This window comes from Sphaerodactylus townsendi, linkage group LG01 (genome assembly GCF_021028975.2).
Source record: "Sphaerodactylus townsendi isolate TG3544 linkage group LG01, MPM_Stown_v2.3, whole genome shotgun sequence".
Lineage (NCBI taxonomy): Eukaryota > Metazoa > Chordata > Lepidosauria > Squamata > Sphaerodactylidae > Sphaerodactylus > Sphaerodactylus townsendi.
Genome location: NC_059425.1, coordinates 57,765,336 through 58,053,693, shown reverse-complemented (window position 1 = coordinate 58,053,693; position 288,358 = coordinate 57,765,336). Strand labels below are relative to the sequence as shown.

The following is a 288,358-nucleotide window of genomic DNA, read 5'->3' as shown; positions in this document are numbered from 1 at the left end:
GCACATTTTGCAGTTGCCAGCATAAGACCAAATCCATAATTTATGTTGAGACCCATTTACAGCATAACACAGGAGGGAACAGAAATTAGGATTCTTTTTTAGTAATTAATTGATTATTTTTTTTAAAATTCCAAGTTAACATTCATAATGTTATGAAAGGCTTTACAAGTTCTTTTGGCAAATCTTGTACACTAAAAATTGGTTTGGTACATTTGGTTTGTAAATGGTTTGTAAATATATGTTAAAGTATGCAAACACACATACAAACATTCATAGAACCAGTTTTTCATCTTACTGATCCAATATTTTAAGCAAAACATTGTATAATTCTGAAATATCCCTTCCTTTCCCCCAGTGTCCCAAACCATAATGAGTAATTTTAAGAAAAAGATCCAACTAAGGTTAATGAAGAGCCTTAGTAACAAAAGTTGTACATAATGTAGAACAAGCTGAAAGCCAAATTTAACATGTAAAAGTGAGCTGCTGTGCTTCTCCACCTATCCCCAGCCTGGGAATTACATTTCTTAGACAAGCTGCTGTCTATTGACAAGGGTCATCAATGTGGAGTGTTATTTGCAAACAGAACAAAGACTAAACTTCCTTTCTTGTTTATGGTTCTGCCCTAACTGTCAGGGTGCAGCCCATACATACATCTCTGGTGGGCCTGTTAACATTATGATTATCTCTTTAGAAATGTCTGATGCCCTCGCAATTTCCACTAAATGTCAATGTTAAGTCTGCTTCTTGCACAAGTCATTCAGAGTGTCTGATCTCTTGTTCCATACAGAATTTTGTTTTTGATGAGAGAGTCTACAATCACCCCAAAATTGCAGGTTGCTGCTAGAGTTCTTAATGCAGTCACGTAAGCATCCAGCCCCTCTTCAGCACCCTGCTGCTTCATAAAGAAATTATAGTGTTTCACAGCTTCATTCAGTCTGTGTATCCAGTATTCAGCTAGTGACTTAGCAACTGGTCCAGGATAAAAACAGTGTCAAGGACAAGAGACATGCATACCTTTCTTTCTTTCTCTCCACGAAGTAGTATAGCAGCTTTACCTTTTGCTTTTGCTTTTCTTTCTCTTTCTCTAAGACAAGATCCATATTCAGTTTGTTCCAGTGTTTCCGTGCTTGGGGAAGTAAAGTGCAGTAAAGTCCAAAGTGTGCTTGGTGCTTCAGGACTTATCCAATGTTGCAAAAATCCATTTCTGTTCCTGATACACAGCTTAGCTAGGTTCTGCTGCTAAACTTTTGGCACCACATTTCAAGTAATGCAGTAAATCACAATCAGGAAGGAGTAATACAGAAAAGTCTTAATTAACAAATCTGCTTCAGGCTTCATAACTCTTTCTGTGTGTGCACACTTCTCTGCTGAGTCTAGGGTTGCCAACTCCAAGCTTGGAAATTCCAGTTGATTTGGGAGTGGAGCCTGGAAGAGTGGTTTTGAGGAGGGGAGGATATAATACCATGCAGCCCATGTTTCAAACCAACCATTTTGTCCAGGGGAACAAAAGATCAGTCAACATTATAGGAGGTATCTGCCATTTCCACACAGCACAATCATACCTGGTTACAACCGGTTTGTTACGACCCGAGTCTTTTATCCTGGTTTCTCCCTTTGCATGGCTGCCCATTTTGTGAAGGAATCCAGTGAAGACTGGGAGGAAATACTCCAATTTCTTTTGCACAAGCCCGGGACTTCAGTATTCACATTGCAAGCATATCTGAGCATGCCCGTTGTCCTCCGTTCTGATTGGCTATTGTTTTTGAGTGGCAGTTTGAATGAATGTTAGGTAGGAAGATCGGGGGGGGGGGGCAGGAAAAATAAACTGGTTCTGCTCCTATGGTGGTTGCATGGTAGCAGGCTCAACCTTTGAGTTTGGAAAAGAATTGCCAATTTGGTGGTTTTTGAATACCCCGGGAAAAGGGAAATATCGCAGGGCAAGCCCACTTGAGAACCGGGAACCATGCAAAATTCTTGTACACAACAGGGTATTTCTTTTGCTCAACCCAGGTTATTTAGACCGTGCAGAAACGGCCATCCAACTGGAGGTTTGCAACAATAGTTGTGTCACTTTTTGTAGCCATTCTCCCACTCCCTTTCTCTCACTATCTTCCCCTGTGTCCCTGAGTTTACCCCTTCCCCCATCTGCTTTCTTAATTCACTCAGTTCCACATATACTAATGCAGACATAGGATGGGAAGATGTGTACTATTATAATATCACATGAGCTGTTGTGTTTGTGTTATATGTTGCTAGGAAAGGAGTACAGGCAGGGAGCATCAGCAGTTGAAGTTTATAAAGTGTAATGTGGCCTTGGGATGCATACAGACTCACTATTAGTAGGTTTGTGCATCAGGTTTCTGAGATAAAATGTTGCTGACCTTGGCTTGAGGCTCTGTCCCTTATTATGATATGGGACTTTTCCATCTCTTGTTCCCCGTACAACCTCCCCAGAATGCCTTTCCATGTGAATTTTTTGTATGGCTACTATTATCTTTTTTGCAACACTGTTGTAAACAAGAAGCTGGTGATGACAGTGGTTTTTCATCAGTTGGAAGTCCAACATAGGGCTGAAGGCAAATTAGACAGGACAAGATGCAAATAAAGAGACCTGAAGTTGGCCAAGAGTTGTTACGTTCCATTTCGGGGTTGTATTTTTGGCTCCTGGATACTCACTATTAAGAAGAATATTTTGGATTTATACCACACCTTTCTCTCCTGCAAGGAGACTCAAGGTGGCTTACAAACCCCTTGTGCAGTGAAACAAATTCAGCTCATCAGATAAGAGTCCATCACTCATGTGAAAGAGTGGGGAATCAAACCTGGTTATCCAGATTACAGTCCCCCACTCTTGACCACTAAACCAGACTGGTTCTTAAAAAGTTTCTTTGAACTATACCTAAAGTTAAGAATTACATAGAAGAAGGAAATTCTAGTCAGTGGGTACTATTATTGATTTTTTTAAAAAATGTGTTCTTTAGTGTGATTCTTTTAAAAATGGGGGAGGTATTATTTTGCCTTTAGTATTTTGAACAGATTCCAAGGAAAACCATCTGTGGAGCATTCATATGCTAATAGAAGTATTTTTATATAATGCCCAGGGCTATAGAATTCAAGCTAGAGATGGTTTTCTCAAAATGTAATTTCTTATTTTCAAAACACTTTGTCTTAGGAGTCTCAAATGAAACTCACATGGCAACTGATCTGGACTTTATTCAGACTTCATAGAAGATAAAATATTTATGAGGCACCACCAAAAGTGGATTTCACTGATGGAGAAGGCTAATATATTAAACAAAGAAAATTGGACTGGTGGCAAAGAGAGACTATAGGTTTCTGTTTCAGCTTCCATGTGCAAAATGTCACAAACAGACAACAAAACCAAGGTCCGTTCTGCACAACTGAAATAAGATGTCCTGAGGATGCAAAAAAGGTGACCTGGGAAGGCACTTCACACAAATTTTTCCCAAAGATGTTCTTAGGATGCTGTATTTCTGCTCAAGATGTCTTTTTAAAAAAAATGCTTCAAAGTGTAACTTTTTACCCTAATCCACCTGCAAGATGTCTCCTGCCTGGCTGTGCAGAATGTAGAGCTCAGGAAGTAGCTTGTTTCCCACCCAACCGTTTTGCTGTCTGGTCAGTTTCACCCTCATCTTGTGCCTGACATTTTGTGTGTAGCTGAAGCGATTCTCCGTCGCTATTTTCTGAAGCTTGACCCGGGACATTTGCTCTGCGGGATCCAATCCTGGGCACCTTGTCAGCCCAAAAAGTACATAGTTGTACTCAGACCTGCCAATTCCGACAATATATAGTTTTCCTTTTTGTTTGTTTGTTCTGGAAAGCACCCAAAAGTTTCCTCTTTTTTATGACATCCCCTGGACATCTTATTTTGGTTGTGCAGAGTGAAAATGTCCCACAGATTTCTTTTTTGTGCTGTGCAGAATGGATTCATGTTACTATGTCAAGAAAATCAGTTTAATCATGATTCCCTCATAGAAGAAAGTGTAGTTCTGTGAGGGGCATAGCAGAGGATTCTCAGCCCCTTCACAAGTGTACAGTTTCTAGAATCCTTTGGAAGAAGCCAAATTATGATAGAATGGCATAGGTATATAGTGTAGGCAGGGGCAATTTATGGCATATTGAAGTGGCTTTTATCACACAATTTGTTAGGTTGCTGAAATTTCCTTTATTTCTTCCAGACTGTATGCCTGTTGGTGCCTAACACAGGTCCAACATTTATCCCATTAACTTAACGGGTATGATAACTCTTTTTTCCCTTTGCTAGACTCATTTGTACTTTGCCAATCAATCACTTGTGCACACTTACAACCTCCACTTATAGCTGAGGGATTGCCTTTAAATATTAAGTTGAGACAGATATGTGATTGAAACATAACTCATCAGGAATATGCACACTGACAGGATAGGTTGATGCCTTTGAAATAAAGGCCTGAAGGTCAGAGGAATATTTTATGTGATTGGGATCAAATTTTAACCTCTTTCCTTCTTTCTCACCTGCTCCTTTCAGTCTACTCTCAATGCTAATTTTAGCAGATAATAAAATATTATCCAGATAAACAGATTAAAAGTCAGTTGTAGTCTTTGCAAGCTCCTGATTCTAGTATTTGTTGGGAGATTTGTTGGAGACTCTTCAAATGATACCAGCCAGGTTTGGTGAGGTTTGGTTCAGGGGGCCCAAAGTTATGGACTCCAAAGGGAGTGCTCTCATCCCGATTGTTTCCAATGGGAGCTAATAGGAGATGGGGGCTACACATTTGAGGGTCCATAACTTTGGCCCCCATGAACCAAACTTCGCCAAACCTGGGTGGTATCATCAGGAGAGTCTCGTGCTAATACCACACAGGTTTTGTGAAGTTTGGTCTGGGGGGTCCAAAGCTATGGACTCCCAAAGGGAGTGCCCCCATCCCCCATTGTTTCCAATGGGAGCTAATAGGAGATGGGGGCTACACCTTTGAGGGTCCATAACTTTGGACCCCCTGAACCAAACTTCACCAAATCTGGGTGGTATCATCAGTAGGGTCTCACGAAGACACTCTGAAATTTTGGTGCTGCTATCTTAATAATTGCACCCCTGACAACAGGCACCCCCTAAATTTCCCCAGATTCTCTTTTTAAATTCACTCCCTTCCCACCAATGCTTGTTTTCTTTCTTTCTTTTATTCTCTCAGTGCCTAATAAAGGTTGTTGTTGTTGTTGTTGTTGTTGTTGTTGTTGTTGTTGTTGTTGTTGTTGTTAAATCTACCCCCTTCAGCATGGATTTCAAGGGAGAATCTGAGGTCCCCAGTTTAAACACCATTTAAAATGATGCTGTTTGGGGGTGGATTCGAGCATCACTTGTTTAAACCAGGGAGCCCAGATTCTCCTTTTAAATCCACCTTAAAGGGAGAGTCTGAGCCCCCCAGTTTAAATAACATTGAAAGTGATGCTGTTTCCCCCAATTGGGGGGACTGGATACAACACCATAAAATGTTTTCATAGCAGTAATAAAACATTTTGAAAGCATTTTGAAAATGTTTTCCAAATATTATTTCGGCTGTGTGGCATGGCCCATTGCTATGTTCAGATTTGTGAGTTGGGGGATGTTCTATAATGTGATGGTGACTTTGAAACGACCTGGTGGAAAAAATTATTGTTTGGTCATTGGGGGGGCCACCCGTGGGGGGGCATCAAACTCAGGTTTTGCCCAGGGCTCAAGTTTGCCTAGGTACGCCCCTGATAAGCACTGAGGCCATGGAGCGGGGCTTGGTGAGGCATTACCATGCCCACAGGGGTGGGGGCATTGCCCCGCCCCTGACCCCCCCCCCCATAAAAAATCTGTACCTTTGTCCCTGGTCAGACCAGGTTTTGCTGCAGGAGCAAGAACAATGGATATGCTGTGTTCTGTTGAGGCAGAATATACTGAACTAGTAGCCATAAACCCCATTGCACAAATAAATATAATGGGTTCTAGAAAACTGTTAGTGGGTTAATGACACCTACTGAGGGGGCCAACCCCTCCCGCCTTTCCTCCTTCCTTGGCTCTGGATCAGCAGCTCCCTCCCCTCCTCCTCCTCTTCCTGAATGCCTGTATCACCACAGAATAGTTAATGATGCCATTGCAGGGGTCAGCAGTCACAGCCCTCCCATGGGGAGCTTCCAGTATCTGTGCCTGCTCTTCCTCAGGCACCTGTAGATGGTATAGTGACTGTAATTATTTAGCAGTGGAGGAGGATGGTGAGCACGCGAGAGAGTAAATGCCACTTTCCACAGTTCTGTTTGTATTTTTTTTACCTTTTCTGTGTAAGACCTGCCCACAAGCCTTGTGTGCATGGTGATTGGCTGGAAATGAGTCATGCATGAAAATGGCTGGAAGTGAGTCATTGCCACTATGGCTAACCTTTAATATAATAGGATACTGAGCAGCAATGGGTTGAAAATAATTATCAACACCATAGAAGCAAAATGGGAGAGCAAAACATTCTATTTAGAAGTATTTTAGAAAGCCTAGATGTTCATCATGGTGCTGAAATATTCCAATTACACCATCGATATTTAACAGGTTAATGCCTTTCTTGCCCCTGTTTTGTTTATAATACCTTGAAATCACCTTATGCTTGTGATTAGCTGCCTGAACTATTCAGCAATTCAGCTGGAAAATACAAGCAAGCATTGCCTCCAAAAGTCTCAGATTCAACTGATGGGCTGCTGGTTCAAAATCTTCAGACTACTCTTCTTTGCTTGACCATTTTCTTTCTCACTTCCTAAAATCCCATCTTTCTATCTAATGGGTTTCTCTGCCTTCTGCCCTGAGTTTTGAGTTTTGGTTTGGATTTCAGGAGCCCCTTTAACACTTAACACTTTTATTCAGTGAAAACCACTGGCCTTACTGTGGACTTTCTTCCTCACATTGGGCTTTGCCATCTAACAGATCTCGGAGCAAAGACAGAATTGTGTTGGCTTTATTTCCATCACTGTATCTATCCTATAGTAGAGAACTCAATGGAAAGAAAGGCAACTGCTTGTTTTTGGGCTTCCTAGAAACACCTGGTTGGCCAATGTGTAAACAGACTGCTGGACTTGATGGGCCTTGGTCTGATCCAACATGGTTTTTCTTATGTTCTTCTGTTTATTGCTTCTGCTGTCTGTTGGCTGACAGGTGCAATATTGCTGCCACCATCTGCAAGGGACAAACTAAATTCTCCTGAGGAACATGACATTCTCAAAACAGCTCATTAAATTGACAGGTATTTTGCTAATCATAAGTCAACGGGAAAATTAACTTTTTTTACTAATTTATGATAAACTGTTAACATTATTTCACTTGAGATGTAATCTTTTTAAAAATCCACAAAAATATAAACATGTTTTACAATGCAATAAAGAAGGAAGCAGTTGCAAAAAACGCAAATGAGAAATGTGATCTAATCCTATGTGACTATATGCCATGCAACCCAAGATACAATTTCTAACAGCTGCATCCCCTAATGTAACACCAGTTCAGAGGGATAAGCACCACTTTATGAATCATAAACTAAATCATTTCTTATGGCACCAGAGATGCTCCCTGGAGATCTTCTAGTCTGGTATGTGAAAGAATGAAACAGTACATTTTGATATTACTGGGAATGTTAATGCTATTGAACACACTGAATATGATCTAAAATATTAATGACATCAACAGAGTTCTTTAATGGCTTCTAGTGCTGCTAGGACTCCTATGGGTTGAATAGGTGCTTCAGATAGATATACCTCCACTAATATTTGCCACAACAGCTACATAAGGTGTGGCTATTATTTATTTAATATAGTTATATCCCTATATTATCTCCTTTGAGTCAAGAGGGCTAACAAAGCAACAACAAGGTAACAAAGCATAAAACAATCCACCCATAATATAAAAACAAGATAAAAATATCACAGTCGTATCTGTGAAAACAATTCTTCCTCCATTAAATGCTCTTGAAATAGAATCATTTTACATCTCTTTCTGAATGTAGGAAGCAAAGGCGCCCTCCCCACCCACTCTCATAAGCCATTCCAGGGAGCTGGTGGTGGTGGAAAGTGCCATCAAGTCACAGTCAACTTACAGCGACTTCAGTGGCATATCTGAACTAAATGGTACCCAGGGGAAAGAACAAAAATGGCACCCCTCTCCTGTGGGCCCAGCCAGGGCGCCCTCCCCGCTCACCAGCCTCCTCACCAGGGCAAAGCAGCAGGAGTAGCTATGAGACCTCTGCTGCTGACCCCCAGCTCCAGCTCCACCTCCAGCAGTAGCAGCCCACCACCTCCCTGCCTAGTCTTCCCTGCAGGGCCTCTTCCTCTTGCAGGGCAAGTCATGGAAGACAAGGCAGGGAGATGGCAGGTCACCACTGATGGAGGTTGAGCAAAGGGGCAGCAGCAGGTGGTGGGGCATGGCAAGCCTGCTGGAGGCCCACTGGTTGCTGCTGCCCCCCAGCCCTGGTTCAACTTCCATCAGTGGCAGCCAGAGGCGTAGCTGGGGAAAATGGATCCCGGGGCAAAATCTGAGTTTTGCGCCCCCTCCCCATATGGGCAGCCACCCTCCCCCACCATGACCAAACAACTTTTTTGCACCATGTCATCTCAAAGTCACCATGACATTGTAGAATATGCCCCGACACACAAATCTGAACACACCTAGGTCTTCCTAGTTTAAACAACATTGAAAGTGATGCTATTTTTGAAGGGGGGAAATCCACCCTGAAATAGCATCCCTTTTAATGTTGTTTAAACTAGAGAGCCCAGATTCTCCTTTTAAATCCACCTTAGAGAGATACTCTGAGCTCCCTAGTTTAAACAACATTGAAAGATATGCTGTTCGAGGGGGGGGGGTCTACCCTGGAAAAGCATAATTTTCAATGTTGTTTAAACTAGGGAGCACAGATTTTCCTTTTAAATCCCTGTTAAAGGGAGAATCTATCCCAAATCAGGATCACTTTCAATATTGTTTAAACTAGGGAGCCCAGATTCACCTTGAAGGGAGAATCTGGAATCCCTCGTTTAAACAACATTGAAAGTAATGCTGTTTCAGGGTAGATTCCCCACCCACCCCCCAAACAGCATCACTTTCAACATTGGTTGTTGTGGGTTTTCCAGACTGCATGGCCCTGGTCTGGTAGATCTTGTTCCTAATGTTTCGCCTACGTCTGTGGCTGGCATCTTCAGAGGTGTATCACAGAGAGTAGTCTGTTATAAACTGTGTCCAGACTTCTGTTATAACAGACTTCTCTCTGTGATACACCTTTGAAGATGCCAGCCACAGATGCAAGCGAAATGTTAGGAACAAGATCTACCAGACCACAGCCACACAGACTGTAAACCCCACAACTAACAGTTGAATCTGATCGTGAAAGCCTTCAACCATACTTTCAATGTTTTTTAATCTAGGGAGCCCAGATTCTCCCTTTAAATCCACTTCAAAGGGAGTGGATTTAAAGAGAGAAGCTGGGGAAAATTTGAGGGTGCCTGTCAGGGGAGCAATGTTTAAGCTAACAGTACCAAAAATTTAGGCTATCTTCAGGAGACTATCATGATGATACCGCTCAGGTTTAGTAAAGTTTGGTTCCGGGGGTCCAAAATTATAGAACATCAAAAGGGTAGCCCCATCTACTATTAGCTCCCATTGGAAACAATGGGGGATGGGGCACCCCTTTTGGGGGTCCATAACTTTGGATCCCCTGAACCAACCTTCTCCAAACCTGGGTGGTATCAGCAGGAGACTATCATGATGATACCACCTAGGTTTAGTGAAGTTTGGTTTAGGGGTCCAAAGTTATGGACCCTCAAAATGGTAGCCCCATCTACTATTAGCTCCCATTGGAAACAATGGGGGATGGGGGCACCCCCTTTGGGGGTCCATAACTTTGGAACCAAACTTTGGAACCCTGAACCAAACTTCACCAAACCTAGCTGGTATCATTAGAAGTGTCACCTGACGATAGCCTGAAATGTTGGTGCCACTAGCGCAAAAACTGCGCTCCCTGTTGGTCAACAATGTAAAAACACGAAAAATACCAAAACAAGTTAGAAATGAGCCCAAATTTTTCTGTGCCTCCAATGGTGGGTGTCCAGGACATTTGTCCCCTGGATGTCCCCATGGTAGCTATGCCTCTGGTGGTGGCCTACCACCTCGTCCTCCCTGCTGGGCCACTTCCTCTTGTAGGGATGGGCCAGCGGGTCCATGGATGGCTTCATTGTGCGGGGGGTAATTTTGCAGATGTGTGGTGCCCGGGGACATGGGACATCCCATGTCCCTCTGGCAGGTATGCCCCTAAGTGACCACATAGGGTTTTCAAGACACAAGATATTCAGAGGTAGTTTGCTGTTGCCGGCCTCTGCATAGAGATCCTGAACTCCCTTGATGGGATCCCAGCCAAGTACTAACCAGGGCCAACCTTGCTTAGCTTCTGAGATTTGATGAGAACAAGCTAACTTGAACCACACAGGTCAGGGCAAAAGGGCTGGTGTTGCAATATAAACAGCTTGGAACCTGAATGTTGCCAAATGGACAGTCCTCTGTCTAGGCACCACAAGGAAAAGCCTATCTGAGGAGCTCAGCAAGTATGAGAAAGTATGTAAAAAGTATGAGGAAGTACTGTATATACTCGTGTATAAGTCGACTTTTTCAGCACATTTTTAATGCTGAAAAAGCCTCCCTCAACTTATATGCGAGTCTTATACTGTATTATACGGTATTTGCTGTATGTGCTGTATGTGCCATTAGGGGGAGCTAAAGAGCTCAGATTTTCCTCATAAGGAAGAAAAGGCTCCATTTTCTCAGAACTGCTCAGAACTTCTATTTCAGGTATGATAATGTTTGTATTAATTGTTGAGAATGGGATATTGTGTTTATATTGATTGACTATTATTTTGTATTTTGGTTTTCTGTTATAAAATGTTATAATGGGTGCTGCCTGTAGCTGGAGCCAGTCAACTTCACAGAGTTCAGGCCTGTATACAGCTAGAGAGAACTGTAAAGGACTGAGAGACCCTGCTAGTCTGTTTTGCATAGCAGGCCAGAACTATTATATGTTGATTATTGTTTCTGTATTGGTTTGCCATATTTCATTGTTATACTGGACACTATTGTTTATGAAACAGAAAACAGATTTAAAGTTTCTTTTGTTGTAAGTCTGGTGAATGTTAAGGGTCACATGGTGGGATCACACTGGCAAAGACTTGAACTCCTTTTCCATTTAGCTATTTTTATTTTTGAAATTTACCAGTAGCTGCTGCATTTCCCACCCTCGACTTATACACGAGTCAATAAGTTTTCCCAGTTTTTTGTGGTAAAATTAGGTGCCTTGACTTAAATGCGGGTTGACTTATACACGAGTATATACAGGTGTGTTAAAAGGAAGGCTTAAATGTCCGAACATGCAGTGAGCATGCACACAGGAACTATGACTATTTGCATTACCTCAACATATCTCTACTTCATGTCACTAACTTGTGGAGGGTGGGGTTTGCACATTTCTCCATTCATCTTCACATGTTTAGCATGCCAAATACTAGTGTACCTGAAGTGCTATGTAAGGCATGGAAAAGCTTTATGAATGCTGTAAACAGAGATCACTGTCTAGCAACAAAAGCATAAGAGTTTGAGGGAGATTCTTTTCTTCAGACTAATTCTGTATCACTTAAGCAATTTGTTTGCTTCATTGAATCAGGTTGATTAAATTGTTACTCTCTTTTTGTTACTACTGAAAATCATGGAAAATGTCAGTAAAGTAAATGACCATTTTATCAGTAGAACAGATATTGTGGAATGGCCTGCATAGAAAGAACAATATGAGAACATTTTCTTGTCATGATTGTCTTCTGACTTGGACATTGTACTTAGCAATCTTTTGAGTTATGAGGCCCACAGAATCAGTGGTCAGCATCACTAGCAGTGATAATAGATTCACTGAGGTGATGTAAGAAAAGTGTCTACCTAAGATTTATGTAGACTAATAAAAAAAACTATTGATAAATACTGATTATTCCAGTTGGAATAGTCTTGATTCATAATGGCTGGGACACAGCATGCAGGGAGCAACTTCAGCCTCTAAGTCTACAAGGTCTTCAAAAGTACACTTAGACTTTTTGCCATATAAGTGACTGACTGCCATCCATTCCTGTGACGCAAACCCAGCACACTGTACTGGGACTTAACAGCAAACTTAGGACAGTACCTTTCAATGATCTTTGATAATAGGTTGCCCAAATACTAGGAATCTTAGGCATGTCCCAGTTCCCTTTCCTGAAGATGCTCCGAATTTGTGGTAGTGGACAGCTTGACGAGAGTGAAAAAGGGTCAATTTGCACAATTGCCCCCTAAATTGAACACTGTTGTCAGTCAAGGACAGGAAACAATATTCATTTCCTGAGGATAACAGAAAGAAGTAGCCTTGGAACAGCAAAAATTATCTTAGTCAGACTTTAGCAAAGATGAACTGGAGGCTAGAGTACTGGAGAATAGGGGGTGAGGAATCATGTTGGAGACGATCCTCAAAATCCTTCTCTCTTTTCTCTGTCACTTATACTAATTATCAATTATAGGCAATCAAACACTGAAGGTGAACTATTCAATGCATTGTCTGGTCAATTCCAAATGTAAAATGTTGAATACATTTGCATGTCAATTACCATTGCTGAATATCAGATATCAAATATTCAACAGGTAATATCAAAATTGGCAAAGAAGGGTTTTGTGGAGGACCCATGAGGGCAGATTTGTTTCTGTATTAATAATACATCTGAATTGAAATTGACAGGCATTACAGAAGAATGATTTGGCTCCACTTGTTTACAGTGAGCCACTGCAGTTATACATATGTAGACAGCTGGCAAGTCAACTAAAAAAATGGCATTATCAGATTTCATTACAAAATAAACTATCAAACGTGTAAAGACAGATTTATAGAAATGTGTATTGTTTACTGTATTTAGGGGCAACAAAGTAAATATACTTGATTTGTCTTGTATGCTTTAAAAAGAAGAAAATTCCTAATGCCTTTTATTCAAATCTGCTTAATGTAAGAAATGCATAGCATCTCAGGGATGCAAAACAAGAGTAGGCTTTTAATTCCGCCCCCTAAATATCTTAGTACTTGAATATATTTTTTGTAACATATATGGAGGGAAGGGGGAGCAAGAAAGGGAAGACATGTGGGTGGGGAAGAGGCTATTTTTTGCATAATGTAATTAGAGTAATCTGTAACAATTACAGTAGCTGTCTCTGAGTGCCTTTCTTTTTAGCTGTAGCTGTATGGTGTTCTTTAAATTAATTGCAATCTAAACAGAGAACAGTTGTTTTCGAAGCAGACATTCTGTTCTTGAGCAAGTTAATTACAGATCATAAAATCACTTGGAAGTAGCTTTCAACCTTAAACATTTGTAGCAATCAGCATAAAGGTCTTCTACAGTGGACCAGAAAGTCTTCTATAGCTATTTAAAGCTGATCATTCCCAAAGCCCAGTGCAGGAGATATGCTGCCCAGCTGAGACATCAGTAATGCCTTTCTCACTCATGGTCATCATTTTCCATCTTGGAGGTAACTATAACACCACTCTTTTCTTCTAGCCACAACTAGCCCAGACCACAGCCATAGTTTTTAGTGTGGTTTAATGTCAATAACAGTATGTGCAGATACAAGGATAGCCATAGTTATATCTCCAAAACTGAAAAAGCAGGAAAAGGCCAATCATGGATGGAAGAGAGAATGGGAAGGAAGAAGAGACACATATGATTCTTTGAATGCTTCTAATTACTAAACAATGGTTAAGGAAGCAACATGTTTTATGCATACACTGTGCTTTGTTATAGCTAACACATCTTTTTTCAACTTACAGGGAGTTATGTTGCCTTAATATGGGGGCACCCAATGATTTCAGAACTGAACATAAGAGGTGCCCTGATGGATTGTGCCAGAGGTCCATCCACTCAGCAACCCATTTAACAAAAAAGCCAGTGACTTTCCCTGAAGGACCAAAAGACTTGGCATAGGCTGAGACCTTTTCCTGATGTAGCTTCTTACACTGGTATTCCAAAGTTTACTGCCTCTTGATGTGGAGGCTCCCTTTAGTCATCATGGCCAGTAGCCATTAATGGTCCTATCTTCCAGCCTTTTAAAAACCATCTGTGGTTGTGGTCTTCAGAAAAATTTTGAAGGGCAAAAAGTCTTTTTTAAAGATATCTCCATGCTAAAGCAAATGGCAGCTTTGCAGTTTGATTCCTTCACAAACATTTGACAGAATGCTGGAATTGGCATCCCCCATCCTTTCAATTTACTTTCATTATGAAGGCATGACAGGAATCAGAACTTGAGCTGTTTAAACCATTGGAAAAATAATATGCATAATAAAGGGACTTGATGAGAAGGGTTTGGAATTGGAAGATATTTAACTATTTAAAAAATCAAATTATTTCCATTACAAGCTTCATTAGCCACGTCTTTGGTGTGGAGATACGTTGTTTTATGTCTATCAGGTTTACCTCCCCTGTCTGCCACCTACATGTTTAGACTAGCTAGAGGAGTTAGGTTGCCATTGCTGCTTTGTAAATATCTTTATAAATCATAACATCTGCAGAGCACAGATAGGGGTTTTCTAGACTATGTGATCTCTTTTCTGCATCCAGACAAATTGACAGCTATCTATATTTCTACCAATAAAGCAACAGAAATTGATTTGCAAAAATCTTTTCTCTTGATCTTTCTCATCCTTCGTCTAGCAGAGAATCAAATGATTATTGGTAAAAATGTCTTTCTAATGATGCTTCCAAACGGAGGTTTAGTATCAAGCCCAATAAATAAGGATTCCAAATATTATAACCACCCTGCACCACTGGCTTTCAGGAATATATTTAAAATATTTATACTCAACTTGGTTCCAATTTGTGGTCGACGCTTTTACGATCTGGAGCCACGGTGAGGAGGAACTGCTGAACTTTCTGGACCGCCTTAACAGCATCCACCCAAACATCCAATTTACCATGGAAACTGAAAAAGAAGGAAAACTGCCTTTTTTAGATGTCTTGGTGTTTCGCAGACCCAACCACCTATTGGGCCACACAGTATACAGAAAACTGACACACACAGGCCAGTATCTACATAAAAACTCAAATCACCATCCACAACAGAAAAGGGGCATAATCATTTGTGAACCTCACCTCCTCCCTGATGAAATCAGTCATCTAGACTGGCCTCTGCAGGCTAATGGTTACTCCACAACAGAAACCAAAAGAGCTTTAAGGCCAAGAGAAACCCAGAGGACTGAGGAGAAACAGCCCACCACAGGAAAAATATTTCTACCATACATCAAGGGAATCACTGATCAAATAGGGAAACTAGTGAAGAAACATAACCTACAAACCATCTTCAAACCTACCAGGAAAATACAGCAGATGCTACGCTCAGCAAAGGACAAGAGAGACCCCCCCCCACTTCTGCAGGAGTCTATCACATACCCTACAGCTGTGGAAAGGTCTACATAAGAACCACAAAATGCAGCATTCAGACTCGTATTAAGGAGCACGAAAGACACTGTTGACTTAACCATCCTGAAAAATCTGAGGTTGCAGAACATGTCTTAAACAAAACTGGACATAACATTTTATTTGAAAACACTGAAATTCTGGACAATTAAGAAGGTTACTTTATCAGACTGTACAGGGAGGCCATTGAAATTCACAAACACCAAGACAACTTCAATAGGAAAGAAGAGACTCTGAGAATTAACAAAGATTGGCTACCAGTACTTAAAAGCACCAAAAGCAAACCCCAAGGGCATGCTAAGTTCATGAACAATGGACTCCACCCAAACACAGGATTTGCATTCACCAATACTGCTGCTGCTACAGGGCATGAAAAGGTGAATCACTCCCTGGACTGATAAGCCCCACCCGCAATACAATACTATCAACCACATCTTTGCATAGCAAGTTCCACCCAAACACTTACTGATTGGTTCCCCACCCTGGGACATGGACAATATATACCCTACTAAACATTCCCTTCTCTTTGGACACAGTGTGTAACAGACTTTCCTCTGTGATACACCTCTGAAGATGCCAGCCACAGATGCAGTCGAAACGTTAGGAACAAGATCCACCAAACCATGACCACACAGCCCGGAAAACCCACCAGAACCAGTTGAATCCGGCCATGAAAGCCTTCGACAATACAATGTGTCATGTACAGATAGGCTTGCCTGTTCTGGCAAGTCCTGAGAACTTTTGAGGGGTGGAGCATGGAAACGGGAACATCACTGGCATGGCATTTTTACTTCCAGATCATCTGGAAGTGGTCACTGTCCTCCTGCTCTACACAAACATCTCTCTAGAATTTCCCTCAATCTTTATGATGAAGACCATAGAAATTGGGGTAATTTCTTCAGCATTACAGACACAGTGACTGAAAGTGATGTTACTATGTCTTCTACATCATTTCCTCCTACTACGAAAAACTATGCCTGGTAAGCATATGCACAGAGCATTTAGATGACTGGCACACACATTTAGTATTGCAATTGCGTTGCACCCATTCACCAAGTACCTCAGATTGGCATACATGTGGATTGTCTCATTCTATGCTTTCAGTAACTGTGAGATGGTCTGGGCTGAGAGGAACAACCTCAGTAGCAATAAATGAGATTTATGACTGAATGGGGATGTGAATGTAGGTGTCCCTTTGGCAAATCCAAGGCTTTAAGCACTATGCTGGCTCTCATTTTGGTTTCCCTGAAGTCATTTCACAGACAAATATCAGTTTGCCCCTAAAACTCAACTCAACAGACAGTACTACCCTGTCTCAATTCCTTGACAATCATAACCATCACAGCTATGATAACTAAATGGAACCACCATGTTCAGAAGCAGTTACCCTCTGAATATTAGTGCTGAGAAGCTCTTATGTTGTTATGGTCTGACACATTGCCCACTCACTCTCTATTATAGAACAACGTTGATCCTAATATTTTCTTTGCTGTCATGTTTCTGGGATTTTGAAAAACATCTTCAATTGGGTTTTTGAATAAGGTAAATTTTTCTTGATCAGAAGCTGTTATGTTGCTCCTAGCTTGGGAAAAATTTGTTTTAGTCATTGCAAGTGACATCTGAAGTGTTGACTCTTAATGTGTCTTTTACATCAGGGACTGAGGATCAGAAATCATCAGTGTCTGCTACATCTGATGACACATTCTCTGCAGGGAGTAGCAATTGTACTTTTAATCTATTTGTGATACATAATGTTATTTTCACCTGTAAAAAAGTATTCCAGAGAATAGTTTTCTTAAAAATAAGTTATAGAGCTGCTCAGCTAGAGATCGTAGGAGCCTAACAAAACAAAGCACCAGACCACTCAAGGCGTTGGAAGTCAGAACACCTTGAACATGACCCGGAATTTGACCGGCAACCAATGCAGCCAATGTCAGATAGAAGCAATATGCTCCCTCACTGGCACTCCAGTGAGGAACCTGCCTGCTGCGTGTTGAAGCAGTTTTAACTTCTGGATCAGTCTGAAGTGTAGACCAGCATACAGTGAGTTACAGTAGTCTAGCCTGGAGGTGAACGTTGCATGGATAACTGTGTCTAGATCAGCACAGGAGAGGTAAGGGGCCAACTGCCTGCCCTGGAAAAGATGGAAGAACGCTACTCTTGCCTTGTGTGACCTGGGCCTCCATTGATAAGGAGGATTCCAGAGTCACACCCAGGCTTTTAATGGAAGATGCAGTTTGTGAAGTTACTCCATCAAAATGAGGTAGTTGAAAATCTTCCACCATCTCCCTCTGGCCCAGCCACAGGACCTTCATCTTCGATGAATTTAACCTCAACCTACTCTTCTTCAACTATCTAGCAAAGGACACCAGACACTGTGTCAGAACATCTAGGGTGGTGGCTGGCTAGCCCGCCATCAACAGAACAAGTTGAGTGTCATCAACATATTGGTGACAACCCAGCCCAAAGCTCCGGACCAGTTATGCCAGGGGTTGCATATAGATGTTAAACAACATCAGAGAGATTAAGTGGGTGTTGCCAGGACACCCCCTTCCTATGTGATACCTGCTTTTCCCAGTTCAAGGCTGTACCCCGAATCCCATCATTGATGAGGCAATGGGTTGAAAGATCATAATCGGCCATGTCAAAAGCTGTGGTGAGACCTAATAATACCATCAGCGCTAACCCAACTTGGTCCAATTATAACCAGAGCTCATCCATGATGGCGACCAGCATGGTCTCCGTCTCATGACCAGCATGAAAGCTAGATTGGAATGGATCCAGTACCAGGAAGACAAGTCAGGCAGTCTGCAACAGGGAGGAGTCGGAGACATGGGCAGGGGGGGATGAACCTGCATGGGTGAGCTGCACATTTTAAAAAAGATAATGAACAGATGAGGGAGATGGTGAAGACAATTGCTAAAGACACTCAGGAACCTGCACATGGCTTGTTCTGTTCCCCAAACTAAAAATCAGGTGTCCATGAAGTCTACCTAATAAAATATTACTTGCAATACTGGAAACATTTGGAGATGGTTTGAAGAATTTGCAGACACCAACTCTTTCCTTAACTTGGGTGCTGTGTGGTTTCCGGGCTGTATGGCCGTGTTCTAGCAGCATTCTCTCCTGACGTTTCGCCTGCATCTGTGGCTGGCATCTTCTTTCCTTAACTGCTTCTAAGAAAGTCTGTGCTGCTTGCTTCTTCTTCTGAGTTCCCCTAGTGTCCTCTGCGTGGACTCTGTTTCCTTGCAATTCTGTTGAAACTGGATTACTTAAAATATCATGGGTCTTTTACACCTTAAATGTCTGAGATATTGCTGTATCCAGGCTTTCCCAGACACCTGAACTAAAACAAACTGTAAAGCAGGAACTGCTAACCAATAAGAATGCTATAGTGCTTTGCCTCTAGAGGGCTTCCTAAAGGGACAAGGTCTAACTAAGGTTCTCTCCCACAGAATACTGTACATAAAGCAACTAAACCCATTCTAACTAAGGGTACAACTGAGGTTTAAATAAGGAAAATAGTGAAGATGTCTCTGGGGGCATGACATGGCTAGTGGAGAAAAGAAACACATGGGATGAAGGAAACAGCTTTGAGTTGTTGGCTGTTGAACAGATGCCAGTTACAGCTGGAAAAGCCTTGGAAAGGGCAAGGAAAGATGGCACTGCTCACTAAAAGGAAGGGACTCACACAGAAAAGGTGAGACAGGCCCTGGGGACTGAGCTCTGAAAGGAAGCACATATGAAAAGTTCTACTGCAAATGCTAAGGAGGATATTGTGGGGAATGCAAGCCAGTTTTAAATGGTCAGTTTCTAGTCTCACAGCACCTTTGTCACACTTCAGAAGGCTTCGTTCAGATGAGTAAAGTTGTCACAGTGGTATATAGCAGAACAGTCACTCATGATGGACTTTGAAGGTGATAACCAGAACCTTGAATTGAACTGAGTAACTGATCAATAGCCTATGCAGATTCTGCAGAATGGGTGTAGCATACTGTGCTTCCCCGAAAATAAGACAGTGTCTTATATTAATTTTTGCTCCCAAAGATGCGCTATGTCTTATTTTCAGGGGATGTCTTATTTTTCTGTGTTCTGTTCGTCAGGCATGCTTTCAAACAAAAACTTTGCTATGTCTTACTTTCAGGGGATGCCTTATATTTCGCACTTCAGCAAAACCTCTACTATGTCTTATTTTCAGGGGATGTCTTATATTTGGAGAAACAGGGTAGTTTTGCCTGAAATGATAGGGTCACTCCCTTTTGAAGTGGGAAATTAGTAGGATAGATATTGTTTGCGAGAAGGGGCAACCATGAGATCTTTACCACCTCCATTTATTGTAGGTTTTCCTCCTCAGAAATCTGCAGGAGTCAGAAGTAAAACTTTAACAATTTTATTTGGAAAAGTAAAAATAATAAATGTATTGATATACAAATAGTAAATGCAAACCCAGGGAGAATTCACACAGTTCTAGGATATGGATAGAGTTGAAGGGATTGGTCTGGAATAGTTTTTGTGTGGGAAAGTGATAATTACCTTGTGGCTGTAATAAACCATTCATTCATTCATTATTTAGAAGAGGAAGAGTTTAATGCCTGCACTGAGCTCCAAAGAGACAGGGTGAAAACAGTATAACAGACACACTGGACACTGACTGCAAGGTGAGCAGTTAATTTATAGGAAGGTTTGGCTCTGTAGCAATGTTAAGAGAGATTAATTTTCCTGGACAAAGATGAGGTGGACACTTAGCTTGGTGACTCAAGCCTGGGGAGTATCCATAAATGATTAAATTTTAGGGTGGGTTGACGAAATCACAACTCCAGAGCTTTTCTGATTCAAATGAAGGTGGTCTTCTCCAGATGTTAATCAGGAAAAGGAAGATAGGAATAAGTGAGCTGAAAAATAGCTAGAAGGACCCTTGATTGCATTTAGTTAGCACATGCTTTGAACATTGGAGATAGATGTGCTGCAGTCCCAAGGTGGGGATTGTTTCCCAGCTTAGGCTTTGACTTTCCTGATTGTTTTAGGAAAGGTGTAGCTGGTTGTTAGGTATTTTAATGACTGAAAGGGAAATTTGCCCAGGCAGATCTTTTTCCTATTGGTACCACTGAGCCAATACAACAGATGGCTTCCGTCTTTGGTCTATACTGCTAGGGCTCCCTTTAGGGAAGAGAGGACAGGTAGGGACACTGCTTCCTAAAAACAGGCCTTTACATCCCACCTCAATTATGGCTGGTAACAACAGATGTTCCACTTTGTGCCCACTGGTAGCCATGATGCAGCATTCTGTACCATATGGAATTCTTTCATTGTCTTTAAGGACAGATTCATGTAGAGTGCATTACAATAGTCTAGCCCATGGGTCTGCAACCTGTGGCTCTCCAGATGTTCATGGACTACAAATCCCATCAGCCAATTGGCCATGCTGGCAGGGGCTAATGGGATTTGTAGTCCATGAACATCTGGAGAGCCACAGGTTGCAGACCCCTGATCTAGCCTCAATGTAGCACAGATCCATGTGGCCAGATCAGGTAAATCAAGTTGAGGGGCCATTTTCAGCTCTACGTCTAGCTGAAAGGAAGCCTTTTTGGCAATTTAGGTTGTTTGCCAGTAGTAACCCCTAGACCCTTATCCAAGTCAGTGAGCATCAGATAAACCCCATCAAAGGTTGGAAGCAAAACATCCTTCAAAACCTCATTCCCAATCAGTATTGCTTTTGTCTTTTCAAAATTCAGTTTCATCTTCTTCACCCTTGGCCATTTAATTACAGTAGTCAGGCAATGGTTCAGAATCTTTACAGTGTCACCAGCTAATTTAGAGAAAGTGATATAGAGCAGGATATCATCAGCATATTGATGGCAGCTTCTCCATATCCATGTATGACTCCCCTATGGTCTTTATGCAGACATAGAATAGCATGGGGAAAATAGTTAAATGCCCTTTGACTGAAACCATCCCTTCCAATCAATGTACTTAAATTTAAGAATTATGATCTCTGTCATCTTCATATCTTCATGGTGTTATATTTTTGATTTGCACCCAGATGTGCAGAGGTTCCATCTGGTGAATAACCATAGGACATGTCTTGGAATTAAAAAAGGGCCGCAGCCCTTTTTATTGAGACAGAAGCTGGGCAAGCAAGAGGAGCAGCCGGTCAGCATCCTAGCAGCCGAGCAGCCGGTCAGCACCCCTGGCTGACCCCGGCACCAACCGGGAGTGTGGGTCAGTTTGCTCCAGGCATCGAAGAAGGCCGGAGCAACCGCGTGTTGCCTAATATATAGGGAGCGTGCTCCACCACTTCGAACTCATGCGCATCACATGATCAGGCCGGGTGTAGCTCGGCCACACACCCGGCCCAGGGCATGCATGCTTATTGTTCCAGAGCTCACCATGTGTCTTGCCCCCTGTCGCAATTACAGCCTAGTTGATTCTAGTGCCTTTATTTATGTTAGATACTATATACTAGCTGGGGACTACAGTATAAAATAAACTCCATTTAAGTAAGTTAATAAATCCTATAAAAAATAAGCTGATATCACCTATAGCTGTTTTACAGATGGGGAATAGAAATTAACAATATAATCTTATATATTAATTTTCATGGAGCATATTTCCATGTAATGAGCACAAAACACAGGAAGTTGGGCAAGGTTACAACTTAACTATTAGTTTGAATGCTATGGGGTTTATGTTTACATAAATGTTAGAATCTTGGATCCACCAATAGCCATGATCCAGTGAAGTGATTACACATGCTTATATGCCATTAAAGGTTAAATTGAATTGATTACACATGCTATTTATCTATTGACAGCTTTGAACACATTAAATTACTACACAGACTTGAATTACATACAGGTATTTAGACTAAAAATTGTGACTAATCAAAGGGCATAATGACAACCAGTGATCAAAATAGGAATAAAATATAGCATCACAGATTCATTCACATGCATTGAAGTATATATACACAACCTGGCACATTGTTTCTCTAACTTTGGATTCCCTGATGGTTACCTGAATTTCCTCTCTTTATGCAGCAAGCTGCATTGTAGGGGAAATTCTGACTTGAGAAAGTACATGGAGTACATTCTCCCCATCTGCTGATCTGAATTCACAACTTCCCACAAAGGCATTTAATGAAAGAAAGGGATCTAGTCAGAAATATTCCACATTCGGTGAAGTTTGGCCTTACCCTTAAAAGCAGTTAGAGGCATAAAAGGAAACAGTTATTGTGGTGAAGATACCAAAGTCTCTCTCTACCAGTATGAGCTTTTGTCAATTGAATTATATCTTTAAGCGCATGTTTCAAAATACTGTTCTCATTGGTTCTCACCAGAGGTGTAGCTGGGCCAAACTGCACCCAGTGCATGGTCTATATTTCCCCCCATGGCCCCCTGTGCGGTGCCCCACTCCCCCTCCACCCCACCCCCACCCCCTGCAGCACCCTGCCTGCGGCACCCCCGCTTCCCACACTTACCTTAGTTCCTTTCCTTTTCCTAGAACTTTTTCAGGCCGAAAAACAGGCTGATGGGAACTATACTTCCCAGGAGACCTTGTGAGCCCCAAGGTCTCCTGGAAACTGTAGTTCCTCAAGCCATTTTTAGCCTGTTCTATGAACAGGCCTTTTTTCAGCATGAAAAAGTTCTAGGAAAAGGAAAGGAACTAAGGTAAGTGTGGGAAGGGGGTGGGGGCACTGTGGGGAGGAAGGGGGAGGGACTGGGGGCACTGCGCCCCCCATTCCCTCGTAGCTCCACCACTGGTTCTCACATTCACATAATGTAGAGTTAAAGGTCAGCCAATAATTCTCAGAATGTAATATACTGATAAAGGAAGTTTAGAAAACAGCTGCCCTAATGAGAAGATACTTTTATTACTGCAAGATGCCAAGAGCTGAACAAAATCTTCACATTAAGACTTTAACCACCATTTATTTGAAGTTTTTAAAACAGTCTTGTACTTGTAAACACTTCCTGCTGAATTCACCTCAGGGTCAAGGTCACTACTGGAACTTGTGGCTGACTGCTAAAAAATTTCGAATGTGCAAAACAACAGGAATGTCCATAAGCTTATTCATCCAGTCAAAAGGAAATGGGAAATTGAAGGAGTTATATGATACAAGTGTTACCATTTGTACACTAGATTAGGCGTTTGAATTTTTAACTAGCACAAAATTTGCAAATGAAGTCAGATGAATGGAAAACAAACATCCTTTACCAAGATTAAATCAATTAACAATGTGTATTATGGTGAATTCAAGTAGTATTATAATGTTTGAGAGTGCTGCAGATGATAAAGCTGCTTCCTGTGGAGTGTGTCCATTAGACCACTTAGCTTATGATTGTCTGCTCTGACTGGCAGAAATTCTTCAGGAATTTAGGCAGAAAATGTTTTTCTCCAAAACCTGCTACTCAAGACCTGGTCTACATGTGCAGCAGAATAGTGACTGCTTCAGAGGAGTGAATTCAATGACATACCACAGAGATCACATCCTCTGCAAGGTCTCTCCCCTCCCCAAACTCTAACCTCCCTCAGCCTCTTCTTCTAAACCACTTGCAATTTCCCAAACTGGAGCTGGCAACTCTAATATCATTTCACGCTATAGATGGGAGGGGAGGGGCATAACGTTTTTATTGCACCCTCATGCTAAAAACTCCCAGGAAGTTAAAAATAAAAAAGTACATTAGGAAGAAGTGTTATAGCCAACCTATTTCTACATAGTGCTAAGTGTTCTTCTGACAGAGTTGATGTAGTTGTAGGCGAATGTTTCGAAAAATTCAACACCTCCCTTGCAGTCTGATGTAGTACAGTCTTAGCACTTGCAACTTCATTACCATCTCATCCTGATGCATGTGGAGACCAGGCCTTATGTATCCAGCCATTATGAACCACAAGAGTTTCCTTCATTTGTCTCTGTTCCTGCAGACACCTTTGATCCTCAGAAAGATCATTCTGAATGTTGCAAGCAATAACAACACAGGAAAGAGTCAGGAAAGATCAGGAAAGAGGAAGGACAAGGAGGTGAAAACAAGTGCAGTTCCAAAAAGAAGAGGGATTGATTTCATCCCCTTGATCCACTTCCAGCCACACTACCAGTTCCTCTGCAATGGAATGATCTTTCAAAGGGCCAGAAAATGATGTAGGAATGGGAAAATCAAACCTAACTTTAAGGAATTAACTGGCAGACTTCAGGCACATTAGTCTCATTGAAATGCATTATATATATAGCGTATTATGTAGTGTACTATAAACATATATTATAAACTAGCGGGGCCCGGCCACGCGTTGCTGTGGCAATTGTCCTTCTCATCACAGTCCGCAACCCACACAGATGTCCATGCAGGCCCAATGATCCGCAGCATGGTCAAATGGAATCCCTCTTTCCCTTTTCAATTCACATTGTTATATGGTGGTGTCTTGTTTTTTTAGTATAATGTAATCCTTTCCATTCCACAATGGAACTGTCCAGAGTGCGAATCCCGCTGTCCATGAGGCTGGTTGACATGCACAGTCCTGGCTTGGGTAAGGCAGAACTGGGGCAAGGAGGCTATCCCAGTCAGGCAGCAGAGGCAGGGTGGTGAGGCACTCAGATCGAGGCCAGCTCTCTGGGTTCTTAAAGGGCCATGTGCAAAAGAAGCGGAGCCAGTAGTGTTGGTTCGCCCCCCCACCCCGCGGATTTTCTTAGAAGAAAAAGGCAAACTCCAGCTCTCTTTTACTAAAAGAGAGCTGTGGCGAATATGGATGAGGAAGTGGGTAAATGGTGGTTGGATGTGAGGGAGGGCAGAGTGAGGTGTGTGAGGATGAGCTGGATGTGTATTGTGTGGTAGCAGTGGGTGAGGCACAGAGAGTGAAAGTTACCTGCGTGTGAGGGAGGAAACCCCACCTGACGTCTCACATGGCAAAGAGTGTACATGTTTCACTTCCACTTGTATTACCTAACAGTATTACCTATTTACTGTTTTCACTGCTCATCTCTGCCCATCTGCACGAACATTCTAAGCCCTCATACCAAGCCCTCAGCCCACAGACAGACATGCTGCACGAACATTCTAAGGGTGACAGTTAAACACAGCCAGCTTCATGGGCTGGTGTTCCAGGAAAAAGACATTTTACCTGGCTCAGGTATGAACTTTCAGCGATTTGAAGGTCCAATTCCCTGCCCAGAACAGGGAGGAACGTCATGTGAAAATTTGGGGGCGATCCGTCCAGCCGTTTCGGCATTAGGCCGTGACTAACAAAGTTACTGTTAGCTTTTTATATATAAAGATATGCCTCTATAAATGAGGCTGTCATGACTGAAATGTTGTTTTTATATCCTAAGATGTCGATTTCACAGCTGCCAGTTCTTTAGCTGGTTATTGGCCTTTCATCACAATTTGAGCCTCTCCCAGGGGCCTAGGAAGTTATAATGTATCGACGTAGCATGAGTGTGAAGTACCTTCAAGTCACAGATGTGTATGAAGTACCTTCAAGTCACAGATGGCAACCCAGTAGGGTTTTCAAGGCAAGAGACTTATAGAGGTGGTTTGCCATTGCCTTCCTCTGTGTAGCGACCATGGTATTTCTTGGCAGTGTCCGTCAAAGTATTGACCAGGGCCAACCCTGCTTAACTTCAGAGATCTGCTTAGGCTTGCCTGGACTATCTAAGTCAAAGCACATTCAACTATGCCAGGCTAATATTCATTTAGAAACATCATAATGCATTTTATTCCCATATTTATAAATAGTCTTTGCTTTCACTCCCTATGCCTGAAGAATTTTGTTGCAGTTCAAATGGTTTGTATTCAGTTAAAGGTATCAGGTACAAGCCTTGCTGACTCTGTTTTTTAGAGGTGTGGATCCCTGCATACTTCTAAAGACACTTGGAGGTGAAGGGAAATTGTTTAACGATTCATGAAGAGCATAGCAACTTGCAAGATCATGATTTACATCACGAACAGATTAACCATTTTAATCACTGTTCCAGGTGGGGTTGCAGTCTTCCTCCACCCTTCACAAGCTATTTTTAGGGTTGAATACCCTTGAGCATCTGTCTGCATTTTTGCCACAGGTGGTAATAAAGGCTCTAGGTATTTAAGGGCCCCTTTGGGAGCCTCTATATTTTATTTCTTGTCTTCCCTTATTTCTCCCCATCTGTTATTTTTCATAGCCTAATATGGAAAATAAAGGCTAAAAGCTTTGAATCCTTGAATTTTTAATGATTTTGAAAAACTAAAATATCTGACGCTAGTCTTCCATGCACTGTGGATGAGATGTCAGAAATGTCCTTGCAAAAGCAGAATGCATGCCACGCATGGAAACAGATGGGTGGAATCTACGATTTTCAGAACTAACTTTTGCTGAATGATAATAAGCAATGTCTATAGAAAAGGGAAGTGTTGTAGGGATGTGCATACATTTTCAAATGAATGAAAAATTGCTCTGTTTATTTCAGTTGTTTAGAATACAAGAATAAATGATAGCACTGGCCACTTAGGGTTCATACTTTAGCAGAAAAGTATGAAAAGGTCCTCAGATTATACAGCATTTCACAATTTATGTCATTTCTAAAACTGACTTCCCTTGGCAATAAAACGTAATCTGCTAATTCTTCCCTTTTTCTGATTGGGACTTTAATCTGTACAGCCATGAATCATAATAATGTCAGATCCAAGGATTTCTGAATTTCATCAGCTGCTGTTCATTTTTAGTTTATATAATTTTGCAGAACTATGCTATTTTATAATTATGTTAACATTACCATGAAATAATGTTGATAATTTTTAGTTAAGATTTTGATTACTTTATAGACAAATAGATATCACTAGAATAAATAATATTTGTAGAGCAAAAAGGCAGCTTTGGAGGGGCACTTTTGGAGCACAATGAATCTAAATGTACCTTTTCTTTCCAGTGCTAAACCCTGAACAGATCAGTGTTAGACATTTGCTACAGAAAATGGTTGAATGGCTGGTGTGCATACCATAATGTATCAATTTCCCCACTCTGTACCAAATAATTTTTTCTGCACTTTATAATATCTATATAGTACTTGACAAAATTAAAAAGCAGATAGCTTGCCTGAAGCATGGGGAATCTGAAAGCTGAGCCAGTATTCAATGGCTGCCATAATGGTCTGAAATTTAACTGCAAAGACAGAAAGCTAGGATGGATCGCTTTGCATCTGTGAGTTTCACTTTGTCTTCATTTGAAGTATATTATGCTTATCCATGCACATCAAATCTGTATACATAGAAACCAAATCTAGGCCAAAATAACCATGATACCTCTATCATAACAAATGGTGTACACTGCATCAAATAACATTTAAAGAACAGGAGTAGGAATGTATCTTTCTTCATTCTTCTGTGTGACCACCCATGATAGTCTGAAATTTGCTTTTATATTGATCCACATGAGCCATTCTCACTAGATACAGATATTTATGATAGATAACCAAGGACAACTTTTGTATAATGTGGAACTTGGAGACATAAATAAAGTTTCTGCATGAGCTTTTCAGAAGGCGGACAGAAACTTTTACAGTAAATAAATAAAGCACTGCTGAGATTATTCTGCTTTGCAAAAAGCTGGAGGGCTATTTCGTGGGGACATACTTGACATGCACTTAAAACCCAGCTGACAGATGCTTGTGGTGGACACTTGTTGATCAATGGCAAAAGAGTAGCCTGAAATACAATTGGAACTTGTATCTCTTGTTAATTAGTGCACTGTTCTCCATTTAGAAGAAGCCAAAATACTGGGCAATGGTAGGATTTTGTGTACTTCTTTTAAACATGTTTCTACATAATATGTTTTGGTATTTAAAGCAAAATAACAACAGCCCTTTGTGGAGGGGAAATCCATAGGAATTGAACAGAACACTACAGAGTCCTGGAGGTTTTCTTTGATTGCTTCCGCATGGTCCAAATATCCCAGGTTGAGCAAGGAAAATATCCTTGTTTGGCCAAGAAGTTTACATGGTTCCCGATCCTAAAACGGGTTTGTCCCACAATATTTCCCTCATCCTGGGCTCTTCAAAAACTGCTAAAATCACGATCTTTTCCCAAAATCCTGCATTGAATCCACTTCTGTGCAAATGCCACAGGAGCAAAACCGATTTATTTTTCCCACCCTGCTTCCTGATCTCCCCACCTTACCTCATGTCAGTTTCATTTCTGCTGAGTTGCAGCTTGCCCTTTCCAAAACGTTTTCCAAGAATTTTTTCTGCCCTTTGACAGCTCTTCCAGGAGCCAGGCAAGCGAGCCCATGTGGGAAAACATGAGAACTCACCTTGCTCCCGTTTGCTCTTGCTAGCTGAACCACAGCCTGGAGAACCCAGCCCCATAGCTCCGGGCTCACGTTCCCAACAGAGTCTTGGGAGGGTGGGGGAAAGTGCCTGCCTGGCAGGATGCTCTCACCCTGTGACAACTCCAAAGTCCAGTCAAATGTTATTTGGTATTTCCAGGGGGGGGGGGGTTGTGGTTCCTTGCACACCTCTAAATGCGGATGGGCCATAGTGCTGTGCCCAGTATTGGTCAAAAGTTGCTACTTTGTATAGCTCAATGTGCTTGATGTTGCTCACTGCACTGGATCCTTTCCAAAGTTAGAGAAAAGGGTGTGTGTGTGTCCTGCTTGGTTTTCCTGCAGTTGTTGTGGATCCAACAATCATAAGCATTATCTTTGGTGGGGGAAGAGCCAATCAGAATGCAACACATGGGGGGATGTTCAAACACATGTGCTGCATCTGCATTGTAAAAACAAAAAAAGCAGGGCTCATGCGAAAGAAATAGGAGTATTTCCTCCCAGTCTAAACTCCTTTATGGAAATGGATACCCATGCAAAGGAAGAAACCGGATAAAATAGACCCGGATTTTTAAAATACCAAATGTAACCCAATATTATTAAGTTGTGCAGAACTGACCCTTCTTAAGCAACCTGCAGTTCTGTCAACTATATTGTTGGTCTGTCATTCAAAGCACAGAGGTTACCTCATGCTACACAATTTGTGAGATCTAGTGGCCAGTTTTTCTCCAGATCTCACAGCAGGAACATTACCATCTCTGTATGGAAAGGTATTGGTTATGGGATTGGACATGTTGCAGAGAAGGAAGACCTTGCTATGCAGTAAATGGCTGAAAGCCATACCATACATGAAACAGTAGAAGCATACAGCATAGGACTGATAAGTGTTTTCTTTTTAATTAATACAGGGCAACTCTTCAGGTATGAGGAATGAATGAGAAATTTGATCAAGGTTCTTGGGGGAAGGGTTGTTGCATTTGTTGTAGCTACAAAATATTTGCTCTGCTATCCTAAAGCATCCAATAAACTATTTGTATCTAGATTAACATGAGTTCGCTGGAAGAATTCCGTGAGGAAAAGAATTATATCCTATACCTAAATCAATTTTTGTACTGCAGGATTGCACACAGACCATAGTGAAAGACAGTTCTAGTGATGGCCATGATTCCCTGTCTGATCTTCAGTTTAACTGTTTTGACATTTTGTGGCATCTGCATTGAAGATAGAGTCCAGTTGTGATCATTGTTGCAGGTCTTGATTTTCTGGGGAAAGGTTAAGATAATAGAAGAAATCCATGGTCAAAATAAATTAAATATTAAAGGGTGGAGTAGATGGACTCTGTCTAATCTAACACCCCATAGTATACAGTTTCCCTGGTGGACAAACACACAGAGCATAGAGCACAATGCCTTCTCCTGATGTCACTTGCTGGCAGTGGTGTATGGCCCTAGGGCAGTGGTGGCGAACCTATGGCACTCCAGATGTTCATGGACTACAATTCCAATCAGCCCCTGCCAGCATGGCCAATTGGCAGGGGCTGATGGGAATTGTAGTCCATGAACATCTGGAGTGCCATAGGTTCGCCACCACTGCCCTAGGGACATGGGATACCCTATGTCCCTGGGTGCACACATTTTGGTCATGTGGGGGTGCCAGATGGCCCCCTCATGTGACCAAACGGAGCCACCAAAGGAACTCCCAGCCCTGCCTTCCCTGGTTGCGGAGGGAAGGAGGTGCAAAGCTGAGCCAGAAGGTGCAAAGCTGAGCAGGCTGCCAGGTCTCCCAGTTCTGCCTTCCCTGGCTGGGGAGGGCAGGACTGGGAGCCCCTGCCACAGCTCCTCCTTCCTGCCTAGAAGCCGGGCACGAGGGAAACTCGCACCCCAGCTACTAGGCAGTGAAGAGGGGCTGGAGCCCAATTCGTGAGTAAGTGTGGCTTACTCGCGAGTAAATGGTGCTTACTTGTGAGCAAGCCATGGTTACTAATGAGTAAGGGGGTTCCGCAGGTGGGGGGGGGGCGCCTGGAGGAGTTTTTGCCTCCAGGCACCATTTGGTTTCAGTATGTCTTCTTCTTGGCACTGGCATTTTGGGTTTTACTGCCTTTGAATGTAGAGGTTCCTTAGTCACTGTGGTTTGTAGCTGCCAGTAGACCTCCATGAATCTAGCACCCTTTTAAAGCCATTCATATTTGCAACCACCACTACATCCATTGGCAGTGAATCCCACTATTTCATTGAATTCCAACTTAATATATTTACTCATTCCATTAGGAATTATTTCCTTCCTTTTGTCCATTTTGAATTGATTGCCCAAGCTGATTTAATTGGATGCCTCCAAGTTCTAGTATTATGGAAGAGGGAGAAAAAATTCTCCATCCATCCCACACAGTATAATTTTACAAACCACTATGATGTCCCCCTTAGTTGTTGGTCAGTAAAGTCAACTGAATATGTAGCAGCTAAATGCACACCACTACAAACTGCAGCTGGTGGATTTAAAATGAAGCAAGAGAATTTTAAATATATGAGACAATTCTCAATCAAGAAAAAGCTTCATGAAATATAATGATTTCCAAAAAACAACAAAAATTCAGAAGCATGGTTTTGCCACGATGCCTCAAATTTCAAGTTAGCTAATGAAATTAGCAAATAAATCATAACCAGTCCTTTCGCACCAGTTCAACAGGTGATTCAAAAGCTATGCATATTTGTTTTTCATTGATTTTATAAAACATAGCAGCTTTGTAAGTCACTGTGAATCACAGTAGATAACATAACAACTCTTATAAAACAATTTGAAATAATACAATATACTAAAAATTCTTGGTACTATGTGCAGTGTCGACAGTAACTCAAACTATTATTTTACTCATGACATTCTCCTTATATTGATTAATGTTTTAATCAACATATCCTTTCCTTTTCATTTTGTTAATATTTATTTTGCCATTGAGAGTGGTGCTTGCTTGTCAAAACTGGCGAATGAGAATATTTGTCATTTACAGAGTGTGTAAGTTTCTTCTAAGGACTGTTTCTCTTCTAATCTATTTTAACTTCTTTTTTGCCCTGAGGAGGAGAATAACAATAATAGTCAGAGGACTGGGTTTACTGAGAGTGCAGGGAGAGCAGGGAAGCAGACCTCCTCCTTACCCTATCAGTCCCCAAAGCCATAGGGTGGAGTAAGAAAGAGGGATCAGATGCAGTTGCCACCTCCCCTCTGTGCTAGTGGCAGCTTTCATCTGATGTGCTGCTTCTGCTAGTACATTTGCCCAATTCCCCTTTTCCTCACTGTAGCTCCTCCCTGTATCCACAAAACAGAAACACAGTGGCAATGGGGACATCCAGAGTGGCTTGGCGAGGGTGGGGCATGCCGGGGTGTTTCGGGGACAGGGCGGGGAGAACGGAGGCGGGAGGGGGTGCACGAGCAGCTCATGGCCTGGACACAGTTCCCCCTCCCATTGTCACTGCCACAAAAGTTTCTAGGCTAGAAAGACCTAAACTTCAGGATATCTTCAGGAGACTATCCTGCTGATACCAGCCAAGTTTGGTGAAGTTTGGTCAAGGGGGTCCAAAGTTACGGGCTCCCAAAGAAGGTGCCCCATCCCCCATTGTTTCCAATGGGAGCTAATAGGAGATGGGGGCTACACATTTGAGGGTCCATAATTTTGGACCCCCTGAACCAAACTTCACCATTGAAAGTGATGCTGTTTTGGGGTGTATTCCAGCATCACAGTGGTCACCCATGGGGGAGCAAAAAACCGGGCTCCATTTTCCCTAGCTACGCCTCTGCCCGGAGGGGAGGGCAGAAGGGACTGCTGGCTGTCGGCTGGGAGGCCAGCCGGTGGGGGGGAGGGGCAGGCAGGGCATAGGAGTCTGCTTTTATAAGCACTGAGGCCGGGGGTGGGGCTTGGGGGGCATGGCCCCACCCCCAACCCCCATAAAAATCTATACCTATGTCCCTGCTCCCTTCTCCAGCTTGTGCACCTATGTGAATCAATTTTTGTACTTTAAGGCCTGCCAAAAAACCTCTGCACCTGGTGGTTTGTCTCTTATTCTACTACTTGACCTGCTCCTTTCTCTGTTCTCATGTGCCACAATTTTTCATTTCAAGTACTGGCAAGCCTCTTTAATAAACTGTTCGGTGAGATTTCAAAAGTGAACAGGATTTTGTCACTAGATATTTTTTCTCTTTTAAGGTCACAATTAACCCTAACCACCACCACCCCCCCCCCCCCCCCGCCACTGCCGCTGCCCTTATTATGTGACAAGTTTTCTATCATACTTCCTTTGGGAAGAAGATCCTGTTGTTGAATTCAGGCCCTGAATGTGTGCAAGTTGCTATAGTTACCAGCTGTCAAGCTGAAAACAGATCTGCCTGTTGATCAATAGTTATATGGATGGCTGTATAATTTCTACATTAAAATTTGCTAATTTTATCTATTAAAACATCGATATCCCTCCTTTCTTCATGGTTCAAGGCGATTCAAGGTAATCTCATTACTTTTTATCCCAAAGCAGATATTTTAATGTCAAACAAAAATAAAAAGAGCTCCTAAAATATGTCCAGAATCCAAGTGATATTGAGCACTTTTGAGTTCAATTTATTTATATGGAATGTTGAATATGAAAGTAAATTTCTTCCATTTAAATCAATGGGATTTGAAAGCTCTCACCACTGGTTAGGCAGTGCCATTTTTCTCAAGGATACTGAATGAAGAAACCGTGTGATATGATGGTTTGAATGTCAGACCAATATTAAGATATCCAGATTCAAATTTTCACTTATGAAACTTGCTGAGTAGTTCACATGATTTTTGTGAGAATAAAATGGAAGAAAGGAGAACCATGCATATTGTGCTGAACTTCTTGGAGTAAAGGCAGTATTACAATGGAAAAAATTATAATTTGTTATAATTTTCATATGGATGAAAATTCTTGCAATATATTTAATCATAATAAGTAAAAACAAGATAGATATGACTGTTATATCACATGAAAAGGTATCACTAGCATCCATGAAATTTGTACATGGCTATGCATAAAGAGGAAATTTTATCAAATAAAATTTTGCCCCATTGGCTAATTCTTGATAATTCACCACTGGCCAATTCTGATAACTGATACTGGTTAATTTAATTATATCTAATAATTAATTATTGACAACAAGATAATATAGCTTTTTTTGGTGTTGCCAAGTTACAGCTGACTTATGGCAACCCCATAGGGTTTTCATAGAGATGTTTGGAGGTGGTTTGCCATTTCCTGCCTCTGTATCACAACCTTGATGTTCCTTGGAGGTCACCTATCCAGATACTCAGCAGGGTTGACCGTGCTTAGCTTTTAAGCTCTGACAAGAACAGGTTAGGCTGGGGCTATCCAGATCAGGAATAATGCACCCTGGATAAAATTAGTGAGTTTGTTTATTTTTTACATATTGGTATCCCTCTTTTCTTCTCAGTGGGACCCACAGTGGCTTAAACCTGCCTCTTGCTCGTACCCTAGGGCTTGGGTCTCTGACCGTCCCATTTTTCTAGTACCTGCAAAAGGAAGAAAAAAGCAACCATTCATAAAAAGATGTTACCATCCAGTTCTCCCTCCATGATCAATTTTTTTTGCAGAAGTGAAGATCTAATGAGTAAAAGTGTCAAGCAGCCACTAAACAGAGAAAAGGCTTCAAAGAAATAGCTAGTAGCCCAGATCTTAGACTGACAATAGTAAAGTTTAACAGTGGAAACTGCAAACTCTAGTAATTCAGAATGGAAATGCTTCTGTCAAATGATGACCTCTGGGAAGTAATCAGCACAGACAAACCAGCAGACAGTCTTGAAAACTGGGATAAAAGGAACAGAAGATCAAAAGAAGTTATCAGTCTGCTTGTGTAGAAGATGATCAGTTCATTGACATTGGAAAAAAAGAAACTGCAGAAGTTATATGAAAGGCATTACAACAATTATGAGTGTGAAAATTTAAACAGCAAATTGTATCTGCTATGCAAGCTGGAAATTGTTGAACAGCTTAGAGGTGTTGGGGAAGAAATTAAGGACAATAATGTAGCTGGATTAGTGTTATGTAGTCTTCATATTGTGTCTTATCAATGCTCTTGAAGCCAGACCAGAACAAGAACTAGAATTAGAAAGGCATGCTGATAACTGTGTTGCCAGCAGGCAGGGGCATGGCCAGATCTGACCCTGCAGGGCAAAGTGGGCAGCAAGCACAAGCATGGTCAGGTCACAGTCCAATAGGTCAAGGCAGGCAGCAGGCAAAGTGAAGCCACCTCCTCCCCTTCCCTTCCCTCCCTTGCATGCCACCCCTCACACCCTTCCCTTCCCTTCCCTTGCATGCCAGTTCCCAGGAGACCTTGGGGCTCACAAGTGCCCATCAGGCCGTTTTTAAGCCTGAACTGTGAATAGGCCTTTTTTCAGCCTGAACTGTGAATAGGCCTTTTTTCAGCCTGAAAAAGTTATAGGAAAAGGAAAGGAACTAAGGTAAGTGTGGGAAGGGGGGAGGGGGCACCGTGGTGAGGGGGGCAGAGGGCAGCGGGGAGGGGGGCACTGCAGAAGGGGGCATGGGGGGCAGAAAATATAGACTGCGCACCGAGCACAGTAGCTCAGCTATGCCTCTGGTTCTGCCTCAGTCCTCTGTGTCCTGGTAAGTACCCAGGGGCTGGCTCATGACACCAACCACAGAAGGAAGGTGGAGTAGTAGCTTTGAGAAAAGCCCTCCAAAAAGAAAACCAGAGCTCACTTAGCCCTTTCTGTCCCACTCTTCTTCTCCACTGCTACTGCTTTCTGCTGCTTCCAGAGACTTCTCTGCTTCCAGATACTCATAGAACATACAATTGCATTATATGTTCTACATTCAGGTTAAACAGACAGGGAGATAACATACATCTTTGTCTGACACTTGCCAGTTGGAAACCATTATGCTTCTCTGTATTCTGTTTTTACAGAAGCTTCTTGTCTTCTTGAGGCTGCACATCACAATAATCCGATGTTGTGTCACATCCATTTCTTTTAAAACCAATCATAGCTTTTCATGATCCACACAGTCAAAAACTTTGCTGTGACCAACAGCCCAATCCAAAGTGGGTAGGTGGATGGAAACAGTGAAGCTGCATTGCCTCCAAAGAGGCATTCAGCAGCATGGCCACCAGGGAAACCAAGGAAAACCCCTGTTGGTCATGAAAAGCCCTATTCAGGGCCATGGTTTATGCCACCCTTTTTGGTGGCATTATGCCCAGAAAAGGGGGCATTCCAGGGCTGAAAGGTTCTGGAAATTGATTAAAGTTGGCCCTGCCCCCAGGAACATAACAGTCTCCTACAGCAGCGGACTGGCAAAATAGAGGCAAATGTCTGTATTCTGCCACCACAGAGCCACCCGGGACCCTGCTGCCAATGTAATTGTCCCTGTGTCAGTTTGGGAGGAGCAAGGGGGCAATTACACCAGTGCAGGGGTCACGCTTCTTCCATTGTGGCTTAACTCTTCCTTCCTTTGGATTGCCCAGGAAGTGATGGTCAAAGTATGGTTTAGTGGTTCAGGTGTCAGACTAGGATCTGGAAACCCAGGTTTGAATCCTCACTCTGCTATGTGCCAGTCTCTTTCCTGGCAAGTATTTGGATGGAAGACCTTCAAGCAATACCAGGGGCATGATGCAGAGGCAGGCAATGGCAAACTGTTTCTGAATGTCGCTTGCCTTAAAAACCCCATGGGGTTGCCATAAGTCAGTTGTAACTAGATGACAAAACACACACTCACACAGGGGATTGCTACCACTGAGTATTTATTGAAAACATTTATATGAACCATCTCCAGACACCTGCTTGAAGCAGCTTACAACAAAAAAGATAAAAAAAATTCCCAATTAACAACCAGTAAAAAGCCAGCCAATAAACTCAAAAGCTTAAAGGTGCATAAAATCCCACATCATAGAGTGTTAACAAACCTCATACAGTCCTCAGGCTAGAATTGTAAAACCAACAGCAGTATTAATGCTGATAACAATACAAAACAACAACAAAGTATGCTATGTGTCTGAAGCAAGAATATGTGTCTACAGAATGTGGATCCAAATCTAGGCTATGCAAGGCAGCAGCTACAATTGTTAAGATTTCTGGAGAAAGTGTTAACAGCTTTTAAAAGTAATAACCCTGTGCCAGAGGTGGGATTCAGCAGGTTCACACCACTTCGGCAGAACCGGTTGTTAAAATGGTGCTTGTAAACAACCAGTTGTTAAATTATTTGAATCCCACCACTGGAACTGGTTGTTAAATTATTTCAATCCCACCACTGCCCTGTGCCCTAGAAGCATTGTGAGGCATTGTTTTGAAGACCAGACCAACTTCATTAGTTAAATTAATGTAAGAGTCAGGTTCAAACCTGCATGTGCTTTACTCAGTCTGCAAGGCTGTACCGAGAGATTAATCTAAATGCAAAATATGCCTGCTGAGGGTACATATTGTCTTGTAAGGTCAGAAAGTGAAAACAAACATTGCTGAAGGGAAAAAAATTTCAAGAAATAAAATACTCTGGGCTTTCATTCTTTGTGAATGTTTACCTATCAAATACATAGTTCATGAACCTATGCTATGCAACCGGGTTTCATTTAATACTTTTTAGTGTTCAGATTTTTCTTCCTGGTAGAGGCCAGGTTTGCTACAATGCATGATGTGTACTTACTTGCAGTGCACAGAGTTTTCAATGCACAGAGTTCTGCAAATTGCACAATGCACAGAGTTTTGCTAAATAGTTGTTCTTTTGGGGAGGGATGCCTTTCTTCACACTGATGTTCTGATTTGAACTCTTGTTTGAGGTGGTGATTGTTCTACTTATTTCTGGTAAAATTAATGCTGAAACAGGTGGCTTTAAAAAAAACACCCTAATTTTTATGCGAGTACTTACAGAAACCATAATATGGGATGCATAATCTTAGAAGAAGCGTTGCTCCTCTCAGGGTCTCACATTGTTCCTTCTAAAAAGCACATTTAGATCACAGACTAGTCAGAGGTTACTGCATACTGCGGTGACTTCCCTAAGCATGTATAAAAATATTACTTTGTAAATTTAAGCACATGCACACACACACATTCCCTAGCCAGAAATGTTATGAAAATGGGCTTTGTTCATTGCTCCAGAATGCAGACAGCAGTAAAGAACCAGTGTAAAAGAAACAAACAGAGATGGTGAAAGTGCCTTGCTCCAGTCCAGTCTCTTCCAATCCTGGAGGAGAGTTGTTAGTTGGATGGGTGACATTTTACAACTGTTTATCCCACTAGTCATGATTCCTGGCAGGTCTCAAACCCTAATACAGAGACTCTAGCATGGAGGCTCGCAAGTCCCGAGGTAGGGTCTGGAGATCTCCTATAATTACAGCTCATCTCCAAATGAGAGATCAGTTCCTCAGGAGCAAATGTGTTCTTTGGAGGGTGGGCTGTATGGCATTTGCTGAAGACCCTCCTCATTCCAAGTCTTGTCCTAAATCCCCAGGAATTTCCCAGTGCATAGCTGGCAAGCCTGGCAGCGTGCATTGGGTCTGCCCTGCCCCTGTCAATAATTATTTTTAAAGGGTGATTTTGTAAATGTCATGTTTTTTAATAAGTATGTCCAACTGACATCTGAATAATTCTGCGTAGGATCAGGTAGCAAACATAAATTCATATCCATAGAGCCACTTTCAACTTTTCCAAGGACTTCTGTGCATCAAATGAAATTGTTTTCATTCCTTGCATTCATTGACCGTGGGTACCATGATATATTTGTGCATGTACAATTTATATTTCTACTGCCTCTTGAGAGAGATGTGTTTGTATTTGCAACTACTCAGCACCATATGCTAGCCTAGGCTCAGGGCCATCCAGCTGCGTATTGCTTACCTTTTAAAAAGCTACCAGATCCACTTTTCAATTATATCTTGCTATTGTGATGTTTTGTTGTTTCTGAAGAAGTCAGGCTACTTTGCAGCCCTGGCAAAGTTGCTCAAGGACCTGCCAAGTACCCTTCATTATTTAGAGATGTGTTCAAAAGCCCCTTTCATTTTGTTCTTTGTTCATTGTTTATTTTGTTCTTGGACTTCTGTGAAAAAACAGATTATACTGTCTTATTCATTATTAAAGCTACCATTAATTGTGGTTATTTTCTTTGTTTTCTACCTCTATTGTTTTCAATGGGAAATACATTTCTATCATGAATTCATTTCCCCATGTAATTATGATGAAATTCTCCGGGATTGTCCTTCTTCCCCAAGGGATCCTTCCTGCCAAATTTCATGCAGATAGGAGAATGAGTTTTATAGACAGAATGGGCAGGGAGGCATCTGGCAGGGAAACCCATGGAAGAAGCCATGGTAAAGGAGGCACAGAGGCTTGCCTTTAGCAACCTGATAAAGCAGGTAGCGTGACCGAGTGGAGAGATAAATATGTAAATAATAAATCTGATGCCTCTGGACAGATACTACATTTAGAAAATACAGGGAATGCATTCAAGTGAAAGTGCAGCATAATAAGCCAAATACTCAACCCCTTTGTCTGCACTGTGATGTCAATCCAATAAGTGATGTCAATCCACTTTATTTTTAGGAACACACTTATGTCCAATTTCACTGAGTAAAAACCATACCAATTTGGGGGGGGGATGGGGTGGATGTACATTACGGAACGGAACTTGCCTGCAGTAAAACCAGGCATAAAAAAGCCAACAAATTATCAGTGTACTGGTGATATTGCTTAAATTTAAAATTCCATAGGAATACCAGTATATGTTCCACTCATAACGTTCAGCTTTATAACAATTTTTTTACACCTACGTTGTCTGCCACAGTGTAAAAAGTTAGTCTGTGTGATTCTGGCTGTGTGATTCTTACTAGCATTTACATGAGTGCAAGGCTTATGGAAAGAGATTTCTCCCTTCCCCACTCTTATGAGAGTTTGAAATGTCCCCATACTTTTCTTCCTGGGGGTTTTCTTTCCCTCAGGAAATGGATCTGAAGGGCACTATGTGTGCCCAGAAAAGCGGGGGAACTATTGCTGAATTTCATAAGTAGGCTACTCTTCCAAACTGCCTTTGTTTTGTGGATATTGACTCCTTATGGGTCCATACTCTAAACCAGTGGTGGCGAACCTATGGCACGGGTGCCAGAGGTGGCACTCAGAGCCCTTTCTGTGGGCATGCATAGAGTGCCCCCTCACATCTAGGCTGGCCTGGGCCACTGGTCTCGATTATTAGCATTAACCTAAGACCTAGTTTTGGGGAAGCAGTGTAGGTAACCCTGTTAAGCGCTGTTAAAACCCACTGATTTTCATGCAAAGAGCTAAAGTGTGATCCTTTACCTGGGAGTAAGCTTGATTGCTGGCAATGGGGCTTGCTTCTGAGTAAACCCTCCTAGGGTCATGATTCACCCATTGGAAGAGTTGCACGGTTGCTCCAAAGCAAAGCCACTGACTACCACCAAGCTTACTCCTGAGTAACACACGCCTCGGAGCCAACCATTTTTTCTAAACTAAAACCTCAGTATTCAGGTTAAATTGCCATGTTGGCACTTTGCTATAAATAAGTGAGTTTTGGGTTGCAATTTGGGCACTCAGTCTCGAAAAGGTTCGCCATCGCTGCTCTAAACTGTTTTTCACAAAAAAATTGATTCTTGTATCCAATACAGATTTACAGCTTTATATTCACAGATATGTGTGCAGGCATAGGGGAGCCAAATTTCTAATCCAGTGCTGAGAACTACGGTTCCCAAGAGGCAATACAAGGAATGTAATGATATCAATACACATGTACCAACATTACATAATAGGTGAGAACTCTCAGAACAGAACAATCTTCTGAACAGCCAAATCTCATAATTACCAAGGGAATTCCAAGCCAAACCAAGCCAAAGGTTTGGCTTACACACCACTGGGCACAGTGAATTGAAGAGTACATCTGATGGTCACGAATAGGATAATGTGCTTGCTCAGTAATTTGTTTCTACTTTCCCAGCCTTGAATTTGCTGGACTGGTTGTGGGTGGATTTAATTAGCTCCCAGCACTAGTTTTTATAAATTATGTAATTTTGAAGTCCTGCTTATGATAAGAAAAACTTTAATAAGCTCTTCTTTCATATTCAGTGACAGGTGATGAAACATAAAATTGCTTCTCTTCTTTTTTATTTATATGGCAGACAGTGAAAATACCGTACTTTACCAAATCTATGCTCCATTTAGTCACGAAACAATTATGATGATTTCCACAGTGTGCAATTCATACTTGGAGATGGTACACCAAATGTTAGTAGAAATGTTCTATGAGAATGATGTCATAAGTGGCATGACAGCAAGCAAAAAAGGGGAGAGCACCAGCAATATTAGTGATAGGAGAATTGTATACAGGGACCTATGTATACAAGGGCCCTATGGAGGTCAACCCTGGGTCATAGTGAAGGGAGAAAGGCAAAAACAAAAGGAATATTAGCAGAGATCTGTGGATCAGTTGGCAAACTCCTACATTTCAGTCTTTTCACTCCTATATTTATTCCTGTGAAAGCCTCTCCCTTCTACCAGTTGGAATACCTTCCGTTTCCAGACTCTTCTATTTTTCTCTTTCTATATGCCATTCTGCACTGATTTTTAGCAAGTCCCACTCTACACTGGACACAGTGTGTAACAGACTTCCCTCTGTGATACACCTCTGAAGATGCCTGCCACAAATGCAGGCAAAACATTAGGAACAAAATCTACCAGACCACAGCCATGGATCCCAGAAAACCCACAACAAACAGTCTACACTAACTGTTGCTTCCAGGCAGACAAATTTCCCCCATAGCCATTCAATCAGGAAAAAAAATCTGTTTCACAGTTGCTAGAACTACCTGCAGAGGGAGATTTAGCCTCTGAACACCAGCTAAACACTGAAGGGAACATTTGTTCCACATTTGTTCCACAAAAATATGAGGGAAAAATGAGTTGTCAGTGGAGATCCATTGCCATTTTATTACAAACTCTCTCCCTTCAAATCCCAGCTCAAAAACTTCTTAGATCAAAATCCATTAGGTTTCCCCGTAGTGATCACCTTGTACTAAAACAACAGTTATGTTCATAATCCTATTACTTCTCTTTTTCCTATTCCTCACCACCTTTCTGTTTTATCATCATCAAACATTTAGATCATTCTCCTACATAATCTTTTAAAAATATTTATTTATGTTTTTAATCTGCCGTACTTGGCTTGCTCTCACCAAAGTTAAGTACTCTTAAGTTCTGTTCAGTTTGAAGAGCATCAGAATCTGTGTGATCCCAAAAGGTTCAACTCTGGTTGAATCATGCCATTAAAAAATAATATCTTGATAGATTTTTTAATTTGAGAGGTTTTTTAAAGGAAACAAACCCACAGTTTTTGAGACTGGCAAGCTTTGTTCATTATGGCACATCTTGCTCTACTGGTTTGCAACTGTAGTGGATACTGCAAGAATTTGAATTATGGAAGTAAGCCTCTTTTGAAGGGATTCCAGCGTCAGTATTCTGTTTTTGTTTCAGTAAACAAGTCTGGACAAAAGCTACTTTGGCAGTCTTTTACAGCAAAATGGCTTTTCCTCATTGCATATCTACAAAAGCAGGAAATGTTCATATGTTTTCTAAAGCATGCCAAAGTTGGTGACACATCTTGGGTCACTGGCTTCAAGCCACCATTTCCCCCATCATTAGCTCTTCCCTGTTGATGTCTTTCTGTGATAACTGGCAGAGAGGAGCTAAAGGAACAGATGGTATATAGAAACTGCTGGTGTGACTGTGTTGAAAATATTGTTTCTTTCACAAAAGAATATGTGTGGAAATGTGAACAGGAAGCATCCAGAATGAGAAATCAACATAGATCCCCCCACCCCCCACCCCAAGTATCCATTACAAGGAACAATAAGATTCTGCAAATCCATTCAGCTTTTCTATTATGACATACTTTCCACATATATTCCTCTTGGAAAGAGAAAAGCAGTCCTGCTGGAAATGGTCCAGTCAAGCTATGCCAGAGCTAGCCACATGTTCTATGCCTTTGGCCTACAGGACAGCAGCAAAAGGTGACAGTTGGCCAGCACAGACTAGACCACCATCCCAACAAATTAAATTAGTTTCTTCTTTTTGAGGATGGTATCCTCAAAATGATGATGGTGATGATGATGATGATGATGAGGAGGAGGAGGAGGAGGAGGAGGATCAAAATGATATCTATGGTAATCATGGGACTATAGAAAACAAAAGTATATATAGGGCTGTTTTGTCCCCTTCTGTGGTATGGAAAGTTTCTCAGTCCTTGAGGTTTCTTAATGATAGGCCCATGTTGGACTAGAATATAGCACAGGACCACTGAAACCATACCTTATGCAAACACAGAGCAGGGTAATTACTGAGATTAGAGAATAAAGATAATAATAAAAAGGATTCCTGCTGTAGTCAGAAGTTGATGTATTTTGATAGTTGTTCTTGAAAGCTTCTGACAACCGGAAGTAGACATCTTCTACTTTTTGCCCTTCCATGCATTTACTCAGATCACTACAAGGTCCCTCTCTCCACTTTCACTACCACTTTTGGTCCTCCCACAAATTACTGGCCAGTTTAAATAATACTGAAGACATCTGAGCACCTCAACTAAGGACTGGATGGTGAATCGTCTATTCTTATGACCTGTGAAAAACAGTGAAAGAACAGAAGAACAAAATCTCACACAATAGAAAACTTCTGCCTCTGATAAGGGAAAAAGGTAGAACTGGGCTGTTAGGCTGGAAAGAAAAATTGTCCATAGGAGTTTCCATGCTCTTGAAGCAAGAACAGAATGTAAGCCAGTTTTGGATTGCAAAATTAATGCAAAGAACCAGGAAGATGGTGGTGGGTTGGGAAATTCCTGGAGATTTGGGGGAAGGAGCCTAGGGAATTTGGAGTTTGAGAGATCTTAGCAGGGTGTAATGCCACAGAGTCCATTTTCCAAAGCAATCATTTCATTCAGGAGAAATGATCTCCCTGGAGTTAAAATTGCTGCCTGAGGAAAGGAGAACTTGGCCAAGGGCCCATAGTAAGACACAGAACTACCAGTTTTGTGAAAGGAAACTGGCCAGAGCCTGTTTGTTGGTTTTGCTGACTAAGGAAGCAGAGGCACAGCACAGGGGATAGATCTGACCAGTGCTGCCCCCAGTGATACCCTTCCCCCAGGCCTGAGTGCTGGGAAAACAGGAACAGCAAGACAGTGGGAGCCATCAGGGTGCAGGTGCTAAATGAAACTCCCCTTGTTGACTGGGGATGTAAGTCACCCACGGTTCCTGCCTGGGAATGTGGCACTGAGGCTCATTCCACCCCACCCTAAGGCCCCCCATGCCCCCCCAAATGGGGAGTGCTGACACACAGGCTGTTCCTCCCCAAAATGAATAAGTCCCTCCCCAAGAGGCCAGGAACATGCTCCTTCTGAAGGCTTCCAATGGCCCGTGGAGACACCCAAGCCATTCCGTAGTCCTAAAGCCTACTGCTACTTGTTGGAGTTGACGAACCAGGCACATGGCTTGAAGAAGAAGCCAGAGGGAGGAATGTTGACAAAGAGCTGGTGGAACATGGGGGCCGAAGAGGCAGAAGCCCGCCTTACCTGGCCCACTGCAAGTCCACACCACAGCCACCTCAGCCGCTAGTGCCAGCCAGGCCTGTAGCAACCCTGCCCTTCCAGTCATCATGTGGCTGGTGCAGAGGCTGACCCTCAATTCCTCCCCCACTCCAGGGCAGCAATTGAAGCCCCCAAATCCCAGACTGCACTTTCTGGAAGATGTTGGCAATCCTTTAGTGTGGAAAAATGTAGCTGATGGTGTCAGTTACAGAAAAATTTAAAGACACATGAAACATTACTTTGAGAGAAATGTATCAATCATCCAGTGAAGCGTCAGTCTAGAGGGGAAAGAGCTGTCAATAGAGGCTGAAAGATGACTGGTGATATCTACATCCATGCACTTGTTTATTGTTAATTCTATTACAGATCCTTCAAAAATTTGCTAAAGTGTTACGTTATCACTGCTGACACCTTGGCAAACCAAGAAGCCTAATGTATTTGTAGATGATCTTAGGATCTACAAACAAAGCAATCTTATCAGGGCTTACCATGGGAGCAGTTTCCAAGCTTGGAAAGATTTGCTCAACAATTTTCATTTTGATTCATCCTCTGTAAATTCATAGTCCCTCTCCCTCATTCTGCAACAGTTGGAATGAAACCCAAAATTATAAGGATAATTTTTTTTGCAGTTCCAACATAGACCTAAAAATCAAATCATTTCTTTACACATCCCAGATTTCTAATAAAAGTTGGTAGGGAGGAAATAACCTTCATTGAACTGCATTTAAAATGAAGAGCACCAATTCTGCACTATGAAAATTCAGGAAAACTTTCTTGGTTTTTTGCTGGAAATAATTTTGCTGGAAATAATTTTGCTGGAAATAATTTTGTATTGATATGTAGTCTAGACACACATAAAATAGAAGCAGGAGACCCTCAAAGATTTTTTGGGGCATAACATTTTCTTTTATATCCCCTCCTCCAATATTTACATTCCCTGGAAACCCACCAGCCCCTCCCTTTTTCTATTTCCTTCTATCTTTCCACCTACCAGTAACTACCTTTAGTATCTTTCCACCTACAAGTAACCAATCTTCAATTTTTCTTCCTTCCTCCTCCTCTGCCTCCAGCCACCTCTCTATAGAGAAAACCTATCTGAGCTGCTTGGTGGCTGCAGGCTGCGACCAATTACATGGTGGCTCCTGGTGCAAAACCAGGTCCAATTGTAGAATGACAGACCATTTATGCACTTGTGGTCTCCTTCACACTGAGGCTCATTCCGCACATGCAGAATAATGCACTTTCAAACTGCTTTCAGTGCTCTTTGAAGCTGTGCGGAATGGCAAAATCCACTTGCAAACAGTTGTGAAAGTGGTTTGAAAACGCATTATTTTGCGTGTGCGGAAGGGGCCTGAGTGTAAATTCCCTTTGGATTGGATTCTTGGTTACATACACTTTTCCCCCTCTTCAAAACACATAGCTCTCTCTGATTAGAGAATCTCCACTGTTTCAAAAACCTGATAAAGCACAACTCTCCACCAACCCTTCACAATTAAAGTGAAAAGAATCAGCATGTGTTTTGCTTTCTTTGGGTTTTCTAACTTCTCTCCCCACCCCACCCACCCAAACAAACAAAAGCAGTTCCTATAACTCTCTGGGCCAGCATTTCAGAGCAATCTGAAGATCTTTCTTTTTTAAAAAAAAATATTAAATGCTTTTTGTCTCTCTTTTGAGCAATAAACCTTTAAAACTGACATGAGATTTATAGTCTAGCAAAGTAATTCTAGACTACAAAGGCAGTAGACAACCACCCAAGAGAGAAGTTGCACAGAAAGACCAAAGATGCAGTAGGAAGATAAAATGGCTGCTCAGCTGGGGTCACTTCAGAGCAGCAGGATCCCTGTTTAAATTTTTAAAAAAATTGTGGGAAAACCTCATTGTGAAACAAATGGGTCATACGGGCTATCTTGTCCAACTTCCTGCCCACTGCAGGATCAGCCTAAAGCATCCCTGACAAGTATTTGTCCAGCCACTGCTTAAAGGCTGCCAGTGAAAGGGACCTCATCACCTTCCTAGGCAGCCAATTCCAGTGCTAAACTTTTCTTACCATATTTTTTTACATAATATCCAGCTGGTACGTTTCTGTCCATAAAACTCATTATTGCAAGTCATGTCTTGGGACAGGAAGATCCTGAATAAGTTGGAGATAATTCAAAACATCTTTATAAGAAAAATTCTTGGTCTCCCACAAGGAATCCCCCCTGGCCATTTCAAGATAGAAGTAGGGACCTTTCCCCACTTACCTTAAGCCCCGCGCTACTCTCCGAAAGTAGCGCGGGGTCCCCCTGCACTCCCCACGACAGGGGCAACGACAGCGCATCTGCCCCGATGCTGCCACTGTCGCGCCCACTCAATGCGCGGCATCCCTGGTTCTCTTTTAAATGGTGCCTTGTGACGCCCGGGCGTCCGCCAGGGATGCCGCGCGCTGAGAGCAGTGCGCAGCATAGGGGGGGTTAAGGTAAGTGGGGAAAGGCCCTCCGTTTGCCATCAATCTCTATTAGGGTGCATCTGAGACTATTAAAATATTATATTAAGCTGGAAAATATTTTGGGTATTCACTTAACTAAGTGTGGACTTCCATTTTATGGGGAAGAGAATTAATGGGTCCACTAGATGTTGCCCATATTACAAATATATTCATAATCTTCTACTTTATTATTTTATGATTATATGGTTTCCCTTGCCTATTCATAGCCTCTGATTTCAGAAACTGGCTGCAGTAGTGATTCTCTGCTGCCAGGATGGCGGGCTGGTGCAGCAGGTAGGGAAAACAATTGGGTTCCAGGTGGGCGAGACAGAATTGGGTGGAAGACCCTTGCACACTCTGCAGGCTACTGGGAAGAAGTGGACTAATGGGTGGGGAGAAGAAATGATTGCCAGGTGGGCATCATGGCTCAAAGCAGAGGAAGCCAGAATGTCATGCCTCCAGAGAAGCTCTTATTATTTTCTTATTAAGCATCAGTTTCCCTATAGCTAATATGGGTTTGGTTCCTTATATGGTGTTCTAAGGGAAGGAATTTTAGTTAGACCCTGTCCCTTTAAGAAATCTCACTAGAGGCAGTCTTCCTTTTATTACCTAGCAATGCCTCTGTTTAGCTCAGTCAGTCTAAGGTGCCAAGGGAGTTGGAAGGCTGCAATATTTGTTACGTCTATGGTGTATAGAGTCTAGAGAGCATAAAGTTAAGGTGTTAACAGAAAACAGAATCCAGATAAAGGATACCTAGGAACGTGGACTTTCTTGGAAGAAGTCAAGAAAGAATAAAAGTCTCAAGCTTCAAGTTGTTCCATTCAAGCAAGTACCTTATCTTAGTCAGACCCTGGGAGGAGTTAGGGTCTCAATTCTTCTAAGCAATAAACCTTTTTTTTAACCATTACACCTTGCTTGTGAATCTCCCACATTGTTCTGGCCAAGTACAGGGCACCAAAGATTGTTTTACTTGGGGAACAGAATAGAGAAGGCCCTTGCACACTCCGGAGGCTGCTGGGAAGAGGAGGGCTGGTGGATGGGGAGAAGAAGCAGGTGCTGAGTGGGCACTGTGGAAGCAGCCCAAGGTGGGGGATGGGCAGGTGGAGGCTGGTGAAGGGGGAATGGGCAAATGAAACACGCCTCCCATGTGAGAAATCCAAGTGGTGACTGAATCCGCAAGATACACCATTAATTATACCCTATAAACAATTATATCTGTAGCCTATAACAATAATATTTTCAATGATTAATTTGACATATAGTTTGGTTTTAAAGTTTTATTTAATCATTCAAATACTTTCACCCACTTTCCAATCTCTGAAGAGTCTCTAAGAGACTTACAACAGTAATAAACTCATTAAAATACATCAAATAATAAATAAGAGAATATTTACTACCAGCTTCCTTACACAAGAGGAAGCCAAAATAGAAAAAAACAGTCATGGTTCTTATCAGTTTGATGCATATTGCCTCACAGTTGAGTTGTGCTAGGGTCGTCATTCTCCTGGGGGATGGGATGAAGATCTCCCAGAATGGTAACTAATCTCCAGATGACAGAGGTCAGTTACCCTGAAGAAAATGGTTGCTTTGGAGATTGGGTTCTCTGCCATTTTACTCTACTGAGATCCATCTCCTCTTCAAACGTCACTGTCCCTGGAACCTTCCCCCCACATCTCCAGGAAATTCTCAACCCAGAGTTGGCAACTCTAAATGGTACAGATGAGAGGGATAAATCTTTCTTGAGACTCCATCTTTTAAAAATATCAGATCTTGTTCTGAGCATAGCTGCTTGGTGGTGGCATCACAATCATGAAATTCCTGCCTTCTAGGTGGTCTCTGAACAACGTTACTATTCAGTAAACTCATTGCTTTTTCCAGCAATTGAAAAGAGTATAAAATATATTGCCATTTCTTATTTTAGCGTTTCCCCCCCTAATCCTGTTATTTTGTATACTGGTGTATAAATCACCTTGATGTTTTTTAGAGTCAGACAAGTAACCAAACAATGAAAGCTGTAGGCAACCTTATTGAATTCAATGGGATTTACAAATAAACATGTATGGGAGTGGACAATAGCAACCACAGGGTAGGGCAGGGCCGAAAAAATGACACGCATATTATGGGCATGCTTGGCTCTGCACATATACATAAATGGAAACTATGGAAGAACATTATTTAATAGAGTTAATGCATACAGGAAGGAGAAAGAAGGGAGAGTTCTCTTTTCAGTAAATCACTTAAAATGGTGGATTTGATGTAGCCAGCTAAGGGAACTGCAGATTCACTTAAATATAATCAAATATTACACAGTATTCCCCATGACAATTAAATCAGCTTTTGCTTTGAGGTATGGCATTTCTTTTCAGAAAACAGAAAAAAACTGCATTGGTATTGTTATGAATTATAACCCCAAAATGTAGTATGCAGGGATCCATAGCTTTGCAATATAAATGAAATGGTATGCTCCATCTTTGGCCCCAATTACTGTCCACTTATTATTCCTGAGTATATGTTTCATTAAGTTGAAAGCTAATCTATAAAAATTAATGGTATTTATTGCAACAAATGATGGCTGATTCCTTTGAATAAATGGGAGCCACACAGTGAACAAAAGGAAGCCTATGATGGAAAGCTTGCTAATGATGAACTAATCATGAAAGCTGTTAAGTATGATGAGTGTGGCTATGATATGAACTGAGAGACATTTTAGTTAGATAAATGAGACAAAAGAATAATGCACTGAACTGCATACTAAATAGATCTGGGGTTGTAATATGCAGCACGGTTCCTGGAACTTTTGTTATACATGTTTGTGAAAGACTCCCCTGTTTGTTTTCAGGGCAACATCAGCAGCTTCCACTTTCTGGAATGTTTGGCACAGTAATCTTCTCCTTGATCCATGGATCTGTAATGTATTATTCCTTCAGAGCTCTCTCTTTCTTTTTACAAGTCAATCTATTTGTGGCATGAGGGGAAGAAAAGAGGGTGCCCTGATTATGACTTGCCTCCTAAGAAGGCAATATGTTGGCATCATTTGAAAAAAAAAAGGTCAGATTCATTTTTAATATTGGAATTAAAGTAGTCATATTTAAGCCTGCAATTTTTTGGAAGACAAGGGACAGAGATTAACCCATGGCCTATCCACCTGGGATCAAGTGATGGCAACCATATGCCTAGGATACAGCTGAGCTGTAAAAAAAGTCTTCTAGAGAGGTCTCTGCTCTTCAAGGAAGCATTCACTACTCTTTGGATCTCTCTAAGCAATCTTCTGCCTGTACATACATACTGTATATACTGTACATACTAGAAGCACTTTCCCAAACTCACAGTACCCGAACACAGAACACTGTAACTGAAATGCATCCAAGCAACTGTGACTAAACTATAACTCTTTGTTAACATTCTCAGACTATTCTCCTACATTATTAGTACCAAAATCAATTTTACTTCAAAATGTCTAATAAATCCCAGCAGCTTCTAAATCATCCACATTTACATCATCTAGGACTTGCCCCCTAAACTAATGATCAATCCATGATAAGAAAACAGAAATGATTTCCCCCATTAACTCCCATTTAATATTTCAGCAAAACGGAAGATCAGGTTGACAGGAAGCCTTATCGTATGTGTGGACTACTTCCTGGATCAGAATGCCCAGAGAATTCTTTCAAATGGATAACAGGTCTGTATCACTGTATGACTAGGAAACAGAAATTTTTTTGTAGATTTAATTTTTTAAATTTAATTTAAATTTAATTTAATTGGACAACACAAGCAGGCTGCCATTTTGTACTTACGTTGGATAGTTTTGTGCCATGAAGAGCAGTATGCTGGATGCATAGGAGACAAGATTTCGGCTTATGCTCATCTCTGCTAACCTATCTTTATTGTCACAGTGCAGATCACTAATTAAAAACATGTATTGTGTTGGTTAATGAGTAGATGAAGTTCAGATATCTGCTATAAAAACTAGCAATGAGAGCCAGCTGACAGCCCTTGACCTGTGACCAAATGTCTCCTCCCCTATCCTTGCTTTTCTTCTGAGCAACCCAGTACTCAAAGACAAGTTATTATAATAATATAGAGATCAATAAAACTATTGCTGAAGGCTTTCACGGCCAGATTCAACTGGTTGTGGTGGGTTTTCCGGGGTGTGTGGCCGTGGTCTGAAGATGCCAGCCACAGATGCAGGCGAAATGTTAGGAACAAGATCCACTAGACCACGGCCACACCGCCCAGAAAACCCACCACAACCAATAAAACTATGTTCAGTAACAGAAACAAAAACAATACAGCTTTAAAGCTACACATTTAAAAAACATTAACATATCCACATTAACAAACCCCTCTAAAACACTTTATGGCCCTCTAGCAAGGTATGTCCTCTCAGTCTGCCCAGAATATTTCAGTTTTACATCCTTGCTGCAAGGCTAGGATGATAGAACCTCCACCCCTCTTTTCTGGAAGGTGTTCTCCCATTGAAAATCTGAGCCTGGGCTTTTGAAGACTGTGCCTTAGACAAAGAACACACTGACAATAGACTTTGTTTGGGGAAAAAGAAAGGAAGAGCAAGCCTTTTGTTCTCTTAACCATACAAAACTATCTGTATTATTACATATAAAGCTGCTTCTCAGCAAGTAAGACCATCAGTCTTCTTAGGTCAGAAATGTCTACTTTGGCAGAAGCTCTCCAGGCAGGTTTCTCAACTCCTGATCACAAAGATTCTTTTAACTAGATTCGTCAACTAAATAAACCTGGGACATGTGCAAAGCGTGTGCTCTGCTAATTAACCGCAGTCATTTTCTAGTCAGTTCCCCATTTTTCTTGCCACAAATAAAACCAATTTTAAAGTACTGGCAAGTGGACTTATTTTGAAGGAAATTGCCATTTCATTATATTACGCTTCAAATTAGCAGCAGTGTTATTTATCATCTTATTTTGCATCTGTAATTACTTTCTTGCTTTTAATTATGTATTAATACAGAGCAAACCAAATGGCTGGACAGAATCCAATAATTGTTTTTGGGCAATAGAATTTGGAACAGAGTCTGGAGGGAAATCTTAATTTTCAGTATGTCCTTTTACGCATTTTTAAAATTTCATTTCCTATGGCAGGGGCTTTGAAATCTATTCAGACTTCATGTGTCTGCTGAGAGTATTATGACTACTATTATTCTAGGTACAGGTAGGTAGTTTTAAGGAATGAACCCTAACATTCTGCACAAATTGGATTTCAGTTTATTAAAATCTTTTGAAAATCTAGCTGACTCAATTCCCTAAGATACAGGAAAATAAAATGTTGCCATTTAAAGAGTAGTCATCAGAAAACTTAAAGTCTTGCACAGTTTCACTGAAATGACCCAACTGCCCAAGATCAACATGGTTAAGAAGAGCCAATACAGATCAAGAATTTTTGGCAGCTCATCAGGGATATGGATAGCATTAATATTCTGCTGTAGAAAAGGTCAGTGAACAGGTTGTATTTCTTTATCCCAAAGTGATGCAGGGCGAAGCCGGGCAAAACTTCACCCTGGCTGACATGTGCATGCTGCAGATGCATACAGAGTTACCAACTTTTAGGAGGGGCCTGGGGTCTCCAGAAACTACCACTAATCTTCAGACTACAGAGATCAGTTCTCCTAGAGACAATGGCTGTTCTGGAGGGTAGGGTCTATAACATATTCCACCTAGGTCTTTCCTCTCCTCACATCCATCTTCCCCAGGCTTCACCCGCAGATCTCTGGGTTGCCAGGAGCTGGGTCCCCTACCCTGCACAGTGCACAGTGTAGGTTTCACAGGCCTCAGGATTTTAAAAGAAAATATATCTCACTTATCTCACTTTTCTCGCCCATGAGGTAACAAAGAAGTTTATCACATTGTTTCCCCATTCCTCCACCTTATCCTCACAACAACCTTGTCACATCATCAGGCTGAGACAGGCTGAGACACATCATCAGGCTGAGACAGATTGATGGGTTCAAAGTTAATGGGCACAGGGATGCCAGGTTTTCGTACTGTAGTGTCTGGCCCCTGCTGTCAATTGGTAGGGTAGCAGGTGGAAAATGGGAGGAAAATGTTGTCATTTAGATGATGTGACAATTGCTTCCAGCACAAACATCGAAGTGATGTCGTCATTTGGGGCAACACTCTAGAATTCCTCAAGAGCAATGGCAGTATGCTTTTTTTTCACCTTTCTGAGCCTCCTCTCAGTAGCCAGTACTCGTCTGGCATCTCTCCCCAGCAAACTTTCATGGCAGACCAGGGTATTTGAACCCAGTTGTCCCAAGTCCTAGTCTGATACTCTAGCCACTGTATCACACCAGTTGCACACTGAGCCAACTTAAACGTTCTTCAGCTCTTTAAACACTTTTCATTGTTACCAACTTTTCTATAATCTAAAACTTTGGTATGATATTCATATATTTAAAACATGAAAATAAGCTGAAGGAATGTGGGAACCAAACTGGTGGGTGATTGCAGCAAATTTGAGGCTGAGATTAGTGCTTACAGTTCACCCATAAACTTGTGATGTCTTCTTTTTGACAAGGTTTCTGGACCTCAGACAGCTTTATGAGAGGAGGAAATCTAACGGCTGCAGCTGCATTCTGAGAAAACTTTAAACTGCTGAATGTGCTGGTCATAATTTCTGTTACAGGTGGGCGAGGAAAATTTCAGTGTGTCCAGTAAAAAGATTCTTAGTTAGATTTAACCAGATTCAGCAGCAGAACTGTAAAATAGTGAAAAGCATTGTAAACCAGATTTAAACTTGTATTCAACAGCAGCATAAAATACAAATATTCATTGTTTTATATGTCATAATAACTGAAGCAAAAGTTAATACAGATAACTTTTAACTTTTTTCAAGAAAGCTATTTGCAGTCTGAGTGTCTAGTACATAGGCATATCTGTTTATAACATTATGTATATATGGTATTCTTGAGGAGCACATGTGATATATTCCAAGTGTCTTCACTTTTCCATTGGGTGACATTTATCCATTCCTCCTTTTTCAGCATACTTTACCTCAAAACTTGTTATAATAAAATGAGAAAGGAAGAACTGGGTGTGCTGTTAGGGGCTGTTGGTTGAAGGGCAGGATAAAAATGTAATAGGTACAAACAGGCACAGGTCAAAGGAAATGCCATCATTGCATGCTAACAGAAAACCTGTCAGGAGGGCGGTATATAAATATAATAAATAAATAAATAAATAAATAAATAAATAAATAAATAAATAAATAAATAAATAAATTTGATTTGTTTCATCCCTTTCCTTTCAATGAGTTCAAATACACACGAACCACATTTTTATCTTCACAGAAGCCCTATGAACAACTTTTAGCTGGGGGTAACCCTCCAGAACCATGTTGGGTGACTTGTAGGGGGGAGTGGAAGGAGCAGAATTGTGGGCATATTTGTTTCAATGTCAGATCTGAGCCTACACACTGTGACAGACTGCAGAGAAATGTGTATTTTTAAAGTCCAGTCTTGTCAAAGGAAAATATTGTTTACCTTAAAGTGAGGCACAGAAAGGCCTAGGAAAAGGAGACCTGTCACCCAAAATGGGGTGGGGGAGTTTGTCCCTCTTAGAGTTGGGGAACTAGGAAGAGCAGACCTTTGGCTTAGCAAGTAATGGGGCAAACTCAGATTCTGGGTTGCCAACTTTTACAAAGAATTGCATTAAGCAAGAAATCCACAGGAGAGTGAATAAAGTTTAACAATTTTATTAAAGGAAAATAATAAAAGTTGAAGCACACAATAATCAAGGCAGCAGAACACACACACAGTCCTGGAATGTAAGCAGTGTCGAAGGGTTAGATTTTTTTAGGCAGATGAAGGGAACTGGGGAATTTTTAGGGGTAATGCTGTACCAGATCCTGAAGTGACTTTGGGTCCAAGAAGCAGAATCCAGGCCCACCTGGGCTCCAAGGATGGGGGGAGAAAACAGATGGCATGCAACACAACCAAACTATAGGCTAATTCAGAAATACTGAGCACTGAGTGCTGGGATAGGGACTATTTCATAGGGAAGATTGAGCTCTTTGGTGATGTAAAAAGACTCTTAATCTCCCAAGACAAAGGGGAACCTCGCCTTTACAGGGAGAGACAAGAAAGTGACATAAAACTAAAGTATCGGAACATTAGTCTAATGGGTTGAGCACTTGGCTTAAGTGGCTAAGCTGGAAGTGCTCAAAAAAGGGGAAGGTGGCTGATTAAATTACAGCTATAGAACAATTTAGATTAGAGTTGAGCTGGCAGGAACATTTGGAGCAATCACATTAGCAAGTTCTTTGTCTTAGTGAGGCAGATAGTCCAGGGCTGGAGGTGGGAAATGGATTTCCACGGCCAAAGTATTGTCTTTGTTTTAATCCCTTTATGAAGAGAACAGCAGGCAGATATGGGTGAAGGCAAGAGCAGACAAGATTTCTGTCCTTGTGGGTACACTAGCCAATGCAGAGAATGGGATCCCCATCTTGGCACTACACTGCTAGGCATCTCAAGGATTGGCAAGAAGGGTAGAGCTGAAAACATGGCTCCCCCAACCCACCATGGGTCAATCTGGTAACAGAGCCACCTAATTGGCTATGGCCTCCTGCACTCTGTTTGGGCAAGTAACTGCAGGACGCAGAGAGGGAGAGGTTAAACTCCTTGCATTCTGTGAAGCTTTAGATCAGAATCACTCTTGCTGTTAAGAACTGTCTGTTTTACTTAGTGAAAACTAACCATCTCTGAGAGGATAGTTCTGTCAAAGTGTGTGACAGGAATTATTGTTAATAGCCTGAGTGCTGTGTGAAAGCAACCATATACAGACACTGTGTACTGGTGGGATAGGTTTATTGAAGAGCCAAGTTGAAGGCTTTATAAACCAGGATAGGAACTGCTTCTAAAGAGAAAAGAGTTCTAATGTACCAGTGGGTCTGGGTATAGGGATGTGCTTTAAGTTTAGAGAGTTTATGTTTTGTTTTTGAGGGTTTTATCTAACTGTGAGGGCTGTGTGAGGGTACAGTGAAAAAGTACCAAGTCAGTGTTAGGACCCTATAGGTGAATAGCCATAAACCAAAACATCTAAGCAATGGAACCATACAAACTGTGAACCATCTATGAAACTAACATCTAAGCTAAACAGAACAAAGTAATCTTAAGTGCTGTACTGAGGAAACCAAAAATTATAAGTCACTGTGCCAAGCTATATATCATGCCTCTGTTCAACAACAACAACAAAAACCTGGCAATTTCAGTAAGTTTGCCATATCCTTGCTCAAATGTTCCAAATGTACACAACTTCATTTAATCTAAATTTTGCTTCCAGTAATATTGTATTCTTTCATAAGATCAATTATTCAGATAATTGATGATACGTCTAGTAGAGCAGAATATCTGAAAAGAATATCTCAGAAGTGGGATGCATCTCTTGTCACACTTGTAAGGACACAATAATGGAAGCTGATTCAGCAGACTTTCCCCCCCCCCAGGGGAGTACCTTGTGGATTTGTTTTGTGAAGAAAAAATCTGTATCAAATATTAACCTCAGGAAGTTGAATTCCTGGCAGATATATTAGATGATCATTTAGCCCACACAAACAAATGTGCAGCATCAATATTCCATCTGTATTTCCAAGATGTCATTATAATGCTACACAGATATCTGTGAAACTGGCACCATTGAGCTTCTCTGCCAAACAGGCGGCTGGAATGTCTGTGCTGCAATTCACAAGGGCCAGTAAACCCAGGATGAAAAGAATCCCATCTGGCTCTGTGAGATTCCAGGTGCAAGGCTCAAAATGAATACTCCCACATTCTTCTGTTTTAACCGCAGATGAGCTGCCTAACATCTATGGGTTCCTTCCTGTTTGGAAAACAGTGGATAAAATATTCATCTCCTGTCCCCGTTAAACTAAACACCATAAGGTCATGGATTTAAATTCTCTTGCAGTGTGGCAAGAACTGATGCAATCTCTTTTTCTCCTCTCCACATTACCCAAGAAAAATGGCATCAATTTTAATATAACTGTGGCAGAGCAGTCAGTTGACTTAAGGAGCCAGATGTTCATGTTTATAACTTTTCTAAAGTTCTCCAAAAAGCCTTTACACCCCAAAAGGGCTACAAAAGTTTTAAGCTAGAATACTTAGAATGCTCCCTGAGCCCACAAGGGGAAGAGCATCTTATCGATCAAACCCAGTGAGTGTGATGGAACTGAAGACAGTGGAGTAGTTCTGAGTATATAACAGTGCATGTGCAAAGAGACCATTGTGAGGAATGAACTGTAACAAGTGAGAGACTTCCACGTTTGCATTGTAGACCCCTGTAACAACAATAAATTGCTGACCTGGCATTATATAGTATATTATTTCCACCATGCATGTTTTAGTTTTGGAGGTTTCAGGTCAGGAATCAAGAGCCATAGCTAATCCAAGGAAACTAGCCTTGGAAGTATCCACAAAACAGAGAGATTAATTGAATATAATAGACTGATGTTCTAAGGAACTTTGAACAAGCAAGCCTGTGACAGCTCCAGACATTTTTCCACCAGCCACCACCCCTTACCTGCCACCATCCCCAACTTTTCCCTGGTGTTGTTAGGACATCAAAATGATGGTTTCACACTCACAAGCCTTAGTAGAGCAGCCAGTCAACAGCTGTATCTTAGTGCTGCCATCTCAAGAAGGCCAAGGTGTGAACCCCATAGAACTCAATGGTATTTTTTTCTAAAAAGCCATGCAAAGGATTGCATTGTTATTGATTTGTTGAGAGCATTTATATATTCCACCTTTATCTCAACACAGTCAGAACCCAACCCACACGGATTCTTTGATATGCTACAGTCACTCATGTACTAAACAGCGCCTTCAAAACCTATTCAAAGTATTTAAACCTCTTTTTAATGTACATCTCTATGTTTCCTAAGATTTCTTTTTATACCCAAGCTTTTTGTTGTTGGTGGTGGAGGTGGTGTTCCTACATCTGATGGTTGGTAGCATTTTGAATAGAGTTCTGAGGTCTTCAGTCTCATTTGGGAACTCATTCTTTGTTTGGATCTCAGGGGCTCATTCCGCACATGCCGAATAATGCACTTTCAAACTGCTTTCAATGCTCTTTGAAGCTGTGCAGAATGGCAAAATCCACTTGCAAACAGTTGTGAAAGTCGTTTGAAAACGCATTATTTTGCGTGTGTGGAAGGGGCCGGTGTTGAGCAGATGTCACAGGGCTGCAACCTAGCTCACACACTTTTAATACATGTCTGCTTGCTGTAACTACTGGATGCACATATCAATATTAGGAAGCAATGATCTCACACAGCTCAATTACATTTGATATTTAGCACATAGCTAATTTCAGTGTGATATTATTGTATGGAGAATAGTTCATCTCTTCCAAGGTTGTATTTACACACATTTGCAGACACCAACTGGTATGAACACTTGCAGAATGTGGAAGTATGGCTATTAGGATTGTTACTCAAATATGAGATTTCGAGTACTTGCATCATGGCATCACCAAACCCTGCCCAAGAGTTTGGATTTTTGAGGCCATGGCAGCCTTACTACATGAGGTTCTGGATCATTATCGATATTTTTTGCTTTTGCAATTCTTAATGAATGAAATGTAATAAAAAGAAGAAAGAAAAGTTTCAGTAGGTCTCAACACTCTATTCTAAGGTTAACTATTGTGTTAAATAGAATGAGATTTTCTGTTTTCATAGGCATGCCAAACCAATTTCATGCAAATCTTTGTCTTATTGTGTTTCATTCTGTCATATTTTCCATGCCTGCTTACTCTCAATTATCATTGTTTCTTTTTAAAAAGCCTGTTTTTTAGATTACCATAATTAATTATGATATTCCTAATGAATTCGTCTGCTGGCATAAGCATCTCTAATATTAAAATGTTGTGACAATGAAAAAGAAAGCCATATTTTCTTTTAATGGCAATATTTGATACATTATTTTAGAGCACTGAATCAGACAGAGCCTATTTTTATCATGTTTTTGAACACAGGACATTTGACAAAAAAAGAAATTTAAAAAAATGGGGACAGCAAATTTTGTTTAGTAGTTCTTTGATATGTCCTGGGTGTTCATAAAATAGTTCACCTTACATACAAAGGATCCATGTCCATCCAAAAACAGGTTAAAATTAATGTAATAGAAAGGAGAAGTAAATGGTACTTTTGAATTAGTATGAAATAAGAAAGGTTTTCTTTGCATTCTCAGGGACTTCTGTATAGCTGGACATAAAAGAGGTGGCTCTAAGTTTTATGCCAATATGAAATCTGATCTGTTCACTGTATATTTCATGAGCATTAAAAGCTACCTCAGAGAAGTTCTGAGACTAATAAACTTGAAGGCAATCCAGAATTGTTCTACATATTCATCCTCTTTTTTAAAAGGTTAGGCAAATCTGGTTTTTTTTAAAAGGTTAGGCAAACTAAATTAGTAACTAATTGTGTTCTCATGTAAACCTTATTTTAAAAATTCCACAATTTTTTCTCATGTCATTGTCCTTCTGAGCAAACATCACATAATATAAAGTAGATGGCAGACAGGAGCTAGCCTTCAAAAATGTTCCTGTGCTCAGGAAATGAGAGGTGTAATAATTACTTTGTGCCTCTCACCTAATTTCCCCATTATCACAAGGGCTGCCAACCTCCAGGTGGAGCCTGGCAATCTCCCATTTTTATAATTGATCTCTATATGACAGAGATCAGTTCTCCCAGAGAAAATGGCTTCTTTGGACTATAGACTCTATGGCTTTGTAACCTGCTGAGGTCCCTCCCTCTCCAAAACAACAGGTTCCACCCCCAAATTCTCAAGGTATTTTACAACCCAAAACTGATAACTAGGGCTGTGCATTCAGCAAAATCAACCCACCTTCCCAAAATCTGAAAAGCGGATTCCAAAAAATGCTGATTTTTAAAAGCATTATTCAGGCTACTTCAGCCTCACTGCTATTTTTAAAAGCCTCTCTCCCCTTCCCTGCCTCTTCCACACCCAGAGCACTTAGCTCTATGCCACCTGCTGCTTCCAAAATTCATATGGGTCTCAGAAGCAATGCAGAGTTGAATGCTGGTCTTGGATCAGCTGGGCCCAGCAATCAGCTATGCCCCATGGCACCTCTAAAGTCTATATGGGGTTAGAGGTGGCTAGCATTTTTCAGGTTTGGGGTTAACAGACCTGAAACCTTGAATATCTAAAAAAAGGTTCCCCCCTACACACATACAGAGAGAGAGAGAGAGAGAGAGAGAGAGAGAGAGAGAGAGAGAGAGAGAGCGCTATGGGATTTCAGGTTTTTTCAGGTTTTTAAAAAATTTCCAGGTCTATTAAACCCAAACCTGAAAAATACCAGGAAAAAATGATGCACACTCCTTCCAACAACCATATTTACCACCATTTAGAAATACTTTGCCATTCTTCTAAGAAGTTTGTTAGTGCCTTCTCTCCACACTATTCTACAATGGATGTTGGTTTTAATTTGGTCCTTGTGTTGGCTTGCTGGCAACAACATTGCAGCCCTCATGGAATAGTATTAACCCATACTAATGTATGCAATTGAACACATTATCAGTAGGGAATAGTGGAGCAGGCAATAAGAAGCATTAGATTTGAAGATACTTATTAAAGAAGAAGGCAAATATGATTTTTTTCTGATATTATGGACATACTTTAGCTGGCCTAAACCTCATGGAGTTCTTTATTTAGCAAGAGCCTGTGGGACCTGATAAAATTCTAGAGGCCCTGTAAGACAAAGCTGTTCCACCAGGCTTATGATTGAGACAGCTACAGTTGTACCATCTGAATGGCCTCCCTCATCTCCTCTCCTCTATCTATATATATAAAAAGCTAACCATGTGTTTGTTCCTCATGCCCTAACGCGGAAACGCCTGGACCAAATGCTACCAAATTTTCCCACGACGTCCCTCTCCATTGCGGGCAGGTAATCAGACCTTCAAATCGCCGAAAGTCCATACCTGAACCCGGTAAACTGCACGTTTCTGCAAAACCCATAGTGGACCAATCAGGGGTCACTGTGCTGGGGGGCTTGCCCACCTTCGCTGTGGCATGCGCATACATACCAGCCTAAACTGAAGGCTGCCAGACTCGCCCACACAGGAAGAAGAACGAGGAGCATTCCCAGGCACCCGGTAAGAAACAGCCGTAACGCCTCTCCCCTTCCTCCTCCCTTCCCCTCCGAGTTCACCACACAAAGCCATAGCAAAGCGTGGCCGGGCCTGCTAGTTGTTTATATTGGCAGAGTTATTAAATTGTGCTATTATAATGGAACCTGATTTTGCTGGTTCTTGTGGGTTTTCCAGGCTGTGTGGCCGTGGTCTGGTGGATCTTGTTCCTAATGTTTCACCTGCATCTGTGGCTGGCATCTTCAGAGATGTATCACAGAGGGAAGAACCTGATTTTATTCACCATCTGGGTCTCAATTGTTGTTATTCATGGTTTTATGTTTTGATTGTATTTTAAATGTTGGAAGCTACCCTTAGCCCACAAGGGAAAAGCAATATATACATATAATAAATAAAAAATACAGCTATAAGACATGCAATGCTTTGGAGTTTATTTAGAGAAATGATTGAGCAGCAAGGGTGACTGCTCAATTCAGCTATAGTTCAGTGCTTTCCTGTTCAAATGTTTTACAACAATTGTGAATTTTCTCTAACGTGACTTTGATGAAAGAAATAAACAGTCTGTACAAATTGTTCTTCAGTAAAACCTTTTTTAAAAAAATTGTATCATGAACATAAAGAAGGGGGGAAATAGCAAACATGTCCATTATTGCAGTTTCTCTCTGAAGCTGTAGGTCTTTTCATATGGCCTTGAGTCTTTGAAGGCACTTGAATTTCAAAATAAATCAATAATTCAGACAAATGAAACAAGAAACAGTTGATGAAGGAAGAACCTGAGTTCTCTCTCCTTCACACAACTCCTTACACATTGGACACAGTAACAGATTTCCCTCTATGATACACCTCTGAAGATGCCAGCCACAGATGCAGGTGAAAAGTTAGGAATAAGATCTACCAGACAATGACCACACAGCCTGGAAAACCCACAACAACCAAGATTTTTAGTGTTTATAAATAACTAATGGCCCAATCCAGATGGGGGGGAGCATAATGGCATTAGGTAATGGCAAAGGACCCCACTAGCACATTTGTCCCCTCCAATGGCATGAGGAGCATATATTGGTGGAGAGACCAAACACACCAGCATCTGGGCACAACACAACTCCAAGTGGCCAAACCTGGAAGTGGGTGCCACCAGGGAGCTGCACTGGCACCTGACCAGATGCCAGCACAGGTGGTAGGTGGGCCATGGATGTTCCCAGAGAACACTGCCCTCTGAGCCGACAAGCTTCTGCCACATGAAAGTGTAGCATAAACCTGTTTCCCAATGGGATGATTCAGGCAGCAGGAGGGTTTTTTAATTTCCCTCCTTTCCACACTGGCCAAATCCCCTTTGGGGGAGCCTGGTGCCACCTTCACCTTCCAGCCTGGTGCCCTTCTCAGCCTCCGTAGCATTCCCCCATCAGGATTGTGCTGTAACTGGTTTATTTCTTTAATTAAACCATTGCCTGTGGAGCAATACCCAGTGCTTAGAAACTGGTCAGAACCTACTTGAAACAAGAGCATGGCTGAATACATTCAAGTATTGGATCAAATTATGTTTTAACTCTGATGTGCGCAGTTTAACATATACTGCACGCACAGACCTATTTGCCTCCGAATGGTATCAACTTCTCAAATGAAAAATTTACTCAATAGGTTTATTACTTGAAGATCTTTGTATGCTGTCACCCAGAGAGATTTTCCAAACCTTAAAAAGCTGACTTTTTGAACAAGAATACTATATCCTGTTGAGGCAAGCAAATAAATCATGCTCACCCTTCTCTGTCGAAATAATACCGGAACAGGGACACATAGCCAAATATCTTGAATTATTAACTGAACCACAACAGAGATGTATTATCACAAGGGTCCTAGACAAATCTGAAAGAGACTCTGACAGTTCTGTTGTGGAGCTTCTGTTAAACAATATAGATGTCATGCTCTTGGGAAAAGTAGCAACATTTCTTTGGCAAGTGACAGAACTTTCTAAGTAATATATACTGCTGTATACAGTCTTTTTGTCTGCATTTTTAATGTACTCTTTTGTACTTCATAAATGTCTGGTAACACTCTAGAGCCTATTTTAAATGCCTAATAAAGGTTGTTGTTGAAATACCCAGTGGCAACAGGTCACAGGGGGACAAACTGGGCTGTGTGAAGACAATGTACATGCATGAGATACTGCTGATTGTACTGTACCATATAGTCTGAGTAACAGAAAAGTAAATAGGTTTGAGCTGCTTATGAACATCCAAACTGCATGATGAAAAACTGCTTACCTGCTTTGTGGCTGGTGAGCAGAATGGATGCGAGCCAACTGGATGTTCAAGAATTCCTAATTCAAACTGGAATACAAGTCAAACCCAACCAGAGACATTTTATCACCAAAGAATCTTTATGAAACATTCCAAGTAATGGCTGGATTACTTTGCTCCACAAATGCTATTTTGGGAGTCACAGGACTGCATACTAACCTAAATAATGTAGCTGGATGAGATTCTAAAAATGTCGTGGTTAACAGAAGGGGGAAAGGGGGTTTCTTTGTTGCTCTCACTGTCATCTTACGCAGCAGTGGCGTAGGAGGTTAAGAGCTCGTGTATCTAATCTGGAGGAACCGGGTTTGATTCCCAGCTCTGCCACCTGAGCTGTGGAGGCTTATCTGGGAAATTCAGATTAGCCTGTACACTCCCACACACGCCAGCTGGGTGACCTTGGGCTAGTCACAGCTTCTCGGAGCTCTCTCAGCCCCACCTACCTCACAGGGTGTTTGTTGTGAGGGGAGAAGGGCAAGGAGATTGTCAGCCCCTTTGAGTCTCCTGCAGGAGAAAAAGGGGGGATATAAATCCAAACTCCTCCTGCTCCTGCTCCTCCTGCTCCTCCTCCTCCTCCTCCTCCTCCTCCTGCTCCTGCTCCTGCTCCTGCTCCTGCTCCTGCTCCTGCTCCTGCTCCTGCTCCTGCTCCTGCTCCTGCTCCTCCTCCTCCTCCTCCTCCTCCTCCTCCTCCTCCTCCTCCTCCTCTTCTTCTTCTTCTTCTTCTTCTTCTTCTTCTTCTTCTTCTTCTTCTTCTTCTTCAGTTTCCCAATGAACTCTGTGGTGTGCTCTGTTTGATTTGTAATGAGTCTTCCGACAGCATCACTAATCAATCCATCCATCCATCCATCCATCCATCCATCCATCCATCCATCCATCCATCCATCCATCCATCCATCCATCCATCCATCCATCCATCCATCCATCCATCCATCCATCCATCCATCCATCCATCCATCCATCCATCTGTGGCAGACTGCAAGGATATATGATTTTTAAAAATTAAGTTTTGTCTAAAAATATTTATTGTTTACAGTCAGAGTGAGGCAGAAAGTCCTAGGAACAGGGGAGCCACCTGATCGGCTGTGGCCTCCTCCACTCTGATTGGTCAAATAACTGTATGATGCAAAGGGGGGGGAGGAGGTTAACTCCCTGTCAGAAGAATCTGTGAGGCTTTTTGGTCTTGAGCATTCCTACTGTTAATTGCTGTCTTTAACTGTGTGTGAAAAACTAAACATCTCTGAGGGAAGCAGTCAGTCAAAGTGTAGGATGGCTGCTGTTATCAACCTGAGTGCTGGGTGAAAGTAAATATATACACAGACAAAGTATACTGGTGGAAGAGTTTATTGGAGCTCCAAGATAAACTAGGAAAGGAATATCTTTTAGTGAGAGAAGGATTCCTGTATACCAGTGGGTCTGGGTATTGAAATTTGCTTTGTTTTTATCTCAGTAGATAGTTAATATTTTATTTTGAGGGTTTCTCCTAATGGTGAGAGCTGTGTGAGGCTACTGTGTATAAGTACCAAGGCAGTGTTAAAACCTTGTATGTGAAGAGGCCAATCATCAATACTATCTGAAAAGTTAAGGGAACTGTACCATCTGTGAAATATCTAATAAATTACAATATCTAAGCTGAACTGAAACTGAGCAAATTCTGAGAAACAAAACCTCTGAACCTCTGTGCCAACCTTTTGTGTATAGTGAATATATATACCCTGCTTCTGCCTTATTTGCCTCATCAAAATCCATCTCCAAGTTATTATTCCTTCCTTTCACATCTCCTCTATCTGTTAATAAATCTTTAAACTGTTTAAGTTTTGAATCTGCCTCAATTATTTATTTTAGAATACCTTACTGTGGGATTTTCCTGGAAAGAAATAAAGTCAATGGCCAACCAACACTGGGTGTGTCACAGGGCTGAGGGGAAATGCTTTCAACCGAATGTTACCATTTTCTGAAGCACCTCCATCCCTGAAGGGGAAAAGGCAGGGAAAAACTGTGAGGTCAAGTCAGTGAATGGTCCCCTGCCTGAAGAAGATAAAAAGTGGGTGGGAATCTGTCCATTCATCATTCAGATTTTTATGCTGCCTATTCAGAGTTCAGCTGAAAAAGACTTTCAGTTAAAATAATAAATTATTAATATAAAATAACATTAAAATAACCCCTTAAAACTAGGGACACTCACACAACATGTAAATTATCTACCAAACAGACCAAATCCCTTTCCTGCTCTGTGACTGATAGCACTGACCCCTGTAGCGTGTATGTGAAGTTTGGATTTTTTGCCCCTATGTGCATCACTTTACATTTTGCTACATTGAACTGCATTTGCCATTTCTTAGCCCACTCACCTAATTTATAAAGGTCCGCTTGCAGCTCTTCGCAATCCTTTGCAGTTCTCACCACCCTTCATAATTTGGTATCATCCGCAAACTTGGCCACCACGCTACCCATCCCTACTTCCAGGTCATTTATGAATAGGTTAAAGAGCACTGGTCCCAAAACGGATCCTTGGGGGACACCACTCCTTACATCTCTCCATTGTGAGAACTTCCCATTTACACCCACCCTTTGTTTCTTGTTTCTCAACCAGTTTTTAATCCATAGGAGGACTTCCCCTCTTATTCCTTGATTGCTGAGTTTTCTCAATAGTCTATGGTGAGGAACCTTGTCAAAAGCCTTTTGGAAATCCAAGTAGACAATGTGCACTGGTCCGCCCTTATCAACATGCCTGTTTACACCTTCAAATAATTCTAGTAAGTTTGTACGGGAGGACTTGCCTCTGCAAAAGCCATGCTGACTCTTTCTCAGCAGGTCTTGCTTTTCCACATGTTTTATAATGTTATCTTCAATGATAGATTCTACTAATTTACCAGGAACAGGTGTCAAACTGACTGGCCTGTAATTTCCTGGATCCCCCCAGATCCTTTCTTAAAGATTGATGTGACATTGGCCATCTTCCAGTCTTCAGGGATGGAGGCAGATTTCAGGGATAAGTTGCATATTAAAGTAAGAAGATCAGCAATTTCATGCTTGAGCTCTTTAAGAACTCTTGGGTGAATGCAATCTGGGCCAGGGGATTTGGTAGCATTTATGAACGGCTGCCAGAACTTCTTCCTTGTCTACCACTATCTTCGCTAGTTCCACGGATTCACCTCCTAAGAAGCTTGGTTCAGGTGCAGGAATTTTCCTCACCTCCTCTTGGGTGAAGACAGATGCAAAGAATTCAGTCAGCTTCTCTGCAATCTCCCTGTCATCTTTTAGCACATCTTTTGTTCCTTCTAACGGGCCTATTGCTTCCCTAGCTGGTTTCCTACCAAGACATAATACAAGAAATAAAATAAAGAATACCGCCACCTGTCAGTCTTAAAGCAAATAAAAATGTTTCCCATATTTTTTTGTAGTCATGTTTTACCTACTATTTAGTTTTCTCGTATTAAGTCTTGGTTTCTAGAAAATAAATGAGATACTATGTGTGATACGCACCATGCATAGGCAAGAGACTCTTCTAAGTATTTATTGTTATTCTTTAGCAGCTGTGGTTTTACTTGCTCACTTAGCATTTTGCTTCCAGACCATATATCAGAGCTGATCAAATGATAAATGTATAGACTAGTGCTTTGAAAGTCTTACATCATAATTTAGGAAGAAATTATGGAAGGGTAAATGTTCTGCTTAATTTGCATGTATGTCTGAACGTCTGCCATTCAATATATCTACCAGGATGTTCTCTGTACATAATTATCTAGCCACAGCAATGCATCTTTTAGACAAAATACCGAGAAAAGAGAACAGCTTCTTCATGTTATTGTTAAAGACAGCAGTGAGTTTTAAGAGTCACAGTTGTGAAAACTTGTGACAAATCTCTGACAGAGCCCGTGTTCAGTAAGGGCACCCATCTACAAACAGGGAGATCTAGGGAGGAGATATTTGACTCCATCAAGCTTCAAAAATATTATGCCATTAGGATGAGAGATCATATGGACATGATATTACAGAAGCTGTAGTGATAAGCAGGTTTCTCCCTCACTTCAAATGAATGCTCTTAAGAAGAGACATTCTCTTAAGAAGAGACATTCACAGTAGATTATGCTGGGGATCAGTTTGCCTTGATCCCTATTAACTTCAAATGAGACTTGAGATATGATTGATTCTCTGGAAATCTGGCCAGTCAATCAAGAGTAGAAGGCAGGATGCTTTATTCAGTTACACCCTCTTACCTGCAGCATTTTTTGCTGCAGCTGATCCAGCCATCCTCTCTCTGGGGAAAACAGGATTAACGAGAAGTTTTTGGGGGTACTGACAAATTGGTTAAATGCAAAGCCCTTTTTTTTACTGCTTCACGAGGTCTCTATGGGCAGGGCATCCTCCCCCATTAAATAGGCCTAACTGTAAAATTGGTTAGGACACATTACACAACTAGTTACCATGAATGGGATGGGTTGCTCAGGATAGATAGGGCTAATCAGCAAGCACTCTGAGACATCTAGTATGATGCTGGAGCATGGGGCCATCAAATGCCTTGCAGCAGGGTGTGCTTTGAAGGAACACACTTGGCACTGATCAGCATCTTCTGAATGTGGTAAAAAAGAGGATGAAGCTTGGCACTTCTCTGCACATTCAGCTGTTCAGGCTGTGATAGGCAAGACCAGCAGAAGTGTTTGCTGAGTTGGGAGTCTGAGTGGATCTCAGCACAGCCTGCCATGAAAATTGTCACCTTATTGAAGTATGAAGTCTATCTCTGGCTTGGGTTAGGGCATAGGATCTTATCTGATGACTTAGAAATTTTCAAAAACTCTGACAGTTACTATGTCAAATTACACAGGGAAGCCACTGAAATTCATAAATACCAGGGCAGATTCAACAAAAAGGGAGAGTCTGAATATTAACAAAACCTGGCTATTGGTACTAAAAACCCCCAAGACCAAACACCATTCAAGTATCCATCAGATACAACAAGATCCTTCCCATTGCCCCCTCCCAACTGCCTCACCTCACTCTGGTTTCTGAGATGACTCACACATATTCTAACCCCCAAGACACATACAAATGCAAGTGCAAATGGACTCTACCTGGACACATGCACCTTCTCTCCCTCCCACCTGGGAAATAGAAAAAAAGATACCCAGCTACAGTACACTGCACACTGTGCCATTGGGAGAAACATTTGCCTTAGAAGATGCCAGTCATAGATGTGGGCAAAACATTAGGAGCTAAAACTACCAGATTATGGCCGTACAGCCTGGAAAGCCCACAATAGCCAGTTAATTCCAGCTGTGAAAGCCTTCAACAACATGTATGCTATGTTTTTAGATCTGATCTTTCTACTTAATGCTTAACTGTTTGCCCTATTTATGTGAAGTCTGCATTTTGCTGGACTGCCTGCCAATTACAGAACAAAACAGGGACAAATATGAGTTACCTTGGTAAACTAAAATTTTGGCACCTAGTTAAAAGAAAACATACGTGTGTGATGCTGTCATCTTTTTCAGAAGGGGAGAAGCTCATTTATGGCACATGTGTTTGGCATGTGGAAGGTCCCAGGTCCAATCTTGAATTAAAAGTGTCAGTTAGTAGGTGAAGTTAAAAAAAACCTAAGAACTTGAACAGCTACTGGTAAGCATAAATGGGGACCTTGACAGTTCAAAGATGTGACTTCATGAGTGAACAATCTAAGTTGGCAGGGATGCTGCAAATTTTGCTGTGAATATGTTTGATGGTCAAATTTACCACCATCAAAAATGGTCCTCAGATATGTGAATGATCTATCTATTTAAACAATTGCCTGCTGAGCAGAAAAGAAGGGAGGATGGTAGTATTCAGGGTGTGTGAGGACATACAAGCACAGGAAGCAACTGCATTGCACTGCTTGGTTAGCATGGTATACAATTTCAAACATGTATATCTCATATTCTAAAGAGTATCAGAACTGGCCCACAACATTAAAAATACTAATACAAATATAAAAATAGGAGCAGCAAGTTGTGGCTATTAATAGCAACAGGCAGACAGCATGGTGTAGTGGGTAAGAGAGCTGAACCAGGTTTGTCAAAGGCTTTCACGGCCGGATTCAACTGGTTCTGGTGGGTTTTCCGGGCTGTGTGACCGTTAGGAACAAAATCCACCAGACCATGGTCACACAGCCCAGAAAACCCACCAGAACCAGTTGAACCAGGTTTGTTTCCCCATTCCTACACATGCTGGGCCTGATCTTGGGGGAGTGTGGGGGGGAAGTGCCCTGAGTGGTAGGCAGAGAGGAAGAGGCAGTGAGTGGTGGGGGAGGCTCGACTGTCTGTAAGAGATTGCTTGCGCTGCAGCACCCATGCTCATCCCCCCAATTAGTCTTACTGCTAGAAGGTGAGGGAGGATCTGTTGCCCTGCATAAATGGCTCATTCTGCAGTATGCACTCACACTGTTTTCCCAATTAGGCTACTACTAGGAAGTGAAGGAGGCTCAATTGCACAGAAGAGATGACTCATTCACAGTGTGCATGCCCTTTCCCCCCAATTAGGAGGTGGGAAGGTTCAGTTGCCCAGGAGAAATGTCTTGTTCAGCAGTGAGCATTCTCTAATGCATGTCTGTGTATCTTCGAAGATAGCTCATCAACATTTTTTAAAAAGAGGAAAATATTGCTGGAATCAGCAGGACCAGCTGAGTACAACTATGTACTTTTCAGGCTGAAATGGTTTCCAGGATTGGAGCCTGCAGAGCAAACATCTTGGGGCAACCTTCAGCAAATGGAGGTAGGGAGAATGCCTTCGCCAGCACACAAAATGTCAGGCACAAGTGGGGTGAAACTGACAAGAGAGCAAAACAATTGGGCACTTCCTGAGCTCTGCATTCCACACAGCCTGGCAGGGGACATCTCGCAGGTGCCTTAAGGAAAAAAGGTTTTAAAAAGGGACACGTTGAGCTGAAATAAGGCATCCTGTGGACATCCTGGGAAGAAAGCTGTGCAGAGTGTCTTCCCAGGAAGCCTTTTTTTAGTGTCCACTGGATGTCTTATTTACGCTGTGCAGAATGGACCAATTACCTCCAAAACATCCTCTCATTAACAGCCTTACTTACTTATTAACAGCCTTACCAAAACATCCTCTCATTAACAGCCTTACTTACAACTTGCAAACTGAGAGTTATTGCTTCCTTTATTGAGTCAAACCATCTCATGGTATCTTCCCTTTTCCTAATGTCTTCAACATTTCTTAGCTTTATTGTCTTTTCCAGTGACTAAAATACAGTAGTTTCATTTTAGTTATTTTACCTTCTAGCAGCATAATTACCAGACAAAGCCTTTCTTTTTAAGCTGCAAAGGAGCATAAGGTGTGCTTGGTAGTTTGCCATGACAAAATTACATGTGCTGTGTTTAAGAAAATGTTTGGGAAAAGACTAAAAACTTCCTCCTTGGATTGGGTTTTATGTGTGCAGAAGGGTTGAGGGAATATTCAAACATTATAGATAGATAAAATAATGTAAAAGTTCATAAAATAATTTAATAGTTCATAATGGTCAACATATTTACTGTATGATTTAAAAGAGCTGCTGATTATATATGTGGATTATGTTCATATATATAAAGATATTTATAAAACTTATTGGGGTGTCATTTTATACTTTTGTCACCCTTCAGAAAATGTAGGTCTGACTCTGTACATATGAAGACTGCTGTGTGAGCTTGGACTAGTCACGGTTTTCTCAGAACTCTTTCAGCCCCATTTATCCCACAAGGTATTTATTTGTTGTGGGGAGGAGAAGGAAAACTATAGTAAGCCACTTTGAGATTCTTTAAATGAAGAGAAAAGCAGATGTATAAACTTTTCTTATTCTCTATAAGCAAAAGAAGTATTTTCCTGCCAATGAAACAACAGCAAGGAAAGCACCAGTAGAAAGCTAATCCACAAATATGGCAACCCCCTGAAAATGCCGCTGTTATGAGTTGGTGACCTTCTTCCAATTGGTTGTCAGTGAAACCTGATGGAGGACCTCTACTGATGATTTAGAATAGCAGACAGGACACACCCATGCTGTGCACTGATGCTGATAAAGAATTGATTGGAGAAATTCCCATTGGGCGTGTTGAGAAACAAATTGCCCCAAAGACTTTGTGCTTTGAAATAAAATAAGTGTTAAAAAGTAGAAATGAGTAACAGTTTTGTTAATTTTATTGAAATTGTTTTACAAACTGCCCTCAAAATTCAACATCTGTTTTGCCTAAGAAAGCCCCTCCAGATTTGTCTCGAAATTCATTTTAGACAAAATTCAGAGCCAAGCCCAGCAGAAAGGAAAAGGAATGACTCTGGGGAGTTCAGTTTCCTGAGGATCTGTGTGTCAGAAAATGATTCTGAGAATGGCTTGAAGCAATGAGGCATTGCATTGTCAGTATTAATTGAAAACTGAATACATTTTCAACCTGCTTCCAATTAAAACACTGTAAACAAACAATCTATATTGATTTCTCCTTATTAAACAAAAAGTATGCCAGAGTTCGCAGTTTATTAAAAGAAATTTCTACCTCTTTTCCTTTCTGCATCTCCCCAAATCACACTTTGGTCCTCCAACAGCAATCTACTGCTAATCCCTGGGCCCAAGGGCAGTTGGTTTGTCTCAATCAGAGCTGAAAAGGTCCGAAAAGGCCCTGGGTTCAGTCTGGGGAAACACTCTGTCAGCTGACACCAGGGCCCTGTGGTTCTGCAGGGCCCGCAAGAGAGAGGCCCTTTCTGCACAGGCCAATAAACTTGGGCTTACCACAGGATAAAACCCATATGAGGGGATGAACTTCTCATGGATCCTGCTCCTAGCATGAGTCCATGCTAGCATGAGCTCTGCGGTTTCCCCCCCCACACACACACACACCTGGGTTTTTCAAGAATCTCACTATCTGTGATTCTTCAGTTGTAACACAGATTGCAGCCACTCGCAAGTGAACAGTTGCCTCAGGAAGACATTGCTTTCCAGTTTTTAAAGGTCCTCCTTGTGCAGCAGCATGGGAGGTGAGGTTTTTTAAAAGACACACCTCTATGCAAAGGCACGACGGCAGCCTGCATTGCTTCCATGGGCTCCATTGGCTGCCTTCATGGAGGCATGCAAATGGGACAGCAGGAGAGTGGGTTACTTTATCCTGCCTGCAACCCACTCTCCCATTGCTGTGTGGAAGAGGCCAAAGAGTGAGATCACTCAGGTTCATATAATCCCACTGTTAAGCCAATCTCCCTTACATTGCTCATCTCCACTTGTGCACCCCTTCATCCCCCCGTTCAAATAACCGGTGAAGAGGGAGGGTGTGATGGATTTTTAGGCTCAGGTTGTAATGAAAAGAGTGCCATCATAGATATTTGGTTTTAATATTAATTGTTTTACTGTTCTTGTGCTTTAATATTCTTGTAAGAAGCCCTGAGCCCAGCCTCAGCTGGCAATGGATGTGGTATAAATATAATAAAGCAAAGTAAGATCATTCATTCATGAGAGTCTCTTCAGTTTTAAGAGCATGGTTGAAATAAGAACTATCATAGATGTAAATACTGATTATTATTTTAGCAGCACATTTAAGTGCTTCACATAGTCTTCCATAGTTCATATAATCATCCAATCAGGTAGGTCAGTATTATTGGCCTCATATAATGAATAGGAACTATTACTGAATTCCAGCTCAGTCCACACACATACGTAAATATTACCAGATGCAGACACTCTATATAGGCCTCCTTTTTTGAGGGAGAAGAATTTCACAAGTTAGGCCTCCACGTGAGATGCTTGTGTCATCTGTTAAATTAAGCAACAGCATTCCTTTTGGGTTTTAACCAGTCACCTAATATTCAAAGACACTGCCTCTGAGCATGAAGGATCCATTTAGCTATCCTGAGTGAGCCTCAGTTTCTGTAATGTAAGCTACAGGAGGTAGGTGGATGCAGATGAGAGAAGTTATGGGCACAATGACTTGGTGAAATGTGTGGAACAACTGTTTCATGACACCAGATTCATCACTTGGTGAAAAATCTTGACACTCCAGAGAATCAAATCACTTTTCAATATTTGAATTTCCCCTTCCATTCATTGTATTTATTTTCAGATTCATATTATATATATATTACATTGTGGTCTCATAATAAATATTAAAATGATTATAGAGTTGGCTTATTCAAATGCTACCACGCTTCTTTTAAAAAATAAGGCAGATAATCTTTGGCTTGAATTCAAAATGACTTCTGTTAGTTCAGTGGACTTTCCTAGCACAAGCAGAGTTTCTCGTCATGTTTCAGACTGGTCTCACTTTCTACCTGACACTGCTGGGTGAATATCTGAGAGCACATAATGGTGCCTTGTACCAAACCAGATGATTGGTCAGCCAAGATCAGTACTGTCTACTCAGAATGGCAGCGGCTCTCCAGGATCTCATGTAGAGCTCCTTCACATCACCTACTGCCTGGTCCTTTTTTAAACTGGAGATGCCAGGGAATCTGAGACCTTCTGTATGCCAAGCAGATGTCATGACCCCTCCTAGAAATGTCCTTGATCTCAATGGTAAAGGCTGAACAGATTATGGGAAATCCCTAGAGTATCATGGCTGGTCAACCAGACATGATGTCACTGCATCTGGAATGTTGCCCCCCCCCCCAATTTTTTCCTCCCCCTATTCTGTCTAGTGAGTGAAGGCAATGAATAGTAGGAGTGGCGACTTTTCTACTGTAGGTGTAACCCCCATGCCCAGAATGGGTTGGCCCAGAATGGGTTGGCCCAGTAAGGGGGTGGAGACTCAGAGCAGCAGAAAGGCTGCAAGAGCTCTTTGCAGAAGACAAGGCTACCAGACTTGGACCTTGATTTCTATAAGCCCTTAACACCTTATTAAGGTAATTGCAATATTGTTGGGAACTACTGGGAAGGTAGTTGTTGTTTTTGCTATGTTGTAAATGTTGGAGTTTATTGTTTCAGGGTTTTCTTTTGGTGGTTGTAATGGGTGAGAGTTCTCCTGGAGACCTTCATCATGTTGCAACCTGTTCATCAAGCCCTTGGAGTCTTCAGGAGCCAGCCAACTTGCAAAGAAGAATTTGGACTTGGCAATATCAGTAGACTGTAAATAGAAGGACTTGAAATGCACCCTGAACAGGACCTTGAATTGTAACGTTAAATGTTGATGTATTAAAAGTGTTAATTGTAAAGAAAAGTAAACCATTTTGTTGTTTAAAAATTGTTGTTGCAACTCATTCCAAGTACTGCCCCACAGAACCCACAAGCTGAGGTTACATAGGCATGAAACTGGAAACCTTAATGATACCACATTGGCTCTCTCAGTGAGACTTATTAACATATTTTTCAGCATCCTTTATAGCCAGAGTTATATTTATTTCCATAATTATGATAGATTGAAGCAAAACACATTTCCTCAACCAGAACTGCAATAAATAACTCTCAAATGCTATTGACAATGAAAGTACATTTGGAATAACAACTCATATGTATAATTTTGTTTCTACTCAAGTCAAAATCATTCATTTAATCGTAATCTGTAGCACTCTTGCCCACAGCAGGGCTACAATGCTTCAATTTCTTATTAGCAGCATATAGCCATTGCTACTATCAGCTATTAGTATTCACTTAAAAAATAGCAAATTAGTCAACATAACAAGCAAAACATTAAGTTACAGTAGGCCATGTCATTGATGTAGTACTTCTAAATTTTGAGCCATCTCTGAATGCTTCCCTAAGAAAAGAAAAAGCGGAATGTTTTCTGGAGTTGTGCATATGTTGTAAAGATATGAAGAATGGTAGCTCCCAAATGGCATGATACCCATCACCATCTTCCCAACACTTCCCCAAGCTTTTGTCCTTTAATAATGCAACCTCAAGCAAAGTTATTTCCTTACATTCATAGACTTTGATAGTAACTCTATTTAGGATTACACTGATAGTTAGTGACCTGATGATTTAAAAAAAAACCCAACCAACCTGCAATTCACAAGCAAATACATTGACAGTGATTCATCTAAATCCTCTCCCCTTCCTCCACAACAAAATTTGGTCTTCTGTGACATTGAGCATATATCCAGTGAATGTTTTCTGAGGTCAGATCTGAACAAAAGCAGGTGAATGAAATTCAGCAAGAACAAAATTTAATGATCAACATGACCTACTATATGGATACTTAAATCCATATGCTGGAGTCAAGAACGCATCTTTCTAGAAACCTGAAAAAAGCAGAAAAATCTGAATGATAAAGTCTGAAAGAAAAAGTGTGCATATTTGGTAGCTGTCAGATTTGTCAAAGGTGTGTCTGTCCAGAAAGGTGTGCATGAAGGGAGAGGAGCCACACTACTGGCTGATGCTCAGGGGGCAGGACTGCAACTGCCTCATTTACTAACCACTTGGTTGGCTTCCAGAGCCAAGTGTGGCCATGTGCACAGGCTGAACCTATGAGGGAATCTTTTTTGCAGTGCAGTGATGCAACTCTGTGGGTTTTTGGTGGCATAATTTGGAAAAAATGGGCATTCCTGATGCAAAAAGGCTCAGAGAATAAACTAACATCAGCCATTCCCCTAGAACACCCTCTTTGGTGCTGGTGCAAAGCCCCTGCACCAGAGGTGCACCACCATAATGGCTGCACTGTCACCCTTGCACTATACTCTCTCACCACTCCCAAGCCCTTTCATATGTGATCCAGCACCACCATAAAAGCCCCTTATGTCGGCACAGGGGGCAGTTACTCTGTGCAGTGTTCATTCTGCCTCCACAGCATTTTCATTCCCTCTCCTTTGGATTGTTCTGTTAGTCTTGAAGCTGGAATGTGCAGAAAATACCACCTCAGAAAAGATAGATTGTGAGCTTCTTAATGTTTAATTGATTAATAGTTTATATCGTTGCTGTTTAAAATGAAATGTGCATATCTCTAGTACTTTTAGAGATGACAGCACAAATCCCATGTGCAGTTGTACTGATGGCAAGACTTTTTTCTAACCACAACATCCTATTCTATACTCAGCATCCTAATACAAATATATGGATTTATTTATTTATTTTAAACAAATTTTATGCTGCCTTTCTCCAATCAGGTCCACAAGGCGGTAAGCATAAGCAAACCATAACACCTGAACAATTTTAAAGACATTTATAAATACAAAATAATTTAGTCAATGAACACCAGAAGTAGGGCCAATAATTGTTATTGAGGTTAGGGTGCACAAAAGAGTTCACCTGCTGGCAAAAGACAACTATCAAGGGAGACAGATGGATCTCCCTGAGGAGGGAGTTTTGTTGCTGTGTCCTGTTCTTAGGTGACAACTTGTTTACCTTCAGATGATGGGGGCAATGAAGTAGGACTTCTGAGGTTAGGATATGTTCATATGGGATAGATTCATATGGAAAAGTGGTCCTTAAAGTATATTGGTCACACAATGTATAGGTTTTGATGGTCAACACCATTATCTTGAATGGAAGCAAACAGGAAGCCAGTGTCGATGGAACAAGATTGGAGTGATATTGTCTTTGCAACCCACTCCAGTCAACACTTTGGCTGCAGCATTTTATATTAACCATAGTTTCTGGACAGTATATAGGAAGGAAATTCCTATATAGAGCTCATTGCTGAAATCTAATCTGGATGTTATTAGGGTATATGCCACAGTAGTATGATCTTTTCTGCCCAGGAAGGGCCACAACTAGCACTAGCCAAAACTGGTGCCCATTGCTGCTACCATTTTATCTAATAGCAGCCCTGAATCCAAGAGCATCCCCAACCTAGGAACCTGCTGCATTAGGGGAAATACAATCCCATTCAGAACACGGGATAACCCAAGGTCAGACCTTCTCATCACTAGTAATACCTCCATTTTGTTGGGATTAAGTTCAACTGTGGGGATAAACTACTTTAAGTTCTATCAATAAGAACATTACACTAAAGACTGAGGAAGAAATCGTACTATTTTCCTCAGTACTGGGAGAACCTTGTCTCAAATGCTGCACAGTTCAGAGCTACAAAAAGAGAGATTATGGAATCTCCTCTCCTAAAATATTTTAAAGAAAGCCTAATGCATACTGGTACTTTCCTGAAACTTGCTTTGCCATCTCCCTGCTGACAGAGCATTTAACCAACAGAAAGTGGTATGATCCTTTAATAAAAGGATCTAATACATGTAATTTGGAGTTTTACATTCTTACTTCACTATACCCCCATTCCCATCTTCACTACCTGTACAGTATATATTACAAGTATGCCTTATCCATGTGTGGCCATTTTGATAGCAAGACCTGTATACTACACAAAACTATGAATGTATGTTGAATGACTTGCTTGTTTTGTTGTCTTCCATTTTTGCTTATCGTGAGCATTCTTGTCAAATCCATCTGAGTAGGCATTTTTGGTTATTTATATTAACTGCTTCTTATTACGTAACTGGAAGTGACATTGCAGCACTGGAAGATAAAGATTTGCACCCCCATTTTTTTCTGTTGCCCCAGGGGAGCACCACAGTTGGCAGTAGGCAAATGTCAACCCTAATGATCTACTATAAAAGGGGGGGGGGAAGGCACAGTCATATGGAACAAATTTCCTTTTCTCTTCAAAGTCTGTAGATTGAAGCCTGAGGGTTTAAAATCATGTAGGTAATAGAATGAACTGACCCGAGAGGTGATATTTGCTGCAAACCAAATGTCTGTTATTTGCTGTTTCAAGGATAGGGGAGGCTTTTAGCCTGATTATTTATACAGATTACAGTGTTCTTACTAATTTGTTACTGATTGTTTAATAATTTACTAATTTAGAATGTTAAATGTCAAAAGACATAGACCACCGAGTCAACTTGCCTATAATTTTAAGACAACTCAGTTTAGAATGTAATTATTGAAACCTCAAAAAGCTTGTAATTTTCACAGTTATAACAACTGTGAATTATTAAAAACATCTTTGAAGAGATGGAGATGTCATCCTGACTGGGACAGAAGGCCTCAGGAGAGAAGCAAAAACAACTCAACTATCAGGAGCTAGTCAGAGCATGCATATTGCAACCATTCAGCACTTACTCCATTGGCTGTCCATTGGCTGCACTCCATAATATGTCTCCCCTCAAAATCAACTCAGAGAACCCTCCTTCTCTGTTATCACCAGGAGCTAGGCAGAGCATGCATATTGCTCCCATTTTGCAGTCATGCGACTGACTGCCGATAAATTACTAGGCTCAGTTTAAGTTACGGACCATCATATACAAAGCACTTTAGGATCTGGATCCATCATATTAGTGACACTGCCTCTCCCTCTGAGCTCTACCATATGATAGCTTTGCTCATGGCAGCAGTGTAATGATCGGGATTCCTAAACCCAGGGCAAACTGTTTATTATCCCAAGAGGGGAAGAGTCAGAAAAACAGGAACAATATTCTCCAACTATAATGGTTATTTTCTATGTATGTGACAAGTTGGACCTTCTTCAGGTGCCAGTCTGAAAATGGGCAAAATCAACACCTGCTTTGCATGTGCTTTTTCCATTTTTTTCCCTTGTAGCTCCTATCTTGTGGAATGGGCTGTCTGAGGATGTCAGAAAGGCTCCTACTTGCCTGGCTTTCAGCAAACTGCAAACCTAAGGGCTTTTCTGCATAGGTAATAGGGTTGCACTGTTCAAAATGGATCACAAACTTACTTGGATAATGTATTGTCGAAGGCTTTCACACCCAGACTCAACTGGTTGTTGTGGGCTTTCCAGGCTGTGTGGTCATGGGCTGGTAGATCTTGTTCCTAACATTTCGCCTGCATCTGTGGCTGGAATCTTTACAGGTGTATCACAGAGAGAAGTGTGTCACCGAATATTCAGGTATATCTGAATATGTTATTTGTCTTTTTCAGGCAGACAGATAATTTTATTCTTGAATAAATCCAACTCTACATAAGTCTCTATAGGAAAAAATACAACAATTAAAAACTTGTCGAAGGCTTTCACGGCCGGAATCACTTGGGTGCTGTGTGGTTTCTGGGCTGTATGGCCGTGTTCTAGCAGCATTATCTCCTGACGTTTCGCCTGCATCTGTGGCTGGATCCTCTGAAGATGCCAGCCACAGATGCAGGCGAAACGTCAGGAGAGAATGCTGCTAGAACACGGCCATACAGCCTGGAAACCACACAGCACCCAAGTTAAAAACTTGCTTTTGAGATATGACAGTCACGCTACCCCCAGCTAACATATGAGGAATAGTTTACGATTCAGTCAATCCTTATAATTCAGAAAAAAATGCACAAATATTTACAATTTCAAAAGGGAGGTTTCCATTGCGCCCAGATGTGCAGAGATTCCATCTGGTGAATAACCACAGGACACATCTTGGACTTAAAATGGGCCACAGCCCTTTATTGAGGCAGAAGCTGGGCAAGCAAGAGGAGCACATCTGAGCTCCTCTGAAGGTACTGGGCCACCTGGGCACCCGCCCGCTGTGGCCCCCTTCCTGCTGGGGTGTTGGGCTCGATCGCATAGGCCTCCGTGGCATGCGCCATGAGCCCGCCCCAACCCAAACCTCTTATGGAGGCCCCCAACAGTGGGGAGGTCTGGTGCACAAGCTTGGCCTCCCCATAAGGATGCGCTCCTCTGCCCAAACCGCCAAGGCTGTGATGATATGAGCAGCAAATACCCTGCCCAAATAGGGAGGGAAGGTGGATTAGTTTGCTCCAGGCATCGAAGAAGCCTGGAGAAACCGCATGCTGCCTAATATATAGGGAGCGTGTTCCACCCCTTCCCTCATGCATCATACATGATCAGGCCGGGTACAGCTTGGCTCACCGTTCTGGAGCTCACCATGTGCCCTGCCCCGTGTCGCAATTATGGCCCAGTTGATTCTAGTGCCATTATTTCTTAAACAAAATTTAGCAAGTTGTGGTTATCCAAACAGCATACTACTGTCCTGTTATTTAAAAACCTTGGAATCAGATAGGAAGAAATTAATCACAAAGGAAAAACTGTTTGTGATCAGATAATGTGTAGCTTTCCTTATAAATATGTGTATTAAAAAGAGTATTTGTACAAATTAGTATTGGCTAGAGAATTTTCTTTATGTGATAAGAAAGCCATGATTGCTTTTAGGAGAACTAAGAATCTGAGGGAACATTTTGTCCATAGCAACATTCAAAAATGTGTTAGTCATCAAAGAGCCCTGGCACTAATCCTCCCCAGCTACATTTTGCTTGTGAAAATTGTAACTGTTGTAGACTAACGCACAACAAGAAAATTTTTATCAACCTTTAAAATAAGAAAAAATAAATACTAAAAAATTTCACAACATACAGCGCTACACAGGTAAAATACATTTTTAGTGCCCCTGCAATGACCTTTTATTGGAAGAATAAGACATTTAAGAACATGAATAGCAGAATTTAAAAGTAATGTTAAATTGACGAGAGCAAGTACACCATGAACTAAACAATTTGTTAAAAACAAACATGATTCCTTTGAATTTATTTTTTTGACTGTGCAGAACCTGTAGAAATGGAAAGGTTGCTGCTGCAAAGAAGAAGCAGCTTGGATTTTTTGACTTCAGATTTAGACATCTAGAAGATTAAATTTGTCTCTTGAAATAGAGAGATATTGCATCAACTAGACACTGGTATACAAAAAAGTCCTGAAGTGGCAATTTGCTACTGATCATGTACTCTTTTTGGAAAATCACAAGACTAATAGTATTATTAATATGATTCCAATAGCTACTACAGTCTTTGATGTCCTTTTTAAAATTAGAATGTAAATTGAATGTTTCCAGTCTGTAGGCCATTGTTTTGTTTTCCATATTTGTGGCATATTCTTGTTAAGATTTTGATAGATTCTGTTTCTGTGGTGTAAGTAGCTCTATTGATATTCCATCTACTCCTTGTGATTTGTTTCTCCCAATTGCTCTCAGTGAAAGTTTCACTTCATTTTCTAAAATTGTAGGTTCAAAAGAGTCTTTTTGGAAGGAATCTGTCATATTGTTCCTATCTTTTCCTTATTTTGTCCAGTTAAAATAATTTTATGCTGATCTTTCAGCATGTCTTACTGTGCTTTAAATTTCTCTCTTTTTTTTGATCTTGTGGAACAAGTCTCTTGTTCTTCCTTTTTTGTTGTTCTATTACTTTACACTAGCTATTATATTAGTTCTTGTTGTTTCTATAAGCACATCACTGGAACACTGCGTTTTGACTTCTGATTCTATTTCGGTCATCTTTTACTTTTACTTCTTTTCTATCTTCAGCAATTTTAGGCATTTCATCAGTCATCCAGTAACGCTTTTAATTTCTTTAGGCTATAAGAATAGCCTTTGCACATTCTTCCTTGATAATATCTCTGATTTCAAACCACAGTTCTTCTAGTTCATGTTACGTGAACTTAGTAATGCAAATCTGTTCTTAACATGTTCTTTCAATGATTTAGGCATGTTTACTGTCTTTTTTGGTTTTGGTATTTTTCTTCAGCTTTATTCTAATTTTCAATATTAACAATTCATGGTCTGTAGCACCAACAGCTTCTGATCTTGTTTTAGGAAAGAGAATAGAGCTTCTGCATATTCTGCTTCCAATTTGTAATATATTTAATTTCTATATCGGCCATCCAGTGATGTCCATGCATGCTATTGTCTGCTTGGTTGCCTGAGTCATGTGTTTGCACTGAACAAGTTGTTGTCTTTACAGAATTCTGTGAGTTGCTCTCCTATAAGTTATACTATATGAAAGTTATTCTAACCCCAAAAGTGCATTTGAGAACAGTGGAAATCTTGAGAAGGAAACCTTCAGGTGCTACACAATGGTTTCACAAAATGTACAGTAGTAATTTTCAAATATATATTAGCTAGCTTGGACTGACAGTAAGTGACATACTCCAGTACGATATATTGTTAAAGGGAATTAATCAGAAAAATAAATATCCTGCTCTTTGCTTCAAGCTCCTGCTACTAAAACCAAATCAAGAAGCCCACGATTTTGAATATAGCACAAGGGTATAAATAATTTTTTCTTGCATTCTTAAACCACTAGCCTGTATCTTCCAGTCTGGAAGAAGAAATGATTTTTTTTTCTTATCACTTTGAGAAAACACTGTTCAGTTTGGATGAGATTGTATTGGACCAATATAATGAATGGCTTGTACTAAAGCAGGGGTCCCCAAACTACGGCCCGGGGGCCAAATGTGGCCCTCTGAAGGCATTTATCCGGCCCACCAGGCATGGCAGCAATGGCTCCATTCATGTGCAGTGGGGGCTCAAGGGAGAGGAGGAACCAGCCCCAATGGCCGTTGATGTGGGGTGCGGGTCTGGAGGCGCAGGAGGGTTTCCCACTGGGTTGTTGTGCTTGCAGTCGCTTGTCTGCCTTCAGGCCCCCCCCCAACCCGAGAATGGGGCTACCCACCTCTGCCCTTGCCAACAAGGCCAGCTGAAAGCAAACAGGGTGATCCCCACCCCCCACCCTGTGGGATAGGCTGGTAGGCGGCGAACGGGTCTCCGTGGCTTTGACTGTTGGGTCTGCTGGAGGGAAAACAGAGCTCTGGATATACCTGCGGCCTTCGGGGTCTGCCAGATCGGCTCCCTTGGGCTCCTGGGCTCCTTTCTCCCCAACCAGCCTATGCAACAAGGCAATACCCACAGGTCTTCTCTTTTTCTGTGACTGGAATTGCTGCTTTCTAAACATTGCTGATCACAGGCAGGAGACATATTTGTGGATACTACCTCTATGTAAGAGTAGCCAACCTCTAGGGGAGGCCTGGAGATATCCCAGAATTACAGCTGGCCTGCAGGTGACAGAGATCAATTCCTAGAGAAAATGGCTACTTTGGACGGTGGGCTCCCCACCCCAAACCCTGCCTTTCTCAGATTGCACCCCCAAATCTCCATGAATTTTCTGACCCAGAGTTGGAAACCTTACATGTGGCAACGCCTGCTCCGCCCTTCCCTCTCGGCTACTCCATGTGTTGCTCTCAGGCTTTCTGTTCCACCCCACTCCCATTGGCATCAGCCAGGCTGGCGAATCGCTTGCTGGCTGCTAGGGAGGAAAGAACCCAGGAAGATACCTGATCCTGGGTTAGATGTAATGCTTCATTGGGAAAGTTCTGCTTTTTTTTACAGGGGAAGGTATTCCACAGCCTCCCCAACAATATTTGGAGCCCACCCTGTACTTGACATACTTTGGTCACTGTTCTAAAAATAGACCATGACAGAAAGGCTAAAAGGTGAAATCAAGCATTTTACAATCATTTGTGCATAGGAATTTGTTCATAGGTTTTTTTAGTCCGGCCCTCCAACAGTCTTTTTTTTTTCTTTTCTTTTTTTCCGTTTTTAAAAATTTATTATTACGAAAACACTGTTCGTCATCAGTGAAAACACTTTTTTTGAGGTACAGCAAATCAAATACAACCGTGAAGTTGTACCAAAAGTTCGGCGTCTCTTGGCAACGTGTTGACCTACTCTCCAAAACGGCATCCATCCAAGACCTTTCAGAAGCAATCTCTTCGGTTGGGGGACCAAATATATTTCTCACCAGGTTTAAATAATAAACTGCTCTTCTTGGCCAATAAAGAGGAGGGCGCATTAGTTGATGTTGCATTCATGAAACGAGGAATGTGTTCAGCCTCTGAAAGGGAAGATCCGAAACTAAATCGCGTTAAGGAAAATGTGTTCGGTCGTCGAACTTGCCTGTTTTGGAGTAATCGGTTTCTCGGCAATTATCCGCGAGTCCGATGCCTTTGCTAGAGTTTGTATTCCTTAGGGCTGGGGCGGGGGCGCAGGGTCACTGTCAAAGGATAGTTTCTCGGCAAACGCCGATTAAACTGTGTGGCCTGCCCCGCTCTAAACTGTGTCGGATGTGGGCTCGACGGAGGAAGGCAACGGGGGAGCTCAGCGCCCCGCAACTCTGGAGGTGAAGGTCTTCCTGCGGCCGCTTGCGTGAGGTATCCACATCCTGTTGGGAGCTCGTAATCACCTGGTCGATGATGTTTGCGCTAAAGATGGCTTCTTCCATGTGTCGTTCGTCAGACTTGATGACCGGCCCTCCAACAGTCTGAGGGACAGTGAACTGGCCCCCTGTTTAAAAAGTTTGGGGACCCCTGTACTAAAGCATACTTTTGCAGGCAGTAACAGTACGTCTGGGAGTGACTGTCTGGAACATAAAGTAATATGATGAAGCATGGTGTAGTGGTTAAGAGCAGGTGGATTCTATTCTGGAGAACCAGGTTTAATTCCCCACTCCTCCACCTGAGTGGCTGAGGTTTATCTGGTGACTCAGATGTGTTTCTGCACACCTACATTCCTGCTGGCTGACCTTGGGCTAGTCACGGTTCTTTGGAACTCTCTCAGCCCCACCTACTTCACAAGGTGTCTGTTGTGGGGAGAGGAAGGGAAAGGAGTTGTAAACCACCTTGAGTCTCCTTACAGGAGAGAAAGATGGGTGTATGCAAGTGTTGCATTATAGTCTTAAACAACAATACCAGTTGAAACATCGCCTGTAAAAAACAAAGATTACTTTATTGGAATGAAAACACCTGGGGCTTGATTAATGGCAATGGCTGGTATGACAGAAGTCACCTGCGGGTTAATGAGGAAAGTCAGATAAGGCAGGGGGAGGGGGAGGGCAAGAGAAGAGGCCCTGGTTCTTTTCTCAGTAAACTGTGGTTTGTTGGTTTGGTTTGTTGGCTTGGTTTGTTGACTTCATGCCTTCTTAAAACTTCATGCTAGCAGCTCCTGAAGCAAAACTGTTTTGGGGGAGGTTTTTCGCAGAAGACTAACTCACCTCCTTTTCATTATGTTTGAATAGGAAAATTGCTCTAAACTACTGCATGATTAAAAAAAAATTACCCCACCCTTCCCCAAGGGGCTCAGCGCAGCAACAACATTTTAAAACAAACACAGTAGAACCATATAAATATTTAAAAACAGTTAAATAATCAGATCCTCTGAAGATGCCAGCCACAGATGCAGGCGAAACGTCAGGAGAGAATGCTGCTAGAACACAGCCATACAGCCCGGAAACCACCCAGCACCCCAGTGATTCCGGCCGTGAAAACCTTCGACAATACAGTTAAATAATCATTACTAAAGACCTAACTCCAGATAAGGATTTACAGAACTTATTATATCCCTCTCCCACACTTAATATATCCCTCTCCTCTTCCCTGGGAGGTAAAAAAATAGATGTTAGCCCAGCTGGCCATCAGGGAAAGCCCAGCAGAATAGCTCCATTTTACAGGCCCTGTGGAAACTACTCAAGTCCCGCAGGGCCCTGATCTCAGTTGGGAGAATATTTCACCAGGTAGGGGCCAGAACCGAAAAGACCCCGGCCCTTGCCAAGGCCAGTCGGATAGTTTTGGGGCCAGGGATTTCCAAAAGGTTCCCCTCCAAAGAACAGAAGGGCCTACTAGGGCAGTATGGGGAGAGGTGGTCCCTATGGTATGTGGGTCCAAGACAGCTCGTGGCCTTAAAGGTCAGAACCAATACCTTGAAGATAATCCAGTACTAGATAATCCGGTACTCAATATCAAAAGTTTATGGTCTTCCAGGGCACTTTCTCCCAATAATTCATGAAATGGTGCTCTGAAGAGAGTATTACATCTTCTTTTTGGTTTTCTTGTGATGCCATTCACATCTATGCATGCAGATGAAAAGTGTGGGATGTTCAGGCTTTTCTGACATTACAACAATTTAATGTAACCAGGAACTCACCAACCAAGTGTAATATGAATACACACTCCCCACATTCCTCTCAGTATGTTTGATTGCCATATTTTGTGAGCGGGGCAACCCATATATTTATCAAGCATTTACTGCATTGAAATGCACAAAATGATCACTGAACTTTTCAGGCTCATGTGGGCATGCAGTACATGCATGGTAAATATATGCACTGCCCTATTTGAAGAACATGGAGACTTCATGAATCCAGAGGATCACAAGGAGCACAGGCTCCCATTAATCATGGCTGCTGAGCTCTTGGTACACATTACTGTAACATCTGAAAAGTGTAAATATTTATTACATAAGATAAAATAGTGCAGAAATATTGAATTATAATGAGATCTATAAACTTGTGACATTCTTCACTATAATTACATTTGAATGTATTTCGTGATGGGTATTTTTTTTTGCAAGTCCTATTAATTACAGTGAACAGAAAAGTTTGTGAACTCTGCAAAAGAAAGTAGGCATATCAGCTGCCAGTAGTGAAGACAACAAATTGTTTGCTGGGGAATAGCCTGGAGGAAAATGAGATGCCTAATTAACTAGTTTGTATTGAAGGGAGTGTAGGAATTTTTGCTTCATCAGCAAGGTATCAGTGCTATCTTTAGCACTATCATCAAAACTGAGCTCATTAGCATTAGTCTTCTACATTTTTTCAACTGCTTTAGATTTCAAAGAAAAGTTATAGTGATAAGTCTGTAATGAGGCGAACTCTTTATTTCTGAAGAAACACGTTAGGGATTAAACTCACCGAAATAGGAAACCTGCTCTACTTCTGCAGTCTGCACGTAGAGGTTCACATGACTGAATTCTCCATGCAAAAAAAGGGCTATAGCAAACTAGCTGTCAAGAAGATTGCTAAACTGGACTTTCCCCCCATGAAATATGCTTTTCCACGTAGAGGAATCTTTCTATGAAGGAACTTCCAATTCAATGAATCCCTAATTTACATGCTTAACAAGCATGTGGATAAGGGCAATCAAGTTGGACATAATATACTCGAACTTTGAAAAGGCTTGTGACAAGGCACCTTACAACTGTTCAAATGACACTTGACACTTGAGTAAGCTTAGCAGCCATGGGATAAGAAGGTGAAAAACTGTTTAAATGACAGGAAGCAGAGAGTATGAATAAATGGACAGTTCTTGCAATGGAGGGAAATAAGGAATAGACTCAGTATTGGGATTGGTGCTATTTATATTTTTCCTAAATGATCTGGAATTGGGTTGACTAATATAGTAGCAAAGTTAACAAATGGTATTGACTTATTCAATTTATGAAGCAGTGTGTCACGTGAAACAGTGTGTTGGACTAGAGAAATCACTGGCCTGATCCAGCAAGCTGTATTTATTTTCTCTCTTTGTGTCAGAGACTCATCACACAGCACAAGACAATTAACAGGAAAGTGACATCCAATAACCATTCAATAGAGTTTGGATTGGAGAAGCCTGAAAATGAACAGAAATCTAACAGAATAGCAGAAACCAAGCAGAAATATTATCAAGACATGTTAAATGATGCTGAAATTACATTCTAAGATCGTACTTATAGCAACAGACAGTACATACTGCAGTAGCATAGTCCACAGTCCCTATTATTTTACCAAAGTGTCTTCTGGAACATTTCATTACTGTGAAACCCTATTACCTGTGTTAACTCCTGAATAATTCTGTTTTGCATAGTTTATGGAAAGCCAGGATAGTGGGAGCCTTCCTAACCTTATCAGGGAGGCCATTCCCTAAAGGGGAGCTACAACAGAGAATGCACACCTAATGGCAATTGTTGATTTGACCCACTTGAACGAGGTGGCAGGGTCTGCAGATGAAGTCCTGGCTCTTTAGCGAAGTTATCCATATGAGCTTTCGGGGAGAAGTGGTGCCACAGATATTATGCACCCAGGCCACAAAGAGCTTTGTATGTAATGGTCAATACCTTAAATTGAATCTGGTAATTGAGGGGTAGCCAATACAGTGATTGGAAAATGGGACCAATATGCATGCTTTGTCTAGCTCTTAGTTATAACTGAGGAGCAAGGTTCTGCACCAGCTAGAGTGTCTGAATGGACTTAGAGGGAAGACCTATGTGGGAGTACATTGCAGTAGTTAAATGGGATGTTCTCCTACATGAATGAATACAGAAGTATGGACAAGATATCACTTGTCATTTGTAATTTTAAAAAGTGTCATATATTTTAGATTCTATTTTAAACTCAAATCCTATTCCAGTGGTAGCGAACCTATGGCACGAGTGCCAGAGGTGGCACTCAGAGCCCTCTCTGTGGGCACTCACGCACAGAGTTTATCATGTGGGAGGGGTGGAAAATCACCCCCCCACACACACACACACATCTAGGCTGGCCTGGGCTTGATCCTTTACCTGGGAGTAAGCTCGGTTGCTGGCAATGGGGCTTGCTTCTGAGTAAACCCTCCTAGGATCGTGATTCACCCATTTGAAGCATTGCACGGTTGCTTCACCAAGCTTACTCCTGAGTAACACGTGCCTTGGAGCCAACCGTTTTTTCTAAACGAAAACCTCAGTATTCAGGTTAAATTGCCGTGTTGGCACTTTGCGATAAATAAGTGGGTTTTGGGTTGCAATTTGGGCGCTCGGTCTCAAAAAGGTTCGCCATCACTGTCCTATTCGGTGTGTCCCATAGTTCAGACACCATGTGTTCTACTAAATCATGTAGAACAGGAAGCTAATAATTCCCATAGAGAAAAAAACAATTCTCAGTTTTATTTTCCTGACTGAATGGAGTCACAAGATTGTAAATACTCTCAAACAGCCACAGTGTATCATTCAACCATGATCAGACCATTAGGAAGTGACCACACACAGGCCTGTTCCACATGGGACATAAAGACCGGCGTGGGGCTGATAAAAACGCAGTTGTGGGGGGGAACTTCACATAACTGCTGCTGCTGTAGTGCAGCAGCAGCGGCGTCCCCCCCCCACACACACACAATGGCATTTTCCTTACTTGCTAGCTGAGCGAGTCTTTTGGAAAACGCCAACTTCCACCCAGTGCCTCTTACCTCGTCCCAGCTGCTGGTGCTCTGTGAAGGCCAGGGGACATGTCTCCTGGCCTACTACCCCAGAGGCATCACCATGGCCATGGGGGGGTGTCCCCTGGCCTCTCCAGTGCGACGGCGGCTGGGAGACAAAGTAAGAGGGGATCTTCGCTGGCATTCTCACGTGAACGTGGCCCTCTGGGGCACCAGGGCCATTCACAGGTGTCAAGTATGCCAGTGCACCCCTGCTTGCGAGGCCCATGTGGAACGGGCCATAGATCAGAAATGACAAAGAAGAAGATTCGGTTTGTGTACCCTTCTTTTCTCTCCTGTAAGGAGGCTCAAATCAGCTTAGAATTGCCTACCTTTACCCTCCCCACAACAGGCACATTGTGAGGCTGGTGGGGATGAGAGAGTTCAACGGTAACTGTGATGAGGGCAAGATCACCCAGCAGGCTTCTTATGGAGTAGTGGGAAAACAAACCTGGTTCACTGGATAAGAGTTCACCACTCATGTCGAGGATAGGGAATCAAAATTAGTTCTCCAGATCAGAGTCCACCTCTCTTAACCACTGTCCCACACTGGCTTCAAACTATTGCCAGGAATGACAAAGGGGGTGGGGAGACTTTTTTCTAAGTCAGGAGGATATGAAAGCTAAGTGGAAATAGTGAAAATGGAGGTTCTCAAATAGATAACAGCTAATGCTCTTTCCACAGCGATTGTAGCTAATAGAGGTGTGGCAGGTAGAATGGGAAGGCACCAACCATTCTCCCCGCCTAGTAGAACAATCATCCCTGTATAAGCACTTGGGACCCCTCAAGGCACCATGTGATGAGGTAAGCCTCTTCAACCCACTATCACCATTTGAAATGTATAGTGTACAGTCAGCTCATCCTAAGGACTGGCATCTAAGTCCAACCCCTAAGAACAAAGCTGGCAGCATTTTTAAACATTAATGTGAGCTTCAAGGTAGGCTATTAAACAATTGACTCCTGGAAATATTTCATTATAATGAATGTCGTCCAAGACATGCTTTGTTAGGACATTGTTTCATTTCTTAAATCACTTTCCTCAGCAAAACAAGCAAAACAAACCCATCATTTCCAATTTGAGGCTGAGGGTTTTCTATGGTATGAAAGAATGCTAGGATTGCTGAGTTAACTGAATAATTTTCAGCAGCAGATGCCTTGTAACATACATATTGAACAGATATTTATGTATTTATTTGCATCATTCATAGCTTAACCTCCCAACCAAATAATGGGCCCTCAGGGTGTGCTAACACAAGTAAAGAACAAAGATAGTAAAATCATAGTTACAATTAAAAAACAGTGTCATCTATCAATGAACAATCCCTAACTTTTCTTTAAAGGCTTCATCAAGACCAGCTTGTTAAAATCATCATAAAATATAATCAGTGTTCTTTAAAACTGTCACCATTAAAAGACACAAGATCAGCATAGCCAATTAGTGATAATAAAGCCCACAAAAGCTCTGCTAAAAGTATGACAGTATGCTGGTGAGGACAAAAACATCCCTTAAGTCTTCCAGCACTACTATGTATAATCATAGAGTTGGAAGAGATCACAAGGGCCATCAAGTCCAACCCCCTGCCATGCAGGAAAATGTAGTGATCATATAAGCGTCACTTGTAAGATCATTACTTATTCCTTCATGTCAGCATATAAATAGGGCAGGTATAGATTAGTGATCATATCAGTATCACCAGCAACTTCATTTGCAATTCTCAACTTCTACCTTCTTGGTAAAAGGTAACAGTACACAAGTTCATCTTGCACTTATATTAGTATTGTTGGGACCCTAGCTATATATTACAATCTGCACAAGTTCACCCAAAGAGTTGCAGCAGTACCAAGTGGCTATTCATGAGTAAACACACAATAGGGCCTGATTTGGCTCAGGATCACCGCACAACAGAAGAAGGAATTTCTACTGTCACAAGCTCCCTAGCCAGGGAGCAAAACTTATCAGGCAAAGCAAACAAACTAGAAGCTGAGGTGTGAATCCACATAGTCCAGGGTATCCGCCACCAGCCCTATTAACTACCCAGCCAGCCAGAAACAAAGGGACCAAGGCAAGCCTCTAGCTCTCTGAGGCCTGTATAAAAGATCAACGCTGCAAAGTTGTGCACAAGGGGAGTTCCAGAGTGGGGTTGCCAACTCTGAATTGGGAAATACCTTGAGATTTTCAGCGCAGAGCCTGAGGAGAGCAGGGTTTAGAGTAGGAAAGGACTTCACTGGGAAATAATGGCATAGAGCAGTGGTGGCGAACCTGTGGCACCCCAGATGTTCATGGACTACAATTCCCATCAGCCCCATGCCAGCATGGCCAATTGGCAGGGGCTGATGGGAATTGTAGTCCATGAACATCTGGGGTACCATAGGTTCACCACCACGGGCATAGAGTCTTTCAAAGCAGGCATTTCCTCAAAGTGAACTGATCTCTGTCAGCTGGAAATCAGTTGTAATCTCAGGAGATTCCCAGTCACTTGGAGATTGGCAACCCTATTTCAGAAACAAGTTGCTTGGGTAGCTGTAGTCAACTTTAGCCAAAGTACTGGATTCAAATGAAGCTCCAAAATTCACAAACACAACAAATATAATTAAAGTGAATTGTGAAAAGTAAAATAAGTAGGTAAGTAAAATAAAAAAGTAGCTGAGGATAAAATAACAAAGCCACATAACTAACCTAGATATTTACAACCAATGGTCCTCTAATCCAGAAGCCACTTTAGCAAGACTGAATCCAATATAGTTCCAATGTTTAAATCAACAGGTGCCCAGAATATGTGCTACAAAGCTATTTTATTTTGATGCCATATAGATTATGGATGATGCCAAAAATTGCAGTTACTGATTGTAACTGTTCTTACAACGGAACTGGCATTAAATGTATTATTTGAGATGCATTCCCTGACTCCCCCCCTCCACTTTCGCCCACAGATTAATCAAATGAATTTATAATTGGCTTGTTCCTTTCTCTTCTACCATCCCTATAAGATTGGTCTGTGTTGGCAGAAGGTAGTTGAGCAAATACTCCTCAAAGGCAGGGAGTACACCCTGCCCCAAAAAAAAGCCTAGGAGGTAGATGTTTTTGCACGTAACTTCATCAAACGCCAGTGGGAAAATAGCAGATTGACACTCAGATGATACAAGTCCTGGGGAAACCAAAAGTATGTGCAGAGTTTTGCAGCAATAGTCTTCAAGTCTGCCAGCCTTAATATAAAGAATAATTCACAAAACAGCATCCACTTGTGTGGTTCCACTAAAATTAACAGTGTCATTCTAAGCAAAGTTATAGCCTTTTAAGTCCAATAGACTTAAAAGGATATTGGGCCGCTTTGGATGATACTGCTTGACATTTACATTGAGCCATTCCAACCAAGTTCTTCTCTAAGTCTCTTTGACTGAAATACCCACATTCTTTACTCCTGTTCATTGAAATCACTTGTGTCAAAAGTGCTAATACTTGAACAGGGTGTATCCACAGAGCAAATGAACATTCTTAAATTTTGTGGTTCTTCCCCACCACCACCACGAATCAGCAGTGTCTGTTCTGTTCAGTGAAAAATCTTGGCATTGAATTCCTCTGTAAAGCAATTAGAACACATTAATTAAGTCCAGGAGAATGCCAAAGCTTCTGGAACCAAATATACAAATTGCTACAATTGCTACAAATGAATTCAAAGTCCCAAGGACAAAGTATTAAAACTTAAACTCGTTAATAAATATTTGTAAATTATTCCTAAAATGACTGCATATTAACACCAACAGAAATAACAAGGTCACGCTTTTTGGATTCTGAAGACAAATTTAAGAACTATTCATTTGAAAATTAATTAGTATTCAGAATAAATAGCTAATAAGTAGCATATCCTTGGGGAAGTCAAATTCAATAGGCACTTTTAAGAATTTATAACCCAAATCTCGCTTTCTCTCTCTCTTTCTGTGTGTGTCTCTGTATATGTCACACATACCACAGATTCAAAGGATCTAACAAAAGAAAGTTGTGTTTGTTTTAGGTTCAAAACAAAATCAGAAATATATTCAGAAATATCAAGTGCAATTACAGAAACAGGCACAAGAGATATGCACTTTATATTCGTAGAATCCATATGCTTAATTTCTTGTAGTGAGACTTATAGATTCCAGTTATATCCATCATTCATGACAATCATATAGATTTTCTTGGCCAGGTCAGAAATGAAAGAATAAAAGGCTCTGGATGTGATCCACTATGTGGGGGACATTACCCAGAAGCTTCAGCCTGGCCAAGATTTCCCTTATGTCATTTTGAGTACCTCTAAATTGTTGCAGTAAGTGAAATAAATGAACTGTCAGAAACACAATACAGCTAAGTATAAATTTTATGTGCAGTTGAGACTGGTTTTCCCAGAGCCAATGTAACCTCAGCTTGTGGGTTCTGTGGGGCAGTACTTGGAAGGAGTTGCAAAGAACCAAATTTAAACAAAACAGTTTACTTCTCTTTACAAATAACATTAAACATCAACATTTAACATTACAATTCAAGGTCCTGTTCAGGTTGCATTTCAAGTCCTTCTAGTTACAGTCTACTGATACTGCCAAGTCCAATTCTTCTTTGCAAGTGGGTTGGCTCCTGAAGACTCCAAGGGCTTGATGAACAGGATGCAACATGATGAAGGTTTCCAGGAGAACTCTCACCCATTACAACCACAAAAAGAACCCCCTAACAAGGTGTTAAGGGCTTATAGAACCAAGGTCCGAGTCTGGAAGCCTTGTCTTCTCCAAAGAGCTCTGCAGCCTTTCTGCTGCTCTGAGTCTCCACCCCTTTCTGGGCCAACCCATTCTGGGCATGGGGGTTACACCAACACTTTGACTTCATTCAGGTAACACATGAGACTGTGGCTTTATTTTGTAACAATGGTATCATCTCGCAACCCGAGAGGCTCTAACAACCAAGCAGGTTTCCACTAGTGTATTGAAGCCACAGCCCTCCTACCACTAAGTGCCTGCTAAATTGCCTGTTATGAAAACGGTGACAAACACAGGAATCCAGGAATCACTAAAAGGAATACAAAAAATCAAGCAAACAGCACTGAACATTATGCAAAAAAGACTCTTTAGCTCTGTTATCCACCAGCTGGCAGGATTTTCAGAGAGAAAAACAAACTCCATATATTTGAGAGTAAGGGTACAGTCACACTGAGACTTATTCCAGGAGGCTTTTCCTGTTGCAAGCCAGGCATGAATGAGCAACATGTATCCTTCTTGGTCCTCCTACAATCATATTCCACAGGAAAGTTGCATTCCATGTTGTTGTCACCGTGACATTGTCGTCAAGGAGGATGCTACCAAACTCTCCCCGCAAAATATATATCTGTGTGGATCCATTACAGAATTCCTGTTTATGCTAGGGCTTATAGTATCCCCACTCTCTCTTCCATTTGCAAGGTATCATGCAATCAATTTCTAGGCACTATATAAAGAGAAAGAAAACAGGTGCTGTGCAAGATTCCACACAAGTGGAGCTGCTTGAAATCTGCTTATTCTTTTTCTTGCACATTGCTGAATCTGAGCCATTAAACCAGCAAGGCCCCTCTTCCAGGAAGTAGTTGAACATCTATATTATTATTATTATTATTATTTATTCCACTTTTATACCGCCCTCCCCCAGAGGGAATATGTAATTCATCTTCAAGCAAAAGATGAGGAGGAGGAGTTGGTTTTAATACCCTGCTTTTCTCGGCTTTCAAGTAGTCTCAAAATGGCTTACAATCACATTCCCTTCCTCTCCCCAGAGAAGACACCTTATGGTGTAGGTGGAGCTAAGGCCCCTTCCGCACATGCAAAATAATGCGTTTTCAAACCACTTTCACAACTGTTTGCAAGTGGATTTTGCCATTCTGCACAGCTTCAAAGAGCACTGAAAGCAGTTTGAAAGTGCATTATTCGGCATGTGCGGAATGAGATTAAGAGAGTTTTGAGAGAACTGGAAATGGTCCCAGCAGACTTCAGGTGGAGGAGTGGGGAAACAAACCCTGTTTACCTAATTAGAGTTTGCCACTCAACTGGAGGGGTAGAGAATTAAACCTGGTTCTCCGGGTTAGAATATGCACCACTACATCATGCTGTCTCTCAAAAATCTCCCCAAGACTAAGAGCTTGAAAGAAGCCTTTAAACAATGGAAAGGTAAGAAAGAGATAGGTTGACATTCATTAGAGCTATTATGGAAGGTACGCTTGAACGTTCTTTGTGATGGCCATCTCTCCCATCCAGCAACCCATTCACATGGGGAATGATGAGTCAGTAAAGTTCTCTAAATAGTTACTGAAAGGTGATTTCTGCACAGTCCAAATAAAATGGGCTGAGGAAACTATTTATCTTGTTTGGAGGAAGAACTTTGCACAGGGCTGTTCCCCAAAACGGTTTCAATCCATTATTTTCCCCTCAACCCAGGTTTTACAAAAATCACTAAACTAGTGATCTTTTCCAAAGGAACCACAGCAACCTGGATTGTTTGTGATTGCTTCCTGGAGGGGTGAACTCTCCAGTGTGAAGGCAAACAGGGGAAACCAGATTCATTAATAACATGTTACACACGTTATTAGCGTGCTGTGCTACTTGTGTTACTTTAAAAATCAACTTACTTTTTTATATGTAAGAGGCAAGTAGGTACAGAAAGGAAACTTCTGTCCTTCTATTTAAGCCTAATTTAGTTTTGACTTGGGTGAGTGACACAAAAATAACAGTTATTACCAGTTTATTGAACACAGTGTGGTATAGTCAGTTATTTTTCATATGGCTGCACTCTGTTTTGGTTTGTGCCTGGGTTTAAAGTAGCAGTTTATATGAACAGATGTGAAAAGAAGAAAAATATGTTTCAGTACAGCATATTTTCCAAATTGGCATGTAGTGCAGAGAAATAAAAAGGATTGCCCTTAGCTATTCAGTGTCATTATTTTGCAGTTAGTCAGATGCAAATAGAAGTCCATGTTATTCAGAACAGAAGTTTCAGGACAGATTCTTACTGTAATGGTAGTTCTGCTGGGACACTCCCATCTCCCAATAGCCACTGACTCTGCCCTAAGAAAGAATTGCCTTTTTCGGGGGGGGGGGGGAGCAAAAGGGAAAGAAAGGAGAGAGAATTCTTAGAACTATTGTTGGAAGGCCCTTTGTGGGATTGTACAATTTGGAGCAAAAAAGTGCAACTATCAGGATAAAATGAAAAGTAAAGGCTCTGATACTACTGACTGTGAAGGAAATCCCTGAGGAGTTCCTGGAACCAACTGCATTCCCACTACTTAACTGGAAAAGTTAGGCCGTTTCCGCACGGCCATCGAGGCGCCTCCACGCCGGTAAGAATTCTGCCGGCGTGGAGGCGGAGGCCCGTTTCGCGATGTGCAGGCATGCGGGCCGGTGACCTCTGGAGGCAAACAGGCCCGGCAGGCTCCCGCGTAAGGCGGCTCTTCCCTTTCCACTTTCCAAGGAAGCTGCTCTCTGCTCTTGATGCCAGAATGCCGTCCCTGCGGGAGCCTCGAAGTCAGCCCACCCACGCTGCTCCTCCCACCTCCAGGGGTGGGAGGGACAGCCGAGGAAGTGGGACTTAGGAGGCCAGCAGGACGGCGACACGGTGGTAATGTGAAAGGGAAGGGGAAATAGCGCCTCCTGGCCCGGTGCAGTTGCTTTTGCGCATCGCCGAAGGCAGGCTTTCCCTCATAACAACAACCCTTTAAAGGAGTTGTTGTTTTAGAAGCGCCTGACCTTCCCTGGGGAGGGGAGTGTAGTCGCCGTCAGGTGGCGCTGCTCGTTGCAGCAGCTGCCTGCATTATCTAAGCAATGACCTGGGGGGCGGCATTTATCAGCCCTCAGTCACGTCCGATTTTTGGCCCGTGCGGAAAGGGCCTTAGAGATTCATTCCTTGGAACCAAGTTACTACCCTCCACCATATACACCTTGTCCATCTTAGATGTGAGTCCTTGATCTCAGTTTGTGTATGCAAATTCCTAGAGACTCCAGGAGTTAGAGGGGGAAAAATGTGGCCAACAGCTTAGATATGGCTTAACCAAGGATAGGAATAGATATCCTGTGCAAGGCAGGCAAAGGTTTTTGAACTGTAGGAATATTGCTCATCACACATCCCAGAGAAGCCATGCTACTTGTTCCTTCCCATGCAAGTTTGTAAATTCATTCTCGTGCCTTCTTTTCTCAGGTGAAAAATTTCACAAAGGTTCGCACAATTTTTTATTTAACATCACACAGTAATAATTTGTGAAGACTAAAAATGTATAACATGATTTCCAATTAAATAGCAATTTCAACACAGCACACACTTCACTACCCTTTCCATATTTTTCTTTTAATTCTGCAATTTGTCTTCCATTTGGTTCCAGAAACATTTCCCCTCATTTTTCCTCCTTTGTTTCCCTGAGCACTTTTACAGCAAAGTTTTTTTACAGCAAAGTTTTTTTCAAAAGCCAGGCTACTACAATGCAGATGTAATTGATTATTCTATCTTCACATGTTACTCACATGCTAAATGGGTGGATGATCCCACCCAACACATGCAAATCAAGCTTGCTAATTGCACCCTTTACACTTGTTAACAGGCAAAGGGTTCTTTCTCCCACCCTGGATGTTCCACAAGTATATATACTCCACTTGCTTTACTACCATCAGATCCTCTGAAGATGCCAGCCACTGATGCAGGCGAAATGTCAGGAGAAAATGCTACTAGAACACGGCCATACAACCCGGAAACCACATAACACCTCAAAGTTTTTTCTATATTTCCAAGACAGCTTGATCATAAGATCTTATTGAAGTGGTTTTTATTTCTCCACCTCATCAAACACTGGCCCTTACCCATGCTCCCATGTGGTTGCTCAGCCTCTCTTTCAGCTACGTTCTTTTCCCCTTCATCCTCTATTTTGGAAAGTAATTTAATTTTTTTCTCTTTGTCATTTCATATTAGCAAGGTAACATTAGGGCAGAGGCCCAAGCCACATGTCCCCTTTGGATTGCACTTTAAGACAGTGGTGGGATCCAAAAATTTTAATAACAGGTTCCGATGGTGGTGGGATTCAAACAGTGGCGCCGCCGCACACACGCACCTCCAGTCCCTATTGGGCAGAGAGGTTGCTTTAGTAACCCCTTCTCGGCACTCAGAAAAAATTAGTAACCACTTCTAGAGAAGTGGTGAGAACTGGTTGGATCCCACCTCTGCTTTAAGTACTTACCTGGATCAGTTTTCTTTAATTTTGAAATATCATAACATTAACTGGTCTTGCATAGGTTGAAAAAAATATCCACCACCTATTCAGAAAAATATGTTCTCAAATGCTTGAAGGGAATTGCAAATGAAAACTGGTTGTTATCCTGGTGAAACTAGATAAAACATGATACTGTTTAATTTCTAAAAGCCACCTTCCAATTAAAAAAAAGATCATACTATGAAACATATCCTTAGGTCAGAAATAATATATCTGATGGCTGATGCTGTCTTGAAAACTTGTTCTAAAGCTGATTTTCCATATTTTTAGGAAAAGCCTCTCATTCTCACCTCTCATCGCTGAGTTGTCTAGACTTTCAGTTGATCTCAGTCATTAGAAGATATGTTTGCAAACTTACTCTTTCTAGATCTGAATTCTTACCCAAACCATTTAGCCATTCTGCCAGCATTGTTTTATCTTCTGTCTTTTCTTCTCGACAATAGTTATATTTGAGATCTATTATCTGATCAAGTAAGAACATAAAAAAGTAATGCCTTCTAGGATAAAAAATACATGTATCAAATCACTTAGACAACAACATCTGGCTTTATCCTCATTTTTCTTTTATTAACCAGTATTATTATGGATAAGGTCACCTCAGAGTTAAGTAATGCAAAAAACAAATAACTCCCATGACATTTCAGAAAACATGGCTCTGTGCTAAATATAAACATCTTACAGAAATATTGTGTTGCTTTGCTTGGTTTTTGGTTTGATCTTCATTTTTATAATATGAAACTTGCCTAAAAAAACCAAACCACAGAATGCACTTCTCTCTTGCTGCTTCCATAATGTCACACAGTCAGTTATAGATTGGATGGAAGATACCACATATCCTTATTTATTATTTACTTCAATGATTCATTACTCTGCTCTTCTGCCTAGAGGGGGTCAAAAGCAGCGTACAAGAACACAGAGATATAATTTAAATCAATAATTTAAACAAACAGTGAGGTAAATGAGGCCCCCAATATAACTTTCCCCTGACCTGGATGATCCTAGCTAACCTGATCTCATCAGATCTCAGAAGGTAAGCAAGGTTTGCCATGATTAGTATGTGGATGGGATACCACCAAGGAATACCTGGTGACTATGCAGAGGAACGCAATGGCAAACCACTTATGTTAGTCACTTGCCTTGAAACCCTACTGGTTTGTCATAAGTCAGCTGCAACTCAACAGCATGAAGGTGCCGCTTTTAAACCTCACTCATGGCGCCGCTTTTGGCCCCTGTGCTGTGCAACAGGAACTTACCTTACCTTTCCTTCTGTGTGTAGCTTGGGACGGCTGCAAAGACATGCCCATGCTGCCTTCTGCCCCAACTCTGGGGGGTCCGGAGGGCAAGTAGGCGTGGAAGGTCTTTGCAGCCAGCCATCTCTGCTGCACATAGAAGGCTGGCAAGGTGTTCCTTGTCGCTTACACAGCAGAGGTGTGGTTCTCCAGCAGCCGCCTACTGTGGCCAGCAGTGGTGTTGGGACTGCCCACACGGATCCATGCGAGCAGTTCCCGATGCTCCACTGGCTTACTTTAAGCCGCTGCCTTGGCTGCGCGGAAACGGCCACAGAGACAATATAACTTCAAAGAAAATCTTCTAATTTTATTGCTACATTTGTGTAGGAAGATAAATAGGGATTGGCTTAGAATTCAAGTGACTCCTTTGCCCACCTTATCCCTCAGTCAAGTGTGTACCACGTGTCCTCAACATTACTGGCAATAGCAGCAGGGGTGTAACGAGGCAGCCCTGGGCAAACTGTAGCCCTGGGTAAAACCTGAGGTTGGATGCCCCATTCCCACGGGCGACCACTCCACCACAAACTCAAATTTTTTTTGCACCAGGACATTTGGTTGCCTTGCGTGCAGGGGTGCACTTTTACCCAGACATATCAGCACCAAAATTTCAGCATATCATCAGGGAGACTGTCCTTATGCTACTCCCCATGCTTGGTGAGGTTTGGTTCAAGGAGTCCAAAGTTATGGACTCCTGGGGCAGTTCTATCCCCCCATTGTTTCCAATGGGAGCTAATAGGGAGATGGGGGCTACAGTTTTGAGGGTCCATAACTTTGGCCCCCCTGAACCAAAACTGCACCAAACTTGGGGTGCCATCATCTCCGCAGATGATACCCTGAAATTTTGGTGCCGATACTATCCAAAAAATGCACCCCTGGTGAACATCTTGAAATTTGCCTAAGAATCTTTGTTCTGCATTTGAGTTTTCTGCATTGCTGTCAATGGGGGGTTGCAGGCTGTGGGGGGCACATTTCTGAAGGCACAACTCAAAGGCTTTCAGGGTCTCATCCAGAGACTGCTCTAATGATACACCCCAAGTTTGGTGCAGTTTGGTTCAGGGGGGCCAAAGTTATGGACCCTCAAAACTGTAGCCCCCATCTCCTATTAGCTCCCATTGGAAACAATGAGGGATAGGGTCACCCCCTTTGGGAGTCCATAACTTTGGACTCCCTGAACCAAACCTCACCAAACTTGGGGGGTAGCATAAGGACAGTCTCTTGATGATACGCTGAAAAATTTGGGTGCCACTAGCCTAAAAACTGCACCCCCTGCAGGCCGAAAATGGAGAAACCACTAAAATACCCAAAACGAGACCCAGCATTTTGATGCCCCCCACAAGGTGATGCCCTGGGCAGCTGCCCACCTTGCCCAATGGGCATTACGCCAGTGAATAGCAGGCAGAGGCGTAGCTAGACCAGAGTGCACCTTCTGCACACTCTGGCTGTTTGCTCCCCTGCACCCCCGCGGTGCCCCCCACCCCCAAGGTGCCCCTTGTGCTCCCCTGCAGCCTCTCGCCTCAATAGTGCTCTCCTTGCAGCACTTCCCCATCCCCCATTTACTTTTAGGAAAGGAGCAGGCCAGAGAAGAGCACAGAAGCCTGCTTCAGCCTGTCAGGGCCTGGTGGGAACTACATTTCCCAGAGCCCCTGGGAAATGTAGTTCCTGAACTCAGACCACAGCAGTGAACGGCGGCAGGCTTCCGGCCTGCTCCATTCCTAAAAGTAAGTGGGGTGGTGCACAGCAGGGGGGGGGTGCAGGGGGGGCTGCCATGGGGGAAGGGGGAGGGGGATTTTTCTGCCCCCCCACATGACTAGAAATGGTGCACCCGGTGCGTCGCGCACCCCCGGCCCCCTGGCAGCTTTGCCACTGATAGCAGGCACCCCTGTGTGTCCCATGTATAATCCATTGTATAATCCATTTCTTTCCATCTCAGGGTATAAGCCACTGAGTTGCTAATTCTTGGAGAACTGGCTGAAGAATGGGAAGGTAGCAGAATTCTGCTCTGACTTCGTTCTATCAATGCAGATGTACCACTGGTTGCCTGGTTTTGATAAACAATTCATACCTTAAGTTCTACTAAATTATCACAGTTCATAAAGAGGTGGCCTTTGCTGCGGGGCGGAATGCACTACAAGTAAAGAATGCACTGAAACAACCTTTTTTTCGGCATGAGGAACTGTTCATATACATATATGGGTAAAATGTGGACTATGCCACCATGCTCCAACTTTCTACATCATTACAGGGTTCTCCTATGGTCGAATTCCCACTACTTTCTTAGCCAGGTTTCAGGTCACTTACTAACCCAGTTTCATTGATGTCCTCCCCATTGCTTCTGTGGCAGAAACTGTTTCTGATGCTCGTTTCCCCATTAACACGTGTCCCAGCAGAACCTGGTTGCAAGTGGTTCGGACCCCACTAGCACGGTTTAGAGCTGTTCCGAGAGGAGGGACAAGGTTTGAAACTTGGACTTGTTTCCCGCCCCAGAACATGATGCACATTTTGTGCAGCCAATCAGTGCTCCCGGCGCTGTTGCGGTGTGCGCGCATCGTTCGGTCGGTTTTGATTTTGCTTTTCCGCGACCGCCCTTACAGTGACGCATGCACAGTCTGCTTCCGAGTTTACGGAATGGTCGTGTTTTCACACATGCACAAAAGAAGAAAACGGGTCCCCATTCACCGATTCAGTGATTTAATGATTTAACGGTAAAACGTTCAGAAATTAGATGTTACAGATTAAGTGACACAGACATTCATAGAGGTAGCAGTTTATCGTTCGCACGGTTTTTTTGACAGGTAAAAATGGGTAAAATTTCCGCATTGGCTAAAAGGTCCAACCCAATCAAATGGATGCCAGCCAATCAGGTTAGGCCAATGAAGCACAGTCACATGGCTGTGGGGATTGCTACAATTTCTGTAACCGGGTGTGTCTGCTGCCTGCTCACTGCGGTGGGGAGGGAGAAACTGCGATGAAGAGGACACGGATTTGCAAAGAACAGGTTTGGATCCACTTGCAATTTTCAAGTGGGGATTCGGCCTATGTTGCGTTAAACTGATTTCAACTCCAATCTCAGCCATGATTTCACTAGCTAGTTCCCCACTCAACATTTTCAAATGATAATGTTATCCTGTCTCTCAAGATTGTTGTAAGGATCACTGAACGAATGCATGTGAAGTGCTTTGACTGTTTGAAACATTCTATATAAATGCTAAACTGTTGCATTCCTCATATGTAAATTTACTAGTTTTTTATTATCTAGTAGGTTTTTTCCCTGTCTTAGTGAAAGCAAAATCTATTCACATTAAAAGTAGTTTCTGAAGCAGTAATCAATATGCTCAGAAAGCAGTGAATTCAGCATGTTAACCTCCCCCAAATGCTATAGTACTCAATAAGAGGTATTGATTAAATGTGGTTTATAATCATGAGCAACACAACAGTTCTGTGCTTTGACATCTAAGCTCAAATCAGAAGAGAGGTGTTTAATAAGCATCTTCTTTTCCTGCCTTCTTAATGCCCCCACCCATGCTGGCATTGCTCCTATTAGGCCACATTGCTCTCCACATCTTCCATAGAAGGTTTGTTCTTGTGAGCCAACCACCCCTGATTTATTAATGGGGAATTATTCCTCCCTGTAGTTCCTTCCTAAGATTTGTGAAACTTTTTGGGGGGGCAATGTGGTTCCTAATGCAACTTGTAATTTACAAGGCTGATAACACGACTTCTATACATTAGTTAACACTTGAGAAAAGATTGTTTTGTGGACTTAGTGGCACAGTGCTGCCTTTTTGGCAATTGCTTACAACATTTGAGAATTCTGACAATAAACAATTTTGTTAATATGATGGAGTCGTTGTTTTGTTGCCTCCATATGACTATTTGTGTGGTTTCAGTTGTAAGCAGTTCCTGTTGAATGACAGCTGTCTTGTTCAGCCAAGTCAACTGCTTTCTTCTTTATGTGCTGCTGTAACTTGTCAGCACTGCTTTTAATACATTAATATTTAATAATCCCTGTCACCTAAGCTTCAGGCTATAGTTAGTACATGACACTCAAGGCTAAATTCTGCTGTCGTTTTTGTTCTCTAGAGAACAAAACATCCGTTTTAAAGGTTTGCTTTGCCAAAGGCATCTGTGTGCCTTCACAGTGCATGCATTATTTCTCTGCCATTTCATATTGGTCCAACAAGGGATATTCAGTTATATTGTGTATCTCATATACACTATGATTAATATACCACAGTATCTATCCCAAGCAAACTGTAGTATGATGATCCTGGAATGAAGAGTAATCTAGATACCTTGTCTAAGCTGTAGGAAAAATTCCTTTTTGGTTGAGTTATGACACTTTAAAAAGATTACCATTTCTCTTTCTTCAAAAGTGGATAAATGTAGTGGAAAATGTTGAATGCAAAGTGTAAAAATGTTCATAACAAAAATTGAATTATTTTCTGTGGAAGTAATTGAAAAATTGGTCAGGGAGATGGTAGGAATGCCCATTATTACCTTATAATTTCAATCTGTTGGCGACAGTTAAATGGCTTAATATATTTGATATTTTACCAATGAATACATTTTCTCATACTTTCTATTGCTTTTATATGAAATTAGCAATGCAATCTTGATATAAAAGGAAAATACCCTAGGCTGGAAAAAGTAAAAGTGAATATGCATGTCTAGGCTCTTCAGAGGAAAGATGTTTTGCTATTCTGGGAAAGGTAATCAATTCAATTCTTATATGTATAAATAATCAAGAACAAACTAAACTACCTCCTGCCTGTATCTGACTCCACAAAGCCATGGGCTGAGCTTCTTTGATGTCATGGTATATGGTATTCTAAGAGAAGGTTTGGTGTAGAAAAATGAAAAAGCTAATTTTGGCAATGAAAACCCTTTCCATAGGTTCTGTCAGCAAATAGGAGGGTGTTGGCAGAAAGACCTGAGAGGGCTTCCCTAGGATCACATTTTTGCCCCTGCTGGCAGGAAACCAGCTGGTTAACGGATTTTGGTTTTTAAAAAATAGCCTGAGCAAAATGGATAAGCATCCATTCCCCTAAGACCACTGATATGATCAAATTAACAGCTCCTAGGAGTCTTCCTCTCCACTCCCTTCATAGCCCTGATGGATTGTTCACAGATCTCCTAGTATAAACCTAAGTTGTATAACTGGAAAGACAACTAAAGGAAGAAGCAGACAGTAAGCAGATAATCCGACATGGTGAGTGAACAGTGAAGACAAAAGTTTGTGGAAAAGGGGAGGTAGGGCTGGAAACTGGGAATAAAGAAGCTCAAAAGTATTATCTTAGGGCCTAAGTACAGGACAAGCTGTATGCACTTGTCAGAATGATAGGAAGAAGAGTTTGAATTATACCCTGCTTTCCTCAACTGTATCAAAACAGCTTACAGGCTCCTTTCCCTTCCTCTCTCCATAACAGACACCCTTTGAGGTAGGTGGGGCTGAGAGAGTTCTGATAGAACTGCGACTGCTCCAAAGTCACCCAGCAGGCTACATGTGCAGGAGTAGGGAAAACAAACCTGCTTCACCAGATTAGAGTCTGCCACTCATGTGGAGGAGTGGGGAATCAACCACAGTTTGCTAGGTTAGAGTCCACCTTCACTTAACAACTATGCCACACTGGCTCTCCATTGGGAATGCAAATGTAGGCCACAGGATGGTTTGCATGAAGACATGAATTTTGAACCAAGCAGTCAACTGGCTGATTTTACATTTCAATGTAAGATTAAAATTCACAAAGTAAGATTAAAACTTTACTAAAACCTTTGAGCATTGGAGAAGAATATTAACTACTAGTATCTATAAAATGCCAGCAGGAATAATTGTATACATATATGTACAGAAATATCCATGTGAAGCTTATGAAATGATCCTCATAAAGAGAATTATAGGACAACATGAGTTAAATTGCAGCTACAGCCTGGTCAAATGTACATAGAAATGTTCTTCTACTGCAGGGGTAGGGAACCTGCGGCTCTCCAGATGTTCAGGAACTACAATTCCCATCAGCCTCTGCCAGCATGGCCAATTGGCCATGCTGGTAGGGGCTGATGGGAATTGTAGTTCCTGAACATCTGGAGAGCCGCAGGTTCCCTACCCCTGTTCTACTGGGAATGTAATTTACTTGCCATTCAGACATGCTGTTGGTATTGTTTGGAAGCAAATTTGAAGGCATTGTGTATGTTCTGTAAAATAACTTTTTATATAAGATCTACTTTGAGAAAGCAGTATCTGTGAGAAACTGATTATGCTGAATGACTTTCCTATCTAGTTGTGTGTCCCTACTATTGTCCCTATCTTGCATTAACTCTTTCACAGTCCCTGATATAAAATGCCACAGTCACTCAGGAGTACACCGAGCAAATAAGCAAATAAAAGTATAACTTTATTCAGAATAAACAGAACAAGGTCTACCAGAGGCTTTCATAGTGGCTTGCCTTAGCAGGCTTATCCAGTTTACAGGCAGAATGTATTCTTATCCAGGCCTTTCAGATTTTCTGGATGGTGCTTCACAAGCTGTGTTTCTTAGGTTACTGATTCTCAACTGTGTTTTATAACCTTAACTATTGCATTATAACAATACAATAGTAGCACTTTGGAGCACTTCACTGAATGTATCCAGTTCTTGCTCATAATAATGTAGTTGCCATGCCATTGAAAAATGCCAGAAGAGCTTTAAGAAACTCATTAGAGGAGTAATACTGTCCAAAATTAATAATTCTGCATCTTATATAATTTGATCAATAATCTTGTCAACACAGATTCACCCTGAAATGGCAAATATCAGCAGAAATGAAAGTAAAAGAGTGGAAGGGAGAAAGGGAGAGGGGACATCAGCCAGCAGGTGGGAAAAATAGTCTCCTGCCTGTTGTATTCATGTAGAAGCGTCTTCAAGCTGGGTTTTTGGGGAAAGACTGCTAGTTTAGCAATTTTTGAAAAACCTGAGTTGAGAGAAATAGAACAGCTGAAGTCATTTTGGATATGAACTGAAAACTTTAATGGCATTCAGATAGCAACAATAATGCATGCTTTAAAAATATAAATTTATGAAAACATTTCTTATGTTCTTATGTTCTTAACATGTAACAAAATTGAGATCTATATTTTTAAAATCCTTTAAAATGAGGATTTAAAAACTGAATAAAATGTTTCAAAAATACATTAAGAGCGCCTTGCAATTACAATACAAAGGAACCTGGCAGTCAATTCTAAGACTTTTCTTGAGCCTTTGTCCAGAAGGAAAAGGGTTTTCTGTGAGAATGCTGTTGTCAATCAACAGAGGAGCCAGGAACTTCCTGCTAGCTGCGTTATATAAAGGACAATGGTGTAGGACCGTGGTGGTGAACCTTTGGCACTCCAGATGCTATGGACTACAATTGTAGTCCATAACATCTGGAGTGCCAAAGGTTCGTCACCACTGGTGTAAGATATGATGAACTGACTCGTGTTACAAATGCAAAGCCTTTCATGGCGTAGTATTTTCATCTCTCTATCAGTTCTCAGAGTTCTACCAGTTCTCAGAGAAGATGGCATGATGTTACATCTTGCCAAGGAGAATCCACGTCACAGTTTGGGATCAGGAAGTAAATATAAATAATTTGATATGATTGTTTTCCCCAAGGAAATGCCAAGATACAAAGGTGAGCAGAAACTACTAGCCAGATCAATCAGACTCTGGTACTCTAAATCTTAGACTCTGTCTCTGATTCTGCTGAACACTTCATTACAAGACAGCATAACTAAGGAGTCTACCAGAAGTCCCATCTTTCTAGTTGTCCCTCAATATGGTCCACCATTCTGAGGATTACAGTATAGTTAGGGCCTGGTATGAAAGACTCTTGTTCTCACAGGTGAAACAGAGGCAGGTCTAGTTTTTAAAGGTGTTGCACCAAGCCGTGGTTTCAAGTAGCTTCTGTCCGGTTTCCAGACAAAGAGCAGCCCATGGCACTGAATGAGGCAAGCTTTATACAGGAAATTAGACTGAATGCATTCAATGTCTTGGTTTCATACCTGGATCCAGAGCGGAATGCCATAGAGAAGTTGTGGACACACTTTGACATTTTAAAAGTTTAATGCTGCCAGGAGATACTTGTGTCCTTTTCTGTAAAAGAAGCGTAGAATTGCCATTGCAGTAGTTTTACTAGTTACTATGGCTTTATTCCTATGGGCAAACCATCCTGTTCTAAAATGGTAATTTAGGCCCAGATATTTAAATAACTTAACCTGTTCTAGGTCCACACCATTGAGGACCCATCTTGAAGGATGCCATGTGCTAGTAAAAGACATGATCTTAGACTTAGCATAACTGAGTGTCAGGTTGTTGATGTTGCAGTACTCAGCACAGGATGAGAGAAGACGCTTAAGACCAACTCTAGTGCGAGAGGGCAAAATCATATCATCTGCGTAGAGTAAGAGAGGGTCTCTCATGTTCCTGATAGTAGGACAGTGGGAGTCTACTTTTTGCAGGGTAGGGGACAGATCATTAAGAAAGAGGTTAAATAGTGTGGGAGCCAATACACACCCTGTTTAACCCCTCTTTCTATTGGGATCTTGGGGGTGACAAGCCTGTTATTGATGTACTTGACAAAAAATGTTGCTGTGGAGAGCCATTATCAGAGAGAGCCATTTTTGTCCATATCCAACACCCTTAGTTTCCTCCATAGAAGATCTCTAAAAACAGAATCAAAAGCTGCCTAGAATCTCTTATGATAAGTGGTACAAATATTTCATAGAGCTATTCAGAGACAACTCTGCTGCCTCAAAAGCAAGTGATTATATATCAATTGAGAGAAACACCCCCCCGCCCCATGGCCACCTGTCTCCATAGCAGAAGTGAGGGAGCTTATTGGCCAACTTGAGTCATTTTGGAGAAAAATGCTGGGCAAGGTTCCTCCCAAAAATGGTTTTTATAATGTGCTTAGCCCATTATATTTATGCTGTGCAAAATTCACTAGATAATTCTCCAGTGTTCTTAATATAACTAAATAATTTGGCCAACAGAGGGGTTTAACAATGCTAAATAGTCTGAATAGATTAGGAGAGAGAGCATTTTCCCACTTAGAACATGCTATATGATTAGGGTGGCACTGATTGAGAATAATAGGGTGGTAGTAAATGGAATTGGTCATGAGAGTTCTTTATGATGGAAATAGGATTGTAGTTTATTTCATAGGTTCATTGTAAGTATTATCTTGTTCGTGCTGTATTTTCATTTATTTTTGTAAGCCAGTTTTTGCATCATTTATTGTATACTATTTTCCTATATTGCATTGTTCTTTTATTTTGCCAAAAAATTGAAGTCTGGACAAGAAAGGCAGACTATTAATAAAGAATTAATTAATTTCTGGACCTAATTCTCTGTAATAAAAGACCAAGCAGGGGTGTCTTGCAGTTCTTATGGTACAATTAAATATTAGTTTGCCTCAGAACCATCTAGATATTCATAAGGGCCACTTTGAAAGGCCATGTTTGAATGGGATAGGTTTGTAATGGTCACCCTTCTCCTTCACACATTTATGGAATATTCTAGATTATTTACATTTTGTGTTATCTTTCACTCTCTGCCCCCTTCCCATAAAATGGTATTGTAATTGATGTTCATTTATTTTGAGAGCAAATGAGGCAAGTTTACTTTGCAAAATGCTATTTAACTGATAATTATGTTGCACTATTCCTGCTTAAATAGTAATTGCAATATAAAAACAGTAAACACAACAGTGTGTTTTTGTTGACTTCAATCCCTGAGCTCCAATGTACAAGTCTAAATCCGATATATTTTCCTGCAGTACATTTTAACCATTTTTTTAATTTCTAACTATAACAATTTTCTTCAAAGAGTTCTTTAATTTATAACTTCTTTACTGACATAGATTAGTCAACATACTCTCTTATTCTTAACAGGCTCTTTTGATCCTATTCTTCTAACTCTACCACCAACAAATTTACTTTAAGTTGTTTTGATACATATTCATGAAAGGAGGCTAAGTCACATTAAACTTTTCCAAAGAATCTTCTTTAAACAAACAGGTCAGCTCATGTAGTTCAGCTATATTCAAAACTTTTTCTATCCACTCTTCTACAGTGGGTGTTGTCTGTAGTTTCCATTTTTTCACCTTTAGTTTTGGTTATCATCTTTATCTCCTTTGCTTTCCCTAACTTAGCAGCTAACCACTTCCCTGATTTGTTTTCTAATGTTTCAGATATTTCAGTTTTGTGGCCATTTCAGTTGTCCATTGTAATTCTATTGTTTTCTCAAACCTGTTATTGCTTGCTTTATTTTCTTATAATTTGGTGTCTTTTGTAACTCTATTTCTTTTTTCTATCTCTTCTCTGTCTTCATTTTTCAATTTTCTTTCTTTTTAGATTTCTTTCTTCTTGTAAAAGTATTCCTCTCATGAATGTTTTGCCTGTATCCCATACTATATCTGAGTCCTTCCCTGAGTTCTTGTTTATTTCAAAACATTCTGTTTGGTTTTTCTTACCAATTTGTTTTACTTTTTCATTCTGTAGCAGCCATTCCTTCATTCCCCAATTATGTTGTTCCCATCCAACTTTTATTTCCCATTGAATTGGATTATAATCTGATATTACCTTAGGTAAAATCTTAATTTTATGCATTTGAGTACATTTGAGTACGTAAATGTCCCGATGTCCAGATCATATCAATCCTTATGAAACTCTTATATCTGTTTGAAAAGAAAGTAAACCCCTTCTCATTCCCTCCATACACCCTTTAAGTCAAGTCTCTCCATTACATTTGTAAATGATTTAGCTAATTTGTTTTGCTTGATTTTCCATTTAGTTTTCTCTACTTTCTTATCTAATTCCATTAAAATCTCCCAATATAACCCAGTTTTCACATGTATCGTCTAATTTTGATTTATTGTTATTGGGTGTATAAATTCCAACCACCAGTAATTTAACTTCTGGGATTGTTATTTCTACTTCAGGAAATCTTGCCCCTGTATCTTCAAATATTAATTTTGGGCTTAAACATTTTTTCAGATACAGAGATATACCCCTCTTTTTCTTTGACATAGCTGTATGCATTAAAGTTCCCAATTTGTCACATTTTTTTTAAAAAAGTCACTTTTTATATGTGTTTCCTGGATACAAGTTCTATTATGTTCAGCTGTTTGAAATAATGAAATACCTTTTTCCTTTCTTGGGCCAAATTTATTTCATTCTCATTGCACGTTAACACTTTCAACTCATAGTCTACTATTGTTAAATAACTGAGACAAATCAGAATAATCAGAAACAGCAAATAAGGCAATTATATTTAGACAAATATAATTCAAAAGAAAATTAACCACTTACTATTTAATAACCAGTTATTTTTTAGTTCTTTTCCGTTCTTCGCCAAGAAGTCTTGTGCCTTGTGTACTGTATTTAGATTATATTTTCTTGTATGTGAAAGATAGTCCTTCAAATTGGCCCCCCCCAAATGTTTATCTTTCAACCAAAACACCATAATCTTTTCTTTTCCTAAAGATATGTATTGGTGTTTCCTCTAATACAGTCATTATGTTCCTTTCTATGGTTAATTGCTCAACTGGATGACGCCAAAGGATTTCATCCCTTAATACTTTTCTTGAGAAGTATATCAAAATGTCCCTTGGCGCTTTTTTTCTTTCACAAATCTTGAGTGTATATGTAACCCCTATGTTCAGAATGGGTTGACCCAGAAAGGAGTGGAGACTCAAAGCAGCAGAAGGCTGCAAAAACTGGTGAAGTTGGAGGAAGCAAGGTTACCAGGCTGGGACCTTGAGTTAATTTTTTATAAGCTCTTAACACCTTGTTTAAGGTAGCTGCAAAGTTGTTGGGGACTAGTGGGAAGGGAGTTGTTTATTTTTGCTGTATTGTAAATGTTACAATTTATTGTTTCAGGGCTTTCTGTGTATATAGTTGGTGGCAGTTCTTTTGGGGACCTTCATCATCTTGAATCCTGTTCACCAAGCCTCTGAAGTCTTCAAAAGCCAACCACCACCAAAGAAGAATTGGACTTGGCATTATCAGTAGACTGTAAATATAAGGACTTGAAATGCAACTTAACAGGGGGGGTGTTGGCGTATACAATGCCAACACACACCCCCGGGACTGTTCACATGAACGGTCCCAGTAGGGGCGGGGAAGACGGTGCTGCGCCATTGCCCGAACGCCTTACCTTCTCTCCGACCTTCCGGCGCGTCGCCCAGGCCAGGGGACACGCCCCCCTGCCCTGCGCGACAGCTCTGGAGTCGCAGGGCAGTGGGGGGGTGTCCCCAGACCTGGACAACGCTTCGGAAGGTGGGAGGGAAGGGAAGGCGTTTGGGGAAGGGGGGATGGCACCTTCCAACCACTGCCGTTCGCATGGCAGCGGTTGGAAGCCGCTGTTTCCAAAATACCTCGCCCCAGGGAGCGAGGTTCGGAAACAGCGGCTTTGCGCCACTTGGAGGTTGTGAGGCCACCACCACTGCAATGCAGCAGCGGTGACCGTGCAAACCCCTTCCCAGGGACACTGTTTTTAGTGTCCCTGGTCGCTGTATTCTGCCCATGTGGAAACTGCCTCTGCTTCTTCAGCAATTATTCCAGGAACATTTGCTAGGGCTTGTGTTGTTCTTGCTCTTAAAAAACCATTTTTTCCCTTTAAGCCTCTAGCCCTTTCCGCACAGCCAAGAGAGAGAGCCTGCATTGGCATTAATCATGCCAATGCAGGCTCTGGGGCTGCTCGCACAAACAGCCCCATGGGCTGCACAGCTGTTGGAGCACAGCCCCCTTCCCTCCTGGCAGCCGTCGCTCTGCTGTCTCTCTGAGGAGGCCAGGGGACATGCCCCCATGGCCAGAGTGATGGCTGCAGCTACGGAGGCCAGGGGGGCGTGTCCCGTGGGCTCTTCAGAGTGACAGCAGCCAGCAGGAGATAAGGAGGCGTTTGGGGCCGGGGAGGGGAATACGCCGGCTTCCACCCACTGCATTTTGCATGGCAGCAGATAGAAGCCGGCATTTGCAGAAAAACTCGCTCCCCGAGTTTTGGCGGAAACAGAGCGCCGCTGCATCAATTTGGCAGCAGCGCCTGTGCAAAGGGTCCCCGCCAAAACGGGGTTTAACCGGGCTGAAGGTGTTGCTTTTTGCCCGTGCGGAAAGGGCCTCTGATTCTCAAAGCATTCTATTTCTGCTTCAGTTCTAATAGGGTAATATTGGTTGCATGGCTGTCTTCTTGTTTTTGAAAGATTTCCAGTTTATCTTCTAACATTTCTACTTTTTCATTTGCCCTTTTAAGTCCACCATTTATTTGCTTTATTGAACTCTCAATCTTTTTAATTTGTCTCAGTACTTTTTTCATCTCTTGGAGTTCGGTATCTAGTTTATTGAAGCGTTCTTTTCTTTCTTGTTGAAAAATTGAGTGTGAGCTTTATTAGTTGTTCTAACTTCTGATTTGGTTCTACTATCATTTTCTCTGGGGTCTTTTCTTCCACTGTGTTGCTCACCTTTGTATTACTTTTCCTTGTGTTTGCCATTTATCCTTCTCTGTATGAGCTTTTCTTCTTTCTTTCAGAGTATGTCTTTCAGCTTACTGGTTTAGCATAATATATGTCTGTTTCTCCCTGTTGTTCTTTCTCTTTGCTCCTTTTTGGCTCTTATCTCTTTCACTTCCATCCCATAAGCATCCTCCATCAACCATTCCCACTTCACTTCTCCTCATTAATCTTTCACTCTTCTTAAATGTTTCCTTCACTTAATTCCATCATATACCTTTATCATTTACAGCCTTTTGTTATTGTTTTTTCTTATCCAAGTCCTTTGAACTCTCAAGTGCCCTAATGACATCCCTCTTCTTTATCTTCCTGTGTTTTGCTGATTCCTCTTAGTTTATTTTCAGCCCTCTCTTCATCTTTTCGCTTTCTTAAGCCACCATGTCCCTTTTCCCCATTTTTTATTTTCTCTCCTTCTCAGCCCTCTTTCTTCTGCTCAGTTTTCCTATACTTGTCCTCCTTATTTGTAGTTTTTCTCCCCTTAAACTTTACTGTGGACCCCATCTTTAATGGACCATTCCCTTTCAGAGGTCTCTTTCTCCTACCTCTGTTATTGCTTGGTGCACAGGATGAAGTCGTGGAAAGAGCTCTTACTGTTCAGAATGAAAGACTTCGTTTGCAGTTTTTTGTTTTTATGTTTGAGTGTTGAAATTCCATTGTCCCTCTTTGTCCAAATTTCCATATTTTATGGAAAATCAGGATCGTGGGGCTTTCCAAGCCCTCACTGCTTCAAGATGGTGTTTTGCTCTGTCTTAGACTTTCGCTTCAGGTCTCTGAGATGGTTTCTACCTTTGGACATGCACTGGGAGTTCTCCAAGAGACAAAATTGTGTACACCAGACTCTCTCCTTTTCCCCAGAAGGTGTTAAGAAGAATCTCAGTGTACTCCTGAGTGACTGTGGTTATCTCACTTATTTCAGTACTGGTGAAGCTGTGCGTCAAAAGATTGTGATCAACCATGTCAGATGCTGTTGTCAGATTGAGCAATAACAGTAGTTCTGACCCAGTTGCCTCCAAAGATTATCTGTGAGGATGATCTGAGTCTTTTCCATCCTGTGGTCAGGTTGAAATGGGCCCAAGACCAGTATATCCACCAGGAAAGCCTGGAGCTCCTCCACAGCCACTCTCTGAACTGCCTTACCCAGGAATGGAAGGTGGGACATTGGGTTGTAGTTGGAAGTGTCCGTCAGACCCAACGAAGGTTCTTTCAAGAGCAGCATTACCACTGCCTTTTTCAACCTCCGCCCCCCCCCCCTCCAGGGAAGATTCCCAAACCTAGGGATAGGTTGATATTGTTTTTATGCTTGTTGTGCATTCAAATCAAGCTTTAGAACCTTGTTCCAGATTATGAAGAGGATGGGTGTGGCAAGGTATAGAGGCATCAAAACAGCTTCAAGATATAGTTTGTCAAGTAGGACTTTTGATCCCTTTCCCAATATGTGTCATAGACAGCCTCCCATTCACTAATACAATAACCTCTTGCAGCTGGGTTACTTTAGTCTGGGTCCTGCAAATACTTTGCATTCAGTTCAGCTTGCCCCATAGCTGCTAACTTGCTGCTGTGTCTCCTTTGCTGCAAACTAGCATGCAGTCTCCTCCTGCGTTGCTCCTGGGGCTCTGGAGACCGTGTGTGTGTGTGTGTGTGTGTGTGTGTGTGTGTGTGTGTGTGTGTGTGTGTGTGTGAGAGAGAGAGAGAGAGAGAGAGAGAGAGAGAGAGAGAGAGAGAGAGAGAGCTGTCAGGGTATCTTAATATCAAGAGGCTGAAGAGTCTCAGAGCTAGACTCTGGCTGGAGAATCTCAGAGTTTGGACCTGGCTGTGGATCCCAGCCCGAATGCTCTGCCTGAATCTCTGGACTTGGTCCTGTAGGAACTACTGACTGCTCAGGCTTTGTGTTTGCAGGCATGGCCTAGGAATCTGGAACCAAAACTGTCCCCTCCTCTCCATTTGAATGTTCCTCCCAGGGGTCCCCAGCCAGACCAGGCTGAACCATAACAATATGAGGCAGAGTTACACACAACTAATGAATTAAAAGAGAAAAATGCAGGAGCATTATAAAAAATTTTACTGTGTAGTCCTAAGAATGTATATTCAGAACCAAATCCCAATCAGTTCCGTGGGACTTGCTCTCCATTACTGCCTTGTAAATATACTTCGGATTAGAATCATAGGTGGATTCCGCATGGGCCAAAAACAGCTGTGTGAAAATAGTGTGAAAACAGTTTAACCCTTTTACACCGTTTTAAACCCTTTTACACCGTTTTCACACTGCTGTTTTTGGCCCATATGGAATCCGCCATAGTAACTATCTCTTCAATTCAGTATTCATTCCTGTTTTCTCTCCCAGCCTTTCATTAATAGTTTCTTCACTTCTCTAGATGTACTGTGCTTGGGGCTGAGGGGTTTTTTCTTTGTATTATTTTTGGTGCATTCATTTTTTATGGCAGTGCTGAGTTAGCAACAGCATCTCAATGAAGCAAAAACAGACATAGTACAGGCAAGTTCACTTTAGAGTCTTCCCTGAGGGTGGTGAGCAGTGGAAAAAAAGACTTTCTGTATGGAAAATTTACTGAGCAACTCTTACTTTGCAACTGGCTTAGAGATATCTTTAGCCAAACATGTTTGTACAGCAAGGAGCTGCTAAAAATACTTGGTTGTAATATGACACAATGCTATTGTGTATTGTCATTGTGCATTCTACAGCCATTGAAGGTTCTTTTCATAGACATATCCAGCCACTTACCTTCTGTGATGAGATCCCATGCTGCAGCAGGGTCTATGTGAACTACTGTGTTCAGTTCTGGGCACCCCAATTCAAGAAAGATATTGACAAACTAAAGTGTAGCCAGAGGAAGGTGACCAAAATGGTAAAAGGTTTGGAATCTGTGATCTATGAACTGGATATGTTTAGTCTGGAGAAGAGAAGGTTAAGGAGTGACATGATAGCCATTTTAAATATTCAAAGGGATATTATGTTGAAGAGGGAATGAGCTTGTTTTTTTGCTACTCTGGAGACTAGGACAAGGAGTAATGGTTTCAAGGTACAGGAAAAGAGATTCCACCTAGGAATTAGGAAGAACTTCCTGACAGTAAGGGTTGTTCAACAGTGTAATACACTGCCTGGTAGTGAGGTGGAGTCTTCTATCTTTATGGTTACTCACATGCTAAATGGGTGGATCCTACTCAACACATGCAAATCAAGCTTGCTAATTGCATCCTTTACACTTGTTAACAGGCAACTGGTTCTTTCTCCCACCCTGGACATTCCACAGGTATATATACTCCACTTGCTTTACTACCATCAGATCCTCTGAAGATGCCAGCCACAGATGCAGGCGAAATGTCAGGAGAAAATGCTACTAGAACACGGCAATACAGCCCAGAAACCGCACAACACCCCAGTGATTCCTGCCATGAAAGCCTTTGACAATACAGAGGCTGGATAGCCACCTGTCAAGAGTACTTTGACTGTGTGTCCCTGCATGGCAGGGAGTTGGATTGGAAGGTCCTTGTGGTCTCATCAAACTCTATGATTCTATCAAATGAGTTTATTATTTGTTATAACTGAATTATATAATATTGGTTGGTGCTAATATTTAATTCAGTTTATTAATAACCCAACAAATATCTTTTTGAAATAAATTGGACAAAAATGGATTCTGTATATCTGGAAATCCATTTCAGACTTGCTAGTTAAGGATGTCTAATTGTTAGTAATTAAAATGGAGCCACGAATGCCATTCTAATTTAAAATTTAAAAAGTAATTTGAGTCTGAAGCTTATCCACTGGAAAATATTATTCATCTCTGCTGAGAACATGTTATTTGCTGTTTAACATATGCACATAGGAAGTAGGTAGCAATGAATGTTATGCATTCTCATTCACCAGCTGAAATAAGCCGCAGGCATTAAGGGGAGCAGTTACTTAGAATTGTATTGTACCTTGTAAGCTGCCTTGGAAGTATAAATATTTTTGTTAATTAATGAACATTTAGGCTAACAAAATGAATCACTTTCAGGAATGTCCTGCTGTTGATAAAACTAAACATCAGAATCAGTGTAAACTTGTCTGTAAATAAAGACGAACTTAGGCTGCTGAATCCTTGTTGGATGCCATGAATATCTATAGTAAAAAAAGGAGGACTACAGGGTGGTTGTATTGATTCCATTGTTAAAAAGATATATAACATGGAATGCTTCTAACTTTTGCTGAAATGCAGAAAAATGAGGCTTTTCCTCACAAGTATGCAGTTCACACTTTCAAAGTATAAAACATAATCCTGCTATTTCAGCCATTGGAAAAAAGTCACAGGAGGACATTAAGGGTCTGCAATAATTTCTGCAGAAAATATTTGAGCAACACTTATAAAGCTGCTGAAATCTGTATCAAATCAAACTGAAAAGTGGAAAATAAGATACACTAAACAGCTATCCACTGATGACCAAATAGCATCTTCTTGATGGTGGGAGAGGCACGAAGACACAGTCCATTACTTTGTCTCACTGAGCTTCCATGCTCCTTCTGTTACCAAATTGAATTCCAGTCTATATTGCTAAACCACAACCTGTACCAGTAATACCCAGGAGCAACCTGCAGCCATGTACTTTCCAATAGATAAACTCAACAGTCCTGGTGAAGAGGGTGGTGGAAATGGTCTATGGTCTGGGCAGAATCCTAGCTGTTAGACATCAGAGTATGCAATGAACTGATCTTGTGCAACATAACTCAATTCAACAAGCCTTTATTAGGCATTCAAAATAAAAGTAAGAAGAAAGGGAAGTAAGAAGAAAGGGACAAACCAAGAAGAAGAAAGGGACAAACCAAAATAAATTATTCCAATGTATCGAGGAGAAATTTAGCTACAGAGGTTACAAACAGGAAGAATCGTTTAATAAAAATATAACCTTTCCAGCTAGTGAATATTCATTAAATTTTAGAAGAAGCAAACAAAATATAGCTAATATAATGTATCAATATTTGAGAAGGTCGGACAAAACAGGAAAAGCTAGAATGCAGGTCAACTGAATTTCTACTCACTTTGTATACATATTTAATGCAACTTTTACCAAACCCTTTTATTTTTTCCTATACTTTGTTGCTAGCTGTTTTTTTAAAATACAATCTGCATTGAAGCTAATTAAAAATCTTCACATGTTTATGAGTAAAATATTGCTGGAAGTATGGAAAGTAGAAATAATGGATTCCCTGGGATTCCTTCCTAGCTCTCCAAGATCCATTTAATTAGAGAATGAATCTGGCATTCTTCCCTAGAATGATTCACAATGGATCCTCCTATTTATACAATGGAGCCAGAAAGGTCCCTGTGCTCTAGTCTCTACACTGTTCAGTAATTAAATGTACATAAATATCAATTATAACCAAATAAGTATAACCAAATATCCTGGGCCCTAGACTTACCTGGAGCCCTATTTGCGGGCCCATGGGGTGAGGAGGAGAGGAGGGTGCCTCCCTGATACAGGCTGTTGGCCCATGCACCATTGAACCCAGGTGACCTTCTACTGGGTTGGGGACCTTTCCCAAAGGGTTGCCAACCTCCTTCCTTCCTGGCGTTTTCCCCAGGGTGTTTTTATCCCGGTTTCTCCCTTCGAACAGCTGCCCGTCAGTGTGTTCAGGCCGGTAGGAAGAACTCCAGTGAATTATGCATGAGCCCCTGGTTTATTTTCATTTCCCACATGAATGTTTACGTTTATGTCGTTTCCATTTTTCTGTTGTTCTGATTGGTTGCAGCTAAGGGGCGGGGAGAGTAGGTGGTGAAGCCAGAAAAATAAACTGGCCGGTCTCCCACGGTGTTTACATGGGAGCAGGAGCAGTGTGGGCTTTTTCAAAAGAATTTCATCATCATGCCAATTTCATCTTTTTTTGAAAGCCATGGGGTAAGGGGAATCTCAGGGTGGCCATGAGTTAGGCCTGGAAGCCATGCAGAAGCCATGCCCAAACTGGGATGTTTCACCTCCTTATCCCAGGATATTTTGTCCATGGGGAAAATGCCTCTGTCTGGTCAATCTGGCCCAACCTGGTAGAGCCCTAAGGCAGGGCTAGGGTCCTTTTGGCACCTTATCACTCCCTGGGTCTCATTCAGCCTCATGCTTTCTTAAGCAGCTGACCTCACCCAAAAAAGAAAAGAGAAGACCAGGCTCAGCACAGGGAGTTACTATGGGGGTGCTTGCTGGGGCCAGGAGCTTTGCCACATGGGTATTTGGGGCTTCCCTGGGAGCTGCATAAGGACTGCTGAGAATAAGCCTTTCCTGGCTGTGAAGGTTCTATCCTAGGGGAGTGGATTACTGGGGCCAGGTCTGCATTGTGCCTTGGATCTTCAATCGATTTTTTTTAGAGGTTAAATAATATTTATTGTTTAAAAATAAACATACAGTTATTCAAGCAATTATTCCTCTTAACAAAAAGAAATCTATTCCAATCATTTTACCAAACCAATTTCTTCATTTCTGTCTCTATTCTGGTAAACAAGTAGTTTGGTTTAATTCATATCTTTACTACTTTTAGACTTCCACATCGGTTTGGCTGAGTCTGAGAATTAAGTAAAGAAAAAAAGATCAATGTCATCAAATAAGAGTTGATATGTACTTAAATTTACAAATTCTTCTATTAATGTACATCATAATTTACATCATTATGCATTCTATACATATTATAATATAATATACCATTGCTTTCAGTTTTCCTTTAATATATTTATACTAACTATATTTTTCTTGTCTTTTTCTAGGTACTGAAGATAGTCATTCCACGTCTTCTCAAATTTATTCCAAGGTAATTCTTTCACCTTGACTGATAGTCTGTCTAATTTCATGTAGTCTGTTATCTTAAGTAGCCACTCTTCCTTCGTTAAATGACCTTCTCCTTTCCAGTTTTTTGTATCATCATTTTTGCTGCCGTGGTCATATATAAGAATAATTCTGTGTTTATTTTAGGGATCTTCCATATTCCTATATTCAGTATATATATTTCCGGAGCAAAATCTATCTGTATTTTCAGTATTTTTTTTGCATTCTTGCGTATGACCATCCAAATTTTTTTAATTTTCTGGCAAAACCACCACATATGTATCATATTTCCCTTTTCTTTATGACAATGCCAACATTTAGAGTTATTATTTTTAGTTATTTTTGCAAGTTGGGTTGGGGTCAAATACCATCAATGGTATATTTTAAGTTAATTTTCCCTCAACTCTAAGCTTCCTGAGAACTTAGTATTAATTTGCCAACTAAATTCCCAGTTTTCATATGCTATTGGTTTCTTAATATCCTGTGCCCACCTCACCATTACATCTGTAACATTTTCTTTTTCCGTCTGTAAAGTCAACAATAAGCCTTTCCTGGCTGTGAAGGTTCTATCCTAGGGGAGTGGATTACTGGGGCAGGTCTGCATTGTGCCTTGGATCTTCAATTGAGCCGGGAGGGAGGGGGGTTGACCTGTATTTCTTCTTGCTTCCAAGGTTTCAATCACTGCTTCCAAGGTTTCAATCACATCAGGCAGATGACATTCCTCCTCCATGTGGGGCACCTCCTGCTACTTGCATTGCTGGGCTGGTCAAAGCAGAAGCCACTGTTGGCTGGTGGGTCAACCATCTTAGAGGGTTCCCTTTTTCCCTTGTGGAAAGATGATTTTCTTTTCTTAAAAAAATAAGCAAAGAAGCATGTGATGCAACCCCCATGTGATGCAATCACTGTCCTAAACCACCACTTGTAAAGGCGGCTTAGGTGCAGAGCAAGCAGGCACACACCTGACACTCTTCAGGAGATCCGGTCAGGCTTATTCTAACTGCCACTTCTGATGGAATGTTGATAGCTCTGTGAGGTGATTTTACTTTTCCCTCCAAAAACTGATTGCTCTTATCAGGCTGGATTGGGCACTCACAAATGACTCCTTGAGGCTTATTAACAAGCAAATATAGAACGTTTATTGACAGATTTACAAGAATATAAGTTACAGAGATAGTTAAGCTTTTCTTTTTCTTTGGTAGGAATACTTTGATAAAATTTTTAGTTGTTTCAGACAGTTCTTTGATTCAGTATTTACAAAAGTTTCTTCTACCAAACTTCTTTCTCAGGGAAAATCTTTCTTTCACAGACCTAGACAAATACTTAAATATCTTACTCCTTCCACTAAAGAAGAAGCACACTGGGCTCCACAGAGCAGGCTTTGGGGTATCCCACCTAGAACCCACTTCTCTGTTAATTAAATAATACACACCCTCAGAAACTTCACTGTCCCGTATCCAGATGCTTTCTCCACAGAAACCTGTAACTAAGCCCTCTCTGTGTTATAAGTATTGCCTTTGTTTCACTTTGGACTTAGGCTCAGGTATCACACACACAGCTTGACCTTTCCCAGTGTTTCACTAAAACTGGCAATACAGCCTCTTGAGCAGCAGAGCTCTCTTTTTCTCAGCTCTCTGGACTTATCCCTTTCCACCTCATGCACACCCTTCTGCCTCATGGACACCCTATGGCCTTTTATGAACAGCTGCTGCAGTAGCCAGCCAATCAGGTGGAGCTCTGTGTTAACTCCTTACATTCCTTTTCTCTGCCAGAACTCTGCTTTAAATCTAATTCAGCAGTCTGTCACACACCACCTACTCCAGCCATTGTCCCTCTGTTTTTTGCAGACGGCACTTGGGGCCCTCTGCAGGCGCCATTACTGGCCTGTGTGTGTCGGGTGTTTGGTTCAGCGGGGCAGGGGGAGCAGTCACTAATTTGAATAATACATTAAAAGTTGTAATAGAGAATAAAACAGATACTTGGACAAATGAACAAGGAAAGAGAATAAAGTGCTTAAATATCGAAAGGAGAAGGTTGTGTAGGCAGTACCAATCTTTGGTTATCTGGCAGTGAACAGTGCCTCTAGGCATTCTAGGGGACATAGGACAGTGGTCTTGGGGCACTTCCCAGATTTTTTTTTGCTTTCTTGTCTCCAGAGTGAATGATGCTTCCAAGAAAGCTGGGCGGCTGCAGATGCCTGATCTGAGGTTCTGAGAGAGAACAACCAGAGCTGCAAGAATGCTCAGATCCAGCATTTTAGAAAGAACTTGGCTCACCTCTCTCTTCACAATGGTTGCTCAGGTAGGGCAAGCAAGCCTACATTGCAAGGGCTTTTGCAGAAGGTGCAGCACCTCATGGAAACAGTCAAACAGTTGCAGCATCCAATGGTGGGCTCATGCTGGCACTGGTAAGCCCAGTAGGAAGTCCTGGAGTGATGGCCAGCCAACAAAGAGGTTGAACCATCAACACAGGGGTCTTGGGCCAGTCACCATCTGGAGGCTCCTCCTCTTCAATTGATTCAGGGGAAGATTCGCCAGTGAGGCATGTTGAGCACAGCAGGCAGTCTAAGAAGTGCAAGAGAGCGAGTAGACATAGGGACAGGAGAAACTCAGACAGTGAAGGATCATCAGGTGAGTCCTCCTGAGAAGGAGAACTGGGAGCCTCTGAAGGGGGTTATTGGTGAGTAGAGCCTGATATTCAAGGATTGCCAGCATGGGATGTGGGAGGCACACCTGGTGTGGGACCGAGGAAGGTCTGGGCTGGAGGTGATGGGGGTAGCACTTCCCTCATTCATTCTACCTACCAAAATAATGAGACCCCTCCAGGCAAGGTCCACAAGCTCATTTTGGGGGACTGTTATGGAATTAATCACTAGGGTCCTGGAGCAGAAGTTCATGCTTAGGGAACTCCAATCCTTGGTAGGGCATATGAACTTTGCTTGCCAGGTGGTTTCCTCAGATGGGGCTTTCTGCACACATCGAGCACAGGCGACTGCTGGAGTTACCACACCACATCACCATGTCAGGCTGTCCTAGGGCATGAAAGGTGATCTGTCCATACAGCTCACCTTCCTGTCTGAGTACAATGAAGTTTCTCGCTGGTTGGATCCCTTGACCCCAGCCTCGGACTTACAGTTCTGGTTGGACAGAACTGGGAGTTCCAGTTTTGGGGTGTACATCAGGGGTTGATGGTGTGCAGAGGCTTAGCCAGCTGAGTGGAACAGGTTGAGCATTTCATGTGACCTCACCATCCTTGAATTGTTTCTCATCTTGTTTGTGGTTGTTATGTGGCAGGAGGAGTTCAGGGACAGGAAGGTGTGGTTCTGGTGTGATAACCAGGCAGTAGTGCATGCCATTAATGGGCAAACATCCCACTCAACCCGCACCATGTGGTTGCTGTGTAGATTTGAATTAGAATGCCTGCTGCAAACATTGTGTTCACTGCACAGCATGTGCCAGAGGTGGATAATGGTATCACAGATGCTCTGTCTCGCCTCCAGATAGAGAGGTTTTGTAACCTGGCATCTGAGGTGAACCACTGCACAGACCCATTTCTGGATGAGCTTTGGGCCCTTGGGAAATATCAGTGATGCAGGAAGTGTTAAGTTTCATTGCTCCCTCTACATTCCATTCCAATTCCTCAACAGCAGTGAGTTTGCTGGGCAGGGGTGGTGGTGGTGTTTCAAGACATTTCCATCCATCCAGTGCATGGTCCTGTGGTACCTGGCATCATTGAGGGCCCTCATACCATGTTGATGTACCTGGTAGCAATTTCATATTTTAGCAAGGCCTATGTCTTTCCCAACCCTTGCTCCTCATTTGCTGCCTGCCATGACATAGATTGCTGGAAGAGGTTGAAACTCACCCCCAGGCCCCTGACCCCCACAGGCCAATTACCTTCTCTATCTTGGGAAAGCTGGTGGGCAAGTTTCAGTGTGTTTGTTGGTCTGTGTTATCTGAAGCAGCTTTCACATTGGCCTTTTGAGGGGGTCCTCTGGGTTCGGATGCTCACAGCAGAGTCTAGGTAGGATGTTCCTGGCCAGGCCTTGGACTTGTGAGACATGGAACTTCAGGATTCCATGGTTCAGTTGGTGGTTTGCTAGTCCAAAACTGACCAGATGGGTAAGGGGACTACATTACATCTTGGGGTATTGCACGGCATGGGATTCTGTCCAGTGTGTGCAGTCCATGCCTTTATGGCCTTTCACCCACTCTGCCAGGTTTTCTCTTTATGCATCCTGATGGCTCCCTACTTGCACAGTGTCTGCTCAGCTGCCCCCTGGAGAATTTGGGTCCCACTCCTTCAGGATTGGGGCAACTACCACTACTGCTGTGTTTGTCATGTGGCCAGAGTACATACAGGGCATTGGCAGGCAGAGGTCTCGGGCGTACAAGTTTTACATCAAGATTGGGTATGACCCTGGGTTTTGATTTGTCAGTTTTAGTTGCAGTGTCTTATCAGTTATGGGTCTGGATTTATAGCCACAGCATTGTGCACTGGGCAGGACTGTACACTGTGTCACCTGGCTGGGGATGGCACCTGGGTTTACAGAGGCACCTGCCCATCACCTGGATTGGCTCACAGGAAATGTGCTGGAACAGCTTCATCCCCAAGGTGCGGGGTTGCATTTGGTGAGATGGTCCTCTGGATGCCTTGGTAATGCAGTCTGGTGAGAATGACATTGGGCTGATTATGGGCTTCACATTGGCACATTGCATAGAAACATCAAATTGCCTGGGGAGGTGCTGTTGGTGTTTGACTGCATGTGGACCTGTTGGACCTGTTGAGAGGAAAACTCACTTGCAAGCAGAACAAGGTGGTGATGGTTGTGGGGGGGGCTATCAGATGTGGCACCAATATATTTTCTTCCATTGTGAGGCCTTGTACCACCCAGAGGGGATCCACTTTGCTGTGTGGGGCTAGAAAGTTTTGTTGGAGGATGTCTGACACAACCTGATGGTGTGGTTGCAGCTGTGAGAGTGTTGGTGGGAGCTGGGCAGCACACCCAGCTTTGATAAAGGTAGCAGCATGGAGCTGGATTCTTTGGGGGGAAAGTGGCTTGCATTCCCCTTTCCCTTGCTTTGTGGATTCCCTTAAGAGATTTTGGGGTGAGTGCTTTGGGGGGCATGTCCAGCTTGGGGGCTGTCACGTGTGGGCTCACTTCGAGTGGCAAGGAGTCCATGTGGAACCCATTTAATTGCCATCCTGAATGTCCTCCCTCCTGGCCCAGCCGGCTATTGATGTAGGGTGGAGGGGAATTATCAGTGGACAAGTGGGGTCACCTGATATTTATCAGCTTACGGGGTGGTCATCCAGTAACTGGATCCATGGCCTATGCTGTGCCAAGACTCTTGACAGCCGCTGTTTCAATAAAATTGTGGCCATTTCTCTCTAGCTGAGGTGTTTGTGTTATTCTATGATGTTGGGGCTCTGCCTCCCCATCTTTCCTGAGTCCCTTAATCACTGGGCCTGCACTTGTAATTATTATCAAAATCACTTGATTCTAGAACAGTTGTATTGTATGCCAAGGATGCCAAATCAGCGCCCATGGATACAAAGCAGCCACACTGAAACATAGTATGTCGGCCACCTTCTGGATTCTCCATCATTACTATTGCTGTTTCATTTACTTATGACATAGCTATTCTGTGATGGATGAGAGAAGGACTAGCACAGATGTAGTTACTAGGTAATCATGAATGGATCTCAGAATTTCCAGTGATCTTGGCACTGGAAAGTTGAAGCTTGATTAAAGCTAGGATAGAGCATCCATGTCCAGATTTCAACATGGGAGGGTAGCCAGAATTAATGTGCTAAACCAGTGGATCCAAAGTTGGAACAAACATCCCAACTCTTGATGCATTGTTCAAATGCTTTCTAAATGGACCTGTTCCGCCAGGCATTTGGCCAGCCAGGGTAACATTGGATATTCGCTATAAATAATATCTGGCCTCCCGTGGAGAAGAGTGGGAAGGGGAACAAAACAGATAATTCTGACGCCATCAATGAAATATGTTTTAATTTTCTGTGCGGGTGGAATGTTTTAGTGACTCTGGTAGTTGTTATTGTTTTAATGTATTTATTGATGTGAACCGCCCTGAGCCCTTTGGGGGAGGGCGGTATATAAATTGAATGAATGAATAAATAAATAGATTTTTCATCTTTCCAAATTCTAATTGTCCAAATAGTTTGAGTGAATCTCTAGCTAAATGAGAAGATATTACACTAGCCCTGGAAAAGGGCCATTGGTGCTAGATGTCCATAGGTTGATGAAGATGATGCTGATGACCCAGTCCCTGTACCAGTCCAGGATTCAGCTGGTAAGGAATCAGCAGGTATCACTTTCACTGCATGACAGACTAATCTGATACTCCAGACCTTGACATCCTTTGCAGTTTCTTTGGGAATTGTACCAGTTTGCTTGACTTGGACTAGCAACTCCTCCTGTCCAGGAAAATTCTTGGGCACTAATCCTAGCTGCACCGATATGCAACTTGGCCATGATGGTTCAAAAGAACTCAAATAATACCTTGCATTTATAATGCTTTCAAGTGTTCACAGTGATTCACATACATTATTTAATATCATTTTCTTACAGCAACTTTGTTAGGTCATTATCGTTATCTCCTTATGGCCAAGGGTGACTTGTGAGCTGCACTGATGTAATATCTCTAAGTATTGTTCTAGGTACGGAAGGACCTATTGCCTGCTGCATATTATTGTTCCTGTTATGTTCATATATAGCTTTGAACATAACAGAAGACTTGTTCTCAGTGAATTGGAAAACCTTTGTCTGGGCTATATGTGGGGGCTCATATAAACTGAATGCATTCCCATATAAAAAAAATCTTCCCACATAGACATCTAGATGTCTGGGAAAAATTTCTACAGAACTTATTTCTACATAATAAGAGATGTGTGAGCAAATATTTTGCAGAAGCAGCTAAGCTTTAATAATAGCATTCACTCTTGAATCACAAGTTGCTATCCAAATCCCTACAAGTTTAAAAAGCAGCGTGCAAAACCGCTGGAAAAGAAGTGCTGATCTTCAGCAACAAGAACATAAAGTCTGTTGTGTGTCTACAGTTCTTTTTTATATTTAAAGGGGCTTTCAGGATAGAGGCCAATGTGCTTAAGACAATGTACAAATATAAAGGGACAGGAACAAGAAAAGTAGTTAAGTTTAATTTGAGAACAAACAAGTTGATGCTAAAAGGATATGATGTTATTGAATCTGCCAAGTTTATTTTATCTGCTAACAATTGCAATTTGGTACAAAATCATTCTAATTCCAGAGCTTCACTGTGCTGATCTTACAAAAGATTTCTCACCATTATAATGGCAACAAGTAGGAGACTTGGTAAGGTATGTTTTAATTAAAAACTTTATTATTTTTATTTTCATTACAATTCACAGTTTATACATGGCAAGATGACCTTTCTTACCATGTCAACATTCAGAACACTGTGCTGGGGGTAATGGTGGGGACAGGGTCTTTTTCTTTGAAGAGCCTGGCTGTATTTAATTGAACTTTGCTGATCTGAGATGTGTACTCTCATTCACTCTTCACTGATTGCTATTTACACAGATAACTTAGATTTGTAGAAAAAACAATGAAGCATCCATTAGTTTAACATTCATAATTCATAATGTCATTTACTAGTCAGACAATATGGATTTTTTGGAGTTGTGTCCAATCAATGGTCCATTTTACTTTAATGTTCTCAGAGTCAAGGGTGTGAGCCTCAAACAGCTCTGCAAGTGCAAGCCTCAGTCATTTCCATGGCATTATGCCATAGTTATGCTTTGAGAATCAGGCTGCCTATTAATCTTTTTAGGGATGTTGCATTTATTTAATATACAGCCAGGTTGCAATAGAATTAAAATAATTTTAAAAAATAATCCATTACATTATTTTAATCCTGCATTCCTTCTGAATCTTGCACACACAGAGAGATACAAAGACACAAGAGGCTTTAAAATTAAAGCCATGTTTTTTTTCTTTAAAACAACCAAAAAAATCCCCAGGATAGGTTTCAGATCTGCATATCAGCCTAGTCTATCCAAATATCCATTGATATTCAGATTGTGCTATTGATCAACTGTTGTTCACATCTGCATTTGGGTTCAGATACCTTCTATATTCTCAGTGGAGAAAGTCACAGTGATGCCAGTTTCAGCTGCATTCCCACTTTAATTCCCACCTCTAAAGTGGGTGAAAACATAGTACGTTGTAACATTCAGGAAGGCAATCCAGCAGGCAGGATCCCTGTGCTAATATAGCTTATGGCATGACATGGCTAGAACAAAATTGTCTTCGATTCCCTTTCTACCAGCAGCTTTATATTGACTAGAAATCATTCTGCTGCTGCTTAATCGGAATTTTTCTGGATTGTTGGTATGTAAATGAGTCTTTTGAATGCACCAAGTTATCAGTATTTGTTATCGCCTATCATATAATTTAGCAACACAACACTGAAGAATTTTTGGTATGTGATGTGCAGGGCTGAATTGCGGACCATAGCTTAAATGATACCTGACATGGATCCATAAATTCTACAGGTCTACAGAGTGTATATATATATATACATATCATCTGCACCTGAGTAAAACAAATGCTTGCTGGGGAACACCTTTTGCACCCTCATAATTGCAGTGCCTTTAAAGCTAGACTTAGGAGTGTTGCTTTGATGTCCTTTGATTTGGCATCTCTTTCAACGCTGGTATCCTCAGCTTTATCCACCCTTAAAACATCATTGTTTTGGCATGATGAAAGCTCAAATGAGATATGTTACTCATGCAGGAACCAACCAATCAACAGACAAAAACCCATATGAGAGTTATAGAGGTTCTGTTTCTTTAAAAGATAAGGCACTGACAAAAATTTCTTAGGTAAAAGGCTGCATAAGATTTTCTTGCCATTTACATTTAGTTCGTAGTCCATACATGGTCCATTCCTAGGCATGGTAAGGTAGACCCTGAAAAGTTTAAGGACTGATCCCTCAAAGCTACACTGTTAACCTAAACCGATATTATGCATTCGTTACGCCATATGGCACATTAGGAGAGATGAAAAACAGTCTGGGCACAAAAAAGGCATCAGACATTGCTTGTTCCAGCATTTGTCAATGACAAAAGTGCCATTCATTTTGTGTCTTTCAAAAAATACGATGGTGACTCTGAATCCTTATTGTGGTGGGTTTCAGTTGGAACTCATGCATGTGATAAAAAATGCTATTAGCATCAGTTATGAACAGGAAAAAAATCTCAGGAACTACAAGGTAATTCTAAACCATAGGCTTCTTCTTATTAAAAGATCAGGATTCAAAGTCAGTGCTACTTAATGTTTTCAATAACAGCAATTTCTTCAGCTGCACAGTGAGGAGTCAAGCCATTCATATAAATGCTGTCTGTCTTTGTAATGGCAGGCAAGATATCTTTCTCGCTGGTGAGGTGGTTGACAGACAAGGTTCTCTTGCAAGGAGTCAGGTCCTGGCTGTGGTTCACTGCCATTTCTGCAGAGAGCTTCCTTTTGATGGAGGTAGCCCGTTGGAACTTGTCATAAATCTCCACACTTAGACGCCTGCGTGTTTCTTTGAACTCTGCAGTGACATTGGCCGTCCATTCAGCTGCATGAGCTCTGAACTCTCCCACCTAAAGAACCAAACAACAGAGGGAAGAACAGAGAGGGAAAAAAAGAAAGAGAAATAACATTGCTTTATGCTTTAAAAAAAAAAAAAAAGCTTAAGCCACCGCTCCAAAGAAAGGCTCCAAAGAAACAAAGGGTAAACTGTGCCCAAAAGGCTGACAAGAAGCACATGCCCATTGGCACTTCTCCTTGGTGTCCTGAATATTCACTTTCATCAGTTCTCAGTCTCTAACTATGTTGTTCCAGTGGAAAATTTTAGTTGCCATATTAATACAATAAAAGGGATACACTGTCATAAACAGCTAAAATCGCTGCAGCAAAAACATTTTGCAGCTCTTTTTATAATTTTATCTAGGCCAGTGAGATGAAATTGCCTTTAAAAATTAAGCCCGGACAGCTGAAGGGATCCCATCTGGACAGGGAGCACTGAATTCCCTGCAATCCAGACTGCCTGTTGTTGTGTTGTTACCAGGGGAGATGTCGTGGTTATTTATGGACACCCTGGCTGCATGTATAATGATCCCTGTGAGATTCAATACTGACATTTCTAAATTTAGATGGAAAGAGCTTTTAAAAGAAAAATGTCAGCTGTCGCTGTTCTATTTTTAGTGCATCTTTCAAATGAGGATTAAGGCAAGTGACAGTTTTAGTCAAGTCAGCAGAATGGTTGCTGTTTCCCACTTCTACTGCAGTCAATATGTGAAAATTTCAAGGATACTATAATAAGGAACGCTGCTACTAATACTTTATAAGCTGATATATGCACATTCCAGATGCCCTCATTTCATAAAGTAAAGAAAGACCTCACTAATTTAAGCTAATAACCATTTCCTTTCTAACTGATTTACATGACCTTGATACAGTGGCTGGCCACTTGGCACAATATATATTTGCTCAATATAACCTGGCATGTGCATAGAAATTCATTCAGGCTTTGGTTCATCCTGTGTTTTATACTCAAAAGATATGATTCTTTAATATCATTGTAACACATACTCCCAAGTCTTTATTGTATTTGGATTACCCTTCTGCATATGCAGAATATTGTATTTGGGCCCCTTCCACATATGCAGAATAACGCACATTCAATCCACTTCCACAATTGTTTGCAAGTGGATTTTACTGTTCCGCACAGTAAAATCCAGCTGCAAAATGCATCAAAAGTGAATTGGAAGTGCATTATTCTGCTTGTGTGGAAGGGGCCTTGGTTTCAACAGAAAACATATTCCTGTTTGTGACATTTCTGTCTCTCAGTCAATTAGGATGCCATTCTCAGAGACTGTAGCTCTCATCTAAGGACGGCTCCCACTCCCACACCCCAATTTTCAGGCAGCCAGAAGAAAGCCCCCCATCTAAAGGTAATTAAAATTCTCATTTGCAAATAGACAAGGATTATTTTTTTAAAAAAAATCATTCAGTCAACCAAACACACAATGAAATAAAAGATGGAGTGGGAGCAAACAGGGGTTTATTTCCTTACCTATATACTCGGCTTTTTGTAAGAAACAAAAACACCTCCACGTGCTTTAATCTATATATATATAAATGGAACCATGTGTTTGTTGCTTTGAGAATAATGCCGCACCTGCTGGCCCAAACGCTCTGAAAATTTCACAGACACTTATTCATTCCCCCGACTGTGTTCTTACGTACCTCCCGCTGTCAGACAATACACCTGAGCCAGGTAAACCATCTTTTTCCTGGCGTACCAGGCCATGCAGCTGCCTGTGTGTAACTGTCACCCTTAGAATGTTCGTGCCCTTAGAATGTTTATACTCAAAAGATATGATTCTTTAATATCATTGTAACACGTACTCCCAAGTCTTTATTGTATTTGGATGACATTCCGTTTGGCCCCTTCCGCATATGCAGAATAACGCACATTCAATCCACTTCCACAATTGTTTGCAAGTGGATTTTGCTATTCCGCACAGTGCCCTTTTACCTCCTGCTGGCTCCAGTCACTCTGTGAAGGCCAGGGGATACACCTCCTGGCTTCCAACCCTGGAGGCATCACTATGGATATGGGGACATGTCCCCTGGCCTCCACAGAGTGATGGGAGTCAGCAGGAGGTAAAAGGGCACAGGGAGCAGCACAGCCAGTGCGGAGGGCATGCCACCGGCTGCTGGGCCAGCAGGACAGTTCATGCGAATGGCCCCGGGGGGGTGCACCGCATAGACTATGCCAGTGCACCCCCGCTCGCGTGGCCCATGCAGAAAGGGCCTCAGTGTGTAGTACATTGGATTATTTAGTTAACTAAAAAGGTATAGATGTTATGGTCATTCCCTACGGTTAGGAGCAGACAAAACATGAATGTTTTATTCAAGCTCCACTTTGAACTATTTTTATGACATTAAATTCAGAGAGGAAATGATAGACTACTGATGAAATGATTCCAAAGTGAGTCTCTTTTGAAAACACTTAAATAAATTAGTACTATTTGTTGAATTTTCAGACATTGGCAACCAAATTGATACTAGCCAGACAATATCTTTTTTAAAAAATTAAACCAAATGAATAATGCAGAATTTTGCTATTAAAAGCTTACACCCTATGTCACAAAATGGAACTTAACTTTATAATCACATAATTGTTTTATAAATAGATTCGTATTGTGGAAATTTATAACTGCAATTATTGCTTTTATAAACACTTTTAATAAAGAAATAATGAAACAAAAAAAGATCATGAAACTATGTAATGTTCTCAGTGGTGTAATTCTAAGATCCAATAGAGCTTACACACACACACACACACACACACACACACAAACTGTATTTTTTATAAAGATACAGTTTATGGATACTGTATTTTTCCCTCTTTCTATATTTTCTTACCTGTTTTTAAACTATATTTGAGAAAATTAATAAAAAATTTTTTAAAAAAGAACAAAGATCATGCTGTGTTATGTGAAGGGAGTCACTCAGAGAATATGGTCAATTTCCTCTATATCCTCTCCACCCAGATTTGCAGTTAAGTTTCTTGACATGGTATTTTTTTACCCTGCATAACACTCACCTGATCTCTGGTAACACCTGATCTATGATAAAGTTTCTGTGCATAAAATGATACTTATTGTTAAATTTGAGCAAAGGCACTTGGATACAAAACAAAAATTAAAATCTGCCAAGTTCCAAGTGCAAGTTTACAACCTTCATTATTATATCAGAAATAGATAAGAATGTTTTGATTTTAGAATATTTATTGAGTTCTTTAACTAAGAAAAAAGGCTAAACCATTCTTCTAAAAATGTCACATATTGACCCTTTTCATAAGGTGGAAAATTTGTTCCTGAACATTCAGCATGCAGAAGTGCATTTATTGGTACTAATCAGTGGTGGGATTCAAATAATTTAACAACCTGTTCCGATGGTGGGATTCAAATAATTTAACAACTGGCTGTTTACAAGCACCATTTTAACAACCGGTTCTGCCGAAGTGGTGCAAACCTGCTGAATCCCACCACGGACTAGTAATTTTTACTACAGTTCTCTTTTACGTAATTATTTTCAAACATTTAGGCTTTTCATGGTATTGGAGGTAATATTGGAGAAGGGATGTGGAAAGGTGGACTATAAATAAAGTAAATAAATAATAAATATGGCAGAAGGTGAATGGCAGATAAAAGATACATTGGAGAATGGTTGAGAAGGAGAGAATGAGGCTGGGAAATGGGAGAGGGTATGGGGGTGGCCAACAAAAACAAAAGAGGAATTAGAGTGGGGAGGCCACTACAGGGGAAAGTGAGGTGCCACTCCACAAGTCTTTGAGCGTTCCCTACAATGCAAGTGGCTTGGCCCAGTGTCTGGCACCATACAACTGGGCCATAGTTTCCTAGGTAGAGGCTGCGACAGGGGAGGAAAGAGGGAAAGCTTAAGACAGAAAGGGAAGATTAGCTGTTGGTGGGAAATAGGGTTGCCAACTCCAGGTAAGGAAATTCTTAGAGATTTGTGGGATGGAGCCTGGGGATGGCGGGGATTGAGGTGGGGAGAGACCGCAGCATAATGGATTCCCCTTTCTGAGCTAGCTGGACTAGAAGGGTATGCGGGGCAGAAATCAGATTTTGGGTGTTGGGCAGAGCTACCTCAGTCCAACACACAAGATCCACACCTCTTCCATGCCCTTCCAGCCTCATGGGACTGGAAGAGCATTGGGGGTGGAGACCTGTCAGATCTCGCATGTCAGATCTGTCAAACACAAAAAAATCGATGCCTCTTCCATGCCCCATGGGGCTGGAAGAGCATGGGGGGAGATCAAAGAGAATTTTCCCCATGCATGGTTTAAGCTTGGAGTGAACTGCCAGAGGCAGTTCTCCCTCACCCCCCACACCATTTCATAAGCTCCTGAAGTTTTGGGAAATGGTGGGGGAGGGGAAGGACTGAAACATTTCAGGTTGGGGAGGTTTTACTCGAATATTGTCAGCAATACCTGAACAAAGCCGATAAATATTGGTTTATTCAGCTTTGCCAATAATTTCTGGGTTTAAAAAAAGTCAACCCAAAATTTACTGATATTTTTCATTGGCATTCAAGCCTAGTAACAACTATGGGAGAATTACTCAGCTTTAAGGAGAAGAAAAGTTTGGATTTATTTAACAACCGGTTCTGGTGGTGGGATTCAAATGTAAACAGCTATTGTTGGCATGCTGCAGTGTCTGCCAATGCAAATTTCAAAGGCAAAGGAGTTTGCTTTAATTCCTCTGTCTTGTTTCCAGAACACCAATCCTGATGCTGTTCAAGAAACATTTGGATTATGCCAGAAGGTCCCAAGTTCAATAGCCAGCATCTTCAGTTAAAAAGGAACACATAGTTCAATGGTTCCCCACCTTTTTTCACTTGTGTTATTCTAGTCATGTGACTTCAACAGTTAACCCTCGCTTGATTGAATAAAACAGACACTTGTAAAAAATCCTAACAGCTGCTCTAGGATTAACTCCTGTTCCCCTTAGCAAACCATTTCCATAAATTCTGCCCCCATATTGGTGAATCCATTATGTAACTTTTTTTCACTTACCCCCAAAACACTGACATAATAGGTGATGTAAAAATTATCTACTGGAGACAATGGAGAATCACTAGCCCTATGCAGACGGCCCATCTGTGTGTGTTCACCAACCATGGGGAGGCCAATTGTGCCAAGCAGAGGAAATACAAGTAGTCCACACAGGATTAACAAATGGAGGAAGCTTCTGCCCATCCCCTGGGACAAATAATATTCTGAAAACATTGTCAGTTACCAGAGAGTTGGAGCGCACATACAGGCACAGTCTCCAATTGCCTGCGCAGGGCACCCACTGATCAAGCAGAGGTAGGGGGCGGGACCAGTGGACTCATGTCCTCCAATCCTCTGTATGGCAAATGAAGACTCAAACAGGTTGTTTGTGAGGCTGGGATGTCTTTCTGTTGCCCCTCCCGGCAGGGGGTCCCAACATGCAGGTGAGCCACACCGGCCTTGATTGACTGCATGGGGCCTTATGCCAGGAGGACTTATCTGGGGGGGCTTGTGCCAGCACCCAGCGCCTCCCCCCAGCCCTACTGAAGAGTGCAGCGGCCCCAGCAGCCAGGCCGCCACCCTTTCCATCTCTTTAGGAGCCCACGCTGCCACCAAACGGCCGGTCTGGAGGCTGCCTGAAAGCCAGGCCACCTTCCCCTCGCCCACCCACCAGGGAATCCCGACCAGCACGAGGACCACATTGATCTCGGTCAGCCGTGCTGGGCTCTGAAGGACCCGTTGCATCCTCCCACCCCTGCTGAGGAAGCCAAACTCACCCTGAAGGCGAGGCACCACATGGCTGGGGGCTGGGAGAAGGACCCTTGATCTTACCTCCCTACCTGATGCAAACTTGGTGCAGCTCCATACAAACTCCGGTCAATCTTGGCATGGCAGTGTTGAGGAAGGAGGGGTAGAAGCCTTATAAGGCTCCTGCCCATCCCTCCTACTGAGGTCATGATTCGTGCCGGCGACATGACTGAAGACTGGAATCCCTGAAGACTGGAAGATGGCCAATGTCACACCAATCTTTAAGAAAGGGTCTAGGGGGGACCCAGGAAATTACAGGCCAGTTAGTTTGACATCTGTTCCTGGCCAAGTTTGCGGATGATACCAAATTATGTAGGGTAGTGAGAACCACAAAGGATTGCGAAGAGCTCCAAGCAGACCTTGATAAATTAGGTGAGTGGACTAAGAAATGGCAAATGCAGTTCAGTGTAGCAAAATGTAAAGTGATGCACATAGGGGCAAAAAATCCAAACTTCACATACATGATACAAGGGTCAGTGCTATCAGTCACAGACCAGGAAAGGGATTTGGGCATCTTAGTTGATAGTTCCACAAGAATGTCAACTCAATGCATGGCACCTGTGAAAAAGGCAAACTCTATGCTGGGGATAATTAGGAAAGGAGTTGATAATAAAACTGCAAAGATTGTCATGCCCTCATATAAAGCCGTGGTGCAACCGCACTTGGAGTACTATGTTCAGTTCTGGTCGCCACATCTCAAAAAGGATATCGAAGAGATAGAAAAAGTGCAGAGAAGGGCAACGAGGATGATTGAAGGATTGGAGCACTTTCCTTATGAGGAGAGGCTGCAGCGTTTGGGACTCTTTGGTTTGGAGAGGAGACGTCTGAGGGGGGGATATGATTGAAGTCTATAAAATTATGCATGGGGTAGAAAATGTTGACAGAGAGACATTTTTCTCTCTTTCTCACAATACTAGAACCAGGGGGCATTCATTGAAAATGCTGGGGGGAAGAATTAGGACTAATAAAAGGAAGCACTTCTTAGGACTAATTAGGACTAATAAAAGGAAGCACAATATGTGATTGGTGTTTGGAATATGCTGCCACAGGAGGTGGTGATGGTCACTAACCTGGATAGCTTTAAAAAGGGCTTGGACAGACTTACGGAGGAGAAGTCGATCTATGGCTACCAATCTTGATCCTCCTTGATCTCAGATTGCAAATGCCTTAGCAAACCAGGTGCTCAGGAGCAGCAGCAGCAGAAGGCCATTGCTTTCACATCCTGCATGTGAGCTCCCAAAGGCACCTGGTGGGCCACTGCGAGTAGCAGAGTGCTGGACTAGATGGACTCTGGTCTGATCCAGCAGGCTAGTTCTTATGTTCTTATGACGTGGATGCCCATAGTGGGCATGACCACTGCCTGCCTTCCACCCTACTAAGGGCAGGCAGGGTGGGATCTCTCAGCAGTTCCCTTCCCGGGCAACAATGGCAGGCTCTGGTGATTCAGGGCCGCTCTTTTCCTCCCAATTGAAATCTAAAAGAAATTGGTGTATGCTATTGTTAACTGTTCTGAGGAGGTTAAGATGTTCTGATGAACTCCAAATAAAGATCAAGCATAGATCTGTCCATGGAAATTTGCAACAGTATTAGTAAAAACCCCACGAATGTATAGCATCGTTGTGTGACCAGAAAAAGGGTAGTAATCTTATTTTAGATAACCTCTCCATTGAGAATATCCTGAGCTGACATTCTCCTTTGCTATTGCCAGTCTCCCAGAAAGAACCAGCTTGCTATGTATTAGGACCTACTCATAATGTACTCAAACTGTTTAATCTTCACTCTTCATGCCCACTCATTCTGAAGAAGAGGACGAACAAGTGTCTCTCTAGAAATCATTATACAATGGGAAAACACAGTTATCTGAATTCACCTGGTGTGCACCTAGGAACTTTGCAAGTGACAGTCCTACAAAGACAGCCAAATGTCTTTCCCTCATTTGGTTGGCATTCCTAGGTGATCATGTCTGAAGAGGACCATGCAAAGGAAAGTTGCACAAGCTATAGCTTGGAAATTATTTGTACTGCATTAGACACAATGATCCGGTAGTGTCAACCAAGCAAGAACTGATTGTGCATTTGGCTGGCTGAGTGGAATAGTCATGAAAGGGTTTTGGTGCTGAATTCTTCAGCCCATTTTTTAAAAAGAAACTAGACATAGGGAGTGGATGATACCTATCCTGGATCAACTGTGTTGACAGCCTGTCTGCTACTAAGACTGCTTCTAAGTAAGAGTGATTATTTTCAAAATTTTACATGGTCCTTGTCCAGTATACTTCTTTTATGTATCTTCACACATTTGTGGTGGCTGGAGTTCAGTCATTCGCCTAATTAAAATCTGTTAAACAAGGATTATGATTTCTTCTTTTTTGGCACCGTCTTCAACATTATGGAATTCTCTCCCTAGCCATTTTCCTAACGATTCTCTGCTGGTAGGTAGTTTTTTTAGTTAATGCCAAAATATTTTTTCTATTATATTATTTGCTGTTCACCTTCTCTATTGTTCACTTTGAATAACTACTGTTTTAATGACTTTATTGATTTTATCTATAATTTTTGTAAGCATTTTGTTGTATGCTGTTATGTGCTATGCTTTGAAATGAGTTGTATCCTTCTGCTTTAAAGCTTGATTTTTATAACTGATGTTGCTGCTATTTTTGTACTAGGTTTGTACATTTTACAATAAATGTTCAAATCACATTTAATGTTGTTTGTAAACTTGGGTGTCTTCAAACAAAAGGACATATCCTAAACAATGCATAGCACATATAATGATCCTGCCTTTTTCTTTTGATGCTTGGATATTCTTGGTTCTGTTAAATTTATGAAGGTCTCATCCATCTCCATTACATTTCCACTGCATAACAGATGTTTATATAATAATATCACAAACTGTTGCTTGGCATTGCTAACTCTTCTGTGCCCTCATATGCACTTAAAGAAAATGTTACCTTTTCATAATATGGTTCCGTTTGCTATGTATTGTGACAGACATAAGCTCAAAAGGTTACTGATGGGAAACTGTGTAATTTTCAGACTGCCAAAGCACATAAGCAATGAACTTGTGTAATTTAGTTTTTCCTTCTCTTCATAATAATATTTTGGTTAATATTCAGCCTTCTTCTTTCCCTGAGGTATGACATTACCTTATGCTACAGTCAATTTTCGCTTAATTTGGGGTTTGGTCGTACTTCAGTAGCTAATGCTAAGCAATTGAAATTCCAGTTGTATATGCTATTTAATTTCCCCAAATATGCCAGTAAGAATTATATTTAATTTTTTCTTTGAATCTTGCGTTGTAAAAACAACAACAGAATTTAAAGGCAAAATAATCCACACTGTATAAAAAGTTATCCTTGGGGGATTATACCTTCCTTTTATGTGGACTATGTACATAATAATGCCTGCCCACAGGATTTACAATATGAGAGTGGTATCAGGAGCAACTGATAAGAATAGATACAGAAGGTGGAATAAACCCTTGCTTTGAACACTCTAACCACCCAAGATTTACTAACAAGTAATTCTCTACTATGTTATCTACTGTTGTCCTGTGAGGTTTGTGTGGACCAAATACTGCATGATTTTTAGGAAGGCTGTAAAGAGCTTTCTGTGGTAGAAGATATTTCCTGTTTGGCTGAGCTTTTGAAAATGATCAAGAATAAAAGTATTCTGGCTGTAATTATTGATTACTTTTATTCATTTTTATTTCACATATTGTGTAATTCTGAATATTTTAAAATGTTCTGCCCCATATTGGGTTGTCTTTCATATATGAAAGGCGAGTTAAAATAAACCAATGATATTTCCTGAGCCTGGAAAAGTTCATTGCTTAGAAAATATCAGCCTAACATTTAATGCCTTTTTCACAGTTCCACTTAATTCATCCATATATGCAGACTATTTTAGGATGCAGTCCTAAGAAAACTCATTTGGAAGAAAATTTCCATTAGCATTTACTACCTGTTCAGGGTGGGTTCCAATATTATGGAACATGGCACACAAAAAGAAAAATTAATAATACTTGTCTCATAATTCAGTAGGAAGTTTATTCTTTTGGCTTTACTCCTCTTTAATAAATTTATATCTTGGCCTCTCAAAACAATTAAGCATATTGACTCCTATAAAGTCTAATCAGCACTTCATAGGTGCCTGATGAGAACAAGAACATATTGATAGCTCATGCATTATTGTGATTGATAAAACAGGGGCTAGATCAATAACTGTACCGATAGGTAAGTAATGAAGTTATACTATATTGTGTACCACAGAAAGAGCCAGAGAACTAAATTTTCTTTGCAAATATATTTGGTTTCTTGTTTTTTAACTGACTTTTATTATTATGGAAAAAACTGTACATGCTTCTATCATCACCATAAAAAAACTGCCCTAAATAAATGATGGAATTAAATAATGTAGGCTGAAGACGTCCATCTTCTAAAGTGCATTGAGAGAACAATTTGAAGTCTGATATTTCAATCTGCTGCACTCTTGTAATTTTTAACAATTATGACTAATACATTGTCTGAAGCTCTGAAATCATTTTCCCTGATGCACTTGTCAATAGATTAAAAATAAAACTTCCCATTAACTTGTTGAGGATAATCTAAGTATCACATTTTCTATCAAAAGATTAGAGTTCAGAATATTTTGACTTTGTTTTTTAAAAAACACTTTTCTTCAATGTCTTAAGCACTGCAAAGTTCACATCCATTTCTGAAAGCAGATGGGCTCAAATGGAGTTGTTAGGAAGTGGGGAATTGCTTGGGCTCTTGTGCTAACTCACTGCTTAGCTAGGAATGCTATTCTACGTTCAGTTCATTGCCATACCTGAAGACTGACAGGGAATTCTTAAAATCTAAAATAACAGGCACAGAAACTTTCCAACTTTTTTGACGGCAGATAAAAGCATAAAAGTGATTATTTCATTGAGTTTTAAGGCCTCAAAAGGAGTCTGTAACTCTTAAAATCTATTGATAACTGTGAGGAATGGTTAAGTCTTAATAATAAATTAATAAACTGGCGATTTCTTCATTACTAGTGTCATGTAAGTCACTGTTCTCAACCCACACCCCCTGCCCCCAGAAGCAAAGTTCACTAAGCTTGGATGCTATTACCAGGAGGCCTCTTGGAGCCATCTTGAAAGTCTGGCGCCTTTATCTTAAAAAATGTGCAGCCAGTGCTTACACACTCAGAAATCCCCCAGAATCTGCCAGACTCTTCAACAAGTTCTATGGTGGAAAAAATTACTTTTCACACTATAGACTTCAATAGGGCTTTCTGTTATGCCCAGCTGGTTCTGTGGAAGAGGTTTCAATGGGAGGCACTCTGGTGGGGGTCTTACTCTGGGTGGGGGCATTTCCTGCAGGGCTGCTGGTGTGAGTCTCCTGAAAGGAACCAGCCAAATTTGCTAAAGTTTGTGTGGGAGAGGAAACTTTGCTTCTGGGGGAAGGGGGTGAGGGTTCAGAGAGAACTCAGTCAGCAGACTTCACGTGCAGGAGCTGTTATCTCCCATTGGAAACTATGGGGGATGGGGCACCCCCCTTGGGGGTCCATAACTTTGGCTCCCCCGAACCAAACTTCACCAAACTCAGGTGGTATCATCAGGAACAGTCTCTGGGTGATTCCCTAAAGGTTTGGTGCCACTAGCTTTAAAAATGTGCCCCTTGCAAGGACAAAACATGAAAAAACACCCCGAAAATACAAAAAATTCAAGTGGACCCGAATTTTTCAGATATACCCAAATTTTCAGGTATATCTGAATCTTTTATTTGTCTTATTTGGGCAAACAGATAATTTTATGCCCAAATAAATTTGAATCCGAATTTTACCAATTTTTTAGGGTATTTACCAAGCCTAATCAGCATACTGGTGACAAGTCAGCCAAAACTCTGCCCCAGCTGAGCAAGGGGTTGCATGTAGATGTTAAATAAGAGTGAGGATAACAGGGGCCCCTGAGGCACTCCACAGTTTAGTGGGTAACTTTGGAAAGCCATATCCCCACACCACACTTGCTGACTCCACTTCTGGAGAAATTAGGCAATCCACCACAGGTGATGTCCCGTACCCCAGCAGCAGTCAGGCGGTGGGTCAAAAGGTCATGATCGACCACATCAAATACTGCAGTAAGATCTAATAATACCAGCAGCACTGATCTGCCCTGCTCAAGCTGCATGTGGAGTATATTTATGACAGCAGTGAGGATGGTCTCTGTCCCATGCCCAGCACGGAAGCCAGACTGGTAGGACATCAAATGCGGACGTGTCTGTACTGGATGGGGCCCTGAAATCAATCCTGAAGCTGCTCCAGCACCACTCTCTCAATTACCTTCCCCCAGAAATTAAAGATTCGAGATGTGGAAGTAATTGGCCAGATCACTAGGATCTAAAGATGGTCTTTTTAAGAGTGGGTAGATCACCGTCTCCTTCAACCCACCTGGGAATGCTCCTTGCTCAAGGGAGCAGTTGATGGGGTCATAACTCCTCCTGACAAGCTCGAATTAACCAAGAGGGGAATGGATCCAGAGGACAGATAGTGGGTCTAACAGCAGCTAGAATCCTATCAACATCAGCCTGAGAGAGCAGGAAAAACTGGTCCAGGCAAGGACCTGAAGTTGGCCATGGAGCTTCCAGTGGCAGGAAGGTCATGGCAGAGCGACATGACTTTATCTGCGAAAAAGCTCATAAAAGCCTCACAGCTATGAGCCAACTCAGAACTATTTGAACCCTCATTTAGAGAGGAAAGTGACCGAATAATATGAAATAATTGCGCCGGGTGGGAGCAAACAGACACAAGACAGGACAAGAAGTAATCCCTCTTCACCCTCTTCGCCACCATCTCATAGGCTTTTGTAAACGCCCTATAAGGACGTCTCTCCACTGGCAGATATTATGCCGGTGGATGGGAGGGGGCTGTTTGCACAGGAGTGTGCAAGCGGCCCCCACAGAGGCCAGTGCAGAAGAGGCGGCTCCTCACGGAGCCACCTCTTCTGCGTCCCCCCCACTCACCTCGTCCTCCAGCGTTGGTCTGGAGGGCTGCAGGGACCCACCTATGCTGCCCTCCGACCTCCAGGGGTCAGAGGGCAGCGTGGGCGGGTCTCAGCAGCCCTCCAGACTGGTGCTGGAGGACAAGGTGAGTGGGGGACGGGAAAGCAGCGCCTTTAGCGTGGTGCAATTCGCACCGTGCCGATGGGAAGGTGGTGCTTTCCAAAAACCTCCCTCGGGAAGGGAGGTGGAAAGTGGCGCCTTCACGCCGCTCAGGGCCGCACAGGACAGCACTGCTGCCTTGCAACAGCGCTGCCTGTACAAACAGCTCCCCAGGGACCAGTGTTTTTCGTCCCTGGGCCGCTGTTTTTGGCCCCGTGCAGAAAGGGCCTTCATCACGAAACCTCCTCCATACTCACTGTAGTCATATAAGTTCCCTTTTCATTCAGCGTAACTCCTTGGAGTACCTGGAAGCCAGCCATGAGTGGAGGCACAAGGACACCGGGGAGCAATCACCTTGATGGCATCAGAGAGCCTGGAATTCCAGTCCTCTACCTGCTCATAGTGGGTGCCAGTGGGCTCAGGATCCCGCAGAGCATTCAAGAAACCAATAGGATCCATAAGTCATTGCGACTGGGCATAAATCAGCCTGTCGCCTAGACAGGGTTGGCGCAGCAGACCCACCTGGACTTTCAGGGCATAATGGTTGGACCATGGCACTCTGTCCACAGAGGATACGACTATCTCAATTCCTGCCCCAAAGACCAAATCCAGCGTGTGACCAGCCTCATGAGTGGGACAAGAGTTAATCAAGGAGAGACCCAGTGTGTGACCAGCCTCATGAGTGGGACCAGAGATAATCAAGGAGAGACCCATAGATGACATCAGGTCCACAGCCACTGAACAAACGGCTGCATCCACATGGATGTTAAAATCTCCCAGGACAATAAGTCTGGGGAACTATAATGCCCAATCGGCTACTGCCTCTAGCAGCTGTGGCAGGCCATCCCCCAGTGTCTAGGAGCAGCAGTGCTGTAGTGGTTAAGAGCAGGTGTATTCTAATCTGGAAGAACTGGGTTTGATTCCCCACTTTGCCGCCTGAGCTGTGGGGGAATTCAGATTAGCCTGTACACCCCAACACACGCCAGCTGGGTGACCTTGGGCTGGTCCAGGGGTAGGGAACCTGCGGCTCTCCAGATGTTCAGGAACTACAATTCCCATCAGCCCCTACCAGCATGGCCAATTGGCCAATTGGCCATGCTGACAGAGGCTGATGGGAATTGTAGTTCCTGAACATCTGGAGAGCCGCAGGTTCCCTACCCCTGGGCTAGTCACAGTTCTTCTAAGATCTCTCAGCCTCACCTACCTCACAGGGTGTTTATTGTGAGGGGGGAAGGGAAATGAGTTTGTTAGCCCTTTTGAGTCTCCTTGCAGCGGCTGGAAGGTGCCATTCCCCCCCTTTCCCGAATGCCTTACCATCCCTCTGAACTTCCGGCGCATCGCCCAAGCCAGGGGACACCCCCCCCCTTCCTGCGACTCCAGAGCTGTCACGCAGGGCAGGGGGCATGTCCCCTGGCCTGGGTGATGTGCCAGAAGGTCAGAGGGATGGTAAGGCATTCAGGGGATGGCGCAGCCTCCGCGCAGGCTGCACCGTCTTCCCCGCCCCTACTGGGACCGTCCGTGCGAACGGTCTCGGGGGGGGTGCATCGGCGTTGTTTACGCCAACACCCCCCCTCCCCCCGCAGCATGGCTGTGTGGAAACGGCCTTTGTTTGCTTGTTATTAAGCCTCAGGGAGTCATTTAAGAGTGCCCAATCCAGCCTGATAAGAGCAGCCAGTTTTGGAGGGAAAAGGAAAAATCTCCTCACAGTGCTAACGATATATATCCAAGAGGTAGCAGTTAGAATAGGCTGACAGGATCTCCTGAAGAGCCTTAGGTGTGTGCCCACTCAGTCCGTGTCAGATCTCTCAGCCTTACTTTTCAGCCCTCTATAGCCCAAAATGGACTTACTCCACCCTTTTGAGTGGTGTAAGTCTAATGCCTACACCAAGGGCTTTCACAAGCCAAAAGGTCAGTGGAAGCTGATTAAAGTTGGCTCCACTCTGAGAACAGCCCCAGTCATGGCGGTTTCCTCCTGGATGCCAACACAGCTCTGGGGGCTGGGCTCTCATCCAGGTTAGGCCCTGCTGAGATCCACAGTTCCAGCTTGTTTCCCAGTTTGCCCTTGGTGGTTGAAATGCACTGGGGTTGGGGTTGGGCAAATGTACCAGCTCAGTCCTGTGCTGACTACACAAGCCAATCCCCCCTCCCCATAGGATTGTGTTCTAGGTGTCTATAAATAACAGCACTACATCAGAAGATCATTTATATTGTTGCAACAATAGATGCAAGTGTTCTTGAGCAAACCTCAACTTGATATCCAGGTGATTGGGGGAAGGGTCATAGTGAATTTGGATAAGTGTATATATATATATATAAAACTTTTTGATATGTTCTATTCAATAATGTGTGTTTTTTCATTAAATATTTATTGTGTTCTAATGTTCTAATGTTGAAAAGGTTTCATTTCAACACAGAATAATAAAATCAATAGCAAAACCCACTATTTTTGTTCAGTTTTAGATGAGCACTAGTATATATATATATTGATAAAAATTGGTATAATAACTACAATATTTGTCTCTGTTTTTTGGGGTTGTCTTTAGGCCAGACTTGCAAATGATCAGGGGATCAGAGATTACCTACCACTGAATACTGTACCTCTGAACATCCTTAAATATGGTAAATCATTAAAATCATTCTGGACCAGCTGAGGTGACTGGCAGTTTGAAAGCACTGCTTTGCAATGATTCCACTCTTTTCATATGGTTTCAATATTTGCATATTGTGTATATCACAAATCAATGCACACATACACACACACATAAACAGAGCTCTGAAGAGTGGTTGTCCGAGAGTTTGAAGTAAGGTGTTAATGAGCTCTAACAGTTTGATTTGAGGTCACCTTAGTGACCAACAAGATAGTCAAGGTATAATCTTTCGACAGTCAAAACTCCAATCATCAGACCTTCCTTCTACTACAGATCAACCCAGCTACTCTTTGACACTATAGCTCTAGATTTTTTGTACATCAGATAGAGAAGCAGGAGCTCGTTCTTTGTGCTAGCTTTCCAATTGGGCTGAATGATGGAAAAATAGACTGAAGTGAAGACAAAATGGAAGTGTTTATAGTTGGAGGACCATGTGATGGGGATGATGACTGGCTGATGGGTTCACATTTTCCTTGAAAGTCAATTTTTCACAGAACATTTCGGTGACAGACATGGACAGGAGTGCAGTTTATGCTCCCTAGACCTATCCACTGATGTCAACTGGAAAAGTTTAGCTTTGGATTCTATTTTGTCAGGAAGTCAGGTCACCAAAGACCTAAGGAAGGTCCATTTTGATAGTTGAATTTATGTTGTGGAACAACCTCACCTGGGATAATTGTTTTATCATATCCCTCCATTTTTTACACTGGCAAATGAAAACCCGGTTATCTATGCTGACCTAAGTCCTGAGCCTAGGTAAATTTCCATGCAGGGTAGAATTGTAAATTATTTGCTCTGGATTTTTTTAAAAAAAATTAATTTAATTTAAGTATTTTTTCTGACTTGATCTTTTTAAAATGTTATACAACACTTTGAATACTATGATTAAAGCTGTTTTATAAATTAAAACCATTTCATAAATTATAACTCTTGTTCTCCTGTTTAATTCTAGGATAGTGAAGAACCTCAGCACATAGACAATCTGTATCTGATCTGTAAAGGCTTGCATTTTATTTCTCTTTCCTGGCAAGATTAAGTGTTAGTCAACAACCTCTCTTCTGTTTACCACACAAATGCAATAGAGATGACTGGACCAACTCTCTGTTTCTGTATCTGTTTCTCCCTTACAAACAGAGAGGGACAAAAAGAACAACAGGAATTAGCTGTACTGCATTTTTCCAGAAACATAGATTGCTCAAGTGTCAAAACCCATTTAGAGATCCAGAAATATCAACAGGGATGAATTATTTCTGTTAATCTCTGGATCATCCAGGGCTATCAAGGCCAGAAACCTGTTTAAAATGGGCTGAGAAAGATGCCCCATCCTTCTGAGGCCCACAACAGACAGCATCCTTTTCTAAAATGGAAACAGACACCTAATGGGCTTATCAGTGCACAACAATGGTTGCTTATATGAAGAGAAAATAAAACCAGCTCAGCATACCCAACAATGAAATGTAACAGTTTTCCTTCTTGCTGTTGTTGCCACTTTCTCTACTTAGTCTCCTCTTTTCTGCAAACCCAGCCAAGACACTTTTTGCTTTTCACTGCTGGAAGTTAAAAGCTAAAGGCTAAAATCATATCCTGCCATGAAGATTATTTGGGCCTGGGCTACTGATTCATTGGTATGGGCATGATTACTGCAGTACAGAAAGAACTGGCATTCTCAACTTTCCCTTTCAGTAGAGAAGCATTTTCTGAAGTTACTGGTAAAAGCAAACAATATTTTGAACACTATTGTTAGGAACAGTCCTGCTTTGACAGGTCATATGCAAAGTATGCCAAGAGGGGTTTCACAGGCTATGGCTGACAACACATAAACAATTCTGCTTACGAAAAAAATGCCATCTTTCATCATCAAATAAATCAGTCATATAACTTCATATTTTAAAATACCACTAATGGTTAAAATATCACTAATGACTTATTTTCATAGCTTTGTGTTTTGATCAAATGACTTTGTTTTACTTGTAAGTCACCTAAAGCAGGAGATGAAGCATATACATTTTCCAGATAAATATACTTTAACTTCAACTGACCTTTACTAGGCATATCAGTAAAAATAAAACAAAATACAGGACAGAGCCGGTGTTAAAACAGGACATAAAACTGGACAAAGCACATAAGGTTGGTACAGAAGAGGTGATCAAGCTTCCATTATGTCTTTGACTTGAGCACTTCTAAAAAATAATCAGCCATTTTCCCAGTAAATATACCTTATTGAGCATATTAATGCCCTGGATTAATTGCCTGGATTAAAGTAAACCACTGTGATACAGTTAGATCACAGGAAGTAGACATAATTATGAGCAGAAAACTCAGCCATGAGACTACAAGTACATTTAAGCAGAAGTAAAAAGACAAAACGAATGAACCACAGAGGAACAGTGTTATGTAATAAGATTCTCCTTTAGTCAAGTGAACATGAACAGTTGACAATGTGTTTTGGATTTCTGTAGTAACAATGAATATATTTGTTTAGGTTACAGATGTGACAAAGACAATAGCACAACAGTCAGTTGAACATTTTGTGCTAACAGAGCCTGTCAAGGCACAGCACACTGAGTGTATAATGCAGGATTAATTCAAACCCTGAAGGTACTTACATTTCTTTTTTAGGGGCTAGAGCACATAGTAAACTGACATTAAACTCCCTAAAAATGGCACTGGCAACTGATCTCCATTCTGGACAAAGTGGATAGAACTGTTCACAACATTCATTTAAAAGATTTATATCCTGCAGCCTCTGCAATCTGCTTGCGGACAGATCAACATAATCATGTTGTAAGTCTCCCTGCATTGACAAAAGTTGTCAGGAACACAGAGCTGGAGTTCAACAGCTCTTATCTTGAATAATGCTGGGGCAGACAGGGCATTAAGGTTACCAGGACTTCAGCTGGTGGGCAAATGTCTTCCCCCCACCTGGGCCAGCTGAGCTAAGTGGCAGAGAAGGCAATGCTCAGCCTGCCCAAGCCTCATACGATGAAGGGAGGGTGGTGCCCAGCCTACTGCACAGCCAGGCTACCTCTCCCTCTTTCCTTTAGGTAGGTAGGGCTGACACAGACCAGGGGCCAGAGCAGGCAGGCTGCCTCTTCCTCTCTTTCTCCCTGGGTGTGAGTGGGGATGAGTAGGGCCCATTGCCTGGGCCATTTTTACATCCCAGTCTGCTCCTGATTATTGAAGTCCACACTACAGATTATGGCTGCGATTCACTAGAAAGTCCATTTTCAGCAGCATTCTCATGTTCAGTTAATCCTGGGATGGTGACTAAACCCAATGCTAGAATAACTCCAAAAGACATCAGCATATCCATGCCAGTGTCAAGCTGCTCCAGCAGCTTGCTGAAACAACTCTGGCATTTGTACTAGTATGGGTGACACAGGGGCAGACATAGTTTTTATGCAACTCCCTGAAAGAGATGGGTACGTATTGGCTCCATGGCTACACCATTCTTCCCAAGTGATACAACCCAAGGGGGAGGGGAGCTGGGTAAATAGCAAGACCACCATAAGCAGAACTGTGGAACTCACTTGCTGATTGCTGCTATCAAGGGTCATTATTAATAGGGATGCTCAAATACCCAATATTTATCTCACTTTGCATTCAGCAGTGGTGATCAAACAGCCAAAAGATCTATGGATTAACCTGTTTGTAACTTGTTGGTGTCTATTCTCAGAAACAGGCTATATACAACAGTCAGAAGCTGCAAGGGATATTGATCTCCTGCTTGAGAAATTTTTCCCTGTAATCAGAAAAAAATTAGGGGGTTAGGGATCAGGATATACCCAACTGATCAGCTGGAGTCATGTTCTTCTGATCTCCCCCTCTGGAAACTTTTTGGCCTCCTAGACTGTCTGAGATGTAGCAAATTAGAGATGGGTGAGCTCTTTCTTCTCTTCCTTTTGCAATGGGAAGCTCAGAAATATTGTTTGTATCCCAGCCACTCAGCTTGGAAGATACTGGAAAGAAACAAGCTCTTTCTCTGTATTTTGCAGTGTATACCAAAAACATTATACCTTGCAGGGAATAGACAATAAACACAATCTTTCTCCTCTCCCCTTTGCATCTTCACTCTCTAACCATTTTGATGAGGGAAGGGTGGATCAGAATCCAATTCTAAGCTGTTCCCCCTGATCAGCTGCGAATTGGCTTCTTATCAATAGGCAATAAGGAGTGGTTGACTATTTCACAAACAGTGGTGATCCTTACAGCCTTTAAGAACTGCACCAAATTGCTCTCATCTAACATAGAAACCCTGGGTTTGGTAATTCTTATGATCCAATCAGTACAGGAGAAGATGACTGCCTTTCTGGACCCAGAAGTAGGACATGTAGAGTTTGTTCCAGCAGTGCATGCACTGGTACAGAGGGTACAACAGGGCATTAAGTCTCACTTTGAACCATTTACTAAGCAGAAGATCTACCTGTTGGTGACTATGTGTGGCCCCTGCATCGAAGGCAGCATCACTGAGCAGGCTGGCCAGCTCATTCACTGGAGAGATTAGCTCTCTGGGCAGGTGTGTGTTTTTCTTGTGTCTGTCTCTCTGGGTCTACCTAGTTATCAGGTTCAGTGGGTGGGTTGCCACTAGTTCTTTTGGGCCTGCCAAAATGCTAAATTGGTCCTTCTGGGCTTCTGTGGATTGCCACTGGTTGAGCTCGCAAAAGTGCCCCAACCTTGCTTAAGTTTATTCTGCTATGATTCTCTGGTTTGACATTGGTTCTCTTGGGCTTGCACTGTCACCTTGGCTTGTGGTTCTGCTAGACTTCTATGGATTATCATTAATTCTGTGGGACTTGCAGAAGTAGCCCCCAATGTTGATATTGGTTCTCTTGGGCTTCCCATATTGGCTTGTGGTTCAGACAGGATTCCCTAGTTCTGCATTGGTTCTCTTGGGCTTGTTCTTATTTATATTTGCATGGGAAGCATTTGACCAGTGGTAACATGCTCAAGTGTGTTTGGCTGTTACCTTTTGCCCCGGAGAAAACATGAAATCCATCCCTTTGGAAACAATGGAAGATGGCTGAGGGCAGCTTGTTCAGGGGCCCCTTAGAATTGGACCCTTGTCACAACATACTTGAAACTTGGGAATTCTTCTGTCAACTGGTACCGGCAACTGTTGAGCAATTTTGGTGCCATTCTCTTTTTAAAAATAGCTTCTCCACCCCACCCCCCCCATAGATCCTCCATTGGCTATAATAAAGCCAAATAATATCAGATTCCCTTCCCCCCACAAAAATAAGATCTGAATACCATACTACTTTTTGGAATCCAGGAAACAGGGAAAGCCTTTTTTTTTTGGCTCACTGATATCTCCCAAATTGAATTTTGGGAAGCTGTGCATCCCAAGTTAGGCAGTGCCTGGACTCTGCATTTTAAAGACCTGGCCTACCATTCATAGATCAAAGCTCATGTGAGTCCAAAAGCCATTTTCGCACTGTTCAGTTGAGCTCTATTGTAACCAATGGACTGATACTGGCCAATTAAGTCCAAGGCCACTTCAATTCATCCTTTTCTTCTAAACTTTACAAGGGCTTGGTGGAAGGTCTAGCTATCATCAGCTGTTAGTTGGTTCAGCTGTTTGGCAGCATGTTGTCCCTCTAAATTTAAAAGGGCTTTTATATTCTATGCAAGTAGATATGTCCTCTGGAACTCTAGAAACCAGTTCTGCTTTAACAGGAAATAATGGCACTTATAACTTAGAGGCACAAGCCATTGCCAAACAGTTGTTCCAGTACTCAAAAATTCTGATCCCCCTCACCAAATGGGAATGGAATCCTGAACTGGTATGGGCACACTGGACATTTAGGATAACAGAACTGATGCCCTACCAAAAATCTGAATCTTACACTGAAACAGAATTTTTGAAGTGCATGCTCCTATTTGATAGAAACCCCTCCCTTGCTGACATCCGTGTCTCAGTGAGAAAGGCAGATGATGAATAAATACTGATGTTCCACTAGGAGTGAACTGGTAGGTTATCCAGTGTTTGTATAGGAATGCTCTTGCAAGGGGCAGGGATAGCCTTTTCAGGTGACATACTCCCCATGTTCACTGGTGCAATCTCATAAGCCATACACAACCCTGAATGGGGGGATGATGAAGAATGGACAGTTTAAAAAGCATCCTAATGGGACAGTCAACTAAAATTTCTTACACTTTTCTTGAAACAGGCAAGTGATTCCCATTCATTTCCATGCAATGTTTGTGAAAAGAAACTTCAGTAATATTCATCCCAATGAATTGGGACAATCAAGAGTTTGGTACTGCTGGGAATATTCTGAAAACAAGACTCTGATTAACATGATTTTTGTTTAAATTTTGCAGTGCTCCTTAAAACGTTTATAAGAATAACATCTTCTAGGTTACTGTTCCATTATTAATTGGATACCAGATTCTCATGGGAATAAATGAATACAAAATTTTTAAGGGACTCAGAACTTTCTAACTAAATAATGCTACTAGAAATAAAAGACATGATTATTGACACAAATACATCTGCCAAAACATACAATTAATACTTTCTATGAAAAAAATGCAAATAAGCATATGTTCAAGATGAATTCAGCTAAGGGCAGTGGTGAACACTACCCAAGGTATTTATGTTGAAAAGCAATGTTTCTTCATATGATCTGTAGACTAAGAAAGGATTTCCTTTTCTCTCTCCCAAGAAAACAAGCTGTTTGTTAAAACCCAGTGACATTTTAATTAAAATAATTTATAGCCATTGTCACTGCAAAAAACAACTAAGTAAAGTGTGTATATATATTCCTGCAAATGAACACACATGTCTCAGAATGAGAACAGGTGAGGATCCTTCTCAGGGTGGATTAATGGTCCATAGATGTGGGCCAAAATACAGATTGAGACATTTATTGTGAAACAAGGCTTTCAACAATTTCTAATGTACCACTGGACAAAATAATATGTGATATCTCAGGGATAATGGGTTATTTTCTGTATTACACTTACACAGTTGTTGTTCTGTATTTACAACTTGCACCATACTATGTCAAAATAAAAAAAACTAAGAAGATGCTGCCACTTTTGGAAACAGTTTTAAACTGGTCCATTCTGTAAGTCACACTGAATTTTAGGAATATCACGGAATTATATGTACATCCAATGAGACTGGACTTATCTCAAATATTAACCTTGGAAGTGTGCAAAGAAATATACATCCTTGTCTGGGCATAATTCTTCCAATTCAAGTGTCTACTCTATACCAACTTTTCAACACTTTGCCTAGAACGGCCCAGGGATGGGTTCACCATGAGTTGGTTGTAACTTCATGGAACATTACTCTGGCTGTGTTTTGAAGGAACCAAGTCCACACAGCTGTTATGAATATGATTCCTGGGCTTGCTTGTTCAAGTAGGAGACTAGCATAAACATTTGAAGCTGCCTTGTACTGAATCATTCCATTGGTCCATCAAAGTTTTTAACTGCTCAGCTTGATATTTGTATTGTTTATATTGCATTGTTTTATCTGCTTATGATGTTCGCCGCCCTGAGCCCTATTGGGAAGGGCGGGAAAGAAAGAAAGAAAGAAAGAAAGAAAGAAAGAAAGAAAGAAAGAAAGAAAGAAAGAAAGAAAGAAAGAAAGAAAGAAAGAAAGAAAGAAAGAAAGAAAGAAAGAAAGAAAGAAAGAAAGAAAGAAAGAAAGTCAGTATTCTCTACTCTTGACTGGCAGCAGCTCCCCAGGGTCTCAGGCGGAGGACTTTCACATAACCTACTACCTTGTTAACTGAAGATACTGGGGACTGATCCTGGGACTTCCTTTATGCCAAGATCTACCACTGAGCCACAGCCCCTCCTCTATGAGAAGAGACAGTTTAACCCTTTATTCCTCTGGTTTTTTCCCATAAAAAAAGCCACCGAGCTGCTTTTAATCCTGATGAGGGGAAAATGGGCACCCATATTACTTGTCCTCATTTGTTCCCTTAAGCTGTCATCTACATCTTCTGGTGAAGAACTGTCACCTATAACAAGAAGAGATATCTAAAAAGCAATTAAGTGCTTTTAGCATTTATTCCTTTAGCTCCACTTGCTTATAGTCACTGTTTTACTGAGCTCTGCAGTGAGCAAGGGTTAAAGGAACATTATATCTTATGTAAGGAAGGAGAAGTTCTGCTGTAAATCAATCCGACTGCTGAGTCCTGCTATAAGGTAATTACTGTTTTTTAATTATAGCTCCCAGAATCCCAAATTACCTTGCTACGTTCATTGTCACATAAAAATTTATGTTGTTCCACTGATGAAATCTCACTGAATGTCAGTGGGATGTTATTTGTATGATTAAGATGCATTTCCAGTTCTATGTAACTGCCTAAAATAACAAAGATATATGTAACCAGCCTGCTATATGTAACCACTGGCATCTGTGCATTCTTTCCTTGATCTCTACTTTTTGGCTTCACTTGCTTTGTAGGAAACTACACTTCCCCTGGCACCTCTGTTCCATGAGAAAAGAATTACATCCATTATCTCGTGGGTCAGGAAGCTATCTGCTATCGACCTTGGGGTGCCTTGGCTCCAAAGACTGTTTTTCACAAATTCTTGGGAAACCAGGAGGGGGGCTTTCAGCAGGGAATAAGGGGAAGTGTGAATGCCAATTTCGTCAGAACTGGCTTTGCCAAGTATGGTGCTTCGACACCTCATCAATTAACGCTGCTGATCAATACCTCAGAGTCCGTTTATTGGCTTAAGGTTCTGAGACCTAATACTGATGAAACTTGGAAAGGGAAATATAATTGAGGGATAACTGTAATCACTATTAGTTCTCTCTGACAGAATTGTCTATAAAGTTCGGGCACAAAAAACTGAAAGGAGAAAAACGTGAATATTATAAGCCTATTAAAGAAGACCCGAACAACTATAGAACTGTTGAAGGCTTTCACAGCCGGATTCAACTGGTTGTGGTGGATGTGTGGCCATGGTCTGGTAGATCTTGTTCCTAATGTTTCGCCTGCATCTGTGGCTGGCATCTTCAGAGGTGTATCACAGAGAAAAGTCTGTTTCACACTTATAGTTTCACACAAACTATAGAACTGTTAGAATCTTGTCCGACTGTATTAATAAAGTGTTATTTGGTTTGACTAAATCCATACTGTGTCAGTAGAGAGAAACAGTTTGAATAGCCCAATTTAGCCAGGGTCAGCGGGGTCAGCCTTGAGTCTTCCAGAAAAAGGCAGGGTATAAATGTAATGTAATAAATAATAATAATTAGTATTTCAATGGGAGACTACCAAGGAAGACTGGGGTTGCTATGCAGAGGAAGGTAATGACACACAACCTCTGATAATCTTTTGCCTGGAACAACCTAGGGATAGTATCATCATGAGTTGGTTAAGACTCGATGGTATATTCTTCATACTATACAGAGAGAACTGCATATGATTCTGATAAGCATTTACAAGAATAATATATGTTTGAAATTTTGCACTACAGTCTTACAACATTGTCTGATCAAAGATGTAAATACATTTAAAAGGCTAAAACAAATACACTGTTGATGAAAATGAAAGGGAAAATAACTTTAAAGTGAAAGATGTCTGTGCTAATGTAAATTCTACAAGAATTCCTTACCTCTTCCTTGGTCTTTTTGGATATAACTCTTAGCCAATCACCAATCATGCTCAGGACAGCAGCAAAATAAGCAAGGCCCACAAGGATCCAGAACCACACTACTGGTTTGTAGAAATCTAAATATTCAATATCACCTCCCCCTAGAAAAGAAAGATTTAAAAACTCTTAAATGAAGTTCAGAGAAATCTACGTTTCCATGCCTATACATCCACTGTTCTCCCTCATTTAAATTTGGTTACTATTGTAGGAATAAGCGACTTCTGCATGCCTGGACACTGGGGGGTGCTGTATATCACTCTAACTGTGATGTTGCCTCTCTTGTTTGCCCTCCTTGTCTGGGCCAGGAGACCGCCCACTAACTTCCTTTCTTCCCCATGCTAGTCTCACTTCTGCTCTAGCCTTTGAACCGAAATAAGCATGGTCAATGGCCAGCCTGCTCTAGTGTGGGCCTTTGCCACTGCAGCATCCCTCTCACCCTCCACATTAACACTGCGTGATGGCGCTGCTAGTTGTTGCCCAGCACTTTGTCATAGTGAGAAAGTATTCTCTTTAGGACTAGGGTTCTTTTCTATTTACTTCTTCTTGGAACAAAGTTGTGAACTAGAAGATGATTTGAATAAATGTAAGTTTCAATTCCTTTTACATTTATGTCTCTGAAGAAGAAGTTTCTTTAAACTGCATTCACACACAATCTTCACCATGGAGCATATCCATGACTCTAAACGTAAATCTAACATGGTAGCAGAGGATGGTTATTTTTGAAGCCTCAGATATTTTTAAAGAAGTTGGAGCAGATTTTTTTCCCTTGCATGGCTTAGCAGCCATTAAGGGCCTTGGTTCTTGTGTTTTCTCTTGCCTCACCCTTGGCCTCTAAACAGGCCAGCGTTTAGTAACAAAAGCGTTTGCATAGCCTGAAGGCTTGCTTCCTCTTTGTGTGTAGTGACTTCAATTGAGATTGCAGAGAAAGCCTTTTGCATTAAAAATGGCTCCCAGCGTAAGGCAATTCTTTGAGAAGCTTACAAGCCTGAATTTTAACTCCATGGCTCTACAGGGATTCAATCCCAAGTAAAGGAGAGAGGGCATAGGTTTTGTTTTAATCCACAATCCAAAACCAAACAGTGGAAAATATTAGAAGCAGACCAGATGGCAAAGATAGACAGATAGAAAAAGGCCATGAATGTAATTGTTAGTACCCTCACAAACTCACAACTGGTGTATAAGTTAAAGCGACAAGATTCTGCCAAAGACATGCTAGAAGCATTAAAAAGGGTCTTGGAGAGCAAGACAGAAATAGCAAAAGTGAGTTTATTCAAACTAACTATTTTCAATCAAATTCACAAGAAAATGGAGATGCTGGATTGCCATATAGAGAAATTGCTGAATCTGATTGAAAAGTTAGCAACCACTGGCACAGTTCTGGAGGAAGAACTGAAAATTGGACTGCTTTTAAGCTCATTGCCTGAGAAATATTCAGCTTTTGTGTCTACTGTAAAATGGCAAAGACTGCACATTTGAGGAAATTCTAGGACTAACTAGGTCTGAGATTACGGTGCAAGCAGCAAGAGTATCTCCTCTCTGGAGAACATGAGAGGAAGAATGAAGCTCAAGTTACGATTGCCCACAGAAGCCAGGAGTGCAAAGGGTGGGAACTAAAATCATTTGGATACAGGAAATCTAATCCTTACAGGGGAAAGTGAGGAGCATCCACCCTTCTGTTTCCAGATTAGCAATAAAACCTGGTCACCTCCCAGGAGGGAGTGTCGACCTTAAGCTAAGAATGCTGAGACTGGCAAGCAAGCCATCTCACACTTTCTTATTCATTGACACAGACCAAAGGGATTTTACTCCTAAAATCCCGTTCAACTTTTGCACAACCCACATGATACAAACTAATGAAAAAAAAAAAAAAAAAAAAAAAAAAAAAAAAAAAAAAAAAAAAAAAAAAAAAAAAAAAAAAAAAAAAAAAACCACGAAAATATAAGCCTTGGGATTATTGATAGCTAGTGCTTCTAGGCACATAGGCTTCAGATACGTTGCTTTGTTCAATGAATTAGACAGAGATGCTGGGATGCAATGTGTATTTAGCCAATACAGAAAACAGATTCCAGTGAATGGTACAAAAGGGCAAAAGTTGCTTATTACATTGCCAAGTGGATGGATGATAATGGAACTGAGATTGTGGCAGAAAATGTCCTGTATGTTGTTATTCCAGGTCTTCAATGACTAATCTGATCAAAGCTGTCCCTACACTATCAGAAAAGGATTTGCTGTTCACTTTGAGGAATAATGTATTGCACCTATCTCGTAGCTGATGGTGATGCTATATTCCACAGGTAAACCCTAAGAAATGGAGTGCTTTGAACTGGACTGTGAGGAACCACAAGCCTGCACAGTCCAAGGCAACTTCTACCCAGCAGTCTCTTGGAGCTCTGGCATAGTGAGGTTTGCCCACCGTGATAAAGTTAGGCCATCCTGAAGCTGGAAAAGCAAGGACTTGGTAACAGGTGGTATTTCCATAAAAGACTGGTCCCAAATGATAACCTAATTCTCCATTGTGTGGATTGTTATTGTTTAAGAGGAGAAAGGGAACTAGGGCCTTCATTGCCCAAAGCAAAGCCAAAGTTATGCTCTAAGCAGCCCTCTTTTGACTTAATTCACTTTCCTGATCTATGTGGACCGGACAATCAAATAGCCGTAGCATCAACTGGTAATAACACCTATCTGTTGTCATATTACGCATATTGATGATCACTCGAGAATGGGTACACTGTCGTGTTATTTGCTAAAAAGAAGAAAAGTCTCATAGACTGAACAAAGAAATTAAGAGACTATGTTGCCATGGTATCTAATAAGTTTTAATAGGAAACCCAAGTGTTTTCAAACAGAGCATGGGAGAGTGAATACAATTCCATATCTATAAACAATTTCCTTGAGGGAACATGGGATCCAAACACAGACTTACTGTCGCCACATACCCCAGAACAAAATGGAATTTCTGAAAGAAGAAATCGTTATATAATGGACATGATTCGGTTGTATGCTCATTGATTCAGGCCTTCCAAGAAATGCACTGGGGAGAGGCAGCAATGACCGCAGTTTACCTTACAAAATAGATTGCCAACCAAAAGCCACAGAAGCAACTCCATATGAGTTATGGCATGGTACGCAGGAAACCAAATGTAGGAACACATCAGAGTCTTTGGATGTAAAAAGCTTATGCCTTCACATACCAAAGCAAAAGAGAGATCCAAAGCTAGACCCTTACTTCACTACAAGCCAGGCATATTTTTGGGCTATTCTCCAGAAAAGTAAGGGATACAGGATTTTTTGATCCAGAAACTAACCAAATTACCACTATATGCAGAGTTGTGCAGTTTGGACGAAGCGAATTCCAGAGATGGCAAGCCTGCTGTGGATGGATGACCATTCAGAGGGAGGCATGGCGATAGCGACCCAGCTGATCCTACATCGCCCAGAGAGTCCCAGGATGACATCACCGTGCAAGATGCCAGCAAAATGGTAACTCCAACCCAAAGAGGGAGCAGGCGGTGGAAATCCCAGACCTGACAGGGTGAGGCAGAGGAGTCACCAGGTACTACTGGCGGAGGAGCAGACAGACCTTTGGGCCCACGAGGCTTCATGCGCGGCCTCAACAAAGTGGGAGTTCCAGCTGAGAAACTTACCTTACCACCTCGCAAAGAGGCGCCGTCACTGCATGAAATCCAGCTTCATGGGCTGAGTTACAGCGAATGCCTGAACCAGAAGCAAAGAAGTGGAAAGAGGCAGCATCAAGAAGAAATCGGCTGCACTACATAAAAAAACCAAAACATGGACTCTCACCTCGAACGCTACCTAAGGGTAAGAGCACGTTATCGGTTGTAAATGGAAGTTTTTAAAGCTAAAACAAGATGGCAGAAGGTCAGATTGTAGGGAGAGATATATAAGGCCAGACTTGTTGCTAAAAGGATTCTCTCAGATCTATGGAACAGATTATATGATCAGACTTTTGCATCCTCTGCAATCTGTAAAAATATTCTACAATTAGAAATGCTCTTAAGCCATTGCTGCATATCATAGAAACATGAGAACTGAGCATTTGGACGTTAAAACCGCGTTTTTTGCATGGAGAAACTGAACAAGAGCTTTTATTTATAAGGAAGCAACCACCAGTGAGTTCATAGATGAAAAGAATAAACATTTAGTCCTGTAAACTTCAGAAAGGACTCTTATGGATTGAAACAAGCAGCTAAAAGCTTGGTCGAGATAAGCTAGCCGACAAAGATGCTACTAAGTCAGGAGGCTTCAAACAAGGCAATGCAGACCCTTGTCTTTGAGTAGCAGGCACAGAAAATGGAGAGATGGACATTTATCCTGGGACATATGTTGGATGACCTGATTATTTGCCATGAAAAGTGAAAGAACTGACGCTGTGCTGAGATTATATCCCATCCTCAACAAGGAAGTAGAAGTCAAGCACCTGGGGAGGATGCCAACCAGCTTCTACTTGGGGATCTGGGGAATCTAACGATGAACCAGATGGAAGCTATCTTCTTGTAGCCAGAAGCAAGAAAAATATTGGAACTGCTACAGAGTCTGGAACCTGGAAGGTGTCAATCCAATGCACCTACCCCAATGAGTTCCCTGATTTCTACAGACAAGGGTACTACCTGATGACTTGCTACCTTGACAACAATGACTACAGGACTGCAATAGGCAAGCTTTTTGTACTTAGCAATGACTGACAACCAGACCTTGATACATTGCTACAGCTGTGAGTATATTGTCCAGAAGGGTTAGCACACCCACCACAAGAGACTGGACTGCTGTTGCCAAACGAGTGGTGGAGCGGCATCATTTAAGAGGTACTTTTAGATCTCTATTAAACTGAAACTGCCAGGCAACCAAAGATCCCACACTATTGGGGATACAGCTGATGCAGATTGGGCTGGAGAAAGAAGAACAGATCTAAGATCTACCACTGGCTATGTAAGTGTGTTCTTTTCTATGGGGGAGAAAGTGCTGTAAGTTGGGCAAGCCCGTAAACAAGTGGCAGTGTTGTTGCTCCACTCATCTACTGAATCAGAATTAGTATCAGTTTCTGAGGCATGTAAGAGAAATTACTAAATGGCTTTTAATGTTGTTAGAAGATTTTTGGCATTGATGAACCTTTACCTGTACAAATGCTAGAAGATAACCAGAGTTGTATAGCTCTTTCTCTTTCCAGATAAGAACAGTTGCATCGCATTACTCAAACACATTGGAATTAAGGATCAATAAAGACTTCCTACAGGCAGAAGGAACTGTGAAACTTCGCTACTGTCCTACTGATTATGATGACAGCAGACATCTCTGACCACAAACCCACCTGCCAAGAGACAAGTTCCAAGGAAGCTCATGCAAGTAGACAAACTGAACATTGTATACCTGGAAAGCATGCAGGTGTCGGTAGAGGGGAGTGTTGGAATAAGCTGACTTCTGCATGCCTGCCTGGACACTGGGGGGCTGCTGTATATCCACTCTAACTGTAAGATAGTTGCCTCTCTTGTTTTGCCCTCCCTCCTGTCTGGGCCAGGAGACCGCCCACTAACTTCCCTCTTCTTCCCCATGCTAGTCTCACTTCTGCTCTAGCCTTTGAACACGGAAAGCAAGCATGGCTCAATGGCAGCTGGCCTGCTTCAGTGGGGCCTTTCCCACTGCAGCATCCTCTCACCTCCACACACGTGATGGCGCGTTAGTTGTGCCCACTTGTCATAGGGAAAGTATTCTCTTTAGACTAGGGTTCTTTCTATTTACTTTTCTTGGAACAAAGTTGTGAACTGAAGATGATTGAATAAATGTAAGTTTTACCTTTTACATTTATGTCTCTGAAGAAGTTTCTTTAAACTGCATTCACACACACTACTGGGCATATCCATGACTCTAAACAAAATCTAACAACTATATTCACTAAAAAGGAATGCTATCTTAACCCTGCCTAAAAAGTTATACATCCTCCCCAAAAGATTACTGGACATAACTGTAACTTGTGTGCAAATAAAAAATGACACCCCCCCCCCCTTTTTGCCTGGAAAAAAGCACTGGACAAAACAAGTCTAGAACTGGAATAAATATTGTACTTTTTTTTCCTTTTTCAAATAAGTTTACTATTCCTTGACAAATGAACTTGACATGATCTTTGCAAAACAAACTTCATCTCTTCAACAAAGGTTACAAAAATGCAGTAGGAAACTAAAAAGGGATGATCTATTTGAAGTTAAGAATTTGTCAGTCCCACTGATTTCAATCAGAAAGTCAGAAACATTCTCAAATCTCTAACAATGGATTATGGATGGATTATGTTCATTGGTTTTCCCTTCTCCCTTTCTTCTACAGACATCAGAGAATCACACATGAACTGAACAACTAATCATGCCATCCTAATCAGGTCTACTGAAAATCCTACAGAGGTCTACTATATGGGGCTTACTCCCAGGAATATGTTTTCAGAACTACAGTGCAAGGTACTCAGTCCCAGAATATTTAGGTTGAAGTCCTATATATTTAGGTTGAAGGCGAGCAGCAGTTGTGAAGTAGTAGTTAAGAGCAGGTGTACTCTAATCTGGAGGAACTGGGTTTGATTCCACGCTCTGCTCTTAAGCTGTGGAGGCTTATCTGGGGAATTCAGATTAGCTTGTGCGCTCCTAAACATGCCAGCTGGGTGACCTTGGGCTAGTAACAGCTCTTGTGAGCTCTCTCAGCCCCACCTACCTCACAGGGTGTTTGTTGTGAGGGTGGAAGGGAAATGAGTTTGTAAGCCCCCTTTGAGTCTCCATACAGGAGGATATAAATCCAACGCTTCTTCCTGCATTCTAAAGAACACTGGCCCTTTCTGAACAAGCTGTTTAGAACATTTCTGGAAGAATAATGAAATGTTTCTTCCTTGAACTTTTGCACTCCAATTTCCCACACTGGTGCCAGGAATGCTTCATTTGCCTTTTAATCTGTTGTTCTGGAAATGCCTTCTACAATGATTTTTCCCGCTGAAATATTTCTGAACCAGCTTCCCTTGCAGTATGGACATACTTGGAACATTTCACATTTCCATGCCCCTGTGCTGTTGCTCAACTTCCCCCCTTGGACACTGGCCCGCCTTTTTATTTGTGAGTCTCCTTTTCACCTCACCTTGCTCCTTTTCACCTCGCCTTTTCATTAAGCAATGTTTTAGCAAATAAAATATGAACCAATGAAGCAATGCTCCAGCAAAGCATTGCTTCAATGAATAAGAAAAAATATGGGGGGGAAATATATCAGCTGTGAAATGTTTCGAAGAGGTAAGTGTGGACTAACATTGTAAAAAAGAGCAGGAGCCAAAGTGTTTCAAATATGAGGTAAATTAGGTGTGAGGAAAAGGTCACAATATCAGTTCTTCACCTGGATGCAAAGACTGCATCCTTGAATGATGAAGATAAATTCTCCTGGGTTCCTAAGCATTAAATGACAAGGTGGCCTGTTGATCCCTGTAATCTTATTGGTAATACATAAACAGCTTGATAAACGGAGGAGAAGGAGGAAGAGGAGGAATTGGTTTTTATACCCCCGTTTTCTCTACCTTTAAGGATTCTCAAAGCAGCTTACAGTTGCCTTGCCTTTCCCCCCCCCCCACCCCTTGTGAGGCAGGTGGAGCTGAGAGAGTGAAAAACAGTGGGAAAACAACCCTGATTCTATAGATTAGAGTCCACCACTCATGGAATCAAGCCCAGTTCTCCAGATTAGAATCCACCACTCCTGACCACTCCACCGTGCTCTTTTAGGTACATTTTAAGCAGTGGTGGGATTCTATTGATCTATCTACCAGTTCGGTAGATTCCCCCCAACTCCCCCACTTCCCCTGCCTCACACTTACCTGGCTGATGGAAGGGGCCAAGCTTCTTACACAGCCAGGCTTCTCCGGGGCTCTGAAAGGCCCCAGGGTGGAAAGCGAAGGGCCTTTCAAAGCCCCAGAGAAGCCTGGTGCCTCTGTGGCAGCCTTCTCCAGGGCTCTAACAGCCCCCTCGCTCCCACTGCCAGGGTGGGAAGCAAGCGGCCTTTCAAAGCCCCAGAGAAGCCTGGTGCCTCAGCTCCAGGCTTCTCCAGGGCTCTAACAGCCTCCTCACTTTTGCTGCCAGGGCAGGAAGCGAGAAGCCTTTCAAAGCCCTGGAAAAGCCTGGTGCCTCGGCAGCAGGCTTCTCCGGGGCTCTAACAGCCCTTGCTCCCACTGCCAGAGTGGGAAGCAAGGGGCCTTTCAAAGCCCTGGAGAAGCCTGCTGCCGAGGCACCAGGCTTCTCCAGGGCTCTAACAGTCCACTCGCTTTGCCCTTCCCTGGGGTGGTGGGATTCAGCCTGCTTCAGTGAACCAACCAAAAATTTAGCTACCAGTTCTGCCAAACCAGTGCGAACCAGCTGAATCCTACCACTGATTTTAAGCCTGATTCAGGAACCAATTAGCTAAGTACTTTGAAGGGTGTACAAAGTTTTATAAGATTTAATATAACCACTCAGAGCAAATTAGTCCTACAGAATCATAGACATTTAAAGGAAATAATGCCACTTTGCAGAAGCTGTTGCCTTTGATGTTTTACTGCTCCAGTGAAAGTGGGGAAGAACCACTGTTGTATCAAAATGCATGTTTTCAAGTTGGGTAATAATTACAAAATGAATAAAACAAAATATTTACATGACAAACAAATCAGTGAAATTCTTCCAAAACTTAGTGACAAGATACTGTCTACTATAAAGATTATTCAAAAGTATTCCAGAACAGCAGCAAATTTTGCTTTTGATGTGTAGAATATTATAAGCAGCATTTTAATTGATAATACATGAAGAGGCTTAGACATAAAGGATGGTGTCTTAAACGTACCAGCTGCCACTTGGAACTACGTAACTCATTCTGGTAACAGTTAAAGTTTTCAAGTTCATTACTCACTTGCCCTACTGAAGCATGTTTGTATGTGGATTGAAGTATCTATGGGGTCAATGATAAGAAATCAATGAAGTAGTCAAGCATTTACTATGCAATTTAAGGAAGATTAATCACAAACCTGAATGACTTTTAAAGAATAGGAAGAAGGCAAAAGATATATGATCTAATGCTATAAAAGAGAAAATAAGGCCAGGCAATAACATTAATTTAGTAATGGTAGACAGTGAACAATGGAATCAGAAGGATGGAGATGAGGATATTAGAGGATGTTCCAGCAGCCCTTTGGTTCTGGACATCAAGATTCATTTCTGAATTGGGGAGGAAAAAATTAGCAGAAGCTGATGATATTCTGGGAACTGTTCAAAGGACATGAAGAATGAGACTACCTTTTCCACTACGGAGAAAACAGTGGACACCATTTTACTATTTGACTTTGGGTGCTAAAAACACCTAAGGCCTTTCTCTCTCTATTTGGCATTTGTGTGCTTTTGATTGGTGTCTATTCCATATTCTCTAAGTTAAGCAATGTCACCTAGTGGTAGACCAAGCTGACTGCAATAACTACAGCACTTCGTGTTCCCTACTCTTTGAAGCTATGCAAGGCCTAATCTGTCATGAGTATTTAACACTACTTTCAATTACAGGATAAGCAAGTTCATTGATTCTAGTACGTTAGTGAAATTGTTTAAGTCTCCCTCTTAACATTCTTAGGCCACTGATGTGGTCTACAGTCAGCTAGTATCAGCACCATTGAACATAACCAATGAATAGGACCTTTAAGACAAAGGTGCAGAAAAAGGCTTATTTTGTGGCAAGTTCTCAAATATTTAATAAAATGCATTCTCATACTAAATACTGTTTTATTGTTTTAAAAGATTACTTAACAAGGTTAACCATCTTGGCATTGACCAGGGCACTCAGATTCTTGGGTGGATGCTAATGTGTGCAATTTTTTCTTTTTTGTTTCATTTCATTTTTAAATTTTCAAATATTGTATTTATTCCATTAATTATAAAGATCATTGTTTTACTGGGGAACACATATCGTTTAGCGTTCTGTAATCATTTTATTTCCTATTCAATTGGGAAGGAATTTTCTGCAACTATACTTCTCACCCAAGAGACCCTCCCTGCCAAATTTCAGACAGATAGGAGGAAAACTTCAGTTTAGTGGCAATTAAAATTCTCATTTGAAGGAGGTGATGTCTCGTAATAACCAGCACTGGCAGTGTTATAAAATACGTGCTGGAAGGCACCACAAGAAAAGCAGGCAAGTGGACAGCAGAGTGGGCAGTGACTTGATTTGAAATGCCAACAAGAACAGAGTAGCAGAGCAGACATAAAAGTTTGTCTTTGGTAACCCAAGGAAGGGAGGTAGAACTATACAGCAGTTACAGGATGATGTTTGGTATTGCAGAAAAGTTTACATAGCAGCTACAGAGGCTTGCAGGAAAGGGGCATTTAAAAGCAAATTATTTGTTTTTCTGGATATCTACCCTGTAGCAGAGGGAGGAGCCAAAGCCCACTTCCATTTGCCATCCCTGCTGTTGATACTGATAATATCAACTGCAAGAACAGATGGAGGCATCAAGGACTTCATTGCTTTCATTTATTCATTAGCCATCACTTCTCTGGCATGCTGACTCAATTTCCAGCTGCAGATAGAAGAACCAGAGCTAGCATGGTGTAGTGGTTAAGAGCAATAGACTCTAATCTGAAGAACCGGGTTTGATCCCCCACTGTTCCACAAGCAGCGGACTCTAATCTGGTGAACTGGATTTGTTTATATGTTCCTACACATTAAGCCTGGTGGGTGACCTTGGGCTAGACCAGGGGCATACCGGCCATAGGGACATGGGGTAGCTCCATGCCAGGGCACTGCTTGCTGGCTGAGTAGTTCACTGTGGCTGCAGGCCAGCTTCCGCCGCCCCCCCCCCCCCCCCCGGGAGGCCGGGGAGGGGAGGAGCCGCCCTGCTGCTGCAGTGCTTGCCTGGACTGCCGAGGCCCGCCCCTGTCTTTATTTGGGTATTAATATGCCCACCTGCTTGCCATGCTGCCTCGTGTCCAGGGACTACAAGTATAACATTAGCTTATATATTTCCTGGCCTGCAGTGGTACCTGATACTAGGCACATGCATTCTGTATTTCCAGACAGAAATGACACCCAAATCCTGTTTCATTTCAGTAATACCCAAAGCAACCCAAATATTCTTGAAATTTGGGGTTTAATCAAAAGTTACCTCCAGAAATTTTGGGAGTGTTTCAGGTTGTTTGAATTTACTGGTTGGCAGGGAACAGTACTAGCAACTGCCGGCCTGTTTGCAGCCTCCTGCTCTCCTTCTCAAGCAGCAGGAGAAATGAGGGGAAGAGAAAGTGAGTTGAAATTGAGCCACAGTGCTGATGCTGCCATGGACCCTTAAGCTTTAAAAATCCATGATTATCAATGGACATACTCCCCTCTGAAAACAGAGAGGGGTAAACCTGGCCTCCAACTCTACATAACAGGTCTGAGTTTCATTGGATTCAACAGCGTAGAACTGGCATCCAGACATTAGCTCTGCTTCCATTTTTTTTCTACAGATGGTATACCTAACATCCAGAGGCCAGGTCTACCTCTGTTGAATCTAATGGATGCTACACCTGGAGCTACTCACCTCTACCCCATTTTTTCACTCAGGGTAGACCTGGCCTCTGGTGACAACTTTAAAAGGCTACTGCAGCAATGACAGTTCAACAGCAGTCAGTGGGGTAAGCTTTTCCTCTCCCATGAAGGCAGCAGAATTGGCAAAGGAGAAAATGAAGTGTGCCTCATCTGGGCCAACTTTAAAGTTCCATTGTTGTCCCTTGGAGTCTGTAGACTATACCATTGAAAATATTGGCAGCAGACCTGATATCAAACCTGAATACCAGCACTAAAACCCTTTGAAAACAGTAGTATACGCCTGGGGCCCTCATATCCTAAGGACCATCTCTCCCCTTTATGTCTCCACTCGGCCTCTGCACTCTGCAGAGACCAATTTGCTGGTGGTCCCTGGCCCCTCTATGATGTGGCTGGCCTCTACCCAGGCCAGTGACTTGAGTTCAGCCTGGTGGAACACTCTGCCTCCGACCATCTGGGCCCTGCGGGACCTTGAACAATTCCGCAGGGCCTGTAAAACAGAGTTGTTCCACCAGGCCTTTGGAGGAGCCAGCCGTTGATGTGAGAGCCATTCCCTATGTTGAGGGCATATAAGATCTTCTTGTCTGCCCGGGCATACTAGTTAACTGCCGTCTGATAGTTAATTTTAGGCTTTTATGATCTGTTGTATGGTTTTTAAATTTTTATGATGTATTTTAATTGCTGTATTAGGTTGTGCACAGCCCAAAGACCTTCGGGGGTGGGCGGTATAGTAAATGTAAATAAATAAATAAATAAAAATTAGTTGGGGGTTAGAGGCTAGAAGACTGCTTATTGGCAGGCAGGCAGGCAACAGCAGGATTCTCCACCAGTGTACACCGGGATCCTTCTTTAAGAGATTAGGCCCAGAAATAATGAGGAAAACTATTACTAAATAAAAAGGGAGTTTTATTGAGAAGAATGAGATTTTACAACTAAACAAGAGTGTTGCAAATGTGCAGAGCCTAAGAAAATAAAGAGTGATGTGAGGGTTATAGAGAAGCAATTGGTACAAGATGATATGTCACCTGTGCTGAGCAGAGAGCATATTGACAGAGAGGACAACACTGGGTATATGGATAGAACCAGTACACACGTAGGTGCAGTTTACTTCCCAACTTATAGGGTAAAATGTATCCTGATGCAATGATGATAAGCATTCCTCATGAGAACAATGTATTGATGAGATTATCAGAGTGTGTAGCATGTTTCCAGAGACTTCTGAATAATGTTCTCTGGTCTTAATAAAAAGATACATTAAGCAGTGGGATGTGGATCCAATTCCTGGGAAATGGTTTCAAGGTGAGGCAAAATATTAATGGTCTCCCTTATTGAATGGTGCATGCTATAGGGTATGTTAGTAAAAGTTTTTCTAAGTATAATTTTTGCACATATTCTTTTTCACTGGCCACTTGGTATAATAATCTGTTCTTCTAGCCGCCAGTGCATTAAAATATTTGTTACGATCAAGAGAAGCATAATCTTTCTAAAGGATACCTAATGTTCTGGTGTTACAGATTTTACTGCTAACTGTATTTTATATGCACCGTTTATGTAATTACCTAACAAAACGTAACAGAATGGCTGGAAAACTCAAAGTAATGCTTAGAAAATATTATTTCAAGTTCCTAGGAACCAAAATAAAATCCAGAATAATCCAGTCTGAGCATTTAAACTCCAGTTTCATATAGAACTGAGAAAAATAGCAATATCCTTGGTTTTCAATTCTAACAGCATGTTTATTTATTTATTTTTCAAATTTGCTATACCACCCACCCTGAAGGTCTAATCTCTGGGTAGTATACAAGAATCAGATAAAAACAACATAAAAACCTTAAAACAATTATATAGAGCAAAAGCAGTTTTCAGATTGCGAAGGCACTCTGATTCCTAAAAGCAGTCAAAAACCTGTATTCCACCCTCAATACAGAGAATGGCACTCATATCAGCAGCTGTCTCCCCCAAAAGCCCAGCAGAACAACTCTTGAGGTCCTGCAGGGCTAGGATGGTCAGAGGCAGAGTGTTCCAGCAGGCTAGGGCCAAGGCGCTGAAGGCCCTGGCCCGGGTGGAGGCCAGCCGCATCATAGAAGGGCCAGGGACTACCCATAAGTTGGCCTCTGCTGAACTAAGAGGCTGATTTGGGACATAAGGGGAAAGACGGTCCTGGAGGTATGAGGGCCCCAGACCACGAAGTGCCTTGAAGGAAAGCACAAACACCTTAAAGGTGATCCAGTATTCAATTGGAAGTCAGTGTAAGTGGCGCAGGACAAGGAAAATGTGATCCCAAATGTGATCCCAGTGAGAAACCATGCCACCCCATGTTGGACCAATTTTAGTTTCCGGATCAGCCGTAAGGGAAGGCCCGCATACAGTGAGTTTGCAACAGTCTAACCTGGAGGTGACCATGGCATGGATCACTATGGCCAGGTCAGTCTGGGAGAAGTAGGGGGCCAGTCGCTGTGCTTGGCATAGATAGAAAAAAGCCACCTGGGCCATGTGGGCTACCTAGGTCTCCATGGTCAGGGATGAGTCCAGGTTGACCCCCAGGCTTCGGACAGAGGGGATCACTGAAAGGGAGATTCTAGCACTGGTGCCTGGAATCCCACCGCTCCCCCTTCATGACCCACCCACAGGACCTCTATCTTCAATTAATTTAGTTTTCACCTGCGTAGCATCAACCAGCCAGTGACTGCCTCCAAACAATGCTGGAGAGCCTCAGGGGCATCAACTGGCCTGCTCTCCATCAACAGAATGAGCTGAGTGTCATCCACATACTGTTGACAGATCAGTCCAAAATTCCACACCAGCTGAGCAAGGGGTCGCATATAGATGATAAATAACAGTGGAGGCAGGAGAGCCCCCTGTGGCATTCCACACTGAAGTGGAAGCCCTGTCCCCACACCTCATTTGCTGACTCCAACCCCTGAGGAATGAGGCAAGCCATTGCAAGGTCATGCTCCAGACCCCTAAGGTGGCCAGGTGGTGGGTCAAAAGGTCATAATTGACAATATCAAATGCTGCAGTAAGGTCTAGCAATTCAACAGCGCCGATCTGCCTTGGTTGAGCTGGACGCAAAGTGTATCTGTGATGGCAGTGAGGACAGTCTCCATCCCATGCCCAGCACTGAAGCTGGACTGGACTGGATCGAATACAGCCCTGAAGCTGCTCCAATACCACTCTCTCAAATACCATCCCCAAGAATGATAAGTTTGAGATGGGTCGGTAATTGGCCAGATCACTAGGATCTAATGATGATATTTTTAAGAGGGGGTGGACCACCATCTCCTTCAGCCCATTCGGAAACACTCCTTGCTCAAGGGAGTGATTGATGATATTAAACATATGGGACTGCAAACTTCCCTGGCATGCTTTAATTTGCCAGGATGGCACAGATCCAGAGGACAGGTAGTAGGTCTAATTTAAAGATTCATGGTAGATCAGTAAATTGAGTGTTTGTGTTCTAATCAGCTGCTCACTTCTTACCTCCTCTTTTGCTAGGTGCATTGCTACTCATTTATGTCTGGTATATGCATTCAGGCATCACCACAAATCAGAATTAGTGGAAATGAAGTTCACAAAGCAGCTATGAGCTCAATCCAGATTTGGGGTGAGGGGGTGGAGCTGTGCTGTGTCCAGAGACAGCATGGCAAAGATGAAGTTGCACCATGCCACTTCCAAAGGGGCTCTGGCTTGTGCAGGCAGGAAGAAATTCAGAATCCCTCCTGCCTTTCAAAATGTCAGAGGAAACAGATTTATGCCACTGCTTTTGTGGTGAAACTCTGAAGGCTGCACCAGAGATTTTCCTAGCATGAAAGCCTAGGAACGCCCCCAACCATGCTGGCCTATAATTTTCCCCCTTCACTGAATTAGACTGCCCAGGCTCAAGAACAGAATTTGAGGTTTGTTCCACAACCTACTGCCTGGATTCAGTCATCACGAATAACCAAGATTTGATCAAACCATAGTTTCATAATTTATATTATAATATCTGAATGCAGCTTTAGTCCAATCAAAGACATACAACCAGAGTTTTAAAATGATTGTTACCTTATGTATAGTCATCTTTTTTATTGCAGACATTGGTGTTCTTTTTTACTGCCTTTAATTGATGGCTTACAAAAAAATGAAGCCATCTATCAGGTATCTTCCAACATTAAAACATTTCATCTATCATTAACAACATGCTTTGAAAAAAAATTAAGTGTCTGAAAGAACTGAGTAGGAGGCTTGGAGAATCCTTATAGAGATAAAAGTGTCAGAGGAATTTACACACAGAGAGATAAATGAAATAGAAACGGAGAGACTTGTACTTTTATTAGAAATGTAAGTAGGATCTGTGAGAATCTTTTTTGAAATAACGATTGAATAGGAGGAGAAGGTGGGAGGAAAGTATTGATAACAGCTGCTTTAATTGTGCAAATATGTTTGTTCAATTTTAAAAGGAACACTTTCAGTGATATAGTGAACAGTTCCTTGATCATGGAAGCCACATAATGGCTTGGATTCCATCTAGATGAGCACAAAGGGGGGGGGGGGTAATTTTTGCTGATCCTTCCTTTCTGGGGGGATTTCAGAAAGCATTCACAGCACACCTTCCCACCCAATCTGGACTGAGCTCATAGCTGCTTTGTGAACATCAGTTTCCACTAATTCTGATTTGTTGTGATGTCTGAATGCATATACCAGAGATGAAGGAATCAGTAAAAATAAATGGAAGGGAGGAATCAGTAAAAAAAACACTTCCTCCTCCTTGTGATTTCACAAATGTGAGTGGGATTCAATTTACATAAAAACGGTTTCCACTTATTAAAATATCTGTACTCTTTGGCTTTGATCTGGCAAGGTCTTTATGGGATGGGGCCATGACTCTGAGGCTGAGCACCTGCTTTGAGTACCAGGTTCAGTTTCTGGTAGAAGGTCATGTGAAAAGTGTCTGTCTGAGAGTCTGGAGAGATGCTGCCAGACAGAGTTGAAAATGCTGACTGATCAACCTGAGGTCTCATTCAGCATAAGACGATTTCATGTTTATGTATCTGCTGGTGATGTTGAGGCTGTATATTTCAACTATAATTCTGCAGAACAAGATATCTTTTTCTGACTTAAAATGTCCAGTGATGTAGTAGATAGTAAAAAAAAGAGACCATATACTGACAAAGAAGTCACTGTGGGGCTGTAAAAAAAACCCTCACTGCTGCACTTATGTGAAAAATGAGGTGAGAGAACCAGCTCGCAAAATGCAATGCCTCTGTATTTGGGAGGTAAATTTGGTTCTCCGAAATATGGGGGTGGGGGGTTTGGTTCTCCCAAATCCCAAATACTGGGATTTTAAGGCACTGGGGCGGGGGGGAAGGTCCTGAAAAATCCCAGAAATATCCAGCATTTTAGGGAAGATTAGGAAAAGTGTTTGCAGGCTCCCAGGGACTCACACACCTTTTTGACTATATCTTTTTTCAGGATAAAGGTGACACCAGATTTGAGAATTAATCTGCCATTTCCTCGACCTTCTTTGTTCTAGAATGCTTCGCTTGCATCCTAGTGCCTTGGGGCCAGAACTAGGTAGGCACTGGGACCCAAAAGGACCATTCTAGAACAAAGATGGTCCAGGAAATGGCAAATGAATTCTAAAATCTGGTGTCATCTTTATCCTGAAAAATGTATAGCCGTTGTTTTTGCCTCACAAGGGAATTCAATTGGCTACTTCTGTCAGTTTCAGATTTCTATTGCCCTTTCCCCACTTTCCTTAAGCCCCGCGCTACTCTCCTAAAGTAGCGTGGGGTTCAGCTGCCCTCCCCACTTCAGGGGTGGCGAGAACGCAGCCGCCCCGACGCTGCTTCTCTCGCGCCCCCTCGACGCGCGGAATTTCTGGCGCCTTTTCAAATGGCGCCTTTCGACGACCCTCGGGCAAAGGTGAGTGGGGAAAGGGCCTATGTCAGTTTCAAGAGGTTTTTTTTTCTCCTTGGCATGTATTGCTTCATATTCCTTTCACTGTATTTACAGTGTTGCTCAATCGGGGCTTAGATTTGTTCTTCCTTGGATGCACATTAGTGTTGAGTTTGCACTGCTATATTGGTACTGAGGTTCTGGTTGACATTCTGTACATTATTATTGGTTCTTCTGGGCTTGCAACCCCCCAAAAAATGTGTTCTGTTCTCACTGATTTTCTTGTTTGACAGAGTGCCCCTGGGCCCTGCTGGGCATCCTGTACATGACCATTTCTTCTGCTGGGCTTGCAAAAGTGCACCTTCCTTCAGTTTCCACTTCAGACATCCTCTAGTTTGACATGAATCCCATTGAGCTTGCATTGCCAGTGTGCCTTTAGATTCTGCCAAGCATTCTTTACATTGCTATTTATTCTTCGGGCTTGCAATTCCCCCCACCCCACCCGCACCCCTTCAGTATCTACTGCAAAAAATCTCTGGTTTGATTTTGGTTCTGTTTGGCTTGGCACATTGCCATGTGGTTCTATTGGGATTACTGAGTTCTGTTGGGCTTGTGTTGGTTCTTCCATTGGAGGCATGTCTTAATCAGTGTTGGCAGGCATGGCTTTTGTTTGGAAACAATTTAGAGATTTGTTTTCTCTTTGTAGGAAATAATGGAGGACCATTAGGTACACCTTGTTTAGGGGCCCATAGAATGGGACCCCTTGGTCCAATCTACTTGAAATTTGTGTGTTATTTAAAAGACAGGCACCAACAGCTCTGCTGAAATTTTGGCACATGAACCATCCCTCCAGCCAACTGAAAAATTTCCTATAGGGAATAATGAACCTGACAAATATGGTGTGTGTGTGTATATATCCATATAGGTTATGCCAAATTATAAATGGCATTATCATTGCTATTTCCATGTTAAAAATACATGTAGGGTAGGAATATGATATATACATGCATGCATGCATGCAGATAGACAGACAGACAGACAGACAGACAGACAGACAGACAGATAAAACATGGAATAGCAATGATAATGTCATTTATAATTTGGCATATCCTATATGCAGTGGTGTAACAATACAAAATGGCACTTGGGGCAAGAAATTAGTTTTCCAGGGGGCCCCACCTGGTGGAAAACTCATTTCTTGTCCCTGGCTTCATTTTGTGACAAAATGCCACTGGGACTCAGAGCCACTCCACCATGTGCCCAATGTGGTCATCGATCGCTCATTCCCTCCCTCCCTCCTTGGGAGCTGGAGGGTGGGGAGGCACCTGCCAGGAAAGTGTGGCGGGCAGAGCAACACCCAAGGTGTGCAGGAGGGAGGGCAGGAGAGGAGGGTGGCTGTCAACCTCCCAGTGACAGATAGACCCCTCCTGGAATTGCCACCAGATGTCACCCCACAAGGCAAAGGGCTGCTTTACTGCATGTCCTCATGCACCTCCCAGGATCCTCCCCTCCCCCAAATGGCCCCAGCCTGTTAGCTTGGCCTTCATCCCCTGCCTTATAAAATATTGGATTTTCATATTATTCCTTACAGTGTGTGCTGCAAAATGCCAGTTTCCATGTTTGTATGGGTGGATAGCAGAGTGTCCAAACTGAAAGCAAGCCTAAGACAAAACAGTCTGTTTGCAGAAATTAAATCTATGAGTTACTCCAGGCAATACTATCTGGATGTCTCTAACAAGGACATGAATCTTTGATTATCTCACCCTGCCAGAACACTCCATTGACATAACGGAATCTACAAATCTCCTGAACACCTGCTTTTGGAAGCCACTGCTTTTGGAAGCCACTATGCTCTTGAGAAAACATTTCCTAAACAATTGCCTCTTTCTTGCATTTCCCCCACCTTTCAGATATGATCTCCCTAACAACAAGATCCCTTCCTAATCCACTCAAGCCTCAGCCAAATTTGAATACTTAAGGCAGAGACTTTAGGAAGCATCTCTGCACAAACCATTCATAGTATCACTGATATAATCTAGGACCAATTGATCCCATTGTCCCGGGAAGCAGAGACAATAGATAGAGCTGTTAATTAGCTCAAGCCCCGCAAGTCCAGCAAGAAAATCCCAAGCAGTTTCAGAGAAACGAAACCTAAGCTTGAGGTTCCTGCCAAACCAGCGATCTACCCTATAAAAGAGCTACACACCTTAAGCTCAGTGCTCAATACTAGCTTGAACCTCTCTTGGTCACGTTGGTATGAGACACGATATCGTCCTTCACATTGGGTTTCTATGCTGGCATAGAAATCCTTACCTTCTTCTAGATCTTCATCAGTTGATTTAGGTAATGTATAAGTCCCCTGCCTCCCCAAACTCCCATTCTATCATCCAACCTATCTCTTTCCTCCCTGTTTATATACCTAGGAACTGTGTGTATGTGCCTTAACGTCTCCCTATATGATTGCTTGCAAACAAAATTTATATAAAAATATCTAAACTGCAATTTGGTCTTTTGTGAATTCTCTGCAGATACGTTTCAAGCCGTTTCTGGTATACATAGTCTAAAAAGATCCCCTCCCAGTCTGCATCTCACATTACCAAGCTGAGTAATTCCCCATTGCTCTATAAAAATAAGTTCGCATATTGTTAACCCGCCTAACAAGCCCCAGAGGTGACAGCCCAGCTCAACACGTGCCTGCCCACACTTGGCACAGAGGCCAATTGACCTTGGGTCAATGCAGCCACCACCCAGAACAGTTAGAAGGGTTTTCTAGGAAGCCCTGGCTTCCCCACCAGAGGGGAGCACCTCTCTTGCCCCCCCTGACAGCAGAACTGGTGAGGAGATACTCTGCCCCAGCGCCCCTTCCCAGTGCTGCCAATCCATTACTGGGCAAGCCAAGTGGGTGTCCCGCCTGCCCCCAGCCCCTGCTGGCAGAAGGGCTCTGGCTGTGGCCATGGCTAGCATCAGCAGCCTGGGAGGCACAGTGGGCAGGAGGGCTCAGCTCCAGTGAACCTCTGGAGTGGTCCTGGGCAGTGGGACTGGTGGTGCCCTCCCCCTGGCCCAGGCATGGGGAGGCGCTAGAGGGCCATGTGGGCAGCAGGAGCACAGACTCCGCCAGGGAAACCCCGGCGTGCCACGGAGCTCAAGGCCCAGCTGGAGTCCCAAGGCCAAGGAGAACTGGTAGGGGAAGGAGGGGGAGTGTGGAGCGATTTTTCATCCCCCACGTGACTAAATGGTCGGCGCCCAGGGACATGTGACCCCACATGTCCTTGTGGGCCCTAAGCCCCTGCCTATATTGATGGAAAGGAATAAAAGGATCAACTGCTACATGCATGGTTTGGGCAAAGAAGATCGGGCGGTATAAAAGCCGAATTAATAAATAAAATAAAAAATAAATAAATAAATAAAAACATTGATAATGCCATTTTCACAATTCAAAACAATGTACATTTTCATAGTCAAGGGCATATGGGTATATGAAAGCACCATATTCTGTTCTCTAAAGTGGCCTGATAAAGCTTGCATGATCACTTCCTTGTATTATATTGTAATGCAATAAATCTCAAATCAGGGACCATAACTTTGGAGCCTAGGCTGACAATTCCAGTATGCCCATACAGGAGTAGTTTCTTCTTGTTGCTCTGGGATCTTTCTCCTACAACTTTGCTTTCCAGAAAAAAAATGTGGTGGTAACCTTGGAACAGGTTAACATAAATGAGAGAATTGACTAGTATGGGGAGAGAAGAAGAATAAAGTGAGCATTCTTCAAGCAGGAAGGAATCAAGTAGGAAGAAAAAATTAAAGTGCCTGTACATTCTCAGTTTTAAAGTTGTGCTTGACTATTTCATAACAGGAGCCATGGCTCAACTCTACACTGGGAAACTCCTAAAGTCTGGGGAGTGGAATTTCTAAAGGCTGTGGTTTAAGGAGGACAGTGACCTCAGTGGGTATAATGTCAAATAGACCACCCTCCAAAGCAACTATTTTCTCCAGGGAAACTGAACTCTGTAATCTGGAGATCAGTTGAAAGATCTCCAGATTTTACTTGGAGATTGGCTACCTAAGTATATCTGGCATACATCTGTTTCAAACATGATGTGATGTACACATAGTGGAGAATATATAAAATGGCCATAGTTTCCTCTGCTTTGAATAATAAACAAAAATCCAAGAAGCAAATGCTTATTTTCAGAACAATCATTCTATTTCTCATGAGGAACTTTGTACATATACAAGGCTGATGAAAGTGACTTAAGGTGTATTGGGATGAATAGAAGAATTTGGCAGAAATCTTACCTGCTACATAGTCACCAAATCCAATGGTCGTTAAGGTTATAACTACAAAATAAATTGCATCTAGAGTATTCCAGCCTTCTATCCGCTTGAACGTGACTGCAGGGAGTGCAACAAACAGCACACAGCCAAACAGTATGAATATTATTGTTGATATGATGCGAATCTTTGTCTGACTCACATTCCATTTCTGAGGGGGAAGAGTAGAAGGGGAAGAAAGAAATAATAATCCAGTATTAGTAAAACTTATTGAATTGTTTTACTATAAATTATCAAGGCAATGTTCAAAAGTCTAAAAACTATAGAACAGATATCACTGTGAAAAAAAAGAAAAGAAAAAGAAGGCAAGAGAATGGCTTAAACCCATTTTTAAAGCCTAATGATTTTTTTGTACCTGGTGGATCTTTCTGGGAAATTGATTAAAAATCTGTGCTGCAACTATAGACACTGCCCTGTTCCCACGCAAGACTGCAGAAGCATTGGCACAGGGCCACCATCAGTTGTTGCACCTTTCTAAGCCCAACAACTTACTGAGTTCAAGTAGGTCTGCTTCCTTTAGCAAAGGAGTGAATTAGTAAAGTCAACAAAAATGCCAATCAATGCACCATTGATGCTTTCACATAAGAAAAAGTACAACCCTACTCAGAAGAACCAAAGGCATGAAGCAAGAGATCTGTGAGCAGTAGTGACAGCCTAGGCAGTGGGGCTCCCTTTTAACTCCACTGATGTTAACAGGCTTGGAAGAATGTAGCTCTGCCAATGGTATTATGGTTCTTCTATGTTGTTGGTTTTTTTACTTTAAGACATGCTCAGGTACAAGCCAGATCTCCAGTGTTTTATATAATAAAAGCTTCCTTTGAGTTATTTGCTCAGTATAAATCACCCTCTTGAGCAGACATTAGCTGCCATAGGGGAAAAATACTGGTATCTATATGAATGCTGATTTTTTTTCTAGATAGTCCAGATAGGCATCTTTCCCTACAATGACAGTCTCCAGAAAAAAAGAGTGATGGCAACACTGAAACAGGCTGGCATAAATGAGATAGTTTGCAACTAGAGGGGGAGACAAAAACCTTATCACATAATTGGCCTCAAATTCCACTAATTTGAATGGAAATTACTGGTAAGGCAACCATATATGATAAGTTGTGTGTTTCTGTTTGGAAAATGAAGCAACCCTAATCCTAACCCTATCATTTTATATGATATGTGTGTCCACATTTATTCAGAAAATTTATATGCTGCTTCTCCAGAGACTGAGGAAGCCCGAGACTGAAACAGTAAAAGCAAATATAACCACCTGAAACAAAACAAAGCAATTAAGCAGGCCACTAAAAACAAGCTTATGCCAAACATGTTATTGAAAAGCAAGCTCTCTGTTGAAATAAGCTATTAGAAGACAAGCCATTAAAATAAGCCAGGGCATAACAATAGCAGGAAACACAGATCAAGCAGCCTAAATTATGGTGAGAAAATTAATCTTTGGCCAAAAGATGACCATCAAACTTTTGAGAGATAAGGGTCCATTCCACACACCCAAAATAAGACATCCGGGGGGACATCTCAAACAGTGGTGGCTTCTGGAATGCTTTCCAGACAGCAAAGGCATCAGAGGGGAAAAGAGGCTGTTCCCTGCTCAACCGTTTTGCTTTCTAGTCTGTTTCACCCTCAGCTTGCACCCAACATTTTCTGTGCAGCTGAAGGGATCTCCCTGCTGCCATTTGCAGAAGGTTGTCCCAGGATGTTTGCTCTACAAACTCTGATCCTGGGTGCCTTGTCAACTGAAAAAGTACATAGTTATACTCATCTGGTCCTGCTGATTTTTCTCTTTGTAAATTTTGATGAGCTATATCCATAGCTATGCAGACACAAATATGAGAATCTTAACCACTTGGAAGACCCATCCACCTCCCATTGAGAATCATTGGGTTGACCTGCCCTGGAGGTAGACAAGATGGGTCTTCCAAGTGCCCAAGATTCTTGTATTTGTATCTGCTATGGAGATAGCTTATCAAAAATTTAAAAAATAGGAAATCTATATATTGCCATTTAAATATAGCTATGCACTTTTTGGGTTGAAAAGGTGCCCAGGATCATAGCCTGTAGAGCAAACATTCTGGGACAACTTTCAGCAAATGATGGCAAGGAGAATCCCTCCAGCTGCACACAAAATGTCGGGCTCAAGCTCAGGGTGAAACTGACCAGACAGCAAAACGTCCTGCAGGTGACTTAAGGAGAAAAAGTACACTTTCAAGCATTCTCCAAAAAAGACACCATGAGTTAAAATATAGTGTCATGAACACGTTTTGGGAAGAAAGCTGTGTGGGGTGCCTTCCCAAGACACCTTTTTTTAGCATCCCCAGGTTTTTTAGACTGTGTGGAATGGACTAAAACCTCTAGTTAACTGGCTGGGCAAAAAAGAATGTTTTAGCCTGGCGTCTACAAGAAAGTAAGTTAGGAAGCAGGCAAGTCTCATAGGGCAGGGCATTCCAAAGTGATGTGTGATGCCACCACTGAAAAAGTCGTGTCTGGTTGCCATCTTCTTCCATTCTGAAGGCTGGAGAACAGAGTGAGAGCTTCAGAGGAGGATTTGAATGGTGGGTTGGACAATTAGCCTGAACATTTTCTGTTTTTTTTCTACAGGACAAAGAAATCATTTCTGGATAAGTGGAAATAAAGGGCACTTTTATTTGGGAATAAAGTATCTTAGCAATAACATATGTAATGTTCCAGTATCTCCATCTCTGAATATCTTCGCATAAACTGTTTCCATTAGGTTTTACTGGCATGTATCTTACCACTCTATTGAGCAAAACCTAAACTTTCCTCTAGCCTAAGGGATTGGAGGAGCACCTCCAAAGCAAACTACTTAAATTGGAGGGATGTTTTTTATGCTGGAGGAAGGCTAAGTCTTTAGGCAAAGACTGTTCAATCAGTGATCAAGAATAACCAATTCACAGTATGAGGCTAATATCATACAGCAGTTGTCATATGAGATGCACAGTGGTCTGAATTAACAATGGACCAGTTCATAACAGGCACTTATCATTCCTTTATTTTGAGTCAACAACGTAAATATCACAATCCACATAATATAAAATGTTGCAAAAATATACATTTTATTTTGTTATTTCTCAGATTACCCTGCTTATAAATTAGTCTCATTTGTCTTATATATGTTTTGGCTTTCAGGAAGTTATTTTCCAGGATAATGTTAACAATGTGATATATATAGCAAAATTGCTACCAAGTCAGAGCATGCACAAAGAAATTCATAGAGATGTTAATATAATTTTTAGAGAAATGTCACTAATTTGAAATGAAATACACTGTATACTTGGTTGTAAATTAGATTTCAGTTTCCTGAGTATCACTCTGTACATTACAACTACTATAGGAAACACTGGTAGTAAACTGCAGATTATATCTATGCTCTATCTGTTTGCTCCAAGGAATAGTGTTGTAACAGCAAACCCGTTATCTGTAGATTAGTTTTCCAAATACACTATTCCATTTGAAGAACTGTTTCTTCTTTCCCTATTTTTATATTGATATCATACACAAAAGTGAACTGTAGCCAGAATGAGCAAAAAAGAAAACTGCCCTACATGAATCATTGTTTTGTCACACCTAAATAATTTCTCAAGAACTGGCTTTTACATTTGTAGAGATTTGGAGTTTGGCTTTAGAAAAGGAGAATCTAAAAGGATCAGTGGCAACTGGTGTCCCTTAGAGATGGCAGTGCTTCTAACTTTGCGCATCTGAACACACATCCACGTATTACCTACTTAACATTTCTCTCGGCTCATGGTGGATTTCTTCCTTTATCGTCCTTATGTCATTCAGTCAAAATCAATCCTAATTTAGCCACAGTGACTGAGAACACGGTTGGGTACTTCTGCTCAGGTATTTAGTACTGAATGAAAAATAGTTGATCCCTGCTAGTCAGCCACCATGTTACATTTCTCTCACTATACACCCTAAGATCATTATGAGAACATGTATGCATCCCAGAGAAGAACATATATAAATTAAATTACCAATTACCAATACCAATATACTCACAGAATTACAAAACAAAGAATTTTCAGAAACAGCTGATCAGCTGTTTTTCCCCCTGAAATGTTTTAGGACATTGCTTTAAATGCCATCTCAGTTCTGAATCAAATTGAGAGAAACTGGCCAATCATAACTGTGATATAATTTTCCTTGCCCCTCACTTTCCTTTATAATCCTGCATTGATCAAGAATGCAAGAAGATAATTACAAAAGTATTTTAGACCCAAAGTCCATGTTGTTTGTGTGTGGATGTAACTGTCCCAATTAACTTTTTTTATAGTGGTTTCAGAAACAAGCAATATGGAGTTGAGAAGCTTCTCTGTGTCCTATTTCTCTTCTCCAAAGTTCAAGAACAAACATGGGCTTCTGCTGAAGGGAAACAAGATGGGATTTGTGATTTGGAGCTGAGAATCACAAAGTATTAAATGTCCCCTCCTTTTGCCATTTCTCAAATTCACACAGCCTTCTTCCCCCGACCTATTTTTGAACAAGAAATTCTGTCATGGCAACTAATATGTGTCTGTATGCATTGTCTAGATTAGTTCTTAAAGACAAAGGTAAATATGCTTTAACATATTATTAGGCAAAAATCTAATAGTAAATCAGCACTGAATTGCTGTTGCTGTGCGCCGTTTGCTTTGAAAAGTGAGGAAGCTTTTAATTCTCTTACTCTCACATGTGGATCATTTTATTATTGTTTTATTATGTATTTCCTGTTCTTTAAAATAATATTTTCTAAGGTATAGCAACTGTTTAAATTTTAGGAAAACACATGTCATACTCACAACGAACGTGTCTTCTACTTTGGCAATTCCTTTCCCAAATATGGTCCCTAGCTGATCTCCAACTCCAGCCAACAGAAAACCAAAGAGAGGAATTCCTAGTAAGGCATAGATGATGCAGAATATCTTTCCACCTTCGGTACGTGGTGAGATGTTCCCAAATCCTAAATTACAAACAACTTGAGCTGTTGATAAATCAGTTAAAGGCGTTAAATTACACATCTAATTAGTACTGCAGATAAGGAAACTTAAAAAGCATTCCCCGGGAGTACATAAATCACATTAAAATAGTGCAACATCCACAAAGAAATCTCACCTAACATCAACTCAAACTTAAATGCATTTGATATGTTATATGTAGAACCAATCTGCCTTTCTAATCCAGCTGGAAGACACTGAAGAACCTTCTTTGTTTTCATCTAATGATATTTTTATAAATGTTTCTGTCAGACTTCCCATTTATTTCAATTTTTCCTGGTGTTTTCAAAATAGGACCAAACATTCATAGGCACAGCATCTGGCAGTGCAATCCACTTACTCCAATTTAAGTCAACTGATTTCAGTAGGCTTAAACTAGAGTGACTCTACTGTAAATAATCTAAATAATTACAAACCTAATATATAAACTGGTTGTTGTGGATTTTCCGGGCTGTGTGGCTGTGGTCTGGTAGATCTTGTTCCTAACGTTTCGCCTGCATCTGTGGCTGGCATCTTCAGAGGTGTATCACAGAGGGAAGTCTGTTACAGAGGTGTATCACAGAGGGAAGTCTGTTAGGAACAAGATCTACCAGACCACGGCCACACAGCCCAGAAAACCCACAACAACCAGTTGAATCCGGCCGTGAAAGCCTTCGACAATACACTACTATATAAAACTTACAACCCCACTTACAGTGTGAAACCTCTCCCTTACAAATAACATTCTTATTTTTTTAACATGCATCTAATTAAAACAGCTTTTAATTAAGCAGAGAGGGCAGGACTAAGGCAAATTAAAAAGCCATGTAGCAAAGAAATTTGTATCGTGAATGGTATAACTATTTCCAGTTCTAGACTTCCAAAAGCAGTAATTGTTCCTAGTGTGTATCCTTAAAGTCCTCTTATTCGTAGCTAAGAAATAATTCAACAGGCAATGGGCACTAAATCTTAAAGGTGTGTTTTGCTCAAGAGCAAAAGTTAAAACAATTAACTCCCATCCTTATAGTGAGCATTTGAGATATAACAATGTTGGGCTTAATGTTTAAAATAACATTTATTTAAAATATTGCATACCACTTTTCTATTGTACACTCAAGTCACTTTCCAAAAGAGCATACCAAAGATATTAAAATCTTCAAACTAACAACAGATTCAGACAATGAGTATAATAGCAAGTTAATTTCCAAAGGGCTACTTAAATAAACATGCCTTACATCTTTTCCTAAAGATTGCCTGAGATGACACTTTCCATGCTTCTCCAGCATTCCCATTCCAAAGGACTGGAGCTTCCCTTGAAAAAGTAATGAGTCTCTTCCACTGAGCCACAGGCCCTTTCCAAGTCCAAGAATGAGCTGAAACCATCCAAAACTCATTTAAGGTTGTGAATGTTCAATAGGTACTTTTTGGAAGACAGAGTTTTTCAAGTGTCTTTTACAGCTTATGTTTAGATTGGCTAGAAAAGATTGTTTCTCCATATTCAAAGGCAGCAAACCTCAAAATTTAAAGTTGTTACTTCCTAACAGCTCCAGTCACCAGATTTGAGAACACAAAGATCTGGCTGACTTCACTATCAGAATATAAGATGTAATTTGGGTCCTTAATCCTTTGGCTACTCTGTCAATTGAACCAACAGTCAAATTCGAAATTCTCTGTGTAATACCTTTCTCTGGAGAACTCATTGTATCTGGAGAAGTAGATTATAATGACAGTTCTAACAGGCGGACTGTCTAGTGGCACTACACATTCAGGAGCAATTACAGTGTGAAGGATAAACCACATATTCTTCTTAATATGCCTTCACTCTGGAGAGCTATTATGTCTATGGTTCCCAGTTATGGACCTAAGACTAAGCTGAAAACTCTAATCATGAGCAGATATCCTGTTACACTAAAAATGAATGGGAAAGCTAAGTAATGTTTAAAAGACCAATAGTGACTTAACTGGCCTTTCCTTATTTTGCTTCACGAAAACTGAAGATAGATAACTTACCTTTTTCTTTCATAAAATACATGCCAAATTAAGTATAATTTATTCAGTACATAGCGCCTGTACTAATAACGTACACTGATGGTTTACTCTCCCAGACAAGTGCTTCTAGCACATCCATCACTGAACTAATAATTCAAACACACCAAACTGATTGCTGTACATAGCAAGATAATATTGTATAATTTTAGGAGTTCAATAGACCACATTTGCTTCTGTCTTTCCTTGTCTCTTCCTCCAGTATGACAAAAACTGGGTCTGTCACATCCATACAAACTTTCATTGCACCATTTCTATTTCACCATTTCTTCTGTCCTAAAGGAAAATGGGAGTCCCATACACCTTCTGAGCTGTGTATACTCACACTGAAAAAACCATGGCCAGTTTGGTTGTTGCAGGTTTTCCAGGCTGCGTGGCCGTGGTCTGGTCTTGTTTCGAACGTTTTGCCTGCATCTGTGGCTGGCATCTTCAGAGGTGTATCACAGGAGAAAGTCTGTTATACACTGTGTCCAGTGTAACAGACTTTGTAATACACCTCCGAAGATGCCAGCCAATTCCAATTCACAGATGCAGGAGAAACGTTAGGAACAAAATCTACCAGACCATGGCCACACAGCCTGGAAAACCCACAATAACCAGTTGAATCTGGTCGTGAAAGCCTTCGACGATACATGGCCAGTTTATTTATCCAGCCAAGGAAATCAATGTATATAAGCAGTCATCCACTTGTATAATTGGATCATTCCAATGCTAACTGCAGGCACAAATCATATGTCTACTGGAATTTTCATTTGAACATGACTGCCATATTTTCTACTAAACAGCTTTCAAAAGAATTACCTTTTAGTGGAGTGTTATGCATTCAAATGTTTACCCAGAAATGCATTCCGATTGTCATTCTGGCACACATAGTCATGTGTAAATGCCTCTTAAATTCAACTAGACTAGACTAACGAATGGAATGGAATGAAAATTTAATTTATATATCGGCCTCCCCCAAAAGGCACAGGGCGGTGTACAACAACATAATAGTAACATCAATCAGCATAATAGCAACAATAATCTTAATATCAACAACATCATCAATAAACATAATGTCTCAAATATCAAAATATTAGTAATCATGACATAATCAACATAATAACATTTCATAGCAGCATAATAACATCATAACATAACACATAATAACAGCATAGCAGCATAATAGCATAATAACAAACTATAACATCATAAACATAACAACATATAAACATAATAATAATAAACATAATAAAATAAACATAATAATATAACATCAAACAACAATAATATAATAATATAACATCAAACAACAAAAATAACAGTAGATATGACATCATGACTAATGTGAGTAAACTCAGATGGCGACTCTAGAATCAATTTACAGAACACAACCTAGAACTAAACACCTATACAATTCATTGCAGTGTCAGCATAGTAAATTAAAGCCAATAACTAATCTAAAATAGCATCTCATCACTCCTATATCTAACTATACTTATAAAATTGCCAATAGTATAACAATTTCACTACCTACTAAACTACCTAAAACAGCCTTAATACTATCATAACAGGAAGGAAAAACCTCCCAATATACCAACCCTAGAATCTAACCAGAGAACAGTGTTCACGCTGCTGCCATGCTTCTGCTGGGCAATGCCCAGCCTTAGCTGCCAAGTAAAAGTCTGCAAAATGGGAGTGGGAGTCTTGGCTGCCAAGTGGGAGTGAGAGTCTCCTGCACGTTGTATGGGGGGCCCGGCCACAGACCCCCACCGCTGTTGTCATGCTTCTGTGGGTACATCCAGCCTCAAAAATTATTTCTGCTGTGTGGCATGGCCTATTGCTGTGTTCAGATTTGTGAGTTGGGGGGTGTTCTATAATGTGATGGTGACTTTGAAACGACCTGGTGGAAAAAATCATTGTTTGGTCACAGTGGGGGAGGGTGGCCGCCCATGGGGGGGCATCAAACTCAGGTTTTGCTCAGGGCTCCAGTTTGCCTAGGTACGCCTCTGCATCGCAATGCTTCTGCTGGGCATGCCCAGCCTCAACTGCTGAGTGGGAGTAAGAGTCCCCCTGCCACAGACCCCCACCACCACCCAGGAACCTCCAGTCCCCATCTTGGCATCCTGAATATTTGGATTACACCTTTCTTAGCCTAAAACACACTAAATGAAATTGTGAGTAATGGAATATCTACCAGAATTTATTAACATTAAAAATGTATATAAAGTTTTTTTAAAATGATGCGAAAAGGAGAATTTTTTAAAAAAGATCTGCAAGAGAAAGTAGATGTCCTAAACAGGAAAGAAAGTGAAATAAGGGTCTCAGCAAGTCTTGAAAACTTAGTAATCAATATACAGGAAGAGTAAACGAGAGAGAGAGAGAGAGAGAGAGAGAGAGAGAGAGAGAGAAGGCAATGATAGTACAGCTTAAAAATCCCTTCCACATCAGTTGCCGCTTTTAGTAGCATATTCCGTGAGGATCTTATTTAGGAAAGAACATTGCCACATAATTACCTCCTTTTAATTCAGTTCATCACTCAGTACTGTTTCGCTTTTATTATGATTTGCATCTTTTCAAAGCACCCACAATGTTTCCCATTTTGCACGTAACATTTCTCTTGTTGGTACAATTGTAGTATGCTATATTGGGACATTGCTATCCTTGGCCCTGGTTTCAGGAATCACTATGTAGAAAACAGTTTTTCATGTACTAAGTATAATGGTCTTATTCAGATTATTTTAATTGTATGTTTTTTTAAAACCCAAATATTACAGATATAGACAGGGAGGAGACCCGCTTAAGCTTTTCTTCTGAGAAGTTTTATGTGTGCCTTCTCACAAGATGTGAAAAGAGAAGCAGAGGTAAAGTGCCATTCAAACATATTTACTCAAAATGTCACTTTAAATTCAGTAGGAATTACTACTTAGTAAGTGTGCTTAGGATACATTCTAAGTAACTCATAGTTCCTGCCTCTGCATTGAAGTCTTATGTGAAGGCAAGAATCTGACCTTCCCCCTTACAAAACCTGAAAAGTTTAAAGGAGCAAAAATTAAAAGAATTGGACATTACCAGATTTCCTTCTCTTTTTGTTTGTGTCATGCATCTAAACGACAACCACCAAAAAGATTTTTGGTATCCTAACAAAAATACTTTGCCTTGAAAGAAAAGCAAGGTATGTCTTAGGGGGGCGGCAGGGGGGGTGGTCTCATGACCCAGGCGCCACATGCCTTGGTCACAGGGAGGTACATTTAGCCACCCCTAACTCCACCTTTGGCCCACCATAATTTGGCCTACCCTCCTTTCTTTTTGGATCACTGCTGGCCTGCCTACACATTCCAGACTCTCTCACTCACTGGCCAGTGGCCTCCACCCTGCTTCCTCTTCCCTCCTCTACAGGCCAGGAAGAGGAGATGGGGAAGGTCTGCCGGTTGGTGACTAAGAGAGTCTGAATGTGTGCAGGCAGACCAGCAGTGATCCAGTAAAAAAGGCAGTTGGCCCACACAGGCTCCTCCCTTCCCTCCCCACCAGGCAGGAAGAAGAATTGGGTCGGATGCCAGAGAGTGAGAGAGTGCACAGGCAGGTGCTGCTCAACCACTCTGTTGGACCCCAACCACAATTTGCCACTGCTCTCCCACCAACCCACCACTTCTCTCCCATTCTCCCAGCTCCCCAGCCACTTGCCACCTCTCTCCCATCCACCGCTGCTTTCCCACCTGCCCCAGGCACTTTGCAACCCTGCCGCAATGGGGGGGGGGGCACAATTTACGTGCCATTTCCTGCCAGTATACCACTGTAGAACAAACTGAAGAAGTATTATTTTTCAGTGGCTCCAATCCTTCTTGAAAAGCAGATTGCAGAATGTGGTGCTAATAGACTATTGCTTTACACTATGGCCACTGCTTTATGGATGCTGTGAGGTCAATCATGTCAATGGTACTATTTAACAACTTGAAACCATTTGAGGAAATAGTCTGGAGATTTAAACTAACACTAAACTCCATCTTTCTTTTCCATCAGTACTTAAATGATGGCTTTGAATAGTCTGGGGCTTAATAAAGACAAGAGAAACCCTGTTCCTAAGCATGTATAACATCTGCAACCTTTTTTGAATTCCCCCTGAAGATTTAGCTTTGCAGCTTGACAGAGCTCCATGATCCAGCATTCAGTTGGCATAGAATGGACAAGTCTGCTTCTTATCAGCTAATTCACCAACTTTACTGGAAGAATCTGGCCCTGGTTATATGTACCTTGATGACTCTAGATTTGAATACATCAACTTCCAATTTGTTTCTGGCTTAAGTTAGAAGCACTGATCATGACTGAAGGGTCAGGGAAAATAATACAAATGTCCATGGTACCTTTATTTTAATACCACTAATTATATGCCGCAGCTCACTCCTTCAGGTATGTGACAGACAGTTCATGTTGGGAATTCTTACAAAGAAGATTACAAGGGAGGTGGAGTTGAGGCAGGGAGGTTTGATGTAAATTTTTTCATGAATCATGTAAATTTATTTCTGTAAGGGAAAAAAAGAGGTGTTGAGACAAAAAGGTTAGTATGAATCCTCCCAACCCAATTACAGTCTGCCAGTTTTGCATGGTAGATCCTTGGGACTCCTGGGTCACATCTAGTTAGGTCATAAAAAATAAAAAGCCCATCATATTCTGGACTAGGAATTGTCATATCTTCAGTGGAATAACAGAAATACTATGAGCTACACTTATTCACAGAAACAAAAGAATGGTTGGATTCAGATTAGTATTTCTGTACATACAAGGTTTTCTGTCCAGAGAGCACAACTTTATTACCTCTTCTGTCCCAAAGCAGCCCAAAATGCTCCACGAAATTCTGTTCCAGGGGAACAGGAAATATTTTGGGCTTCTTCCCTTCTTCTCCCCACAACAGACACCTTCTTAGGTCAGTGGGGCTGAAAGAGTTTCAAAGAGCTGTAACTAGCCCAATGGAGGAGTCAGAAAGCAAATCTGATTCACCAGATAATAGTCCACCACTCATACGGAGAAGTGGGGAATCAAACCCGGTTCTCCAGGTTAGAGTCCACATGCTACACCATGATGGTTCTCCAAGACATCATAAGAACATAAGAACATAAGAACAAGCCAGCTGGATCAGACCAGAGTCCATCTAGTCCAGCTCTCTGCTAGTCGCAGTGGCCCACCAGGTGCCTTTGGGAGCTCACATTCAGGATGTGAAAGCAATGGCCTTCTGCGGCCAATGGCCTTCTGCAGCTGTCACATCCATTATGAAGTGTTCAGTGTCCATTTGTCTTTTATTAAATTTGATCAGGAAAAAACCTAAATTTTAGAGGAGAGTAATGTGGGAAGAAAAAAAATAGAGGAAAGAAAGAAACTATTTAGTAGTTTGATTATACATACTACTACAAATTTAATGAAATGTTCATATGATGAATAAAGGGACCCAGAATAGTGCTCCTCAGATTTAGTAAGAAGCTGCAACCCTGACACTCCATACAAGCACCTCCTCCTGCTAAACACGCAAACAGAAATACCAGCTTGATTCTGCTAATCTCTTGGGAAGTGAAGGATTGACACCATGCTTTGCCAGTGTGGGATCACCACAGTGAATCATCTGTTCTCTGCTTGATACAAATGGTATTGGTATACCATGCCACAACCCACTGAGGAGAAAGCAGCACCGAGTTCCCCCCAAATACCCAGGGGTCAAATTCCTAATGGAAAATATTCATTTAGAAACTTGTTTCCAAAACACTGAGCTCAGGAAATAGCCAACAAGCAAACAATAATAACAATTTGCAATATTCGGATTCTTTCTCAGCAGTGCACTCTAAAAGCTGAAGAAATAACCTTGAGCTTTTCAGCTTTGCAAGTTTCCATACCATGATCACCTGTGCTGGATGGTATTATAAGAACATGTTTTAAACTATTCTGAAATTAATCCATAGGTCTGGATACAAAAAGCTATTCTAGGTGCTTAAGAACTCAGGGATGTATACTGAATCGTTTTTCTCTCCCACAACAGAGCTGCAACATATTACCAACTTGTAACTTGCTTCAGAACCCTTCCTCCATTTCAAACAATGTTCAGCATGCAGTGGCTCGTTGGCAGGGGGTGGGGGGAGACTGACAATGAAGAAGCCCAAGTTAACAATCCCCTTGGACTTCTGGAACTGAAAGTTACATGGGGTTCTTTGAATCCTGGCCTTGTTTTTACCTATTAGCCATAGATATGTATTGTATCGGGAAAAACATTTTCAGAATAGCTTTGTAAAACATAAATTTTATAAATTATATTAATTTATTTAAATCATTTTTCTACCTTATCACCTTAGATTCAAGGAAGCTAATTCATGTCCCTGTAATTTCCCCACTCCATTTTCCAATTATATAATTTGACCAAAGATGACACAATATATAAAATGTATTAAGGAACATTAAATACAAGAAAAATAGCATCAGCAGGTTCCGCTGTAACAAAAAGTCTTTCTGGGAAATAATTCTGTCATGATTAACTCAACTTCTTAGAATATGTTGGAAATTAAGGGGGGAAATGTTGGCAGTAATTACTCAAGGTGAGCCGCTGAATAAGGATTGATTGGTTACATAATAGTGTGAAGTTTTAAAACAAAATAAATTCAATGTATTCTGTGTTCCAAGCATTCTTGGTATTCCATTAGGCTTACATATTTTCTACTGTTGCACCATAATAGCAAAAATTGACCTCAGAAGATCCATTTGGACATAATGTCATCATTTGTGTTACTATGATCATGTCATTCTTACATATTTACCTAGTGGATCAATTTTTGAGAGATGAGCATGTTGGACTAGTATCTGGGAGATTCAGGTTCAAATCCCCACTCATGCCATGGGAGCTTGCTAGGTGACCTTGGGCCAGTCACATTCTCTCAGCCTAACATACCTCACAGTGTTATAATGGGGAGAAAATGGAGAAAAGGAGAAAAATTGTAAGCTGTTTGGGTTCCTATGGTAAGAAAGGCAGGAAATAAGTAAATAAATAGTAATTTATAACTGTACATTTATAATTTGTAACTGTACTTGTATTATTCGCTTGATTTCACACAGAAGCATGCCAGATCCTAAATATGAAACAAGAACATCTATTGGACTTACCCATGAAGGGTCATTCTCCTTTGAATGGAAAAGGACATCTGGGTAGTTCACCAGCAACCAGTCATGGAGGCAGGAATCATAATTAGGACTTTTGCTTCACTGGTCTTCTGGGAACCTCCCACTTCTGCTCCAGTTCCGAAGACTCGGACTAAGCAGTATCAAATTCTGGAACATCACAAACAGGAACCACGTCTCTCCCCTAAGATGAACACTTAACAATGACTAGGGAAGAATGAAAACTCCACAGAACAGAAGTGAGAAGAATATGGTTCTCTACACAACATGTAAACACAACAAGGCAGCCAAGAAGCTGAACAGTAAAACAGAATATAATATAACAAACAGCACAATTGATTGAGAAAAGGATAATGACTAGGCTTGGTAAATACCCTAAAAATTCAGTAAAATTTGGATTTGTTTGGGCATAAAATTATCTGTATGCCCTAATAAGACAAATAACATATTTGGATATACCTGAATATTTGGGTATATCTGAAAAATTCGGGTCTGTTTGAATTTTGGGGTTTTTTTTGTTTTTTCATGTTTTAGTCTGCAGGGGCTGCATTTTAAAGCTAGTGGTACTAAAATTTCAGGGTATGATTCGGGGACTGCCCTAATGATGCCCCCCCGAGTTGGGTGGCGTTTGGTTCAGGGAAAGCAAAGTTATGGACTCCCAAAGTGGGTGCCCTATCCCCCATTGTTTCCAATGGGAGCTAACACGAGATGGGGCTACCCCTTTGAGGGTCCATAACTTTGGCCTCCTTGAACCAAACTTCACCAAACTTGGGGGATATCATAAGGACAGTTTCTGGATGAGACACTGAAATTGTGGTGCTGGTAGATTTAAAAATGCACCCCTGACAGTCACCCAAAGAAATGCTCCCAGATTCTGTGCTCTGAAGTGCCTCCTTGTAGTTGTGGGGAGCACATTTTTCAAGGTAAAGCCACAGAATTTTCAGGGGGTTCAATGTTATGGGCACCCAAAATGGTAGGGCTCATCTCCCACCGCCCCTCAAGCAAAGTTCACCAAACCTGAGCGGTGTCATCAAGAGAGTCTCCTGAAGATGCTCTGAAAGTTTTGTGCCTCTACCTTGAAAAATGTGCACCCCACAGCCCTTCCCCAGAAATTATCCATTGGCTGCAATGGAGCCACTCAGAGCACAGAATCTCCCAACTCTCTTCAGCAAGTTCTATGGCGGGAAAATTAATTGTTTTTTCCCACCATAGTCTTCAATGGCGCTTGCTGTTATGCCCAGCAGGCTCTGTGCTGGAGATTTGGGGGAAGCCTCTGGGGGAATTGTTCTGGGTAGGGGTGCCTAATTTACAGCAGGGTTGCTGGTGTGAGTCTCCTGAAAGAAACCTTCAACTGGGTGCCCAGAGCATTTGCCTCTTCCAAGCAAACTTTAGCACAGTTGGCTGGTTCCTTTCAGGAGACTCACACCAGCAACCCTGCAGGAAATAAGTGCCCCTGCTCAGAGCAAGACCCCCCACCAGAGTGCCCCCCATTGAGACCTCTACCACAGAGCCAGCTGGGCATAACAGCAAGCCCCATTGAAGTCTATGGTGGGAAAAGTTATTTTTCCCACCATAGAACTTTCTGAACAGCTTGGCAGATTCTGTGCTTTGCAGTGGCTCCATTGTAGCCAATGCGGAATTTATGAGTGTGTAAGCAGGCTGCACATTTTTCAAGGTAGAGGCACCAGACTTTCAAGGTGGCTCCAGGAGGCCCTTCTGGTAATAGCATCCAGTCTTGGTGAACTTTGCTTCTGGGGGTGGTGGGAGGGGGTGCATTGAGAGAGTTCAGGGATAACTCAGCCAGGAGGCTTCATGTGCAGGAACAGGGAAACAAAATAAGCCTTTTAGGGACCCATAAAATTGAACCCCCACAAGCAAAGTTCACCAAGCCTGGATGCTATTACTAGGATGGCCTTCTAAAGCTATCTTGAAAGTCTGGTGCCTCTATCTTCAAAAATGTGCAGCCTGCATACTCACTCAGAAATTCCCCGTTGGCTACAATGGAGCCAAGACACTGCAAAATAGAGAATCTGGGCAAATTCCTTGGGGTACCTATCAGGGGTGCATTTTTAAAGCTAGCAGCACCAAACTTTCAGGGTATCATTTGGAAACTGTCCGGATGATACCACCTGAGTTTGGTGAAGTTTGGTTCAGGGAGGCCAAACTTATGGACCCTCAAAGGGGTAGTCCCCATCTCCTGTTAGCTCCCATTGGAAACAATGCCACTAGCTTTAAAAATGTGCCCCCTGCAGGTCAAAATGTAACCTCCCCCCCCCAAAAAGCCCAAATACCTTGCATTCAGATTTGTTCATATTCAGGTAGGACATATTTGGCCAATTTTTGCCCGAATATGCCCGAGTTCACCCAGATTCGGGCTGAATCTGGTATTTGTTTTACCCAAATCTCCAAGCCTAAGACTACCTGGGAGGGCAGATGTCCTTTTCCGCTCAATGGAGAATGACCCTTCATGGGTAAGTCCAATGGCTGTTCTCAATTTGAGCTCAAGGACATCTGGGTGACCTCTCCTAGCATTGTCACCTCTTACAGAGTGGGGTCAATATCACACCCTAAAATGTGGTCCAGCACTCTTCTGCCATAATTGGTACCTGAAGAGCTGCAAGCATTGAGTCTAGTGTTTTTTTAACGTAGAGATGGACGACCGGATTGCTGCTCTACAGATCTCTTCTACTGACACATGATTATTGAAGGCCACATTGGTTGAAGCGTTTCTCACAGAATGGGCTGTGATTCCCTTTGGAACCTGCAGTCTTTGTATTATGCATGCCTCAGCGATGTATTCTCGTAGACACTTGCTTATAGTTTGCGCAGAGATCTTGGTACCCTTGTTACATTTGGTAATGGAGGTAAACTGGGCCTCAGATCATCTGAACTCATATATACGAATAAGAAAGGCTTTGAATGTCCAATGAATGTCCAGCTTGTGCCAATATAACTCTTTTGGATGATGAGGCTTGGTGCAGAAAGTTGGAAGGAAGATCTTCTGATTCCTATGAAACACCAAATTGACCTTTGGGATGAAGGTAGGGTCTGGTTTGAGAACCACCTGCTCCTTGTGAAAGACACAAAGTGAGGGTTTAACTGATAGCACTACCAACTCTGACACCCTTCTGTTTGATGTAATGGGGACAAGGAAGATCACTTTGAGCCTAAGGTACCTCAGGGAAAGGTCCATAACTGGCTCAAATGGAGGACCAGTCAGGGCATGCAGCACTGTATGAAGCTTCCAAGACAGGAAGTGGTGTTTGGTGGGACTGTCCTTAAATCTCGCCTCCGCAAGAACCTGGCTATGTGGGGGTGGACTGAGAGATCATGTCCCTCTATGAATGGGATCACTGAGACAATGACCACAATCTGTCTTCTTAAGGTGCTTGACTTTAAGCCAGACTCTAAACCATCCTTCAGGAACCCCAGTATATTGCTGATATTTGGAGCAGTGGGACATACCTTCTTCCTCCAACACCAGCGAACGAAAGCCTTCCACGTTGTGTTGTAAATTCTTCTGGTGGAAGGCCTCCTTGAAAAGATGATGGAGAAACAGCAGAGCTGTAACCATGTGCCGCTAAGTCTTGCCGCTCAATCTCCATGCGGTCAAGGTGAAAAGTTCTGGGTCTGGGTACAATACAGGTCCCTGATGTAGTAGGTTCCTGGATAGAGGCAGACACACTGGACTCCAGATTGACAACTGTAGGATGTTTGCAAACCACAATCTCCTTGGCCACCAGGGAGTCACAAGGATGAGCTCTGCTCTCTCTTCCCTGATCTTGCGTATCAGTCTGGGGATAAGTGGGAATGGAGGAGAAGCATACAGAAGACCTGGTGGCCATCTGGAAGAAAACGTGTCTGTGGCCTCTGCTTGAGGATGACGAAAGTGGGAAAAGAACCTCTGAATCTGGTTGTTGAGATTGGAAGCAAATAAATCTACTACTGGAGTTCCCATTATTTGAGATATGTGAAGGAAGACCTCTCGCTTCAGAGACCACTCGCCTGGGTGCAAGGACTGTCAACTCAGCCAATCTGCCTGGTTGTTTTGTATGTCCCGAATGTGTTTGGCTCAAAGAGACAGGAGGAGCTCTTCTGACCATGTGAGGATCCTCCTTGCTTCCCTCTGGAGCGTAAATGACCTGGACTCTCCCTGGCAGATTTGGATGCCATGTTGTCTGTTCTGATCAGAACATGAAGTCCCTGCAGAGAGCTCTGAAAATGCTGCAGAGCTAGATGAATGGTTCACAGTTCCAGCATGTTGATGGGTAGCCTGGCTTCTGAGGAGGACCAGGATCACTGGACTGGATGTTCCTCCAACACTGCACCCCAGCCAACAGGCTGGTGTTTGTAAAGACCTGTTTGGTGGATCCTATCCAAAAACTCTTCCCCTATCCCAAGTTGGAATGTTTGGTCCACCAGATTAGACTGATCTTGAGTGGACAGGGAACAGCTACCTGCATGTGGACCTTGTTTGCTATTTGTTCCTGGAAGGGATGAAGGAAGGCTTGGAGTTCCCTTGAATGGAAGAGTCCCCAGTGAATCGCCTCTGAGCAAGTGACTAATAGCCCCATTAGACTGGCTAACTTTTGGAGGGAGCATTTGGTCTTGGTTATGATCACACGCACCTTGGCTGTCAACTCCTGCTTTGACAAAAAACAAAGAGCCTAAAAGCTACCGTATCTATCAGGAATCCCAGATGTTCTAATCTCTGAGTCAGGACCAGGGCACTCTTTTTGTAATTTACTAGAAATCCATGTTGTTCTAGGGTTTGAATGTGTACTGAGCACAACAAGGCCCCCTTTGCCATCATAGTTCCCAAGGCATGCACCAGAGTGGCAAAATCTTTTCCATCCAGCTGGCTCACTGGACAAGACTAGTGAAAGCACCCATGAACATAAGAACATAAGAACATAAGAACAAGCCAACTGGATCAGACCAGAGTCCATCTAGTCCAGCTCTCTGCTACTCGCAGTGGCCCACCAGGTGCCTTTGGGAGCTCACATGCAGGATGTGAAAGGAACAGCCTTCTGCGGCTGTTGCTCCTGATCACCTGGTCTGTTAAGGCATTTGCAATCTCAGATCAAAAAGATCAAGATTGGTAGCCATAAATCGACTTCTCCTCCATAAATCTGTCCAAGCCCCTTTTAAAGCTATCCAGGTTAGTGTCCATCACCACCTCCTGTGGCAGCATATTCCAGACACCAATCACACGTTGCGTGAAGAAGTGTTTCCTTTTATTAGTCCTAATTCTTCCCCCCAGCATTTTCAATGAATGCCTCCTGGTTCTAGTATTGTGAGAAAGAGAGAAAAATTTCTCTCTGTCAACATTTTCTACCCCATGCATAATTTTATAGACTTCAATCATAACCCCCCTCAGCCGTCTCCTCTCCAAACTAAAGAGTCCTAAACGCTGCAGCCTCTCCTCATAGGGAAGGTGCTCCAGTCCCTCAATCATCCTCGTTGCCCTTCTCTGCACTTTTTCTATCTCTTCGATATCCTTTTTGAGATGCGGCAACCATGGGCAATGTTTATCCAACAGGTTGCCTGGGTCCAAGAGCACCTCCAATCTATAAACCTGCTACTTTAAGGGGGATGCAACCCCATCCAGAAAACTGGATAACTAATTTTGGGGGGTCAGCAGCAGTTCCCTAGCACCACACTCTGAAGCCTACTCTCAAAGTAGGTATGGAACCAATGCAGGACAGTGCCCTCCAGTCCCAGTCCCAAAAGGTGATCCAGATACCACGGCTGATGGTATCAAAAGCTGGTGAGCGTCCAGGAGAACTGACGAAGTCACACTCGCTCATCAGTCTCCTGGCACATATCATCCACCAGGTGACCAAGGCAATTTCAGTTCCATAACCAGGCCGGAAACCAGATTGGAATGGATCCAAACAATTTGTTTCATTCAAGAATTCCTGAAGTTTAAATCAGCACACTTCGTCTATCAAAGGTACTTATGCCTGTGCACAGTCATAGCATAAAGAATCAAACTACAGTTCCTAGATGACAGTGTGAGAAAACACCAAACATTTCCAATAAAACTTAGAATTTAGAATAATGTTTGAGTGCTTCATAAAATGCAAAGTTTTCCTTTATTCTCAAACTATAATTCCAACTGTGTATATTCACACACCACTGGTTGGTCAGAATCTGCTACCCATACAGTAACATTCCAAGTCAGTAAAATTATGCCAATCTCATTGTTCGCTGAAACCAAAGTCTTATGCCAAAATTTTATTCTGCCTTTATACTTCTCAGCAAGCAATGCAACATATCATGTCTGTAAGAACACATCTTTGATCAAAGGTTAAGGACAACTGTTCATAAATTGTACCTTACTGCTTCCTATATAGCATTAATGCCTAGGTAGCATATATAGAGAGAAAGCAGAAAAAACTGAATCCAGAAGCAGTAAATTTGAAATGGCTTTTAAATGGTGTCATGAGAAAAAGGGAAGAAACCAATAAAACAAACATTTTACCTAATGATACTCTGAGAACAGGTTTGCTGACAAGGAAAGCATGTTTATTATTCTCTTAGGACTAACATTTTGATATTTGTCATGTTGGAATTATTTGTAACCTATGGTATAAAAAGTGAAAGCTTTCTAAAATCAAATTAATTTTAAATATATTAACATAATGATTCTCAGCAAGTCTGCTGGGATCCAGTATCATTTTGGAAAAAAAAACAGAAGAAAAAAATGTTGCAAATTATGAGGTTAAATGGTATAGAGGCAATTATAAAACTTATGCCAAATGCCAGAGAATATTTCATTAAGTTTGCAAAACAATATGGTAAAATAACTCAGTTTTCAACAAGGTTTCATAAAAATGCAATGAAACCTTTGTTAACAACTACTTCCACAGCCATATTTACTAGCACTTCAGAAAATTTGTGGCAGTCAGGAAAAATGTTAGCTACATATCATTTCACAAAAAAAGTATACATTCAACTTTGTTAAAAGCACCTGGAAGTAACCTTTTGGCCACAGACATAACATTGCGAGACCTAGACCCAACTGTTCAAAAATTTGCACATGTAGTGTGGCCCTCAGTCAAGTGGAAATAAGCTCAGCATGAGGATCCACAGGAGGAAGAATAGCAGAGGACATGGAACCACTGAGCTAAGCTTTTCAACACCTTTTTGGCCCAAATGACTTTTCTGGGAGTCAAAGAAGCAGTCAATTGAACAGGTGTTCTAGTTTTGTTGGCCCTTTCCCCACTTACCTTAAGCCCCGCGCTACTCTCCTAAAGTAGCGCGGGGTCCAGCTGCACTCCCCACTTCAGGGGTGGTGAGAACGAAGCCGCCCCGACGCTGCCTCTCTCGTGCCCCCTCAGCGCATGTAATTCCTGGCGCCTTTTCAAATGGCGCCTTTTGATGACCCCGCGTTGTGGGGAAGCCGGTGCGCGCGCCAGGAATTGCGTGCACTGGGAATTGCGCTCAGCAACCCTCAGACAAAGGTAAGTGGGGAAAGGGCCGTTGTCTAGTTATTCTTTTTCAAGCTTCCCTTGGCTTACAAAGAGTATACTTTGCTTTCAGTGGTTTTTGCTGGCCTAATGGCCGTAATAAAACTGAACTGAACTTTCAGTGGTTGGTTTCTCAGCAGCTGTTTACCACTTTTTTCTCTGTTGGGGGTCACTATGCCGCTACAGAAATTCAGGTATTTAGGGCTAAATTGCTGTCTCACCTTTTATATCACTTAGTGGGTCATGTTAAGACTTTAAAAGATCCCTTTGAAAGATCTGGGGCTGCAGCCATTTGAATAGCTATCTTTTAAAAAGAGGGTGTTTTAAGTCTGTTTTTGATTAAGTAATACCTAAGTACATTCTCATGGGTAGCTGTGTCAGTTTATAGCAGCAAAGTAGAGCAGGATACAGTTGCACCCAAGGTAATGACAAAAAGAGGCATTCATGGCATTAGCAGCCATGAATTCATTTTCCCTGGCCCCTTCTGCCAAATAAAGCACAGGGCAACATTGGTCAGGGATTGAAATGTTCCGGCCAAAGGGAAGGGGTGGCAGGATACCTGCTTAAACAAGCTATGCCCCTCTCAAACAGGCATTTAATTTGTGCTACTGACAAGGCCACTTTCCATGAGATCTTGTGGGATTAACCAGCTGCTTGTAAAGGGCCAAGCAGGAATTTTTGGATTGCCCCAGACTGGTAGATGGGAGAACATTTTCTTGCCTGCTTTGCAATGTCACCAAAGGGGGTATTAAAAATAATTAGACCTGGACTTTAACTGGTTAGTCCATAACTGGCTGGCAGGAATAAGGCAGGTTGCTTATGATAGGTAGGGATGATTAGCAAGCATCCTGAGACTTTAGGTATAATGGAGGGCCATGTCCTGAATAGCCCATTATAGGCCTCACAGTTAGGGGCATTGGGATAGAGTCCCCTTGGTTCTGAACAGCATTGTTCCAAGCCTGATAGTGGTATTATGATCCATCAGAGGGATGTGATACCTTTTAGCACATTACATGCAGAAATAAGGATAAACAAAGCAGAATTGGTGGCCAAGTTTGGAGCTGGGGTGGATCTACCCAACAAAGGCAGCCATTGGCTGCCTGGCATAACCTATCCATAAAGTGTTTGTTTTATTTATAGTCCACCTTTCTCATGAACTCAAGGTGGGTTATACAGAGTGGGCTGATACATAAACAGGGTGGAATATTCAATCAACTATACAATAGGATTCAGGTAGTAGAACCAATCAGAAACCTAAAAACAGAACTGAAGCAAAGCATAAGTATTAACATGGCACATTAAATGATGCAAAAATTAAATCATGATGTAGAATAGCCATTTGAATAAATTAGTTAAACCCATGCTGTTGTCTTGAGTCCTGATCTCAGCAATGTATTTAAACTTTCATGATATCAATTCTGTAAGTGTCTTAAGTGCCACTGGACTCCTGTTTTATTTTATTTTCTAAATGCACATCTTGCCTTAGAAGAGAAGTGGTGTATCAGGGTAATAAGTAAGTAAACTAGCAACAACAAAACCATCTGCCCCTCTCCCAGGAGACACTCAGAGGATTCCATTCCATTCACAATTCCTAATTCAGATATGTAACCATGCTTAACCAGAATCAGCACTCATAATATCACTGTGGTCTCTATGGATTAGGAATCTCTACACAGCAATGCTTGCCATTCTGATGAGGTAATTTTATACTACTGGCACTTAGCCTTAAAAAGTTTATAGGTTGTATGTCCAAGCATAATTAGGAAAGCTATGACAATTAAGAACGACAAGTCACAGAAATTGCTGCATACACCAGAACATTAAAAAAGAAATATGAAAGATCAGTAATTTAATAAAGAGATAACATGAACTTCTTGGGTATGTTAAGAAGCTGAAATTAAACATAGTAGGGAAATGGCCCATGACAGAACATTCAACCCCCGAAACAAGTTTAAAAGATTACTCTCCAAAACAATCCCATCTCTTAGCTACCACCTGCACAACAGCATATTGCTGAACTACAAATAGCAGTATAAAATAAGAGAGACAAGAATATTGGCCTCAGGAGAGCATGTTTCCTTCACTGCACATCCTAAACATTCATCATAAGAGGTTAAATGACCTGACACTTCCACATTTACTCTTTAAAAAAAACAGATAGGGACATTAATTTTCAAATGCTAAAAGGGAACAACTTCTGGTAACAAGAATGAGAATCTGATCTTCACAGCAGAGCAACACAATCTGTTCTTACAATAAATGGACACAAATGCTATTTTTTCATCTTCCATTTGTCTTCTTCCATAAAAGACAATGCATTGTTATAGATTTATTTTTACCACATATTTGCCCTTATTTTGTTTATTTTAAAACATTTTATGCCACCTCTCCATAACCTGCACAAAACAAAAACACTATAAAGACATTAAAAGCTATTAATCAACATCTAGTATTAAAAAGCCCTAACTCAGCATCAGTAGCATACCGCTAATGGGGACATGGGGTATCCCGTGTCCCCAGGCGCATGCCGTTCCATCATGCTAGGTGCACCCCCCCATGTGACGAAACGGCATGTGCCTGAGCCGCCTGCCATGGTGCCCCTCCCGGCCTCCCTGCAGGCTGGTTCCTGCCCTCCCCAGGCCCTGGGGAGAGGAGGAGCCAGCCTGCAGGAAGGCGTGGGGCGAGGCTCCATGGCAGGTGGCAGGGGCGCCTGCCTGGGTTGCCCTACAGGCCAGCTTCTGCCCTCCCCAGGCCCTGGGAAGAGCAGGAGCTGACCTGAATGGTGGTGGGGTGCAGGGCACTGTGGTGGGCAGTGGTGGCACCCACCTGGGCTGCCCGCTATGGTGCCCTCCCAGGCTCCCTGCAGGCTGTCTTCTGCCCTTCCCTGCAGAGCCCCGGCCACCCTGCTGGCTCCTGTAAGTGGAGCGTGGAGAGGTGGGCAGGAGGGGCGCAAGGAGGAAGTCATACCTCCAGGTGCCATTTAGGCCCCGTATGCCACTGCTCAGCATAAAAAATGCAGATCACAGTTAGCTTAAAATAAAAGTTTCCGGGCTAAAATAGTGTTAGTACTCAGCCCCTTAATCAAAAGCCTTGACAAACAGAAATATTTTGACCTGGACCCCAAAAGAAAGCAATGTAGGATCCAGGTAAGGTGAAGGTGCCAGCCAAAGGCAAGATAAAGCCCCCACCCCACCCCCAGCAAGGTGCCACTATTGAAAAACTCCTCTCTCTCTGGTTGCCACCTACCTTACCTCTGAAGGTAGGAGCACAGGGAGCAGGGTCTGTGAGGTAGATTTTAATCGGGGGGCTAGACAATATGGAAGAGGAGGTCATTTAAGTATTCTGATCCCAAGCCATTTTGAGCTTCAACGGGAAGAACCAGCACTTTGAATTGCATTGGGAAACAGCTAGTACTGATCATGCAGCACTGGGGTGATACTGCTCCTGATTCCCACCCCTGACAACAGCTTGGCTGTACATTAACCTACCCTGTATGTAATCAGAGCCTGCATCACTATAACTAGATCACAGTTTTCAAGGAACAACCATAGCTGGTGTATTAGCCAAACCTGATGAAAGGCACTACCTGCCACAGGGGATCCTATAGGTCAGGATCCAATAAACACCACAGCTATGAACTCTCCCGTTCAGGGGATGGGTCACCCTGTCCAAGAGAGATTTACTCCTCAGTCCTTGAGCATCTTACCATTGAACAGCAGTACTTTAGTTCTGTCTAGTGTGAGCTTCAGTTTACCTAACTCAGCAGAGTTAGGTATCATCCACAAACTGGTGATCCTTTACTTTAAATTCCCTGGAGATCTCTCCCATGGGGAACAAGATGGCATCCTGTAGGATCCTGTAGCATAAATGCCATGGGGTAAAGCAGCAGTCTCTCAGCACCAAATATGGCACATAAAGTTCAATGTAAATAAATGTAAGGTGATGCACATTTTTTAAAAAATCTCACCTTAAAGTATATGCTAATAGTGTCTGACCTTGCTCAGACAGAGAAGGAAGAAATCATGGGGTCATAGGAGACAGCTTAACAGAAGAGGTGATCCAGTGTGCTGCAGCAGTGAAAAGGCGAACTCTATATTGAGGATTATTAGGAAAGGGGCTGAAAAAGACAGTCAAAATTATAATGCCCTATTTAGATCTATGGTGCAGCCTTGTTTGGAATACTGTGTGCAGTTCTTGTCAATGTATCTCAAAAAGGATATTGCATAGCTCGGAAAAGTACAGAATAGGGCAACCAAAGTCATTAAGGGGTTGGTGCAGCTTTCCTATGAGGAAAAAAGGAACAGTGCAGGTCTTCTCACTTTAGGGAAGAGATCACTAAGAGAGAACGTGAGGATTGTAAAATTATTCAAGGGGTAGAGAGAGTGAACAGAAATAACTTTTTCTCCCTCTCCCAAAACACTAGAACTTGTGAGCATCCAATGACACTCATTGACAATGGATTCCAGATGGACAAAAGGAAATATTTCTTTACACAATGAGTTATTAAAATGTGAAATTCAATGCCAGAGGATGTAGTGAATGCCACAGGCATAGACAGCGTTAGAAAAGGATTAGATGGATTCATGGGGATAGATCTATCAGCAGCTACTAATCTCTAGTAACTTCTGAGTAGCACTGCCAGAAAGCAACATCAGGAGGCCTCAGCCTATAACTACTTGGTCACTTGGTGAGACAGGACACTGGACTGGATGGACCAGCAGTGCTCTCATTGTTTCTTTGCTGCCATCACTACTACTGCCATACAGTATATTCTAAAACAATTTTTAGCACTTTACCAGATACCAGAGTGTCTTCCTCCACTGTCACTCTAGTTCAGGGGTAGGGAACCTGCGGCTCTCCAGATGTTCAGAAACTACAATTCCCATCAGCCTCTGTCAGCATGGCCAATTGGCCATGCTGGTAGGGGCTGATGGGAATTGTAGTTCCTGAACATCTGGAGAGCCGCAGGTTCCCTACCCCTGCTCTAGTTGGTTTCCTTGCCTTTTTATTGCCTACGGCCCCTCATTGCATATAGCAGCTGCCTGGGCATCTACATGCACTAACTGTATCACTGACTTTTTAAAAGGCAGTAAAGATCCATCCCTCCAGAATTTCATGACATTTTTTCCTAGTATACATTCCAAAAGAAATGCATGATTTATGTATGCCAATTTTGAAAAGAAAAATAGCTCAAATGTTAATAAAAGCAATTAGAACCACAACTAAACACTGAAAACAGCCATTAATCATTCTATGCACCATTAGGTAGGGAGGCCAGCCTCTAGGTGCGACTCTGGATTCCCCTGGAATTACAGCTCATCTCCAGACTAAAAAGATCAGTTCCCCTAAACAAAATGAATGCTTTAGAAGGTGGACTCTATGGCATTGTATCCAGAAGTGGGATCCAAAAATTTTAGTAACAGGTTCCCATGGTGGTGGGATTCAAACTGTGGCATAGCGCCAATGGGGCTGGGTGGGGCACCACGGGGGCATGGCCGGGCATTCCGGGGACGGGGCATTCTCTAAGCAGTGGCTGTAGCAAGGATGCAGTCATTCAACATCCTTGGGCTAGGAAAATCTAGATGCACTTAGCGAGGGCTGCCATGCATCAGTGCACTTCCTGCTAGACTGCTTCAAGTTCTGCGCACTACTGCTGAGAGGAGGGGCGTAACTAAGGCAAAAATCACGTGGCGAAATCACCAATTAGTAAACCACTCTTGGCACACACAAATAATTAGTAACCTACTCTCGGGAACCTGTGAGAACCTGCTGGATCCCACCTCTGATTGTATCCCACTGAAGTCCCTGTCCCCCCAGGCTCCATTCCCAAATCTCCAGGAGCTGGATCTAGCTACCCTACATGCCCTTGTGGCCAGGGGTTCTAGGCACCACTGCCATCAGTAAAGGTCCACCAGATGCAGTTTCATGTGTAATGATTATGAAGCCTTATTTGGCAGGTGAGCACCCTACTTGAACTAAAACTACTCACAGCCAGCATCTTCCACAAGATATGAAGGTCCTATGATAAATCAATATATTTATTTGTTTACACTATTTATGGCACACCTTTGTCACAAGACCTCATGGCAGATTGCATGGAGCTAGTCAATATAATCAACAAAACAGGTCATTTGATAAGCAATTCAATAGGATTAGAATTGTAGAAGCCTAGAACCAACCAGGAATCTAAAAGACAGTTCTGAAGCAAAGCATAAGTATTCACAGAATACCTTAAACAGTGAAAAGGTTCTCTGAAGGTAGAAATTTGAAATTTCCTACAAGGAAAGGTTATGATTTCAGATAAACAACTATATGCAATAATTCATGGTGCAATTTTTTTCAAAATTACACCGATGTAAAATTTAACTGACATCTGTAAAAGAAATAGTTTCTTCTGTAAAAGAAATAGTTTCTCAAATCCCTTTTTGTTAATAAAAATAGTATTCTGGCTATCATAACACAGAAGTCTAGTTCAGCCTGAACCAACTCAGGGAGCTTTTAGACATCATGAGACAAACAGTAAAAAAGCATAAATGTTCATGTTTCAATAGCAGCCAAATACAGTATAGACTACATGCATGCATCCATACTTAAAATCTTGCTTCCATCTGTATTTGACCACCTTGTGTTAATTTGCAATTTAGATTGAGAAAATAACATGAAGGAAAACGTTTAAACATTCCCTTCCTTTTCCCTTCCCAAACTCCATTAAAATAAAAATGTCAGAATTCTAACCAGGAATTAGGCCTTCATAGGCCTAGTTATGACTCTGAACAGATCTCTAAGCCCCAGAAGTCACTGATTTGCCAGTTTAGCATTTTCAAAATGATATATTTTGGGAGAAAATAAAATGTTTTGAGCAAAAAGCTGTGCAGACATCCTGGAGGAAATGTTTTATTTTCCAACCTCAAAATGTCTTATTGTGCTGTGCGGAATTGACCACTGTATTACCAAATGAGTGTTGAGAATAAGATGCAAAAGTAGCAGCTTCCACACCTGTGCACTGTTGAAGCCAGCATGACAGCACTACAACATGATTGACTACTAATGTGTCAACAATGGTTATTCAATCAAGCCTAAGGTGACCAGATTGTCACCTTTTTAAACCGGGACCAGGGTGGGCGGTCATGGCAAAGATTATGACTATAAAACCACCTTGGAAAACTCTGATAAAGAACTTTATTTTAAAAAATTGGAAATCCAATTATTATAAAGTCCTGTTGAAGCAACTGTTTTTATCCACCAGTAAGAATCCTAAAGGACATCTGCAAAGGATTACCTATTATTTTTTCAAGGTAAATAATTTGATGGAGAAACAATATTTGTATGGACCAGTTCAATATAGCTGCACAACTGGTACACATAAAAAGAACCTCTGTCCCCTACTAGAAGCACAAACAGGATTTTCCTCAAGGGTTGGGGTGGGGTTTGGCCCAATCTTTTAGCACTAGCAGAAAAGGGGGCATTCATTGAAAAATGTTGGGGAAGAATTACAACTACTAAAAGGAAACACTTCTCTTCTTCACGCTAACGTGTGATTGGTGTTTGGAATATGCTGCCACAGGAGGTGGTGATGGCCACTAACCTGGATAGCTTTAAAAGGGGCTTGGACAGATTTATGGAGGAGAAGTCGATTTATGGCTACCAATCTTGATCCTCTTTGATCTGAGATTGCAAATGCCTTAACAGACCAGGTGATCGGGAGCAACAGCCGCAGAAGGCCATTGCGTTCACATCCTACATGTGAGCTCCCAAAGGCACCTGGTGGGCCACTGCGAGTAGCAGAGAGCTGGACTAGATGGACTTTGGTCTGATCCAGCTGGCTTGTTCTTATGTTCTTATGTTCTTAAAAAAAGTTATCTTGGGTCAGGCATATTTTGTTTTCATTAATTATCTGTGTGGCTGACAAACGGCAACATTATCTGCTTCCTTTTCATTAAATGTACCTCTAAATTGAATTGTGAACTATGAAATTGCACCTTGTCATTATATTTGCTAGTCAGGGTTCATGGCTTCTACAGCAAGTGATAAAAAGTGACAATTTCATTTTTAATTAGTCCACTGTACTATTTATAGAAAAAGCAGATCACCTGAAAGATAGATATTGTAAAAAAAACAACTCTGTAAAGTGAGGGAAATGGTTGTATTAACTACTCAATAGTAGAGCATAAAATAAAACAGCTGTGCAAACATACTGATGTTTAGTGAGAAATAGAAATAGATCTGTAAACTTGCAAGATACTGACAAAATTCAGTAACTGTCACATCTGTGCAAGGATTAGTGTTGACACCTTTGTGATTTCACAAAATGCAGGAGAGAGGAGCTCCTCTTCCAGAAATATTGCCATAATCAACAGATAAAAGAGCCACCTTCATACAGGACTCAGCCTAAGAAGCCTGGAGTTTTGGGGAGCCCTTCCGCTAAAGGTTTTTGCTGTAACATCTTATACAATAGTGGTTTATGGAAAATAACAGTAGTTTAATATCAGGGAGTACCAAATAGATAGATGTCTGCACACACACAAACTCATAATGTTATTTGATATCTATATGCCCCCCGCTCGCCCAGCTAGTCCAGAGTTTTGGACTTGGTTGTCATCAGTATGCAGATGAAACCCAAAGATATGTGTTGATAGACAGCCAGCCAGATATCTCCCTGGGGAGACTGGCAAGATAGCTGGAGGCTGTGGTGAAACTATTGTGACAGAGTTGGCTGAAACTGAATCCACTGAAGGCAGGGGTCCATTGATCAAATATTAGTTGACTAGAATTAAAGATATATACAAATTGTTAAAACTAAGTGTATTACAAAAGCATTTAGATGTCTACAAGTGGGTACCTGCAAGGTCTTATGGGCGACATCTCTTTTCTCACTTCCTTCTCTTCTTCCCACAAAAACAGCAAACATACCTTCATTTGTCCCTCTGTCTTTAGTGCCCCACCCTACAGCAGCTTCTCCCTAGGAAGATTATGGCATAGTTGTGTGGTGCCAACCAGTGGCATGGTAGAGAACCCTCAAGCCCTTGTTGAGGAACACATCACTTTCCCCTGAATCCCCATCCCTACGTTAGTTCCCTTTTCCCTCCTTTTGGCAAGCTGTATATCCTCTCCTCTTTCCCCGCCTCATTCTCTCCTTTCAGCCATTCAACAACCAGTAATTTATTTGCTTCTCATCTAGACTATGGGATGCTGTGATTTCTAAGGAAGAAAAACACATATGAAGAAATAATTGGTTACCTAAATGCCATTATTAGAACTAGATAGTTCAATCATAGTGTATAGGAATTGAAATGGTTTGTAAATGTTACTTTTCATTGACATGATATTTTAGTTATACTATTTATCTTTTTTTTTTTAGTTTGGTTATGTGCTTCCATCTTTTCTAAACTTATCATTGTAATAGTGAAAAAATAAAAGTTTTTTATTTCAATTAAGTTCTTGGCGATTGCTAAATGACAAAACATTTCACTAGTCTGCCAGCCTACACATAATTTTATTAATCTTTCATGGTATTTCAATAGCCTAAAGAAGGAGAAACTACCATTTACAAATCATTTCTAGTCAAGTGTAGGCAATTCCCCCCTCCTACTGTAGTCCTCTATTTGTGTTCTTTTTGGAGGCTCTAGGAATTAATAAAAGTTTACCAAAAAAGCAACCTTCCTCAGTGCTTCTGCCCCATATTTGTTTTAAAATTTTAGAATTGTTTCATTTATATCTGCAGAAGTCTCAAGGAAAGATTAATACACTTCTGAAGTATTCAGTGTTTTCAGTGGTGTTAATTTTTATTTGATGCTTGCTAGCCTTATTATGACTGTGAGACTGTTTCTTTAAAAAGCACACTTAATTTTGTTTACTGAAAAATGTGTGTTTTCAACTGTAACTTTGCCCCTTACCACTGAAGTTCAAAAACAAAGGTCTATGTGCTAAGATAGCAAATGATGCTGTAGTGAATAGACCTTTCACAGAAAACTAATAGTGCAATTCTGAACACCATCGTTGGAGTAAACGCCACTAAATAGACCTGAGTGGGGTTCTGGAAAGATCTATTTAGGATTGCTGTCCTACAGTGCCATTCTAAGCAGGTCTACTCAGAATTCCATTCTTAGCACTGTACTGTTGGACATTTTATAATTTCAAATTCATAAATATGTCAAATGATGCAATCAGTAAAAGAAGTTTAAGCTTAAAAAAACACTAAATATTGCATAATTTTGAATTTCTCCCCAAATTAAAGTGTACATCTCCAGTACTGTGTATACATGCAGCCTTGCCAGGAAGCAAGCAAAAAAAAAATACACAACATCACTGAACTGAAGCCATTTCCTATGAAATTTCCCATATTTTGGTGCCTACAATATGCCAGACTAGATAGAACAGAAACAATGCAATACAAACTTCTAAGTACCTTCTTAGATATGTTTCAGTTCCCAGCAAATATTTTAGTGCAAGATATTGTTAAAAGCTATTGAGGTATTTCTGACAAGCAGGGAAATACAAGATTTGTCACACTGCTGTTGCCTTGGGAAATATTAGGATGGAGAGGTAAAGAACTGGAAAAGAGTAATTAGCCAGGAAATGTAATAGAAAAAAGACATAGAAAAAAGAATTGGGAGGGTTACTGAAGCAAACCATCACGGCAAAGATGACAGCACCAGGAAACTTCAAATCATAAGCTATTATGGCTAACAAAGAGAAATAGAGTAGCTAACCTTTTTATCAGCCCTGCTAGGGTTACCAACCTCTAGGTAAGGCTGGGAGATCTCCAAGAATTACAGAGACCAGTTCCCCTGGAGAAAATCCCTGCTTTGGAGGGGGGACTCTATGGCATTATACCCTACTGAGGTCCATATCCTCCCTAAAACCCACTCTCCCCAGGCTCCACCTCCAAATCTTCAAGAATGTCCCATTCCAGAGTTTGCATCCTTGACTATTTGGCAGTCATAAAGTTCACACAAGAAAAAGCTCTGTTACATTACTAAAGGAGTAGAAACAGGGTATATTAAAGTACTGGCAAAACAACGCAGCTATGCTATATTTTAGGAGAGAAAAACTTAGTTCTAGGAGTGTGCAAAAAATGTATTTTTCAGATTCAAACATATTGGACCTGAAAATTTTGGGGATTTCCAAGAAATGTGAAATTCCCACACTGGTATGGGGGTTTTTTCATATTTTCTTCAGGAATCCTAAAAACATTTGGCTGTATTATACTATATGAGGAATCTTTCTGGAGCTTGGGGCGGGGGGCTGTTTTTTTATGAAAAAGGCACCAAACATGTGGAATAGCTGCTGGTGGACCTCCTCTTTAAAGGAATCCCCAAGTTTGATAAAATTGGGCCAGGGAATCCAATTCCCCCCCCCCCAGGGGGGGCAGTTGTGGACGCATGCACATGAAGGCTTATACCAAGAATAAAACTTTGTTGGTCTCCAAAGTGGCACTGCAATCAAACATTTTTGCATTCAAGACAAATCCTGTCTCATCCTGAAACCACCCTAGCTGACTGACTAGCAGCACCCTGCATGGTCTCCGGTTACCAAGAAGATATCAACGCTCTGCTCTGACTAGCTCTCAGTAGCCACACTGTTCCTTTCCTCAAGAAGTCCATTATGCCTGATCATGAGGATCAGCCTGATTGCATGATTCATAACTCTTAAATCAAGTTGCTTTCTAAATGATTACCAATATCAGAAATCAGTCTATAAAACATTGCTGTTTTTAAAGACAAACCTAAAAATGTTCAAACAATGTTGGTTTTCTTTTAAAATAATTACAAATGCTAGATATTTATTTTATTTACAGCATTAGAGGACATGCAGAATAATGCACTTTCAATCCACTTTCAGTGCACTTTGCAGCTGGATTTTACTGTGTAGAATAGCAAAATCCACTTTCAAACAGTTGTGAAAGTGGATCAAAAATGCATTATTCTGCATGTGTGGAAGGGGCCTCACTCTAGCATTACATTTTAACATGAACAAGACCTAGAATCCAGGGAAGAGGTATGCAGATGAAAGGGTAGGCTACACAGAACAATCTCATTCTTCAACGAATCAATATGAATTCTATGGAGTAAAGGAAATAGTCCTCATATGGGAAGGCTTTTGGGAGAAGTACTACACCTGGTATTCCAAAGAAACTAGAGACAGTAGAGAATGGGCCAAATCTCATCCAGTGTTCTTGAGTATATACCTTCACTTTCTTCCTTTTAAAAGAACAGCTGCACTTCATATGGGAAAAATAGTATGGGTCACATTTTCACTTGTCTGTTTCCTACCCTTACTAAGAACTAGCTGACCCGTTCCTATGCAGTTGTCACTGAAAAGCAGCAGCCATTGATTACCACTGCACTATCTTAAAGCTAGAATTAGCAACCAACAGGAGGGACTGGAATTCACTCAGAATTTCAAATGATTTCAAGGCTAAAGAAATTGGTTTCCCTGGAGGAAATGGATTTTAGAAATGTTCAAGCCAGAGTTGGCAACACTTACTGGCTATTACAGCCTCTCATGATGACAGGTATTTTACCAGTATATATAACATTGAACAGAATATCTAGAATTCTTGTAGACATGAGGATTTAACAGTATTAAACAGCAAGGAGGAACCCACGAGGATTTGTGGGGATGCATCTAATTTTCCCCACCCCCACTATTTCCTCTTTCCATTCCTTGAAAGTCCCCAGAGCCTCCCTCCTTTTCTAGGTACCTTCTCACCTTACCACCCAACAACCAACCTGCCCTCCTTTACTTCTCTACATTCCTGCCTGATTGCTTCATTGCTTTCTCAGTGGGGGTTGGCAAAGACTCCCATCACTGCCTGTCCAAGTCCTAAATCATCAAGCCAGTTCATCAAGCTTGCTATCTTAGCAAGGACTCCTGTGCCCCCCCTCCTGAACACCCTTCTTGGTAGCTTGGATTGGAGGACCATGAGGACTGCTATACCTCCCCATCCAGTCTCTGGTTGCTGACTCAGGAGGGCAGCAAGGACTTCACCCTCCTTATGGCTTCCACCTGATTGCTGATGCTGGCAGTGAACCCTGAGTGGCTCCCAACATCTGGCATCAGACCCACCAAGGTTCCCATTTCTTGTGACTCCCAGCCTTTGCTTAGGCTTCTTGTAGTCACCTGACACAGGAGGAAGAGGTAGATTTTTTCATTTTGAAAGAGATTTACCCCCTCTCCTCAGTACATTTTTTAATATATCCTACAGCATCTTGAATCGCCAAAGACCTATGCAAGGGTCCTCTTTGTTGACTTTAGTTCAGCATTCAATACTATCAGACCGGACATTCTTCTAACCAAACTAAATCAGCTAGCAGTACCTGAGCATATTTGTAAGTGGATCACAAGCTTCCTAACAGATAGGAAACAGCAGGTGAAGCTAGGAAAAATTACATCAGATACCTGTAAAATGAGCACAGGGGCCCCCAAAGGCTGTGTACTTTCACCACTTCTCTTCTCTCTGTATACCAATGACTGCATTTCAAACGATCCATCTGTTAAAATACTGAAATTTGCAGATGATACAACAGTGATGAAACTGCATACAGATGGGAGGTTGAACAACTAGCCTCGTGGTGCCACTGGAACAATCTAGAACTGAACACACTTAAAACCGTAGAAATGGTGGTAGATTTCAGGAGAAACCCTCCCATCCTACCTCCTCTCACAATACTAGACAACACAGTATCAACAGTAGAGACCTTTAAATTTCTAGGCTCCATCATATCTCATGACCTAAAATGGTCACCTAACATCAAAAATGTCATCAAAAAAGCACAACAAAGAATGTTCTTTCTGCGCCAACTCAGGAAGCTCAAACTGCCCAAGGAGCTGCTGATACAGTTCTACAGAGGAATCATTGAGTCTGTCATCTGCACCTCTATAACTGTGTGGTTTGGTTCTGCAACCCAACAAGATCGACACAGACTTCAGAGAATAATCAGAACTGCAGAAAAAACAATTGCTGCTAACCTGCCTTCCATTGAGGACCTGTATACTGCACGGGTCAAAAAAAGGGCTGTGACATAAACTGTTTCAACTCTTACCCTCTAAACGTCGCTACAGAGCACTGCACACCAAGACAACTAGACATAAGAACAGTTTTTTCCCGAATGCCATCACTCTGCTAAACAAATAATTCCCTCGATAATGTCAAACTATTTATTATATATTTATTATATAATTACTGCACTACTTTTTTCATCATTCCTATTACCCATCTCCTCCCACTTATGACTGTATGACTATAGCCTGTGCTGACATTACATTTCATTTCATTTATTTTATGATTTTACATTTTATGTTTTCATTACTATTGATTGTTTCCTGATTGCTTACTAGACCTATATGACAATCATTAAGTGTTGTACCTTATGATTCTTGACAAATGTATTTTTCTTTTATGTACACTGAGAGCATATGCACCGGAGACAAATTCCTTGTGTGTCCAATCACACTTGGCCAATAAAGATTCTATTCTATTCTATTCTATTTCAGATTTTTCTGCAAAACTGGGTAGTGTTCTAGGGTTGCAGAGAAATACGTTTAGTGTCATTTTGTCCCCAATCTGCAGATTTAGACATCCACAGATGGGAGCCAGACTCTATAAGATAAGATGATGATAAACAGCGGAACAGTAGAATTGCATTTTAGGTAGAATGGACAAGAGAAATTGCTTTTAATTGCTTCGTGGGATGACAGCATCCCAGTAGTTCATGAAACTGTGTAAAATTGCATAAATATTAGTGACCAATAAACAGTGAATAAATGAAGGAAACAAAGTATTTTTTTAAGTGCTGGATACTATGAAGGCATAAAAAAAATTTTAATCACTGGTTTTCTCTTTCACTCGTTCAGATGTCTATAGAGTCAATTGACTTATATTCATTGATTCCTAACTCAAAAAAACCTATAATTGTCTAGAACATTTATTTTTAGCTTTCCAGGCATAAATGGAATTACTTATATTTCATTTATTTAAAACACATATCACATCTTTCTAATACCTATGCATGAATCAAATCAGTAAGAATAGAAAGAAAAAGAAGGTATCTAGAACATAAAAACAGAAATTAAAAAAAACAGAAACAAAGATAAAGCAATCAGTCTGTTTGTCCAATCCAGAGGCAGTGAAGGCTGGGGGGGGGGGCATTACTCCCATGCCATCATGACACCTGGAAAGCCCTCTGTCACCTCTCAACTATCTGTGGCAGGCTCAGGCAGCTTCCTAACTAATAAACTAAGTTATAACAAAAGAAAACAACTCACATCCCCACTGCCCATGAAGCTTCTTAACATTATATATACCTAGAATAACATCTCTCTTCTTACAATGGTGTCACATTTTCTTAAGTGTAAGAAGAAGCTGAAAATATTTTGATAGCAAACTTTCAGCCCTCCTGCCAAAGAGCAAAGAAAGCATAATTAACCTAGTCTGAATGTAACAAGATAAGTCGGTCTGAACTTGCAGGTTGTACAGCTGAGAAAGCTGAATTAGCATAGGGCTATTCCTACAATGAGGAAGAGTGGAACAGTCACTTCAGGTGGCATAGTTAATGTGTTGTTCAGAGACAGAACATTATCAGTTATTTAACCTATCCATAATTTTATAGTCCAGGTAGAAACATTATTTTGATTTACTGCTTCAGGCACTAGAATAACTTGTGCCAGCTCTGTGAAGAAATGTCAGGTGCTTTAGGCAGGTAGTAATTGAGCTGATGGATAATTAAATGAAAACAAACTGAGAATGAGTTTGTATATGTACTGAAGAAGAAATTGGGTAAATGGAACAGAAACGTTTTCAATGGTTCTTAAAGCATAACAGCCTGAAAATAGTACTATTCAAGACACCAATTAACTCAGGGCTCTGAGATAAAAAAGCAAGACTTAGTCAAAGGTCAAGTGTTGTCACTGAGAACAAGAACTTTTCCAGAAAATGATTTGCATATAAGAATGCAAAAACATAACATCTCTTACTAGAACAGTCAGTTGTTTCTACATTTAACCAATGTTTGTACTGTTTCAAACCTACTTGATAGATGTCAAATAAACAGTTACCACCAAGTGGGGACCAACAAGGACTTAGAGAGGTATTTCATTTTCCCACCTCCAACTACTACTTCTTTCTCTTCCTTGAAAGCCCTCACAGCCTCTTTCCATTCCTTCTCTTTCTCCTACCAACCTACCTATCCAGCCACCTGTCTTTTTCCTGACCTCGATCTTCAGATATATTTATTATTGGCTTCTTTTATATCCCATCTTTTTCTACAATGGGGATCCAAAGCAGCTTAGGTTAGACTGACTATATCTGATTCTCAACATCACCAAATGTGTGACTAGCTTGTCTATTCATAGCTCCATTCCCTGGATTTAAATATCCACACATTTGGTGATGATGAGAATCAGATATAGTGATACCCCCTGACCAAAATGCAGAGTTTACTCATGGGATTTAATATCACAAGAACCTGGTCCATAGGCTGTTGAACTCCATGGAACTGAGGCCGGATGACTCTGAGGCCCCTTCTACACATGCAGAATAATCACTTTCAATCCACTTTCACAATTGTTTACAAGTAGATTTTGCTATTCCACATAGCTGCAAAGTGCATTGAAAGTGCATTATTCTGCATGTGTGGAAGGGGCTTGAGTAGGGACAAACAACAGAAGATGGCTATTGTGTCTCCCAGTACATCTTGTTAAATATTTCTTTGAATTGGGAAATGAGATCTGTCTCAGCCTTGTTGCAGTATTTTTCTGTGGTAGCCTTCAACCTATGGCTTCAACCTACGGTCTTTGAGAAGAAGGCAGATGTAACCTTTTTGTTAATATTATGAGACTGTGCAAAGCAGAGCTTTTTTGTGAGTTTTTCTGTGCATAACATAAGAATACAGGGAAGTGACTATTATTCAGGGAGGGTTTTTTTCAGCAGCGACAATATCTTGGATTTTGAAGTGATATTCTAATAGTACTGATGTGACTTGCAGTGCAGTCCTAAACTTCCAAACCCATTTACTTACAATGCTCTATTCCTGGATTCTGAATCATATGGATTTTTTTCTCATTTCCCTAGCATTTCACGCCACCATAATTACATCCAGACCTACCCTTGATATTTTGCTAATAAAGTGGAACCCAGTATGCTGATTCTCAGTCATTTTAGCCCTTCTATGTAGGCAGGTTTCATTACCAGAGCCAATATGAATGCATCATGGTTTCCTTTTCTGTGTGCATTGTTAGCATTGTTAGCTTGGAGGAAGGATCAGTGTGCGAGCTGTTAATTCTTCTGTTTTGCTGCTGATTATGATTGTTGCTCATCAAAAAGTAAGCTCTGCCTTACCTCTAAGTTTCCCTTTGGAGTGACTCAAAGCCTCATCTCCTATCTGAGTGTTTATACTCACTGAGTTACTGAGTAGCTTATGCAAGGGTAACTTATATGAATATGTATTTGGCTTCTCTCTTTGCTTATCTTAGTGCCCCCTTTATTACCTTCACACAAATATTGTTCCTAGCAGGGCTTCAACTTTTGCATTTGTTAGGCCATGGGTTCTTCATGTTTGCTCCTTCTCAAGTGAGTTGCAATGTGAATACCCCTCCTGTCTTTCTTCTCAGTATGTTGCTCTATGCTTTTCAGATAAAAAAGTAGCTGTTCATGCTACATGAATAATGAATAATGATATTCATATCAGATTTAGATCCCTGGGATACCTTGTTATAGTCCGCAGTGGTGTACTGCCCATGGGAACAGGAGGATCAAATGACCCCGGCGCAATAGTATGGGGTGCAAAACCACTCCCTGCCTCCCCTGTGCCAACCCTTAAAACAGAACCTGCCTGCTGCCAGGAGCTGGCCTGTTGCCACGGTGCCTGTCTGAGCCACCTCCTTCCCTCCCCAGGCCCGCAGGGGCAGCTTGGACAGGCACCGCAGTGGCAGGCTGGCTCCTGGGCCATCCGCCGTGGTGCCCTGCTCCCCCGAGCCATGTCTGATCCGCCCCTTTGCCGCGCCCCTGAGCATGGGGGGTGTCCAGAGCAAGTGTTGCTTCCAGGTGCCATTTCCCCTGATACGCCTCTGATAGTCTGTGATCTACGGCACAGAGGAGGATACTGCCATTTCATAACTGCATCAGGGTGTATTTGGGGAAAGGCTACAGCTCAGAAGCAGCCAGAGTTGCTAGTCCCCATATAGTGCTTAGAAAGCTTCCAAACTAGAAAGATCAGCTTTCCTAGAGAAAATGGCTGCCTTGAATGACTTTATGGCATTATAATCCATTGAGGTACTTTCCCTCCCCTGCCATTCCCAGGTTCCACCCCAAATCTCCAGGAATTTCCCAATCTGGAGCTGGCAACCCTAGCAGTAGAGCATTTGCTTTGCATGTAGAAGGTTACAGGTAGTAGATAACGTGAAAGACCTCCACCTGACACCTGAAAGAGCCAGTGCCATTTTTAGTGGTCAAGACTGACCTTGGCAGACCAATGCCTTGATTCAGTATAAATCAGTTTCAAATGTGCTAACTGGTATCTTCAATGGTATATCTTGTATAGTGGGATATTCCATAACAACCCACCAAGCTTCCATAATATCTATTTATTTATACACCACTTTTCTACTCTTGATCAGCATGAAATGGCAGGGTCTTAGTTGCATCAGGGAAGCCAGAGTTGATTCTTTTTCATAACCCTGGTAAGACATTTATTAGCACTGAGGAAGGCTCTCAAAAGCACGGCTTACCAAGGAATGTGTTCTGCTAACCTTGTAATTTGTTGCTGTATAGTCATTGTTCCATACCAGGATCTGATTAGTTGCCAACTGACCAAGGTATCAGTGCCTATGAGACTCATGCCCAGGAGCCTGTCTCCTGGGAGCTGCTTAGCATGCAAGTCTTTTGTTTGATTTTGCTACTTGGAATAATATAAGTGACAGTCAGCCAGTTGTTCCTGTACCAGCCTAATATCAACATTTTGAAACTGAGAACTTGCATGGCAAGTTGAGACAGACATTTTTACATTTTCCCTATGATGACCAACATAGCTGTTATGCTGTATCGTGTCATAGGAAAATTTGCACATTTTGCACTGTACTTTTTTTTTTCATTTTTGCACTTTAAATAAATATTTGCACTTGAGCTTAGTGTCTTCTTGTAACTGGTACCCTGGGTATGGTGGTTCTTTTGTTAATTAGGCTTCTACACTGCATCCACCAGTTTTTGCTCACATTTTGCAGGTCAGTGAGGGTGATGGGGGAGGCGACAGGGGACCTCACTGGGTCTGGTGGCATGACTTGGTAACAGCTGGGAAGGCCTCCACACACGCATGGGCTTTCTCTGCCTCCATGACCCTCTGCGACATGACCCTTTCACACACACACAACCCAGGGCCAGGCAGGCTCATGCTGGCCTGACTGGGAGACAGGGCCTGAAGCTTCCAGCTTGCCCAGCCAGGATATCAGCTCCTGCCATACCCCCTAGACCTAAGGCAACCTTGTGGCTTTTCTTGCCCATCCCACTCCTTTTTACAATTCTTTTCACAGGTGTTGTGTCAGATTTCGTGGCAGGTATCATTTTTGCCTTGTCTTGTCACAACTGCAATGGATATTAGCATAGGGCCAGATCACTTTGGGGGGGGGGTGGTCAGTGGCCTGAGTGCTCATTTCCTCCATTTTCAGGGATCCCCCTAAGGGGTTTGGGGGGGGGGAGGAGAAGTTTGGATTCATATCCCACCTTTCTCTCCTGTAAGGAGACTCAAAGGGGCTTACAATGTCCTTTCCCTTCCCCCCTCATAACAAATACCATGTGAGGTAGGTGGGGCTGAGAGAGCTGTGACTAGCCCAAGGCCACCCAGCTGCATGTGTTGGAGTGCACAAGCTAATCTAGTTCACCATATAAGCCTCCACAGCTCAAGTTGCAGAGCAGGGAATCAAACCCAGTTCCCCAGATTAGAGTGCACCTGCTCTTAACCACTACACCACTCTGGCTCTCTAAAGGCTTGTGGGGGACATACCCAGCTCAGGAGCAGTCAAGGCCCCCTTACTTCAAGTTGGAGGGGAAACCACACAATGGCAGTTAGCCCATGTGGTATCCTGCAACCTGCCATCCCATGGAATTTTTTCCTACTCAGCAGATGTATGGCAGCAGGATGGAATACCTTGGCTGGCTGGTGGGCCAGCCGAGGCAGGAATCCATTGCTCAATGCTGTTCCAAGGCACTGTCAGCTGCTGTACCAATAAAGTTGTGACATATTTCAATTCCAGGTGGTTGTTGTGTTCTTTGCATGTGCTTTGCTGTGGTGTGTGGGCATAGTGGTCTCTTCAATCCTTCACTATGGGGGCTACAGTCACAGCATGACTAGTCAATGATTAATGTGTGGCAGAATTCTCACTCTGAATGTAATCTAGGTAGCAAAATTCTGCCAGCAAGGATGGAGTTAATAGTACAATCCCCATTGTTCAGCTGAATCAATAAACTACATAACAAGATAGAAAATGTTCTGACCTCAAAAGAAATGCTTGTGCCCGCAGGGGACATAGACGAGAGAAAGAAACATTCTTTACAATAAAAGTCTGTTTGAACTCATAGACCTGGTCTCTAATCACAAATGTGAATCTACAAGGATTTACGTTTATCTGTTAAGTGCTAGCTCAGACCTGTCATCAAGCATGGCATACCTTTCCAGACTGCCAATAGTTGCCTGCCTTTTCATAGTTTCAGAAAAACAAATAGCTGTGTCCTTGGCATTATTCCATATGACTACACAGATGCTAAACATCATTGGACCTTGAACATGTTTGATGTTCTCCTTACACAGAATCAGGATCTATCTTAAACATTACTGCATGCAATATCAAAGGTTTTGTCCCATAATTAAAACACAAAAGTAACTGTTGTGCACCAGACCACAGATACTAGTAGACAGCTCAATCAAGCAGCTATAAAAATCAGAAGTTACAGAAACTTGAGGTTCTTAATCAGCTGGCAATTATTTTCGGTGTATGTTTCCCAGTATTGTGTGTGTAAGAAAACAATTTTAATTGTAGCCAACATGACATATGATCTATATGCATATACCCAGCAAAGACTCCTGAACGAAACAGAATCTCTTCTCTACCAATAATTGGAAACACTGTTTGCAATATCACATTTTTATACATGACATCTGTCCACACAAATTCTTACCAAAACATTATTGGGACTACTAACATACAGGGGGAAAAAACGTTATAATCTTTTGGGTTTTGATCTAAAGAGCTCCAACTGCCTAAAAGACTTGAGAAAGATGTGTCACACACCTAATCATATTAGCTGTTTTATTCTGCATTTTCTTTGACAGTATGTTATTTATTTTTAAGACAGAGAGCAAATAGTATTCCAAACATGTCCACAACCTCAAAGTGCACCTTTCAGGGGCGTAGCTAGGAAAAATGGAGCCCAGGGCAAAATCTGAGTTTCCCCCCCCCCCCATATGGGCAGCGTCCTTCCCCAACCATGACCAAACAGCATTTTTTTGCACCAGGTCATCTCAAAGTCAACATCACATTAAAAAACGTGCCCCAACACGCAAATCTGAACACATCCAGGGCTCCCAAGTTTAAACAATATTGAAAGTGATGCTATTTTTTGAAGGGGGGAATCCACCCCGAAACAGCATCACATTTAATGTTGTTTAAACTAGAGAGCCCAGATTATCTTTTTAAATCCACCCTAAAGGGATACTCTGGGCTCCCTAGTTTAAACAACATTGAAAGTGATGCTGTTTCAGGGTAAATTCCCCACCAACCGCCCAAACAGCATCATTTTCAATGTTGGTTATTGTGGGTTTTCTGGGTTTTCTCCCCCACCCTGAAACAGCATCCCTTTCAATGTTAAAACTGGGGACCTCAGATTCTCCCTTTAAATCCATTCCAAAAGGGGTGGATTTAATAATAATAATAATAATAATAATAATAATAATAATAATAATAATAATAATAATAATAATAATAATAATGACAACAACAACAACAACAACAACAACAACAACAACAACAACAACCTTTATTAGGCATTGAGAGAATAAAAGAAAGAAAGAAAACAAGCATTGGTAGGAAGGGAGTGTATTTAAAAAGAGAATCTGGGGAAATTTAGGGGGTGCCTGTTGTCAGGGGGGCAATTATTCAGCGTATCTTCGTGAGACCCAACTGATGATACCATCCATGTTTGGTGAAGTTTGGTTCAGGGGGTCCAAAGTTATGGACCCTCAAAGGTGTAGCCCCCATCTCCTATTAGCTCCCACTCTATAACTCTGGACTCCCTAAACCAAACCTCACCAAACCTGGGTCATACCATCAGGATAGTCTCCCAAAAAATCCGTGAAATTTTGGTGCTGCTAGCCTAAAATCTGCGCCCCCTGCAGGCCAAAAACAGAAAAAAACTGAAAATACAAAATCCCCCACAAACGAACCTGCAATTTTGTCACCTGGGGCAGCTGCCCACTTTGACCAGTGGGAGGAACGCCTCTGGAACCTTTTTATTTTATTAAATACAACTTCATGAGCAGCAGGATTTTTGTTTCTGTAAAGAGACTACTGAGTTATGCTAAAACAGGCTCCCAACAAATTGAGCCTATGGACACCTTTGGAAATCTGACACAGGGCAGTGAACATAGCCACAAAATGGCTGTCACAAGACGAGGAGCCAACCACAAAATGTCTACTAGCAACTTTTCAACATTTCAGGCAGAAGCTCTGCTTAACGGGATGCCTTTTAAAATGAACATATTGTTTTTTTAAAAAAATTTCATATACAAGTATGCTTTTTATTATAACCCACCTTGAGACTATTGTAAATGGTGGGAAATAAATTGAGATGATGATGATGATGATGATGATGATGATGATGATGATGATGATGATGATGATGATGATGATGATGTCATTAACTATCATGATTTGAAGATCAGGATTCAGCGACCATGGAATAAACCAGCTGAGGTTGTCCCAGTAGTAATTGGCACCCTGGACACCATTCCAAAAACACTAGGGCTTCAATTGAAACACCTTCAAATTGACAAAACCAACACTGTTTTGTCGGGATTCACTGCCGGGATTCACATGAATACTACATTGATATATCACAAAGTCCTAGGCCTCTGGGTGGGGCTTAAATTGTAATGAAAGTTTAATCAGCTAAAGAACTGGCAGCTGTGATATTAAACAAAATTAAATAATCTAAGAAACGTTCATCTGGCAGTATCTAGATGACTTCCAATGGCAATCAGAAGCTCTGCTGCCCCACTCACTTTCTAAAAACACTTGGTGGGCACCAGAAAAGGTGTTGGCAAACATTATGTTGGAAATCCCTGTGTTAAAAGTACAGAGGCTGTCCATGTGCAATAACAAAACTACTGAAATCTTCATCTAAGTACTCTCACAAGCAAAAAAATTTTTTTTAAAGAATGTCATTTAAAAAAGAATGTCAGTCACACTGATAAATTATTTTTGCAACAGTAGCCTTGTTGGAACATCACAAGCTCTTAGACACAGTACAAGTTGTCAATGCTGTCATATCTTCTAATAAGGATTAAAAATGGAGTGTCACTACACTGAAATACAAAACTATCATGACAATTCCCTCTTGCTTAAGACAGAATTATATTCATTCTAGTTTAGGAACTGGTTAATATGGGGAAATTATCGATCATACTTCATAAGAAAGGTCTTCTCATTATAGTTTTAGAAAGCTAAACAAGTAGTCTGTGCTCTGGACTGCCTATATCCTGTTGATGGAAACAAAGCCTAATTTACTGTGTTGTTCTATCAAATATTGACAGTGTTGTCATTTTAAAGTAGATAAAGAGAAACTTTTCTCCCACTTCCATAATTCTAGAACTCACCTTAGTTACTTACTACTTACTACAACTTACTAGAGTTCACCTTATGGAACTGGTTGATAGTAGATTCAAGACAGAAAAAATGAAGTACTTTGTCAGCCAATGGATAGTTGAGTTATGGAGCTCACTGCCATAACATGTGACAGCCACTTCTTTAAATGAATTTAAAGGGGGAGGGGCGTGAACAGATCTATGCAGTGTATTAGGCATATCATTCAAATGGGATATTTGGATTCAAAGGTAGAATGCCTATGATTGTCAGGTTCGGGGGAGTAGTCAAGTAGGTGAAGACTACTACCTGCCTGTGTGTTTCCTTGTGATATCTGACTGGCCATCCACCATGGCTCTTTTGATGTTCCTATGTTTTTAAATGTTTTAGGTAGGAAAAAAAACACATTAAATTTGTGAGCTCCTTTAATATACCAGACACGTTTATTAACTTTAGTCAAAACTGCCTACAGCCACACTGAAAAATTATGAAGCACTTAAGTTTCCTGAGCAAACAAGACAGTATGATAATAAAATTTCAGCGACACAGAATGCACTAACAGAATGAGCTGCATTCTACAGTACATTTATGAATGGCACTAGTTTTTGCACAACATCCTTATTAATTCACAGGTGATTCTGCTTAAAGGTTCTGTGTCAAGTAAGTTGCAGCCAAACTTTTTGCAAGGAAAAGTGAACTGGCTCACATGTGTGACCAGCCACACAAGTGAAATATCATAATTTTTGGAATCTCACTGGAGTAAACAAAACATTCAAGATATCACACTGGTGCAGCTGCTAACAACAGCATAGCAGTACTTCATATACCTATGCATGAATCAAACATTAATGGAAATCGAGTGGAATGGGAAAGAGAGTATCACTCACTATGATTCCATTCACAAGAACAGGATCAATTCTCCTTTCCTTGGACTACAGTACAAATAGGAGAAGTAATTAAAAACAAACAAACATAAGCACAAAGTGTCAAGAACAAAATCTCAATAGACCATAAGATGCCAACTGGCAGCCAAACTAGATGTGATGGCAGCAAGTTCATGTGTTCTAATGTAGATTTGCTGCCCCAATAGCATATAAAGTAAGAAGTGTAGTGGTTTAAATTTAATAGCAAAGGAAGAATGCTGGTGAAGCATGGAAACTGGCCCCATGTTTAGCTTACTGCATAGCTTCTCTCCAAGCATTTTTCTCCTGGCTGAGAATACCTCCAGAACTGATCTGTCACTGACCAGAGAAGTGCCTAGCACAACACTTTACAGGACAGAGAAGATGCAGAGGGGAAGAGTTTGGCATACTTCATTGGCATGTCCTTTGCCATAAAAAAGGACCCTACCTTCTTCTTTCTATATGATTGTGGAAGATCCAGGTTTTAACACATGGGTCTGCTGACATCATGTCTAGTTTGGCATGGTGCAAATGTCCATGTAGCATCTGCAGTAAAGGTTGCATAAAATTAAATATTAGATGTAACCTTGTTCCTGAAATTTTTGCATGTAGCTACAAGTCAAATAAAACTCAGATAGTCAGGCTTATCATAAAATTGTAGCTCCTAACTTGACTTTCTAGAATTTTGACGCCTAATTTAAAAGCTTTATAAGATTAACTATGTAATTTCTAGAAATCCAAAGCAATGGTTTAAAGTACAGAAATATTCCAATTATTTGTTAACACAGTGAAACAGATTGTATTATTTCCTACACAATGAAGTAAATCCGCTTTCTATCAATGCTTCTGTACAACTATCAACTTTATTGTATGCACATCTACAGCAAAGTTTATGTACATGAACACTAATTCAGTCTGGACTTCCAAACAAATATAAAATTATTATTAAAATAGATTGAATTTCCATAGAAAACATAGACATAAATCTTAAATTAGATTTGTTGTAGACAATACACTGTTAAAATATAATAATAAATTGTGTCTTACCTATCGTGGTTATTACAGTGCCAGCAAAGAAGAAGGAACTTCCCAAATCCCAATGACTAACATGATTAGTTGTGTTTCCTATAGGTATGACTCCTGCATTTATTGCTGCCACTACTTGCTGCAAATTAAAAAAAAATGGTTAGCATTTTGAGTATATATCAGACAAAGCCAATAAAAAGGGAAGCAACATTGTAGTTTTGCAAATGACTCAAGTTCCAGCAGCATCTGACCTAAGCAAAGTTCAATACATTAAAAAAAGTTTTTCCACAGCTGTTTTGGACTTTGGCCAGCCAGCAACCTCAAGCACCTCCTAGCTCTCCTACCTGCATATATATATCCTCTGTGAGTGCCCCAGATCTTATACATGACCAGCAGAGCCAATTACTTTTTAAAAATAACAAAATACCAGTTGTTCAGATGCAGTTGGTAGTCTCAGTCCATGAATTTGAGTAAATCACAAGCATAACAAATTTTGTTTGTTTTATTAATGTTAATTATAGACACACCCCTTCTTTCTGGGACTTAAGGTGAATTACACAGAGTGAATCGATAAGTCATACGACAAAATTAATGATGTAGAACGAATCAGAAATCTAAAAACACAACTTAAGCAACCCATAAATATTAACATGATACATGAAATGATATAAAAATTACATAGTAGAATCCTAGTTTTAGCAAGTTAAACACAGTAATGTAAACCAGTCCCTAATCATTTATCCAAGTAACTTTAGAGGAGTCTGCATGGACCAAAGACAGAACCCCTGGAACTGTAAAGACACAGTTCCAGGGGCGTTGGTTGCACAGCTGCTACCTCTGCATCAAGGCAGCACCATGCTTCCCTCCCCCCCAAGACGGAAATGCTGTTTCCCTGCCTCGCTCAATGAGCAAGGCTTTGGGGAAACAGCATTTTCCCAGCCAGTACCATGCAAACCCCCAGGGGTTGGAGGGCAGCTTGGGCGTGCCTTGCTGCCCCCGTGTAGTTTCGCAGGGAGAGAAGGTAAGTGTGGGGAAAGAAAATGGAGGCGCCTCCATGCAGAGGTGCTTCCCCGGGGTGCTGCCGCTTGGACCTCAGCGTGCGAACAACCCCGGGGGTCCACTGGCATCATATATGCCAGTGGGAAGCTGCTGCAGGGGCCCGTGTGGAATCCGCCTTTGTGAATAATTTAATACAGTGAACTCCATTCTATGTGTAGAAAAGCCCTCTTGAACAATTCAGTTCTACATAGTTTACAGAAAGAGAGGATAGTGGGAGTCTTCCTATCCTCCTCAGACAGACCAATCCACAAGGTGGGGACAACAAGAGAGAAGATATGTATGCAGGCTGTTGTTGAATTTGCCCATTTACAGGTTGCCACTTGCAGAAGACCATGCTCAGGTGAGCAAAGCTATCAAGGACTTAGGTAAGGGGGGGTTCTTGGATTCAAACCCCCCATTGCATGTCCGAAGCTCCACTCCCAGTTTGTGTAGGTTTTTTGTATTTTTTAGTGTTTTTTGTTTTTAGCCTGTAAGGGGCACATTTTTAGGCTAGCAACACCATAATTTAAGGGATTTGTTGGGAGACACTCCTGATGATACTACCCAAGTTTGGTGAGGTTTGGTTCAGGGGGCAAAAGTGGGTGCCCCCATCTCCCATTGTTTTCAATGGGAGTTAATAGAAGATGGGGGTGGGGGAGGGCGGGGCAGGGAAGTCTGCCATCCCTGGCTTCGGAGAGCTGCCTTTATAAGTACTGAGGCTGGGGTGGGGCTTGGGGAGGTGTGGCCATGCCCCAGGGGCAGGTGGGGGCCTGGTCCCACCCCCTGAACCCCTCCATAAAAAAATCTATACCTATGTCCCTGAAAGCTATCATGGCAGTGCACAGCAGGAGAGTTGGTTTTGCAGATATGAGAGTCCACAGAGATGAAGTAGTATTAGAAATTCAGTAGGAGGAACAGCTATCAAAGCCAAGCTTTGCATACTGTACTCTCTCAAATTTAATGGAACCAGGGTTCCCATTTATGCTTTTTGGCCATGCATGGAAAATTTTGAAAGAAATCCAGGCCAAAAACACTTGTTATTGGCCAAGGAGAAGTGTTTTCCCTGATCTGAAATCCTATTGGCCACTCTACAAAAAATAAAATTAACCACATTAATTTTTTAAAGTTATTTCAAACCATTTGATTTTTCCAGGCAGTGAGCAGGCAGCAGGCATCCAGTGCAGGGAGGCCATAATCCAAGGGATGAAGCTGTTGAAGCACCAGTTTTGCACAATGAACTCTCTTGAAGCGTAGTATGGAATGGGGTCTACAGGAACCAGACCTCCTATTTGTGCTCTTTGGCCATGCACAGAAAAATCTGAAATAAATCCAGGCCAAAAATACCTGTGACTGGCCAGAGAGCACTGTTTTCCCTACCCTGAAATCCTATTGGTCACTCTAACTTTCTGCCCCAACTTCCACCCTACCCCAGAAGCGTTCCTCCCATTGGGCAAAGTGAGCAGCTGCCCAGGGCGCCACCTTGTGGTGGGCGACAGAATTGCAGGTTTGTTTGGGGGGGATTTTGTATTTTCAGTGTTTTTTCTGTTTTTGGCCTGTAGGGGGCGCAGATTTTAGGCTAGCAGCACCAAAATTTCAGGGATTTTTTAGGAGACTCTCCTGATGATATGACCTGGGTTTGGTGAGGTTTGGTTTAGGGAGTACAAGGTTATGGACCCGCAAAGGGAGTTTCCACTGGGAGCTAATAGGAGATGGGAGCTACACCTTTGCGGATCCATATTGGACCCCTTGAACCAAACTTCACCAAACATGGGTGGTATCATCAGTTGGGTCTCATGAAGATACTTTGAAATTTTGGTGCTGCTATCTTAACAATTGCCCCCCTGACAACAGGCACCCCCTAAATTTCCCCAGATTCTCTTTTTAAATCCACTCCCTTCCTGCCAATGCTTGTTTTATTTCTTTCCTTTATTCTCTCAATGCCTAATAAAGGTGGTGGTGGTGGTGGTGGTGGTGGTGGTGGTTATTATTATAAAAACCACCCCCTTCGGCATGGATTTAAAGGGAGAATCTGAGGTCCCCAGTTTTAACATTGAAAGGGATGCTGTTTCAGGGTGGTGGAGAATCCACCCCAAAATAGCATCACTTTCAATGTTGTTTAAACTGGCTCCCCAGATTCTCCCTTTAAGGTGGATTTAAAAGGAGAATCTGGGCTCCCTAGTTTAAACACCATTGAAAATGATGCTGTTTGGGGGTGGATTCCAGCATCACTTGTTTAAACTAGGGAGCCCAGATTCTCCTTTTAAATCCACCTTAAAGGGAGAATCTAGGATCCCCAGTTTAAATAACATTGAAAGTGATGCTGTTTCCTCCAATTGGGGGGACTGGATACAACACCATAAAATGTTTTCATAGCAGTAATAAAACATTTTGAAAGCATTTTGAAAATGTTTTCCAAAAATTATTTCTGCTGTGTGGCATGGCCCATTGCTGTGTTCAGATTTGTGAGTTGGGGCATATTCTATAATGTGATGGTGACTTTGAAACGACCTGGTGGAAAAAATAATTGTTTGGTCTCGGTGGGGGAGGGTGGCCACCCATGGGGGGCATCAAACTGAGGTTTTACCCAGGGCTCCAGTTTGCGTAGGTACGCCTCTGCCCTACCCTCTCTAGAAGTTCTATATACCTCAGCAACTTAAGCTGCAATGTAATGTACATTGCAGCTACTGCCCAAGAGGAACACTCCTGTGAGATCTCTTATTTGTCTCCTCTACAGCAATCCAGCAAGGGGTCCTTGCCAGTCCTGTAGTACTCATCTCAAAGTTCCCCAGAGCACCAGCCAAGATAACTTATTGGGGGAGGGGGTTAAAATTTGAAGCCCAATCATCAGCTTTGCAATGAAGCTCCAGTTTAGATGTTTTTAGCATTTTAATTTTTTTTCTTAACCTAAAGTGGCCAGTGGGAACCAGGCTGAGGGAAAAGCCCAAAAAAGCTGAAAAGCCCAAAAAAGCTTTTTCAGCTTTTTAGCTTTCACTACTCAGCTCTATCCAGAAAGCAGGGGTTTTTCACAGAAAATAAACCTGAAAAAGCTGGAACATCTTTCTTCATGTTTATGTTCAGGTCGGATTTATCCAGATGCACAGCCCTAGTCTGAAGCACAGCATTAAGTATTCACATGACACATTAAGAACAGAAATTCATACGTAGGATCCTACTTACAATAAGCTAAACACAGCAGTACACACCACAATCCCTAATCATTTATCCAATCAAGTTTGTAAAACTATTTGTGTCAGACAACCATATTGTGTGTGTGCATGCACGTGTACAGGGTAATGTACAGGGTAATGTACAAATTCCTTGGCTGCTGAATGAACTGAATTTCATACATGAAGTCTGCACAGTTTATGGATATATTTCAATATGGTAAAAATTCTGGCTATAAATTGTTCCACCTGGAAATGGAAACACACTCCCAGGTCTGAATGGTGAATGGTTAAGGCTGTTAAACTCAAGCTGAGGCCTGGAGATCTCCCACTGTTACAACTGATCTCAAGATGTCAGAGATCAGTTCCCCCTGAGAAAATGGCTGCTTTGCAGATTGACTGTATAGCATTATACACTTCTGAGGTCCCTACCCTTCCCAAAACTCAGGCTCCATTTTCAGGTAAATCTCCAGGTATTTCCCACCCAGAGCTGGCACACAATGCATGGTAAAACACAGATCAATGCAGGGTAATCCATATTGTACTATAGCACTCAAGTAATATATTACGATTAAGCTTAAAAATTTGACATACTTTAGCAGGTTTCCTATTCTCTATCATTGCTTTAGCTGCACTATGCCAAATTCTGTTTTGATTATATGATTTCATAAACATGTTATGCAATTTAGCTTGTAAATTTTGATGCCATTAAAATGTTTACTTTCAAACTTACAAGACACTATGATTGATCAACACACTGTCTCTCTGGGGAAATGGTACAATGTTAAAATCTATGAAGCCAATAAGGGTCAACTCTTCAAGATGTACATTTTTCTTTTTTATTTCACATGTTATAATTTAGCTTGAAGCAACTCATAACACAACCCATCTTCTAGCCATTTAAATAGGTGGCAAACCATCACTTATCTAGTAGGTCTAGCATGGTTTCTTTTCCTAACTAACCTCTCACTGCCACCTCCCCAAGCACTGTCTTCTCTCCCAGAAGTATCATGCTAGAGTTGGAGGGGCAAGAGTTGGAAGCATTCTTACAATTAAAATTCTATTGCTACAGGTTCACTGGTGATCTGGACTTCTGATGAAATGAAAATGTCAGACAGCTAGTATAACATGTTTATATTTAATTGCATAGATGGAAATAAGCCAACCATTTTGGTCATGTGAATCATCCCCTACAGGAATCCTAGCTCATTATCCAACATATGCGCAGATCCGTACATGGCAATGTAATGATACGTATAAAGACCTGATTGAATCCTGTATCAAATTAGCATTGCCATTAGCAACTGGAATCATGGGGGTTTCTGGGTTGTTCTGATAACAATTTGTACCTGGGACAGGATGGTTGAGAAATGTGCTATTTCAGTGCAGATGGGAACTGGTAAATATGGGGAAGGAAATTTTCAAAGATGGCTACTACTAGGCAAGACTACTAGCCACATATTTCATCTCCATAGCACCCCAAGAAGCACTGATAGAAGGGCTCCTGTTCCTTCCACCTCTCCTTTAGTATTCTGCACCACCAGATTCATGAGGTCAGCAATGAACTGTCTATACTACTGGAGGAAGAAAAAATGGACCTGATTTGCATAATTGAAACCTAGTTGCAAGAAAATGACATGGTGCATCTGTCCCAATCAACTCTAGTTGATTATGCAGCACTGTAGAACAGAGAGGAAGGGCTGACAATTGTCCTCCCTGGGTCCTTCAACTTCTACAGACTCTCTGTGCAAACTACCGCTGGCACTGATTTATGTTCCTTCCATTAGGCACCAGAAGGTAGGTTAGACATATTGCTTTTTCACTGATTGCCTAATTTTCCTTATCTGATTGGGTGAAGTTGCTCTTGGATGTGATGTTGAATTCACTGGACTGATTGTTCAGGGGGCTTTAACATTCACGCCAAGATATCTCACTGTGACACAGGGTTTTATACCAACTTTGACTGACTCAAGACTCTCTCAAATCATTACGGGCCCAAAATCTAGAAGAGATCACACTGTGGATTTATTGTCTCAAGAACAGGAAATGGACCTGGCTTGCATAAGGCGATCCGGTTGGGCTCTACAAGGGCCAGGGCTTTTACAGCCCTGGCCCCCACTTGGTGGAATAGGCTCCCGGGTGAGATAGGGCCCTGCGGGACTTACAGAGTTTCCGCAGGGCCTGCAAAATGGACCTGTTCTGCCAGGCATTTGGCCAGCAAGGGTAATATCGATCTCTCGCCATATAATAAACATCTGGCCTCCCGTGGGTACAAGCAAGGGGGGAAGGGTGGGAGTTGAAGCCATCTGTGAGTTATATATGGTTCTTTTTAATTGGTTATTGGTTGCTGTTACTGTTTTAATTGTTTTAATTGTTTTATGGCTAATGTTGGACACTGCCCTGAGCCCTTTGGGAGAGGGCGGTATATATATGTATATGTATATATATATGTATATATATATGTGTGTGTGTGTGTGTGTGTGTGTGTGTGTGTGTATATGTATATATATATATGTGTGTGTGTGTGTGTGTATATGTGTATATATATATGTGTGTGTGTGTATATATGTGTGTGTGTGTGTGTGTGTGTATGTATGTATGTATATGTATTTGTATGTGTATATATATGTATATATATATATAAATAAATAGAATTGTGATGCCTTGTGATGTCCTGCAAACATTATAAAAAGAACAGTTTTGGCTTTTTTGGTCTGTATAGCAAGGGAAAATAAAACATTTCCAGCAACAATGATACTTTCTGGGTTTTTTATTTTCTGTGAAATATCTTTGAAGCTACAGAGGGATGGAGATTCAAAATCTGTGCATGCTGCTGGTTCTCATTTCATGTCTCCATAGTTTCAAAGATAGCTCACAGAAAAAAAATAAAAAGAAAAAATGACAGATTCATGTAATTGGCAAACAATACTGAATTTATTCATGTACTTAAATCACTGAAATGGCTGAGAGACACAATACCAGTTGAGGAAATGTCAATGGGAAGCATTCAGCAAATGGTGGACAGAATAGAGAATTCTGAAGTGGCAGAAAATGGTGGGCGTGAATGGTGAAGAAAACAAAAGTTAGAGCTTTAAACTCAGGCAGGAAAAATAAAACATTTCCTCTGCACAGTAAGAAGGAAATGAATTGAAACCGTCTTGGGGGGAAAAACCTGATAGTTCAGCATTTTCAAATAAAACCATCGGGCTGAAATAGACCTTTTTTAATATTGGGGGGAGGGAAGTTGTGCAGAGTTTCTCCCCAAAATGGTTCTATTTTAGTCCTTAAGGGGTTTTGTTTGTATTGTGCAAAAAAAAGCTGATGTCTATCATAAAAATCAATCACTGACTCAGGACATCTTCTTTCAGATGCTCAAAGAGGTGGCTGTCCATAGTCTGCTTAATATGCCATTGGCTCCAAAAAGTGATGAATGTCTCTAATTTGCCTTTTATGGGCAGGGTAATTGAGAGACCAGTGGTGGATCAATTCCAGATCTTCTTCGATAACTCATATGCTCTGAACCCTGTTCAGTCTAGCTTCAGACCAGGCTAAGGGAAAGAGACAGATCTTGTGGCTTTAGTTGATGATCTCCATGTAGACAAGGACTTGCCTCTGTTGCTTTAACTGGATTTCTTCACTGTCTTTGGTATGGCAAACCATGCTACCTTGTTGAAAGGTTTGGAGGCTGAACCCTCAAAATCATGGGATGAGCTTTGGATTAGTTTATATCATTCCTTACAGACAAAACTCAAATGGTTGACATTGGAGACCACTTATCCTAAGTGTGGGATTTGTCCTGTGTGGCTCCACTAATGTAGTCTTATCTTCCATGCTAAACAATCTATGTGTAAAACCCTGAGGTGGAATAATTTGGAATTTTGGCTTTGGATGCCATTGGTATGCTGAAACCCTGCTTTATATCTTTCTAAGTCCCCTTGGGATATGGTATTGAGCCACTGTCTGACCAATGTAGTTAAATGGCTGAGAGTAAACAGATTGAAACTGAATCCTGACAAGATGGAGGTAATGCTGGTTGGGAAATCTCAGGTCTTGAAGGACATTATGGCTGTTTCCGCACGGGCGGAATACAGTGTCCCAGGGACGCTAAAAACGCCATCCCTGCGGTGGCATTCGCACCACCACCCGTGCTGGCAACGCCCGAGTGGCGCGAAGATGCCATTGTTGAACCTCGATCAAGGAGCGAGGTTTTTCAACAGTGGTGTCTTCCAACTGTTGCCATGCGAACAGCAGTGGGTAGAAGGCGCCATTTCCCCCCACCTTCCCCAAACACCGTACCTCCGTCTCCTGGCTTCCAGCCCGTTGCAGAGGCCAGGAGACACGCCCCTCTGGCCTGCGACTCCAGAACTGCCACTCCAGCCTGCAAGGGGATGTCCCCTGGCCTCTGCAATGCGCCTACACCCCTACCGGGACCGTCCGTGCGAACGGTTCCAGGGGGGTGCCGGCACCCCCCCCCCCACTCGCGCCCGTGCGGAAAGGGCCTATGCTTCCAATTTTGGGAGGGTTCAGTTGACTGTTGCTAACATTTAAGAGCCTGGAATTATTCTGAACCCAGCACTGCTTTTGGAGAAACAAATTAATGCGGCCACAAAAATGATTTTTTTGCAACTTAGTAGCTGAAAGATAGTCTTTTTAGATTAGATGATCTGGCTACCTGGCTCAATGCTGCAGTAACACTGAGACTAGGCTACTGTAATGCAGTGTACAGGTCTGCCCTCAAAATTATATTTCACTTTGGATGAAAATTCAACATTTCATGCAAGAAGAAGGATGTGAAAAATAGGGGGGGGGGGTGATGCAGCCAACTTGTGGCAACACCAGCAGGGGCCTTCAAGGCAAGAGAGAAGCAGAGGTGGTTTGCCATCGCCTTCCTCTGCAGGGTCTTCCTTAGTGATCTCCATTCCAAGTATCACCCCTGCTTAGCTTCTGAGTGCTAATATGGTTGGGATATACCATACCTCCTTCCCTCCCCCGTCATGTATAATTTAACATAATTTATCCTAGGTGACAATCAGGCATTTCAACAGACCCTGGTGTGAGTACACATTGCATGGTATATGACTTGTTCCCTTTGCTAGGTTACCAGTCTCCAGGTGGGGCCTGGAGATCTCCTACTGTTACAACTGATTTCCAGACAACAGAGGTTAGTTCCCATAGAGAAAATTACAGCTTTAAAAGGTGGACTTTATAACATTGTACCCAGCTGAGGTCCTTCCCCTCCCCTTCCTATATCCCACTCACCCCAGCCTTCATCTTCAAAATCTCCAGGAATTTTCCAACCCAGAGTTAGCAACCCTAGACCTTTAGACTTTTGAATGGTGGAGCTATTATTCACACTTTATAACATTTTGGCAAATCACTGAAATTTGACTGTTTTGTTAATGGTAGTTTAATACAGTATGTTGAAAAGCCAAATTTCCTAAACTTTTGTAAATTTGCCGGTTAACCAATATACTGACATTTATTTATTTATTTATTTATTCATTCATTCACTCACTCACTCACTCACTCACTCACTCACTCACTCACTCACTCACTCACTCACTTACTTATTTGCCACCTTTCTACCTTGTGGCACTCAAGGTGGCTTACAATAAACATATAGAAGTTGACATGTATGGATGCTTTTTACTAACTCATTTTTATTGACTGCTTGAAGTATTAAGGAAATTTGTTACTGCCATACCTGGAAGGCCCAAGTTCAAATACCAGATAGAAAAAGACACATTTTTGCAATATCAGACTGTAACATGGGAACAATATTGACCCACACAAGAGTGTAAGGGTGAACAAAATAGGAATTACCAGTATGAATTATTTTGTATATTGTACTATTGCAAAAACAGTTACCTCTGCTTCCAGTTTGAAAGGCACAATAGAACAGTTTGATCAGATGAACAGTTTGAAAGGCACAATAGAAGCCTATAGTTTGTTAAATTCACTTAAAAACTATGGTAGTTATACTGAAAGTACTGGAGCTACTCCTGACTAACTGAATTAAGGATTATACATTTAGCCTATAGCTAATAAATAAATGGTACCAGAGAACATTCTGTCCTTGACACTATACTGTTAAGGTTGGTTTTAATTAGAATCTTATGTATTTATTACATTTGTATTCCATTTTTCATCCAAGGAGCTTAAAGTGGCATAATTGGCTCTTCTGTACACTCTTTTAACTACACAACTATCCTGCAAGGAAGACTGACAAAGGAATCCTAAACAATTACACAATGTTAAGGTGTTTAAAGTTAGTGAGTTTAACAGCTCAATCCAGAGTGGGCTGGAGGGCTGAGGTGATGCAACTCCAGCACCGCCGTGCCCCGTCCAAAGGGCTTTCCTGTTGTGTGGAAAGCCCAGAAAAGTTTTTAAAAGGGGTGCACCAGCTTCAAGATTCACCCCCAACCCCAGATTGGGCTGCTCAAGGCATAACTCTATGGTTGGGTTGTCACTGGCCCATCCTCATCCAGTGGGCTTCATGGCACAATGAAGACTGAACCCAGGTCTCCCTGTTCTAAGTCCAGCTTCAACCAATGCATCACACTGGCTTTTTTCCTGTTCAGGAATTCAGCATGGATGAACTTCAAATATAAATGTTTTATGTTTGCATACTTACAGGGATTACTTCAAAAAGGTCTGAATATTATCCAGGAACTGGTCTTTAGGTGTAAAACTAATTCAGATTCAATTTTAAAAATGCAGATTCATTTTTTAAAAAAAAAATCTTGAACTTAACTTTATATGGAAGAAGGTAATAGGCAACTATTGTCTGAAAACAGCACACTAGTAAATTCCTTGCTGTAATTTTCTTCACACATACTCTATCATTAGTGCTATCTAATACTCCACAACAGCATAATGTTTACCTTACTATCTTTCAAGCAATTCAATTTTCAACTATTGTTTATGTTTTCAATCACACAGGAGAACAATCCAGACTGGAGCAAAACTATTATTATGATTGTATAATGAATGAGCAACTCAACACCACTCCTCAATACAATATATTTTCTTCAGCAATTAAATAACTACACAAGATGACAGACTGAGAGAAGCGGAAGGTGAACTTTGAACTACAAAAAGAGCAAAAGCTGCTTTCATCTTCACCTGTGAACAAACTGCATAACATATTCAAGGCTTTTAATGGAAATAGCGGACTACCCACCCCCAAGAAGATTATTTGAAAAACACAAGTACAATAAAATACATTCTTTAATAAACTGTTCATCTGTAAATAAGTACTCTCACAGCCCTTCTCTTTTAATGGTTTTTGAACCTATAACCAGTGGATCCAGCTATACCTATTCTCCGGTTAGTATACAGCAGACTACAGTCTTAGTATAATGGAGTATCACTTCTTTTTCTAGTGCTGATAATAGTAATCACTCTAAATAGCACTGATAATAAATAGGAAGCTCAGTCAATACGAAGTGAGATGCTATACTTGATACCTACTATCTGCACTGAACATACCTGCTCAGTTCCACAACATACTTGCCGTGGAAACCTATTTAAACATGGTTATGCCCAGAAATAATTATCTTTTTTTGCCTTCAAATTATAGCTAACTTTTGGTGATCCCCACAGGGTTTCTAAGGAAATATTCAGAAGTGGTTTGCAATCACTTGACTCTGCATCAAGATCCCAGTATTCCTTGGTTGTCTCACATTCTAATATTGCTCCCATTCTTGCTTAGCTTTCAAGATTTGATGAAAACTGAGGTAGCCAGGGCTAGCCAAATCAGGGCAATTTTCCATGGAGGGCAGTAAAGAAAACTCTTGCTTCTCACTCTCTCTCTCCCTTCTACCAGGCAATATAGCAACGCATCTAACATAACACTGAACTGCTTCCACTGCTGAACAACAGTTTGAGAGGCAGTACAGAAGCACTCAATGAAAAGAATAGCTTTAATATCAATCCAGTATCAAAAACAGAGTTAGCAACTATTTTTGTGCATCAAAGTCAAATTATCAGCACCAATAATTTCTAACACATATCAGTGCATTGTACCAAGGTGCTGGGATCACAGCACCCATGCAACTCATATTCTGTTCAAAAACATGGCAAGCACACACTTATTTACAGGTCATTACCTCAATTAGTTCATCAAGTTCTGTTGTATTCACACAGGAATGCTGAGATACAAATGTCTGCTTCTGGAACACAATAGTGGTTCTCTGACTAGTTTCATGTGGCTGCTCCAGGGCTTTGAATACAGTAGCTCCAATAATTAAATACAAAACCACCACCAGAAAAATGGTTGAAACCGTCTTCCATTTCATAACATTAATGGTTGTATCACTCTCTTCCCGTGAAGCAAGCACAGTGGGTTTGGTAGAAAATGAGAGCCTGGGTTTGCAGTTCTGAGTGGCAGATTTGGGATCCAGTAAATCAGGTGCCGCCACTAATAAAAGAAAAAGAGAGAATGCTGATTTTTGCAAGGCTTGTCAGAGATTTATTCAGTGGTTCTTCTTACTAGAGGGCTTGAGAGAAGCTATTCATACAATTCAACTTCAGAGATTCCTGCATGCAAATGAACTCTACCTCACAAGAGTTTTGAATCACAAGTTCCAGCACCATGTTGTGAAGATATGGCTCAACTCATTACTCATGTCTTTAGATAATCTTACTATAATATTTGTCATCCCAAAAGTGTGCAAAAACATTCTGTATGTATAAATCATGGAATGTAACATTAATGGCATAACAGTATCACAAATACAGATATGACACAATAGTGTGACAGTGTGTTGTCTGATATTACATAGTGCATTAAAGTCCATACCGTTTACTCAACTTAACTCTTCTAGATTTTAGACATTAGTAATGAGACTTCTCAAACTATATTTTCAATTCAGCACCAAACATACAATATACCACTATTCATGTGGTGGGTTCACAGAAGTGCATTATTAGAATATCATAGCTTCCGGATTCATCCCATATATGACTTTCATCAAAAAGTAAATTTAAGTCATATTGGGTGGTAAGCATTCATCATAGATTAGAAATGTATACTGGTACTTGGATGAAAATTGGCTAAAATATTTTCAACTAAGTACATTTTTTAGGTAACCAGATGTTCAGGATTTTCCCAGTTTTAGCATAAAAATTCTAGAGCACTTCATTCCCCCTATTTGCTACCACATGCACAAAAAAGTGTGATGTGTTCCTGCATTTATTATTAACTAGGTAAAATATGTTTTTTAGTTTTCTATTAAATATATAAAATACTGAAAATATTAAATTTACAGATTTTTAAAAATATTAATTTCTTTTGAGTGACTACAGCCTGTGTTTCATCAATGACAGGGAAATCCCTGACCAAACATAAATGCAAATCTCTTTCTCCCTCTTTTTCCTACCCTCACATGTCTGAAAGGTAGATATGACCTAAGAGGAGAGTGACAGAGCAAGTCTTGTGTGTCATACAGCTTGTTCTTCAAGAGGCCAGACTGTAGAATTACAGCACGTCCATGCCTAGAAAGAGACATAAGCATGAAGGTTTGGAGACAGGCTTTGAAGAAGGCAATCATTCATGGCAAATTTAATTAACATAGTGGACATGAACTATAGCCAAATGTAGCAAAAGGCATAGATAAGAAACCTCCTTCCTCATGACTCATTGCACAGCACTGTTATCTACTTGCAGTTTCTCAGCTCCTAGAAAGCTAGAAGTTCAGGAAACATCTTCATATACAAAATTCCTTCCTGTGCAGTGATGGTCTCAACTTTTATTCTAGACAAAAACACTGCTACAATCAGATTTCCCCGCCATGGTGGGACGATTCCCATCCATTTCAGGGAAGTATTCCACAATCAATGGTTGGAGCATTACACTTGAATTGGAGCTGATTACCAGAACTGAATGTATTTTCCCATTTACAGGTGATGATTTTCCTATGATGATGTCAAACAGCCAGTTGAGCCAAGGCACTGACAGAATGAATATAAATTACCTTAAACAGGCAGGGGATCAAGTTGAGTATTTGTGGAAGGCAGTAAAATTAGGACTGGCAACCACCATTGCATTTATTGCTTAATGCTGCCACTATCACTTTGATTTGCTTTTCTTCCTTGGCAGATTGTCATCTCTCCCCCCACCCCAAAATGGTGGCAAGTTAAATTTATTCCACTCCTCCTACTACTCACTAGGACATTTTGCTCCTTTCTAGTAGCAGCCCCCCCACCCCCTCCAATGCAATGCATGCCTATCCTTCCAAAGGAAATCCTGGCCTCTTGGGGAAGTGCAGTCTCCAAGTTCTCTTGATCCATTCACCTTGGGAAAGCAACGTGTGGCTAAGCTAGGACAGAAGAGGTGGCAGGAGAAAGAGCTGTCTTCTTCACAATGACGGCATAAACACACTGCTGCTCCAGCATCAGCCTTCCCCATCCACCTTCTCAGCCGGTCTAAAAAGCATCCACCTTGCCAAGCATAGTCCCCTGTTCCCTCCCCATTGAGGTCTTCACTCTGACAGAGACAATCCCCCACCCTTTGACGTTTCAGAGACATCACGAGAAATAAAGAAATCCCCTGCCTCTCTCGGATCCCCATTTATATATATATATATAAATAAAGAAGAAACCAGTCCGTCTGTCCCCGCTACACAAACGCTGTTGAATTCGTTTGCAAAGGAGAACTCTCCTGTGCCCAGCAGGATGGCAATGGCTTGAAAAGCGCTGGTCTCGATGGATCTCCCGGACCTTTTTCTCATCCCCTTTCCTATATCCCCAGCAAAGCTCCACACACACCCCTTGAACAAAGATGCAAGTGTAATGAAACGCCTATAAGACAAGGTGTTGCATGCAGCAGGAAGAGCCCGTGCAATAAGCACGGCCGGACTGGGCTGGAGGGTGGCGAGGAAGGCAGAGAAAGCTGGGGAAGGGGCAAAAATGGGCTCCCCTGCTAATGGCTGGGGTGGGGTTGAGGGAGCTTCCTCTGCACTCGAGCGAGGAGGATGCACCGGCAAAGCAAAGGAGCATGCAGCATAGATCCAGGCAGCCTTTTCCAAGGCAGCGAGACGCGCCATTGTACGAGTACTCACTTCTTATTTACAGACCCGGTGCCCTCTCCTCGCTTCACGGGCAGGCATTTTTTCCGGGCTCGGGGAGGCAGAGTTTGGAGAGCAAAGGGGAAATTGGGGTGGGGACGGGAGGAGAAGAGGGGAGGGGGAAGGAAGAAGCGAAAGGATAGAATGAAGCAGCGCGTGGGTCTGGGAAGGCACCGCCGAGATAGAAGGAGAGGGGGAGGGGAGGAGAGAGAGAGAGAGAGAGACACGCGCGCGCACGCACACACCGCCAAGGCACCCACAAATAAATAAAGAAATGTCTAAAAGGCTTGGCTGCGGAGCCCGGATTCCACACGCGCCCTCTCTCTGGGGGGTGTGAGCCGCCCGCCTGCGTACGCGCGCGCGCGTGTGTTTGTGTGCGGGTGTGGAGCGCCTGGAGCGTGCCTCTCGTGCGTGGTGCTGTGGTGTCTGGGTGCCTGGTCAAAGCGGCTGGCTCTCCAGTCCAGGTGTGCATGTGTCAGGAACCCCCTCAGATCTCCTCCCTCCCGCCCTCTCAGCAGTGTTCGCTGGCTTGGGGATGTGCGAGACTCGCCCGCCCGAAGAGAACAGGGTCCGGCGCGCTGTGGGCAGAGCGCGCAGTCCTTTCCCAGGTGGCGCGTGCGGCTGAAGAAGGAAGACGAGGCGTATTTATTCACTTGGTCCAGCGGGCTCCCTTCTGCGCCATCCTTCTTAAGGCTGTGTCTGGCACAAGAGCGCTCACTTCTTCTGGGTAAAAGGCAGTTACTACTGGGTGTTCCTGTCTCTGGCCATTTTCCTGTCAGGGTGGGTCGTCCAGGTGCCACTATTCTCCATCCCGCTCCACTTCCCGCCCCCCTTAACGGAAGGCGCCAGTAACTCCGCTGCAAACGTTGAGTGAAGAGCCACACCCTTTTCATCCAGCCACTACTGTCAGCCTGGCCAAAGTAGTGAGAAGTCTTTTTTTTTTTTTGCTGTCAAGTCACACCTGACTTATGGCGACGATCCGTGGTTTAGCTTCCCATTGCCTGCGTCGAGGTCATGGAGATCTCCCATCCTAGTAACCACGGCTGCCCCACTTAGCTTCTGAGATCATGCTTGCCTGGGGCTATCCAGGTCAGGACTACATGTTCAAGGGATGGCAAATTAAAAAAAATCTTAGAATTGGAAAGTACCACCAAGGTCATCTAGCCTACCCCTTCCCCAACATAGGAACTACATCTATGATATCCCCAACAAATAGGTTATCTAATCAATGCTTTAAAACCTCCAAAAACAAAGAATCCACCATCTCTTGAAACTGTTCCAGTATCGAAGACACTATCAGGAAATTCATACTCAAATTTAGATGAAACCTCTTTTGTTCTAGTTGATGTCCATTAATCTGAGTCCTGTCAACCAACATGATTGAAAATATATCCATCCCATCATCCACAGGGCAGCCTTTTAGATATCAGAAGGTAGCAATCATGCCACCTCATAAACTTCTCTTGTCCAACATAAAGATTCCCAACCCCTACAACCTTTCCTCCTATGGCATAGTCTCCAACCCCCTCACCAACTTCATTGCCATATGACAGACTCCTGCCATCTTATTGACACACTTTTTAAGTTGTGATGCTCAAAACTGAACGCAGTACTTCAAGTGAGGTCTAACCTTGGCAAGGTACAGCAGCATAAAAATCTCATATTGCCAAGCAGAAGGAACCTCTGGAAATTTGGGCTGTAAGCCATGAAAGATAATGCTGAAATAAAGTATTCGTTTTTAAAGGGCCACAACAGAATAACATCTGAAAATATTAATGTGGTTGTAAAAGAATTGTGAGAGTCAAACTGATTAGTACGGGAGGTGAAAGTGAGAGAAAGGGAAGAATTCTTCTGCTAAACCACAGGAAAGCATAATTACTACATATTCCATGCCCACTGAAAGTCTATGGATTTCTTTACCTTTGCTGTAAAGTAGTCCTTTCTTCTGTCACTGAACTTCTGAACTGGGTCAGTGCAAGAAAAGCAACTCTAGTGATCAATTAGAAGCAGGGGGAAATGATGCACATTTTTACCAGAGATGTTAAAGGGGCTTTTTCAGCATCTTATATGATCTCACATGCACATATGAATGGTATCACATGTCAGAAAGCAAATGAGAAGAGGGCCAACTTTTAATCAAGTGCCTTTTCTAGCCTGTTCCAAAGTATCAGCCAGGTCTCTAACAGAAAAAACAACAACCAAGTTTTGAACTCCAAATGTCTTGTGGCATGAGCTTTTGTGGACTGGAACCTACATCATCAGATGCATATAGATGTGGAAACTGCAAAAAGATTGAAGTACTAATATGTGAAATTGGCTTAAGCACAAATTCTACCACATTACTTCCACATAAAGGACTGGAAGTCAAGTTTTATTCAGTTTGTTAAGTCCATACTCCATGCATCCAAGAGCTGAGCATTGCAGTCAGAATAATTTGCTGCTTCTTTTGTGGATCATTATTCTTCAGATGCATTCTCACTCTAATGCTATTCAGGTGAAGGAAAATAAGTGTACTTGAAGTGGAGTAGTTCGCTAGGTAACTGAGCTAGTCACTGGCCCTCAGGCTTGTTGTAAGGAGGAGCCAAGGTTCAATGGTAAACTGCTTGGCATGCATAAGGTCCCAGATTCAATCCCAGCATCTCCAATTAAAAAGGCCAGGTAATAGGTGACATGAAAGTATCTTGCCTTAACCTGGAGAACCACTGCCAGTCTGCAGAAACAATTCTGACCAATGGTCTGATTCAATATAAGGCAGCTTCATGTGTGAATAAAATGGGGGAGCGGGACCATCAAATTGACTCCTTGGAGTAAGGAATGATAAAAGGCAATAAATGATAAATGCTTATACGTTCCTCATAAAAAGAACTCTATGCACATAGAAAAATAGTATGTTAGGAATGGCCCTAGATTTAAAGTAATTCTTATTTCCTAGTTTCTAATTGCAGAGCACTATTTGCCTGCAAGGGATGTAGAATGGTATAGTATAGCCTCATCTCAGAAGCTAAGTTGGATCAGTACTAGGAAGGGAGACCTCCAGGAAGCGTCTGCAGAGCAATGCACTAGAAAACCAATTCTGCTTAATCACTTATCTAGAAAACCGTATAAAGCAGCTATAAGTCGACTGGAACTTGAAAACACTTTACACAGAAAGAGAGAGAGATGCCCCCAATTGGTGCATATAGCCTACAATGCATAAAGATATAAGCTTTGGCTTCATATTTCCCTCATCTGAAATTTGAATACATGATGCCAGAGAGGTTTTTACTGACTGATTGCAGAACTTGCCTCAGCGGTCTTACCATTTCAAGACCAATTGGCCATGCTGGCAGGGACTGATGGGAATTGTAGTCCATGAACATCTGGAGAACTATAGGTTGGCCACCCCTACTCTAGAGAATGCACAACAGACCCTCATCAGACTTCAGATTTCTTGAGTTCAAGTGGATTAATTCTTAAGAGACCATGTCAAGCTTGTTACATTTTCCAATGAGATTGACTCTGGTGGAGAAAAGTATGTATAAAGAAGTGCATCTAGGCTTCCTTCTTCCAGTAAAACAATATTTTCCATTTGTGCCACTGCCTTGGAGTAAATTGCTTTAGGAATGTAGCCATAATTTGTGTGTAGACTTTGGCTTCTATACCATTCACTGTTGAAAGCTTCCACACAGCTCCACAATTTGTAGTAGAGCCTTTAGATAGAAATGGCATCACTACATATTTATATGACCTTATTCCCTTCCGTTAGAGCCTGGAAAACTGCATACATAAAGCACCATACTTTTTTTCCCCTTTCCCCCTCTGAAAGGTTTGTTACTAATGGCCCTGTATAAACACTGCCTGTTCCTCCCATGGGTGTAAAAAAATCTTTTCTTACAGCTCCTTTTTACAGTTATATGGAAAAAGTGGCATGAAGCAGTCTTCAGTCCATGAGAATGCTAGTAAGACAGATTAACTATCACAGCCTCACTGTTTTCACAGGCTACATAAGCAATAAAGTTGGTGTTTTCTTTCTGCAAAAGTCCAACCTAAGCTGTCACATGCATTCAAGGAAATGCATATAAAGATGAAGCTTAAGAAACCATATGGTTGAGGAAACATTTTTGGCAAGCAAGAAATACCACCTCAAGTGAAAAACACTTTAAGAACATTAGACAAATGCAGCATCCATCAATATTTAAACATTATCATTATGCCATGTTCAGCAACAAATATATTAATGATCAATAGGTGTTTTTGCATAGTATATTAATATACTATGTGTACAAGTAATCCTTAAATGTCTACAACACATTATGCTATACATTCCTGTTTTCAGTCGTTTTCATCACAACCACAGTGTTGCTGAAAATGTTCAGCAAAAGTGAAAAATGGTGGCTTGCTTGTCTATGGTGAGTCCATGGCTCTACATGTCAGATATCATAATTTTACAGTCATTTGTTCTCTCTGTGATAGATTTTGCACAGCATTAATATAATGTCTTTAGAATATAATAAAAAGATCTGTTTTGGAATTGTCATGCTCCCACAAAGGCTTCTGTTATTTTTCCATTAAGCTTTAGTTTCCCCATAGTTAGCATGGTTTTAGTTCATTGTTAAGTCTTCTAGGGGAGGTTATTTTAGCTAGCCCCTGTCCCTTTAAGACATTTCCCAACAGTCAGTTTCCCTCTTTACCCAGAAATCCCATTTTAGCTCTTGCCAGTCAGTCAGAGCAAGGTGCCAAGGGTAGCTGGAGAGTGGAATATTCATGACGTATATGGTGGTCCAAAGAGCACAAGGTTTCATTTTGCATTCCCCTTGAGAAAAGTCTAGTGTATCGCAATATGCTAACCACCATTTTCAAATAACATTTCTCATCTGTATAGGGCTTCCAGTGATGAAAGCCATTATGGTGTTTTCTGAAACAACCTAGGTCTATATTTGTCCCATGGCACATTTAATACAATGATTTTTTAAATCCTTATTGACTTTAACTTTGTCATACCATAAACAGACATGCCATCCAAATCTTATATCATGTCCCTCTAATTCCAACATTCTTCTATTTTTTTACAGAACTCATTCGTTCAACCAAGCCAAAAAATAGACAGCAAAATATAGTTTCAGTTAAGGCAAACCCAATCCTCCTCTTTCCTTTGCATCTTATACAATTTTATATTTAATCCAAGTTTTTTTCCCTTTCCATACAAAATTTGATATATCTTTCTGCCATTCTTTAAATGGAATATCAGTTGCTCCTGAATCTGTGTGTCTCTCCACTCAGACTCAATTCCTCAACCAGCCTTTTCTGACAGGCTTCTTCCTGCTTTTATAGCAGACAGAGCACCCTATCTGTGGCTACCAGCTAAAGAATTACAGCCCAGCCAATCAGGTTGCGCTCTGGCTGTTACTGTGGTGTTTTGCTCTGGCTAACTGCACCTTTGCACTTTAACTCCATAAGAGCCTAATCCATCACAGTGGGCACCTAGATGTCTGAAAAAATGATCTTTAAGCAATCTTCAGAATATGAAATAGTTGCAATTAAAAGTGTGAAGTAATTTAGATATCACTAGCGGGCCCGGCCGCACGTTGCTGTGGCTGAGTCTGGTGAAGTGGAAAAGAAAGAAAAGGGGAAGCGAACGGTTCGAACATGTGTCTTTGCACAATGATTGCAAGGGAGGGGAGGGGCAAGGGGCCCCTCGCTCCCCTCCCTCTCTCAGTTCCCTTGCATGGCAACCCGGCTGGTCCCTCCCTAATGTTCCCCTTCCTCTGCTAGGGTAGGTGGGCCATGTGCAGGTGGCTGGTCCTGTCCCTTTCACTCCCTTCCCTTGCAGGCGAATTATCTAGTGTAAAACACGCTGGGAGGCATGAGCTACGTTGTGTTCAAATTTCAGAACATTTGGTCCAGCAAACTCCTGGACCCTCCCTCACCTTCCCCTTCCTCCGCTAGGGTGGGTGGGCCATGTGCAGATGGCAGGCCCCATTTCTTTCACTCCATAAGGCAGTGGTTTTCAAGGAAGGCATGGTTGGTTCCCTTGTATCAGAGGGTGTTGCTTTGACGGCCAGCAGATGGCGATGTTGCGGAACAGAACTGTGGTTCCAACTATCACAGGTGTGGCATGTACACAATAACTGGCACAGTTGTGACATGTACACAACAGGAGGTGTGGAAACAGTATGGAAACCTGGCCGCATGTGAATGCGACATTGTGTGAAAATTTCAAAGCAATCGCTCCAGTAGTTTGGGAGATTACCTGGCAGCAGAAAAACACACTGATAGATTTTCATATATATAGACTAGCGGGCCCAGCCATGCGTTGCTGTGGCAATTGTCCTTCTCATCACAGTCCACAACCCACACAGATGTCCATGCAGGTCCGTGATTTGCATAGCCTTTTGGGGTGGTCAAATGGAATCCCTCTTTCCCTTTTCAATGCACATTGTTATATGGTGCGGTCTTGTTTTTTAAGTATAAGGTAACCCTTCCCATTCCACAGCGGAACTGTCCAGAGTGTGAATCCCACTGTCCATGAGGCTGGTTGACACGCACAGTCCTGGCTTGGGTAAGGCAGAACTGGGGCAAGCAGGCTATCTCAGTCTGGCAGCAGAGGCAAGGTGGTGAGGCACTCAGATCGAGGCCAGCTCCCTGGGTTCTTAAAGGGCCACATGCAAAAGAAGCGGAGCCGGTAGTGTTGGTTCACCCCCACCTCGCGGATTTTCTTAGAAGAAAAAGGCAAACTCCAGCTCGCTTTTAGTAAAAGAGAGCTGTGGCGAATATGGGTAAGGGAGTGGGTAAGTGGTGGTTGGATGTGAGGGAGGGCAGAGTGAGGTGTGTGAGGATGAGCTGGATGTGTATTGTGTGGCAGCAGTGGGTGAGGCACAGAGAGTGAAAGTTGCCTGTGTGTGAGGGGGGGAGCCCCACCTGACGTCTCGCACGGCAAAGTGTGTATGTGTTTCACTTCCACTCGTATTACCTAACAGTATTACCTATTTACTGTTTTCACTGCTCACCTCTGCCCATCTGCATGAACATTCTAAGCCCTCATACCAACCCCTCAGGCCACAGACAGACAAACTGCACGAACATTCTAAGGGTGACAGTTAAACACAAACAGCTTCATGGCCTGTTGTGCCAGGAAAAAGATGTTTTACCTGGCTCAGGTATGGACTTTCGGCAATTCGAAGGTCCAATTACCTGCCCGCAACAGGAAGGGACGTCCTGTGAAAATTTGGGGACGATCCGTCCAGCAGCTTCTGAGGGAGACCATCAGGGACAAACACACTGTTAGATTTTTATATATATTTTTATATATATAGAAGATTGTGCCCATGGTCAACAGGTGTGATGGCCTATTACCCTTACTTTGGACCAAATGGATACTGCATCTGTACTTCTGAAACACTTCTGAAATATTTATATGAGGCACAAAAAGATGAGTTATAACAAAGCAGTCAATGCCTAGTTCCAGGATTACCATCAACAGACGAGAAGAAAGCAGGCTTTAACTTCAGCATTAGCACAATGATTATGTATAGGGTGCAGCTACAAACAAACCATCAAAACTGGTTAGAAACTCATAGGGGAACTTCATTTTCACTTTCTAAAATATTGAATTATGTGGTTTTATCCATTCTGTGGTTTTATCTATTAAACAAATATAATCCATAGTGATTTAGCTGTAACTTTTGAGCCTGCCATAAAATGGCCTGTCCTGGGTATCATTGAAGAAGTTGTGCTTTGCTAAATATGACCTTGGTTAGGTTAAGATTAAAATGGTAGTATGCTAAAGAATGTAGATTATTTATATAGATTGAAGTCTTGCTAATCTTGCTATTGTTAGGTTAAGTGTGTCAATGGCAGGTGCCATCATGTCAAATCAAGAACTTGGATCAGAAGCTCTAGGACCTTGTTCAGTTAATGGAAAGAGTAACCTTCATATAGAGATAGCTCACTGCTCCATCTTCAACCTGGCTAGCAGAAAACTGCCTTGGAAGTATAAAGGTATTACCCCAGACTTGACCATTTTATCCGATAAGCTTGGTAGTGTGAGGACTGCAATCAAGAAATTAGAAGGAGATTGAGACAAAAAAGGGAAACCATGAAGGAGCTAGAAAAGATTCTTAAGTGCAAGGATGAATCACTGGCAACCAAAATAAAGTTAATTCCTGTCAAAGTATTCCATATTATAATTTATGGGCATGAAAGCTGGACAATGAAAAAAGTTACAAGAAGAAAGTAGATTTCTTTGAAATGTGGTATTAGAAGACAGTGTTATGCATACCATAGACTGCCAAAAAAAACACAAACCTAAATAAGTGGGTTCTAGGTCAAATCAAACCTTAACTGTCCTTAGAAGCTAAAATGACTAAACTGAGATTGTCATACTTTGGTCACATAATGAGAAGACAGAAATCATTGGGAAAGACAATAATGCTAGGAAAGGTTAATGACAGCAGGAAGAAAGGAAGACCCAACATAAGATGGATTGACTCTATTTGCAAGCTCTCAATTTGCAAGACCTGAGCAAGGCTATTAATGATAGGGCCTTTTGGAGGACCAATTCATTGGGTCACCATGGCCAATTCTGCACGGCAAATGTATAATGGGTTATAGTCATGATAAAGGCACACGTTTTCCTATTTACCTGTTCTTATGTATCCCGTGCAGGCAGCGATTGAAGCCCATGGAAACAATCCACGTTGCTGTCATGCGTTCTCACAGAGATGCTTCATTCTCTTTTTTAAATTTCCAGCAAAACATGCATAGCTACGCAGGCATGCAGAGATGAAACCCCATAGCCATGCAAATCGTCCCATGATATGACCAGCTACACCTGCAGAGCTGTGCAGATGCAACCCACAAAATTTAAAAAAAAATAGAAAAGGGGCCTCCCTGGAATGGCTGGGCAATTGCAGACAGCTTCTCCCTCACTGTGGATGATGCAGTGGAAGGGAGGCAAATAAAGTATCTCCTGTCGGGCTATTTGCTCAGGAGTGATTCAAACCCAGGAGTTTTCAAAAGAATCGCTAGTTAGCAATTTTCAAAAACTCCAGGTTGGGTGAAATAAAATGGGGCAGACACATTTTGAAGGCAGGACATGTGTGAAGTCCCCCCCCCCCCACAAATGGGTTTTTCCTACACCCATGTTTGTTGGCCCGTGCAGAATAGGCCCATGAGTCAGAAGCAACTTGATGGCACTTAACGCATACAGTGTGAGAAAAATGCTGTCTTTCCTAGACTGTACTACTTGACTCCAAGATGGAATAGATGAACAGTTTTAGCTGTACCTGCTTGGACTGCTGCAGGAATTTTGACTACTTGCTCAAGCAAGAGAACTTTTCTGTTATTCCTTGGAGTATCTCTTACAGATCCTATTGCTGACATTGAATCTGCTCGACTCTGCTGTCCTGTTTTCTGTCTCTGACCTTCTGATTGTATGGCCTTTGCCTTAATGTGGACTGCTCTATCCTGCCTGACCAGACATGAACTTTGGCACCTGATGATTAATAGTTATATGGCTAGATTAGTATTTACCTAGTAATATTTCTTTTTAAATGATTGTTAATTTAAGATTCATTTAATATTTGTATTTCATTTCATTTGTAACCAGTCATTGCAAGTGGTGAACTGCTGTAATATGTTAATTTAGAAATAATAAAGTGTTGCATGCTTTCTTTTTTGAGTTATACTTGGAGAGTTTCAGGATGAGTCTCATGACTGGAATGTAATAATTGAAGGATATAACCTATTTCAGAGAAATAGACCAAACAGAAAAGGTGGAAGAGTAGCACTATATGTCAGGGATGATTATATCTGTGAACAAGTTCTTGACTTAAATCCTGGAAGCCAGGTTGAAAGCATCTGGGTAAAAAATAAGGGAGAGAAAAACAACAGTTACGTCATTGTGGGGGTCTAGTCTACTACAGATCCCCAAGTCAGACTGAAGATTTGGATGATGCCTTCTTGGAACAGATGAGCAGACTTTCAGAAAGGTGAGATATATTTATTTATTTATTTATTTATTTTTTCAATTTATTATACCGCCCCATCCCCGTAGGGCTCTGGGCGGTGTAGTAGTAATGGGAATATAGTAGTAATGGGAACTTTCTATTATCCTGATATTTGTTGGAAGTCAACTCTGCTGAGACTATAAAATCCAACAAATTTGTCACTTCCCTTGCAGACAATTTCATTGTCCAGAAGATGGAAGAGGCAACAAGGGAAATGGCTGTTTGGATCTGATCTTAACCAACTGTAACAATCTGGCAATGGGGTGGAAGGGGTGAGATCCTTAGGTGAGAGTGACCAAGTTCTTCTGGAGTTTGTTATACAGTGGAAAATGGAAGCCAAGCATAGTCAGACATGCATTCTAGAGTTTACAAAAGCTGATCACAGTAAACTTAGGGATCTACTGGGTTTGATCCCATGGTTAAAAATACTAAAAGAGAAGGGAGTGTATGATTAATAGGAATTTCTTAAAAGTTAGGTACTGAAGGTGCAATTTCATTAGGAACCCAAATAGCCCAAATAGCCCAGTTTAACCTTGGTTTGTCAGGTCATGGGAGCTAAGCAGCATCAGCCATTGTTAGTACTTAGATGGGACAATATCAAGGAATATTGGGGTTACTATGTGGACAAACCAATGGCAAACCACCTTGGCTTGTCTCTTGTGTGGAACACCCCATGGATGAGTCAATTGCAACTTGACAGCATTTCTTCTTTGAATAGTTTGAAGTATGAACACTATATTAGTTCTAAACTTTATTAAGCAAACAACTGCAAGCACTAACAAAACATATCACAAACATAGAAAGGATCGAGTTTAAGCTGAATTTACAATTTTTTCCTCATTTCAGTTTTTCAAACAAACTCTCTGCTACTAACATCACTAGTGCACAACATGGGGAAAATGCAGAGACAAACATAACTGTGGTGTTATGCTACCAAGAGACTCGTTGAAAAGATATTCGATACCCAGATTCTTTTGGGAATATATATTTCACAGGATGAAAATCTACCACTAACTGTAACATTTTGTTAAAACAAAGAGAAATTGTTGAATTTAATTTACATGAACATGAATATTCTCAAGGAACAACATATGGGACACTCATATTCTGTCAGTTTTTGTAATTATTCACACCTAGGATGAACAAATAGAAAATTGCACCCCAAAATAATAACATGGCATGGAAATCAGTAGACTTTCAAACCAAATTTTATAGTGTAGTTTTAAGTATATATAGTCTTGAGATTCCATTGAAGTCAATGATGTAACTGTGCTTAAAACTGCATTATTGGCCTTTTTTCTATCTGGTTTTATCACACAATTACCATAGAACTGAAACTCTGCCACACTTGATATCAAAAAATCCTAAAACTCTCATTTTGAAATCCAGAGTCAACCATGTGTCTGCACACGAGATCAGTGTCTGTTCCATTGGACCTGACCATTATAAGGAGTGATTGGACAAAAACACCATGTTCATGTACCTCTGTTCAACCAGAGCTAGTTCTTTGGTAGACCCAACTCTGTGATGTGTAGGTCTTACTCACAACCTAGTAATCTTTAGTAATGCCAGGAGCTACTAAAGGAACTGGCTGAATTGGCATCTCTCCATGATGTTGATACTGTAAATTAGTGGTTAAAACATTGTCTGGGACCCTGCTAGTAAGTCAATCTGCTGAGAAGTTGAAAGAATAACTTGGGTTACACTTAATAAGCTACTGTAATATTCTGAGGTTGTGATGAAATAGATGGAGGCAATATGGTTTAAAAGCCACTGTGAAAACAGCACAAATAACAGTACAGTCCTAGACAAATCATATCAGAATCTTTCTGAGGTCTGTTCAATGGGTCTTAGTCCCAGAAAAGTGTTTTTAGGATTGCACATAAATCTTGTGAAGGATGAGAAGACGTGCAGCTAGATGAGTGATTAGGCGTGCCCTGCATCTAGAGAAGCAATGTCCCTAGGATCACTAACTGTGGGGGCAACGACTAGCTAATGTAAATTTTAGTGTCAGCTATGAAGCCAGAAAACAGCATGTGTATTAGTTTTCCTCGGCAGTCAATAAATGTATTAGTGATATCAATAACCTGGTTCTCCAATTTTCTTCCAGATCTCATTCTTATGAGAAAGAGTCTTAAAAGGAGGTGTTCACAGTAGCAATTGGTGTTGAAAGAAAAAAAATCATGCGTAATCTTCTATGAATAAATGTCAAAAATGTTTACACTTCTACTTAGTCATGAAATTTTCCTGTGGATAAATATTGCCTGGTTGCAAAAGAAAAAAGTCATAGGTGTCATTAACTAAAATCTCAATCAAAGTAATTATCACACCCACTTGTATATCTTGCTCACAGCATGGTAAATTATCTGCTAAGCAGCTATGCAATGGTTCTTTCACACAGCAACAATTTATAAGATAAACATTTTCACATGTGCCCATCTATTTTCATACTGATCAGTTGTCACTCTTAATTGAACTATAATTTTTTCCAGCTCTCATAACTGTCTGATTTATTCATGTCCAGTGAGTGGGAAGTTGTTTTAGAATTCAAAAAGAATTTGTTGTCACCATTAATATTGTCAGGACATATTTTTCTTTACTTGTTTCCAAGACGGCTTACAGGCATCCTATTTGCCAGCATCATGGTTCTAGTTCTAAGCACATTTATCTGGATGAACTGTTTACAGGTTTTCATGGACTGATTATAATTTGTCTGGTGTACTGAATTTACTTGAACTGAGTCTAGGTTAGTTTGAAACAAATGGGGGACTAGATTAGTTGGAAACAAATGGGGGACTGCAATGACTTGAAGAGGCATCTCATGTCATACCCCACTATTTCCCCTTTCCCTTCTATAAAAGCACTCACATTCTCAACTTTTCCTGCTTCCTGCTCTCCAATCTAACCACCAACAACCTAGTTTTTACCTGTCTCCCAATCTTCATCTATATTTATTATTTATTTACAGAGTTCCCAATTGGCAGGTAATGCCAGGCAACCACCCATCAATTGGTTCACCTGCTACCAACAATCAACTAATTGGTGGGGGGGGGGGCAGAAACAGGCTAGGGGAAGAGAGGGGGAGTGATCAGCACCCCCTGTGCAATGACATTGCTTCCAAGTGTATGTGGAAGCACCAGCATTTTGTTACCCAAAATGGTGAGAGTCTGTCCCTTTTAGAGTGGGATTAATTAGAACAGACTCTTGGCTTAGCAAAAGGTTGGCAAGCCTGAGATCTTTGTTGCTTATGTATACCAAGGTGAGCTTCTGCACAAAATCTACAAGAGAGCAAAACAAAATTAATAATTTTATTTAAGGGATAATATGGGCACACAAGCACTCAATAATCAAAGTAGAATAACATATACGCAGTCCTGGGATATAAAATGTGTTGAGTGGATAATGTTGGAATAGATGAAGGGAATTGGAGTGGAATATGGGTTATAGTCTCCTAATCTTGGAGTAGAATGAAGGACCAGCATTTAGCTCTGGTAGAAGAAAAAACAATACATTGTGGGACAACATCAACAGACATAGAGTTACAGGGGAAAAGGTAACAGATAACTGATTATGTAATTGGAATAGGGATGCTGTCAGACAAGTGGACTGTTTCTACTTGATTAATCATTTACTGACTACTATAATATAGAATTATATGAACAATTTTCTAAAAAATTACCTGCTTTATCATTGGCATTCATTGAATTATGCCAGTTGACATGGTACATTAAACTTCACCAAACGAGGAAGTTCTTCTAAGGAGAGATACTTACAGCTTTGTTGCAAATTAGCTGTCTCTGCCTTGAACAATAGCAACCCCCCTCAAAAATTTCCCTATAGACTTTAATAGAGCTGAAATTTTTCAGATTTCTGGGGAAAGGGGCAGTTATAGAGTACTGGATTTATCTAGACCTGTATTTTACTTCTCAAAAGACAGGATCAATATCTCCATCTGTCTGTCGATTATTTATTTGTCCTCGAAGAATACCCAGAACTATTTTGATTAAGTTTTGTGATAAGGGTTTGAAGAAATTGAATTTTTGTTGTCTGGAAAAAATCTGGAATAGTGATAAAAAGTTCATAAATTATGTTATACTTTTAAAAAGAAACTTTAAAAACTCAACTAAAAGTTTTGATATCAGTTTTATTGCAGGAGAAAATTGGATTCTATGTCTATCTTTAAATGGATAAATATTTTTGATCCAACAAATAAAGTACTGTAAAGAACATTGGAACCACAACAGTTACCTGTTCACCATGGAATAGAAAAACATCATTCAGTCCTGCCTTCCTTCCTAAACTGAAAAGCAGATTTTCTCAATTCCTGTCTATCTACTGCAGTGTATTTCATTTTAGGACCCATTTTTAACCACCCATATTGCCATACCGGAATCAATGAATTGCAAATATGTGAAGAAAGTAATGTGACATTAATCACATGACAGGAAGACCTCTACTTTTGTTAAGAAAAAAATCCTTTCCAACACTGACCTGTCTCATTTCACTATGGGCAGGAAACATAGTGTTCCTGTTCTGTACAAATGCACATTAGCAGCAAATCTTTCTAAAATACAATTACCAAATGGGTGACTCAGCGTTGGGGTGTTCTGCGACAAACTTGAAGGTTCCAACAAACAAGATGAAGAGCACTGATCTAGTATATTTTCATCACAGCTTTTTTCCAGGAATTCAGCGTAGAGTACATTGTTCTCAATTTCTTCATTTTATCTTGACATTTATTTTGTAAGGTCAATTTCAGGAGGGTAACAGGGTTGGTCTGCAGCAAAACAGCTAGATTTGAGTCCAGTAGTACCTTTTTGCGGTATAAGTTTTCATGAGTCAAAGACTTCCTTTCCCAGATAACAAAGCTCCTTTTGACTCTCGAAGTCATATACCAAAAAATCTTGTTGGTCCATAAGGAGCTCTGTGAGGTCATTTTGGCTTTAAAATGTGATGAGTCCAAAAATCACCCTCGAGCTTCATGGCAGAGAAAATATTTTTATTTGGATTTCCCCAATCCTACTCATTGTGATAGATAGAATGTAGACGATCTTCAGTAGCTAGACAATAATGCCTGAACACACAAGTACAGTGGGATAGAGGGTGATGTGATGCTCAAGCTTCTCTATGGGGATGGAAAGAAAAAGTCTGAAAACTTTTCTCTTAAACTCTGTTAACTCTGTTGATTTCTCCTCCAGGGATATGATCATATAAAAATTGCAGCTATTGACTGAATGTTGTCACTGATACATGATGAAGGTATTTTGATTAAACCTATGTAGCAAGCAAACACCACAAGCTCTACTTGTGGCGCTTAGATTTTAAAAAACCAACTAAAAAGATTGCAATGACTGGTTAAACTTCCGTTATGTTGATCAATACAATTCTAAGCAGGTCTACTCAGAATCCTTCTCAGGTCTGTTCACGGAGGCTTATAGAATTATAAAGTTGGAAGAGACCCCAAGGGCCACCAAGTTCCTGCATTCCTGCCATGCAGGAATTCACAATCAGAGCAGTCATAAGAACATAAGAACATAAGAACAAGCCAGCTGGATCAGACCAAAGTCCATCTAGTCCAGCTCTCTGCTACTCACAGTGGCCCACCAGGTGCCTTTGGGAGCTCACATGCAGGATGTGAACGCAATGGCCTTCTGCGGCTGTTGCTCCCGATCACCTGGTCTGTTAAGGCATTTGCAATTTCAGATCAAAGAGGATCAAGATTGGTAGCCATAAATCGACTTCTCCTCCATAAATCTGTCCAAGCCCCTTTTAAAGCTATCCAGGTTAGTGGCCATCACCACCTCCTGTGGCAGCATATTCCAAACACCAATCACACGTTGCGTGAGGAAGTGTTTCCTTTTATTAGTCCTAATTCTTCCCCCCAGCATTTTCAATGTATGCCCCCTGGTTCTAGTATTGTGAGAAAGAGAGAAAAATTTCTCTCTGTCAACATTTTCTACCCCATGCATAATTTTATAGACTTCAATCATATCCCCCCTCAGACGTCTCCTCTCCAAACTAAAGAGTCCCAAATGCTGCAGCCTCTTCCTCATAGAGAGGGTAGCTCCAGTCCCTCAATCATCATGGTTGCCCTTCTCTGCACTTTTTCTATCTCCTCAATATCCTTTTTGAGATGCGGCGACCAGAACTGGACACAGTACTCCAAGTGCAGTCGCACCACTGCTTTCTATATAAGGGCATGACAATCTTTGCAGTTTTATTATCAATTCTGCTTTCACAATAGTCCCCAGCATAGAAGTTGGCCTTTTGGCTGCCGGCATTGAGTTGACATTCCCATGGAACTTCTATCAACTAAGGCGCTTCAAATCCCTTTCCTGATCACCATGACTGATAGCACTGACCCCTGTAGCGTGTATGTAATGAAGTTTGGATTTTTTGCCCCTATGTGCATCACTTTACATTTTGCTACATTGAACTGCATTTGCCATTTCTTAGCCCACTCACCCTAATTTATCAAGGTTAAGCTTGGAGCTCTTAGCAATCCTTTGTGGTTCTCACTACCCTACATAATTTGGTATCATCTACCAAGCTTTAGCCTGCTACCCACCCCTACTTCCAGGTCATTTATGAATAGGTTAAAGAGCACTGGTCCCCAAAATGGATCCTTAGGGGACACCACTCCCGACATCTCTCCATTTGTGAGGCACACATTTACACCCACTCTTTGTTTCCTGTTTCCCAACCAGTTTTTAATCCATAGGAGGACTTCCCCTCTTATTCCTTCATTGCTGAGTTTTCTCAACAGTCTCTGGTGAGGAACTTACAGATGGCAGATGGCCATCCAGTTTCTGACAGATGGCCATCCAGTTTCTGTTTAAAAACCTTCAAAGAAGATGCCACTACAATCAGAAGCAGTGTATTCCAATGTGAAAATTCCCTTACTGTCAAGAAGTTCTTCCTAATGTTTAGGTGGAATCTCATTGTACCTTGAATCCATTACTCCTTGTCCTAGTCCCTGGAGCAGCAGAAAACAAGTTTGCTCCCTCTTTAACATGACATCCCTTCAAATATTTAAACATGACTATCATGACACCCCTTAACCTTCTCTTCTCCATACTAAACATACCCATCTCACTAAGTCTCCCCTAATACGGTATGGATTCCAGACCTTTTACCATTTTGGTCCCCCTTCTTTGGACCTGTTCCAGCTCATCAATATCCTTGTTAATATCCTTCTTGAATTGTGGTGCTTAGAACTGGACACAGTATTCCAGGTGAGGTCAGACCAAAGCAGAGTAGAGAGGTACTATTATGTCCTTTGATCTAGACACTATACACCTACTGACACATCCCGGAATTGCATTGGCTTTCTTGGTCAATCATGTTATGTTTGTGGTCTACTAAGACTCCAAGATCCCTTTCACATGTACTGTTGTCAAACCAGTTGTGACCCAACCTATATCAGTACATTTCATTTATCTGCCTAAGTGCAGTATCATATGTTTATCTCTGTTGAAATTCATTTTGTTAGTTTTTGCCCAGCCCTCCAATCTGTCCAGGTCATTTTAAATTCAGACCCTGTCCTCTGGGGTATTAGCTACCCCTCCTAATTTGGTATCATCTGCAAAGTCGATAAGCAAACCCTCTATTCCACAATCCAAGTCATTGATAAAAATATTGGATAGCACTGGGGCCAGGACAGAACCCAGTGGCACCCCACTAGTCACTTCTCTCCAGGATAAAGACGAGCCATTGGTGAGCACACTTTGGGTTCAGTAAGTCAACCAAATACAAATCCAATTTTTGGAAGGAAAGCATTTTAAGGGAAATGTTCTTAGGATGGCACAGTAAATTATCTTAGAGAAATTAATGGCAGTGATTTGATCTTTGCTCCAAGACAGAAATAAATCAAAGGCTCATTGATATCAGGATGCAGAATGATGCCACTGCAAATTATCATGTACTCACTCTTTTTAGCAAATATTTCAATATTTTACTATACAGCAAAAATTAACTTAGATTTAAAACTAACAGATATTTTATGCATAGTTACATCCTTCTATTATTAAACAGGTGGTGTAATACACTATGAGTGCATGAAAAATATCTTGTGTATGAAAAAACATCCTATCTATTTGACAATGAAGAAAAGTTAAAAGTTAATTGGGACAACTTGAGTTTCTAATTGAAAATCAATATGAGTTGGTTGCAATTAACCTGAATTCCATTAAAGTCAATAAGACTTAAGTGTAGTCCATTGACTGCAAAAGAAAATTTGACATGGTGGATGTATTTGTTCTATGCACTCAATGAAAAGAAAAACAATTATTTACATAGTATAGTATTACTCAAAATGGTTTGGAGGGACTAAATCACCTCACTGAGGGCATCATTTGTAGGTTAGCCCTATTGAAATGGCAAACATGAATGAGTTTGAGCAGAGTAACTCTCTTGTAGGTCCATTGTCCTCAAAGGGTACAACACGGTTTAGGATGGCACTGTAATTTTCTTCAATCTTTAAAATATACTACAAAAACAAATTACATTTCATGGGTTCAAAACTATTTGAATAACACGTTAACATTTTCATATGAACTCACAGAGCTGGATTTATGGAGACAAAGATTGTAGATCTTTCATACATTCTCCTTCTCCCCACAGTCTCTGGTGACCCCAGGAAAGTTTATTACCAGGGTTGTGGGACCTACGTGGACTAATACTCATGTAGATCAGGAGGCTACTTTGTGGAGGGGGAAAGAGCCAAAATCACCTGTCAGTGGAGATGCATTTACAGACATGGCAAAAAATTTCATCGCCACCTCCCTATCCACAGCAGCCTCCAGACCCATATGGTTGTTAGCCCCTTTAGGTCCTGTGACCCCTGAAATAAACTCTCCTGGGATCTGAAACTATTGCTCTAGGGAAAATTCAAAACTTCTGTGGGATCCAACTGATGTCTTCTCAGTTTGTGCTAGAATAAAAACTGTGGCCGTTTCCGCATGGGCAATTAATGGCGGCCTGGAGACGGTAAAAATGCCGTCTCCAGGCCGCCATTCGCACAGGGGGCGCAGCTGCATCGCAGCCGCGCCGCCCTCGCGCCGCCCGCCTGTCGCGAAGCCGGCGTTTCCCCAGAGCGCTTGGAAGTGCTCTTTTTGGGGAAATGCTGCCTCGAAGCCGCTGCCGAGCGAACGGCAGCGGCTTCGCGACGCCTCCCCCACCTGGCACTTACCTTGTCCCCGGGCCTCCGGCGCGTCGCCGAGGCCTGGGGACACGCCCCCCTGCCCTGCGCCGCTGGAGCAGGCACGCAGGGCCAGGGGGCGTGTCCCCAGGCCTCGGCGACGCGCCGGAGGCCCGGGGACATGCCGGGTTGGCTGGGAGCCGGCGCTCTGTGGCTCCGGCTTCCCGGCTGTTTCCAGGACCCTCCATGCGGACAGTCCCAGCGTCGTCGGGTCGGCGTCGTAAACGCCGACCCGGCCGCTTCCGCCTTCGTGCGGAAACGGCCTGTGCTTTAAACACAGAAACAGAGGTAGTTGTGAATTTACAAACAGCCATGTTACTCCCATCCTGAAACAGCTTCATTGGTTATGCATTTGTTTTCAGGTCCTCTTTAAGGTGTTAGAATTGATTTTGAAAGCAGTATATGACATGGAACCCATCTAATTTTAAGACTGCTTGTCCCAGTATGAATGTGGGTTCCCGGTTTGGCTCAATTCCTCCCACCCATTCACTGCCTTATGCCAGTGGTAGGGGCCTCATACTTAAGCCACCCAAAAGGTAGTGTAAGTCTATTGAGACCTTTGCCAGCTTCTTGGCGACAGGGAGACCTTTTTGTTTTGCTAGCCTCCCCACACTGCCAGGAAGCATCTTTGGGAGTGGGGGGGTGATGCCACATCAGCACCACAGCTCACTACCTCCAAGTTTGGATGGAGATATAGGATTTTTCTTAGGGTTCATAAGAGTTGTGTGTGTGTCTTTAGGGAAGAAATGTGAATTGATGGATGTTGCCTTTGTTATGGATTATTTGTATAGCAGAAAAATCTCATTGCTGATTTGAATTGAAATTATATCCTTCAAAGAAAACTAATGGTGCATGGGCCCAATTCCAAAAAGTATTGCTAATGTTCTTTAGTAATTAACTGTTGTGTTTCTTCTGTCAGTGTTTTGTTAATGTGGCCTGAGTTTAGAGCATAAGGCTAACAGCCAGAATACTAATAATTTTCTTCCACTATGCTCTCAGTTTTTACAATGCCTCTTAAAGTCTGGCAGAAGAGCTGTATATTTTCACATATATAATTGGGACAGTATTGTTGTTAAAACTCTAGATTAAGGCTTTCGTTTGATTCTAAGTTTTGTTATCATGAGGACAAGTGAAAGGAAGCTATGGCCCCTTCCGCGCAGGCAAAATAATGCGTTTTCAAACCACTTTCACAACTGTTTGCAAGTGGATTTTGCTATTCCGCACAGCTTCAAAGAGCACTGAAAGCATTTTGAAAATGCATTATTCTGCATGTGTGGAATGAGCCTATGAGTCTATTTTAGAGAGTTGAATGTGGCTTGAATAAGGCCACAGAAGCCAAGGTTTTTGATTGCATGGACAAATCTACACGTTTGATTGCACACAGAAGATTGGCTTTTGCCATGCAACAGCAAAAGAACAATTTTACTTGAAGCAGTTCCAGTTGTGCAAAATATTTCACAAAAGCTGTTTCCAGGGATGAGGCTTTCTCCCAGCACCTCACAACCTGTTCCACTTTCCTCCTCGTCATATTAACTAGTTGCTTACAGTACAATCCTAAACAGAGTTACACTTGTCAAAGCCTGCTGAAGTCACAAGAGTGTAACTTGGTTTTTAGGATTACAGCTTAACAGCATAACCACATGATGAAATGGCAGTAACATATATTTAATATGTAGTTATAGGGTGAATGGGATTGTATCTACCACTGTACAAATTGCCAACCGCAGGCGATGGCATAACGATGACAGTGGCTGGGGAGGAACCAATGTTATTCACCCCTCCTCCTGCCATCACCCCTGTTATGCTGGCAGCCAGGCCTTTAGACTTATGCCACCTTTTTGGTGATGTAAGTCCATTAAATCAATGGAGGCTTCCCAGGAGCAGGGAGGCTCCCCATGTCACTGAAAAGCCTCCTTGGAGAGGAGTAGAGATCAGTGGCATAGTGCCAATGGGGACATCCGGGGACATCCACCCCAGGCATACCCTCACCAGGTCATGTGGGGGGCACAAAAACGCCCCTCCCCACACACACATACCTGGTTGTAGTGTAGGTGGCAGCCACCTGGCAGCTTCCTCTGGCTCCCCTCGGCTGGCCTCTGCCTGAGAGGCGCGCAGCCAGCCCCTCATGCAGGGGCTGGCAAGGGAGCCAAAGGTGCCTGGAGGAGGGGATGGCGGCTGCAGCCTGCTCAGTGCTGCCAACTCTCGTGCTGTGCACTGTGCCAAGAACGGGAAAACTGTGCCAAGCAGGCGACAGCCTGCTCCGTTAGGCAGAAGGGGGATAGTGGTGGCGGCCTGCTCGGTGCCACTGGCTCTCGCGCTCCGTCGGGCAGAGCGGGGATGGCGGCCTCTGCATTTTCTGCCCCCCACAGGTCTCTGTGCTATGACCACCCCCACACACGATCATACATGCAGGATAAGTGGTGTGTGTGTGGGGGGGGGGGTGCGTTGCAAGGGCCCATGCCTCTGGTAGAAATTGCCTGAAGGTGGCCAAGGCTGGCATAAAATACATCAGAAAGCTATAGCTCAAGTTAGACCATGGTTTGGCAATCAGGAATACTCCCACATAATCCTTCTAATCTGTGTATAACCTTAAATTCCCTCCTTCTCTTATTAGTTTTTCATCAACATTTTTTCTGGCTTCTGGATTTTCAAGCTGTGATTAACTTCTTGCTGCCTCACCATAATCTGAAACCACTGTTTGGTTTGCCAGTCATGGTTGGAAATTAGAGTCTTGAATAGGTAGAATGGACCAAGAGATTATAAGTCATGTTAGCACAAGACAACATATGTAATGTGGCTGAATAGGCTGAAATAGCCTGTTTCTTCCAGTGCCTCTTTTCCTTTCAGACAACTAGAAAAGGAATCCATAAATACTACCCCACCCAGCTTTATTTGAGATCTGGTTCATCTTTAGAACTTCTAGAATGCACAAACTCAGTTTAGGTCACGACATGCAGAATGTATTCTGCACAATTGCAATGAAAACCGAGCAAGTGTGAATGGTTGTGCCTCCCCATGTGTTTTCACACTATTATTGCTCCTTTGGAACTATTCATAAATTAATTCAAACTGACAGGGTTCTATAATTTTTTTGACTGACATTCAGCCTAATGAATGTACTAATGTTACCTTCTCATCTAAACAGACAAATTGACAGGATGCTACAACTTGCAGAAAATTCATGCTAACCTAATTCAAACAAAATAATTAAAGGATGAATTAATTTTGTCTACATAGGATCAAAGAAACCTCCCATCAGCTGAGTGGTTAAAATTATTCCAGAGGAAAAAAGCTGGTTTAATCTCTAATGACAAGCCATCTCTTTATTTCAACAATGTTAGACACATTTTTTTTAACTTGTGTGTCAAAAATCTCTATTCCCCTGTTGGAATAATTGATCTGCGAGTTATGTGTGAAACATCATGTTTTAGATGTGAATGTGTCAATGGTGACTTGAGTGATTCCTTGGTATGAACATGTGGAAATAAATTATACAAAACTGGCTGCCTAGATAAAATATCAGTTTCATTACTTGTCATGTAATGAGTACATTTAACTCTGAAATGTGGCTCTATCATATGCTTCAGTACTTCAGACACTTTATTTTTTTTAATTGACATGCCTATTTAATGCATAAATATTAAATTAAGAATGTTGAAAATGTTGAATAAGCATGCACTATAAATGGCAGCATTAAACATCCATCACACAACTGAGCATATATAAAGAATCACATCTGGCTCTAGCTACAGTATTCCCAGCATATCCATCCCTGACTGGAAAAGGAACAAATAAGCTCTTGGTTGCTCATGAGTCATCAATTTCCATAGCATGATCTATGTATGAGCTGCTGTTTACCTGATGAGGTATCAGTTACTGTACCTTATCTCATGGCCTGGTAATTGATTTCATAGGTATTACGAAGAAACTTGGGAACTCTTGGGCATGTTTTTTTGTATCTTATTCAGTGCACTTTGTATACATCCACAAGTTTATTTTGTTTCTTGCTGGTGCTTGAGCTTTGCAGTTGGCGCAATTTACCAGACTTCAATAAAAAATTGTAAAGCTGAGAATATTTAGCAGTTTGAAGGTGAAACAACAGATTCTCCCCATCACTTCTAATAAATAGGCATAACTTAAGACAGATTTGGGGGCAGAAGAAAAATTGTGTTAGCAATGCTTTATTATAGCCCTAACTGACCACCTGCAAGAGAATGGTATTAAAGAATTTGTGTTTAGTGACCTTATAAGAATTTATGTTTGTACAAAAATTCTAAATATATGCATATTTATACAGCCTGTTTCACCTTCATTGCATCATGTAGGTAAAGAAACTTCACTGGTTATAACTGTAGAACATCAGAGATCACCTAGTAAAAACATTCAGTATCAACCATGGCCCTTTCTGAACAAGTCCCTGAAAATGTTTTGCAAATGTTTTCAAAACACCTCATTTGTCCACATTCACCCCTTTGAAAACACTTCCTGGCTGCCATTTTGTGTTTGTTCCAGTTTTTTAAACAGATCTGAAGATCTAATGCTATGAGCCTTCAAAGCCTTGTGCTGCAATTCTCTGGGGGTTGTATCTACATAGCTACATAGACATAGACATGACCCCACAACATTTTTTAAAAACCTCACGGAAATACACAGAAATTCTGAACCACTCTGGCAGCCACTACATCAGACTACACAGAGAAGCCATTGAAATCCACAAGCACGTGGACAATTTCAACAGGAAGGAAGGAACTACGAAAATGAACAAAATTTGGCTACCAGTACTTAAAAACAGTGGAATTAAGACAATGGTTAGTGAACACCACCCAGACACAGGATGTCTCTCTGCAGGAAACAATTAAATGGATTAAAATGCCAGGCAACTTCTATTCAGATGCCCTCACTAATTGATTATGCAACTTCAGTGTTAAATACATATGGTAAAATGGGTGGATTCCACTTAACACATGCAAGTTACACTTGCAAATTGCACCCTTTACACCTTTAACCAATGCAAATGGTTCTTTCTCCCACCCTGGACATTCCACAGGTATATATACTCCACTTGCTTTTACTATTCTCAGATCCTCTGAAGATACCAGCCACAGATGCAGGTGAAACGTCAGGAGAAAATGGCTACTAGAACACAGCCATACAACCTGGAAAACCCACAACACCCTAGTGATTCCGGCCGTGAAAGCCTTCGACAAGAAATAAAACATTTTGGGCTAAAAACTATGTGGAATTCCATAGAGGAAATGTTGCATTTTATTTGGTTTGTAATGAAAGGGCCCATTTTAGGTTAAGTTTGAATTGTAGCATTAAAGTAAAGGGAAATACTTCTACAGCTGGATAGTACTTCTTCAGTGCAGAACCATCCATAGTCTGGCATGCATTAAGTAAGAAGTAGTGGAAAGCAAATTGGTAACAAAGGAAGAATTGAGTATTGGTTAAAATAGAGGAAAGGGTATCAAGAGGATAGACAACTCTTCAAATGCCTTTAGAAGTGCAACAAGCTTTATGGAAAGTCTTCAAGAATTGTCTATTTTCTGCTCAACCTGTGCAGCAAATTAGATCATTCATTTATCTGTTCATTTAAAATAATTATATTTAAGTTTTTCAGATAGAACTGTGAAGCTGGATTATAAATAGGCTCATAAAATACCAAGTCAGTAAAGATAAGACTAAACTATCAGTAAATAAAAAGTATTAAACACAAATATAAAACTCAATCAAATTTGATAAAACAGAAGCTAAAATAAGATAAAAACCATATTAATTTCCAATAAAAGCACAGAACAGTTTTGCCTGACATCTCAATGTTAATAATGTTGGTGCCAGGGAACCTTGCCTAGGGAGAGAATTCCAGAACTTGGGTGCCTGGAAGATAAAAAAGGTCTTCTTTTTAGTAGATATTTGCTTTATGTCAATGTACACAGGGAGGGGGATCAGATAAACATCTCTTCAGTGACTGATGGGGAGTTTCAATTCCTCAGATACCAAGGTCCCAAGCAATCATGGTTTGGACGTTAAAACCAATATTTTGAACTGATCCCAGAAATAACCAGGAAGACTTTGAAACATTACAGTAATGTATTGTGGATGGTCAACTACTTGTTCATAGCTGTCAAACCTGACAAGTGTTTTAAACTCAGTTATGGATGTATAAAGATTGTTACAATTGAAAAAAAATACTTGAAATAAGTAGTGCATGGAAAGTGGGGATAATCTTACCCATGGACATAAGGAACCCTTTTGTTTAATTGTATATATGAATTAATTAATTGAAGACATGACAGTGAAGAGTTTTTAAGTGTACTAATGGTATTTATAAGAACTATCCAATGATAATATTGTCAGAGCAAAAGGAATGATATTTTGAGTAATCCATCCTCTTACATCTGAATTTTAAATGCTGCAGAGTTTGCAGAGTAAAGAGAAGACAATTGTACAGGCAATAATTGAAAGAACTACCATATAAATTCTCTTCTCAGTTGCCATCTGTTGCTGCAGCAACTATTTATCGAAATGGCATTGCAACAGTATAGTGGTTTTACTCCATTAACTTTTGTGATTTAACCTTCATAATTCTGCTTTGGTTTAGTAGCTGATAATAAGAGACAAAATTAAGTTGTCTGGTAAGGAATTCTAGGAAAAACCAAGCTGATGCAGTAACTACATTAAATGTCTTTGCCTTGCAAATACATAAATCAATGAACTTATTTATAGGCTAGCAATTTCCTATTCCTGACTAACAAATACAAACAGGACATACAAGAATATTAAATTATAAAGCAATTCATAAATACAAATAGTTTACTGGAGAACCACTTTCCTAAACTGTTCAATATCTCATATTTTAACACCTGTATATTTTTATATTAAGCACCCCCATGGTCCAGAGTGGTAAGTTGCAGTACTGCAGTCAAAGCTCTACTCACAATCTCAGTTTGATCCTAAAGGGAGTCAGTTTCAGGTAACCAACTCAAGGTTGACTCAGCCTTCCATCTTTCCAAGGTCAGTAAAATGAGTACTCAGCTTGCTGGGGGTAAAGTGTGAGTGAGGAAGGCAATGACAAACTGCTCTGTAAACATAGTCTGCCTAGTAAACATCATGATTTGACCTCACTCCATGGGTCAGTAATGAATTACCTTTGCTTTTTCCTTTATATTTTTATATTATAGAAATTCTATGCATTTAGATAAATGTCAATATACAGATGTGAATATGGACAATTGCAGATAAATGTTTAGCGCTGGAAAATTGAAACACCACAATATTGACAGACAGTCAAACCTGATCATCAACATTTTATATATCTGAAAAGCAAAATACAATTGTTACTTTTACAAAAGAATGTCCATCTTTACCCTTTGCATGTTTTCTTAAATAAAACATTATTAGGTATGACAAATCTGTGTCTGAGTTGACAAGGAAGACTGCCCCGGCATCATGGAGGCGTTCTGGGGTATTCCCAAAGGCGACGCCAACATTAGTCAACTCCCAGTGTACTTTCAAGCCAGGAGCACCTCCTCCCAGTGGTGCAGATTTACACCACCAAAAAGTGAGCATAATCGCCTCCCACCTTTAGATTGGCCTGCCCTAGATAACAGGAACATACCCTGTCTTTTCATCTGGGACCATACAGTGTTACCCTTCAGTGCCGCCTATATGCTGCTATGATTCCAGAACTTTTTTCCTCTATACAATTCTTTATCATTAATTGATTCATAGGGTTGCCATATATTGGAAGCAACTTGACAGCACATAACACACACAAAATTCAACATCTTCAAGAATGAATTACTCATCTTTTCACTAAAGCCCTCTCCATATTGCTATCCAAACTGTTTAAAAGGACACTGCTCACAGATTAGAGCAGTGGTGGCGAACCTTTGGCACTCCAGATGTTATGGACTGCAATTCCCATCAGCCCCTGCCAGCATGGCCAATTGGTCATGCTGGCAGGGGCTGATGGGAATTGTAGTTCATAACATCTGGAATGCCAAAGGTTCGCCACCATGGGATTAGAGTCTCTTCTCTTTCTTCTTTCCTTTGTCTCTCATTTCAGTGCATTTCCATGTCATGTTGTTTCTCTCTTTACAGTATTGTAGCAACTCTTTGAATTGGCTCTTTCAATGAAACCTTGACTGTTAAACCCTCTTCTCTCTAATCCTCCATTGTAGCAATCTGGCTCATTCACCTCCATACAGAATTCTACTGCCAAAATCATACTTCTCTCCCATCATTCTCACTCTGACTACATGGTTACCCTCCTAAAATTCATGCAATGGCTTCCTGACCACTCCCAGCTTATTCTTAACTTTCTGTGCTTCTATATATCTGCTTCCATTTTCAAATTCTATATAACTGCTTCCATTTTCAATTTTCAAATTTCAAAAATTTTCAAATCCATTTTCAAAGACCTGACTTTTTATTTATTTTATTCTCAGCCATATATCTTATGACCTTCAAATAAGTCCATCCTTTTTCCTTTTGCCCCATATTATAACTGAAATTGTCTTCCATAACAAAGTGTCTTCCATAACACCTGCATGGTTCCACCTTTCTAACATCTTTAAATTCCACCCCAAATCACATTTTTGCATGAAACTTTTAGCAAATCCCCAAATTCATATTCTGTGTTAAATTTAAACCTGTTAACTAATGGACATTCTTCCCAAACTTTGTCCCATCTCCATGTTATTTCCCCTCCCTCTGTTGTTTTCCTTGTATCAAATGTTTAGATTGCAAGATCCTTCAGCCAGAGACCGGGAGTATCTTGCACACCATATGACATCAGCAGTAACCTTTTATATCATCACCCAACATCTTGTACACAAAAGTACGTTTCATGTTATCCAGTACAGAGTCCTGTTTTGTAGATACAGAATCAGAGACAAGCACTTGTCCCAAGTTAATTAATCGTTGCACAGTATCACATCTTTGGAATTAGTGTTGCATATCCAGATTATGTCAGGAACACATTAATTTACCTTGGACTGTTTTGTGACTTCAACAACTGTGTATCCAGTATGGCAATGGCAAATGGTGACCCAAGGATATGGATAGCTTTTCATTATCCTGAAACTGCTGGGCACTGCTTCTTTTTATAATTAACAAACAGCAAGGTTTGTGTTCCGATATACCACACAGCACACATAATTTATCAAGGTTCTTAACAGAATGTAAGATTTGTTTGCCTGCTTGCTTGCCTTTCACACTGTGATACATACTCATAGGTGAAAATAGAACAAGAAGACCTGTTTTCTCTTGCAAGCCTATGAGAATTAAGGGCCCAGTTGTTTATCCAACTGTCAAACTGTTTTGCCCCATCTACTAGAATTTTATGCCGTTGAAAGTCATTAAATATCAGACTGTAACTGACCTTGGGAAATTGTCCCAGTTGTTTTCAAAAACAGTTCTAACACTGAACAGTTGGGATAAAATCCAGTTGGGATAAAACGAAGGTGACTGATAGGATCACTATGTAATCTAATCCAATGGTTAGAACCTGGCAGTATGGAAGGAAGAATGGGTTTATGAATTAGGAAGAACAATGTAGCAAAATGTAAAGTGATGCATATAGGGGCAAAAAATCCAAACTTCACATACACGCTACAGGAGTCAGTGCTATCAGTCACAGACCAGGAAAGGGATTTAGGCGTCTTAGTTGATAGTTCCATGGGAATGTCAACTCAATGCATGGCAGCTGTAAAAAAGCCAAACTCTATGCTGGGGATAATTAGGAAAGGAATTGAGAATAAAACTGCAAAGATTGTCATGCCCTTATATAAAGCAGTGGTGCGACCGCACTTGGAGTACTGTGTCCAGTTCTGGTCGCCGCATCTCAAAAAGGATATTGAGGAGATAGAAAAAGTGCAGAGAAGGGCAACAAGGATGATTGAGGGACTGGAGCACCTTCCCTATGAGGAGCGGCTGCAGCGTTTGGGACTCTTTAGTTTGGAGAGGAGGCGGCTGAGGGGGGATATGATTGAAGTCTACAAAATTATGCATGGGGTAGAAAATGTTGACAGAGAGAAATTTTTCTCTCTTTCTCACAATACTAGAACCAGGGGGCATACATTGAAAATGCTGGGGGGAAGAATTAGGATTAATAAAAGGAAACACTTCTTCACGCAACATGTGATTGGTGTTTGGAATATGCTGCCACAGGAGGTGGTGATGGCCACTAACCTGGATAGCTTTAAAAGGGGCTTGGACAGATTTATGGAGGAAAAGTCGATTTATGGCTACCAATCTTGATCTTTTTGATCTGAGATTGCAAATGCCTCAACAGACCAGGTGATCAGGAGCAACAGCCGCAGAAGGCCATTGCGTTCACATCCTGCATGTGAGCTCCCAAAGGCACCTGGTGGGCCACTGCGAGTAGCAGAGAGCTGGACTAGATGGACTTTGGTCTGATCCAGCTGGCTTGTTCTTATGTTCTTATGTTCTTAACAAGTAAGGGTCCACAAAACTTATGGGGGTAATCCTTCCCCCATTGCTGAACCTGCCAAGGCTGCCCCCCCAGTGCAGATCTCAGTTGGCAAGCCTGCAACCCTGACTCACTAGCCCCTGCCAATGGTAGGTGTGTTTTCTATGCATGCACAAAGAATGCTTTCTTTTGTGTAGATTAAAATTCCTGGTTTTTTTTAAGTTTTAGATTTTTCTGGAGACCTAAGGGTTCCTCTGACTCTGCAGGAAAAACCTGTTGGGGAACATTAGCCTGCCCCTTATCTGTGGATTTAAGTATCCATAGGCAGGGGGCAGACTTGGGAATTACATATATAGATAATGCTTGTGTAATGATGTATGCCTTTTCTAAAAAACCCATAGTGTTCTATGGTGACTGATTTGCTTTATTGTTTTGACTCAGCTGTTTATCTTTATATAGAACGTCATAATATCTTAATGGTTAAATGTGTTGGCAACTATTAATTTGTAAACAATGAAGTATAACTCTAGAAAGAAAGGGGAGAATCATATGAAACAATTAAATCAGTAATAAAGCTATTATTTGTTCAGCCCCAGATATGGCTCAAGATGTACAATAGAGAAACCTTGATGGAGCTAAACAAGTCTGGGTGACTGGGTCTACTTAATGTTGGGTTTGCTGTACTTCACCTTGAAGTACACAAAGGTCAGGAGTACCTTCCACCAGATTCAGCTGGTGAACCTACTGAGAACTTACCTGAGGGGGGAGGGGAATCTGGCCACTGAAGTGGATGCCCTGGTGACATCTATATTAGATTACTGCATGGGGCTGTCTTTGAATCAGAGAATCATAGAGGTGGAAGAGACCCCAAGGGCTGTCAAGTCCAACCCCCTGCAAGACAGTATAATTGATGCAGAATGACACAGTCAGAATGTTGGCTGAAGAAGACCATAAGGAACATTTCACTCAAAGCTTGTTCCATCTGCAAAGGCTCCTAATTCTGATTCAAATTCAAAGTGTTAGGATTAACTTTTAAAATGCAGTATAGGTTTGCCTGCATATTTGCATATGAAACTGCACAACTGTAACAGTCATTTTTGGGTGCCTTGCTTTACGTGCCCCCATTTTCTGAAACAAGACAAGCAGGGGTGTACTGCCCAGGAAGACATATGGGGTCAAATGTCCTTGAGCTGTGGCAGTTTAGTCACGTGGGGGTGGAAAATCTCTCCCACATCCCTCCTCTTTTCCCTGGGGCCCATACACTGACTTCAAGACCTGATGCAAAAAAACGTTGTTTGGTCATGGGGGGGTAGGGTGGCCACCCATACGGGGAGGGGGGTCATATTTTGCACCAGGCTACATTTTCCTGAGATATGCCTCTAAAGACAAGTGGTAATCCAAGAAATTACTTCTTTTGTCAAAGTTTCAAATCTATGGAATTTCCCCTCTATAGTGATTTGTCTAGCCCCTGATCTGTACATGCAAGTGGGCGAAGATTATTATTTTTTGGTCTGACATTCCCCTACTGACCTTCCTTCCTTTTCATGTTTTAATAGTTGTTTTATATATACATGTTTTTAAAGCTGATTTCTAATGAATTTTTGTTTGTTGCCTTGAAAAACTAAATTGCGTGGAAAGGTGGGATAAAAAATGTTTTACATTAATAAATAATAATTGGATGTAATGTAAAGCATTCAATAGAACAACATAATGGAAAGAAACATGCATATAGGAATGATCCATTGTGTTCATAAGGAAGAGAATCTGATGTACCCATAAACTGTAATATTCTTCATTACAAAAAAAAATTACACTGCAATGAAAATTCACTTTTCTCAGGTCACATTCCATGGTTTCCCTTTTCAATTCTATGATTGCAGCTATTTGCAGGAGACATGACCTTTCTTTTTGGTCCTTTCAATTCTCTAACTCTAAATTTTTAGACAATGATACATTCCTGGTTCGGAGTTCAATGAAATTGAGACAGAGTAACAAAACAACAAGCATATCTCAACTGTATCAAGGGCAAAGTGGCTGGAGACTCCAAATTAAAGTTATTATAACACTACATTTTTGCATGAACAGTTCAACAACTCTTCATATATGAAAATCAGTTTTGTTAGTTTGTTGGGTAAAATTATAATAATAATAAACAGGCTGCCAGTTCTGTGACTGTGGCCCTATCCACACGGGCCAAAAACAGCACCCTAGGGACGGCAAAAAACCCGTCCCTAGGGAGCTGTTCGCATGGAGGGCGCTGCTGAATTGCTGTTTTCCGGAAAAAACGGCTTCCAACCGCTGGAAGGTGCCATATCCCCCACACCATCTCTGCAAGCTTACCTTGTCTCCTGGCTTCTGGCTCGTCGCAGAGGCAAGGGGACATGCCCCCCTGGCCTGTGACTCCAGAGCTGTCGCTCCAGCCTGTGGGGGCGTGTCCCCTGGCCTCTGCGATGAGCCGGAGTCCAGGGGACGAGGTAAGCTTGCAGGGGCGGAGCAGCCTGTGTGAAGGCTGCGCCGTTGCCTGCCGCCCTCCCAGGACTGTCCATGTGAACGGTCCCGGGGGGGGGGGGTGCGTCAGCGTCGTTTATGCCAACGCACCCCCACACCATTGCAGTGTGGAAAAGGCCTGTGTTAAGTGCTGTCAAGCAGTTTCCAATTCATGGTAACCCTATGAATCACCGTCACCCAACGTGTCCTGTTGCTAACAGCCTTGCTCAGGTTGGAACCTGAGGGTCGTGGCTTCCTCTATAGAGTCAATCCATCTCATGTTGGCTTTTCCTCTTATCCTGATGTCTTTGACTTTTCCTAGCATTATTGTCTTTTCTGGTGAGTCTTCTTGTTTTCTCATGTGACCAAAGTATAATAGCTTCAGTTTAGTCATTTTAGCTCCTAAGGATTGTTCAGACTTGATTTGATCTAGAACCAGGTCTGATAACACATATGTCCAGGCTGTGATAAACAAGAGTGGCAGAAGCGCTGGGGCCAGGGCAGATCTGTCTAAAATGGTGACCAGCAGGAAGCCTAGTGCAGCTTGCCCTAAAATTGGTCTGCTTATTAAAATAAGGAATGACATAGATGAGTTATTAATTTAAATTACATTATTTTAAATAAAGGAAAAATAGTTTGATCCATTTTCTGTTTTCTTGTGTCTTCAGGGTAAGGGGTGTGGGGAATGGGGCAAATTAAGCTTTCAGGCCATGAAGGACTTTTAAACCAGCACCTTTAATTGAACAGAAAAATAAATTGGCAGTTAAAGTAATGACCTTAAATTTAAGGCAATATGTTCAAAATGTTCTGTACCTATTGTAGCTTCTGTATTGTGTTGAACAGTGAAAACTATATGATTTGTTGCCTACCATAAGCTCACTTTGACACTTGGCTACTGACATGTGGCTTACTTTAATTTCATCATATAAATCTCTTTCCCTCACCAATATCTCCTTACATTTTTTTGTTTCAATTAGCCAGCATCCAAGTCCTTTCTCAATCTGTATATGCATTAGATGTCAGAGAGATGCCTTTGATCAGTTTCACAGTCAGGCTAGCTGAAGACCCAGATGAAGACAACTAATTGCCACTTGGCTGGCCTGCTCACTCTGAAGTGTTATCAAGGATGTAGGTAAGGGGGGTTCTCGGGTTCAACACCCCCCCATTACATGTCCGAAGCTCCGCCCAACCGTTTGTGGGTTTTTTTGTATTTTTAAATGGTTTTTGGGTTTTGACCTGCAGGGGGTGCAGCTTGTAGGCTAGCAGCATCAAAATTTCAGAGATTTGATGATACCACTCAGGTTTGGTGAAGTTTGGTTTAGGGAGTCCAAAGTTATGGACTTCCAAAGGGGGTGCCCCATCCCCATTGTTTCCAATGGGAGCTAAACCTAACCCTAACCCTAACCCTTTTGAGGCTCCATAACTTTGGACTCCCTGAACCAAACTTCACTACACCTAGGTGGTATCATCAGAATAGTCTTCTGCTGATACCACCCAGATTTGGTGAAGTTTGGTTCAGGGGTCCAAAGTTATGGACCCCTAAATTTGGTGCCCAGGTTTGGTGAAGTTTGGTTTAGGGGCTCCAAAGTTATGGACTCCCAAAGGGGGTGTCCCCATCCCCATTGTTTCCAATGGGAGCTAATAGTAGATGGGGCTACCCTTTTGAGCGTCCATAACTTTGGACCCCCTGAACCACACTTCACCAAACCTGGGTGGTATCAGAAGGAGAGTCTCCTGAAGATATCCTGAAAGTTTGGTGCTGCTAGCTTAACAATTGCACCCCTGACAGCAGGCACCCCCCAAATTTTTCAGATTCTCCTTTTAAATCCACCCTCTTTGGCATGGATTTAAAGGGAGAATCTGAGCTCCCCAGTTTAAACATTGAAAGTGATGCTGTTTCAGGGTTGGGGATAATCCACCCCAAAACAGCGTCACTTTCAATGCTGTTTTAACTGGGGACACCAGTTTCTCTCTTTAAGGTGGATTTAAAAGGAGAATGTGGGCTCCCTAGTTTAAACACCATTGAAAGTGATGCTATTTGGGGATGGATTCCAGCATCACAGCGGCCGCCCTTTGGGGGGGTAGGTTGCAAAACTCAGATTTTGCACCAGGCTCCATTTTCCCTATCTATGCCTCTGCCCGGAGGGGAGGGCAGAAGGGACTGCTGGCTGCTGGCTGGGAGCCCAGCTGATGGGGCGGCGGAGCAGGGGAGTCTGCCATCCCTGGTCTCAGAGAGCTGCTTTTATAAGCACTGAGGCTGAAGGTGGGGCTTGGGGAGGTGTGGCAGCACCCCCAGGGCGGGTGGGGGCAGGGCCCCCCATAAAAAATCTATACCTACATCACTGAATGTTATCTATTTTTTGTACAGTATTTTGAACTGATTCACAGGGACCTTTTACACAGAACTGGGGGGATTTCATCCACTTATGTGGTTTTCTGGTTTACATCTGGCTCACATCAAGGCTAACCAAGGTAGGGCATAGTAAAGTACTCAGGCAGGCTCTTCACTGCTAACTAGAAATAAATGTCTTAGGGCCTTGTACATACCTTTATCATGAGATTCTGGAGCTGGAACAATCAGACCAGTCTGCACACTACTGCAAACTGAGCCATTTGGGGCTACCAACTAAAAGATTCCCAAGACTGTAATACTTTCCCAGCTTCTTACACGATTTCTCCCACCCAGCCAGGCCACTGATTTCCTTTGACCTGGTAGGAGTATAAAAGCTCCCAGGTCAGACTATGACTTGGCTTGCAGTTCTTGGTTCCTGTTCCTCTTCTTACTGGATTCCCCTCATATCCTGATCCCAGGAGCAATTCCTTTGTATTTTTTATTCACAGGCTTTTCAGGATGCCAGGGATTTATCATGGGATCTTATATATACTAAACATGTGCACACAACCACTGGGTCTCCCATCCCAAAACATACAGACACTTGCAAAACATGCTGTCAAGACATAAGCCATCTTAGAGGAAAAGGTCAGCTAAAACTCTTATCTTCTGGCACTGACTGCTTTTCAGGTGTCAGCGAATGCCCCCTCAGCCTCACAGTTACTCATCAAGGTCACGTCACAAGCTTGTTAATTAGTTTGCACTATTCAGCCCTAAATCTAGCATGGAAAGGGGGGAGCTCTTTCAGAATGTTCCATGGAGACAGCCCTGTGATTGGTTGGGAATGGGAATACCAGCCTCCACATGAGATCCTCCAAAATTACAGCTCATCTGTAGCTACAATGATCAGTGGATGCTTTGGAGGGTGAACTCTACAGCATAGAAGCCCACTGAGATCTTTGTCATTCTCCAGGAGTTTCCCAACTTTGGTCTGGCAACCCTACCCACCACTGGTTGGCCACCTTTGTTGGGAAGCTGAGGAGGTTATAGCTGGCAATGTCTATATAGTGTAGATTATGGCCCCTTCCACAAATGCAGAATAATGAACTTTCAATCCACTTTCACAATTGTTTGTAAGTGGATTTTGCTATTCCGAACAGCTGCAAAGTGCATTGAATGTGGATTGAAAGTACATTATTCTGTATGTGCAGAAGGAACCTTTGATATAGAGAACATTCCCCTTCTTACTCCCCTTTCCTCCACCTACACATCATTGCTGCCTGAGGATACTGTTTGAATGCTCTGGAATATCATGCTTCAACAACCAGTATTGCTGCTGCCAGGAATAAGTAAGTAGGACACCAGTTGGTTTAGTGACTTTATGTGCATTATAACTCCATTGAATTATATGCTTTGCTTCTAATTGCTTTTTTTAATGTCACCAATATTGCTTCTTTGCTTCATTTTGTGTAAGTTACTGGGAACCTACCTAGGCCTCAGTTTGGTTATTTAATCACCCCAAGGCAGGGTCAGCCTTGGTAGAGATACCAATTATGGTTGATTTTAACATAAGTCAAGGAGCTCTCATTTTTTTTAAAAAAAAGCTTTGAACTGAGGTTAATTCACACAATTTTTGGCTAAAAATTCTGTGTGTTCAGCATTCAAGAAGCTGCAAGATCCACCTGAGACTACCCCTCAGTACTGGTTTTTAAAATTGAGAGCTCCCACAGCTACTTAAAAAACCTTAAATTGTAGAGATTATCATGGATCTTCTGGTGTCTTGTGTCTATATTGGTCTTCTGTGCATGCAAGCATACATGCTTGGTTCTTGATACTCCATTGTATATACTAAATTGAGCATTATTTGAATTGATCCTATATTATTCAAAGGTCATTTCTCATTAGGTCACTAAAAGAGAGGTCTGACAACTTAAAGATTAACTTCTGTTTTCTCCTTGGGCACCTAGAAATAAATGAAATGGTTTTCAGTGTCTATCACAAGGCTTCCTCTAGAGAATCCTGTTTTTTATTTCACACAATATTTTCGGAGACCTGTGGTCACTTCATTCTGTAAGGAAACTGGTGGTGAGGTGAAGAATGAATAACACTAGCTGTCAAAGAGGTTCTGTTAAGCATAGGCCAAATAAGATTTAGCAAGATTTAGAACTGCTGCTTCCAGTGATAAGCAGCAGTTAAACACTTATGTAAAAAAGAACCAATGTGCACTTCTAATTTCAGACTACAGACTACAGATTCTGAATGTGTGTTCTGGAAGAAGGGACTTCAAAACAGAAAGAACTAATGTCAACACAGAGAAATCTAGAAGGGAAAGGGAAAGAGCTATATTTCCCAAGGAAGATTGCTTACATGTGAATTCACTGTAAAAAATACATTACTGTGTTTCTGCCCTTCTTCATATTTCCATAAGGACAGACATTACTAAGCAGGCATGAATAGTTGTACAACTGCACACAGCTTTATTTCTTTCCTGAACCAAATGAACATCAGCATTATATATTTCAAAAAATATAACTCAGAACCCTCAGCAAGCTGTTTCCCTGTTTCCCCGAATATAAGACATCCCCTGAAAATAAGGTGTATTAGAGGTTTTGCTGAAGTGCGAAATATAAGGCATCTCCCGAAAGTAAGACATAGCAAAGTTTTTGTTTGGAAGCATGCCCGACGAACAGAACACAGTAAAATAAGACATCCCCTGAAAATAAGACATAGCGCATCTTTGGGAGCAAAAATTAATATAAGACACTGTCTTATTTTCGGGGAAACACAATATTTCTAGGCCTTCTCTTGGAGAGAACCCTGGATAGTTGTAAACTCCTGTGTCCAGAATGGCTAGTGTTGTTATCTCCCAGTCCATCATTCACATTGATATGAACGAATGCTGGTATTGGACAAAAGTGGTCCCAGATTCCCTCACTAAAGGGAACCATTGAGTCACTACCCTAGCGGGCTGCTAGTGACCAAGAGAAAGCAGAACGAAGTCCCAGCCACTCTGCCAACACCTCAGGAGTCACTTTGCTCAGAGCGATCATCAGGAGTTCGATGTGATATCAGCTCACCCAGTTGTCTTCTCCTGGACTGCTACCAGTTTGAGGGAGGATGCAGTGGGTGTAATGCACACTGTCAGCTCTACTGATCTGAGTAGCTTGTAGCAGCACAGAGGCTGCTCAGCTTGGCTTGTTCCACAGCCATTTTTCACATCTCAGTCTGCTCCTACCAATGGACCAAGCTACCAATTACATTTTTTAAAACATGCAGCTCAAAAGTTAAGCAAAGAACTCCCCATCTGGGCCATTTCAGTATTGGAAAATGGTATACGCAGGAGGTCAGGAACCCCACAATCATAAGCTGAATCAGTTCCCCCACCCCCCGCTGCCACAGCTGGTATGGCTTATGAGGAAACCAAATCAATTCCAGGGACCCCACATCCAACTCCTTAAAAACATAACCTGTAGTTTGGCCAAAAGTAATTACTTTATATTCATTTTCCAAGCAAGTAATTTAAACACAGTACTGTTTTTTACATTTTCCCTTCTTTCCCATCTCCATACTGTCTACATTCAGCCCACCCCAGGCAAGCCAGTGGACACATCTTGCTGTTCTCTCTCTGGTTCTCTGGCCATTTTAATGGCACTCTGATCCATGTCTGCCCTGGAAAGGAAAAGAAAGTTCATAGACCACCCCTCCATTCTCAGCTTAGATCAGAAGCTTCCATTTCAGGTCAGAAGTAAACCAGGCATTTCGGTTAACTTTCCACAGTGGTCCCCTTGATGAAAACTGAAGAACTGGGGGAAGGCTACCGAACCTACCTTCCTGTCTCATAGCCTGTTCCTAAGGCTACTGCCACCAACTCTCAGAGATTAAGATTTCATGAGCCTACTTCTGCTTAATCTATAGAAGACAGCCGTTGCTTCAGTTAAAGGTGTTAGAATAGGAAGCTGCCCCTGCTTTTCTGCCTCACAATTAGGGATGCTGGCCTCCAGGTGTGCTGCCATGCAAGCCTATAGATAGGGAAACCATTTCTGAAGGCCTTATCAATCATTTCTTGATATCATAGACAACCCAGACTCATAAAACAGAACAAGGGTAAAATGGATGCCAAATCTTAATTCAAGGGCTTTTCTACCAAGATGGTTTGCCTGACACATGACATCCGTCTTTCCCACCTAGATTAAGTACGCATAGCTTCAGACAATGCCTTCTCTGAAGGCTCAGACACTTAAATCTGGATAACAACAACCTTGAGATCATGCACCTGGCTCCAATTTCACAAAAAGACTGCAAATGCCCAAACCCTAATTTTACTGGCAAACCAGCTAGATCACCCTGCACCTTTTCCCCCCAAAAGTTAATTTAATCTTAAACCTCTTCTTCAGAGTTTATTTGTTCATCATGAGTTGGGTGTTCCTAGGTTTTAATCTGATCAAGACTTTTTCCACAGCACTGCCTGGGAACTTTGTTCTGGGAAGATTGCCCCTCTTATAGCCAGAGGGTCAAATTTTTTCCTATAATGACCCTCAAAATTCATGACAAATTGCCCTTGGACCTCTCTTCTTGTGCCCAACATGGTTTCCTGTGAGCAGTGATGATTACTATCTCCTGCTTCCCCAGCCCCCTTCTGGATCAATAAATATAGCCCTTCCCTCAATTCTCTCTCTTATTCCCACTTTAGATCATATGTCTCTATGAGACATCTCAAAACTCTGTGTACAAATGTTTGCAATGTATGTGTGTACTTTTTATTATTTTTAATTCCTCAATAAAATTGTAACCCTTCTTCAATTTTTAAGCAGTTTTCTTCAGGGAGTGAATGTTGAAAAAATTGGTGATCTCCTTATTGTCAGGCCTGACACTTACCTGCTCTCACATTACATGTCAGTTCCAAGCTAATTCCCCCCACCAAAAGGGAGCAGACCAGACTAATTTTGATAAAAGGTAGCACATAGGGATTTCCCAAAATTCTAGCTAACCTTCAGCCTACAGAGAAAACAGATGCTTGGGAGGGTGGACTCTATGGCACTGCACCCCTTGAGGTCCCTGCCTTCCTTAGGCTCCATCCCCAAATCTTCAGGAGTATGCCAACCTGAATCTGGCAACAGAGGGTCTGACAACCCTGCTCATAATAATCAAACACTCTGCCATTGTGCCGGAAAGATGTGAGACTACTTCACAACATACATCAATAACATACATGTTCACTGAAAAATGCAAAAACAGTGATTTTCATGTAATAGTGATTCAAATACTTTATGTACAGGAATTCTATTAAGCTCCTCAGAAGAGGTCAGGTTTGTGTTTATTAAGCATCCATTAGGTAGCATTTGCTGAATGATTAAGGAATAGATATTTCTTGCATTGGAAAATTACAGAAAAGAACTTCGCTTTCCTTTTGCTGTGTACATACTCATATTACAATATTTTAATATTTATTTTAGGAAACATATTGCTGGCTTCAAGCATGATTTGGTTTTCATCTTTTCAAACAGATACTCACATGAAGCAACTGACTTTCAGTTATTTCTGACCTGCTCCGTTGTGTACCGTAACTTCAAGCACATGTTACGAAAAAGAAATCTGATAAATAATATGTAGAAGGAAAAGGCTTGCATGATCTAGCCTTCACAACTGATATAACTGACATAAAATTAATTTATATAATCCATTTTTCCAACAGAAAAGCCAAAAGATCACCAATTCTGCACAGACACTTCTGCAGTTAGACTTCTCAAATCCCATTGGTATCTTAATAACCTATATGCATAAGGCTTATACCTGAACAATGAATTAGCATTAGTTGATAATTAATTAATTATTCAAATATTGAATTGTACACATGATGCTCTGAAAATAGACAGATTTGTTTTCCACACGTTTATTAAATTGTGGAGTTAAATGTTTTAATGTAGCATTTTCCATTCAGAATACAACAAAAACATTTAAAAGGTAAAACTGTTGGTTAAGGATTGACTCCGTGTTCTATAGCTCCAGAGTAATTGTTTTTCTCATTTCAAATCTGAGCTCTGGAGTCCAACTATGTTGAATCAGTAGCATGCCACAATGGGTTGTGATAATTATATTTTGATTTGCAGCAAGAATACTTACAATGGAAGTGATACCGTGCTTGTAGGTTCATCATTTGGTGATACAATTAGAAATCAGCATTTTTCTTCCTTCCTTGAGTACAGCATTTCTTTCCCACTCCTCCTAAAAGTGGTTCTCTTTGCACCATTTCATCCAAATAGCATATTTCATTCTTAACTGCATCACAATTTTTTGTACTTGTATTTCCGTCCTCAACAATCAAGCAACTGCACACAAGTCAATAAGTCATCTGGGGTACTAAATCTATCACATTTGCATGATGATTTACATATCTACCAATACGTTCTACAAGATGACGGCTGATTCCACTACTAAATATTGTTCAGCGAGGCGTCTATTACAAATATATTTTATAAGATTAAAAAAAAACTTTTCAGTAGTCCAAACATAAAAGGAAGAGAACTTGAATGAATCAATCAGAATAACTAATCTTATTTGTTATCTCTTCCTACCCAACCATTATCCACTCATAATGTGTGCCTTTGCTGAATGCAGTGCCATCTTCACTGTAATAGTATCCCAAGAATTTTTAGAGACTCAGCAGGGTTTGAAGTAGATAATATTTTCCATTCTTTAAAGGACAAAGAGATCTACGTAGCCAAAGTTTATTTTTAAGACCCCATGGTCACTAAATAGAATCATGATATGATTTGTGTTCCTGGGTCTCTCTCTGTGTGAAGGGGAGGGGTGCTAAACAGCTGTTCCTGTATTATATTATTTCAGATAAATAAAGGCTTGCAATGTGTCAAATGATTTTTTTATATGAATTCCTTGCTAATTTTAAATCAATAACAAAATGAAAAATATAACATGTTGCAAACACTTATAAATCATCAAAAGGGTAGCATTTCTCTCAGAATTTTCATTTATCAGGCACTGATGTGAGGAATGTTTTGTAAAAGATTATTGAACATTTATTTTATTTTAATGAGAGGTCCTTTTTATCACATAAGGAATCAAAAAGGAACCGCCCTGCAAAAAGGTGAATCTAATACATCATCTTGTTTCCAAGAGTAGCCAGTTAGATGCTTCAGGGAATCCTATAAGCAGTGTATGAATACAATAGCATTTCCATGTTGTTTGTTAAGATCTGGTATTCTGAGGTATGCTGGCTCTGCATGTAGAGTTTCTATTCAGTGGTCATGAATAATAGCTATAGATAAACCTCTGAGCCTTTTGGGGGAGGGCGGCAAATAAATAAATAAATAATCAATTAATCAATCAATCAATCAATCTCTGGGTGAGTACTGCTGCAACCTACCCCTCTGCTATCCTGCCAGCCCAGTGCCCTCATTGGCAGGGCCAGGAGAGCATCAGAATTGAGAGGGAAAGCCATGTGGAAGCCTTCTTTGGAAGCCTAAAGAAATACCACACAACCCTTTAACAGCCCACTCTTGGGTACCCACAAGAGCTGGCCTCTTCACGGAGCTACACTGGCCATCTTGGTTACTCAACCTCTACTTGCCTCAGAGTTAGCCTTGCCATGTGCCCACCTTTTGGAGGTGAACCTCCACCTGCAGGCCTAATCCCCTGCCTTTAATAGTGATATAGGAGGGGGGAAGCCAGTAGATGTTCTAGGAACTCCAGCATGCTTCTATGCTCCTTACCATAGAGATTAGGGCTATGCATCCACATGAAGCTGAACTGAAAATGAACCCCCAAAAGTGCTTTGGCTTTGGGGGGGCTTTTTCCATGGCCCAGTTCTCACAGACTGTTAGAGAAAAAATAATCCTAATTTTTTTTGGGGGGGGGAAGCCCAATCATGAAGCTAACAATTGGGTTTCAAATTTTAACTCTCCCACAAACTATGTACTTTGGCTGGTGTTCTGGAGGGCTTCTAGGTGAGTACTGTTGAGTAGACAAAAGTGCCCTCCCCTTTTGCTGCAATGCTGTGGAAGAAACAACCCCTTCTGCCCTTTTTCTGCCCTGTGGCTGGTTTCTGGGGCAACAGGTGAGAGTGGGAGAAGCAACTTGAAGAAACAAATAGGAAAGCTCACTGGAGCTTTCCTATTTGACCAAAAGTGCATTGCAGTTATGTTAGGCTTGCTGCAGTCATATTGTTACAGGTCACAATATGACTGTAGCAGCCTCTAGAGAGGGGACGGAGGAAGTGGGAGCAGAAGAATAGAGTGGCCAATAGGATTTCAGGATGGGGCAAATCTGCTCTTTGACCAATCACAGAAGATATTTTTGGCTTGGATTTCTTTCAGAGATTTTTGTTCATGGCCAAAGTGCCTAAATAGAAGGCCTGGTTTCAGCAGACCCCCGTTCCAGGCAGAGGTTTAAGACAGTTCAGTGTGCAAAGTTTGGCTTTGACTGCTGCTCCTTCCTTTGAGCTTCTGATGCTTCAACTACTTCATCCCTTGGATTATGGCCTGCCTGCATTGTGTTCTGCTGCTCGTCTGCATCTTGAGAAGATGTTGAATGGTATAAAATTATTGGTTTATTAGGTTTATTATTTTTTTGTGAAGTGTGCTTGTAGTAATTTTTTTCTTTGGCATGTTGGTGGGTTGCGGGCCCCTCAGGGTCTTGTGACGCCTGTACAGTCTTCAATTGTCTAGAATTTGTTTTGGTTGACCCATTTATTAAAAGTTGGTTAAGGGTTTTTTTTATTCTTAGGGCTTTATGTCTGTGGGTGGCTCTGCTGGGGATTTTTTTCCTGGGTTTTATGGAGGATGTTCCTTCACCAATTTTTCTTTAAAACCCTTGTCTCCTAGCGTGTGGTAGAGAGAAGACAGGCCAAAAATCCTTGTGAGGTCTGCGGGACTAGTTGCATTTTCCTGTTTGGTTGTGTGGTTATTCTTGTATTTCTGCAGTTGAATTGGTTGACTGAAGAGGGTCTCTTGTATCTTCTTGTCCTTGTTTGGAAGACACTGATTTTTCTACAGGTTTTCATTTGTTTTGTCTATGTGTGTGTTTTTTCACCACATTTTTTATTTGGGTTCCTTTCTCTGGACTGAGGGTCTTCTGTGTGGAGGGGGGGAATCTTCAGGGGTTTTTTTCAGTTGGTTCTTCCCTTCCCTTCCCTTCCCTTCATTTTCTGGTGATTGCTTCTCTGTTGTGTTACTGAGATGTGGTGAGATGGACCTGTTTTTCCTTCATTTTTATAGAGAGAGGTTTGGGGAAGGTGATAGGGTCAGGGTCTATTAATTGTTTCTCTGTCCAGTTGGTGGAGTTATTATATCAAATACCACAAAAATTGTGCACAGCCTTAATGAAAACCGGGGGGAAATCCTAGAGTATCACTTGAAAATGATGTCAAAGACTCCCCAAATTTCACCTTCACTTGCTACTGCTCTCAAAATCTCCTAGCATTTGTTGATGGAACCAGGCTTGGTGATTCAGTAAAAGTCATATCAGCTTTTGCGGGGAATTCTTTTACCAATAAAAAACCCCCAGATGTATTCAAAAAGCAAAATATAGCAAGGGTTGGGGAAAAAACTGAATAACCATTGGGTGTTTTTTTTTTTTACTTTTTAAATCTCTCTCCCCTCCGCCACCATTTCCCAATTTTGGGTTCAGATTTTTTAACCCAAATATTTTCAGTGATAGCCAAATAAAGCCAATGGATATTAGCTTTATTGGTCTTTGCCAAAAAAATTCCAAGTTTAAAAAGCCAGACTCTAAATTTACTGACATTTTGTATTGGCAACCCTATTTGAAGCATCTCCAGGACCTTGATAATGAGCTATTGAAATGGTGGTGTTCTGGTATCATTTTAAAGGCAGGGAGGGGGTTTCACTGCAACTTCCACCCCTGGCAGCAACCAGAGAAGTCCAGGGTTTCCCCTCCCCATATTCACTATGCATTCGTTTCTGTCTTTTCCTCTATTGAAAGGAACAGTTTTCAAATACTGCTATGCCTCAATCTCTCAGTTCATGGGTGGAACATATAACCCAAATTGAAATGTGTAATTTTGATGGAATAAGAGTTCTCAAACACCCTCTAGTTAGGCTTGCAACCTAGTCAGTGGTTGCAGAGAGTCTATTTTTATTTTGTTGAACATTTCAACAGTTTGCCCTGTTCATTGGGCTACTCTTCACATATTCAAATAGTACAATAAGCAGCGATTCACACAGGCTCATTTTCTACCCAATGGGATTCCTATTTGTCCCTTACTGCTCAGCAGCCAGTCATGTAAATAAACAGTGAGCAAATCAATCTGTCAGTGATTATAAACAAATATGATTTGTTTTAAAGCCCCACTGCTCAGGTTCATTTAAGGCCATTCTATCAATGTTACCTTGTGCAAGAACATTTTTGTACAGTCTTATGGGAAGCATAATTCTGCCCTCAAATCATTTCATTACCTGACCTGACCATCCATGAACTTGGGAAGAATCATTTCACCTACAACACTGATGCAAAAACTCCTGGGGCAAAAACCAGCACCATACAGAAATGAGACTCTACCAGTATAGGTGTGAGTTGCCAGATCTGCCTTGAGAAATTCCTGGAGATTTGAAGATGGTGCCTTCAGAGGGTGGAGTTTGGGGAGGGAATCTAACTCAGCTGGGATATGATATGATTCTAGTATATGCTTGAATCCTTGAGAGTCTCTAGACTAGCACTTTACCTTTCAATAGTGTATTCCTAACTAAGGATATCACATATTTTGCAGCGAATGCTTTTAATTGGCAAAAAAATACTATATTCGACAGTTGTGATCCAAGGACATAGGTAAGGGGGGGGGGGGTTCAACCCTGTATTGCATATCTGAAGCTCCGCCTTGTTTGTGGTTTTTTGTATTGTAAGTGTTTTTTCAGTTTTTGGCCTGCAGGTGGCGCAGTTTTTAGGCTAGCAGCACCAAAATTACAGGGATTTTTTGGAAGAGACTCTCCTAATGATACCGCCCAGGTTTGGTGAGGTTTGGTTCAGGGGGTCCAAAGTTATGGACTCCCAAAGGGGTGCCTCCATCCCCCGTTGTTTCCAATGGGAGCTAATAGGAGATGGGGGTACACTTTTGAGGGTCCATAACTTTGGACCCCCTGAACCACACTTCACCAAACCTGGGTGGTATCATCAGGAGAGTCTCCTAAAGATACTCCAAAAGTTTGGAGCTGCTAGCTTAACAATTGCACCCCCAAATTTTCCCAGATTCTCTTTTTAAATCCACCCCCTTTGGCATGGATTTAAAGGGAGAATCTGAGCTCCCCAGTTTAAACATTGAAAGTGATGCTGTTTCAGGGTGGGGGAGAATCCACCCCCAAACAGTATCACTTTCAATGTTGTTTTAACTGGGGACCCCAGATTCTCCCTTTAAGGTGGATTTAAAAGGAGAATCTGGGCTCCCTAATTTAAACACCATTGAAAGTGATGCTGTTTGGGGGTGAATTCCAGCATCACAGTGGCCGCCCATGGGGTGGTGCGTGCAAAACTCAGATTTTGCTCTGGGCTCCATTTTCCCTAGCTACACCTCTGCCCAGAGGGGAGGACAGAAGGCAGTGCCAGCTGCCAGCTGGGACCCCAGCTGGTGTGGGGGGAGGCAGGGCTGGGGAGTCTGCCATCCCTGGCCTCAAAGAGCTGCTTTTATAAGCAGGGCTTGGGGAGGTGTAGCCATGCCCCCTGAACCCACACCATAAAAAATCTATACCTACATCACGACTGTGATCACCTAATGAGCTGACCACCCAGTCAGTCAGCCTGTTCACTATCTACCTCAAACAGGGTTACCAAGCTTAATGCAGGGCCTGGAATTTTCTCAGAATTACAGCTGATCTCCACACTACATAGATCCATTCCACTGAATGAAATGGCAGTTCTAGAGTCACAGCACAACATTAATTTCTTAAATCATGTTTTCATATGTTCATTAATTTAGATGAACTTGAAGCACTATCTTTAGCAAGCACTAAAAGTAACAAGTTTAATATAGTCGATGTAAAGCAATACCCCTGCCAGGGAATTACAAGGTATAAATAAAATAAAATAGAAATAGTGATGGGATTGAACTCGATAGCCGCCAAGTAGAAAATAAGCCCAACCTCAACTTGCAGATCCTGGCCAAACCAATATGGTATTGAACTACCACATTGATTTATACTGTACCTGGGGCATACAATTGCTCCAAGCGAAAGTGATGGGATGGTAGGCAGTTCAGGCAGCCTGCCTGCCATACCAACAAGCCTTTTATCTACTCATCCCATCAACACACGAAGTGTCAAGGCCCATCACTAGAAGGAAAGAAACAGCTCCCACCAGGAGCAGCCTAGGAAAGACTCAAGGAGGAAACAGGGTGTGTATTTATGAATATCTGCATGGCTTTGAGTTTTCTACCCTATGAATTCATTTGCTCTATGGTTTAGCCATTTTTCTTGAATGGTCAGCTGTTTTGCATGGGTTTCCAATACTGCAGTCGTTCAGCATGGCTCTTTTTTTGAAAGAGAGAGAGAGAGAGATCTGCTATACACGAATTTTGGGTTCTTCATGATGGGTTTATTCATGATCTTTTGAACTAGAGATTCTCAGCCTCATCATTTGTGATCTTTAAAAAGATAAGCATATTTCCAGAATGTGCTCTAAATGCTTAATGCTAGCTATTTAACTCCTTAATAACATGTTGCATACATGGTTGTCGTAGATGTAAGTAAATGTGCTTATTATGTTCTCATCTGTTTTAGTTATATACAATTTTAGTTCTTCCTTTGTGCCTATGGCAGAATAGGTATAAGGACTGCAGTAGGATTATCTGTGTTGGCCTGTTATCAGGTATTGGTGTATAGCTTGGTGTGACTTACACACGTAGAATAGTTACAAAGTTCGGATAAACATTGCTTTCTATAGTACTGTGCTTTTATCCTGTAGTTTGGCCCTGATGGCATGACCTCTACCCATTGACTCAATTGAGTTCTACCCCGTAACTTGAGGTAGAAAAATTCTTGGAGTTTTGGGGGCAGAGTCTGAGAGGGCAGCATTTGGGAAGGGAAAGGAGCTCAGCAGGGTTGTGATGTTATAGAGTCCACTCCCAAAGCTACCATTTTCTTGAGGGAAACTGATCTCTGTAGACTGGAGATCAGTTGTAAGTCCAGCATAACTCCAGGCCCCACCTGGTTCTGGTCCTATGTAGGCTCCACCACATGCAAGATTTGGATCTTCTGAGAGCTCGCAACCCCAGTAGCTGAAAAAGTTGAGCAGTTTTGAAGGCTTAGATGGAAAACATATGATACTAACACCTGCACTTTGCTCAGTTTCTTTAATCACTTAGTGGAGAGCCAGTGCTGTGTAGTAGTTAAGAGCAGTGAACTCTAATCTGGACAACTCAGTTTGTTTTGTTTCCCTACTCCTTTACATGGAGCCTTCTGGGTGACCTTGAGTTATTCACAGTTTTTTCAGAACAGTGTAAGGGTCTGTTACTCCAGTCATCAACAAGACTCAGGAAGATTTCAAGAGCTTTATTGGAACTGTGTCATCCCAGGTTCAGGTGGCCGAAATTGAGCGGTTTGGCCCCCTGACCCCTGGAATATACTTTACCGTTTAGTTCAACCCCTGGCATCCCCCCACCCTTGCATTCCCATAATATCAGCATGTGAAAAGACAGTGGGAACAACAGTATTGTTTGGGTGGACAGTTCACTCCTTCAGGAAGGCGATAAGAGTGAATGGCTAAGCTCTCTGGAACTAGTAACTTTGCAAGCAGGGAGAGGTCTCTGTAGCCTTGAGTGATGATAATGGCTGGGCCATCTGCAGCTGCATTGTGGATGTGCAAACTGCCAGGCCTGGAATAGTGCAGGCCTGACAAACAGCCCCATATATTTGTGAGGAAGGAAGGGATTGTAAGATGCTTTTAGACTCCTTAAAGACTGAGAATAGTGGGGTATAAAAATCAACTGTTCTTCTTCAGTTCAAGCTTCCTTTGTTTCCTTTCAGCCCCCTGTTTCCAGTCTGATATGATTTTCATCACATCTTTAGATATCCTCCTTAATCTTTAATTCCTATAATGGAACAAAATCCTACAATGTAAGGTAATGAAGGAAAGAATTCCATAAGTAACAGTCATGTAGGCTCTAAGAATTGAGGGCATGGTTTCCTGATGAGGATTAAGAGTGTGACATACTAAATAGTCACAGTATTCACTGCACTTCTGACCTTTGTTTTTTTTCCCACTGCAGTAAACTCCAATGGCGATGGAAGGAAAATTATGACAAAAATTAATAGTTCCATGTGTTTATGTTTTACCAGGTTTTGTTTTGTTTTTTTGCTGCATTAAATATTTAGACTAGTCCTCTGTGGGTTTCTCTCACACTCTTTGCAAATTGAACTGATGCTTGTGTGTTCCCTGCATTTTGGAGATGCTTCTATGTTACTTGTCAATACTTCCAAATCCCTTTACAGTCTGTAAACTATGTGCAGCTTTTCCACCTTACTAATAAAGATACCTTACAAATAGTTTTCCACCTTGAATTTTTGCTGCAGCCAGTCTCTGAAGAACTATATTGGCTTCAGCTGTTGATTTCAGTGAAACAAAAATCTATTTATGCAGCTGGATCCATTTGTTTTCACTAAAATATCTGGAAAACCCACAGGAATTGAGAAGCATATTTTTGATGAGGCAGGGGTGGGAGGGATCTTGTGGTATTGACCAGAAACCTTAATTAAGAGAAGCTGAATAATATATATGACATTTCAACTTTACTCAATAAAGAAATAAAGTATTAAGGATTTCATTGGATTTAAGACTTTGAAAACTGG

The 288,358-nt window shown here is 41.6% G+C and overlaps 1 protein-coding gene across 2 annotated transcripts; it reads right to left on the bottom strand.

The window, feature by feature from the left end:
* Positions 1-127,174: 127,174 nt before the first annotated feature.
* Positions 127,175-279,836, bottom strand: KCNK2 (potassium two pore domain channel subfamily K member 2). 2 transcript variants are annotated; one of them, XM_048493879.1, is made up of 7 exons: positions 279,672-279,836; positions 236,155-236,465; positions 223,863-223,980; positions 181,244-181,425; positions 176,403-176,589; positions 154,632-154,771; positions 127,175-129,462 (listed from the first exon to the last, which is right to left on the bottom strand). In XM_048493879.1, the coding sequence occupies exons 1-7, from the start codon at positions 279,703-279,705 to the stop codon at positions 129,145-129,147; spliced, it is 1,290 nt and encodes a 429-aa protein (XP_048349836.1). In that variant the 5' UTR covers positions 279,706-279,836; the 3' UTR covers positions 127,175-129,144. The 2 variants fall into 2 exon arrangements, with proteins under 2 accessions (XP_048349836.1, XP_048349920.1); XM_048493963.1 differs by lacking the exon at positions 279,672-279,836 and adding an exon at positions 239,107-239,466.
* Between the last annotated feature and the right edge of the window lie 8,522 nt (positions 279,837-288,358).

Excerpts from the sequence above, each read along its gene's own strand:
- KCNK2 (XM_048493879.1), bottom strand. The coding sequence starts at position 279,705 with ATGATGAACCTACAAGCACGGTATCACTTCCATT. Across the intron at positions 176,590-181,243 it reads AAGTAGAAGACACGTTCGTT|AAATGGAATGTGAGTCAGAC; the intron begins GTGAGTATGACA and ends CTTCCCCCTCAG. Across the intron at positions 154,772-176,402 it reads ATTTGGTGACTATGTAGCAG|GGGGAGGTGATATTGAATAT; the intron begins GTAAGATTTCTG and ends TTTCTTTTCTAG.